Genomic DNA, 240,158 nt, shown 5'->3' with positions numbered 1-240,158 from the left:
ACCTTTCATTATCTTAATAAATTATCGCACATATTTCAAAAAAAAAACAAAAACAATGGGCATCGACTGCTCTTCAACTTGAAATAAAGATGGCTAACTTGGAGTGGAAAGTGGCCCTTCTCCACAGCCTGCTATTGACGAAGATGACACGCATCATACTATTTATGTGATCATTCTAATGTTTCCCCTATACATTTATTACAATCAATTTTAAAGTGGAAAGCATTTTACAAATTGTACCGAGAGGTCGAACCAATCAGCCACCGGTCTAGAGTTAGATCGACTCAGCAAAATTTTATAACAAAATGAAAAATTAGGTCTCGATTGTAAAATTTTAAATCAATATGAAAATATATTTTTTGTGACATTTTACTCATGAAACCATATTTTTAGGGGTGAATATGTCTAACTCTTGATTTCACAAGAGACTCAGATCGGTCCCCCACTCATTCCAAGTTGGCACGGCGGTTCATAGCAAACTTGGCAATTTCTTACAGACGATATAAATAGGTTGGATTTATTAAATTGATGAATATTGAAAAAAAATTATAATCAAGCATCTCATGCCTTGGAGATTATACTCCTATGATCCATGTTATCAACCAATAGAAACCCCTCATTCTCTCTGTATCACTGTTGATTGAATTGGACAATGATAGGCACTTGTGACAGTGGATTTCCATGCTCAAATGCATTATAATACAATGGCACCCCCATAATAATGCATTGGCCATTCATCCTCGGGAGTGCAATTGCACTAACAGTTGCGATCAGTGTGTAGGGACTCGTCTCCATCAGGGACTCGCCACCTGTCCAAGACGAGTCACTCAGCTGAGTCCTACAAAGAGTCCAACACAGGGCCTTTTTGGCCAAAATTTGTTTAAAATATATGTAAATTTTTGAAAAAAAAAGTGTTAAAATTAAGGTGAAACCTAAAACAAATTTAATAAGATAAAATAGACTTAAAAATTTGGAGAAAAATAGATTTTAAAAAGTTTGAGTTACAATTGGAACATTTAAAAAAAAAACTCCAAAACAGAGAAAAAAATATAAAAATAACGACTATGACAAAAAACAATCACCAAACTTTGCCAATCCTGTAGTTAGATCGAGTTATGCGAGTGGTAGGACCCAAATCTCCTAGGAGATTATCACGAACTAAATAAGAAAGCTCACTATTTTATCCTTTGTTTTTGCCCTTCCTTATTTTGACAGATCTCTAAACAGGAAAGAAATCAAGAGAAGATAATTCAGTTTCTTCGAGGGAAACTAACATCCGTAAGCCAAGTAGTAATTAGTTAAAACTTACCATACCACAGCAACACACAATACATATATGGACTCTTACCACGATTGACCATGATCACATAACTCCCCTAAAGACCAGGACTCGATAATTGAATTATCTTCATGTGTTTGACCACGCTCACATAACTCCCCTAAAGACCAGAACTCGATAACTCCTACAAAGACACCAATAACTCACCCTATACCGGGTACACACACATCAAACGGCTATAGCTTATTCACCTGCATACATGGACTTAATTGAAAAACAAACATGACCTAACAAATCATACAAGACATAACAAACACATAACATCCCTCCCTCCTTAAACATCATCCTTGTCCTCAAGGGTGAACTCAAGAAACCTGATCTTCATTTGTTGTAGGTCTTCCCAGGTTGCATCTGTTGGTGAGAGTCCCTTCCAGTGTATAAGAACTTCATCTCGTCGCTTCCGAGCTCGCCGATCCAACACAAATTGAGGTTGAGCTATAATAGTATCCTCTTCTTCCCTAAAGGTGGGTAACTCATAAAGCACATGTACTGCAAATCCTACCTTCTTCTTCAAACAAGATACATGAAAGACTGGGTGTATCTTTGATTCATCGAGCAACTTGAGCTTGTGTGCTACAGGTCCCACCTTTTGAATTACCTCATACGGTTCGTAGTATCTCGGGATAGCTTCAAATTCTTTCGGAATAAAGCAGACGCCTGTCTATAGGGTTGCAGGCATAGGTAAACCATGTCACCTACTTCGAATTTCTTATCAGTCCGATGCTTATCATAAACCTGCTTCATTCGGTTTTGGGCTACCTGTAACTGAATTCGGAGTTCCTTAAGAATTTGATCACGATCAATGAGCTCCTTGTCAACTGACTCAACTGGAATAGCAACACATGGGTTAACAAGGTAGGTGGGGTTCACCCATACACAATTTCATAGGGTGTCTTCTTCATATAAGCATGGATGCTGGTATTGTAACAATGTTTAGCCTATGCTATCCAATGAACACCCAATCTCTTGGTTTATCTCCTATAAAGCATCTCAAGTACATTTTAACCGTCTGATTCACCACCTCCGTTTGGCCATCGGTGTGGGGGGCGGTAGGCAGAAGAGAAATTGAAATCTATACCCTGCAAACAAAACAACTCCCTCCAAAATGCACTGGTAAACACTGGATCCATGTCACAGACTATGGATTTTGGCGTTCCATATAGTTTAAAGATGTTGTCAAATAAAACTTGAGCCATTGAGATAGAAGTATATGGAGGAGATATCGGGATGAAGTGTGCAAGCTTTGACAACCGATCTACCACCACAATATATGGTAGATTTCCCTTGTGACTTTGGAAGACCGTCTATAAAATCCATTGATAAATCGATCCATACCTGAGTGGGTATTGGTAAGGGTTGAAGAAGGCCAGCCGGTGAGTTGTTTTCCCAATTTTTGCGTTGACAGATGTCGCATTGTTTAATGTGGTCTCTAACACATCTCCTCATTCCAGCGCAATAGAAAATTGATTTGATGGGTTGGAGAGTTTTATGATAGCCTCCATGTGTTCCCGAATGTATCTCCTCCACAATTGTAGCAGTCAAGGGTGACTCAGCTAGCATGTAAATTTTATTTTTGAAAAATAGGATTCGCTCTGCCTATTTCTAGGGCCCCAAAGCCTCTCCTTGCTATACACACTCCACCAACTCCTGTAGTTTCAGAATGCTGGCCACCTCTTCCCGAATAAGCTCGAGCCATCTAAGACTGTAGTTTCAGATTGTTGGCCACCTCGTCCCGAATAAGCTCGAGCCATCTAGGGACTGGGCTGGGGATGGCAAAATTTTCGCCCTTGTCCTCCCTTCTTGACAGTGCATCGGTCACTGAATTTTCCCTTCCAGTTTTATACTCAATGAGAAAATCATATCCCATGAGCTTCATTAACCACTTATGTTGGGCTAGTGTGGTGATCTTCTGCTCCCATAGATACTCAAGACTCCTTTGATCTGTCCTTATAATGAACTGTCTTCATAATATATAATGCATCCATTGTTACACAGCAAGGATCAATGCCAACATTTATTTTACATAAGTTGACATGAACAAGTTTTTTCCTTACAATGCTTGGCTAAAAAAGGCGATGGGCTAGTTGTCTTGCATTAGCACACCTCCTACTCCATCCCCGGAAGCATCACATTTAATAATGAAGGGCTTAGAAAAGTCCGGTAAAGTGAGCACCGGAGCCTTGGTCATCACCTCTTTGAGCTGTTCAAATGCATCTTCTGCTTGTTGTGACCATTGGAAGTAATCCTTCTTGAGCATGTTTTGAAAGTGGATACAAAGACTAAAGCAATTTTTCAAGCCAAAAAATAAGGCAAAATGGACACCTTCAACAAGCCACTTACTAAAAACCAAGCTAAGCGAATAAGTTACAATCTTTTTACATAACAATTACAACCATTTCTAGCCTTGTATAACCACTATAAATAAACTCAAATACCAACCCCTTATGGGACAATTACATATAAAGCAAGACTAGCTTATGAATTACACTTTCATAGCACAAATTACATAAACTATGTCCCAAAGCTTCAATACATCATGCTACTAATATAAACAAAATTCTAAAGAAGAAAATCAACTAAACAGGGAATTAGAATACCAAATTAAAATAGGGAAGTCATGTTTTGAACCCCTTGTGCCAGGGCCACGCAATTGGGCCCTATAAGAACTTAATTTTATCCTTTCAGATTGTACAAAAGTGGTTCAATCTCACAAGAGCGTCTAACCCAAATGGAAAGAAGTTACACACCTGAAAATCACTTTTTAAGATCTCAACATACTGGCATTATCATCTAAAACATAATGAAAAATGTTTGAATCGAATCGAATAAAGAACAAGAGAGTTTTGGCCAAACTACATACGGTGGTCCCTCAGACCACCAAAACAGTCTTGTATAGAAAGATTAGGAACCCCTATAGGTAAAAACGTGATGAAAAAATTCTGAAAATGAAGTGACACTCTGAAACTAAATTATTTGACTGGTTTGAAGCAAAGTTATTAATGGATATTATGCATGTTCATGGATTCTCATGCATATAGGCTATAACTCATGAAGACCACACTATGAATAAGCATGAAAAAAAAGATAATCAAATGGGGATTCTAAGATCAAAACTCCAGCAACTATAGATGCCAAAGATATGATCTTATGAGAAAAGTAAATTCCATAGAGTTTACCTTGATAAATTCATACTATGGACTTAAGCATAAGAAATAAGAACTACCACCAAGATCACCATTAATGAAACTCTAAAAGCTCTCTCTTTTCAATTTTCTCTCACAGAACCTTAGAAGAAAAAGGATAGCAACAATATTTCAAAATGGTTTAATAGTTGAGATAGTTCGGGTTTGAGATATCATGATGTGCTTTTATAACATGGGTGAAACTTTGGATGTAATCAACACCCTTGATGCATTAATTCAAATGCACAGGAGAGGCTAATATACCTAGTCACTCATCCCCATCCAACCACTAGGATGAAGGGATGAAATTTCACACCATTATCACTCACCCTAACTCTAAGTTATGTTACTTTAACATTTTGTCATTGGCTCATGTTTTTGTTTCAATTGTATCCAATATGGCCTTACAAAAATACCCTTAGTTTTTTTTTAATAATGTATTAGAGTAGATAACCACAAAGGCTAAAGGGTCAATAAGTAATTGGTAAAGCTCACACATGTGTAGATATTCTACTTTATCAGATCCAATCACTTTGTAGAACTAAAATTTCAAATCAATCAATTTAAAGATCCCCTTCACACGTGTGTATAAAGATATTTTTCAACTCAAATTTGAAAATGTATTTTCGCTTTAATATCAAATAAATAAATTAATTAAACTTCACATATGCCATGCATGACCCATGTGTTAGTTAATTAAGACATGTGATAAAAATGGGGTCTTAATTTATAACATTATATAACAATATATAACAAGACACCATAACACAACCCTTTATAAAACAAGCAACCAAATGTTAATTTAGGCCCCAGCCTAGGGATCAGTGCCCAGTTGAGTGGTGATCCTAGAGTGAGGTGTGGGGTGCCGTGTAGCAGCCCTATGGCCACTCGGATGCCACATGGCACTATCTGGTCAAGACTAAAGTGGAATTTGAACCAAACAATATAAAAACCCTCATTTTTTCTATCAAATAAAATTTCAAAAAATTCTCTAAAATTCATAATAAATATTTAAAGTATTTTTGAATAATTATTCGGCTTTTCTTATTGTTATAAAATCGAAAAAAAAGGTATAATGAGATCTCAGGCTAATAACTATGATGTTCCGCCGAGTCTCAGATCGGCCCTACAGACTTATGTTCCACAGTCTAAAGTAGGGACACATAATTGGTCATATCAAAGCCACTGAGCCAGAACTTTCGATCATTCGGCTCTCAATGGATTACAGGTATACCCCTGTGGGACATGATCTAACTCAATTACATAGTTCCTCTCAAAGCACATGTGCACTGCTTCTTCTAAACTCGGATAATGCATTTGGAAGAGTGGCTTCCCGTACGAAATGAAAATGCACATGTCATGTAATGGTCTCGTGTCAGGATACGGACTTAAGTCCAATAAGTCTTGATCATTTCATACAGTGCAAATATTCAATAAGTACTCGGGTTATATTTTTCTCGTTTGGATTCTCCAAGCCCTGACCGATTGCAGCTAAACATGAGGCTAACCTATAAAATCTTGACTAAGAGGTGACCCTTACACCTCCTTGAGAAATTGTTTTCTCAACACGTGAACTCTCAATGCCTCTTGCGTATTCGGGGTAAAAGAATCTGGGCTCCATTTCGCAAGACACCAAGATTTTAATATCTCGGTCGCTCCCATCGAATGAAAGACAACTAGAATTTAGACCTTGATAAGCCATATTTCCAACATATTTGTCAAAGGGGCTACAATTTTACCATAGTTATGTCTAAACTTACGGTAATAACCAGTTAACATGAATCCCCACAAAGCCTTGATAGTTGTAGGTTTCGGCCACTCCATCATAGCCGAGATTTTGTCAGGGTCTACGGCCTCTCCTTCTTGGCTGTTGACATGCCCCCAAGTACTGCACTTCTTTTTGGCAAAAGTTGCACTTTTCCTTTTTCCACAAACAATTGATGAGATCTTAAAATGGACAATGTAATTTCAACATGCTTCAAGTGATCTTCCAAATTCTTGCTATAAATCAAAATATCATAAAAAAATACTAGGATGAACTTACGGATGTAGTCTTTGAAGACGAAGTTCATCAAGGATTGGAAGGTGGATGGAGCATTTGTTAACCCCGAATGGCATCACTAGAAACTTGTAGTGACAACGATGAGTATAAAAGGCAGTCTTGGCCACATCTCCAGGGTGCATTCGAATTTGGTGGTAACCCGATCTCAAGTCAAGTTTGGTGAAAAAGGAAGCCCCATGCAGTTCGTCTAGCAACTCATCAATAATAGGTATAGGAAATTTATCCTTAACCGTCAATTGATTGAGGGCTCTGTAGTCGTCACATACGCCACGACCCATCATGCTTATTTACTAGCAAAACCGGTGAAGAATAGGGGTTGTTGCTTGGCCTGATCACTTCAGATTACAACAGTTTCGACTCCATATTCTCAATCTCCGCCTTCCGATAATGGGGATATCGGTATGGCCGTATAGAGACTGGCTCACTTCCCACTTTTAATCGAATCCGATGATCTTGAGCCCTTGGTATAGGAAGTCCCTTCCGTTCTTGAAACACATCTTCGTATGTATGCAAAAGAGGCTTAATAACTATATTGGTAGTGTCTTGAAAGTTTACAAGGAAGAGGTTAAATTGCGGTTCTGGCATAGAGATGGTGAAAATCTACAACACGATTCTGTCTTTTCTTTTTTTAGCCTCCTTGTCAAAATTGACCTCATCCACAATTTTATTGGCAGGTGCCTTCATCCCGTTCAGAACTACCTCCTTGCCATCAATTTTGAAGGCCATCTGTAACTTAGAAAAATCCCACACTATGGGACCCAAGGAGCTCAGCCACTAAGCACCCAGCACGGCATCACATCCTTCAAGAAGCAGAATATAGAAGTCTACCTTAATAGGAATTCCCTGCGATGACATATAAATCCCTTTGTAATGGCCAGGACTTGAGAGTTTTTCTTCGCTTGCACAACTACTTCAAAGTTTCCCTCAGATTTAGGTATTAGTCCAGCCTTTTTAGTAATCATACTATTAATAAAATTATGGATACTACCAGAATCTATCAAAAAAATTACCCATTGTGGCCTCATCTCACCTTGGACTCTCATCGTTTGAGAGCTCCTAGCACCGGATATAGCATGGATGGAGATTTCTGGTAGTTCATAATCTACTCGAGTGGTTTGGGTCTCTACTGGCTCCTCACCTTCATCATCTGACCAATTGCCTTCAATACGGAAGAGCTTCTTGCAACGATGGCCTGGACCAAATTTTTCATTGCAGTTGAAGCACATGCCTTTGACCCTTCGTTCACTCAGCTCCACAGGGGAAAGCCTCTTAATCGGCAGGGTTGAACTGCTAGAGTTTGGTAACTCATTAGAAGACTTATATGGCCGGGTTGGAGCAGTGCTCTTGCTGGATTGGTTGCGGGATTCGTACAACCTTGCAAGACCAATCACTACAGATAACGTAGCAGGCTTACAGGCTTGGACATCAACTTTCAAATTTTCCTTCAGTCCACTAACAAAACATCATACTTGATACTCTAGTGAAAGTTTTCCTGCACGCAACAACAACCAGGAGAATTCAGTTTGATTGTCCCTTACCGTTCCCTTTTGTCTAAGTTTTATCAAGTTGCCAAAGAAATCTTGATAGCGGGTCGGGCCATATCTTTCGAAGAGTTCCTCCTTGAACTCATTCCAGGTCATGGGTTCGTTTCTCGTTCTTCCTTCAAGAGCTGGTACCATAGTTGAGCATCACCTTCAAGATTCCAAGATGCTAAGGGAACTCGCTTATCTGCCGGTGTTTGATGGTAGTCGAAGAATTGATATGCCCGACAGACCCAACTAGTGGGATCTTCTTCACCATTGAACTTGGGGAAATCAAACTTCACAACCTTGGGCAAAAGAGCACTAGCCGTCCCCATAGAGGTCCTTCCTCCCTCACGATAGTTGTGAGAATTCTCACATTACTCTCGACTGTCAGTGACGTTATCGAGCTTGGTGTTGACAGCAACAAACATCTGAAGCATCGACTCCATCATCTCCTTAAACTTTTTCTCTTGTGCAAAAGCAAGGTCTCCATCTCGGTCTCCAAGCGATCTAGGCGGATCAGCCATGCCTGGTTCTGATACCAAATAGTTAAGTGTCATGTAGTTAGATCGAGTTATGCGAGTGGTAGGACCCAAATCTCCTAGGAGATTGTCACGAATAAATAAGAAAGCTCACGATTTCGTCCTTTGTTCTTGCCCTTCCCTATTTGGACAAATCTCTAAACATGAAAGAAATAAAGGGAAGATAATTTAGTTTCTTCGAGGGAAACTAACCTCCGTAAGCCAAGTAGTAATTAGTTCAAACTTACCATACCACAACAGTACACAATACATATATATACTCCTACCACGATTGACCATACTCACATAACTCCCCTAAAGACCAGGACTCGATAACTGAATTATCTTCATGTGCTTGACCATGCTCACATAACTCCCCAAAAGACTAAGACTCGATAACTGCCTACAGAGATACCAGTAACTCACCCTATACTCAAGTACATACACATCACACGGCTACAGCATATTCACTTGCATACATGGACTTAATTAACATACAAATAAGACCTAACAAATCATACGAGACATAACAAACACGTAACAAAATGCATCCAAATTATATACAAAAAAGTTTACAAAAACTTTTGATTTTTTTTTTTTTTTGGAAGATAATGCAAGGTTTAGCAGGGGCACAACAAGTTTTGTTGCTTTTTATTTTATTTGTTTGTTTATTTTGCTTGTAATGCATTTCCTAGGCAATATAAAGATAGATAAAAGTGATAAATTGAACTTCTTGCTTGGTAAAAGTGTTAGGAAGCGGCAACTTCTTGTCTACAATCAAATCAAAGAGGATAAAAATATTTGTATAAATCAAAGAGGATAAAAATAGTTTTATAATGATATGATGAAAGTTTTATATTTTTAATTTTTTTTTTTTTTACTCTGGCTTGTCCACAAGTTACTCGGCTCGGCCAACTGCAGAGAAGGGATTTTTAGCAGGGCCTCATACCTCCAGTCTCAAAGTATGTATATCAAAAAACTCAGCGGATTGACTAGATGAATGATGAACACCTTTTATGGCTATGGGCAATCAATGGTTGGACAAAATACAGTTAGTGCTAGGAAATTTTACTGACCATTTGTCCAAAATTTCAGCAAAACTCAAGCTCTCTCTCTCCCTCGATACGTTCACAGTGAGAATAGAGGGCAGTCCGTTATGTTGAGGCATCCACCCCCTTATCTACTGAACTCAAGCCTTCTCCTAAGAAGCAAATAGCATAACGAGTTACAAGTACTGAATCCATTATCCTTCTGGAAAACAAAAAGTCAACATGAATTGTCGCATAGACATCTTTGTCGATCTTCTTATCATTCATTTTTACCATCTGTTTCCTAGTGGATGGTAGATGTATTGCCTGTGTATATTCCAACATGCATATGCATACTTATTCTGGTAGTTTTGTGCGTGGAAGGTGGTTTTGTCTCCGGCATGAAGGGAGAAAAGAATCTTAGAGATAGTAGGAAGGACATTTGGAATAAAAGATATTTTGTGAATATAAATCTAAATTTAAGGTTTAGAGATACTTCTAGATTGGAAGGACAACACACAGAAAGGTTATTGAGAGTGGCATACCTAGGTTTTCTCCGTCAAGGAAAGTTAATGGATTTGTGATAACTCACTGGCTATCTCTATCAAAGGCTCGGGATTTGCATTGTGATCTTGTACTATTAGATCAAAGGCTCGGGATTTGCATTGTGATCTTGTACTATTAGTTATAGCAATCAAGGGGCTGACATATAAAATACATATTTCAAACTCTTGAATCGAGAGCAAGAGGAAAGAGACAGGCAATTAAGGTTGCAGAAATCAAAATTTTGACCCAAGCGCAAAAGGAAGGAAAAATACGTAGATCCACATAAGGGTGACTAGATTCTTTTTTGTGTTTTTATGTTTTCGCTGTGTTGGGATTCACCCATAGAATCCCACATACTCTTTGTCAATTTGGGCTTTGCATTTTTTTAAGGTTTAGTTACTGGGACAATGCTTAAATATGTAACCATAAGAATTGTCAAAAGTGGTCAAGTGGACTGCAAGCTTTTCTAAGATCTTATTCACTGGTTAATTGAATCCAACATAACCGTCAGCAAGAAAGAGACTGATTGATTCCCGACTTCCTCTTTTGGATGTTCAAGTTAAAAATTGGCATATTATTATATATAACATATTAATAATGCATGTACAGTGTACTCGAGGCAAACTTACCTCGCCTCGCCCTATGCAAACTCGCCAAGTTACTTGGCCGAGTTTGAGTAGTCTAAGCAGAGTCTCAAAACACTGCTATAAAACTATCCACACCCATGTGATCACCTTATCACCAAGGTCTTCATTCCATCCCCTCTACATTAACAAGCTTTCCCTAGCTCAAGTAGGGGCTTCCGCAACTTTTAGAGTGGAAAAAAATTTATGTAAGAAATAGGCAAAAAAGTGAAACTGCACCTTAGAACTATGTCAAACAATGTAGTTTGGCAACGTAAAACCCTCGACTTGATCATCTCCAACTTGACAATTATGGTTCTAGAGTTCTAAAAATGGTGTATCTTGTAACACATTGTGTGGGTCATCTATTCTAGAGTATTCAAAGATTTGTAGATTTGTACCATTTTTGGAACTTCAAATTTAATAATTAATGGTAGAAATATATTTTCAGGCTATTAAGAAGTTTCCAAAGTCCTAACCACATTTTTTTACCAATTTTTTCACATATAAAAAGTAAAATGCTTATAGTTAAAAGCAAAGTTGCAACTCAAAACTCAATCAAAACGTTGTTTTTCGGCTAGAAAACCCTCAAATTGATCATCTTGAGCTATACTATTATGGAACTAGGAAAATTGATCTCAAGCCCTAAAAATAGTATATATTGTGAATATATGATTTAGACCATCTATTTTTAAGTGTTTACATGTTTGCTAGATCTAACCTATTGTTGGATCCTCAAATTTCATAATTAGAGCAAATTTAGATTTCAAGCCATATTTCTACTGCCAAAACTACATTTTCCAACTAACATAGAAACTAGAGCTCATGCTTATCTTACTCAATATAAAATGAGGGATTTAGCCATCAAAGTACGTCAGGGACAAACTATAGAATAACCCTTACAAAAATATCAATGGACATGTACACCAACTGATGTTAAAGCCCATATACACACTTGTACAGATATAAGTAGATAGAGAGAGAAAGAGAGATGATTAAAACTTCACTAGTAAAAAGCACATGCTCTGTTTGTGATTGAAAGCATCGGCAATTAAATGAAAATTCATAAATTCTCTGGATACAAAAATATAAACAAACAGCAAAACTTAAAGGGTACGGTTTCAATAAGGTTGCAACTTTAAACAATCCAATTAAGGCGCACCTCTAAATTTTATTATAACATGTAATATTGGTGTAACAAATTCATAGGATTATCTAAAAATGTATTTTCATATCTAATTATAAAACTGTAAACTCAAAAAATGGTTAAAATAATGTAGATCTATAAACATGTGAAAATCTTGAAAAAAGATGGTCTAGATAATGTGTTGCAAGATGCACTATTTTTGCGACTCAAAAACTTTTTTTTTTACATAGTTAGACATCTCTATGTCGAGATGATCAATTAGAGGGTCTTTCAACATTAAAACAACCTTTTCTGATGGATTTTTTAGCTGCATATGTAATTCTTCATTTTAAGGTTGCAACCTTATATAAACTATTCTCAAACTTAAATATGGTACAATGATTATTTTAAGTTAATTATTTAACAAGAAAAAATCACAAAGACTATGAAGTAGTAATCCAGTTACGAGGTTAAAATCCATAAGCATAAACTTTGTAACGGGAACCAAACTCATTGCATATAAAGTGCAACGACATGAAAAAAGCCGCAATTACAATAGTATCAAAGTAAATAAATAAGCTGGAAAAAGATTTGGTGAGCCCAAAGGCTGATGCAATATTATACACCCAATGACTCAAATTAATTTGAGCTAGTGAAATGGCCATAGTCATGATTCGTCTTTAGATTTATAATTTTTTATAGATACAAATCATTTCAATTTTGGAGTATCCACTCTTAGAAAACAAGTGCTTATAGTAAAAATGTAAAAAATATATTATAAAAATAAATTGACCAAAATATCATGAAAAATTCATGGTATTTTGGCCAATTTTTTGTATGTGAACTATTGTTATATTTTTATTAGGTGTGCCTTAATAATAAGAGTCAACATTGCAATTTTCGGATGATTTAAATTTGTATACGCAAAAAAAAATTCAAATTTATAATATAAACCTCGATCATGATCGTCAAAGTAGTCCTAATGGACCGTATACTACTACATAAGTCATTGGACATATAAAAGTTACTCCCGAATATAATTATAATACATGTTGGTACTCACACTATAAAGCATTTTATAATTGGAGTCAACAAATTTTGGACATTTACATATCATTGTTTTATATATGAAACATTATTTAAAATAAGGGTAAGACATCATCCATATGGGGTGTGACATCACCCACATGGAGAACACTACTGGCATTTGATACTTCATGTGGGTGATATTACATCCATCCTAATGATAAAAAACACCCATACGAAAAAATGATCCATGTACAAAACACGAGTATATAAATATCTAAAATTTGTTGAGTACAATGATAAAATGCTATATGTTACGAGCACCCTAATATAACCCATTATAAAATGCTATATAATGTGAACACCCTAACATAACCCATCATTATAACTCTAAAATATGCCTCTAATTGAGCATATGTATGTCTTAAAAGTAAAAGTTAATAAAAAATTACTATTGCGACCACCCATCTTCTACCCAATTTGTGGGTTCCATTTTTAACGTCCAAATTATAGGTTCCATTGCCAAAAAGACAGATGCACGAAAGAACTTCCGTTCCTAATAGGTATTGCATTATTCAACAGGAAATATCCAAAGAGATGGAAAATAAAGTGAGCATTGATAAAAGAAGAAAACCTATGGGAACTAAATTGAATTGCTTGGAGTGACAATGTAGGAAGATCTATTGGTACCCACCCTAGACACTACAAAGTAACTATTTTTTTGGGTATGTGTAAATTCAAGTCAAAGCAGAGGCTGAGAAACACTATTTATGGTATGTTAGGTTTGTGTGAAAATGCTTTCTAGAAAATATTTTCACATGAAAAAATATCAAATATTTTTACATCAATTAACTGCTAATTGGTGTAAAAAGATGCATTAAGACCAATTGGTACGAAAATATTCTTATGAGATAATTTGTTCATGTTAACATATTTTTTAGAAAACATTTTCACGTGAACCAAACATGCCAATTAGTGATCCATCATCTTCTGCCCAAAATATATAGTTTCAATTTTAGGGATAAAGAGATGCGTAAGAAGAATAATTTTTCTAAATAAAAGTTTCATGATTAGAGATAACATATGAAAAAAAGACTAAGGAGAGTCTAGAGAGAAAAAAAATAGGAGGATAAATTCAATCGGGTAATGAGAGAATATGGGGAAATCCATCCTCTAAATACCCTACAGTAGACTCTCACCCAAAATAGGGTGATGGTTGAGAGAGAGGTGGCATGCACCAAATTTTTAGGAACTCTTTGATAAGGTTTGACGTGTAATCGTCGTATATCTTTTATCTATGGAAAATATAATTTTAGTGTTTTGGAAAGCGTGTTTGGGTCGTGCTCGTAGCTTATATGAAAGATATCTTGTGTTATTTCAAAATAATATCTTTTGCATTCTTTGTTGCTTTCTAAGGGTAGTGTTTTTTCCCTTATGTTGCCTATTGGTATTAGTACAATAGGATTGCTTTCTAAGGGTAGTGTTTTTTCCCTTATGTTGCCTATTGGTATTAGTACAATAGGATTGACATGCAATGAAGAACCTATAAGTGTAACCTTTCGCTCAATACTACAATCAACAATTAAAATACACGAGGCTGCATCAATCGTGGATACACAACAGAAGTATTAGTGTCTTGGAAAATGTGTTTGGGTCAGGCTCGTGGCTCCGATTAGCCACCTACCTATAGATTATACAGGGTCCCAATAAATGTTCCCCTCCACTAAACTTGCTCAATTTTGATAGATCGGTGCACTCTGGTGAACTATGCTCCATCAGATGGTTCCGAAATTGTGCCCCATTTTGTGAAGACGTGCAGCTCTAGTGGATTGGTGCACTTGCGTTCCACGGGTTCAGGAAAATTGTGCCCCATTTTGTGGAGACGTGCAGCTCTAGTAGATTGGTGCACTTGCGTTCCACGGGTGAAGACACATATAAAACATGTAACGATTGATCTTATGAACACTGTGTGACTTTCGACTCAAGTGTGGACAAATTTCCTGGAGCCCAAAGGCTTAATGCGTGATTGTTGGTTATCCATGTCAAGTTGCAACAAAGGCGTCGTATTTACGGTTGGGATTTCGTGAGACGCATCTTTTGACTTATGTAGTCATGGGGAGTAGGTGAAAAAGACAGTTTCTCTCTCTGTAAATCAGAATTGTTTTCTCCAGTTTGAACACAAGTTTAATATACAAAGTTTTATTTTTTCTAAAGTATATTTTACGATAACTTTTTTTTTCTAAAACAAAATAACTATAGTATTTTAGATCTCGCAATACTTCTTAATTTATATTATCGATATAGTTTTCACAATCCTTTACTCCCATATATTTCGAGAACAAATTTGTCTAGAAAAAACTTAGATGCACACCAATTCTTATCAATAAGAGGCAATTTAGATTGCAATGATTGCTACGAAATGATCTCTTAACAAGTAGTTGAACGGCGGAGCCTCGGAAGGTACTAGGTGCACCCCACTATCCTTTAAGGCAAGGCTTTTAGCAACCATCGTAACATTATCAAAAGTATCCAAAGAGTCATAGGGTATGAATGGCTTCGATATCTTCTCCAATTTCAAATATGTGGTGATAAGGCACAAACAAAGACATGCCATCTCGGTAGTTTGAGAACCATTACTAGAGGGTGTGTTGAAGCTAAACTTTGATGGCAATGGTCAAATAACTCTGACCTTAGGGCTGAGAATTTACCCAGTTTGGATCCGAAACTTGAATTTTGGATCCTATCTGGATACGGGTATGGATCCAATATTTGGATCCTATGGGTTAGATCTGAATTCAAAAGTTGGATCCAAGTAGTAATTTGGATCAAATCCAAATATAGGTGGATCCGATCCAAATCCAACCTAATTATTAATATATTCATATTATTATGTATATACATATATGTCATATAGTATTTTTTTTGTTATATATTATTTTATCCAATGGGTCTAGATCCAGATTCCATTGTATATTTTTAAATCTGGATCCAAATATTCTAGATCCAATTGGATCCAGATCCGGATCCAAATCTCAAGTATACTTTTTTAATCCAAACGTGGATCCCAATAGATCCGGACCCGATCCGACCCATTCTCAGCCCTACGTGACATTGCTAATATCGGAGGGGCTTTAAAATACCATTTGGGAGACATTTTTAAATTATTTCGGACCCTTTACCGTTTTGCAAGACAAACGAGGTAGAATGCCAAGTAGGCTTAGAAGGTCTACGGTTGTTAAAAGGGATGAGAAATGCCCTTATAGTGGAAGGGGATTCTCTTATTGCCATATAGTGGGCTACAGTCTAGCAACAGAATCCTCCTTAGCTAGAGCCTAGGGACATGGTAGTCTCCTTTACGCATGCATACACAAAAAACAATGCGGAATCATATGCTCTAGCTAAGGATGAAGACTTCAAGGACACACCTAAGTCTAATATGTATAGCAACAACTTAAGCATATTGTCTAGCTATGGATGAAGATTTCAAGGACACAACCATAACCTCAATCTAATATGTATAGCAACAACGATTTATAGAGTGAATATAACCAAAAGAATAAGGAGCAGGTTCAAAAGGACATGAATGAAAACAATAAATAAAGATATGACAACTTATGACCTCATTGAGTTGCGGCCTTTGATAGAGTAGAACGACAGACCAAAATTCATAGAGCTGACACCAGATAGTTAACAAAAGGCTGTGATGATTATGATTTGTATAGCAAATACAACCATGTACATCAGTTTCAAAAGGCAATGGATGCGCACTCCTGAAAGACTTTTTCTCGAAGGAAAAAGCGAGTCAAATATACACATAAAAAATCTATTAGAAAATGTTGTTTTAATGTTGAAAAACCCTCTAATTGATCATCTCGACATCGAGAAGTATGATTATGAGAAGAAAAAAAAAAAAAAAGATTTTGAGTCATTGAAATAGTGCATCTTGCAACACATTGTCTGGACTGTTCATTTTCATGTTTCTAATATGTTTATAGATCAACTTGATTTTAACCATTTTTTTAGTTTAAAATTTTACAATTAGTTATGAAAATAGATTTTCAGATATTCCTATGAATTTTTACACCAAAATTACATAAAATTTGGAGGTGCGCTGTAATGGATTGTTTGAGGTTGCAACCATATAGAAACCACACCCTTTATCGAGAAAATATTATCTCTCTTTGCTTAGTTCGACATGGACTCATCATCAACTAACACCCCATGGAAACCTCAAGCTGGCACTTTTGGTTCGCGTAAAAATGTTTTCTATAACGCATTTTTACATAAAATTTTATCTCTTGCGGTCAAGTGTGAAAATATTTTTACATAAATTAGTTATCAATTAGGGTATAAATATGTACTAAGACCAATTGATATGAAAATATTTCCACACATGACCGCAAGAGATAATTTTTCTATGTGAAAATATTTTCTATATAACATTTTCACACAAATCAAAGGTATCAACAACAAATGGTATTGTATACCTGGATATGTTACAAAAGCCAAACTACTATGATGAGAGCTTATGTATATAGCACTAAAGATGTTTTTTGTACTTTGTAATATATGTATATTTTCCTTTTGGATCTATAAAGATTTTGTGTGGTCCACCAAACCCACAAAATAAAAAACAAAATGAAATTCATGTGATCTTGTTGCCTTGTCGTTTTCCATTCTTATTAGCAAAAATAATGTTTTGTAGGGGTCCCTCCCTCTCATATACCAAAATGCATGCCTTCAAAATCCATTCCTAAAAGTGAATATCTCCATTCCTCTATCACCGTGTATTTTTGCTCAATAAAGGTAAACATGAATCTCCATCAGTCCATATCATATTCCTCTTTTGCTCTTCCTCACCTAGAAAAACAACAATAATGTAGTGCTTCCAATTATTATTTTTGTATAAAAAAAGAGGCAAACATTTGGGGATTAGTGTTAGGTATGGGCTCCTACAATATGGTCCTTGATTCCAATACTGACTGGTCCAACCTAAAAAGTAAAAATAAAAAAAACTTTATTCTGATTTTAAGATATGCTGGGTACCTGGGACATGCTTTTCCCTTTTGGGAAATGATCCTAGAGAATAAGAACCTTTTAATGTAAATAAATGAATAAGGGAAAAGGTTCACTACCACCATTGGAGCCTACTGTCTATTTGTTCCCTCAACAAAACTCTAACAAGGAGTAATTTTAGGGCCCAAAACTAAGGATTTAACCTCTTGAATCTCGGGACAAACTTAAAATAAATAAAAAAAAGGGAAAAAAAATCAGCAGGAGTGTGCTTGAAAAAATTAGTATAGTAGTGAACATAGTCGCTTAAATCTAAGTATTTAGAAACCCTTTTTTGTTATCTTTAAAAATAACCATTTGGTTATACTTAAGTGCGACCCAAAAATTTAAACATAAAAAAATCTTCCTAAGTACCTCTTTCGCTTGAGGAAGTAAGAGAACGGCGTGATGCCGCTGGAGCACACATACTTAGGTCCATAATAAATAGATTTATTTTCTTTGAGACGGACAAAAGATGATGGGGTGCAGAATTCCACTAGATAATCTAAAATATAGATATTGATGGTAAAGATCCAGGGTAGGCTTTCACCCTTTGCCGGCTTGAGGGCACTACTTGTATGGACTAATGCAGGGACAAAAACTGACTGCTAAATGGGTTCTGACATGGTAGCGACGTGTTGTGGAGCATGTTTTTGGGCAAGGGGTTGAGGTCGCGGTGGTAGCATATCCCTATATTCATCCCTATATCTCAGTGGCAAGTTGAGATCGTGGTGGTAGCACATCTCTATATCTCAGTTGTACGTTGTCGTGGGTTTTATTCTGCCAACAGTTTCAACAACTACTAATTAATTCAAAAATTGGTAGGGGCCATTTTGTTTATGCTCCCTAGTTCCCTCAGTTAAAAGATCTACTTGTGAATTTTAAGTACTTTGTAAATAATTTTTTGAGGTTTTGGGAATCGCCTAAGAGTCACTAAATGATTATTTTGAAAATTAAAATAAATTAAATTTTAAATTATTTTTATACTTGGATCTTGCTCTTCAATAATTGGATGGTCTCCATTCAATCTTAAGACATGGTTTTTCCTAATAGACAGGGTGTTTAATTTGGAAATGGGTTATTCTATAGTTGAAAATTTTATCAATTGATTATATCGTCCTGATGTGTATAGATATGAAAGAAACAAAAGATTTCAAGTCCTAAAAATAATATATCTTGCAATATAGACTTTTTATATAAACCACGCCTTTTTTTTGAGTAATTATATAAGAATGATGTTTTTATAGAGCCAAGGTTCTAAACAATCAAATCAGAGCCTACCTTCAAATAGTGTCGATAAAAATGGTTTCAATATTGAAAATCTTTGTGATAGCCTTAAAAATACATTATTAACTTTAATTATAAAATTTGAATCTTGAAAAATAATGTAGATCAAGTAGATCTGTGAAAACTTAAAAAACTTGAAAATCGACGGTCCAAAAATACGTTACAAGAAGTACTATTTCCAAAACTTGAAATCCATTTTTTTCTCATGTCCGTGCATATTGATGTTGAGATGATGAATTTGAGGATATTTGGGCATCAAAACAACCTCTTATAGTGAAATTTTTTAGCTGGCCTCTAATTTGATTGTTTAGAACCTCAACTCTATATAAATTTTTCCCATTATATAAAACACACCTTAATTAGTCGTATACCAAATCAAACAACTAGGGGGTAATTCATTAATCGCATGAGAAGTTTGAGGCACTTCTTTAAAAATGCAATCACAAACAAGTTTTCCATTCCAAAATTCATGATAATTAAAGAGTTATTGCCTGCCTTCACAACACAGCAGTGTTAGTTACAACCAACGTACGTAGCATGAGTGCATGAGCTGCCACATTACTTTTCATTAACATGAGCATAGCTAAAACATGTCATTTATAAGTGGCAGAAGTAACATGGAACCTTTGTTATGTCTTTGCATGGAGCTGAGGCTCATAACAATCAAAGTAGAGTCCACCTTTAAATAGTACCGAGAATTGTGGTTCAACATTGAAAATCTTTGTGTGTCACACCCCAATAATTTACAGTACTGTTATTCCTGAGATGTGACAAACAAAACATATATACATCTATTGATAGGACAAATTTACAGTGGCGAGGTCTTATAAAGTAAGTAAAGAAAGCTAGCACAACAACAGTATCTTCTAAGGTTGATCTTGACTAGCACTCAAATTGAATCCGCAGTTATCCTGAAAAATGTTTACCGTAGTTTGATGAGTGGCTACTCAGTAAGTGATCATCATAATCCCAAAAATAATCATGTTTGAAAGATATCAGTATTTTCCAAAAGGAGATCTATTAACAGAAATGCATCAACAGTTTCACTTTCAATAAATGCATAATTAAGTATAATCCGAGTAATTGAAATGCTTATAACACTTTTAACGGCAGTACATAATTTAAAGGATTTCACAAAATACCCTACTGGCGTCCCAAGTAGGTCACCTATATACCCCATCAGCGTCCTGATGGGTCCACTTAATCCCTATCGGCGTCCCAGATAAGTCCACTTAATCCCTGCAGGTCCACTTATACCTCATCGGCGTACCAGATGAGTCCACTTAATCCCTACCGACGTCCCAGATAGGTCCACTTATACCTCACCGGCGAACCGGATGAGTCCACTTGCATACTTAAATTATTTCTAAATCTCTTTAAACATTCGAAAGCAGCAATATCATGTACTCAACATATCACTAAAATCATTAATATGAATTTCACTTAAACCATTAATAACAATCACTCTATATAACATTTCAAAAATAACTAATCAAATATTTTGGGCTCAAATTTAGAAAGGTAGCAGTTTGTAAAGGCATTCTAACATAATTGCCAATTTAATATGTATAGAAAAACTCTTATAGAAATTCAAGAATACGGAATTATCACAATTTATGGGATATCAATCCACAAATAAACATTTCACAACAATACTATAATCAATTGCAAAAATGTCAATTTTTAAATAATAAGGCAGTCATTTGCACATGAATTTTACAATGTCTAAATATTCAAAACAGTAGAAAGAAATATCACAATTTTACTAAAAGCAGAAATATCACATTTATTTTTAACAATAGACAAGAAAAATAAATAAATTTATTTTTCTAATTTACAGCATTCAAAATTTCTAACATAGATAAAATATCACAATTTTTATTAAAAATATTATTTTTCAAGATAATGAGGTCGTGTGCGCATAAAATTTATCGTGCATAAAATTCATGATAATAAGCAGAAATAATTATTTCATTTTATTTTTAAAAAGAATGGATTATTTTTCGAGACAATGAGGTCACTTACACATAAAACTGATAAAATAAAGATCCTAGACGGAAATATCACTATTTATTAAAAATAGACTAATTTTCGGAAAGACGATGTCACTTACACACAAAACTTATAAAATAAAGATCCTGGACGGAAATATCACTATTTATTAAAAACAGACTATTTTTCAGGAAGACGATGTCACTTACCCACAAATGTTTGAGAGGAAGCTTCCGATAAAAAATTCGGTTCGAGAGAGGAGTTCACTGTGTTTCGGCCAGATAGAGAGAGATCTCAAAATTTTGTTTTAGGGTGGGAGTGCTCACATCCCCTATTTAAATTCTTATAACGTATTATATTATTTTATTAAGCTCTACCTCATACCTGAGGTGTCGCGTTAAAAGTCTGCTTTTATCGTACGAAAACCACGTCCGCTAAAGGACGTTGCCAGCTGCAAGCAGCAGGAGGCAAAAGCAGGCAAAAGAAAAAGTAAAGGCAAAAGCAAAGGCAAAATCTTTTGAAAATAGTGATGGTCCTTAAGGACCATCATACTCAAACAGAACATCACCTATTTAAAAGCATATTTTCTCCCTTTTTTTTTTTTTTTTTTGAAATTTTAGGATTGTTACATTGTGATAGCCTTTAAATACATTTTCATCACTAATTAGAAAAGTTAAAGCTTAAAAAATTAGTGTAGATCAAGTAGATCTATGAATACTTTAAAATTGACGATAAAAATTGCATTACAGATGCACTATTTCCAAAACTTGAAATTCATTTTTTCTCATGTCCATGCGTCTTGATGTCGAGATGATGGATTTGAGGATATTTGAGCATCAAAATAACCTCCTCTAGTAAAACTTTTGAGGTAGGCTCTAATTTGATTGCTTAGAGTGTCAGCTCTATATAAACTTTTCCCAAATACATCCATTTGAACCCACAATCATGCTCCCACTTTCTCTCAAAGCAGCTCCAACACAAAATGGGTTGGACTGACACAATTTTCATATAAGTCAGTCTAACACAAAACATTTTGTGCTAGATCGCCTGAATTTTAATATCAAAAGCTGGTCCAACACATTTTATGACGGATTGACACATTTTGTCATAATAAGTGCAAGGGAATTTACTTTTGGCCCAAAATAAGGTTCAATATTAATGAATGGTCAATATTTAAGGACGCTTTATCATGAGGTTCAAAATTATTTTTAATCTATTTCTCTTTTACAGTTAATTTGAAAATCCAATCTATGATCCGAAATAAAAAAAAATTGAGTACTTGGGTGATTCAAAAAGCATACTTTTGAACCAACAAAAAAAAAAAAAACCAGGCCTTTAAGCCAGAATTCAACTTTCAAAATGATACGAGGAGAGAAAAAAAATAAAAAAGGATAAGTATTTGAATGGTTAAAAAATATAACTTTTTAACCGTCCAAACACCTTGTTTTTTATGTTGTTTCGGAAATTTAGACTTTGGAAACGGTCCAAACACTCCAGCTTTTGTGTTTTGGGTGACTCAAAAGTTGAACTTTCGAACTAAGAGTAAATTGATAAACAAAACTCCATTATTTTGGACCTCGTTGTAAAATGTCACAAGATGACCTCGTTGTAAAATGTCACAAGATATGGACCGCTATTTAATACCAAAGCTTATATTAAAATCCCGGTGGAGAGTGAACAATCTGGGATACAACAAACGAAAGATATGGTCCTAGAACCCATCATGAACTAATCAATAGTTGGATGGGATCAGGGTCTAAAATTCAGAGCGGTGGGTGGAACTGATTCCCCGCTGGTTCCAAGTTGTATTGCTCAAATTGACGAGTAGAATGGGCACTCCACATTATTTTTAAAATAAAAACAAAAACATATGGGGATAAATAAATCCAAAAAGGGAAATTTTAAAATCAAATCAACTATAATATTCGATTTTATCTAATAAAGCGCCAAAACAAAATCAAAATTAAAATCTCAAAATAGAAAGGAAAATTATTATATAAGCTTGAAATGTTAAATATAGAAGTAAAGTTACAGTAATCCATGTTGTCTATTTTATTTGAGTGGCGTAGATTTGACACCATTTAAAAAGACGTGTCACTTTTTGACACTATCTTTAAAAAATGTCAAATTTATTTCATTAAACTAAAATAAACAGTGTAAACAATTGTAAATTTACTTTCATAAATAAGGTTGCTAACCTTATATAAATTATACCCAAATATAATAGGGAAAATTATACACATATCCATTATAGTTTCCATTATTACGGCTCTATCGAATAGTTTATGTTATTATATAAACTATAACGGATATATATGTAATTTTTCCGATATAAAATGTTTAAATCAAAATAAAACATACAAAATCAACAAGAAAACCAGTTTTAATCTTCCAATCTCATCTAATTGGAATTATAGATAATAAAAATGATTGAAATACTATAGAACAGTTGAAAAATGAGAAATATTGTGTTTTATTAAGAGAAGATAGATAAAATACTCGGAACAATACAATAAAATTGAGGAAAAAAATAAAAAAACCGATCTTAGAGGTTTTGTATTTTGATTCAAAACATTCTGTTATGGGTTTTGCATATCAATATGAGATTAACATTTGGGATTATTTTGACAAAAATTGGTGAAACAATGATGCAGAAATCTAAGATTTTCAATTTGGATCTAAACAACTCCCTGGACTTGGACTATGGATTTCTTTCATTTTATGTTAAAAAAAAAACAAGGGTGTACAGAGATATGAAAGAAAGCTCAAAAACTAGCATTCTACTACTAATGTTGTGGTTTTTATGAAAAAGTTAGCGAAAATTATTAAAAAAGGGGGACCAATGTACACACACAAATACGGCAAACTGTATAGGGTGCGGTTTGTAAATAACTTAAGCTCTAAACAATCAAATTAGAGACTACCTTCAAATAGTGTCAAGAAATGTGGTTTCAATATTGGAAGACTTTAAAATATATTTTCATATTCATTTAAAAAGTTTAAAGCTTAAAAAATAGTGTAGATCGACATATCTATGAAAACTTGCAAATCTATAAAATTTATGGTCAAAGAATGTGTTACAAAATACACAACTTCCAAAACTTGCAATCCATTTTTTTCTCATGTGCATGCATCTCGATGTCGAGATGATCAATTTGAAGATACTTAGGGATCAAAACAACTACTTCTAGTTAAATTTTTGAGGTAGGCTCAAATTTGATTGTTTAGAGCGTTGGCTCTATATAAAATTTTCCATTTATAGGTACAAAACGAGGATATTAGATAAGGACTACACTTTTGGCAAGGTCTCGTGACACTTCACCAGTCATGAGATGCATCGATAGGGACTGTCGCCAAGTGGTGTAGCATATAGGATATTTTTCCATGAAAGGTTTTTATACTTCCCCTACAACATAGAAGATCTATGCTTCTCTTGCCATCCAGCTGTCTAATTTGATCAAGAGAGCCACTTATCATTTGATCTTAGATCCGACATCTCAAAATATTATATTTTTAGTTTTTTTTATACAAATTGTATGAATATGAAACTTGATACGTACTATCTGCTCATTGGGGTGCACATATAAAAAATATTAAACATATTTTTTCTATAAAATATAATGACCAAATACCTTGAAACTTTAAAAGGTATTTTGGTCATTTTATTTTATTGAATATATTTTGTTTTATATTTTTCACTAGCGTGAGAGACGCAACATTGTGATTGGGGCAATCTTAGCCCTCCATTCAGAATGGACGGATGGATATGGGGAAGTATATAAGGTTTATGCTGCAGGTGAAGCATGGAAAGCTTGCCCTACTCTTCCAGCTTCATTTTGATACATGTAGCATGTGTTTTTTTTTATCTTTTTTTTCTATTTGGGTTTGTATTTAATATGGGAATGGGTTGGGTCCAGATTTGACCTAGACCCAGATCCAACCTTGATCGGGGTTGGATTCAAGTCAATTCGACCTGGACCCAACCCACCAAGTTGGTTTTGTTCCAAGACTAGAAATAAAAAAAAATATCATAAAATGTATGATATATTTTAGAATATATTTACAGTACTTTACACATATAAATACCAAGTCGAACGAGTGGGGTTGACTCCTACCCAAACCCGACTCGGTAGGATCCTCATTGGACCCATGCCTAAACCCGACCTGTCAGGTCCATTGTTTGGGTCCAGATCCGGACCAGGTTGGGTTAACTTGTCGGTTCCAAGGGTTGACCCACCCCTAGTTGTACAATGCTTGAACAAAGTTTTTCTTGGCAGTATATTGGCAACTCACAGACCGCCCAGTGCTCACAAGGGATGGTTCGGTCGTGTTATTCCTCCAAGTTTATCAATGAAGACGCACCCTAATCGTCCCTTCCTTTCTTTGATGCAACACACCCAAATCGCCCCTTGTTAACATGTCACAATTAAACGGTGATGCCATCGAACTGTTGGAAAATCAAGCACCACAAAGAGAGTAGTTTTTGAAATTTGAGGAAATTTATCAACCATGTAAACCATTTAACACTTACCCTATTTATCCAAGGAAAAAATTTCATATAAAGTTGCAACATTAAAATGTACAATTAAAGATGCACCTCAAAAATCTATTGGAAAATGTTGTTTTAATGTTGAAAAACCCTCTAATTGATCATCTTGACATCGAGATGTATAAATATGGAAAAAAAAAAAACAGATATTGAGTACCAGAAATAGTGTATATTGCAAAACATTATTTAGACCATCCATTTTCAAGATTTTCACATGTTTATAGATCTATTTAATTTTAACGATTTTTGGAGTTTGAAATTTTATAGTCAGATATGAGAATAGATTTTCAAATAATTCTAATAATTTTTTACACCAAAATTACATGTTATGATAAAATTTGGAGGCGCGTCTTAATTTGATTGTTTAAGGTTGCAACCTTATGGAAACATCAAAACATATGCAATATATCAAATATTCTAACTCTTGATTGTTTAAGGTTGCAACCTTATAGAAACATCAAAACATATACAAGATATCAAATATTCTAACTCTTTATTATTTTCTACACTATTTAGAATTAAAACAAATGAAATAAAGCGAGATATTAAATGGTTCATCAAACCGACTTCAATTAGTTGAAAAAAAGCTTTGACGATGATTAGATAATTCATCACGTGGTACTTATAGATAAATTTGAGTGGACTTTTTTAAGGTGCATATGATTTCATATTATGAGTTATCATTCCTTAAAGCAACCTCTTCTTAAAAAAACCGAGGGAATATAAAGAACATTTCTGAATGAATCCTTTGCTTTATATCAAGGATGTTGATGACTTTTGTTCAACAATTTAATTGAATATTTTCCCAAGGGGATTCGTTTTCTCAAATAACATATTATATAAATAGCATTTATAGATCACACCAAGGTTCAAAATGGAAATGTTGAAACGGAATTGCCCGAGTCAAATCGGGACCAGTAGCCACTGGTTTTTGTCGGAATTGCTTGAGTCAATCCGGGACCAATAACCCTGGTTTTTGTCCCTTCCAGAATCCGGACTCAGACCTAGTGGTGTATAAATAATATAAGAAAATTTTTATTTATCAAACTGAGGTCTTTGGGAAGGTTTGAGGTTCCTGAACGCTATTTAGACATTTTAAACTCATTAAGATTTGTATACATTTTGTTTTATTTTTCATTTTTTTAGCACACAACACTTTGTTAGGGATTGTATACTGTGAGACCAATTCCTTTTTGGCACAAGTGGATCACAATCATTCGTGGCCATTGGATATGATTTTTAATAGATTAAAGTGTGTACTAACATTAAAAAAAAATTAATTTAAATATCGTGTCTAGTCAATGGCATACTCAAATTGACATTTAATGGTAAGTAATAGCTATGATCTCTCTGTGCCAAAAATAAATGATCTTATTATAAACATTTATATTTGCTTGTGTCTATTCAACCATCCAGTGCCACAAAGGACGGTTGAGGGATCTTCATCCCTATATAATTATCATGTGTTGTGAGTCGACGGTCGATATGTCCTCATCCTCCTTCCAATTGTTTGAAATCGGTCAAAGGATATGCAGAAAATTGTTATAACCTAGCAAATCAGTATTAAATGCATTTCCACTTCTTACAATTTTATATTCCATTATAAGAGATTTATCTAGGGAACTTGTGGCTTAAATTTAGGGCAACTCTCAAACATGTTATCTCTATATTAGTTTTTTTTAGACAAATATGTGTCACTAAGATAATCAAACCTCCAGCTACATAGATAAGTCCGCATGATTTCATTGCAGATATTAGTCACCAAGTTCTTGTTCTCTTTTTTTATTTTTTATTTTTTATTTTTTCTTTAATTTTTTTCCCTTTTATTTTAAGGGTAAGGCAATAAAGAGATAGCCAGATAAGTTAGTATTAGTGTCTTAAAACTTGGACCGAGCCGGCTCACCAATTCCTTGGGGTTTTATTAAAAAAAAAAGAAAAAAACAAAAACTCTAAAAACTTGTGTAGGTGGGAAAGGTACAACATTTAGGGTTTTAACCCCTCATTGGTTCCTACCAATTCTTAGCCGACTCAGCAATTTTTGGAGCATCGACCACCGAGTGCGATGAACATTTTTTATGCATGAATGCGAGAGACATTTTATATTCATCACTTCAAATAATATCTTATAGAAAAGTATAGAATGAAACCAAGGTAGTCACATCAATTATTCCATCAAGTAAACTCAAACTTCAAAATAAATTTTTTCAAACTTTGTAACAAATCCATGCTATCAAATTTCACGATGGTTGTAAGTAATTTCGCTTATTTTGTATCAAAGGTAAATGATATTATTGTATACAATCCCATATCTTATATATATAAGACAAGGTTTATATAAGGATGAGGCGTTAAAAAATCAAATTAAAGCGCACCTCAAAAATTCGCTAGAAGAGGTTGTTTCGATGCCTAAAAATCCTCAAATCGATCATCTCGACCTCGAGATCTACAAACACCATAAACAAATGATTTCAAGAATTGGAAATAGCGCATCATGAGTTTCAAGATTTCCAACTGTTAATAGTTCTACTCGATCTACACTATTTTTTAAATTTTAAATTTTATAACTAGATATCAAAATAAAATTTCAGGCCACTACAAAGATTTTTAGTACTAAAACAAAATATTTTGACACTATTTAAAGTTGCGGCCTTACTTTTACAGTTTAGGACCTCAGCCATATACAAACCACATCCTTATACAAAACAACATAAATTAGTCACCACGTTCTCTCTTATTGAGTTGAAAGAGAAAGGTGCAAGCGATAAGGAAACTGACTTGGCAAAATCCACTTCTCCAACACCAATTTGCCATATATCCTTCCAACTCATCGTTCAAGCGCATATACACATCTGGGTCCCCATTAAATATCCTATCTGTCATTTAAACCTTCAACCAACACTACCACTTAGCCTTTATGGTTTGCAATCACCCTAAATACAAATAGAAAATTAACTCAAAACCCCACCTAGGTTCCAAAATAATGACCATAAAAAAGTGTCCCTTTAGATAGAAAAAGTTGGGGAGACTCGACAATAGAAGCGGTGAGAAGACATATGGTTTTAGTGCTGACAATGGTCGAGTTAGAAAAATATTCAAAAAATAAAAGTAGTAAAAAAAAAATGAAGGTTGGATTGGGCAGAGCCGAGCTGGATCGACCCTGATGGACCAGCCCTAACTTGACGCGTAGGCCACATCTTGTAGTGCAAACTTAGGTATTTTTAAAGTGAAGCCGGGCCACTCAACCCATTGATGCCTCAACCAGTCCATTACCAACCTTACACAGTCGACCCAATAGTATAAAAGTAGGGGTGGCAATAGGTCGAGTATGGGTCCATGCGAACTTCATATGAACCCCGACCTGAATAATGTTATCGTTTAAATAATATGTAATTTATAATATTTTAATAATATTTAATTAAATATTATTATATATTATAGTTATAATATTTAAACAAAAAAAAAAATTATATAAGGTTAATCTTAAAATACAAAATGAAAATGCACCTAAAAAACCATTGTAAAAGACTGTTTTGATGTTAGAAAAACCTCTAATTGATTATCTTGACATCGAGATGTATGTATATAAAAACAATAAATATTTTCAAGTCCCAGAAATAATACACATTCTTTGGACCGTCCATTTTCAAGATTTTCATGTAATTCAAGTATAGGAAAATCATTCGACTTGAACATTATGATCGTGAAATAAATTAGTATTTGGAACTTTAAAGAATAATATATATTTTAACAAATTATCTAAACAGTCCGTTTTGTTCTAAAAATAAGTGTTAAAAAATCTACAGGATAGGTATGATTTTTTGATTTTTAAATTTATTATTAAAATAAAAAATTGATTTTAGAACCATAATGGAGATTTCTCTAATAAAAGTGCTTTCTAGACAAAGATTTGAGACGAACATTTATTTGATTTTCATGGAACCTAGGCCTTATAAAATTTCGTCTATATATTTTTTTTAGGTCGGCCGCTGCCACCCTGAATTTATTCCTACCACGTGCCCGCGAGTGAGAGGATCGATTTTGGACATGCTTCTCATATCCCGATTCCCACAGCGATGGTAGAGAGAGAAAATGGGGTGAGGACATGCCCTTGATATTCTCTGTTAGAGCGAGAAAGAATTCAAGAAATTCCATGCCCTTAAAAATCCTCAGAAATACACAGTGTTATTATCTGCCGCTCGCGCGAAGGAAACTCAAACACGAAGGTCCGGCCGAATATATCCTCGCGTCCATCAATCCCTCCTCCCCCACCAACTCCGCTCCTGCAACCAGGAGAACCTGTTCTCTCTTTCTCTCTCTACATTTGTTCCCTCTTTCTCTCTCTAGGGTTTTTCTGGTCCCCCTCCACACTTCCTTTAAATGCGAGTGCCACCACCACCACGTAGAGAAGCAAACTCCAGAGTGAGAGAGAGTTCCCTTTTCGCAGAGAAACAGATACAGTAGTGAGAAGATTTTTTTTAGAGAGAGAGAGGTGTTTCTTAGAGGGAGATGGAGAATTACTCATTGCATTTGGCGGTAGCAGCACTAGTAGGGGCGTCATTTGTGGCGGTGTCTGCGTATTATATGCACAAGAAGACCCTGGCTCAGCTCTTGGAGTTTGCGAGGCAGGTGGAGAAAGAGGCAGAGGTGGAGGCGGAGCGGCAGATGCATCATGACAATGAGGGGAAGAGGAGGCGGCATGGTCGCAAGGACATTGGTGCGTATTGCAGGGCCTCGGCTTCGTTGCCGAATGTAACGATGGCGGCCCCCAATGACAACTGCTTTGCTATTCCACCTGGTCTCCCTCGCCTCCATACTCTTCAGGAAGGTGGGTTTCTCTCTCTCTTTCGCTTGAATTTATTGGTTAGTGTTCAGGAGTGTTCTCTCTCTCTCTCTCTCTCTCTCTTACATTACTTGCAAGCTTTGTTACTGAAGTGTTTCATAATTTGTCACAAAACAAATTTCCTCCCAAATAATGCTGGGATTTGTGAATGACGCTTCTACTTTGTGCCACACTGTTCCTGCTCATATATCCCTCTTTTGCCCATTTACTTATGCTTCAACTCATCTTCATAGAGTATGATTTTTAACCTTTTTGATTTACTAGTGTTTGTTTATTGGAATGATTTTCTGGTTGGTTGTTGTCCAATATATTTTCATGTCTATCCACTAGAATGGTTCCAAGAATTTATAGCATACCTGTTGTGCACTTATCAGTAAGCATTTCCCTATGGATGTATATTTTGTACGAGATTCATTTTAGATTGGCTGTTTTGAGAATGGCGTGAGTTCAGATGAATGGGATGAATGGGTTGCAAAATGTCATTACTGACCTCTCCATTGTTGATTGGGTTGCTCTTTGAAGGTGTTTGTGAATTACTTGCCAGCTAGCTATTTGCAGGTATTGACTCATCTATGAGATGATATGAAGTTTTAATCTTCAGAGCTTTTGAAGTCCTGCTTGATATTTTTTTTGGATAATATGATATGAATTTTTATATTTTAGAGCTTTTGAAGATGGATATAGAGTTTTTCTTGACATTTTTCTTCATACTTTTGCTGATATAAGGTCTTGTTTGATATTTATTGAGCGATAATAATTTCATTCATAGAAAATTTAGAGTGAACATGTCACATTATGGAGATCATTTATTTGTTTATTTGTTTCTTCATTGATTTGATTGATAATTATTTCTCACAAAGCATTTGTGGCTGCAAAAGCTCTCAAAGATCTAGCCTTGTCTTAGTTGCACCGCTCCAACAAGAAAATCACAATCTCCATTGGTAGGGGAAAGCTTTTTTAAGTCATAAGAAAGTGCTCAGGAAATCACTTAGTTATTTGAGGTCCCTGAAAAAGTATCAAATTCTGGCTCCCACTAAGTCTGCTTCTACTTATGTTCATGTGCTGTCTGTTTGTCCTTCCAAATTGCACTTCTCCAAAATTGGGTGGCTCTCCAAGTGGACCTTCTATGAAGGGCAAAAAGCACAATCAAAAAGTGGTCTTAGCCTTGTTTGCCAGCTATATATCTTGGAGATCGGTCTTCTACTTTGACACACTGCATTTTTAGTTATTAAGGGCCCATGACTCTATGTCCAGCTTAGTGAAAAAAAAGACTGTCAATGAAGCCCTTCCCTGTCATAAAACTCCCTATATATTTAAATGGCCCTTCTCTGTCATAAAACTCCCTATATATTTAAATGGTTCAAGAACTTTTAGAAGCTTCTGTGTTGTATAATCCTTCCTTTCCAATTCATACATCATTGGATGAAAGTCTTCAAACTGTTTCTCTGTCCCTCTTAAAGTGAGGTATCCATTCTTGTTACTCGCGGCTGCAAGATAATAATTTCTAATTTGAGCTCTCTATCCTTTGGTGTAGCTTCAATTGTGGATAAGTTGTTTGAGAACCTAACTTATTTGCTCGGAGTCTTTATGAAAGTGATAAAGAACAAAATTCAAAATTATTCTTATTTTTAATTTTTGTTTGACTTTAAAGGATGTATATTTTATTTTAAATTTAAGGGTTGACTTCTAGGGTTTTTAAGCTCTTCTAGGGATTTTAGGTTTTTTTATTTTTTTTTATTTTTATGTTTTTAGGATTTTTGTAAGTTGTTTAGAAAAGTATTTAGAGGTGTTTATGGAATATTTTGTTTTATCAGGGGAAAATGTCATTATAAACTTTGTTTTAAGTTAGTGTTGTTTTACTCATTTTACTTTTGGGTTGGGGCATTATTGACATTGTAATTAAAGTATTGAATAAAAGAGAGGTGCGTGGATCCCTAGGGGGAGATTCACATGATTTTTTTAAGAGGAAAAGAAAGAAAAGCTTCAGGATTTTGAAGTCCTAGGTGGGGTTTGAGGAAGAAACCCTAAGTTTCTTTTCTTGTTTTGTGTGTTTGAGCTTTAATTATTGTTGTTTTCCTTGCATCAATTTGGTATCCAAGCTCAAGTTTTTTTTAACAACATCATCATTATCATCATCCAAGCCTCATCCCAATGATTTGGGGTCGGCTACACGAATCATGTTCCTCAATTGTTCTACAAGCTCAGGATTCACGATAAGATGTAGCGAAATTTTACTCTGGCTGCCTACCAATCAAAACTCATGATAAGATGTGGCGAAGATTTACTCTGGCTACGTACCAATCAAAACCCACTTCTTTTACCTGGGTCTGGGATGGGTTAAGGGAAAGTTTAAGGTTTTCTTCAACAAGGAGTCAAGGACAAGAATCTACAACCAAGTCTAGGATTTGCTAATTTTGGGCTACATTATGCCAAATTCAACCCTAGATCTTGCTGATTTCAGCTAGGTTATTGTTGTTTCTCTGCCTAGGATTTGTGATTTAACTGAACCCATGACAGTAAGCAGGGCCGTGGAAGGGGTGCTTTCATATTCCCATTTCATAATCCTTGAAAGAGATAATTAAAGACCTTAGAAGGCAAGTTCAAGAGCTTGCAATTCAACTCGCGGACATCATTCATCACCAAGATGGTGATCTTTCTATCCAAGAAGGTGTCTAGACCCTTTTCACCTCCTTGCTCCTCATGAAGAGCCGAGTGAAGAGGGGAGTAATAGAAGGCCAAGACACGGGGGGATATCACACTAAGGTTTTCAATTAGAAGATAGACATTTCTGATTTTTGATACTGGTTGTTATCCAAAATTAACAGGTTGTAGATTGAGATTCACCACCAATCTTCGATGCATGCTTAAATGAAGAAGGTAGCAATCCAATTTTTGATGAAGAACTTAGTGAAAACAAGGAAGGTAACAACGGGCAAGATGAATATGAAGTAGTTTTGGAAGAGGAAAGATAATCATCTCGAATCCGGTGGTCCATTCTAGGGCTGGGTCAAGTTAATTTTAGTAGGGAGTTAGTTTATGTGTAGGCTAAAGTTTATGTGATTGAACTTAGCCTACACATAAAGGTTATTCCATCGACATATAATGATTCTTTCCTTGAAGGTTTCTCAAAGGTGTTTATGGATACATCAGCTGATCACCAAGATTCAATTTCAATGCACAATAATTTTTGTTTAATTAGTGCAATAATCCACAAGTTCCAAGATCGTATTTACAATATTCAGTTTGAAGAAGGTTGCGGGACTACACAAAATTCATCTTAGCCTACTTTGAAACTCGAGGATGAGTATTCTCCAACAAGGGAAGATTGATGCAGGACAAACTTGTTCTTATTTTTAATTTTTGTTTAATTTCAAAGGATGTATGTTTTAGTTTTAATCATGCACGGGGAGGGCTACCTTCCATAGCTACCGTCCATCCCAAGCGTAGGAGACAAGGCAACAAACGTGAGCCACATTGGAGGAACAGAATAGCCTTCCAACGTTTTCAGTGGCATTAAAAAAGGGCGTTACCACTTCTAGTTGTAAAATAGCCAGATCAACGATCGATTATTTCAAGCGTAAATTGTTTTCTTACACTTACCCTTTTGAAAGCAATCAAAATCTTTACACAAAAACACTTTCCTAAAAACTCAAAATAACCCATGGCTTAATTGCCATAATACAAGATAGGAAAGTTTGGAGGAGGTGGGGCACACCACCCATGGGTGGGCCATGTCGGCCCCACTACCCATATATTGGTGGGCCCAATGAGCCCTAATGGGCCCCCAATAATTAAAATAATATTTTCAGATAATAAAATAATTTTATAAAGTCTATAAACAATTTATTTTACTCGCTGATTAAATAAATCCAAAAAATTAATGTTTCCTTACTTAAAATCATTTTTCAATAAAATAAAATACCTAGAGAGGTCTAGAAATTCATTTTAATTATCAAAAAATTAATTAAAACATATATAAGTAAATTCGATGGGAATTGGATCCATAGAGTTAGTATTACAACAAATATACTGAGGACTCCATCCTCTCTAAAGACCGTATCGCACTGCCCCTTCTCAAATTGACCCAACAGATCCCATGAACCATAACCTTTCGTAGAGGCTCATAATTGAACTATCAAAGTCAGCCAATAAAGTGTAGGAGATACGATTCTAGACCATGGATTACTGGTCCCTCCCTGAGGACAAGTCCATGCCCCATTTCAGTAGTATGTTCCATGGGTCCTTTCAATACACTCTAGTGTTGCAGGGAGTCTTCTCTTCTACACATTACATGTCTCACACCCTTATCCATAAAGGATCGCTTCCCAGACAGCTATTTAGTGTACATGTCGTGTGATGGTAAAGATGAAGCTTTGGGCCCTTGTCCTCTCAGGCCATCCATCACACACATGAGTCAAGTCCCTGTCCCTTGGCCAACTGTCCTAGGTACAACTCCGACCTCATCAAGGGATAGCCCCACTTCGGAAACCCTTATCGGTTGTGTTCATACGTGCCCAAGTCTATGGGTTTTTGGACATCACATAGAGCCATAGCCAGTCAAAGCTCAAGTGTGTCGAGGCATTAAAAATGCGTCACAGTCCAATATGGACCACACTCCCATTGGAGCCAACATTTTACTATATGTTTTTCAATACATGCTCTCATAAGGCCTTTAAATGGTCACAAAACCCCAATAGTAAAGATTGCAAATTTTGTTTAAGTTAAGATAGTTTTAGCAAGGTATCAAAAAATGCTAGATGGCCCCTAGGCGGTCAGCCAAGCGCCTAGGTGGGCGCCCAGATCCTCGGGCGCCCTGTAGTGGAAAATCATCCATTTTTAGCTATGTAGTGGAAAATCATAGCATTTTTAAAAATATTTGCTATCCTAATGTACATATATGCATATATTTGTGTCAAATTTTGTAATTTATTCTATTTCGCAACATACGTTTTACTTTGGGGGTTCAAAAATAAACCCCATAACTTTTTTATACAAACTTGGGGGTCAAAATGACCCATTCTGCCCTTTTGGGCGAATTCAAAAAGCAATTTCTGCCTGACTTCACTGGGTGCTAGGCGCCCACCCAGGTAAAAACGCCTGTTTCAGGCGCCTTTTCATGAGGCATGCGGTTTTTTGTTAAAAGACGCCTAGGCGGGAGCCTAGGCGCCGAGCGGACTATTTTTTTAAACAATGTGTTTTAGTCATTTTGCTTTTGGGTATGGGCATTATTGATTTTGTAATTGAAGTATTGAATAGAAGAGAGGTGCACGCAGATCCTTATGGGGAGATTCATGTGATTTGTTTTAGAGGAAAAGAGAGAAAAGCTCCAGGTTTTGGAAGCTCTAGTTAGGTTTTGAGGAAGAATCCCTAGGTTTCTTCTAGTTGTTGCATGTGTTTGAGCTTGAGTTATTGTTGTTTTTTGTTCTCTTTCAATTTTCCTACATGAGAAACGTACTTCCATATCTGACCACCATATGAATGGTGTCTTTGAACTCTGAAACTGTAAAGGGATCGAACTCTAGTGCACAAAACAACTATTAAATCTCTTGAACCTACTATTCCAAAATTCACCAATCTTTAGCAATTTATGTTACAACTAAGGCAACTCAAGAAGCCTTCTCTCTTCAACCTACCATTCCAAAATTTACTGATCTTTGCTAGGCTGCCATCTCAATAATCCAGCCTACTTGTATCTCTAAGACAATACACCTCCTGCCATTGGACTAGTGGAGATATTTCTTGACCAACTCCCCACAATAGAATACCCGCTCAAAATTATTGAATCGACTGTTTGTATTCATATTTTAGAAAGGGAGAAGTGAATTATGAGATTAGCTAAGGTAGCCTTAACGAGTGTGTTTCGACTGTCAAAAGGAAAATCGTAGCTTTCCTTCCTTCCAACCTCGTCATTCGGTCTGAGTCAGTTAGTCAACGTCGTTTACTGGATACTCACACAAAGGGTAGACCTCGCTGTGAAGTGGGGATGACATAAATCTGTTTGCCAATAGACAAAACCACCTCTTCCAATCAAAACCTTGGCAATTTTGTTGTCCACAAGCACTATCATCATCATCTGAGCCTTTTCCCAACTATTTCCTTTTCTGCCATTCTGCTCTTTCAACAGCCATACCTTGGGTTAGACCAAAGTCGCCATATCTTTTCTCAGTACTTCCTTCTATGTCCTTTGGGGACTTCCCCTTGCCCTTTTAGAGCCTTCCACTTGAACCAAATCATCCCCTCTAACCAATGTTGTTCGTCTAGATGTGTGTACATAACATAAATAAATAATGCTCAAGTTTCTACATATCATATGCTCTCTCGAGTCAATCTTTTGTACATACTGCCTAGGACCTTGGAATTTTATCTCAAATCAGTTAATTAGTTGGCAAGAAGCAAAAGATTGAGAATCTGATGGCCCTAGTGAAACCCTCTTGACAGAAAGTGATGATTGAGCCTGCAAGTTCTTTTGATTTTCAAACTGACGGGATAGTTATCATCTGTGAACATGAACACTCCTCCTTAAGATTAATATGCTTGAAACTTCTTCATCAGAATTTTTTTTTTGAAAGAATCCCTGATGTCGTTTTGGACATTCAATAGGATGAAGATTTCATGCTTAATGAAAGTTTGCTGATTTTCAAGATTCCAGAATATTTTTAGATAATTTACTCTTGAAGTAAGGTTTGTTCACATGCAAATGATGGTGTACTTTGCATAAGATGAATGTCAGTTATGCTGCTCTAATGAAATGCCACAGCCCTTCTGCATAAAGGCTTAGCATGTGGGTTTCTATTCAATGATAGGATATGCTTATATCCTATCCTTATATTTGTTGCACTTTACCATTTGATAATATCTTGACATTGTTGGCAATATCTATTTTACCCCTTTGTACATTTTCAAGAAGTTTTCTTCTTCTTTCAAAAGTATCTATTTTAAGGGATATATTCATGAACAACCTTTTTTTGGTGGATTTGAAAAGACATTGGCTTCATTGTCAGAGCTTTCTGCCCAGTTCGCAGTTTATTAAGGGAGTGGCTCTATTGTTTTTTCCCTATTGAAAGGATTTTACTTGTTAGCTATACTAACTTAAATGTTCAAAGTTCAAACTGGTAGGAAAATAGTAAAATAGGGAAATTTTGAGACATGAAAGAAACTGCTAAAAAAATAGGAAAATGTTTGATGTGAAAGACTTGATCTGAGTTAAACATGTGATAAATTTAGTTTAATACTGGGACATATGTGTATTTCTTATACATTTTAGTGAAACTTTTAAGTTTGAGTGCCTGCCTTACTCATAAGGATGATCTGCTTATTTCATGCAAAAGTTCCTGGTTGTGTGAATGATAATGATACATTGTCATGTCTTATGACCTTTTTGTGGATAAGGGAACAAATTTGCTTCTTGATTCATTATATTATGTTGTTGACTTTTTAGTAGTTACGCTATAAAGTTGACCCAACTCCGGCGCATATTGAGTTGTTTTCACTGTTTTCAGGTAATTGGCAACCAGGTAGTCGCCCAGGTTCAACTAAAAGATCTACATCTGTTATTAGACTGGCATCCCCTAAATCACCTGTGGCTAGTGCTAGCGCTTTTGAGAGTGTTGAGGGATCTGATGAAGATGAAGATTTGCCTAATGGTGTTAGACCTGAAAACACGTATCTGCATGCAAATGGAAATGCTGTAAGATTACTTCTTTTATTTCCTTCCTTTTTGCAGCTTGTGAAATTGTTGTTATTATTCTCATTATTTTGACATTATAGATTCCAAGAACTGTATTCAACATCCTGCTTGGAACCTTCTCCCCAACATCCTTATCTTTAGGGAGGCTAATTATGAGGCAGACAATATGTCTAGCATTAGAGTTTTCTTGTCCTGTCCTGTAACCAAATATTCTAGATGGGATAGGGTGCAGGTTACTAATTGTAGTAAGAAAAAATAAGTAAAGGTTATAAACTTGTCCAAAAATATGCAATGGATGGATCAAAAAAGAAGTGTAACTTATTCATTATACTTGAATTATGGTTCATGTGACTACAACAGTATTGAGCTTAACTGCAGGGGTGGCAAAACTGCAGCCTTCTTTTCCTATGATTGCTCCATATGTTGTTCTTGCTGATTTTGATATCTTATAATGTATATTTGCTCACTATCGTTTTTTGGTCATATGAGGAGGTTGACTGTGCTAGTCATGGAACCGTTTATTACATTAAATGGCTCTGGGTCTTATTTACATGGTCTCATCAGATAACTGAAATTGTTTTGCATATAGTTGCATATTTACCTACCATGCTCTGCACGTTTTGTGGTTCCTGACAATGGATAGAGTGGACTTTGACCTTGCAATTGAACTGTTATGAACAGGGGCCAGAGACTAAAAGCCTATATCAAAATGTACCTGATCTAGCTAATGCCAAAGGAGACCAAAAGGCTGTGACTGCAGCTAACATGATCCGTTCTCATAGTGTATCTGGTGACCTGCATGGTGTTCAGCCCGATCCTGTAGCAGCCGATATTTTGAGGAAAGAACCTGAACAGGAGACTTTTGTGAGATTAAAAATCTCACCAACTGGTAAGAGAACTGTCAATTTCTTTTTACTATTTTATGTATTACTTATGATTTATAACACTAGAGTATGTAATTTTGTGTTGTTGTGGATATAAATCTGGCTTGTTTGTGGTCCTTTCTTGTACTCTGCGGAACAACAGTTGCATTGGAATACAACATGCAATAAATATAACAAAAATGAACAGTTCCAATGTGGGTTATATTATAAAGCAGCTGAGACAAGAGGGAAATGACCAAGAACTTGACATTCAAATGTAACGTATGAACTTTTATCTGTAGAAAGTGAATAGAATACTTATCTTTTGTTTGCTGTTATATATATATATATATATATATATATATATATATATATATCATCATCATCAAAGCCTTTTCCCAACAGTTGGGGGGTGGCTATGCGAATGTCACATTCTACTCTATCAAGGGCCCTACCCTCAATGAGGCTATTTCCCACGCTCGTCCATGTCGCAGGATTGCCTATTTTTCACTGCAATACGTCGCTTTTGGGGAATGCCCTAGCTAACCCTTGCCCATTTCTCAATGTACCCGGGTTCCGGTACAACACGCCGCTTATGTCACTTACATTTGATATATATATATATATATATATATATATATATATATATATATATATATATATATATATATATATATATATATATATAAGCAATTGTGAAAATAAGCAAGTTTTATATACAAGGTAGGTTTCGATAAGATTTTAAACCTTCTATTTGCAGGTCATTGCTTGTTTGATTGTGGCTCCTGCTTGTATAGATCATTAACATGCATGAAATTACATAAAATTGGGCCAAATATCACTGTGCCATGAAAAGGTTATGGAATGTGCATGTAATGAGACATGTTTTGTGAGCCAAATTGTTTATGGCCATGGACAATCACTAGATACCAAAATTTCTAAAGAAAGTGGAGGTCTCCATGATTCGAGAGTGTCTTATTTTTAACAGCCAACCATTAGCAGAATCTCATGATCTTCATGTATGATCACCTTGTTCTTTACAATGATAGAGAAGAGTATGTAATTATGCACATGTTACATCTCAAAGTGCTTTGTTGATTAGCGAATAATTTTAGAACATGTGCTCGATAATACCCATGTTCAAGTTTGGGTTGAATTGGCATCAGTAGACCATATAGGAACAAATGAGATATAATTTATGCACATTGAAGTGAATTTTCTAGATTTAGTAGACTTTCTATCTTAATTCTTGCCTCTTGATATCCAAATTTTAGGTAGTTGTTATGTGCTAGTTTATATGGGGTCCTCAAGATTGTCATAGATGTCATCTTTTCCATGGATTGTAATGCTTGTAGATGGGTGTTAAGTTTCATCGAGCACTCAGGCATACTGAAGTCATCTATGATTTAATTTATTATTTCTCCATATTGATCTTCAGAGGCCCCATTGCCGGATGAAGAGGAGGTATACTCACTTCTCCGAGGGTGTCTTGAATTGCGAGAAAGGTATGTGTTCAGAGAAGCCATTGCTCCATGGGAGAAAGAAGAAATAACTGACCCTAGTACACCAAGGCCAAATCCTGATCCATTTGCAATTGAACCCGAGCAGAAAACAGATGTAAGACTTTGCAACCTCTACTTGTGTGTGCTTTTCATAAATTATCACTATATGTCCGTAAACAGAAAAGTATCCTGTAATATGATGGGCAATGGATAAAAAGTAGCCTATTGGATCGTCACCGTCCATTGAAATGACGGATGGTGATGCAGTGAGCAGGAACCCTGATTGAAGTCATGTCATTTTCTGGTGGGTCACACTCCCTACCCGTTACTGTTTGTCATTCTGGTGGATCTTGCTGACCCACTGAAATGGTTTTCCTATAGCCAATCAAATTGTAGCATATTTTTTGCTTCCTACAGTAGTCGAAGTAGGTTATCAACATCTTGTGGTTAAAATTTTGTGTAATTCCTCAGTGGTTTCTTTAAAATGTTTTGCAGCATTACTTTCGGATGGAAGATGGAGTTGTTCATGTCTATCCAAATGAAGACTGTAAGAATGAAATTCGACTTGCTTCTTTTCTTACTTCTCTGTAAAATGTTGTACTTTTATTGAAATATTCATTTGTCTCTTCTTGGAAAGATTTTGGGATTTAGTTTGTTTTCCAGATACATAGCAGCTATGGAATTTTCATGAAGAATTTTGATCTTTGTTTCTATGTTTTTATTTTACAGCTACAGAAGAAAAGCTTTTTCCTGTTTCTAATGCCACAACCTTTTTTACTGCTCTGCATCACATCCTGCATGTAATTGCTGCGGGGAACATACGATCTTTATGCCATCGGAGATTGGTTCTTCTGGAGCAGGAAAGTTATACCTGTTCTGGATTTTCTTTTGTTTCTTTCCTATACTTTGGTTTATAAGTGTGGCTTCTCTTGAAGTTATCAGTAACACACATGCATTTGATTCATTGCAGAAGTTCAACCTTCATCTAATGCTGAATGCAGATAGAGAATTTCTAGCGCAGAAAAGTGCACCACATCGTGACTTTTATAATGTCAGGAAAGTTGATACACATGTTCATCACTCAGCATGCATGAACCAGAAACATCTTTTACGGTTCATCAAATCAAAGTTGAGGAAAGAACCTGATGAGGTACTATTCTAGTTTTCAATTGTATGTAAGGGAAAGAGTGGTATGATTGCATGGGTCACTGAGAACCTGAGGTATGTTGAGTCATCACCATCCATTGAAATTATGGACAGTGATGGAGAGAGGTGTGCCTATGAGCACAATTCATGACCCTAATGGGGGGTTCCACGCAGTCGGTTGCCGTCCATCATTTCAATAGATGGTGGTTACCGGTTACCCAATGTCGTATGTTTCCATAAGCCAATTGGTTTTATTGTACTTTCCCTATTTGTGATTTATCATTGTAGTACATTGCCACGAAGTGGTGTTGTGAAAAAAAATGTGATGTACTTGTGAAGGGTTACGGATTATGGTGGGGCAGTACATTGCCACAAAGTGATGATGTGCAAACCAAATACTTACTTGTGAAGTGTTACAGATTATGGAAGAGCTGTTCACTTAGTTCTATATGCTTTTTTCCAGGTGGTGATATTCCGAGATGGGACATATTTGACACTAAAAGAAGTTTTTGAGAGCTTGGATTTGACGGGGTATTTACATAACTTTTAGTATTCTTTGAATGCTTATGTGGTTCTCCATTTCCTGCAATTCTTTCTGAACAAAAATTGCACTTCCTCTTTTGGTCTTCTGGAACAGGTATGACCTTAATGTTGATCTGTTAGATGTCCATGCAGACAAGAGTACATTCCATCGTTTTGACAAGTTCAATCTCAAGTATAACCCTTGTGGGCAAAGTCGGCTGAGAGAAATTTTCCTTAAGCAGGATAATCTTATTCAAGGTAATTTTTCGCTATTCCACTGAATTAGTATTTTGGTTGATGTATGTTGACCTTATCATTTTACTCTTTTTTGTCTTCAATGACAATCATTCTGATTAATTGTATGATTTGAATCTTAAAAGCATGTTCCATTTCTGGTAATGAGTTCCGCCACTCAGCATGAGCTGTTGACTGCAAATCAGGAATTTACTAGGAGAAATCTAAACCATGCTTGAGAATGTACATAAAATGGATGGTTCAATTTAGGAAGTTTATTCATAATTTGTTTTATGGTTTTTATCCTTTATTTTTTGTGGTAAATTTTTCATTATCGATTTAAGAAAAAAATGGTGGATGGTTGAGAAGGATGTTATTGTAATTTTGGTAGATGGTTATGTGCTGAATGTAGTGGTTTGTAGTATAGGAGTTTGGTTAATTGTGACTATTATTAACCACTCTGAATGTTTGTGCATTGGAAAAGCTCTTGTAGGCTTTAATTTCACCTAGTTTTATCTTTTTCTTTAATTTCACCTAGTTTTATCTTTTTCTTTCTTGTGCATTTATCCCTAGATAGCTGTTGAACAATTTGAAGTACTTGAGAAGTCATGATTGTAATTATCTGGAAAACCTTTCTGAATTTTGTTGTTTCCAACATATAAAATAGCTACATAATACATCCACATACAAACTTTATATCATCACATTTTGCTCTAGAAGAAGCAATATTTGATGGCATAACTTTCTGCTTCCAAAAAGCGTTGGAGGGAAACCCTGAATAATATACGCTGGGCTGTCATTCCTTCTTAATGGTTGCCATTCATGACAATGGAGTGCTAAAAAGAACAGCATCCTTGTTGATTTTCTCGATTGTGGAGAGTGGCAATGTTCATGCGGATGATAACATGGCCGACTGTCAGTGCCCCTTCTTTGGTTCTGGTTTATGGAGCACTCTCCAGGATCACTATTTGCAAAGATGCTTTAGTGGGTTTTTGAGGAATTTTATTGGTGGGTTATTGAGGAATTTTATTGTTTTCTTTCCCTGAGAATCAATTTTAGCCTAATAATGTTTTAGGGTTTTGGCCTGGGAAGACTAGACAAGTATGAATATGTTGTTGTCTTTGGTGGTGCATCATATGCTTCTTTTTAATTTTCGTCTTTATCTAGTAATCCATCTCCTAGTCAAGTCTGATTTTAACTCCAGATTCTTAATTGAATGAGTAGATGCTTGTGTGGCTTTTTTATTTTTAATTTTTTTTTAATTGATTACTCTTTGGGCAAAAGCTTTTGTGCTGCCCCTTATTTCTGCTAATTTATCCTGTTCTAGCAAGAACTTCATGGACATGTTTGAACATTTGATTCTTGATGCTACAGGTCGTTTTCTTGCTGAGCTGACTAAGCAAGTTTTTTCAGATCTTGCTGCTAGTAAATACCAGGTGCGAAATTTTTTAGTTGTTTCACATGGTTTTGTGCTGGTTTTGAGGTTTATTTAAAATTAAATATTTTCCATTAAAATTTTTATTCTATTGCAGTTATACTTGATAATGTGCAGTTTGAAACAACTAAAGTTATTGGAACTTGTTGATAATAGACTTAGTAACTGTATTGTTGATCCGCATGTACAAGTTCTTTTTATGTTTTCTTTTGAGGATGTATTTTGAGGATGTATTACCATTTATATACTGTACATATGTACACCCTTTTTGGTGTTATATTATTGTCATTTGATCATGCTTGTATTCCCCCCCCCCCCTCCCAATCACAAAAAAAAAAAGTTTTCAATTCTTATCTATACGCATGCAGCTTTCAAATATCAGGTTTGATGACCTAGATTTCACAATGATCAGAACCTTTGCACACATTTGCATGTTATGCAAGCCGGGTTACAAAGATATGGCATAGACTTGGAGATAGACTTCATTTGAGCCTTTGCAAATTTAGGCTGATGATTTTGTGATGGAGGGCTAAAGTCTTCTTATTTTGTATTTTTATTCAATTTCAATGATGTATATTGTAGTTATAGTTTTAGGGTTTATTTCTAGGTTTTTAGGATTTCTAGGTTTTTAGGATTTCTAGGGTTTTTATTTTTTTATTTACTATTCAAAGTATTATTCATAGTTACTGTTCATGTGTTGCTATGCACATGTTACTGTTCATAGAGGTATTTTTGGAATTTTGGTATTGATTTAGGAGTATTTAGAGTATTAAATATTTACTTGAATCTCAAGTTAAATTAGGGTTTCATAGGCTTATAAAAGGTTAGATGTCATAGTTTAGGGGATATGTTATTTGGAATAAATTTTATTTTATGAAAGAAGAAAGTCTTCTTCTCTTGGCTTGATTTACAACTATGTTCTTTCTCTCTTCTTAGATATCTTCACCATCATCTTGATCCTTATCATAGATCGGATCTCCTAAGAAATCTTGTTGTTCATCTGAGTATATATTGAAGATTGGTCGGGAGTCTCAATCTACAATTTGTTGACTTTCCATGCAAGCTATGTCAAAATAAAAAAAATCTCGTCCTTCAAATCGAAAACCCTAAAATATTCCCCACATCTAGGTTTTTTATCACTATCCTCATCACCCGTCTCCACACGCGGAGCGCGAAAGTGAAAAGGCTCGCACTAGATCCTCTTGGGCTGTAAGATCAACGTCGTGGCCATTATTGAGGCTCGCGAATTGTTGCGCCAGCTGTTGGACTTACCTTTTAAGTTCCTCAATTCTGTCATCAATAGGATCACGGAGTAGATCTTCGAAAATCCCCCTTCTATGGCCCCTTCTTGCTGTCAAAGGTTTGTCGAAATCACAAACCCTAGGCAAATAGTCAACAAAAATTGCCGAAATCAACAAGAACTAGGTTGTTTTGGCAATACTTTGGCCTAAATCAGCAAATCCTAGACCCCATTATAACTTACCCTCTTTGTTGTTGATCTAGGGTATACAAAAAAAGGTGGTGCTACAGTGACTTCGTATGTGCTATAGTAACTTTCGTACTTACAGCAATAACTTTCGCATAGATCGCGGGCTCTGATACCACTTGATGTAGCAAAATTCGAAGAAACATAGAAAATCAGCAAAAAAAGAAAGCCAAACACAAGCAATTTTGGAGAAACTCTTAAGTTTTCTCCCACCTAGGACTCAAACGTTAGGCTTCTTTTACAAGACAAAGCCTTTCTTTTTTGAAAGAGGAATGCTTGAATGGCTCTCCAGTCCATCTATGCCCTTATTTATATTGAAAAATTATTGTTTTGGACAATATTTGTTGAGACAATTAACTTTTGTCCAAAAGGTCTTAACTTAAGTAGAACTTGAAACTAAACTTTTTTAACTTTAACTTAAAATATCTAAAAAGTGCCTAGAATTCCTAGAAACTAAGAAACCCTATAACTAAAATCAAAATATACATCCTTTAAAATTGAATAAAAATACAAAATAAAAAAAACTTTTGGAGGTCAAAAGGGGTAAACTAGGTTCAGGGAGAATATATGTTTTGTGGGATCTTATGCCGCCATAAACTTTTTAATACTCTAGGTTTATTGGGAAATGGTACACGAAAATAGGGTGTACAAAGATATTTTCCCTATTTAAAATATTAAATCTAAAACTCAGGACATGTGTGTCGTAAAATTTACACTTGCATGTCTTAGTTATTAAGGCACTCATCCCTCACAATCTAAGACATGTAGGCCTTACTACTGAGACATGTATGTGGAGAAAAGAGTAGGACTTGGATATGATTTGCTCGAAATAATATTCTTTATTATCATTTATAATGTTGGTCGAAAAAGGGTTCCTTAACCCATCCCATGTTGAGGTAAAAGAGTTGAGTTGTGTTAGGTAGGCATCCAACGTAAAACTTTGTCAAAACTTAAATGAGGGCGGATGTCATAGATACATTCGTAGGATTAGGATATCGTAAGTGAAAGAAACTTTGAAAAGAATGAAGATAGGAAAGACTTTAGGACCAGATGGTATCCTGATAGAGGTTTGGAAGTGCATGGGGGAGATTGGCTAACCTAGCTGTTCAACAAGGTGTTGAAAACAAAGAAAATGCTAGACGAATGGAGGAAAAGTACCGTGGTACCTATTTATAAAAACAAAAGAGACATACCAGAATTGTGCGAACTATTGAGGGATCAAACTTAGGAGCTGCATTATGAGGCTTGGAGAGAGAGTGATTGAGCAATGACTAAGGCATGAAACAAGTGTATCAAAAAAATGATTCGGTTTTATGTAAGGGAGGTCAACAACCGAGGCTATTTTCCTACTTAAACAACTGATTGGGAAGTTTAGGGCGAAGGGAAAAGACCTCCACATGGTCTTTATTGATCTCGAGAAAGCTTTAGATAGAGTACCTCGAGATTTGATTTGGTGGTATTGGAGAAGAAAGGAATCTCCAAGCACTACATCAACTTGGTGAGAGACATATACGAGGGATCTCTAACAATATACGAACAACCAGTGGAGAGACGAGTGAGTTTTCAGCGACAATAGGTCTACATTAGGGGTTAACATTGAGTTCATACCTCTTTGTCTTAGTTATGGATGACTTAACTAGGCACCTGTAAGGTGAGGTACCTTGGTGCATGTTGTTAGCAAATGACATAGTTTTAATCGATGAAACCCGAAATGATGTCAACACAAAGCAGTGTTTTAAAATGCGGGATGCGGCCCTGATGCGGTGGGGGGCCGATGCGGCTCGATGCGGCTCGGATGCGGGTGCATCGCGATGATGCGGTCAATAAATGTAAAAAAATTCAAAATTTTTTTAAAAAATAAGTTAATGTATAAAAAAATATATGAAGGTAATATATCTGATATTAGGTATTTTAGTTTAATGATTAACATCAAAACTATTAGTTGTCAGAGATTTTGTATCCAGTTATCTACCCATATAAATATTTCTACAGAACAAGCATATCACACAATTTCTATCTTTGGGATTTTTTAGTTTAGCTTATTTCCAAGCTGGATCCTTATTACTAGAAGATTGGGAAGAAGACATTGTCCCAAAAATATGTATAATAGTAATATTGTACAAGAAGGAAAAAAATTTATCGACTCTGTGAAGGACTGCTCGATTTCTTTATGACCTCTGAAACCCCCGATTTTTTATCACAAATTCACCCTAACATCTCCAAATCAACAATCAAAGGCATCCAATGAACATTCAAGTATCAAACAACCGCCAAATCGAAGATTTCGATGAAAAAAAAAATTTCGCCTAAATTTTTTTTTACCTCGATTTGATGCAAAAAAAGCCACAAAATGGTTGAAAATCTTCGTTTAGGGCCCTTAATACGCCCCCAAACAATTTCCCTAACATTTGGATATTCAAAAAGACCATTTTGCCTGGCAAAACCAAAAAACAATTCGGTAGACACTGTAGCAGTGGGATGCGGTGCGATGCAGCCTATGCGGGATGCGACTACGATGCGGCCGCATCTGTCAAAAGCGCATATGCGCCTGTTTTTGACGCTGATGGGAGCGCATCCCTCATGATGCGGTTGCATTTTAAAACACTGACACAAAGTTTGAACTTTGGTGGGATGCTCTAAAATCTAAAGGTTTTAAAATTAGCTAGACTAAAATAATATGGAATCCAAGTTTAATAATAATTGGAGTAGAGACGAGGGAGTAGTTAATATTAACGGTCAGGAAATACCAAATAGAGTGTATTTTCAGTATTTTGGGTCGATAATCCAGGAAAATAGAGAGGTTGGGGAAGGTATCGTACATAGAAATAGAGCTGGGTGGGCAAAGTGTAGGTGTGCAACCAGAATTTTATGTGATCGCCGCTTACCAATGAAGCTGAAGGGCAAGTTAGGACAGTTATGAGACTAACATTGCTCTATGGGGCGTAATGTTGGGCGGTCAAAAAACAATATACTCATAAAATGAGTGTGGCGGAAATGAGGATGTTGAGATGGATGAGTGGCAAGACATTAAGGGATAGAAATCAAAATGAACACATGCGATAAAATTTAAGTGTGGCACCAATAGGCGATAAGATGAGAGAAAGTAGGCTTAGGTGGGCTGGCCATGGTTGGTACAGACCCAGTACAACACCTATGAGGAGGTGTGAGTTAGTTCAAGTGGGAGGCAAAAAAAGGGCTAGGGGTAGGTCCAAAAAGACACGGTTGGAAGTAGTGAGCAAAGATATGGGGACTTGTGGCCTATTGAGGGTATGACCCTTAATAGAGCAGGATGGTGGACCAAGATTCGTATAGTTAACCACAATTAGTTGGGAGAAGGATTTAGCTATAATGATGATGATGATCATTTAAAAGAGCCGACCAAATAGTTGGGATAAGGCTCGGATGGTAATGGTGGTGGTCATTTACAATGTAAGATCAAGTAAGTATCTTTAGCATATTATTGTCAGTAAATAAATATGAGTTTATTACTCTCAAATTTTATGGAATAACTTAATTTAAGTATAATTAGAGATATTTCTAATATATTTAACGTTTTTATCGAAATATCTTCAAAAAAATTCAATGAATCTTTTATGGTTTAAAATTTCTCTAGTTTCATATATTCCTTTTCCGGGCCCTCATGGTGCTTCCAAACTAGCAAATTCCTTGCAAGCAGCGATACATCACTCTGCAGACACTATTGCTTCCGATAACTATGCTTTGGACGACTTCCCTCGCTGGTTTGCAACAGTTTTCTTGACTTTTTTCTATTCTCCCAGATGGGCTATACATAACTGCACCTGCACTACATGTGTTTTTTAGATGGCAGAGTACAGGATATCAATATACGGGAGAAAACAAAGTGAGTGGGACCAACTCGCAAGTTGGATTGTGAATAATGAATTATACAGCGAGAATGTTGTTTGGTTAATTCAGGTATTTTCCTTTGCTTTCTCCGTTCTTTAAAAGTTGATAATCGGACTAATTTATTTGTACTGAAAAAGCTATTAGTCAGTTTTTAGCTATTTCTTGGGTTCCTTTCATAATGTCATGGCACCTATACATCAATAGTTTCCTCATCAATGGATTTTTCTTTTAGAAAAAGAAGTCCATTGCATCTGTTCGGTTGTAGCAATCAAGGAAATGCTGCTTATGTCCTCTGTTATTTTCTTGCGTTCCATTTGCTCTGTGCCTACATTTGTGTGAATGCATGTTGTTTAGGTGACCTTGAACTTTATTTCATTGCCTTAGGCTTGGACAAACTATCTGTAGCTCATACTTGTAGAACTAATTGAAGCAAATATTAATTGCAGTTGAAGGATTATGTGGATGATAAAACTTAGGTTTTGACAAGCAATTACTTGATCTATTCTACTCATTCTGTTCTTTTATGTCAATTGCATTATTTCTTACGTCGATTTTAAGTCATTCACACATTCTATAGTGAAAAAAACTTAATTGAGCTTGCTTGTCTAATTTTTTTCTGGGTAATGTCCAAGACTCTACTGCATTGTACACAAGAAAATAAAATTTGGTATGCAAACACAAAGTTGTGGCTTTTTATTAATTCAATACGTTTACAACATAAATTTAGGTAAGTAGGATGCATCTGGTTTCTAACCTCTCCTCTTGCCTAGAAGTTGGCAATTCCCTTAACCTTGCTAAATGTATGGTGAAAGAACATAGTTGAAAGCGCAGTTTCTAAGATTGCTTCCAATATCTCAGCAATCTCTAGAGACAGACCCTTGCATTGGCCTCATTTGATTACATTCAGTTAGTCAACTTCTAACAACAGTGAGACAGGAAAAGTGTTGAGAAAATATCCTTGGCCCTGTGACAAGGCTTCTGCCTCTACCTCACTTCAAAACTTTAAACACGTAACGAGTGTGCCAAATCCTTTAGGATTATTGCCTGTCCATCTCTGAAGTGGCTTCCTTCTCCTATAGTTCAGGATTGCCAAAGAACCTTTCATCAAAGTTCTACTTCATGGATACCGACAAGTTCCTGTGAAACAACTTATAATCTATTTGTCTTTCTATCATTACTGCACATGCTAATCTTTCTGGAATTCATGGTATTCCTCCAAATTCCCAGAACATTGCGAGTAGGCCTATCTTGCCAATGATCTACCCTCTAATAAGGAAGGGGCCTGATGACAATGCTTCTAGTTTTGAGACAACCTTCTTTGCCATCACCTCCAGTTTTAGAGACGAGCTCCACATTGGTCCCTACTCCCATAAACGTTAGTTGCGAGGAGGCGATTGATGGTTTTCTCACCATATCTGTAAATAAAACAATATCAAGAGGCTGGACCCTGCACAACTGAAGGTGAACTGTCTGATCCTTATCCTTTGTTGCCAATGAATCATAGTCCAGAATTCCTTGAGGCTTCTGGACCCCAAAGCAAGTGACCTTATAAACAGCTCTGAAATCCATGAGGGTTTACATTGAAAATCTTTAAGTTTAAAAAAAATGATTATTTTACAATAAGGTTGACGTCCAAACTTGGTAATCATTGTGAAATTTGTAATAGTTGTTCAGTTTTGTTAAGCAAGAAATTTTTCCCAAGTATGGAATATGGTAATACTAGTCTTTATTTTGTTTGATTTGATATGATTTGTCATTAGCAGTGTAGATTGACCAGGAGTCCCATGTTACATGGTAGTATTCAAATGTGAATTGAACTTTATTGTTATCTACCTTGTAGTTGTCATATTTGAAAGCAGAAATGCTATCTTGGTGTTGACTCTGAACCTAGCTCGTTGATCATGATTTCTCTCTACTTAAAAATACAAGGACTTCTACTCAAAGAGGAGTTTGCTTTCTGTGGATCCCTAAAGCTTAATATATTTGGTGCCACAAGTCTTATTATGAAATTATAACACTAGTTCAGACAGTGTGACCATATAATTGAATGTAGTTCTGTGATGATTGAAATTGTAAGGGTTTTGTTGGGGAACTTGGTTGCAGACTGAGGCATTATCAAGTCGGATAATAGTTGAAGGAGCTAAGAAGGACAAAGGTGTGCATAAGGGCATATTTAGTTGAGCTGCAGCCCGGGTAGGGAGTAGCATTTGAAATTTGTGAAGGAGAAAAATGATTTTTCTTGGGCTTGAAAAGATATTGTTTGCAAGAAAATCTTCCTTAGAAAGAAATGCAATTATCTTAGGAGGCTGTGGTCAGAATATGGAATATGAGCTGAAGGCTATAATTTGAAGGGTGAATAAAACAATTAGAGTCATTTTTAGATGATATCCTAACAAAAAACGATACATGGATCTTAGCTGTTGGATATGTCTCGTGAATGCCTTGTGGGAGCAGGAGCAGATGAAGCATTGGCATCCACTAGGAGAGTGTGAAAGTTGGTCATGTGAATGCTAGATTTCTACCTAAGTATAAGGCTTGTGCAACTAAGCAATCGAGTCTGCGAACCCCTTTGCCCCATTTTATGGGATTCTCTTGAGGATGTTGGAAGTCATGTTGTAGAAATTGGCTAAAGCATCATGGTGATATTTTATGGGATTCTCTCGAGGATGTTGGATGAGGCGTGTGAGGGAATTAAGCATCACGGTGATATTTTATTGAGAGAAAGGGCTAACATTGACCGGAGTACGAAGGACGAGGGGTTTACTGAAGCAAATAGGATGTTGATCACATTAAGTGGTGTGAGAAGTAGTTTAATGAGTGATTTTTGCAAATCATGTAATGGTTGGTTCATGCATATTGCCTCAATTTCTCTCGTTGTATCATATTATCTTTTAGATGTGTGAACTCCTTGGTGTTTCTTCAGTATTCTGGGCTATAACATTGAATTTTTAGGCCTTTGGTTGTTGGTTCTAAGCCCATCACTGAGCCCTCTCAATTAAAAATCAAGAATAATATCAGTTGTCCAATAAACCTATTGTTCCACTATTGCAGCATTCAAAGTGATGTGTTGAAAGGTAGGCCGCCTTGCTGCCTAGGCTTCATCTTTGAGGGAGCCTGAGGCCTAAGCATGTTGCTTTGGCTAAGGGAGTCTGCCACAGGCGGGTGCCTAGCTGCTGTTGGCTGCTTCTAGCAACATTGTTGCGCACACAGATATACGCAGACACGGAGGGAGGGGGATGGGAGAGAGTATAGATTTTTTTTAATCTCCTTACACTCACCTTTTAAGTTTGAATTGCCATTGGCATCAATTGATTTAGCCGCTAATTTGGATGTACCTAGTGCATTCTTAAGATCAACTTAGTTATGGGAACATAATTCAATAGCCTGAGTTGTTAGCTTGTTCTCTCCTTCTAAAATTGCTTCCCTCTCTTTTAGATTTGAATTTTGAATTGTGGAGTGTTTGCTTACATTCTTATCAATTTCCTAATTTTTTAATACACTGATACACCTGCAATACTGCACTAAACACTATTAAGAGTCATAGTTAGCAACTGATTCCCTAATGACGCCTCCATGCAGTCCCAGCCACCTCAAACAAGAGGCGACTGCCAGACTGCCCTGGCCTCCTAAGCAAGGCCAATGTACCAATCCGGCATTGGTCGAAGACCTTTGATAGGTTCATACTAAGAATGAATATTTGCTCCCTTGTAATTCGAAAATTATACGGATCCTTGTGTGATATTTGATAAGATGATAGGTAAACTTGCTAGTGGGATTGGAATTTAAATACTTGCTAGTGAGATGAGAAATTTAATCTGCTAAACCATGCAGTTGTGCTGTTCCGGCAATGTCTATTTCTCTCTTGGAAGGAATGCCTAAATGTCTTGATGAACATTAAACATTTACACATGTTTCCTTATGAGAGTGGGACACATATATTAAATATGAGTAGCACTGCCTTTGAGTTGGTCAATGAAAACCCTTATTAAAGCCGTAAGTTTCAGTTCGTAAAGCAGCCTTTGTAAATGTCTCTTGGAAGGAAAAATAATGAAAGAACAGAAAGCAATGTCTGAATGTCTTGATGAACATTAAACATTTACACACGTTTCCTTAGGAGAGTGGGACACTTAACATATTTATGAGTATCACTGCCGTTGAGCTGGTCGATGAAAACCCTTATTAAAGCAGTAAATTTCAGTTCGTAAAGCAGCCTTCTTTATAGAAAAATATACTGGTAACTGATTGAATTTTGCAAGTGAAGAACTATATGTTGTTTTTGTATGCCATCAGACGGCTGTACAAGCCTGGCAACATTGAGCTTCTTGCTGAAATTTCTGAAGTATTTTGTGCATTCTCTTAAGTGAAAAATTTCTTAGAAATATAGGTTTGTTTGTATGGTTGCGTGCTAGATATATTTATAGGACCAAGACTGTTTCTGCATTTAGCTGAGGTTTCCATATGCCATAATCAGTGTCGTAAAGACTCATGCATGGTGTCAATTTTATGAATGTACAATTGTAAATGGTTTAATACATTAATGGAAGTTTTGTTAGCTATCACGAAGGCAAGGATTTTAAGCCCTTTTTTGTATATTTATCTGCCAGCTTGTTCACAGCATGTAAAAAAATTCACTTTTGTTTTTCTTTCAGCTTCCTCGCCTGTATAATATATACAAGGAAATGGGTATCGTTACATCATTTCAGAATATTCTAGACAATATATTCCTCCCCCTTTTCGAAGTCACAGTAGATCCAGATTCACATCCTCAGTTGCATGTATTTTTGAAACAGGTATGCCCTGTTAGTATTTTTTTAATTTCTCATTTATGCACTCTTGTAAAATTCAGCTTGGCATAAACTGATACTTTTTGATACTTGTTGTATTGGGATCATTTTCATTATGTTTAAGATGCCATGTATGCTTTATGGTTGAGTTGGACCCAAGTTTAAAGACACTGAACAATGCAAGTTGACATTTGCTTGAATCTCTTGGGGTATCTTTGGGTGATTTATCTTGGGATTTGATGCAGCCTGCGTGTATAACAGTGATAATATGAAGATCTCTAGTGAATTCACAAGTGAACTTACTGCTTCATCATCTCCTTTCATGAGCATGCGTAAGTTAAAGAAGCAGAGAAAAACATGTGGCTAAATGGGGAACCTTCCTTGATCGTTACTCGAATTCATACACAAATGAATTCATACACAAATTTATTTACCTGATTTATATATAAAGGGACTACTTAGTTTTCAATAAGATTGTGCTCAACCACCTGGGAATTGCCTCTATATGCCCTGACATATATCTCCAATCTAACCCCTATTTGTGTCAGATCAATGATAAACCATGATACTCAAGTTTTTCATCCTTAGTTGTACTACATCATGATAAGTCATATACTCAAGTTTTTCAAGGTGGCGCCTAGACAGGCCCAGCCACAATGGGTCCTACCACAGCAGTTCACACCAACCTGATTGATATCTGTTCCCCTGTACGTCTCTCATATGTGCAATGCTAAACAAAGACACCAGTCACTTATTAAAGACATCCCCTTAAAAATATTTTGCAATTTTTTTGTTAATCCTAAAAAGACAGTAACTCCGAAAATCCCCACAAAAAGCTGGCAAGGAAAAAAAAAAAAAAAAAAAATCAAGGAGAAATTAGAAAACCCCCAAAATCTATAACCAAAATGTTCTTCAAAGCATTTTAACGAAATCAGGCATTCCATCACCCGCTAAAATTATCAAAACTTAACTGAGTTCAAAATAGTTATATAAAGTAATTATTGGATTTATTTAACTGAGTAGACATTATTTTATTTAAAGCACTTATGAGAAATCAGAAACCCAATAGACATGCCCTTATCTTACAAAGTGACAGAAACACGTGTTCGCATTAGACACGGACATGCCATGCCTGACATGGCTGCTTATAAAGTGGTGTGTCAAACACGACCAATGCATACTTGTTTGTATATATTATTATATAATATTAATTGGTGACTTTCTAACAATAAAGTTAACTTGAAAATTAGATCATGCATGTCCAAACAATACATGCATGGCCGATAGTGTGGAAGCCCGTGTCCAAAGGCCGGAAGTGTGTGTTCAAGGACAGACACACGTGCCTGAATGTGATACATGTGTCCAGATATCTAGACATGTGTCCACCATTTGGACACGTGCATCAATGTTTGACACATTAACAGAAATGTGTTGGACATGATATTTGATTGACAATGCAGACATGTCTTGCCTGCATCTTGTGGCATGAATGGTGTGCCAAGATATGTATTGGACACTTATGTCCTATAAAATGTGCCAGACACTCTCTTGTCCTTGTAACATATCATACACCTACCATGCACAATATTAGCTTTGAAGCTGACCACATTATCCCTTGTAGTATGACACTACTTTCTGATATTGCCTACTCAATTTATATGGCCCATAACATATATCAGCAATTCAGCATTTTTACCAGCACTAGTCACCAATTCATCAGAATATACTTATCAAATACATGGGAGAGACAAAATTAATACGAACAACCAAAACATTAACATTGTAATGGGCCAGGTAGACCAACATGAGTACATATAACAAAATAAATGACTTCTGCCAAAAGAATTGCCTTTGCAAGCCATAGTTTGGAAAGATCTTTGCATGCCATTGTTTGGAAAGATCTTCGCCTGCCATAGTTTCCTACTTCAGAAAACCCCTTCCCTCTTTTCCTCTCTGGTTTCCTTTGTTATGCCTCATGTTTGGATAACCAGCTGTTCAGTTCATTTGCACCTTAACACATCAGAATGCAATACCACTAGATTATCGAACTCCCATGTAGCATGAAAGGTGCGAGAAGTTTGCATTTCCCTGTCAAAGGCATGACCTTGTCACCAATCATGTATTGGACAGCTATTGCTTCACATGACGTTTGTCTTGTCCAATGCTGCACACTTGTATTCAAGAACACCATACTGAAGGCCACATTGGAATATTGGATGAGCTGCTAGTTTGTGGTTTGCATGCAATGTAATGTCTCACCCTATTGAAATTAAGGAGGCTTTTTTTGCTATTTGGAGGCCCCCTCCTCTATCAAAAATGCACCATAAAAATGGCAGGTTTGACACTCAGCTGGGAAAGGGTAGTTGATCTAACTCCGAAATCATGGTTGGGCAATCCGCCAACTGTGCTTTTATGGAAATACGGACAGCCCCACAATTTGAGAAAACTATGACCTAGGCTTGCTTAAGTTTTTATATGCTGTAATTTTAGTACGTAATCCTCTAAGGAAGCTAAGGAGGGCTGATATTCGCATGATAATGGGCCATGCTCAGAAGCATTATGTAACTAACAGAAATATGGATGCACATGCTTGTACATAATGTGATACTTATGTGTTACCTATTAAATGTACTGGTTAAGTTGAATACTTATGTGCATGCCTATTTAATGTACTAATTAAGTTGAATGCCATCATAGAGCCCATAAATGAGTAGGAAAGCTCAGGGATCCTCCATGTTGATGCAATCAGCTTTCAAAGAACCCAACTTAAATCAAAGATCTCTTCGAGATCTACGAACCTTATCTCTATGGTTTTTTTGTGATTCAGATTTTCAGGCTTTTAATTGTAGTTGGATACCACCTTGAAAAATCAGTGGCAAATTTTATTTCCCAGAGTGTTTTAGGATTCTTCCGTTATTGAGTCCTACAAACCCTTCTGACACTATCTTCTAGAGTGTTGTTGGCTCTAATGATTAGAAAATTGAAGTCTTCAAAATTTCAGTTTCCTTTCCTTAATTTGCAAGTTGGTTTTTCCTAATTTTGTTTAAAAGTCTATACTACTTCCACATTTTGTAAGGGTCAATTCCTAAAACTCTAAAGGAACTAGTTACCTAATCTTGTAAGAATATAGATGGTTTATCTTTGGGAAAGTTGTGATAGCTTAGAGCCCAAACCGAGTCAAATAAAGAGGGGCTCAAGCCTCTATAATACCCATGCAGGTTCAAACCTCTTAAATACCCAATGTAGGTCTCTCGCCAAATGAATTCAAGTTGAGTAATAAAAATTGGTTTCATTTGTGATGAGAGACCGCCTTCAGAGCAGAGCTTCTTCTACCCCTATTGTAGAGGGTGTTCTACAACTCTAGCCTAGAAGTAGGGAGTCTGCCCTAAAGATTAAAGCTCCTTTTTCTTATTTTTGTAGAGGTTCCACAAAATTTGAGCTTGTAGTTTGGAGGTCAGCTCACTTACGCTTGTTTTCCCCTCTTGTGTGGCACTTCTCCATCCAAAAAGTCCAACAAAATTCGTTACCCTATCTACCCCATCAAATTGACCCTTCCCAAGCAATAATAACATGTCCCACCACCCCCCGTAACCCATCACTTTTACCCCTTATCCCACCAAATTAACCCTAATCTTGCTTATTCCCTACAAATCCATTAATTACCATTGCTGCACCTGCATTTTTCCAGCAACTTGATAACCCACCTCTCGTTGTTGCCCTAAATGTATCTAAGCCTTCCCTATCAGCCCAACTAAATCGTTCCTTATTTAGAGTTCAAATTCCCAAATCATAACTACCATTAGGCCACCTCGATACCCTCAAAACCCTGCTCTCGTATATTTGTAAGCCCACCAAGCATGTCATGTTTGCATAGGAGCCAAGCCCTCTTGGTCCTACATCACAAGTATTATACATTTGCTTATTTTTAAGAGAGAAACTATTTCAATTATGAGGTAATCCTGTGGCTATGATGAACTATCCAAAAACAATGCAACCTAATTCTTAATGGATCTTGTGCATATTTTGAAATTTCAATATATATTAGAAGTCAACATCAGCTTGGGTCACTAATGGATCTTTGCAGGTTGTCGGTTTAGATTTGGTGGATGATGAAAGCAAACCCGAAAGACGTCCAACAAAGCACATGCCTACTCCAGCCCAATGGACTAATATATTTAATCCTGCCTACTCATACTATGTGTACTATTGTTATGCAAACCTTTACACCCTCAATAAGGTAAATCCTTCAATTTTAATGTATCATTTTATCACTTGCCTGCAATGGCTCACAATGTGAGGTTTGGGGACATTATCGCTTGCCTGCAATGACTCATAATGTAACTGTTGGTTGACTTCGGTCAGCTTCGTGAATCTAAGGGAATGACAACCATCAAATTTCGGCCACATTCAGGAGAGGTATTTATGGAAATTCTTCCAAACCCTGTCTAGTTTCATTCTTAAAGTTTCATGTTTGCTTCACATAGAATCTTTTATTTTATTATTTTCTTATCATCTAGGATTTCCTAAACCTTCTTGATGTATTATTCTTTTTTCTCAGGCTGGTGACATTGACCACTTGGCTGCAACATTTCTTACTGCTCACAATATAGCTCATGGAATTAATCTCCGAAAATCTCCTGTTCTGCAGTACTTGTATTACCTTGCTCAGGTATAAAGATATTCTTCCAGTGCCATTGGATATGCATCATGAGGTACATGGAGTCTGTTCTTCCGTTTACGTGAGCTTGATGCTTTAGAGCCAGCCTTTTTGGCTTTTAATCTCTCCACCCCCATACTACTAACCAAAAAAGCAAAAAAAGGAAGAACAGGGTTGGAGGGAGGGGGTTCGGGTGGAAACCAAGCTGTGAGCCAAGCTTGAATCTTGGAAAATGACAGCGGTGCATTTTTACGGAGTCATGCACACACACACACAGAGACATGGAATTTGAACTTGGCACCTAGGAATGAGAATAAGACCTGCCGCCCAGTGTGCTATTTTGGTTCATTCCGAAGTTTATATGCATATTAATAGTCTCTCTTAGGTCAAGTATTCCCTGTGGTTACTGGATTGGTAGCTGTCCCATTTGAAACCTAAGTGCCTTCCTCTTTGCAGTAGTAATATATTGTTGATTTAATTTATTTTGAACCCATAGTACCAAAAAAGTAGAGCTCTTCATGACATCAACTTTTCAAATTGCTGAAACTTGATGGTGTTCTGCTTGGTCTCATTTGTGCATATAACTGGTGTCGTTTGATAAACCATTGGCTTTTCTTTGGATCTTATGCATTTTTTAGGTCCTTTTTAAGCTCTTAGTGACAACTGTTTCGTAATGTCGCTCTACCTGTGCTAAAAAATAGAGTTTCTAAAGGAAAAAGTTTATATGAGGGTGAGGCCCTAAACAATCAAATTAAGGCGTACCTCAAAAATTCACTAGAGGAGGTTGTTTCGATGCTGCAAAACACTCAATTGATCATCTCGACTTCAAGATGTATGGACATGGGAAAAAATGGATTTCAAATCTTGAAAATATTACGTCTTGTAATGTATTATCTAGACCGTCGATTTTCAAGATATTCAAGTATTCATAGATCTGCTCTATCTACACTATTTTTTAATCTTTGAATTTTATAATTAGAGATGAAAATAAAATTTCAGGCCATCACAAAGGTTTTTGATACTAAAACAACATATTTCAGCACTATTTGAAGGTGCGCCTTACTTTGATTTCTTAGGGCCTCAGCCTCATACAAACTGCACCCTATTTTAAATGATGTTCATAAATTTTCTGATTTCTTTTTGTGCTTTTATACTGTGTCTATATATATATATATTCTATTTGTTTTTGTGTGTGTGTGTGTATTTGTTATTTCTATATGAGGGCTGTCTCTTTGTAATAGAGCTGTATGTGATTTATTTAGTGGTACATTTTGGTTGCCAGATTGGTTTGGCCATGTCTCCCCAAAGCAACAACTCATTGTTTCTTGATTATCATCGGAATCCTTTTCCAATATTTTTTCTTCGCGGTCTCAATGTTTCTCTCTCCACTGATGATCCTTTACAAATTCATTTAACAAAAGAACCTCTGGTGGAGGAGTACAGTATAGCAGCTTCGGTACGCATTGTCTTTTGTATCTGCATATCAATTGATGTTACTTCTGTATGAAATATTGTATCTTAAACAAGTCTACATTTGCACTGCCAGGTGTGGAAGCTCAGTTCATGTGATTTGTGTGAGATTGCCCGAAACTCGGTCTATCAATCTGGTTTTTCACATGCTCTGAAGGTACATCCTCTTTATATATTTTTCTATTTCTTTGGCTTGCCAAAATTTACTAGCATTATACTGAGTTTTGAGTGCACTTAACAATCAGAAACTCGGAATCCAAACATGTTTCTTCAAGAAAAGTACTGGGATCGGTGAACTCCTTGTGACCTGTGTGGCAATCAAAATTTACTAATTGAAAAGAAAAGAAACTGTATTTTCAGAATAAGACGAATTGCCAGTTTTCCTTGTTACATGATTGTCTAATCTCCCCCAGAGTTGCAGTGATTGTGTGAAACTGGACCATTTATCTTGGTATATGTAAATATATTGTCCACTAAGAACCCCATCCTGATTTTCTGGTTACACCCATAATTTTTGAGCTACAGTGCAATAGTGGGTCTATCATCAGAGTCAAATTTGGAGGCACTGGCCAATAGTCCAGTGGGCTCTTTGGTTGGATACTCAATAAAATTTCCTTTGTAAGGGGTACGTATCTGTCGTACTTCCTTTTTTGCTGAAGCATGTACATAGTTTAGTTAGATATTTGCTTTCAAATTTATGTAGGTGTTTTTCTTGTCGGAAAACCAGGATGTTGAGAAAGGAGCATACTATGCTAACTATGAGAATGGGTATATTCCCCAGTTGTGTATATTGATTGGTTACTTTACTTTTTCTAACAAAACGGATTCAGAGAGCTCTTCTCAGTGATCACAAAACCAAGATATACTATTCATAGATTATGTCAGTAACTTCTTATGTGTTCTATTCAAATGAATACTGGAGCACCATAAACATTTTATATGTCTATTTTGCAGTCACATTGGATTGGGAATAAATACTATATAAGAGGTCCAGATGGGAATGACGTCCGGAAGACAAATGTGCCTCACATACGAGTTGAATTCCGTGACACGGTTTGATATGATTATTCTTCTTCATTGATGTCATCCATTCTTACATCTTGAAAAGTACACCATACTCCATTGGAATATGGTATATGGTACTCAATCTATTGTTCAATATCAATGAAGAATGGTGAAGATTAACATTGCCTCTGTGAATGTCCCGTGAGCCTCGCTATGATTATTTGTCACTGCGCATCAGGGACAGACGGTATCCCTTTGAAGTATCATACACCGTACTCAATTGGAAAATGGTATAGTTCCCTTTACTTCTATGGTCATCTAATGGTGTAAGCACCACATTCTATGCAGATTTGGCGAGAAGAGATGCAGCAAGTTTATCTGGGTAGGGCTAATATCCCTGAAGAAATAGATAATTGAGGTGCACGCGGAGGAAAATTATATCATTACTTTTTGGCAACCATATTTCCAAGGTGAGCTCTTATAACCGTTTCACTATTCTCAATTATTTTGGATGAGTGCATATAATAGCATACTCTTGAAGGAGCATATTGTACACACCCCCTCGGGAAAGATACCTAATTAGAAGGATTTTCTCTGTTTGGAATTTTGGATTCACTTTTGAATCACGGAGTATTTTCCAAAAAACTTGTGAGCTCTTGAACACAGATGTGATCATCTGAAAAAAGAACAGTCTCTTTCACAATATTGAGGAGGTTATATCCCCATGACTCTCCTAAAAATACACTCTTAGATAGGCTTTCACTCGACTGTGTGAGTATCTAATCTTTTTGGACTGTGTGAAGAACTTGATAATGACTTTCTTTTGTCAGCAGAGTGGCGATCTAGTGGGTATTTGCCCATGAAGCCGCTGTCATGGGCTTGCAGAGTGCGAAATTTTGGAAGGGTGCAAAGAAGCAAGTGGATGTAGATGTATACTACAAATTAGTAGCTATACGGAAAAGAGTACTTGTATGTGGGAAATGTAACATACAACTTCCCACACCTGGAGAAGATATGGTAGGTTTATTATGTCCTCCTAAAGACAAAACAGTATCAATGTCAAGAGTAATTGTTGCATTCTTTTGACCATACATATTCCTTTTGGTGTAACAGAACGTGAAGTTGACTTTTGATGCGGCGAGTAATAAATAAAATAACATAAATTATTGCGGATGTACATAAGAGGAATACCATACAAGAAAAAAGTTTTAGAAGAACATAAATTGAAATACGGGATTGTATACAATGAGATCATTTACCTTTGGTACAAGGTCACAATTATTTACCACCATCCGATGTAAAATCTAATGGTTTGGATAAGTCACAAAGTTCGAGAAAAGTTTTTTTTGAAGTTTGAGCTTGATCAATAAAATAAAATATAGACATCTAATGGTCAAGATTAATTGTACCACTTTGTACCAAAATAAATGGTCTCATTGTATAGCATTGTAAACAAATATAAAAGCTACAAGAATGTAATTCATCCAGATGAATTTGTACATCGTCATCACCACGATATTTGCCCCATTTACGAATCTGTACGTAACTGTGACACATATTTGTTGCCACAGTTATGAATCTGTTCACAACGAAAGGAAAGATAAGATGAATGGTATAAAAAAAGTAGAAGGTTAACCGGTTGAAAAGAGATGTATATTTTGATAAATTTCTTAAAAAAATCCAAAGGATGCTCTCGTACGGATCCCTCCTTTTTTTTTAACCAGTCGTGTACTTATCAAATCCCTCTATTCCTTATTAGTCCTAAGCCCCCAAAATCCTTAAAGCCGTATAAATTTCCTTTTTGTGTCGTGCCCCTCTCACACTGGAGACTCTCTCTCTCAAGGCTCTTAATAAAATCACCACTGATAGGTCTACCATACGTTCATCATAGAGGAGAGGAATCCCTTTGGAGACATCCGATAAGATTGGAACGAGACAGAAAAGATTAACGTGGCCCCTGCGCAAGGATAACAAGCACAAATCGAGAAATGCTCGAACTGAGAAGTGGAAATTTGTGAGAATAAGAGAGAGAGAGCCCTCTCTCTAAAATTAAAATTGGAACCATATAGAGACGATGGATAACAAGCACAAATCGAGAAATGGTCGAACTAAGAAGTGGAAATTTGTGAGAATAATAGAGAGAGAGAGCCCTCTCTCTAAAATTAAAATTGGAACTATATAGAGAAGAGAAGATTAGCATGTCCCCTGCGCAACAATAACACGCACAAATCAATAAAGCCAACGATAACACCCACAAATCATAAATGGTCCAAAAAAAGGAATTAAGAAATGGAAATTTATGAGGATAATAGAGAGAGCCCTCTTTCTAAAATCAAAATTCGGAAATGTGATGACTCCCATGCCTTCAACGTAAAGAGTAGGAATTGCAAACTGGAAATTTGTGAAGAGTAGGAACTGCAAACTGGAAATTTGTGAGGAGAGAGTTCAGGGATCAGTTGTAAGCCACACATTATCTGAGCCGCTTCGTGCTTTATATAAATTTTTATATTTATATTGAGTATATTGAGCCGCTTCGTGCTTTATATAAATTTTTATATTTATATTTATATACTAATATATGATGAGATCTAGTATGTGAATATATGGTTATTATTACAATAAAAATAAAAGTTTATATAAGACGTCAACAGCATGCCGTAGAAGTACTACCTAAAAATCCTTATTCAGATGTTGCAATCCCGATCATATGGAAATCCTTATAATCACTTGAAGAGAAAAAATCCTTATTCAGATGTTGCAATCCCGATCATATGGAAATCCTTACAATGACTTCAAGATGATTAATCCATCCCCTACCATTGATCATATGTAGAAGATGTACTTCTCATGCCAGAAATCTTTATAATGACTTGAAAATCTATTTTCCTATAATTATGCGACTTAAAAATAGTATAAAGCTTTAAAAATTGTATAGATCAAGCAAATTTTAGATACTCATAAATTTTGAAATAGGATAATCTAGATAATGTCTTACAAGAAGCATTAATTTTATGAATCTTTTATTTTTCTTATATCCACTCTGACGACATTCTCCTTTGGATTTTTGAGGGGCGCCATACTAGTCACGGACTCTTAGAAGTTATCATCTCATAGAAAAATTTATGAAATCAAACCATAATATATCAAATATAAAAGAGTATATGAAGTATCAATAAAATAATTTATCAAAAGAAGTTTAATATCACACTAATGTATCTCATTAATAAATTTTTTGCTAAAGCACAAAAATTATTAAATTTTGATGACAGCTCTAGGATGATCCTGGGTATTGGAGAAGTTTAACATAACACTAATGTATCTCATTAATAATCTTTTTGCTAAAGCACAAAAATTAGTAAATCTTGAAGGTTAATTTTGATGACAGCTCTAGGATGATCTTGAATCAGAGGGTATTGGAGGTTTGGTTAGAGACTGTGACTTACGGATCCTAACCACATTCTCGAACCCATATCAACATTAAGCTAAGATGAGAGTTATTCCATGTGAATGTGTTAAATGATAAATATTCTAGGATAATTGTCCAAGGTGATTTGTCCAATGTAAACTGGTGTGTGAGCTCACATGTCCATGGCAATCAATCCTGGTTTTTGGATGAGATGAAAGAGTTTTTGCAGAATATAGAAAGAGTTTTTGATGCATCAATGGAGAGAGAAAGGCAAAAAAAAGGTGTAAACAAGTCTTAATCAAAATGCATAGCTATTTGCTGACTTCGTCAAGCAGCACATATAAAATTCATATTTGAAAAGACCAAAGAAAATGGGTAAGTATATAATGAGACCATTTACCTTTGGTACAAGGTTGTCACGATTAATCTTTGAAGTTGGGTGGTTGTATTTATTCCATTGATTAAAGCTCAAAGTTCAAAATAAATTTCGTCAACTTTGTGATACACCCAAACTATCAGATTTCTCATTAGATGGTCCTATCTCCATTGTATACAATCTCAACAAAAAATTTAGGTTAACATTGAAAAAGAAAAATCTAGCAAGAGTGTGGGGAAGAGAGATATGAAAGAGGGGTTGTTGTGGTGAAAGAACCAAATCTATAATCGAGTAGGATTTGGAAGATGAAGTATTGAATCTGTCAAATTCCAGCCTAACAGATTATATGTACACTTAAAATCAAAAACACTATAATATGATGTTGGAGATATAAAACATGCCGCTTTTGATTTTTTTTAAGAGAAAAAGATATCATTGGTTTATATTATAAATGTGTATTAGTTAAAATCAACAACACTAAATTGGAGGTGCGAAGTATGCCCTGTTTTGATTTTTTTAAAAGAAAATGATATCATTGGTTTATATTATAGACTCGGACTAGTTAATCAAAGTGACTTAGACTAGTTAATTAGAGTAAGTACAATCAGATGCATAATTTTACACAGAGTAATTATACAATTAATAGAGTATTATAAGAGACTTAGCCCATTAAGTTTTGCATTGCTACTTAGAACGAGTCAATACCATAGTTAATCGGAATCAGTACAATCAGCTCCATAATTTTACACACAGTGTTTTGTATTTCTATTTAGAACGAGTCAATACTATAGTTAATCGGAATCAGTACAATCAGCCCCATAATTTTACGCACAGTAATTATAGAATCAGTAAAGTATTATAAGAGACTTGGGAACTTTGCATGGTTATTTAGAAAAATAGAAGGCATCACCAGCAGGCCCAAGTTTTGCATGTTGCTTAGAACAACATTTTGCATGTTACTTAGAACAACAAGGGTATTACCCGCAGAACCAAGTTTTGCATGGTTACTTCGAAAAACAGAGGGCATTAACAGCAACCAAAGAGAAAAAAAGAATTTGAATTAATATAACTCTTCAGTCTCCTCCAATCCCTTAATATATTTTTGGTTCCAATATAGAGTAAATATTTTCCCAACGCTTACTCTTCTTCCAATCCCTTAATATATTTTTTGTTCCAATATAGAGTAAATATTTTCCCAACCCTTACTCTTCCTCCAATCCCTTAATATATTTTTTGTTCCAATATAGAGTAAATATTTTCCCAACCCTTACTCTTTTTAAATTTACTCTCATAAATTTGATGTTACTAGAAGTTACACAAAGTGATGAGAGAATTTTATAAAACAAACAAAAAAGGTATATCACAAGATGACTATGTTATTCCAAAGTCCTTGACAGGTTTAAAACGTGATTCCAAGTCGAGTATAAGACAGGTAAAAGACAAGGCTAGTTTGGGGGAAGTGTATAATATATAAAAAATTTGGCAATTCAAAAAAGGCTAAAAACTGCATATCTTATTAAACAACCTTCCGTTCACCAAAATATCAAGGAAAACTCTAATAAAAAGTTATAAAAATGGTTGCAAAGTATGGTGCACCTTGGAACTTCATTACTAGAAGCAATCTCAGTGTCAAAAGGTTTTAGGTTGATGTGAGAATCTATTTTTATCTATCCTTATAAAATTTTAAAATGGTTTCAATTAGATCTATAAATGCATGAAAATCTTGAAAATGGATGGTCCCTACAATGTGCGGCTGGATGTACTATTTTAGGACTTGAAATCTTCTTTTTTTTTTTTTTTTTTCTATGTAGCTAAACATATCAATATCGAGATGATCAATTTGATACCTTTCAAACATAAAAAAAACTATTTTCAATGGATTTTAGCAATGCACCTTAATTCTACATTTTTACATAAACATTTTCCATATATATATATAAATAGGAAAAAAAATATTAATAAAGATTGAACAATCAAATCAAGGTGCACCAAAAAAATTTACTAGAAGAAATTGTTTTGATGTCAAAAAACCCTCAAGTCAATCATCTCGACCTCCAGATGTAAAGATGTGAAAAAAATAAAAAAGGATTTCCAAATCTAGGAAATAGTGCATCTTATAATGCATTATTTGGGCTGTCAATTTTCAATATTTTAAAGTGTTTATAGATCTGTTCAATCTACTCTATTTTTTAAGCTCTAAATATTATTAGCAGATATGAGAAACATAGAGATTTTTGTTTATGAAAAATCATATTTCGATACTATTTAGAGGTATGCCTTACTTGGATTGCTTAGGGCCACAACCTCATATATATATATATATATATATATATATATATATATGGGTGTGGTTTGAATAGAACCAAGGCTCTAAACAATCAAATTTGAGCTCTTCAAATAGTGTCGAGAAATATGGTTTCAATGTGGGAAAGTTTTATGATAGCCTTAAATTATATTTTTGTCTTTAGTTATAAAATTAAAGCTACAAAAATAGTGTAGATCGATCAGATCTATGAAAAATTGAAATTATTAAAAATTGACGGTTGAAAAATATGTCACAAGATGCACTATTTTCAAAACTTGAAATTTATTTTTTTCTCATGTCCATGTATCTTGATGTCGAGATGATCAATTTGATGATATTTGAGCATCAAAACAACTTCTTCTAGTGAATGTTTTGAAGTAGGTTCTAATTTGACTTTTTAGAGCCTAGGCTCAACTTAAACGAGAGAGAGATACAGATTATAGAAGGCTTAGGCCCTAAGCAATCAAAGTAATGGATCTCAACCCTTGGATACGATATTTGAATTTTAAAAATTGGTGCATATGAGGCAGATCTGAACACTTAAAATTGGATGATCTCGATAAACAAGATGCAATGTCTTTTAGAGTTTGAAATCTATTTAAAGATTTTTTATTTTAATACTAAAACAACCTTTTTTCTATTGGTGGGGCCCCACTTTTTTCACTAGGTTGTTTAGTATAAACTTTGTCGCATATATACGGAAAACTCTTCTCAACGTCTATAGGCGAAAATGAACAGTGATTTCACCTATGTTCACTATCCAAAGTTCATTGTACGGTCACGATTTTTCAATAGTTTTTTATTTTTTATTTTTTTTATTAGCCAGAATGATTTGAAATTTAGAGTGTGTGTACATCTTAGTGGGGCGCACTTAATAAAAATATGAAAAAAATATTTTGAAAAATATAAATAGACCAAAATACCCCCATAATTTTTCAGGGGTATTTTGGTCAATTTATATTACGAATTATTTGTTTTAGCTTTTTATTAAATTCTCCTATTTATTGAAAAACATATGATCCAAATTTCAAGTCATTCCGATTTGTAGAAAAAAAAAAAAGAAAAATAAAACACTATCTGACAATTATAACCGTACGATGAACTTTTGACGGTGATGGGCATAGGCAAAATCACTGTTCATTTTCGCCTATATACGCTTAGTAATGTTTTCCTATATATACATATATAATGTCTTTTTTTAGTTTGACTCACGCCTGAACCCTGTAAATTCCATCCGATTGGGGTCGACCTGACCCATTTATAGGCCTACTAATTTGGATGGATCACTTTTAAGTGTTTTAGTTTCCCATATCCGCTTGCATCGAATGGTAGCAAGAGATGTTTGGTTTGCTCTTCTTCAAGTTATGTTTCACTAGCTTTTTTTTTTTTTACCGATGTTCACGACTTTATTGAAATGTTAAAACGAAATATATAAAGAAGTTGAGACATCCAAATTCTTGTAACCACATAGACTGAAGTTCCCAAGGGATAAATTGCTCTTTCCTATACCATTTTTTGGCGTTAAAAGAATCCCCTTCAACAATATAAATATTCCCCAAGTTGTGGTGTACAAAAATATACAATCCCTTTAGTAAAGAGCTTATCTATGCAAGATTCGAAATTACCACACCAATAGATCATGGATAGGAAAGAATAGCATTCTCGAATAATTCCCCCAATACACGTCGAATCTGGATTACCCATTGAGCTACCATCAAAATTAATCTTAATGCATCCAAAAGGAAGAGCACACCATAAAGCCTCAGGTCTAGCTTTTCTCATTCCAAGTGTCAAAAAATTGGAGAGGTTGGACATGACGTCCAATTTGATAATTCCCCATTCCTCCTTGGTCACAGAAAGATAATACCAAATAGACTGTTGAATTAATAGAATGACTTTTTGAAAGGGTAAGATTATACCTTCAAAAGTCCTATTCCTTTATTTCTAAATTTCCCACAATATCATATCTACTGTAATCTTCCAAACAATTCTCCATGTCTTAGGAAAGCCTTTATTACATGAAAAAGTTGTTGAACTTCCACGAAGGCCATGGGAATTGGGCTTGGACCCAAGCAGTTACCGGTTAACATTAACAATGCTACATCTCAAGTTCAACTCCTAACATTAAATTGAAAATCGAGCTAGTCATTTAACTCCTAACATTAAACTAAAAAATAAATAAAAATCCAACTAGTCCCTTCGAGTACTCAGCACTAATTTTTCCTTAAACCTTCATATCATTGTACATTCCAGTCTTCACTGTATCCAAAAACTGAATTGGCCTACGGCAATTTACATAGTCACTTTCTTATGGACTACAAATTATAGGTCATTTTTTTGGGTGAAAGAGTGGAGGGGGAATGAAGGATGCTTAAGCAATTAAACTCAGGAGATAGTGTTATATACTCCTATAGAATGTACCAAACGGCAAAAACTTAGCTAGGATGATTTATTGGGCCTCAAAATTAGACGATCATCTTTGTTCATTCTAGAATGAAAAAGAGCAAGGAAACTATCACTATGGGGATTAAATTATCTTACGTACAAAACATCTAATTTATATAGCAATGTTTATTTTTTATAAGTCATTTCATGAAGGAAAATTGTTTCATGCGGGCTGGACCGTATTTCTACAATATGTGGGCCCCAAGGTATAAAGCATCCATCTTAAAGATAGATGCAAATAAGTGGTCCATCTAAAAACAAATGAAACTAACGGTCCAAATGTTTTCTTCATAAAATTATTATTTTTATTTCTTAAAATATATTAATTTTTTATATTCACGATCTCCATATTAGAGATTACATGTCCTTAAAAATCGGATCAAAATATCCATCTGAAAAATAAATTTTTAAGAGTCTACTCATTTCTATATGGATTCATAAAAACCGTGTCCTTTTCATGAAAGCACCTTCTTGAAAAAAATTATTTTATAAGATTATCACCATTATAATAGCAATCTGACGTGAAAATAATTGTGATGTAATTTAGATCAAGCCGTCAAGATTCAAAAAGAGGCATTTTATAAGATTACCACTAGCAAGGTGACCCAAATAGTTGAGATAACTCTTGGATGATGAAGATGATCACTGTTATTACAACAGTTACTAGTAACTCAAAGTTATTATAGCAATAGGGTTTGGGCAATGAATGGTTAGCACTTGACATCAAGCAATGCTACATCTCAATCCATTCATACCATTGAACCGCCAACAAAAAAAAAAAAAAAAAAATGCAAAAAGAAAAGCTCAAAGTTATTATATTTTTTGTTATAACGTAATGATAACGGCAAAGGTACCCGGCCGTTATCAAGAATGAGTATTTGTCAGCGCATTCGAGTGTGTGGGTTAGCGCACTAAGCAGGAGAAAGAGTGGCGCGAAACAGTTTCTTCAAAGTTCAGACACTATAATATCTGGTGTGGCTCTTTGCCCTAACCCTAGTTTTGAGAGTTTCAGAGCTTGCTCTTACTTCTTCTAATGCTGATACTCTAAAACAGTTGTAGAGCTTGGTGGTGATGGCTTCAGGGCTGGGGGTTCACACTCTGACTCTTTTAAGAGAGTTCAGGCCCTTTGGTTTGACAGTGGAAGAGGCAGATGGGGAAACTCATGAGAACAGGCCTGAAGATTATCAGTATTCTCTATTTAATCCTCAGATTACCAGAGATCCAAGATTTCTAGCTGAGAATAGCGTGACCTCTGCTTCTTGTGATCAAAGTGATCATGAAATTTTCATCAGAGGAAACCGGTATGTGGTAATAAGTGCTCTTTGGGATTGATTTACTTCTGATTACAATGCTCCATATGTTTCTCCTACTAGTATTATTTACCAGTATTCGTACTCTGCTTCTGGTTACAATGCTCTCTGGTTTTTTGGATTCAATTCTGTAATAGATCAGAAAACCGTCTATTAGGAATGTGTATGGTCTTAGCATCACATCACTGTGCTATAATACCATGGTTCACATTACATCTTTACTCTATTTGTTATGAATGCATTTCAAAATTTCAATAAATGAGAAATGCATTTATAATGAATAAATCCTATTACAATTTCAAATATGGGACTTCAAAGGCATCAGTCACGGAATGATACACTGCTTCATTTAAGTAAAATGGAACTTCTGATCAATTGACATGCCTTTATCAAGTGACATGCATCAGCTTAATACCATATTCATCTGACATATAATGTATAATACTAGATTCTTCAAACATATGCATGCTGAACTGTTAAATATTATTGTGTCGAACAAATTCTTGCACCATTTGAAATGTTTTTGCAATTCCCTGAGATGGGGTGGGAACAAAGGACTTCCATTTCGATACCAAATCTTCACTAAATGGATTTGTCCAAATTTTGTTAATGTGAATTCTTCGAATGCGAGAATGTGATCATGGTTTCATTACTGGAACTTCTTTTTGAGTGGTGGTAATAAAAGGAGGTGGCATTTTGGAAACAAGAGCTTGATGTAGAGGCATTTGGGTAGTATGATACTAGTTGATCTGAGGTTTCCTGAATGGGTTCTGGGTATATTTGCGCTTGACATTGGATTTCTTGAAGGGCGTTTTATATCAAGTAATGGTCAAGGCATGGGAGTTATATGTTTTTCTCTGCTAGCGGAACAATGAAAGAGTGCCAACCACTTTTCTCCAATTTTCTTTTGACACTTCTGTTAATAAACCCTATTGAATTGGGTTTGATGGACAATGCTACTTCCAAAGTGAGCCAGATTTCCCCTTTGTGGATTCCTTTTTCAATGCTCTAGGTCTTAGACTGACATAGCAAGCATGGTTCCCCATAATGATCATTTCCTTGGTGTACTCTTCTAAGCTGTACATGGTTCTTTTATTGAAGTGCATATGCCAAGCAGATGATACCTGTTTTGTTTGACTGAATTGTAGATGGTATCATTCTATAATCTCAAACAGTTTCCCTTGTTTTCTGTTTTTGTTGTTGCAATTCTCGCCTTGTACCTTTCTAGTACACCAATTCCTAGTCAATTGTTGAACTTGAGCATTCAATCTTCTACTCAATGATGTTATAAACTGGTCACATTGTGCTACGAATAGGAAATTATTTTTGAAGTCACTAAACTTGATTAAAGATCAAACCAAGTGTGGCATTCAGAGGAAAGCTTGCCTAAGAGAAGCATGGAATGACATGGTGTAGTGATAAGTTAGTAATGCAACTTGCCACAACATTTTCTTATTGTGACCTACTAAAGAAAGGATCCATGCTTTATAATTGCTGAAGATTACTATAATTGGAAGTGAGGAATTCTCCTCTGATTGAGTTTCATAACATCTTCTGAACTATGTTTTGCTTATTTGTTTTGTCTTATATATTTCTTCCATTATTTGGTATTCCCTTCTAAAACTTTCATCACTTGTCACAGGCTTATATGGAGTGCTGGTTCACGAGTTCATAAACGATACACCTCCCCAACATCAATTGCTATGGTATGTCTTCATAATTGGTAATCCTTAATGGCATAACTAAATTATATCACTGAGTTGTAGCTGTGCTATGCATTTTCATTTACATGGCACTGCCATGGTCTTTGTGAAAATATTGTTATCCCAAACTTCATTTTTCACATGATATGCATCATTATTTGTCAACAATGGAGTTTTGTTAATATTAATCTACTGCTCAATACGTGCTCAATAAGTACCTGCCAAGAGAGTACTTATATCATAGGTTACCCGTACCAACCGGAAGCTCCCGGGTCGTTCTAGTTGTATTTGGCATTGCAAATTTATGAATATGTATAGAGTGTGCATGTAGGCACATATATTTATGTATGCTAATGTGTATGTACATTATATGGTTTGAGTTTCTAGCACTCTTGTTGACCCATCATTCAATTGGAATCAGTGTTCGCAAAATTGAACTGGAACGGTTAACCGGACATGGGGCTAGAAGCGGTTTAACTGGCCTAACTGGTAAACCGGCCGATTCAACCGTTCTAATCGGGCAAGTCCCCGGCGGCCAAAAAATTGTTGAAAAAATAAAAAAGATGCAAAAAACAATCTACTAAAATATGAAAAGCATATAAAGAATGATTAAAACAAAACACATTCAAATGAAGTTGAAAATTAATGAAAAAATGGATTTTAAAAGTAATTATTAGTGACCAAAACAATATTTAATAATTACCATAATGTAAAAAATATTAAAAAATGTATTACAAATCAAATTCCTTATTTTTAAGCTTTTATAGATATTTTTTTGAATTTTATTTTTTTAAATACCAGCCCGTCTTCAAGACCGCCTGATATCGGAGCTGGCAAGGGGCTGGTTCCGATCTAACTGGGCGGTTACCTGTTAGATCGGGCGGTTTTTCAAACAACGGTTGGAATGCTTTTCCTTTGTTCACTATATATATATATATATATATATATATATTTTTTTTTTTTTCTTTTTATTTTCTCTTTGGCAGATTTGATAATTTATATGCAATCATGGTTGCTGCTGTCTACTCGTAATATTACCTTGCACGCTTTTTGCCAGTGTTGTCTACCTGTAATACTTACATTTCTTATTGTAAGTTTTTTGATTCTTTTGACTCTAACAGAAGTCTTTGACCATATTGTTTGCTTTGATTTCCATGAAATTATTTAACATCTTGAAGCTAGTATTGGAATTTCCTTAATTTGAGGTCCAGGAGCACCTTTTCTTGGTTTTTAGGATGTGTGTGTAACTAATTTGTTTTATTGTTATGCATCTCATTTGGTGTGATTCAAACTGGTGTAGTTCGTTTTGAAACCTGAACTGGTTGTGGGGGTCGGTGATCTAGTCCATAGGAACCCCAAGATTGCTGCCCAATTCCCTTTGTTTATGATTTTGTTTTTTAGTTGCATTCGTAAGACAATCTGGCCACCCACTGAATCGGTCTGAATTTGCCAATCCAAACCAGTTTGACAGGCGACTTATCTACAACCCGATCTCAGGTTTTAAAGCACTAATTCCCATGAAGCCTCCATAGGAAATTTAGCTTATTGCTAACTAAGTTTGTAGTTACTAAGGGGCTCAACCCCCTTATTAGCAACATTGGGTGTATCCAATGTTAACACAACCACTGGACATCGAACTGGTGGAGGCACTAGTTTGCTTGGACTAGTCAAATAGAACCTGTTTACTGGTCAAACTAGTGAACTTTTAAAATTAAAATTCAGAAAATAGAAATAATTTAGGAATAGACAAAACACTTAAAATTGATAAATAATTAAAAAAATAGAAATTATTAGTTACATTTTTTAATTAATAAATATACAAGATTATAAGCCAAAAATTACAAAGTAACACACCATAATGCATGATGCACTCCACTAAGGCCTTAATTCATAAAGAAATAATCGTTTGGATAATGAATTTGAAGGCTGTTGAGCAAATTAGTGTAGTATTAAAGTGAATCACATCATAATGATCAGATATAAATTACATAGCCCCACAAAGGCACACTCCCACTCTCATTCTCATAAATTTATGATGAGTCAAGGGCATAAACCACGAATGTATAAAACATAAGGTCAACATAACCAAAAAGCACCAAATATTGATGTAGAAAGCGTTTAGAAAATCAACCAAACAGGAAAATACGTACATAATTAAGGTAAAATAAGAACATTGAGTGCAAGAAACCCACCACACATGTCTAAAAAACAAAACATGATTTAAACAAAATCCATTATTTGCAAAACCCTTAAAAACCAAATTGTTTTATAACTTCTCTAAAATCTAAAAAAGGCAGGTAATTTTTTTTTTTTTTTTGACGGTTCTCACAATTTTGTAACTATTACTATCTTAGTAATACAATGTTAACGGTTCTCAAATTTGTTTTTTTTTTTTCTTGACAAACTTACTTGGAGGTTGAGGTACTGCAGAATAAGTGGTCGGAATCCCACGGTAAAGTTGGCAGTCAATAGGCCCCAAACTAGGATTTTCGGGTTGTGTGTGTGTGTGTGTGTGAGAGAGAGAGAGAGAGAGAGAGAGAGAGAGAGAGAGAGAGAGAGCACCTAATTTTTTTGAAAAACACAGAAAAAACCACCACAAAATGACTTAAATTATTGGAAAGAAAAGGATAACGGGAAGGGCATTAAAACTTATAATAATAAAAATTTCGAGACTAGCCAGTGCAATTTAGATCAGTATTCGTCTCTCAGGCAATGAATTCCGCCCATGTTGATTTGAGTAACTCGGGCGCGTCCAAGTCATCTCTCATGATCATGCCTGAGCTTGAAAAATGAGGCCAAAAACTTTGAAAGAAGGGGTAAAGAAGTAAAAAATCGGAAAAAATGTTAAAAATACAAAACAAAAAAAGTTCTTAAAACATGAAGTGTGAAAAAAAAATGTTATTGGCTTCAAAAAAATCTGAGCCTAACATAAACTAGCCATTGAGTGTTTCTTCCAAGGAGTATATTTCTCTTCATTGGAGTCTTTTGGACTTTGGTGTTTAACCCGTCTTGCCCTTGTGTACTGCTTGGTATGGTTGAATTTTTATTTGCTCCTTTAGGAGGTTCATTATGACTTGCCTCCAACCTCAGGAGTCATGTCAGTTAACTTTTTCTTAATCAGAGTTCATGCCATCCTTGCTCAATGGTCCTCAAGCTTTCTTATTTGATCGAGATCAAGAGCTAGGTGATTGAAAAATTTAATTTAATTTTATTTTTATGCATATGGGTGTACATGTTATTTTTTATTAGGGTTAATTTTTTAGGAATTATAGTGTGGGGTTAATCTCCAACACTTAGTTTCGATTTTTTTTATTTTTATTTTTTACTACTCATTGGTTACTATTCATGGGTACTGTTCTTGGATGCCATTCACGGTATTGTTCAAGGCTTACTATTCACATGGACATTTACGAATTTTTTAATTTTGTTTGGGGGTATTTTAGAGCTTTAAATTGTTTGCTTGGATTTTAAGTTAATTCAAGGGTTTCGCGGGTTTATAAAGGCTAGGATGTCACATTATGGGAAGCATATGTTGTTGGAATGAGTTTTATTTTATGAAAGAAGAAAGTTTTTCTCTTGGCTTGATTTACAACCATGCCTTTTCTCTATTATTTCTGATTTTTTCTTGTTTGTGGTTTAGGAAAAAGTTGGATTTAATTTTCCACCTTTCCTTCTTGCATCAAATTGGTATCAATGAACCATTTGTAGATGGTTATAGATTGTGATGGCTGGTCGTGGAGGTTTGAGCCGTATGGATGCTGATTAGATTCAATGGTGCATGGAAATCAACAATTTCGGGGAGAGGGTTACACAATTGTTTTATAAGCGAGACCAACAACATACCTTAAACGAAGAGGAATCTATAGGGATAAATCCAAATTGTGGGGGTTTTCATGGAGATTGGTGCGAATCAGAATCCAAAATTTGAGCAAGAATGAAATTGGAGTAGGAACGAACTAATGACGTGTCAAGTTACGTAGATGGCATCAACTAGAGCATAAGTTTGAACGAGAACGATAAGGATCCAATCTTTAATTGGTTTCAATATTCTTTGAATCAGTAGATGGTCCTATCTTCCACTGTGCTCCTATGTTTGATAGTGCCCTTATTTTTGACAAAGAACCGGGTGTTCCCATCTTTAATGGTGATTTTATTTTTATGAACCATTGGATGAAAACAAAGAACTTGGAGTTCTTATTTATGACGAAGAACAAGTTGTAGGCGATCATGATGATTGTTGTAGTGATGGTAATGACTGCGATATGGTGGTGGTGAAGAGGTAAAAGTGGAGGCAACTAGAGGCAATGACTGTACATTTTCTTCCATCAATGTTGGGGTTGACATTTTCTGTTTCCAATGAAAAGATTCCATCCCACAAAGGTAGACTACCATACTTGGGTGTACCAAAATTCTCAACAACTTGTTTGATGATATTTTCGAGAATATTTTGATGTCCTAGGACCAAACCCCATTGTCAATGCTTAAAATTTGAGTAGAGAGAGAGACCTTGTGTATAGAAAATGATTCATATTAACCCATTTGAAAACTTGAGGGCAAGTTTTCTCCAACTAGGGGAGAATGACGGAGATTAAGAGCTGGGTGATTAAAAAATTTAATTTATTTTTTCAATTTTATTTTCATGGATGTGGGTCTGCATTATATTTTTTATTAGAGTTTTTTTTCAGGAATTATAATGTGGGGTTAATCTCCAACACTTAGTTTTTATTTTTTATTTTGTTTTCTTTTTTTACGATTCATTGATATTTAGTTTGTATTTTTTTTATTTTCTTTTTTGCCATTCACTGGTATACTATTCATGAGTGTTCATGGATACTATTTATGGGTGCTGTTCACGGTTACTCTTCACATGGGTATTTCTAATATTTTTTAATTTTGGAGGTATTTTAGAGTCTTAAATTGTTTTTTTGATAAAATAGTCTGAAATTGTTTACTTGGATTTTAAGTTAATTCTAGGGTTTCATGGGCTTGTAAAAAGTGGGACATGATATTGTGGGAAGCTTATGTTATTAGCATGGATTTCATTTCATAAAAGTAGAAAGTTTTTTCTTTTCTTGGCTTGATTTACAACCATGTTTTTCTCTTGTTTTTTGCTGTTTTTTACTTGGTTGAAATTCAGAAGAAATGTGGATTTGATTTCCCACATTTTCTTCCTGCATCACTGCTGATCTAAACTAGGACAATAGTTATGATGCCTTTGATTCTTGTGATTATTTGATGTATCGTTTGATGTGTGGCTTGTTGGACTTGGAAATTTAAGTTCTCCTTTAGTGATATCAACTTATATAAAAGACTTGTAAACTTTGTAGAACTTCTTAAAGTTCAAACTTTATGTTTTCATGTTGAATAGTGGGTACTGGTTTTCCTCTAGGCCCTTTCTTTCTTTCTTTCTTTATTTTTTTTTGAATTTTGACACAGATAGATTAAGTTACGTATGAACAAAGTTTATTTTTGATGATTGAATGCCAATAAGTTTGTGATTCTGTTGCAACATGTGAATATCTAGAATATTGTTCTTCACTTTTTATATTTCTTTTCCTGTCTTCATTGAACTGTCTTGTTTACTAGATGTGAATATCTGGAATACTCTTCTTCGCTTTAATTTGTCTTCCCAAAACAGCCTATTTTCCTAGCTATCCTCCATTTTGACAATGGCATAAAAATTTAACATGTGTGCGCTTGCCTATGTGGTACAATATCTCTATACATCTATAATCACTTATCAAAGTGCTTGTTGGTTGAATAAATTATTGTAGTCATGTGTGAAAGTTATCTATCTGATCATAATTTGTTTTGCTGCAGTGAAAACTGTGGCTGGTTGTTTGCAAATTAATTCTGATAATGCATACTTCAATTTCATGATCTGATCTGTGTATGATCTATATTATTCAAGATGGGTTTCATGGGGTGTTTGTCAGATTTTGTTTCAAAATTCCCACTGCTTAAATAGGTTAATCCTAAAAAGGAAGTTGGCTCTTTTGAATGGCATTTTAAATTTGATTTTACCCTTAAAATAAATATTTTTTAGAAACATGCTCCTTGGTGTTCACACTGGTTGGCGTGTATGCCACTTTAATGTACTTTAACAGATATATTTGAGATTTGAAGGTTTAGATTTAAAATATTTATTAGCATAAAGCTTTCTTTTTAAATTTATAGTTTATACCCTATCTAATTTATTTCCAATCAGTTAACCATCTACCTCTCATATAGTGTGCCTATGCATTGCACAGGATGCGAGTTTATATTTATGGCAATTTGTTCATGGTCATCATTTCTTATGGTCCTTTTAATGCATCGCTGTTAAACCATGGAAAATTCTAAGTGCATTTGCGAAGATGCGTTATTGATCTTAGTTGCAATGTTGACAAAGTTTTTGATTTCTCATGTTAGGCTTGCTGGTGCCGGATGGATTCTATATCAGAACCCCTCCTTTGTGTTTTGCAGGACGATTCATTGACCATCCACAGCCCCTCTGGTGAGTAACTCACTTTTGCTCTGCATGAGTAAAAATAGTTTACATGCTAGTATGCATTTGCGAGTTCCCCTAGAACTTATATGTAGTATTCTCCTTGACTAAATCGGAAGTATTTCCACTTCTAAGGGTGGTTTGTCTAATTCTGCACTCATGATGGCTCCTGTTCTTATTGGAATTTGACGTATATGTCTTGGTGTGAGCACTTCCAATGATTGAGAGATAATTGTAGGCTAGCGTGTCCTTATCTGTTGATTTAGTTGGGGAGGTTCCCGATTATGTGGTGGGATCGTTTGGAGACTTTTGAGTTTGGTTCCAACTTCCAAATGCGTGGTACTTGTGCCCGCCTCTCTCTCTCTCTCTCTCTCCCTTTTGCATATGATAATAACAAAGTATTGTTATGGATTGCTACAGGTGAAGTGGTTTCTGTTCCACTTCCTTTTGCCGTTGTATCAATCTGGTCCTCCGCATTTGGATTACTCCTTCAAAGATCGATTGATGATTCTCTTCCTTCATGTCCAACATTTTCTTCCTATAGCCCTTTACTAAACGCCAGAGATTCATTTCGCTTAAATAGGGAATCTGGGGTGGGCCCTCAATATAATCTTAGTGTACATGGTTCTTCAGGCCACAACTTTATTGGAGATATCTCTACCATGTCTTCACATTTCATACTGAAGCACCCATTGGAAGAACCTCAGGTATAATTAGACCATTTTCTTCTTTCTGTCATGCATTAGTATATTAATTTTTCCTTCATTTGTCTAGCTTTTGAGAAGTGTGCTTCTTTTTCATGTTCTAGTGATACTTTGCTTGTTTTCTATTATGATTTTGTTGGGGTATGTGGCCGAGGTTTCAAAAAACGCTCGGCAGTCGACTTGGCCTAGGGTGCCTAGAACCTCGGGCGTCCTGAGGTGACAGACTTTTAGAAATATGTACATGTGCAGCCTAAATGGACATATATGCAAATATTTGTGTCAATTTTGTATTTTTTTGATGTATTATAACTATTTCTTTTATGCAAATATATACACATAAATATTGAAACATGTTCAAACAATTTAGGGAAAACATAAACAAGTCCACAATGTGTTTGTCTCCAACTCTCCATACTCTATAGTGGCATGCAATCATCATCCATATATACTTCAAGTCTCTAATAAGACCAATACAAAATGATGCATTATACAAGATAACACAAAGTATAAAAGAAAAGAAAGAGGAGATAATTGTTTATGTTTTTCACCCAAAAGCCTACTAATACCCTCACAAGCACCCTAAAAATAATTCCAATAGGATTAGGTAAGCTTTGGGATGATTATTCAAACTTCACAAGTTTTCTCGATTAAATATTTTTTGCAAAAAATAACAATTTTGGGTGCTTTTAGTAAGGATTGAATTCTTTTCACCTTGGTGGTTTAGAATACCCCTAAATAAACCTTTTCCCCCTTCTTTGTGAGTCAAAAGATCCAAATGCCCTTCAAAGGCTATCTTTTTCATCCCAAATAGGGCCCTGTTCCTCAGTGCCCGCCCAAGATTGAACGCTGGGCCGCTTGGGCGGGCGCCTAGGAATTGACGCCCTTATATGCCTGCCCAGGCCTAGGTGAGGTGGCCTAGGGTTCCTTGGTCGTCTAGGTGCCCACCTAGGCGGTAGGACAATGATGTGTCCTTTAAAGGCCTTGAAAGCATGTAAGAACTACGACTAATACTGGGCTCCAGTGGGAGTGTGGTCCATGTATCACTAGTGTGGCATGCTTCATAGTACCCAATGCGTTGACTCACCTGGGTTTGATGGTCTAGGCCCGGGAATGGAGTCCAAAACTCTTTAGCTCTGGGCTATAAGGCGTAACCTTGGAGGGTTTGTAGGGTTGGCCCTTCTTGAGATAAGAGAGATTACCAAAGTGGAGTCGCTAGGAGGATGCAGGTGTGCAATTTGTGGTTTGTTAGGGCAATGGCGAAAATCCTACTACTGCTTTGCTTGTACATATGATATGCATATGGAAATTAGGGCTGACAATGGACCTGGACCCAACCTGGGACGCGGTGGGTATACTCAAACCGGGTCTGGGTCTGGGTATGGGTCCAAATTTGGACCTGTGGGTAGGGTCTGGGTCCAACAATGCATACTCGAAAATTTTCGGGTATAGGTACAGGTCCTAGTGGGCTCGACCCATACTTGACCGGTGACCTGAAAATAATCACCTTATAGTTAATATATACATATAAGTATATTTAGGATTTTAAATAAATATAAATTAGTAATTAATTATTCTATTAATACTTTAAAATGTAATTATCTAATTAAAATGTACTTATTGTTTTAAGTATTGTTTGAAAATTGAAAGTTGAAACCCTAAATTGTAAAATCCCCAAACGAAGTCGCCTAACCTCATAGAGCCTTTACGTCGTTTTGGAGAGAAAGGGAACTCTCTGTCTCTCTCTAAATTAGGGCAAAAATAAGGCCCTAAACCACCATTTTCCGGCAAAAATCGCCATCGTTTTGTCCATTTTGGTGTTCCTTCACATTTTTTCAGTCAAAAAACCGATGAGATTGACTCAGTTTTTTGGAACTCCAGCCATTTTTTGATGGCTTTCTGGCATGCAAAGGTTTTTGCTTGCATTGTCAAAATTGAACCCTAGGTTTCAGAGAGTTGCATGAGAAGCTCTTGATCAAAGGGAGTGGCCATGGTGGTTGGAATGGAGAGGGGAAGAGAGTATGAATAATAGAAGGGTGGTTTTAATGGAGCCTCTCATCGAAGGAGTAGGAGTGGGTTGAAGGCGTCATCAAGTTGGTAGATATGTGAAATTTATGGTATTTTTCTCCATTTTCAGCGAACTTTCAGTTGAATTCAGTTGCAGGGGTTTAGAACCAGTTCTATGAGTTTATCTCAGCGTTTTCCTATTTTCCAGGGTCGGGTACGCATACTGGTGTCGGGTTCAACATTACTCGTTGGATACGGGTACGAGCACGTTTAAATTGGACCCGTCGGGTATGGGTTCGGGTCCGGGTTCAGCTGGACCCGACCCATTGCTACCCCCAAATGGAAAGTGATATGTTGGGGTAAGGCGTGTACATGTGCTGCCATTTTGCATCATTGCGACATCATGCACATGTTTATGCAGGACATGACTTGTCTTTAGGGGGATCCAATAATCCACACACCAGACGTATGTTCCCTTTATTTATTGGCCAACCTTGATGGACCAAGCATGGGCCTCTGCAATAGACTGTGGGTCATGGATTCCATTGGGTTGGTTTGAGAAGATGGACTTTAGACCTTGAGAGCTAGCATAGGTGAAGTCCCTTAGTTATTTCCCATAACCTTGATCCAATGGATCCAATACTCTCTTATTGTGTTTAATTGTGTTTCAGATAATTATTGATCACTACAATGAACTTTTTAAGTGTAGTCAATATTTTATTTTTGATTTTCAACTGAAAATTTCACATGCCATTTTCAAAAAACTAAGTGAGGTATTAAAAATAATTTTGAGATTTTAAATTATAGGGGGCCCACGTGGGGTACAATGGGCAAGGGCCCATATGTGGCTGGCCCACATGCTGTGGGGCATGGGGCCCACAAGGGGTTTCCATGACCCACATGCCTCATTTTTGGAGAGTTTTTCTTCTCTCTCTTACACGATATGGCATAATATTGCATCATATTGTGGGTTAGATATTGTGAAGGAAAGGGAGGAAGGTGGCTTGTGAGTTTATGGAAAGTGCCCATATTCAAATTTTTAGTATGATAAATATATTGCTGAAAATTAGTAAATAAAAGGAGAAGGGGTCAAGGAAACATAGGGATAAGGGTTCTAGATCCTTTGCTTAATCATGATGATTGGTTGAGAGAATGGAGTGCTGAGGTAAGAGCCTCTCTTCACTCTACAGATCACCGCAGATCAACAGATTAGACTAAATCTCAATATGATGTCCTAAATCTCAATATGATGTCTAACCTTAATTCTCTAGATACCATTATCAATATACCCTAGAAGACACATGGGAAAACACTCGAAGACACATGCGACCTCTTTCTTTCTGTCCCACATGGCCCTCTTTCCACTTTCTCTCTAGACCAAAAGCGCTTCTCTTATGTGTGATGTGTGATGTGCCTTGGTGTGTAGTATGTCTATGTGACCTACAATATCGGTTGTGCTCTCTCATATGTCCCATCTAGTTTTGGTTTGCCATTAAAGCTTCACATCTTAAGGAGATTTAAAAGGGGCCTAGAGTTGTGTGCCATCAAGTTAGGTGATCGGGAGTGGGGTGTGCTTAAAGTCCTTTGGAGGTGATCCGAGGCATTTTCTTCCTAATAAGTGCTTCCATTGTTCTTCATTCATTTATGCATTGTATTTTTTTGACTTTTATGAATAAAAGAAATATGTTTGATGGCAGCAAGTGAGGATGCTTAGATTGTGGTAGATTTATTTTGATTATTTCTGCATTATGAGTGGCGGTTGTGAGCAGGCACGTCAGTGTTGTGGCTTAATATTTTGTTTGTATACACGTGCCTGACCTACATAGCCACCTTTCAGAGGTTGGCTCAAGCCCGGCCTAAGACCCTCGGACCCAGACTGCCCTGGTGCCCTAGAGGACTAGCCCAAACTATTTTTGGTTTGGCCTTTCCTAGACTTATCTGGTTCTTTCTGTTCTGATTATAATTTATCTAGGTGTTATAAAAGGCATAAATTTTTTAAAATTTCGCTAGGAGGGATCCGACTTTAAAAAATAATGACTACCATGCATATACACCGATTATGAAAGCTAAGACCTATTTATTTTATATTTTACTTAAAATGTTCAATGGATAAAACTCTATCTAACTCTCTCTCCCCTAGCCACAAAACCATCTCTTCTCTCTTAATAATCCACAAATGTAGCTCTCTACTAAACGTAGAACTAGCTCTCCTTTTCTGTCTCTCTAACCTAGGACCCATCTCTCTCTCTCATCACTTGCCCCTATCTCTCTCTCTGCGGGTAAAGCCAACTCTACTATTTATTCTCTCTCTATACTGTGAGCCAACCCTACTACTCCCTCTTTCTCTACAAAAAGTTAAACGTACTTGCCTCTCTTTGCCCAACGCATAAGTAAGGCTGGCATTGGCCAGATTGCCCATCATGTCAAGAGAGAAAGAGAGTTTTTTCTTTTTTCTTTTTTGGTGGGGTGGGGGAGGGACAATTTGGTTAGGGAGAGAGATTGAAGGAGAAAAACTAGTAGGATTGGCTTTGCGGAGAGAGAGAGACTTGTAGGATTGTTTATGTAGAGAGAGAAAGTAAGAGGGTGGCTTTGTGTAGAGAGAGAGAGAGTTGGCTTGGGGGGGGGGGGGGGGGGGGGGAGAGAGTAACAATTTGGGTTGTGTCGAGTGAGAATACTAAGACTTGTTGTGGAAAAGAGAGCGCATTGAGGGGAGTGATGTAATTTGGTTTGTGCAGAGAGAGAGTGATGTAGTAGCAATAACCGATGAGTCCTTGGAGAAAAGAGGGAGCGAGGAAAATTGTAGAAGAGGAGGAAAGTGGCCTGCAAATGAGTAGCCATCTACGTCATCCCTCTCCAACTTCCTTCTACTTGATCATTCATGTAGATCAAAACTAATTGTGCTTTTAACAAAATACCGTTTTTGGTCGCATTAGAGAGACTAGTAAGATTGGCGTTTGGGGGAGGGAGGGGGGGAGAGAGAGAGAGAGAGAGAGAGAGAGAGAGAGAGAGAGAGAGAGAGAGAGAGAGATTAGTTTAATGTAGAGAAAAGAGCGGGAGAGTGACTGTAATACATATATGTACACACACACATACACGTGGGACATTATATCGATATGGAAAATTTATCAAAACCATCAAAGAAATGAACTTTGACAAATTATTTATATTTAATTTCAGAAGAGCCTTATTCAATTTAAAAAGTCCCTCCAAAGGACACTTCGAATTTTTAGGAGTGGCAATTTCCAGTTTCGCTCCTCCTTTGAAAGTTATTTCCAAAGTTGTTTTTAAGAAAACCATTGGTTCACTGGATATATGGCTTTTACTTCTATAAACTCAAGAATTGTTTGCTTGTACATTTGCTTCATCAGGCAGAAGCCCAACTAGGAATATTTTAGGGATATAAAATCTTGGGGAAGTGACCTACTCAAACTAGTGACAAACCTAAAAAACAAAAATTTTTGACACACACTTTAGGTGCTCAAAACACATGTTCTTGAGGGAAAATTTATTAAAAAGCAACCGAGGTGGGAAGGAAATTTTCTTATACTTATCCTAGCCTAAGGCATGTCTTTTTCCATAAAATTTTTTTTTGGGTAAATTAGTGGGGATTGAGGGCCCTACCCGGTTTTTATTAAAATATAAAACGACTTTTTCCATGGAAGTTCCAAGGTGCATGTTTTAAGTTTTTATTTTTTTTCCACTAGGTCACTATGTTGAGTGGTTTGAAAAAAAAAGTTTTCGTAAAGTTTTACGTTGGCTGCCTTTCTTATACAACCTACCTCCTTTACCCAGGCTTGGGTTCGGTTAAGGGAAAGTTTAAGGTTTTCACAAGGTCCTCACCCTACTTAGAACAACTAGGTTGAGTAGTTTACGTCCCCAAAATTTGGTGTCATCAAAATACTCTTAGATAGGGTTTTGCGTGAAGAAGCAAATGTACATTTTGCTCTTGGAGCATACTAATTTTTTCAGATTATATAAACGTAAAGCATGTGGATCAACAAGTTCTTTGGACTTAACTTTGGAAGGAGGGAGAAAATTGGAAGTTACCCTCTTAGAAATCTCAACACATGATTAGTCTCCTTTGATGGAATTTCTAAAATTTAGTATGGGCTTTTTGAAATGAAATTTAAAAAAGTTGATAAATATTAAATGGTTCATCTCTTGACTAGTTTTTGATAAATTTCCCTATCTATTGTCGATTTTAAAAGGAAAATAATGTATAACTAATGAGTTAGGCTTCGATGGTTAGTGTGTGTATATTGTATATGCTAGTTAGTATTATTGACGTACAAATTTCACCCTCTCCTACTTTTTTTAAAACTTTTATATGCTTTTTAATTATCGTAAAAGGTACAAGATTGGGCCTGGCTGCTCCTTGGACCTTAATCTCGGGTCTGTCCCAGTTATCATGAATAAATTTTAGGCTTGGGCCTCTAACAGGGCAACTTTAGGGGCCCATGTTTTATTGGAAGGTGGCAATGTAGCTCAAGCAGAGTACCTGTATCCAAAATTTTTAAGCAATGATACCTGCAAGTCTACTTACATGAACCTCTTGCACAATTTTAAAAACAATAAAATAAACCCCTACTGCAATATAAGGATCCTCCCTTACTGCCATTAAAATAAATCTGCTATTCATTTAAACAAAGGTAGCTTTTTTATGTGAAATAGTTGCCTCGGGATCGCCTCTAAAGGACTTTTGTACACCCCACTTCAGATCACCTTGCTTGATGGTGCACTGATCTCGATCCTTGCCAAATCCCCTTAGGATGGGAAGCACTTATGGCAAATCTAAAACTAATTGGGGGGAGAGCATAACCAAGATGATCAATATCTAGGGTTAGATGGGGTATCCCACTGTAGTCTTAGCCATAGTTACCAGAATCTCTCCATCGACTGTGTTTCCGGTTTCGAAACTTGATTCTGCGTTTCCATTAAGGAATCTCCACGAAAACCGTTTTTTGAAACCATGGAAACTCCATTTCTTAATTTCATAATCTCGGTTTGACACATCTTTAGAAACCATTTTTCAAAACCAAGGAAACTCGATTCCTTTGTTTCGGAATCTCGATTCAACACATCTTTAGAAACCATTTATCGAAACTAAGGAAAATCCACTCCTTAATTTCGGAATCCAACACATCTTTAGAAACTTGAACCCATTAATTGTGGGTAGATGTTCCCAAATATATCGAAACTGGATTCTAGTGAGGATTAAATATTGATTCCACTTCAATTGGAGTAGAAATCTTCCTTCAAAAGCTTCTAGTGGTTGCAAGATTTCATTATTTTACTTGTGCCATCCTGGATGGCCTTTACTTTAAATTTAAAATATAACTGGTAAATACAACACATATAATTAAAAGTAAAACCATGGCGTAGACATAATCCTATTTTGTCTTTATAATAATGAAGTCAAAATCACAATTTAGAAATACTTATCTTTTGTATATAATGACTGTAAGTTCAATAGTCAACACAATCACTTTAAAATTTGGGAAACCTTCTAATAAGAGACATTCAATATACGTTTGTAAAGTTGATGACGCACAAGATGTGCTTGTGACTTCCTTATCCATAAAAATGAAATCTCGATTCCTAGTAGTGGTCGTCAAACGCATTTTATTGTCCATATTATTGTAAATCTTGATCTCAAACAGGCATGGATCTATGATCTATATACTTCAAAAACTTGATTCCAAATATGTTAGAATCACGATTCGAAACAACAACATATCTTTGTTCCACATATGTCAGAAACTCGGTTCCATTGATGTCGGAAACTCGATTCCGCATATTAATGAATCTTGGCTCTTGGAGCGTTGATTCTAGGGGTATCTCTAACCTCTAGGCATATCTCTAACCTCCAGAAGGGATGCCCCTCATGAAGGCTTACGGGAAAATGAGTTTTGAACATGACCCAGGTCATAGACCCCATAACCTTGGTTTAGTAAGTCAACATACACTCCCACTGAAGTATACAATTCACTATATTAGTATATTTACATGCTCTCAAGGGATTTTAAGGCTAGAAACTCCTAGACAGCTTCAAATGTTTATAACCTTCAATGATAAGAGTGGATTGAGGTCATATTGTAAGCTCAACTATATCTTTTATCTGTACTCAAAAGAAAACATTAACCTTGCTTATCCTAAACAGGAGGTTTGGATGGTGGTTTGTATTTTTTCCCTCTAATATGTACGTCTTTCTTTATACTTTTCTGTATTTTTCCCCTCTAAAATGTACGTCTTTCTTTATACTTTTCTTTGGATTTATCTTAGATTCCTGATTTTCTCTTCTTTAAAAAATGTCCGTGTTTTTCTGAACATATTTTCTTCCTATGATTTCTTTCCTATTCCTATTTCTCTTCCTCTTTCCAAAACCTTTATTTTCCTCTTTAAGTCACTCTTAGCCCCTTTATTGTCTGTTATTGGGTCCCTCTCTAATTCACCCCACCCTCATCTCCTGTCCCCTTCGTTCTTTCTCCTCTTCCATGCCAATATTCATAATTAAAAGCCCTGGTCAATTCCTAATGCTAAATAAATTGGGAAATAAAATGTAATTAGGGTTATATATTAAGAATGTGGAAGGTTAGAGATAGTGGTGGATATCTTGAGATCTTGTTGTGAAAGAAAAAGAAAAAGAAAAAGCTATATAAAATAATTTTGAAAAATGGAAAATAAACTTTACTAAAACTAGTTGTATTTTGTGAGAGAAAGGGGACATAATTATTCATTATTTTCTACATTTATCTTTTCCGTTTTGAACGAGAGAATTATCTAGTTGTGCTTTAATGTTTCCTTGGTCACAATTTTCTTCTTTCGCATTTTGATCTTGCTCATAGAATGCAATCATGCATCACATCTGGTATGTTGGTGAAATGTGGAAACAACTGAAGTCTAATTCTTAAGTCCATCCTCTTTTTATGGTACATTGAATTATTATTTGAATCTTCAAATATACTATACTGGTACCTGGTTTTATTGTATCGATGTCAACTTTAACAGGAAAGTGAATTGAAGCTTGGCACATAGTGTCCTTCTGTATGTGACTGTCACTAATGTAAATTGATTAGGCTGGTTCTCTTTTATTGTACTTGAGGACTTCCTAGAAATCAGAGTCTCTTTGAATATCATTAATAAGCATTCTCATGGTCTAAGAAGGATGAGGACCTTACACTTTCCGTTAACCCGTCCCAAGCATAGTTATAGCGGGAGGTTTTGTTAGATAGGCAGCCAACATAAAACTTTGCCAAAACTTGTCATGAATCTAGAATATAAGATCGGACCAGGATTCTTGTGGCTTACCCCAATTAATTGGGAAAAGGCTTTGAGGATGATGATGACGATTAATAAGCATTCTCAATTGTATACTTGTCTGTCACTGTTATACTTGCAATAATACAGATTTCTTTTCAATGAGTTAACATCTTCCTTTTCTCCCAAGCCTCTGATGTTGAGTTGCAAGTGGCATTCTGATGCATTCAGTAGTTGGCGGTTATGGGGCACTGCTCATGTATTCTCAAATGTTGCTGATCTCATTCTCTTGGCAGGCAATTTTTGTTGAAGAAAGAGGGAAATCATGCATAATGAATGATTTGGAAGAAAGCATAATTTGGACTAGTGATGCTATTCCTGTAATTGCAACTTATCACAAGGGTCTGTTTTATTTTCCTTTCAGTATATTGATTCTTTTTACGCTTTTGAATTGTTCAAGGTTTGTGTTGATGAGTTCATGCGGCAGGGAAGATGCAACATTCTGTGTGGCGTGTTGATATTGTTGATGCCAGTGTCACCATTGCATCAAGTCTCCTGGTCAAAGATTTTGTGGTAGAAGAGCAATCAAAAGCATATTGTTTACACAAGATCTGGCAGGGAAGGTCTGCCCAGCCAGTGGCTAGTAAGGTAGTGGTTCACATGCGATATTATACATGCTGATATTGTATAGAAAGTAATTCACACACTGAACGCTTTGCTTCCATTCTTGTTGATGACTGATAAACGGGTAATTACCATATTGATGTATTTGTGTTGTTGGATGTGATTAACTTGTAGCCTGTCTATAAATAGAGTAGAATGTGAGAGACTGACATTATGGATTTTTTCAGCTTGTCCTGATAAACTGTGATAAATATTTATGTCTTTGATCCACTTGTATAGAACTTAATTCTAAAGTCTATACAATCATTGGCAGTACAGTTTCTGACTTTTCAAATTAATTATTAAACACCGAGTTTGTTTGGATTTGTCTGGTCTCGAGCCAAGTCATATCAACTTGACATGGCTGAGTCTATTGAGAACATAATGGATTGACTCGGGCGAGCTTCGTGGTTTATCAAGTGACTTGCTGGGTTTCCATGTCAAGTCCCTGAGTTGATTGATCTTGTGTTAAAAAATCCAACTTTATTGCTTCTTCAATTTTTTTTTTTGCAAATTTATTGTTCCGTTACTATTTCTTATATTTTTCGATGTGGATCTATTTGTCAGGTTTTCTTGGCTACTGATGTTGATGAAGTGCCACTTATTTGTTTTGTGTTCCAAGAACAAAAAGGGCTTTTCTTCATTAGGCTTCAAACTGGTGCGAGGCATAAAGAAATTCTTTATGACATGAAGCCTGATATGAACTGGACCATTCCTGCAATTGCAGCCTTGCCTGTAGTTGTGACGCGCCCGAGGTAGTGCATCATTATTTTCTCTCCCATTATGTTTACTACTTGTATTTGTGTTTTTGTTGTCACTTTTGGCGCATCATTATTTTCTCTCCCGTTTGGTTGTCATATAATTACAGGATCAAGGATGGATGGCTTCAGCTTTCTGACGTGCTTGTCTTGTCTACTGAAAATAACCTTCTCCTTTATGTAAGTTATGTGTAGTGCGGTTTTTTGTCAAAGATCTGACTTGTTTTTGACCCAAGTGTAGGGGGACTAAATCTTATTGATAATGGCATATATTTTCTTTGACTCATTGTTGTGATGTTCCAAAAAACTCCATTTGCCATTATTGAGAACCTTTTAGAAATATTTTTAGAATGTTTTTAATTATGGTGTTGCGTTTAGTGGAACATCATATTCTCTGTCTATTCTAATATCTGTGTTAGTGTTATAGAACTAGACCAGACATCAAACCGGACAAGGGTCTGGTTCGGTTTTTTAGTTGTCTGACTGGTTGTCAAATCAGCTGTATTGTTTGTGGCCTGGTAGAAACTGCAATATTTTGTCCAAAATAGTTGGGGAAACAATTTTTTCCAATTTGGTTTTGGAGTTGGACCCGACCATTTCTGGCTATGCTAACCTTTCTATTTCTATTGACTTCATGGATTATGTTAGTTCATCTTTTTTTTTAATCACTTGTATATGTATTGTCAATGTCATATTCGTCAATTCTTTTTTCCTCATTTATTCAATTAGAAAAATGAGCAGTATTGGATAACTCATGAATCCAACTTTAATCGCCCAAGTCCCTCGGGCTTGGCGGCCTGGCGAGTTATCCCCTCTAATTCAAATTCCGACTAATGATTTTTTTTTTTGGGGTTGATATCACTTGATCTTGTTATATTTTACTTTAACATTGTACTAATGTGGCTTTCCCCCAAAAATCTGAGCTTCAATTTTTTTTTGTTCTGGTTTTGTGGCCATTTAAAGGCCTTACGTGAGCATGACATGGGATAACCTTGACCAAGCTCAACACATGAGCATATGGACAAACTAGACGGCTAGGGTGTTGTGGCTTGGGCGTGCCAGTCCCCCACCCCTTAGGGTTTCTTATGCTTCCTACCCTAATTTAGACAGAGAAATAGAGAGATTAGAGAGGGGCGTTCCCCCCCAGGCTCAAAGAGAGAGAGATTGAGATATCTAGTGTTAAGAGAATGAGCACCCCCTCCCCCCCCTTTCCAATAGCTAGTTTATATAAAATAAAAGCTCGGGTTTTGCTATCATTATGAGATTTAATCTTGACCTTTTATCTTGGAGACCTGTGGGTGATTATTAATTTGTAATTATTAATTTATTGAAAATACTTTTTGCATGTGATGGTAATTATTAATTTATTGGTAAACCAAAAAATAATATTAATTCGTAATTATTAATTTATTGAAAATGCTTTTTGCATGTAACAATAATTATTAATTTATCAGTGAACCAAAAAATAATATTAATTCGTAATTATTAGTTGATCAAAAATGTTTTTTTTACATGTGATAGTAATTATTAATTTATTGGTAAATAAAAAAATAGTATTAATTCGTAATTATTAATTTATCAAAAATACTTTTTGCGTGTAACAATAATTTTATTGGTAAACCAAAAAATAATATTAATTTATAATTATTAAAGTTTATCGAAAATGCTTTTTACATGTGATAGTAATTATTAATTTATTGGTGAACCAAAAAATTAGTATTAATTTGTAAATATTAATTTATCAAAAAGCCTATTTGTATGTAATAATAATTATTAATTTATTGGTAAACCAAAAAATAATATTAATTCGTAATTATTAATTAATCAAAAATACTTTTTGCATTTATTTATTGGTAAACCAAAAACATAGTATTAATTTGTAATTATTATTATATAATATATACAATAAAATGGGGGGACGTGTGGGGGATCCAACTTAAAAAAAAAAAACAACACATACCGCCTTTGAGTCTGGGTGTCCGCGTAGGCGGCCGCCTACGCCTTTTTGAACATTGTTTGGGCGGCCGTCCCTTGTCACCAGGGTTGTTATGACCCTCCGCAATGTTCATATCGGCTGTAGAGTGTAGACTGATATAGTTTTCTGTTGCAGTGTCGTTTTTATTTTTGTGCTTCTCTAATTCTCTTTGTGACCATGAGTGTTTTGACTACAGCAGTGTGTGTCTGTGGTTTTTGACTTGTTGCATATGATTAACATGAGTCTTTACTCTTTAATGTGAAGTGGGAACTTTGAAATTCATGGGGCTCATTTGAATAGGAATTATGATCACTGAATGTTAAAATTTGCCATCAGGAATTAATATTATGCCTTCAGAAATTTTTTTTTCCATGTAGGTTACATGAATTTTCATTTTTTTGAATTTATTTATTTTTTTGCACTTTTGTTAATTTTCCCTCTTTTCAGTGTTCTAATCAGCAACTCACCTTGCTTGGATAGGAGTCGAGTCCATTTGGGACTGCCAAGTCGCCTCGCTCCAGGACTCAAGTGAGTCCTTGGGTGAGTTTGAGTTTGCAGACATTGGAAATGAGAAATACTGTTTTATTTTAGTTAGTTTGCTTGAGATACCAACAGTTATCCATAACGGTTGCCTTTGACCCGAAAACTTTAAATATATTTGTTTTCATTACCTATTTTAATTTGTCAAATTTATGTTGGATGCTGCATACTCTTTATCTCTTGCAAAATTATTCTGAGCTTTGTTGGAGTACGATATAGCTCCAATAAGGCCACATGTGATTTGTGATGTATATGTGATTTTTACTTCAAAAAATGATCTCCAAATAAATTATTATATTGTGTGTTGCACTGCCATAGAAGCTCATTAAGTAGTTAAGTATCATTTTAAGAAGTTTCCTGCACTTGGATCCATTGGGTTGTTGATGTATTATACTTAATGTGGGGGATGGTTCATAATCCATTTATAAATAATTGTGCAGTCCGGACGTCAATGCCTTTGCAAGTATTTATTGCCAACTGGGATTGGCAGGGTCTCTCACGATGTGAAGCCTCTTCCATCGGATGTTGTTCGTGAATTTAAAATTACCGGGTTAGGTGATGCAGTTGGGGGGCGAATTAATATAATCATCAGTGGTGGTCAGGTATGACAATATTTTTATTGGTTCTGAATAAAAATTTCTGTTTTGTTAGTTCCTGGAAATAAGCCTATCTTTTCTTATGCAGTTCTTTCTATCATGGAAATTATATAGTGGTTTTAAAATTATTTTTTTTTGTGGGGCCGGGATAGCTCATGGGATTTGAGGTATGTTGGGAGTTGGGCCTGAACCTAAGGGTTGAGATGATGAGCTCCATAGCACATGGATACTGTGCTTGATAGCCCGTTACGTGGTTTAAGGGTGGCTCGATTTGTATGCATGGAAGGTTATGCAGATTTTCTCAAATAATGATGTCATCCATTACTAACCACCCTACAAAAGACTCTAGCGTAATGGCTTCTTGCTTAACTAATATGTTCATCAATCATGTTACATGCCATCTCTATAAAAAGGCTGGAAAAACCACCTCTTGCATCAAACCTGGAAAGAAAAAAACTCTGAGATGGTGATATAATTTTCTATATTACATAGATTTTGGAATTTTGGAGCTATAGCTGGATGTTGTTAGGTATTATTTAATTTAGGGATATTTATCAAATTACCTATTAGAGTTGAATTATTTAACATTTTGTCCATTTGTAATTATTCGAACTCACGATCATTTTGTTTTTTATGGGTAAATTTGAAATTAAATAAAAAAACACGGGGAAAGTGTTAAAATGTTAATATCTTTTGGGTAATTTGATAAGTTTCCCTTTATTTCATGTGAACCCTCTCCATCTCTTGTCAGGTTGTTTCTAGAACATTGGGACTCATTGTATTGCAATGGAAGAAGCTTTTATAGCAGAGAGTATAAGCGTAAAACATGGCATGTTCTTTCCATCTTATAAAATTTGTTCTGTCTGTGTTCTCTTTGCCTCTTTGGCTTACATACATTGCTATCATGCTGTGATTTGAATCTGTTGATTCTTCATAGCTTATGGTTCTTCTTGATGATCTCTCATGCAAATTCTTATTCTTCCTATGCAATATCCATCTGAATTTTACCAGTACAGTAACATAATTAGCTGTGATGTTTTTAATGACATGCATATTCCCAAGGGCAATCATAATGGATGTATTTTAGGAAATTTGTGCAAAACCTCTGGTCAGATGCGCCTCAATTGGTTTGTAATATATTTGTATGTTATAGATATTTCCAAACGGCTGCTTTAAGGTTGTTGCTTGGTTAAACATAATATTAACATAATTTTCTTCTTTTACAGATGTTCCGGTGTTCTTTGCGGAATTATCCTATGTCTTCTCTAGCAAATGACTGCATTACTGCTTTGGCGGAAGGCCTTCATCCATCTTTCTACCATCATTTTGTTGTTATGCTATGGGGAAATGGTGGTTCTTCTTGTTTGTCTAGTGCTGAATCTTCTACTGATTCAGAGTGGGAATCACTTGTCAGTGTTATATTGGGGATGTGTAAACAGTTGGATTTTTTTCCTCAAAGTCAATCTGATACGACTCGCCCCTCCTCTTGGGAGTTCCTTCTGAATAGCAAGTATCACTTGAATTATTGTAGGAGCAATTTTATTACTGGGATTCCTGTAGCATGGGGTCATAAACAAATGGAGTCCCATTGCCCCATGGGTAACAGCACAGCCGAACAAAGTCGAGAAAAAGCATTTTATGCACAAATTCTCACAGAGACATTGGATTCGTTGCATGCTGTCTACGAGAATTACAAACTTGATAATCTTAGAAAATGGTGTGTACATGGTATTTGTGTCTTGGAGATTGGTTCTGCCCTCATTTAAGAGAACAAATATTACTCTTTAGTTTTGAGAATTTTCTTATGCACTTTCTAGATACGTGCTTCTTTCAAGTTATTATGAATAATATCAATACAAAGATTGTTTTTGAGTCTTCATGGAAGAAGTCAAGGTAGTTCATGCTGATTATTTTTCTATTTCTTTTCTCTTTTTCATTTATATTTTTCTTTTTGCTGCCTTAAGACACTTTCATTTCCTATGCTTTTAGATCCCCTATGCATGAGTGATATACTTCAGTAAACATTTATCTTCCCGTATACTTTGTTATGAGCCTTGGTACTGATACTATCTTGTATCTCGAGAAAACGGTCTCTCTTTCGAATCGTCTTATCTCATGTTTGTCGATATTTGGTCTTTCTAAAAGGAGTTTCGTGCCTTGTTTTGTTGAATGTGGTGAATGTTCTTCCTTTAATTCTTCTAAATGTGATGCTGGTTCCTTTCTAGTTAACAATAAATCCTTATCTACCATTCTACTTATGTGTCTCAGATATTGTCGAATGTGCTTGTAGGGATTTAGAGCTACTAGTTGTTCTGTTGAGGAATATAGCTGCTTCACTTGGAGAGTCAAACTATGTTGATCACTATGTTCGTGACTTCCCAAGTCTCTTATCGAATGCTCGAAGTTCTAATTCATTAGCTTCTCCTCAGACTCCTCCCAGTGTATTCAGATGGTTGGAAAGCTGTTTGAAACATGGTTGCGATTCTGGTAATAAAGATGACCTTCCACCTCTAGTTTATAGAGATGGTAGTGTTGCCATAAGCTGGCTGCGGAAAATAGTTTCTTTCTACAGTCTCCTCCTTGGAACTGGAAGAACAGGCAGGAAGCTTGGCTCTGGTGTATATTGCAATGTTTCTAGTGGATCGGCTCATAGTCCAGAAGAACTTACTGTCTTGGCAATGGTTGCTGAAGGATTTGGATCTCAGCAGCTGGACTTATTGCCTGCTGGTGTATCGTTACCTCTTCGTCATGTGAGTTTTTTTTACCTTACGGTGTGCTGAAGGCATGTTCTTGATGCATAGGAATGACTCGGATGAGTCAATCATATGATATTCATGATAAATTTATGAATTCGTGTGTGTTTTTTTTGTTTTTGTTTTTTTGTTTTTTGTTTTTTGGAGAGGCATTGATGAATAAATGATATTTTATGATAAATTCATGAAACCATGCATGCCCTTAAAGTTAATTCGAAATTCCAAAAAACTCTATTGTTTCTATAACTTTGTTGGACCACTCTCAAGTAAAAGAAGACAAAAAATATGCTTTAGTTGTGTTGCCACCTGATTTCTTCATATCATCATCATCCGAGCCTTATCCCAACTATTTGGGATCGGCTATTTGAAACCTGTTTTGCTATTCCGCCGTACCCTCAATCTGATCGTAAGTCACCATATCTCTTCTCACTACTTCCATCCATATTTGTGGGGCCTTTCCTTTGCCCTTTAAGAGCCTCTCACTTGAACAAAATCACCTCTTCCAACTGTTGTTGTTCTAGCTAGACTTTGCACTGCCAAATCATGATAGTCTATTTTCCTTCATCTTATCGCCTATTGGAGCTACCCCTAAGTTCCTTTGGATGTATTCGTTTCCAATTCTATCCTTTCTTGTCTTGTCATTCATCCATCTCAACATTCTTGTCTTATCTACACTCATTCTATGGATATGTTGTTTCTTGACAATCCAATATTCTGTCCCATAAAGCATGGCTTGTCTTACGACCGCCATATAGAACTTCCCCTCAGTTTCATTGGTATGTGACACTCTCACATAAGACTCCACATGCACATCTCCACTTTGTCCACTCAGCTTTAGTTCTGTGCATGACATCTTCATCAATTTTTCTATTACTCATAGATTATTGACTCAAGATATCGAAAATAATATGTTTGAGGTACTTCTTGGGCATGAATCTTAACTAATTCCTCGTTTTTACTCCTATTATTACTAAAATTGCATTCCATATATTTCATCTTAATTCGGCTACTTCTAAAACCTTTAGATTTAAGAGCATCCCTCCAATGTTCTTTGTGTTGATGCTGTCTCTAGTCTCATTAATCAAAGCTATGTCATTTGCAAACAACATACAACATGATACCTCAAGGGCTGGTTAAGTCGTCACCGATGTAAAGAGATATGGCTCAATGTTGACCCATAATGTAGGCTTAGTGTCACTAACAACTCCGCTATCTCTCCATTAGCTGTCCTCACATTAATTAGTGCTCCCTCGTTCATATCCCTCACCATATTAATATATCTTTTAGAGACATTTTCTTTTCCAACACCTACCAAATTAACTCTAGTTACCCTATTGTATGCTTTCTCTAAATCAATAAAGACCAAGTGGAGATTTTTTCTCTTCTCCCTAAACTTCTCAATCAATTGTCTTAGTAGGAAAATAGCCTCAACGGTTGACCTTCCTGGTATAAAACCGAACTTCTTTTTTGATAGACTCATTTCATGTTGTTGTCATTGCTCAATTGCTCTCTCTGACAGCTTCATCGTGTGGCTCAGACGTTCGATCCCTCGATAGTTCGTACAACTCTATCTCTTGTGTTCTTGTAAATAGGTACTTCAATACTCTTTTTCCATCCGTCGTCATTTTCTTTATTCTCAAAATCTTGTTGAATAGCCGGGTCTACCAGAATATGCCAATATCTCCCATGCACTTCCAAACCTCTATTATTATGCCATCTAGTCCTAAAGCTTTCCCTATATTCATCTTTCTCAACTCAAGCTTCCTTCACTTCAGGTATCTTAATCGCATAAATGTATCTATGATTTTCGATCTTATTTATGTCAAAGGAGATATCCTAAGGTGCTCCCAGATTGGTCGTCATTTAACAATTTTTAAAATAATTCTCTACCTTTCATTGACCTCGTTATCCATCACCAAGACCCTTTTGATTCTCATTTGTTATGCATTTAATATGATCTAGATTTCTACACTTCCTCTTTGTCATTTTTGGTAGTTGGAAGACATTTTTTTTGCTTTCTCTTGTCCCTAATTTGTTCTATAGATCATCATGTACTTTAAGCTTACCCTTACTATTTTCTTAGTGTTCTTCTTGGCATTTGTATATTTTTCTAGGCTTTGATCATTTCCATTCCAGTTCCATTCCATTGCCCAGCTTTGTAACATGAATATTTTTCTCTAATGGCCTTTTGAACCTCATCACTCCACCACCAAATTCCTTTTCTGAATGTCTTTTCTATCTAGATTCTTCATGGTTTTTATCCACTTTCTTAATATAATTAGCCTTCTCATTTCTCATAGCATTAACTTTGTTCTCAGATTTCGTATATTAGAGAAAGTCCATGCTGCACATAGTTTATAACAATTTTTATATCAAATTGTGCTGCTCAAATAGTTGTATATCCTGAATGTGCTGGTGTCGTTTCATTTTGGCACTGATACTTGTGCTGGATGCTTCTAGGATATTGGTAAGTGTAAAATCGCATAGCTATAAAAAGTAGAATGTGAGTATGTGACTAAAATATAATGTTTTGCGCTATGACATGGCATGTTTAGGTATCCATCAACTATTAGTGGACCATGGTTAATTGGAACATCAACTAATGGCCAGTAACTTATAGTTTCAAATGTTCTAGAAGTTGAGAAATAGGCCTTGTTGAGATATTGATTAACGGAGAATCCTTGAAAACTAGAAATCACTGTTTCTTAATAATGAGCTAATGATATTGACATAAAATGTGAAGGATGTACTTTTGAGCTGGGTTAGACTTTGTTGCAATGAATCTCTCGCACCAATTTCTATGTTTAGAATGGGATACGGTTTAATTTTCATTGCATGCGAGCTGCAACATTATGCTGGTTGGGCTTTAAAGCTTTGTTCTTTAGGCTTCCACCTTTTCAAGGCTAGGGATGGAGATGACTATTTTTTCATTGGGCATCTCGTTCAACTTTATTCTGTTTTATGGAATATTTGTAGTTTCACTGTTACGGAGGCTGAATTTTTTTTTTCAGATTTGAGTATGAGATAAGGAGTAATCAATACAATACCTTCAAGGACAATGGGGTGATGATGCTGATTTGTCTTGGTGTATATGTGGGTCTCTAAAGGGCAGCGTGCAATTTACAGATCTATTAGGGCTCATGGTTGTTCCTTCTGATTGGGAGATACCCAATTAGATGTTGCTTTAGCCATAATCTTGAGGTTGTGAAGTGAAACTTGCCTCATTATATTTCGGATTGAATAGAGGCAGGTTTGACATGCTGATTTTCTTCTTTGGTGTTGAAAGGCATTAAGCAAGAATTCCAAGCAGCCTATAATGCTGCAAATTGTGGAAATTAACCAATACCTGTCTTGGGATATGTGTGTGTGTGTGCGCACTCGTGTGTGTGCGTGTGTGTATTATATAAAATATACAATATAACTATTTACTTTTGGCAAGGCAGTCACAATCACTCTTGAAAATCCGGCAGCTGAGCTGTCTATTATTGGGATCAAAGTCCCAAAAAATATTTATCGAACTTTTTTATTCACACTAAGTTGTTAGATTTCACATTTGATGACTAGGGATGATTGTGACACCGCTATACCGATGGTAGATGGTCTTATTATATACAATTTCATATCTAGATACACACACAAAGACACATGCCATCTTGGGTATTTTTGAAAGATGTTGTTATGTAGGATTCTTGGGGTTTAAATTTAAAAATTTCTCTCTCTCTCTCTCTATCTTTTTTTTTTTCCTATTATTAACAACTAGGTAATTCTACTTCGTCAGAGCCTTTTCCCAATTTTATAGGGTCGACTACATGAATCCTAATCCGCCATTCTGCTCTATCAAGAGCCCATAGCCTTAGTGAGGCAATAAGTCCCCATATCGTTTCTTACTACTTCCAACCATGTTCTTTTGGGCGTATCCCTTGCTCTTTTTGAGCCTTCTACTGGAACTAACTCGCACCTTCTAATATGTGTAGTATTGGGTCTATGCTGCACATGCCCAGCCCACCTAAGTCTACTTTCTCTCATCTTATCACCTATTGGAGTCGCACCAAAGTTCTTCCAGATGTATTTATTTTGAATTCCATACTTTCTTGCTTTGCCACCCATCCATCTCAACATCCTCATCTCAGTTATACTCATCCTATGGGTATGTTGTTTCTTGGCCGCCCAACATTCTGCCCCATAAGGCAATGGTTCAAGTGTTTTATAGAATTTCCCCTTCAGTTTCATTTGTATGCGGCAATTACATTAAACTCTGGTTGCGCATCTCCACTTCGCCCATCTAGCTCTAATTATATGTGTGACATCTTCCTCAATCTATATATTTTCTTGGATTATTGACCCAAGATATCGAAAGTGTGCTCTTTTTAGTATTTTTTGGCCTTGAATCGTAACTACTTTGTCGTCTCTACTTCTATTATTACTAAATTTGCTTTCCATAAACTCTACCTTAGTCCGGCTAATTTTAAAAATTTTCGATTCTAGAGCATCCCTCAAAGTTCTAACTTTGTATTGACGCTGCTTTGGATCTCATCGATCGAAACTATGTCGTTAACGAACAATATATACCATGTTACCTCCTCATTTATGTGCCTATTAAGTCTCTATAACTAAGAGAAATGGGAATCGGTTGAACGCTGACACTTGATGTAGACCTATTGTTATTGAAGACTCACTCATCTCTCCACTAGTTCACATGCTAGTTAGCACTCCCTTGTATGTGTCTCTCACCAAGTCAATATGGTATCTGGAGATTCTTTTCTTTTCCAACTCCCACCAAATTAAATCTCGAGGTACTCTATCATAAGCTTTTTCTAGATCAATAAAGATCATGTGGAGGTCTTTTCCCGTCGCCCTAAATTTCTCAATTAGTTGCCAGAGTAGGTAAAAGTTTTGGTAAAGTTTTACGGTGGCTGCCTACCTAACACAACCCACCTCCATTACCCCGGGCTTGGATGGGTTAAGGGAAAGTTTAAGGTCCTCACTTTGGTAATGTTACTTACAATTGCCAAATGCATAGCGATGGTAGAAGATAAAATCTACTGCAACCTATGATCTTACTCTTATTGCCTTAAAAATAAAAAGTTTATTCATAGACTGCATATAATTACATTGTGAATCAAGAACAAAGTAATAAACAGAAAAATAAAATGGGAGTTGAACTAGGAAGACTTACTTCAATTGTGCCTTGGATTACCTCCGTAGGTATCAACAATACCCCACATCCAATTATTTAATCGATGGTGCACTGATCCTTAGATCCTGCTCGAGTCCTCCGATATGGTAAGCACCTTGGCAGTACCCTCAAACTCAAAAACTCCAGGTGAGGGCATGACCTCAAGAACTCCGGGTTTTCTCTTCAACCCTTTAATCTTGGGGCACAAAATGTGGCACCACCCCTAAACACCAATTGGGCTGGGTGTGCCCATCTCACAGTGGAACTTGGTGAGGCGTGCCATCCTAGGTCTCCTATGGGTGGCATCCCACCCTAAGAGTGTGGAGAGAGAGAGAGAGAGAGAGAGAGAGAGAGAGAGAGAGGCGTGGAGGGGAATGAGGTGGGTATCCCCCTTTATATAGGGCCTTATGTCCTAGGGTATGCCATGTTTTTATTAGGACTCCACTTTGACCTTAGGAGTCCCAGGTAATCTGTGAGGTGAAGAGAATTAAATTTGAGCCATCTATTTTGTAGACTAGCCATCATGATTAGGGACTTGTAGAACCATTATACCTTAGATCCTTGACCCATATCCTCTTCTTGTCCAACTAGGATTAGATCTATCGAAAAATCAATTTAATGTTGATTTCTCTCTCACATAAAATAATTTCTATTCTTTTTAATTCCAAATCAACTAAAAGATCTATTTTCAAAGTGAAAAATTCAAAGTCCATAACAAACCAAATCTCTTTATATCTTTCTCTTAGCTTCTAAAGAAACTAGGGGAAAGTGGGGCATCCCAATGATATTGAAAATGTGGGCCCCTTGTTGTATGCTATGTGTAGCCACACACATGTGGGCACCAGGCCCTTAGGCCCCCACTTGAGTCCCTCACTAAAACTGGGGCCCTAGGATTGTTAGAAATATCTGAAACACCCTTCTAGCCATTTTAAATAGATAAAATGAATTTTAAAATTTTAAAATATTTTAATTTCTCAAGGGCATTAATAAATTTTAAAAAGATATTTCTAGGGTTCCAATAAATTTTTAATCGCTTGTAAAATAATTCTAGAAGTAGATTGGATCCAATGGGTCAGAAAAAGTGATTTACGAGAGGGCACTCCATTGATGTTAAAAATTTGTGATCCACAACTGTTTTCTCAAACTAACCCAATAAGACCCATGACCTACAGTCAATGACAATGGCTTATGATTGACTTATCAAAGATGGCCAATAAATAGCAAAACCACAAATCTAGTGTGTGGATTTTAGCTTCTCCCTAGAGTTAGTCATATTCGTGAAGATGAACACACACAACACATGGATTGTCTCTTATGCGTATACGTGACCCTCCCAAGGCTGCTTCCTAAAATGCAGTTATCATGTATATATGCAATGTTGTGGTTGTTGAGGATTTGGCCCTATCCTCTAATCGCATGGAGGAGACCACTAGTCTCTTGACATATAGGTATCATCCTTGGGCATCTCTCCATCCGCAACGTTGGTTGACTGTACAATGTAACCCTTAGTGGTAATGCCTATGCCCCAGGGCAAGAGTTTTGGACAAAGATATGGGCGTAGACCGCTCAAACCTGTGTCATTCAACCAGGGGTTCATACATTCCCATTGAAGCGTGCATGCTCTATAATTTTTAATTTTTACATGTTTTCGAGGTCTTTAAAGGCCACAAACCCAACAATTTTAGGAGTCAATGATGTGATAAAATAGGGATATATTTCTAGAAAGCAAATTGGGATGATGCTTTAAAGATGGTGGGCAGAAATGTTTTTGGACTTCAAGCTGTTTTGTTGTTCAGTTGAAGCTAATAAGTACTTCACAAGCATCTTTTGGAGGTAATATATGACACGGTTTACGTTTTTTATCATAGGACAATTCATATTAGGATAACGACCTGATTTGTTATCACACATTTCATGTTAAGATAACTAAGTTAATTATATTTTAAAACAAAGTTAATTATATTTTAAAAATTTTATAAAAGAAAAGAAACTATATTTTAAAAAGGAGAAATCATGTAAAATAATAATTATCATTTGAACTTGAGGTTTATTAATTAGGAAAGTTGGGTGTCCATTCACTGTATAATGTACTGTTAGCCGAGCTTCTACCTGAGAGTTGTATTGTGAGTTGACAAGGATATATGAGAGCATGGCTGGTGTCATGCATATGTTGGTTCTTGTTTTCAATCATACCATTGAGTCAAGTGTGAGCTATTGACTATCAGTTGATGGTCTTTAAGGGAAGTTTTGTAACACGTGTAGTCATCCCTGTATTGGCTCGAGGACATGTCTCAGAAGATAATCTATTTACAATGTCAATCGTCCTCAACAAAACAAAATATTATATAGGGAACAACATTTTATGTAATAGGACCTTGGCCCAAGTTTCAGAATCTATGATGTGGCTAGAGTGCTAGTATTATAAGTTGTAAGGAGTAAAAGAAAGAGGCAACTGTTTTGCCATAGTTTCGCTAGGATTCCTACCATCCTGAGAAGTAGAGGCTGTCCTGAATGAATTTGTTGCGATGCGGGCTTACAATGGCAAAACAGCTCCTTTTTTTTACTCCTTGGGATAATTAAAGTTCTAGATACCATGAAGATCATAGATTCTAACAATTGGGCAAAAGTCCTCTTATGTCACTTGTCCTTCTCGATGTACTAAATTATTTTTCTTTATTGAGGGTAATTGACATTTCAAATTGATTATAACTCGTTTTCAATCCTCAAGCCATTGAAGGGGAGGACTGTATAACATTACAAGACTTCCTTTAAAGCCCAAGACCAATTATTAACATAATATTTGCAGCCAAGAATAAATGCCTCCTTTTCTGAGGCTTATAGTTGCCGTTTGCTGGATATTATGTGGGAGAGGTAGTGGAACGGATGTCAGTCAGACATTGGCAAGGGTTAGTTTATGGGAAGATTCTGAATTATGGTTCAGAAGAAAGAATCGAATGAAGGTTCTGGGCAGGAACAACACCATAACTACGGGGGGGTTCGTTGGACTATGGTTACTCAGTATATTTGTTGCAGGAAATCCACTGTATGGCAGTTTCAAAAAAATAAAAAAGATCCACTAGATGGCAATAGCTAGGCAAAAGTAGGCTCCAATTTTGGTGGTGCGTCCCATAGTTGCTATGTTCTGATAAAAGAAGCTACATGGCATTGCAAAAGGTCTAACCTGCTTTCTGAGTTTTCCTTGAAAAGTTTACATTTAACTCTCTCTCTCTCTCTCCCTCTCCCTCTCTCTTTCTCTCTTTCTCTCTATGTCCCCTTGTCTCCCTCGCCCCCTCCTCCTCCTCCTGTCTCTCATTCATCTTGAGAAGGTTAAATCCTTATCCCAGAGAGATCTAATGGTTTGTGAGGCATTTAGGGTGTAAATCTGGCAAAAAAAAAAGTAGAAATGAAAATTATACACATGCCGTGGGACTTTCCCCTTTATATCTTGAATGCATGTCTGATTATTAGCATATCTTTGATTGATCTATCATTCTGCATCTGGCATTGTGTATGCATGCTTGAGAATACTTTTCCATGGTAGAATTTAACCTATTTTGACCTTGCATAATTGGCTTGAGACATGCAGTTGTATTTGGGATAATAATAATTTGCATTTAATTTGTATTTGAACCAAATCACTAAGTGTTGTTGGTTAAAAAGATTCCCATGCAGCCATGTTAAATGCATATGTGGTCTACTAACCACCTCTCATGGATTTGTTGTGTTAGCATAGAGCATGTTAAGAACCTATGTATGCCACAGACACAGTGATTCAGCCTGTTTTTATCTAACTCTTTGCATGACTGTGGCTGGGGGATGGTATATTTCCTTCATCTGGGCTTGTGATACTTTTTGTGGTTTTAAAGTTTCCAAATTTCACCTGTTGCGCTGCCTCTGGGCGTTGGATGTTCTAAATGTTGCTAGGTCTCAGAAAATGTCAGAACTCTAATTTTATAGTGTATGAATCACTGTAGGAGACAACTTGCTGTACTATACAGACACGGAAGCACCAGAACTTAAAGAAATCTGTCTAACAGAGGAACCTTTGGTTCCTCAAAATAAAAAAGTGCTTTATTGACTAAAATTTTGAAATTGGATATGCTTTAATTGGTAGATTTTCCGGTAAAGGTCCTCAAATAGAAACTTTTTGCTTTCATCTCGTAAAGAAAGAGTTTGGTGATTATTATCAAGCCTGATGCTCGATCATGTCTGCAACTTCTGTGTTCCATTACCTTTTTACTGCCTCACGGATGTGGGTTTCTAACATTGATTGATTATTCTTCTCGCTTCACAGGCACTGGACCGATGTCGGGAATCACCCCCTGTTGACTGGCCTGCTGCTGCATATGTACTTGTGGGCAGAGAGGACTTAGCAATGACTTGTTTTGGACACAAACCACCATCTGGCCAAAGTTTGGTTTCTCTATCATCTCCATATATGTTACACGTGCGTCCAGTGACTGTGCCTTCATCAATTTTCGATGCATCTGCATTGGATGGTAACACGGTCGAGAATACCGATTCTCTTGATGGGTCTGCTGCAGATGGCATGGAGCAAATCTTCAATTCCAGCACACATTTGCGGTTTGGTCGTGACTTGCGCTTGAATGAGGTGTATTTTGTCATACTTAAAATAATTTTCTAGATGGATTTCAGCACCCTCTAGCTTGCTGTTAACATTGGAATGTTTTGTTACTGAAATTAATAATGTGGATCCATTTTCATAAACTCTGGTGCTGTGCATTACTGAACGGCATGAGTTTGTCTTATAATGTGCTTCCATGTGAACTATGTGTTGCACATTCAGAGAAAGTTAAGTATTCCTTTAAAACTATACTGAAATATAGGTCTTGGAATGGGTTTTTCTCCTTGTTGATGAATGTATTGCGATGTTTCACTCGAATGCATGATTGCTTGTTAGTACCTATTCTGTGAACAAGGTCCCCCTTAGAGTAGCACTTGTAATTTTTTTGATGCGATAAATAACTTTTATATCTGCCTGTATATGTACGTTGATATGTATATGTATATAGGAATCATATACATATCTAGACAAATTTTAGACTTGGATTTATACATACATATGCATCTTAAAGATGCATAGTTAAAAATAAAACGAGGTACATACAAGAGGAGGAACCTCTCCTAGATCATATTGTTTCTCGAAGTTTTCTTTAATGCCTTTATCTTTTGTAAAATCAAGAAATGATTTTAACATTTGCCATTGTGTTGTTGCCCTTCAGTCCCTAACCACCAAATCAAGTGCGTGAATCTGAGGAGAGTGTGAGATCTTGCGTCTATCTTTTTTTACTGCATTTTCTTTTGAGGAAGGGAGTCAAGGAGGATGCTGATACCATAAAAGTTTGAGGATCTATGTATATTATTTCTCACTCTAGAAGTATTTGTGCATATTACAATTAGTATTTTGATTAAAAGCTCTAACCAACCTTATGGAGCACCAATTTATGGAGAAGCAAAATAGTGGAATATGTACACCACATGCTCAAGTGGCACTAAAACTCACAAATTAATTCTATGGATTACTAGGCCATTCTCTTCATTTTGGCCTCATTTTGGTTAAATTAAGGGGTGTTTTATAGATTTTGGAACCAGTAAACGAGATATTTTGACATTCTTCTTTAGTCTGTTGGGATGTGTATGATCTTATTTATGCTATAGACTTGCTTTACCATTGCTTACAAAGCCTCTATGCTGGAAAATGACTTGGTCAATCTGCAAATGTTGAATGCATGTTTTGCCTGTTTGGTTAAATTATTGTTCCTTACGCCTTGTCATCATATCTTTTCTTCTACTTGAGTATATGAGCATTGTCAGTCTTCTCTAATGTATTGGAGGGGTTCTTTTTGAGTGATTTTTGTATGTTGTGGACTATGTTGGAGTACTGGTGTTGCATGAAACTTGCACCTCATTATGCATTCTATGGTGAATTTTCTACCATTTGACGCCATAAGTATGCAATTTGCTAAGTTGGCAGTGGATTTATTCTTATGTGGTTTGTTAGGTCAGGCGCCTCTTATGTTCTGCAAGACCTGTAGCTGTTCAAACTCCTGTCAACCCTAGCGCGTCTGATCAAGATCTCCAGCAGGTGGATGAACTTATTGTTCTCTCAACGTATTTTATTCGATTTTCCTTTGGCATCAATTTCATGTATCTCATTTTTGGACATATAGCAAGATAAATTGTTCCAACGAGTGCTTTGATTTCCTGTAATGATTGATTTTTTATTCTGTTGTGGGTGTGATCTTATATAATGTTTTCTAGCTCATAAATTTGATTTCATGATGTTTAAATCTATCAAGTTTTAACAAATAAAAAGTATCAACTATCAAGTTTTAACAAATAAAAAGTATCACAGTTGACTTTAGTGTTTATCACAGTTTGATCATAAAAATTACCTTTTCTAGGTCGAAAATTGAAATAGTGTAGTCTTGACACATTGTTTAAAATCATGATAAGTTGACTCAGGATTCATCCTAGTCGACTTGCCTTCGCTGTGTGCTGTACCTTGCCTGGTTATTGCAAAGGGCTTTTTATGAATTATGTGGGTATGGAATGATCTTGTGAGAGGGCCCTTGCATGGATTATTGCAGTTCTTTATTCCACAAGTAGATCTCCTACACTTTCTGGATGGGGGCTTGGTGGCTCCACGTCCACCAAATCATGATGCTGTGGGAGATTTAGATTTATGCTAGCAACTACCAGAATATCTTTGAGTTTCTTGCAGTTGTCAGATGTTTATTTACTTTGCGGTAAACTCATATATCTCTTTTGATTTCCTACTGCCCTTTCCTATCATTGGTATTGTTTACTGTGTATAATTTGGCACAGGCTCAGTTGTGGCAGCTAGCTCAACGAACTACTGCATTGCCTCTTGGACGGGGAGCATTTACTCTTGCTACCACCTCTACGCTCTTGACAGAGGTACTACTATATCATTAGATAGGAACTTTTGTGATTGGCTTTGCTAGTCTTCTGTATTGTCTAGAATACGTTATTAGTGCTTATTCACGCCTAATTGATTGCATTGGAATTATGTAGGCACTTGTTGTTCCAAAACTCAATTTGGCCGGTCGCTTGCCCTCACAACAAAATGCAACTGTATGCCTGTTTATTTGTGCTTAATTATAATTTGCTTCAATGTTCACAAGTATTATCATTTGGTTGCATTTATTGGGATTCCTTTTATATTTTCCAATTCCCATGAGAGATGCCTACTATGTTTATTTTATTTAGTGAGTGGTGGTGTTTGTCTTCTCTCTAAAATGACAATGTCAGCATGTTAATTACACTAGATTCTAAGCTGATGTGGTTTGGATTCACTTTTTCCTTTACTTTTCTGGGAGCTTATTTCTTTTATTTGGCAACCTTTGGAAGTTTTCTGATTATAGTGCTTGATGTCTTTGAGTTACTTCTAGTTTGTCACTTGCTTGGAGGGCATATTTTACTTAGACTACAGATTGAAATGACTCTTCAATTTGGTCATTTCAGGGACCACTAGAAAATGTGGAAAATATGGAACCAGAGAGAACATAGCAGAAAATATGGAACACATAAAAAAAATTTAATTGCACTTTTGAAATGAGTTTACTTTTAAATTGGAATAACATCAGAAAATGATGTGAAATTTATGACATGATCAATTCGTATAAAATATCTAAAATTTCAGGAGGCAACCTGAATTCTGTATATAGTTTGAATTAATAAATGCTTAATGATTTCTTTATCCATATATACATATATATGTATGTATATGTATGTATGTATTACTATATGTCTTGGTATGTGTATACTGTGTAGGATTATCTGCTTGCACATATTTTTGGAGACTGTTTGTTGGGGTCTTCAAAAGATATAGACGGTCTCGCTTGCATGTATTGATTGATGCCAACTTTAAACTCTGATTATTTTCTCTCGCCATACTTCCCTTGGAGCTTCTTGCCACTTACCTTGTGGTGGAGCAGTGGAATAATATTGTTTCTTATCTTTTAATGGTTATTTTACTTTTGTAACTATTATAATTATTGTGCTGTTTACCCATTGCTGTAAGTGTAGATTCTTGAACGTACATTCCTAGGCAAGCCTGTGGCTAACGTTACTCAACCTGTAAGATTTCCCACTTTTAATAGGTGAATCTTGATCCAAATATAAGGAATATACAGGAACTTAGGTCATGGCCAGAGTTTCATAATGGAGTTGCAGCTGGATTAAAGCTGGCGCCATTTCAGGTTTGTTGCAGAAATATATTGTTAATATTTTGTAATGACTTCTCTACAGCGTATTTAACTATTATAAACATGTCCAACATTTTTTTACTATGAGTATTGTTTTCGAGGACTGTGACACTCTTTAAGATTTTGGGCTATAGTCAATCCTTTATAGGGAAATATAAAACTACCTAGCCCTGAAATGAAATAATTATACTTTTTGACGGTATTAATGTTTAATACTCTCGATCATGTGCACGTAGGGGAAAATGTCAAGAGCATGGATATCTTATAACAAGCGGGAGGAGCCAAGTGTCACTCATGCGGGGCTTCTCGTAGCGTTAGGTTTGCTTGGGCATTTACGTGTTCTGACAATGACTGACGTTTACAAGTATCTTTCCCAGGTTCACAACTCAAGAACACTGATATAAAGTCTGATTTTTACTTCTGAGTAAATTGCTATATGTGAGTTGGATTCTGGCATTGTATTCCTTGCAGAATTCATATGTGCTCAAATAAACAAAAAATTATCATATTATCGTAATATATTGTGATGTGACATCTACTAGTGTTCTCCTTCGTCTGTTCGTATTGCTCTCTCTCTCTCTCTCTCTCTCTCTCTCTCTCTCTCTTACTTCTGTTCAGTTTTATTGGCACTTGTTTTGCCTTTTTCGCTCTTTCTTAAGAGGCTTCTTTCCCTTTGTGTTCTAATTCTCTATACATCTCTTTCTCTCTTGCTGTTCATGTTTTTGTTATTGTTTCTCTATATCATGGTTTCAAAAAATGGCCAGCCCAGTGTGTAGGCACCAAAGAGGCCATAGGCTGCCTCGTCTAGGGCTTGGTAGAAGTTGATGGGGGGCTTGCCTTGGTGGGTCCCTAGTGTCCAGTCTTGGGCTGGTGCCCAAGAGCCTCCATATAAAATTGCGGAAAACCCCCCTTATAGGGGCATTTTGGGATTTCGATCCATGAAAAAGGGCAAAAAGAGAGAAAAGGAAGGGGGGGGGGGGGGGGGGGTGGGTTAACTCCACCATAGTAACAAATACTCTCCTGAAACCTAAAACCTGAAACGGCCAAAATCGATGGATTTTGTATTTCTTTTCGAGAATGCTAGTGAGTGGTTGTTTGTAGACCCTGGGACTGAAGAGGTATTTCCTTAGGGAGGGTTTAACTTGGGATGTTCTTGAGGAGGCTTCAAGTCATCTTTTGACCCTAGGAGGGCCTCTAGATCAACAAGTACTGCTGGTATTTCACAAAAAGGGATGGGGGAAATAGGAGGAGGGGATGTAGGCAGATTCATAAGAAATTGAAGAGGACCAATTTGTTGAAGAGGGTGATGTTTCTGATGATGATGTTCTCGACTCATATGAAGGTTTAGGGAAGAAGAATATGAAGAATGACAATGTTGATTGAAATTCAAGTAACTGTTATAAAGAATTGAAGATCTCATCTTACTTTTCCTATGTACTGGTCTTTTGCATTACATCATTTTGTATTGGTCATTTTTGTCTCATTGGAGATCTGCAGTCTATGAGTATGATTGCATGAAGTATGTACTATGGAGTATGGCATATGGACATTCAATCAGTTTTACAATATGGACTTGTTTGTTTTTGTTTTCAGTACTTTAGTTATTCGAAGAATCAAAATTTTCAGTGATTTTGATGCAAATCAAGAGATAGATAATTCAAATTTTATTTTACTTTTTATTTTGATTTTTATATGCTAGAGTATTTGGAGCAAGCATATCGGGACTGGAAGAAGAAGAATTAGCGAGAAACTGTCGTCGCGAGAAACTTTTGTCGCGAGAAATTGTCGTGCCTTCTTTTTTTCTTTTAGCAAATATTTGGTTTTTTTTTTTAAGTTCTTTTTTTTAAAAAAAAATTACAAGGTCCGCCGTTTTTTGGGAAGGCTTATCTTGTAATTAGGAGGCTACATTTTTGTCTTTAGGGTAGGCTTATCTCTTAGAGTAAAGAGTCCGTCACTCAAGGGAAGTTTATCTTTTACAAAGTAGTGTATAGGTTTATCTTTAGAAAGGGATGTCTAGGAGGTTTTAGAAGTAGTAATAAAAGGTTGGACATGTATTGCAGTGGCTGGGATTTTATTTTGATGAATAAAAAAAATTGACGTGGAAAAAGGAGTTTAACATAGAGAGAGAAGGAGGGCTTCTTTGCTTTGTGTTTTACTTTAGTGGTGCGTGGTAGAGGTCTCAATTCTCCACGTTTGTTTGCTGGTGACCTCAACTTCATCAATTGGTATCGGGACAAGGATTTGATCCCTAGACTCGTGGGATATGATGTAAATCAAGGGATGGACAATTCAAACTTTTATTTTATTTTTATTTTGATTTTCATATATCCGAGATGATGACACTAAGATTATTTTGAGTGAGCATATCGGCATTGAAAGAAGAAGAATTAGCTAGAAAATGTTGTCGCGAGAAATTGTCATTCCTTCTTTTTTTAGCAAATTGTTGGTTTTTTTTAATTAGTTTTTTTTAAAAGATACTTTTTTTTAAGAATGTTTATCTTTTAATTAGGCGGTTACATTTTTGTATTTAGGGAAGTTTATCTCTTAGAATAAAGAGTCCGTTAGTCTAAGTTTACCTTTTACAAAGCAGTGTAGAGGTTTATCTTTAGGAAGTAACATCTAGGGGGTTTTAGAAGTAGTAATAAAGGGGTGGACGTGTTTTGCAGTAACTGGGGTTTTATTTTGGTGATTGAAAAAAATGATGTGGAAAAAAGAGTTTAATGTAGACAGAGGAGGGCTTCTTTTGTTGAGTTTCTCTTTGATGGTGCACGGTAGAGGTCTAGACTTTGTGCATTTGTGCCCTTTTTCTTACATTTTCTTAGTTGTACATTCTTTCTCTCTCTAACAACGTGGTTGTAATCCTTGTTAGCTGCCAGTGACCACAACTATGTCAGTTGGTATCAGTGCTCGGTTCTTGTGTGAATCGTGGTGTTGTTCGAAAAGGTGTCATGGCTGATGGACATGGTCGACAGCTGGATACCGGGAATGAGCCCATCCAGGGAGAACGAGACCTTCGAGATATCGAGATTGTTGACTTGAGAAAGCAAGTTGAGGAGTTAATCTAGCACTTTGCACCAAATCTAGTCGCGACACACTATGATGACTGTATCAGCATTGGGAGCCTCATATTCGAGAGAGTAGATCGTGGGATTTCAATATCAAACTTGATCTACCTGATTTTGAAGAACAACAAAAAGGATTCAATGTTCAATTGGATTCAATGTTCTTTGAATCAGTGGAGATGGTCCTATTTTTGATAATGACTCTGTTTTTGATAAAGAACCAGGTGGTCCTATATTTGATGGATATCCTATTTTTGATAATTGGATGAAAATGAAGAACTTGGAGTTTCTATCTATGGCGAGGAACAAGTTACAGGTGATGGTGGCAGTGATGGTATTAAAGTGGATAATGGTGGTGAAGAGGTTAAAGAGGAGGCAATGGGGGCAGCTACATGAAAGAACTCTTTTCTCTCCCAATGATGGGGTTGACGTTTGCTGTTTCCAATTTGACGATTCCACCTACGCGACCGTAGTTGGTTGTGGCAAAGCCTTCAGTAATTAGTTCAAGGGTATTTTATTCAGACCTATAACACACAGGTCCGAGAATCAAGCCCGATTGTAATTGTGCAATATTTGGGTTGAGAGAAACCTTGTGTTATGAGGAGGATTCCGATTAACTCATTTCAAAACTTGGGGGTATGTTTTCTCCAACCAGTGGAGAATGATGCAATTCTAGAGAAGGATAATTTAAATTTTTATTTTGATTTTCATAGATTTGAGATGATCGCGCTAGATTATTTGGAGCGAGCAGATTAGGATTAGAAGAAGAATTAGTGATAAAATATTGTCGATAGAAATTATCCTGCTTTTTTCCTTTTTTACGCAAAGTTTTGGTTTTTTTTTTAAATTACAAGGTATGCTGTTTTTTAGGAAGGTTTATAGGAGGTTACATTTTTGTCTTTAGGGAAGGCTTTTCTCTTAGATTAAAGAGTCCTTTAGTCTAGGGAGTTTTATCTTTTACAAAGAGGTGTAGACGTTTATCTTTAGAAAGGAACATTTAGGAGGTTTTAAAAGTAGTAATAAAAAGGCGGATGTGTATTGCAATGATTAGGGTTTTATTTTGGCGAATGAAAAAATTTTCCGCGGAAAAAAAAAGTTGAACATAGAGAGAGAAGGAGGGCATCTTCTCTTTGTGTTGCTCTTTGTATGTGGTAGAGGTTTCGACTCTCCGCATTTGTGCCCTTTTTCTTGCATTTTCTTCTCAGTCCATTTTTTCTCTCTCTAAACACATGGTTGTAGTCATGGTTGTTGGCTGTCAGTGACCACAACTATGTCAGATTTGAATGTGTTTCAACATTTATATCAATATATTTGCATAAAAAAGTTGTTTAGCATACGTATAAATTCATAAATATACATTTTTGACAAATATATCTGCATATGTGTGTTTGGACAACACACATATGCATATGTATCTAAATATTAAATCTCTGGGCACTTGAGGTTCTGGGCAGCCGCCTAGTCGCTTGCCTAGGTGCTGGGTGCCCTGGGCCTCCATGGGCACATAGGTGCTGCACAGCGTTTTTTTATAACCTTGCTCTATGTACAGTGAATTCCGGTGTAATCATTGGCAATGAGTAACTTTATTTTACCAGTAAAGTTAAGGGTTGGCAAAATTTGTATCAGACCTAGATATTCCTCTACATGTGCAATTGACTTTCTTTGTGTAGCATTATTTTGGATTGCCTTTGAGGGCTATTTGTCAGTCTGTTTATATTGGTAAATAACGCAACGTGCATATTATATGCTTGTCTAATACTTTGAAAGGCCTTTCCTAGCAGAATGTATTATGCCTTGTTATTTTCTCATTAGGGCAATTGCTACACCCTTCTGGAATTTTAGTAAAGATTAAAGAGTTACTGGTAGTATTACGCATACATAGGTAGAATGTGGTAAAACGGCCCAGTTGATTGGAACCTGTATTTGTTGTAGTTCATGCTTCATGTTAGTTTTGTGAATTTATTGTATACTCTGAAATGGCTCTGATCTTAGAGTTTTCCACCATCAATTTAATATTTGGTTATTTTCCACCATCAATTTAATATTTGTGTTACCCATTTGAACCTGTTGTTTTGTGCAACCTTGCTGATGATGTTACTTCCTCAGGAGCATGATATGACAACTGTGGGGGTGTTGCTTGGCATGGCAGCAGCACATAGGGGAACAATGCTGCCTTATATATCAAAGGTTCGTCAGTTTCAAATATCAATGCATTGACATATAATAACCCATTGCATAATAAGATGTTTTCTTATGCTATAAACATGCAGTCAATGTAGTATTAAGTATAAGGTGTGTACAATGTTTTCTCTGTCAGAATACTTATTGTTTTTCCTGAATTCTTCTCCAGAATTATTTGGACTTTAGTTGTAATATCTGAAGGCTTTAAACTTCATTGTTGAGAATGTTTTGCGTAGTTACTGAGATAGCAACCCCAGAGGCAGACCCATTTTGGAACTGTGGTTTTACATTCTGGAAGCAGTTGATCCCTTCTTTATGGGATTTTGATCCCATGACCTATAGGATTGTGGAGAGGGATAGAGAGGGCCTAAGGAATAGAAGAGAAGAGAAGGACACAAAGGTAAGAGGTCTGCATAGATAGTGAGAATAGAAACAAAAGGAAATGCGGAGAGAGTGAGAGAGAGAGAGAGTGAGAGAGAGTCCCTTATTGATAGGGATGTGGGTGCATAACTTTCCAAATTTTAATATTGATGCAGGGAAATTTGAGGGAACAGTAAAATCAGCAAGAAACAAGGCTAACACAAGCACAATTTGAAGAAATTTAGGGTTTCGTATCCACACCTAAGTTAGGGTCGTAAAAGCCCCAGCTTTTCTCTCATTCAATTTCAAAAAATTATGTGGAATTGTACCTCTCATGGCCCCACACACCTCTTATATATTATAGTTCAGTGTTCAAAGACATTACATGTCCATACAGTGATTAAAACGACCTATATATCATAATTTAAACTTATATTTAGTAATGACAGTTTTATCCCTTTGAACAGTACCAATGAACAGTACTCATGAAATAAATAAAAAATATAAAAACCCTAGAATTCTTCGAAACCTAAAAATCCTCAAGATAAGTCGTCAAACTAAAAATCAAAATATACATCCTTTAAAATTAAATAAAAATTAAAAATAAGTTTAAATTTGCCCTTCATCATTCTCCCCTGGTTAGAGAAAACTTCTCATGGAGTTATGAATGTGCTAACATGAAATTGGCATTAATCCAGCGTTCTTCAACTCAAATATTATAAACATGATCCTGGGAGGGTAACTGCACTAATCAAAACACAATGATTGTGCGTTTGAATTGAGAAACTCTTGATGAAAGGATCATTGTATGTTGGTGGAATATTTTGAATGACATAAATTTGTTGAAATTGCATCATTTAAGCAATGAAACCCTGCTGAATTTGCCCAAACTCTACTATAGAGCACGCCATGGGTGCATCTTTGATATCAACGACTAAATCAACAACTTCATCTATCAATTCTCCTTTGAGTCCTTCATCTTTTTCCTCGTCAAATACGAATTCAACCACAAAATCTTGATCATCATCGTGGAGTGGGTCTCCTACAAGGTCTTGTTTTTCATCTAAGTATGCGCTGAATATTGTTGGCAGATCCCAATCTATATTCTGCTGATTTTCGATAATATTTGTGTCCAAATCAAGAATTTCATGCTCGAAATCGAAAGCCCTAGAGTGATGTTCTCCACATCTAGGTCTTTTGTCACTATCCTCATTACTTGACTCCCCATGTGTAGCGCAAAATTGAAAAAGCTTGTATTCGAGGTCCTCTTGGGCTGAAAGATCACCCTCTGGCCCATTATAGAGGTTTGTGTACTGCTGCGCGAGCTATTGTACTCGCCTTTCAAGTTCTTCAATTTTGTCATCTATATGATCACATAGTGGATCTACGAAAACCCCCATATACGACCCCTTTTCGCTGCTATAGGTTCGCCAAAGTCACAAACCTTAGGCAAATAATCAACCAAAAACTTCTGAAATTAGCAAGATCTAGACTGTTTTGGCAAAACCTTAGTCAAATCAGCAAACCCTAGACCCCCACTGTAACTTCTCCGCTTTGTCGTTGACTTAAGGCACCAAAAACAAAATCGGTCCTACAATAACTCTATACACTACTATAGTACTTTCAGTGTTGATTACGGGCTCTAATACCAATTTGATGTAGGGAAAAGTGAAGGAAACTGTAAAATCAGCAAGAAACAAAGCTAAGCATAAGCATAAGTTGAAGACACATGTTTCTTGTCCACACCCAAGCTAGGGTTGCAAAAGTTAAGCTTATTTGTCTTTCAATTTCTAAATTCATGTGGAATTGACCCTCTCAAGGCCTCCATGCACCTCTTATACGTACAATTCAATGTTCAAAGACATTACATGTCTATAATATGATTGAAATAACCTATATATCCTAACGGAAACTTAAATTTTATAATGACAGTTTTGCCCCTGTGAATAGTACTTGAGTAGCACTCATGAAATAAATAAAATTAAAAGAATATAAGAACCCTAGAATTCCTAAAAAAACTAGAAATCCCTCAACTAAAATTAGAGTATACATTCTTTAAAGTTGAATAGAAATTAAGCAAGATATATATGGATATTTGGAGTGTGAAACGCAAGGCGGCATTTGATTAAAAAGATGAGATGCAATAAGTACAACATCAGTCCAGAATTTCTTGGGTGCAGTCATACTCAAGAGAACAACACGGCCCACCTCTTAAAGATGTCTATTCTTTTTTTCAGGTACACCATTTTGTTGTGGTTTATAGGTGCAAGAATTTTGATGTTCTCCCCCATGCTCTTCCAAGTAGAATTGTAGCTCCCCATTATAATATTCTCCACCTTGGTCAGATTGAAGTACCTTAAATTTTAATAGCAAATTGAGTCATTATTATCTTATGAAAGACTTTGAAGATTTATGGACCTTCATCTTTGGTTTTCACAAGGTAGATTGAGGTACATCAAGAGTAATCATCCACAAAAGAAATAAAATACCGATAACCAAAGCAAGATGTAACACGAGAAGGAATCTAAATATCAGAACGATAGCAAACGGAACCTTGCTTTTACTATTGCTAGGTAAATAGGAGTTTCTACAATGCTTTGACCGTTCACAGACCACATTGAAAGTTAGACACACTAGTAGTAATAAATAACTATGGAAAACAAAACTTCTTAAAGACTTAAAAGACAGATGACCAAGTTAGAGATGCCACTACCAAATCCAATCTTTGTTAACATTAGAATTGGACTGTAGGGCTTGACGGGTAGTTGTTGTCGAGTCAAGAATGTAGAGATCGCCAACTTCATGTCTACTACCAATCACCTCCTCATGTCCAGATCTTGAAAAACACAATGAGAAGGAAAGAAAGTCTCACTACAATTCATACGTCTGGTAATATTCCTGATTGGCATTAAATTTGTAGCAAAGTTGGGAACGTGAAGAACAGATGACAATGACAATTTAGGAGAAACATCCAAAGTTTCTTTTCCAATGATCTATGAAAAAGACCCATAATGCAATTTTTATTTTTTCTCTCTACCAGAACAAAGGGAATAAGGATAAAATAATGAAGACATGCCGATCATGTGGTCTATTGCTCTCGAATCAATAATCCAAGATTGTACAAATGGAGTAACGGAAACATGATTGGCAAAAGCATGAGTGTGCAATGGATGGAGTAGAGGTATGGATAGGCCTTCTAACGGTGTGCATAACCTGTGAAGGCTTTTAATCTCCTCTCTAGGCACTGATGTCATCTCTTTGGAGTAGACAATGATGGTTGATCTGCACTAGCAGCTGCTGAATTCACAGTGGATGAAGCATTGGGAGCATTAAACTGACCTTGATGGTTGAGTTTAGCTGGACACCCAATCATGACCCAGCAAGCTTCTTTGAGATGGTCAGTTCTACCGTAATGGCCAGTTCTCCTTTGAAGGAATAAACCTATTTAAGCAATGGAAGGGTATTGCTACTAAATATTTGAATCCTTGCTAATTCGAAATCTAGATTCTGATTGCCAAGAACGGAAAATACAATTTTGTTCCTCAAAGTCTTTGTATTTCTCTCCATCTTCCTTTTATCATGGTTCTACAAAGTTATGAAAAATAATCATTGAGAGACTTCTCCCCTATTGAAGATGGCTAATTTCCTGACTCTGTTGATACACTCGAGCCACATTCTTTTTTTTAGAGTAAATTTGATATACAAAGTCCCAATTTTCTTTTGCAGTTCGAATCCCTACTAATTGTTGCTTGCATGGAGTGTAACAATCAAGGCATAATAGTCATATTTTCAATTTCGCACTTGTCATGTGCTGGATTTGTTTCTTCAAGTTCAATGATTTTAACATTGATATACCCAACTTTCCCCTTCCACCAATGAACATTTTAGATGATTACGACCACTCTAAATAATTATTTTCATCGTTTTTGATAGTAGTAATATGCAATATGAGGTTATGTCCATGGATACCCATGTGGCGGGAAGGTACAAGAGTGGCCTAAATCACTCAAACTAGATATATTGGCCATAACACAGCCTGAAAAACACGGAGGATACTTGCTGATGAACACAGCCAGCCATTCAAAAATACTTTGAACAGGGACTTGAGATCATCAATGCAAGGTATGTTTGAGAAAAAATTAGTTTCACAACTCATAAACAATGATTTGATCCATATAAGTGGTCCACTAATAAACATTAACAACATGGAACCATGAAACTAGATCTAGTTTTTCTAATCCTGCATTAAAAACTTGAGGAAACAACCGTAAAACTATTTTTTATGAAAAAAGGACAAACAAGTCCTTAAGGACTTAAGTACAATATAATGAGGACTAAGGATTAAGCCTTTTTTTTTTTTTTGGGTGAAATTTGACTTAGCCTTTAATAATCACTCTCACAAAAACTTATACTACCCCTCGCACATGAACTCTGGCACAAATTGTGGACCATGTTACATCATTATCTTCATTATAGGCCCTCAAACATACTTATAAACGTGAGACAGACCCAGTCGGTCTGTGTCCAAAGGAAATGGAGGTTATGAGCATCCTCTAGCCAGGTGTTTGATATCCCTAACAGGTGCTAGATTTTTATATATTATAAGCATAATAGACGGGAAAGTACTTGATAGGGCTGCAGCTATGTAAAGCTGCAATTTAAATCTCACCAGAAAATATTGTTCGGGTGCCGAAAACCTTCAAATTGATCATCTCTACTTCGACATTCCTGGATCTAAAAAACATATTTCAAGCCCTAAAAATGATCTATCGTGTAAATCTTGTAGATCATTTTTTTAATCGTCCATTTTGTGTGTTTGTCGATCCGTCAAATTTGCTTGATGCAAGGAGCTTCAAATTTTGTCTAAAGGGTAAGGGCCTTAAATTTTTCCTTAACCCGTCCTATGCCCAGGTAAAGGGGCTGGGTTGTGCTAGGTAGGCAGCCAATGTGAAAATTTTGCCAAAACTTTTCATGAATCTTGAACCTACATGGTTGTAAGCATAATTGTCGGGTGTGGGTGTGTTTCCAGGAGTGGGAGCTGGCTCGGGTCCGTGGAGCCGTGGATTGCTAGAAGCTCCTTGTGGTTAGGATTGTTGTCCGTACAATCCTCTATCATGGGAGTGGGATCCTTGTCTTAGGGAAGCGCGATTCTAAGCGGAAGGAATGCAGTAGTAAGTTTTAAGGGATCACAAATGATGTGTGGGTTTACAGTACCATCCAGCACAAACATGATCAGTGCATATGAATTAGTGTCGAATTGAGAAAACATCATATGCATTGAATCATACACTTGAGAACCGCGATTGAAACCCATTGGGGACGAGGATCACATTGTGCGGATCCGAATTCCATCCATGATTCCTAACTGGAATCGTCAGATTGAGGTTCTGGAAATGGTTTGTGACCTTTGTTGCAAGATTCCAGCAACTGTGGTTGGCAGTAGCGAGAAAAGATGATGGAGCTTCAAATTCCATAGTCAGGAGCGAAAATAGAATGCCATCAAAAGGGTTTTCAGTGCTAGAAATTTGTTGTGGGGTTTTGAGGTGAGACTTTACCAATATTGTAAAGCCCTGGCCTAATGTACCCATGTGGAATTAATGTTTATCTAGTATTTATGTGTTACATAGACTTGCTCGTTTCCTAACACCGCTCCTGACATTGCATGTATGATTACAAATCTTTAGCAAGCCTAAAAACTGACTTCTTTTAGTGATTTCATTAAAAATGAAAACAAATTTACAATGTCAAAAATTATAATCACGATTGACAATGTGTTTATTTGGTCAATGCCCATATTTCCATTCTTGTTCTAGTGTTCTAGATGATGACGTTGAAATAAAGTAAAGTGGGGTAAATCTTATCTTTTAATGATGCATTGGAATCCCTACCAAATATGGTGATTCATTGCGGATTTGAAAAAATTTGAGTTGCAAAGCAAAAGCGAACAAGGGTTCTACTTGTGTGTCCGACATAGCGAGCAATCAAGGGAAATTTTTAAATCAATGAAAAATTTTGTGCATGTGCCACAGTTGGTGAGCAAATTGGAGTTATGTGATTAAATGCATTATTTTCTTAATGATTTCTACTTGACTTTTCCAGAAGCCGGGCTTTTTGGTTTGAAATGCTCGTTCTCTTCACATTTCAATAAAGACAATGTTATGTCGTTTTCTAATTATATTTCATCATGGCAGATGATTTATGTTCACATTCCCTCCCGGCATCCCGCTTCATTTCCAGAATTGGAGTTTGCTACTCTTCTTCAGGTAACTCCTAAAGAGTATGCAAGGCCTTAAAATTGATACACATTGAAATACTTGTACTAGTAGACAAGTACACCACTGATGTTCATTTGTTACATAGCACATGATTTTATTGTTTGTGTGATTAAATGATGAAAAATAGTTCTTTTTTTCTCCTTTCGTATTATGTAGTAATACTGTAGTTTTTTTTTTTTTTTTTTCTCTTTTCATTTTTTTTAATAGTATTGTAATTGAACAAAGATGATTTGGAGGGTCATTTTGGTGATAGGATCCTATTGCAATATACTCATGTCAATGTCTTTTCAGTTCTTGTTTTCTGGTCTTTCAAATGTGATTCATGAGTTTGAGTTATGGAATGATGTCTTGGTAACTCATTAATAAATTTATGCATCCTTTAGAATATAATTTTCTGTGTGAAATTTTTTTTTTCTTTAGTTTCTTTTGTATCTCAACATAATTGGAAATCGTTCTTCCATATGGGCCTTTTTCTTTTGAAACTCTCTTTGAGATTTTATCCTATAACCTGATTTTCTGTGTCCCATGGAAAGCTCCCTATAGATGGCGTGTCCATGTTCAACCCTCATATTTGGTGAGTCATTTACATGGAAGGTCTTCGAAGAGTCTCCATGTCTCTAGTGACATGTGGATGCGGCATGGTAACATTATTTTGCTTTAATATTACATGCTGTTTAGTATATTTACATATTAGAAAAACAAAATGGTGCATGTGTTGATCTTGCTGAATATATTTTTGAATTTATTTTCTCACTATTATACACTTAATTGTTTATCTTTGGATATGTAGCACGTCCATTATTATTGCTCTGTTAAATATGGTGTTTGTGATTCAGCATGTCTGTTTATGGATTTCTAAGCTCTCTCTCTCTCTCTCTCTCTCTCTCTCTCTCTCTCTCTCTCTCGTGTGTGTGTGTATATGTGTGTAACTATAGTTTACCCTTTGACTTTTCAGTCGGCAGCACTTATGTCTGTGGGTCTTCTTTATGAAGGTTCAGCACATCCATTAACAATGAAGATTCTTCTGGTATGTTGCTGCTCAATTCTTCGTTAATTTTTTTTTCTTTGGTTTAATTTCATTAAAAAATTGTCTAGACGTCTGCTTAAGCAGCATCATCTATCCTAACTGGTTGCATTAGTAAATAGATATCCTTGATTGATATTTTGAATGTGACAATTTAAATTGGAATTATAGCTATTCCATTGGTTACCTATTGAATTTGGGGATAGCAGTTTCATCCATGGTTCACTTACAAAATCACTATGCAAACTTGGATCTGTGCACCTGTTCTGGTGTAGGTCACTCTAGTCTAGCATTCAAGACTTGTTCTTCTTCTAGTGAATCTCAATGAGTTTTGCTCAATTGATTGTGAAGCCTCAGTTAAGGTTGAACAATAATTTATGTCTCCTTAGGGTTACTTAATACGTGATACTCTATTATTAATTCTTGATGAGGTTCCTTAGATTTAAGTATGTTATTGTTATTTGGTCGACACATTTAGTAAGTAGTTGTAATCATGGAGTCACAATGAAGTGATCATTCTTTCAAGATGTCATTTAGCAATCTTTATTTAACTTGAACTTAGTGACATAAGTACTTGGTCAGGATCTTATTGAATATTATAAAGAAAATAGCATCTTATGCGATAATTTATAGGAAGTTACCCTTTGAGTTAATGGGCAAGGGCATTGTAGACAGTATTAAACTCCTTTACTGTATTCCGAATTTCTTTAAATTTGATGCCTTTGTTGTATATGTCTGAAAATGGGCAGTGACTCTTTCTCTTTCTTTGGTCTTCCTTGTTTTCTAATGAACACTATGGAATATTCAAGTGAGATTCATGTTGGTGACTAACAAATGGGTTCAAGATTTGTTTGTCCCTACTATATTTGCATTATATGAGAGCATTTTATAACTGGAATGAAACTTCTGCTTCATATCATCATTCGAGCTGTATCCTAACTATTTTGGGTCAGCTACACGAATCTTGTTATGCTATTGTGCTCTATCATGGGTCATACCTTCAGATAGACAATATGTTACCCTATCTTTTCTCACTACTTCCATCAATGTTCTTTAGGGCCTTCCCCTTGCCCTTTTAGAGCCTTCTACTCGGACCAAATCGTGATATCGATCCCTACCTATTGGGGATTCAGTTCCTAACTTATAGGGATCTCGATCCATGATTGCTAAGGATCTTGATCCCTCCAAATTGTCTGCTTAATTGGTGATTTTTATTACCATGTATTATTTTGAAGTGTATTATAATGACAGAATTATTTCATATATTTGCTTTTCTTGCTTCATTTTCATTCAAAATCTGTAATTTATAATAAAAAAAACTTTTCTTGGATGTCGTAATGTCCTTTGTGTCATTTCATGCATTTGTTGTATCTTACTTCAAATATTCCCTAAAATCTTTTCCTTTACTTGCTAATATTTTCGCACATTATACTTTTTTACAGTCTTTTCTATCTTTCAAAAGTGTCTAGTCAATTGATATTTTTATTTTATTTTATATTATTTGAAAGTGTATGAAAAATTGACATTTTTCATTGATTTATTTATTCTTTTAAGTTTCATTTAAACACTTCTATTTACGGTAGGAAATCTTTTCTTGGATTTTTTAAGTAATCAGTTTAATGTAATTTCATGCATTTATTGTATCTCACTTGAAATCCACCCTAAAATCTTTCCCTTGATTTTTTATTATTAAGATTTTCGTGCATTACATTTTTTTATACAAAATTTATTGTCTACCTTTCGAAAGTGTTTATTGAATTGACAAACTTTTTTTTTTAATTAGAAAGTCTTTTCTTGGATTTTGTAATGCCCTTTATGCAAATATCATTTCATGCATTTATTGTATTCACTTCAAATCTTCCTAAAATATTTTCTTTGATTTTTAATTATTAAGGGTGTCTTACATTATATTTTTGAAAGTAACAAAATAACTCATTAATTTTGTATAAATTCTTTCATTTGTAATTGAAAAATCTATTTTGGATTTCATGATTTTCTTATGTCCATAGACTCTATGTGTACTCTTATATCTATAGACTCTAAATGGACTCTAGACTTTAAGTCTACTCTATAGACTCTTAAGTTTGTATTAGCATGTGTTTGGCATTTTGATAATGCTAAAAATATAATTTTTGATTCTTTTAATTTTTAAGATATCACTTTTGAAAAAAATGATAAGACATTTGTAAGTGTATGCACACAGAAATTTGCGGTTTTTCTTTCACATAGTTGCAACAATATATATATATAGGAAAAAGCTAGGATTAGCCCACTAACTCATATGAACATATGAGCCCAACGGCCCAGATTGAATCTGGGGCGATCTGACGATCATGGATGTCCGATAGTTATTGAATTTTATTTATTTTTCTACAAATCCAAATCACTTGAAATTTTGGGTGTGTGTTCTTCTCATCTGGCGCACCTAATAAAAATATAAAAAAAATTATTTGTGAAAAAATGACCAAAATACCCCCAAAACTTTTCGGGGGTATTTTGGTCAACTTGTTTTACGTAAAATATTTTTTTGATATTTTTCAAAGATTCACTTATTTTTGATGAACACACGCCCAAAATTTCAAGTGGTTTGGATTTGTAGAAAAATAAATAGAATTCAAATACTACCGGACATCCGTGATCGTCAGATTGGCTCAGATTCAATCTAGGACGTTGGGCTTATATGTTCATATGAGCTAGTGGGCTAATCCCATCTTTTCCCATACACACACACACACACTTTCCATGCAATCTGTGTCAAAATAAAAAATCTCATCCTTCAAATCGGAAACCCTAGAGTGATGTTCTCCACATCCATGTCTTTTATCGCTATCCTCATCACTCGACTCCACATGCGGAGTGCAAAAGTGAACAGGCTTGTACTCGAGATCCTCTTGGGCTAAAAGATCGTCTTGCCCATTATTAAGGTTCGCAAACTGCTGCACCAGCTGCTGTACTTGCCTTTCAAGTTCCTTAATTTTGTCATCTATGGGATCACGGAGTGGATCTACGAAAACCCCCATTGTACGACCCCTTCTCTTTGCCATAGGTTCACCGAAATCACAAACCTTAGGTAAATAATCAACAAAAATTGCTGAAATCAGCAAGATATATGTTTGTTTGGCAAAACTTTGGCCCAAATCAGCAAACCCTAGACCCCACTATAACTTCCCCTCATTGTTGTTGACTTAGGGCACCAAAAAAAGTGGTGCTACAGTAACTTCATACCTGTTACAGTAGCTTATGTACTTGCTACAGTACTTCTCTGTAGATCGCAGGTTCTAATACCCACTTGATGCAAGGAAATTTTAGAGAACAGTAAAAACAACAAGGGGCAAAGGCCCAGATAGGGTTCCGAAAGCGTAAGCTTTGCTCTTTTTCGTCTAAAAATCCTGTGGAATGTCCCTTTCAAGGCCCCACACATCTCTTTTTTTTTGAGGAAAGGTTAACTTGTATTAACATTGAAGAGATTACAGAAATTAGAGTTCCGAAGTTACCCATAGCTGGGGACTCGGTAAAAAATCGTATGACCAAATTTGTACAGTGGCTTATAACAATGCTCAGTTGCTTGGTTTTACAGTGTAGTTAAAAAAAAGGAAAGAGAGCTTATAGAATCGCCCTTATACAAGGATATACAAAAAGCTTTCAAAAAACCTCTCTGTCAAAAAAGCTTATAGAATCGCCCTTAGATTGATGTGCAAAAACTCAGGCTGAGATGTGGAGATTGTATGCCCCTAGTCCTTGCGTCAAGAAAGGTGGACCCAGGTTGCACTTTTTGTCCCTGTCTTCTAACTCCCTCTTTTGCCAGGCGATCTGCGGTGTCGTTCGATGTCCTCCAAGTATGTATCTAGGAGACGTCCATAGCCTTGCAAATGTGATGTATCTCATCAAATATAGGAATAAGTGGTATGGTGGAGTGCTAGAATTGCTAGCCCAGGAGAGGACATTCTTAGAGTCCCCTTCCACAATGTGGTGTGGGCCCCACGTCTGATTGTAGATTTTGAGGGCATGCAAAAGGGCCAAACTTTCGGCATGGGTGGAGTCTTTAAGGCCTATGTACTCTGAAAGAGCTAGGAGGACAGTGCCTTCGTGGTCTCTATAAACTCCTCCAACCCCTACTGGGCTCGGGTTGCCTAAGGAGCACCCATCAAAATTTAGCTTGATCATTCTTTGAGGGGGGGGTGCTGCCAATTATTAGGCCCAGTAGATTGAGGTTGAAGGTGAAGGAGGTTGACCCAATGGGGGAAGAAGAAACTCCCTGGTTTCTTTTGGTTTGAAGCCCAAAATGTGACCTTTAAAAATCTTTTGGTTTGAAGCCCAAAATGTGACCAAAGAAACTGCTCTGTGAAATATAGCGGAAGGTTGGAGTTTGCATCCACGAAAGATTCTAGAGTTTCTTTCGAGCCAAATGGACCAGATAATAGCTGCTACCATAGCCCTCCAAAGAATTCTCCCTGCATTGGGTCAGCAAGATTGTGGATCAAAAGAGATTAGGTCCTTGACTGATGGGGGAGTAACCCATCTGATACGAAACAGTTGTAGAACGGTGCCCCATAGTTCAAAGGAGAAATCACAGAGGATGAACAGATGAAGGTTGGTCTCCTCTTCACTTTCACACAGAGCGCACTTGTTAGGAAGCTGGACCCCTCATTTATGGAGTTTGTCCACTGTTAGAGCTTTGTGGGAGAAGGCAAGCCAATTGAATGTTTGTACTTTAGGTGGGGCTATGGATGCCCAGACTCTGTTATGCACCGAGCTCAAAAGACTCGAGTGCATGGATTGTAGAGTTAAATTTTTATAGAAAGAGGCGACCAAAAAATTTCGTGTGAGAGTCCAAAAAATAGTGTCACTTCCTTGAGACTGGAAAACAGAGAGTGTAAGATTGATGAGAGAACATGGAACTGATTGGTTTCAACTTCAGTTAGGCTCCTTCGGAAAGAATGGCTCCAGACTCTTTGATCTCTGGAGGGGACCACTTCCTCCACGACTGTAGTGTAGGCATTGCGTGTTAGAGAGAAGAGTGAGGGGAAAGCCTTCCTCAGGGGAGAGGATCCTAGCCACAAATCAGTCCAAAAATTGACTCTTGTTTCGTCTCTTGGGAGGAATCTGATTGACCTTTTGAAGATAGTTAAAGCAGTGGAGAGGGATTTCCAAGCACCAGAAACTTTGTGTTTCTGGATCCTATCAAGCAGCCAATCATCCTCAGATATGTGGTATTTGTGCTTGAGGACCTGGGCCCACAAAGCACTCAGCTGGTTGGCTAGACGCCACCACTATTTCCCGAGAAGGGCCACATTGTTGTACCTCATCTTATGGGTGCCTACTTATATCATCTTATTTAGACCAAGAGGTATGGGCTCAATGCTGACCTCTGATGTTGACCTATTGTCACTTAAAATTCACTCGTCTCTATGCTAGTTATTTGCAGACTAGTTAGTGCTCTCTCGTACATATCTCTCACTAAGTCGATATAATATCTAGAGGCTTCTTTCTTTTCCGACACCCACCAAAATTAAATCTTGAGGTACTCTATCATAAGTTTTCTCTAGATCAATAAAAGACCATGTGGAGGTGTTTTCCCTTCGTCCTAAACTTCTCAATCAGTTGTATAAGTAGAAAAATAACCTCAATTGTTGACATCCCTAGTAATAAACTGAATTGGTTTTCTGATATACGCATTTCATACCTTAGTTGTTGTTCAATCACTCTTTCCCACCACTTCATAGTGTGGTTTCTAACTTTGATCCTTCAATAGGTCGCACAATTGTATGTTTCTTTTGTTATTGTAAATAGGTACTATAATACTTTTCCTCCTTACATATATAAATTGGAATAATATATAAAAAAAATTGATTGTATATATGTATGTACATACATAGATACATGCGCATGTGTGCGCATAAAAACATATACATGGGGCACGTGCCCTACACTCCCATATTCATGTAGAGCATATATAAAAGATTGCTCCTATGTCGCTCCCTGAGAAGCGCTCCAAGGTTAGGGAGTGTCAACCAAGGGTTGATCCCAGGCTCCCGCACTTGCACTTGCTTTGGCTTCCAACAACTATGGGCCAGCCCACTTAAGTCTACTTTCACTCATCTTAGCGCTATTGAAGCCACACGTAAATTCCCTCTAATGTATTCATTTCAAATTCTATCAGTTCCATTTCAAGTTTTCAACAACGTCATCTCAGCTACAGTCATTCTATGGATATATTGTTTATAAACCGATCAACATTTATTCTATAAAGCATGACTGGTCTTACGGTTGTCCTATAGAACTTCCCCCTCAGTTTCATTGGTATGCGGCGATGGCATAAAACTTCGGATGCGCATTTCTACTTCCCACTCCTAGTTCTAATTCTATGCAAGACATCTTCCTCAAATCTCTCCATTCTCTTGGATTATTGACCCAAGGTATCGAAAATAACCTGTTTTAAGTATTTCTTATCCATCAATATTAACTACTTCCTCGTTTCTACTCTTATTATTATCAAACTTGAATTTCATATATTCTGTCTTAGTCTTACTAATTTTAAAACTTTTAGATTCCAGAGCATCCCTCCAAGAGTCTTTGCGTTGACACCACCTCTAGTCTCATCATTCAGAACTATATCATCCGCGAACAGCATGCACTATGGTACCTCATCTTGTAGGTGCCTAGTTAACTTGTCCATAACCAAAACAAAGAGATATGGGCTTAGCACTGACCCCTAATGTCGGCCTACTATCACTGAAAACTCACTTGTCTTTTCAATAGTTGTCCTCACACTAGTTAATTCTCCCTCGTACGTATTTCTCGCCATGTCACTATAGCCTCTGTAGACTTCTTTCTTTTCCAACACCTACCAAATTAAATCTCTCGGTACCCTACCATATGCTTTCTCTAAATCAATAAAGACCATGTGGTGGTCTTGTGCCTTCCTCATAAACTCCTCAATTATTTGCCTAAACTTATGCATCATGTTTTGAAAGATAGTATTGAGCAGTGTTTATAAAACATGAATCAGGTGCCGACTTGGGCACTTGCCAATCAGAGCCACCTCGCTAATTCCTAAGTTGGCTTGTTGATTCTTGGCAAGTCGGCTCAATGGTTAAAATAGAAATAAAAAATGTTGCAAAATATAAAAGAGAATTTTGCTAAGATTTTGTGGACTGTGCTTCCTCTTTTAGTTCTTTTGGTGAAACAAGGGTAATTTGGGCATTTTGTGTATGTAATGGACTTTTCTATAATTTACAGAAAAGTGAGGGGTTTCCATATAGTATTTGTGAATGGGGAGAATTATGAGGGAAATGTTTGAGTTTGAATTTAAAATTTGCTTGGGAAGGGGTGGTGTCCACTAATGCTCCTAGAAAAGTTAATTCTGCATGGCCGGGGAAGAGGTATTGTGTTGCTTGGGAATTGGTAGTATCCACTAATGGTCCTAGGAAAGTTAGAGAACTTTAGTTTTGGAGCCAAGCCAAGTCTATTAAAGAGAGAGAGACTTTTACGTTGTTCAAATCAATGTTTTATTTTATGTAACTTTTCAGAAAACGATCATTGTTCCAATTTTTAGTGGTCTTTGGACCCTCATAAACCATTAATGCTAGGCTTTGTTAGCTTTAGCCCATTGTCTTTGAATCATAGTTAAAATCCCTTAGTTTTAACGCAATTGTAAATTAGTTCTCTTTTCCCTCTGTTCTACATTGAGTAGTATCTGAGCAGGAATTCTCTCTTTTGGACCTAGAATTACGGTCAATAGAGGAGGATATGGAGGGTGGGGATGAGGTATTCTACCAAGACAATATGAGGAATTGTTGAGGAGGTTCAATCATATGGAACAATTGGTAGGTTGTCTTACCCACTTCGAATGAGAATCAATTACTTATGAAAGTGAGGAATCTAGTGACAAAAGTGTAAATTCTTTTCACAATCGGACGGAGAATTCCTCATTGGAGGATTGGTTGGTCCGTGCCCTTGCTGAGTCAAATCAAGTTGTGGGAGTTGACATCTGTGAATTTTCGGGCCGATAAATTCTTGGACTGGCTAGATAGTGTGGAGGCTTTCTTGTAGTGGAAAGATTCACCAAAAGAAAGAAAAGTCAAATTTCTAGCTACCCGACTCAAGGCAGATGCCCAAATATCGTGACAGTTGGTGTCAGCTAGTTGACTACAAAAGGGATGAGTTAGGGGAAAATGTAGTCATGTCTTAAGGAGAAATTCATACCCACTGGTTATGCACAAGAATTGTACTAACATTTTAACATTGGAGGCAAAAGGAGGGTGTTCAAGAGTGAAAGAAGTGGCTATGTGGAATTCAATGCAATTAACAAAAAAATCTTTTTCTTGTATTAATCAATCTGAATTCCACTTACAAGTGCCACAAAGCACTGCTATAAATACTAAACAAACCCTAAATGCGACATAGTACCTTTCTTTTTACTGCCAAATTGAATAGGCACAATCCAAAAATGAAACTAGAGCTTCTACTAACAATTTCAATACAATTAATTTTCCTTAAAATTCAAGCCACTTAAAGAGAGAGAGAGAGAGAGAGAGAGAGAGAGAAAAGAGAGAGAGCTAGGGAGATGAGATGAGAGAGTGGGGCGGGGAGGAGATAGGAATCAAGAGAGAGGCTTGGGAATTGTGTAGAGATTGGAGGGGGTCCCCTCTTTATATAGACCTCAACCCCCTAAGTATGCATATCCAATTATGACTCACCTTGATCAATTGGAATTTAGTAAATACATGAGGTGAGCAAGAATTAAATCTAAGTCATTCATCCCATTAATCAGCCATCATGATTTAGGGAGAAATATTATGAACTTTATTTCCTTTACTAGGATAAGACCAATTTACAAACCCTCTAGATCTTCCTTTTTTATTTCTTTAAAACTATAGGAAGTCAAAATAAGATATTTTGGTCAAATCTATTTCAAAATTAACTCCCACAAATAAAGGCATAATCTTTTATTTTAAAAGATTGCCTTAACCAAACTTAATAACTCTTGTAATTAAAACATAATTTAAAGATAAGGAGAAAAAGGGACCGGGGGGGGGGGGGGGGGCATGTGGGAGGTGCGGGCCCACCATGGGCTCTACGCCCCACCCATGTGGGGCTGGATCCAAGGATCCAGATGTGCTCTTCGACACTGTAAAAATTGCAAAAACATCGTCTTCAATATCCAACTATTGAAATTATTTTTAAAATTTTTAAAATTCATAAAAGCATTTCTAAAATTGAAAATAGAATATCTAGAAGTGGACTGGTATCAATGTGTCAAAATAAGTGATTGTAATGGCGCAACACTCGACCCAGTAACTGTGATCCACAACTTTCTTCTCAAAGCGACCCAAGGAGACGCATGACGCATCGTGTCATGCAGGGGCTCATGATTGGCTCGTCAAAGCTGGCCAATAAAGAGTGGAACCATAGTCCTAAAATGTGGGTTACAGTTTCTCCACTTAAGAGTAAGTCAAGACACATTACTATAGTGCAAGACTCTCTCTATGCACATTTACATATACCCCTTTCTAAGGTTGCTTCCCGGAAATTGTCTTATATATATGTTGTGTGGAAGTTTGTTGAGGACTCAGCCCTCGTTCTCATAGGCCTACATCCACATATAGGAGCCCACATAGCTCTCCTGGCCTGCGATCCATCCTTGGGCTTCTCTCCGACCTTAACGAATGATGACTCTTTGTAAACCCTTTTTCGGTAGTGTCATATGCCCAAGGATAAGGGTTTTGGATGTGACCATGGTCATAGACAGCCTAAGCCTTGGTTAGTCAATACACACTCCTATTGAATGCCATATATATGATATATAGAAACTCTCGTGGCCTTTAAAAGCCACAAACCCCGACAATGAGTATACGGATGAATTCTCCTCACGAGTCGGAACATAGTCAATGGAGGTGATGACCAGCGCTTGTTGTTAGGTATGTGAGTGGATTGAAACCTCAAATTTAAATAAGCTAATTCTAAACCAGATTGTAGTCTTGATGAGGCTTATCAAATGACCTTAAAATCTGAAACTAAATTGAAAGTAACGCTCTAGTGTCTGGAAATTAGCCCCAGTTCAAAGGGGGCGTGGCAAATCAAAAGCCACAAGAAGTCAGGTCCAACTCACACCCAGATGAGGCATCTAAGGGCAAAGCTCCAGCTGCCAATGGCCCCTAAACCTAAGAACATCATGCATAATGTTATAAGTGTGGCAATATTCGCCATCCATGTATGGGTGCCGGAAAAGACAAGCTATTACATATCTCCTAGATGGGGATGATGCAAACAAAGGAGACCTTGGAGTATTTGATGAGGAGCTGGTAGGGGTGAGTGAGTTGTTGAACTTGAGGCTGATGAGTGGGAGTTTCCTTAGACAACTACTTACTGCCCCAAAGGTGTTAGAAGAGTCGTGGCTCCAGACCAACATCTTCTGCATTTGTACAATTCTTGGGAAGGTGTGCACCATTATTATTAGTAGCGGCAGCTGCTGTATTATGGCGTCTCAAGAGGTTGTATACAAGTTGAAGTTGACATGTGAGAATGACCCCGAGCCCTACAAAATAGCATGGTTTCAGAAAGGTAATGAGACTATGGTAACTTCTTGTTAATTTCTGTTTCCATTTGTAGTACGTTAAGATTCAGTTTGGTGCGATGTCCAACACATGGACGCATGCAATATCCCTTTGGGCCATCTATGGCAATATGATCGAGCTGCCATATCCCATGGACGACACAATACATACTCTTCTTGGAAAGATGGGGTGAAAATTGTTTTGACACTGCTAAAGGAGGAGACCAAAACCTGAGCCCAAGAGTGGGAGACGAGAAGTTGTCCTTTAAAACGTTTGTTGAAGAAAGCAAAGAACAAGGGGTAGTGTATGCTTTGGTAACCAAAGATGGGTCTTGCCTTGATGAAATCCCATGATAGTTAAGCCCCTAATCCAAAAGTTCGAGGATGTAATGCTGGATGTATTACCTAATGAGCTGTCACTGATGAGAACCATTCAACATTGCATTGGTTTCGGGGGACTACTCTCCCTAATTTGTGGCCTTTGACGACCATGAGAGCATGTAGATATCATTTATACACTTCAATAGGAGTATGTATGTTGGTTGACTGATCGAGGGTTAGGCGATTTATGGCCCTAGCTATGTCCAAAACCCTTTCTCTTCGGTGTATGTCACTACCAAAAAGGGTTTACAGAAGGTCATCCCTTGTTGAGGTTCGAGAGATGCTCAGAGATAGTTTATAGGCCGGGAGAGTTGTGTAGTCTCCTGTGTACAAATGTAGGCATGTGAGAGCAAGGGCTAAATCCTCAACAAACTTCCATACAACATGTGCACATGATAGCTGCATTATGGGAAAGCAGCCCTGAAAAGGAATACATGTACATTTGCATAGAGAGAGCCCCTTTGCACTATAGTGATATGTGCATGTGACTCGCTCTTAGGAAGAAAACCTATAATTTACATTCCAGGACTGTGGTTCCACTATTTATTGCCCAAATAGGGGTGGCAATCGGATCAGATTGACTCGATCCAAGTCAAAATTTGAACCTGGACTCGAGTCCGATCCGGGTCGCATCCAAGTCCAGGTTGACTTGACCTGATCATATCTATACACACACACAAACATATATATGTATTGTTGGTGTCGAAAATTTTTAGGATAGCCTAAGAATCTATTTTCATCTCTATTATAGAATTTTAAACTTCAAAAATGGTTCAAATCAGGCATATCTATAATTGCATGAAAATCTTAAAAATTGCCCGTCCAAAAAATGTATTACAGCAAGATGTACTATTTTTTGGACTTAAAATCTTTTCTTTTCATATCCATACATCTCGATGTCAAGCTGATCAATTAAATAGTTTTCCAACATCAAAACAGTCTTTTTCGATAAATTTTAGACGTACACCTTAATTCTACAATTTAAGACTTCAACTTTATATAAACTCTCTCTCTCTCTCTCTCTCTCTCTCTCTCTCTTATATAGAGGGTTTTAAATGCTACTAGTGTGCTCTGTATGGGTGATGTCACACCCCATGTGGTTGATTTCACAACGTCTCCTGCTGATCAAAAATACCCTTACTTAAAAAATACTCCATATATAAAACAAGGGTATATAAGTATCCAAAATTTGTTGAGTACAATTATAAAACCATTTGTAGTGTGAGCACTCTAACATATCCCATATATATATATATATATATATATTACACACATATATGATATGTTATATAAATATTTTTTAAAATATATAATATTCTGGTAAATTTTCCTACACATGTATGATGTTTGTGTATATGTATTTGAAATATTATTTTTTGAATATTTTTCAAAAATTGTTTTGCTAGGTTCTGGACCCATATCTAAACTGGGAGTTGGGTTTGGGTTGGCTCTCGGTCCAGATCGATCAAGATCCGATCTGACCCATTGCCATCCCTATGGCCAACTTTGACAAGCCAATCATGAGCCTCTGCATGAGAATGTGGGTCATGGACCTCATTGGGTGGGTTTGAGAAGATAGTCGAGGATCACAGTTACTGCGGCGGGTGGAGTGCTCTGATAGTTACTTATCTTGACTCATTGGTACTAGTCTAGTTTTAGGTATTTTATTTTCATAGTTAGAAATATTTGTGTGATTTTAGAAACTTTTCAGAGTTTTGAAATTTATTTCAGCATTGAAAACCCTTAAAAGGGTATTTTTGAATTGAGATTGTGTGGCGGGGCACATGTGGGGCCCTTGGATTCAGCCCCACATGTGTGCCACACCACATGGGTAGGGTGTGGAGCCCATACGGCCTCACACCTCCCACATGGGTGGCACCCCCACTCCCTCTCTTTATTTATTTAGGTTTTAATAAGAAGTGTTTTAAAGTTAGTTAAGGTAATCATGTAAATAAAATTATATCCTTATTTTGTGGGAGTTAGTTTTTGACAATATCTTTGACCAATATATTTTGTTTTTGACTTGAGATACTGATGTTGTAAATTGATTTATTCTTTGTTTTCTTTTGGTGCTCCGAATGCTTCAGATCTTAAGAATTGATAATCATTTTTGACTAATGTTGAGAACATTTATTGGTCTTTGTTTTGTTTGGTGCTGTGCATCAGATTAACTTGGTCGAATCCTATATATCGTCTTGCTATTTGCAAGTGGAAAATGTAGTTGCATGCAGCTGCCTTCATACTTCTTCGAGATGAATTTCTCTTATTGCATCTATTTATTCTTTCAGAAGTTGCAATGCTGATTTCTATTAATTTTCTTGTTGTGCTCCTTTGTTTGCAAGCTAATTATGCTGTCATTTATAACTTTTTTCCCCCCTAACAGGGTGAAATTGGACGTAGAACTGCTGGTGACAATGTTCTTGAAAGAGAGGGTTATGCTGTTGCTGCGGGATCTGCATTGGGCCTAGTTGGTTTAGGTGTGGATTCACTCATGTGCGCTCGTTGTATTATTTAAATGGTACACCGTGTTAATGTATGCACTACTGTTTTTAAAGGACGGGGCAACGATTTTATCGGTTATATGGACACTTTGGTGGATCGGCTTTTTCAGTACATTTTGGGTGGCAAAGATTTACGTAATGTATGTTCTTCATATTGTGGAGATCCTGTTATCTGTTTTCGTAATGTTGGTTCTTTGTTCTGAAAGGTTTCCTTTGGTTATTCATAGGAGCGATCTGCAAAATTTGCTCCCATGACAGAGGATCTTAATCGCAGTACTGGACAGGTTTATTGATTTTGTGACCCATTATTGATTTTACTTTTCTAGGCTCGTTTTTTCTTCAATATTTACTAATATGTGAAATACTTCACTAGTGAAAGTTTCTTGTTGGGACCTTCTGTTAGTGTGACCTTTCCATGACATTATTGTGGTGTGGAGTTGATCTATCATCTATAATGGTGTGGATTGTTTAGATGATGGATGGGACACAGGTCAATGTCGATGTCACTGCACCTGGAGCTACTATTGCCCTAGCTTTACTGTTCTTGAAGGTAAAGCTATTTAATGAACCGACACTTCATTTGCATTCTTCAGTCAAATGTTTCATCTATATATTTCCATACTAAAATCAACCCAACCATTGTCGTATGACAGACAGAATCTGATGTGGTGGCTTCAAAACTTTCGGTTCCTGTTACCTTTTTTGATCTTCAATTTGTACGGCCTGATTTTTTATTATTGCGTGTAATTGCCCGGAATCTGATACTGTGGAGCAGGTGAGGTGACTTACTAAAATTATGTACAATTCAAGACAATTGGCTTAAGTCAGCATTTGACACTTGGAAAAGAGTATATTGAATTGCTCATATTTGAAAATATGCAGAGTTTGTCCCAGTAAAGATTGGATTGAAGGTCAGATACCTGAGATTGTGAAGAAGGGACTAATGACTATAGAAGATGATACAAGTGACTTTGATGACTTGGATGTTGAAGCTCTGGTGCAGGCCTACGTAAATATATTGGCAGGGGCCTGTGTGTCTCTAGGTAATTTCTGATATTAGAAGGAACTGAGTCATTAACCCATGAAAGTCGAAAAGATCAGAAAACGAGCACGCTTACATTTATTACTCTATTTGCTACTACTCTCATTTGATTTGTGTCTTTCTACTGAAATCTATCGATGTGGCTCTCATGAATCTATATACCATGTCACGTCTACATATTGACATGATCACCCACACAATGATTGAAAGCTTGAAGTGCTTCACACTTCAAATAAGAGCAACAAAAGAATGCAACTTTTTTCATGCATTCTATAGCATGACATGTTCAGAAATGAAGAATCTTCTTCAGTTGATAACTCTAACTTCTTGTGTGGTCTTCAAGTATCGTTTCAGGTGTCTAGAAGCATATTGCCCATTTCTATTGAAAGTTTTGAGGAATTTCAGAATTTTTATTATTTTGCAATATTTTTAATGGATAAAATAGAAAAAAGTATCGCCTATCGAAAGAGTCCTTGCTATCCATGTCTAGTATGACATTGAGTAAATCATCTTGCATGATTTTGGGGCTTGAACATGGTTATTGGGATCTTCCATCTAAAGTCACATACCCACCCTTGGAAGACGGTTCCGTGATTCGGAAAGCTGGAGGGTGTTGACAACACATTCTTGTTCTCTCGGGAATATCTTTCTTGTCTTTTTGGAACTCCTTCCACTACTGTTGTTAAGTAAGAATGCCCTCTCTCCTTTGGTGGGCTTCTCTGTGGACCTGTAGAATTCATTGCACGGTACAGTCTGGCTTTGAAAGTTGGGGGACATTATCATTCTGGGCCAAGTTTGATAGAGAACTTGAGCATTGAAAAGCCTTCAATTGTTAAAATCTTTATTTTTGAGAAACATATTTCTTTTGATATTTATTGTATAGGCACTCCATAGCTATTCCTCAGGAGCTTCTACGAAACGACAGTTACTTGTTTCTGCTTCATCTCCCACATCTATGGCCTGAGAGAAAGCAATATAACTTTGAGTCCATGCATGAGCTCTTTTTCTTTAGTCTCTAATGAATATCTGAAACATAGTTGGGATCTTCCATCTAAGGTGGCATTACTGCTGCTCCTCCTAGGATGCCGTTCAAGTGGGAAAAGATTCTCATCCATTCTGATTCTCTTGGGAGTTGGGAGTATGTTTGTCGTCTATAGAGAACTCTATCCACTAATGCTGTCAAGGAAGAGCCTCATCTCTCCTTTGGTGGGATCCATTGTCTAAGCTGCAAAATGCATCATAAGGCAATTTTTGGATTTTAAAGGAGGGAAGAGGATTATTTTTTATTTTTTATTTTTTATTTTTACTTTTTGTATTGACAAAATTAGAAAGACAAGTTGAGCATCAAAATTGTTTAATTATTTTTTTTATGTTTATTATTATCATCATTCGAGTCTTATCCCAACATTTAAGTTTATTATATTTAAAAAAAAATTATTATATGGGTATTCTCACTAGGGAGCTTCTAGCAAGCAACGATCCCCATTTCTGCATCTAAAATTTTGTGATCTGAAAACCACGGTCCCCTCATTGGTCTTGACACTTAAGCATCCTGCACATATACGTAGAGAGCAGGAATATTGAGGATATGTGCATGCAATACTCTCTACGTATATTAACCAGTTTATTTCATATACATATTATATTTGTAACCTATTACAGGCAGTTTATTTCTATATTTGTATACATTTATATCCACCTTCAGGGTTTTAAGTTCATTCTGAAGATATTGTTTGCTGAACCGGATTTGAGTTTATGCTTTATTAAGAACAAATTTGATTTTACCAAATTTATCTGATTCATCTAGTCTTGGAAATCTTACACGAATTGTTTCAGATTGGATATTTAGCTAGTCTATATTCATAATCATTCACATGGATATCCCAGTAAAGGGAATCCTTCTGTACTAAGACTTTTAGGAGTTGCTAAAAGCGCTGCCTAAATGTATGCAATATGTGATGTACTATGACCCCTGCACAGTTTTTGGCATCTGAATATTGCAATGTTCTTGCAATTGATTAACTAAATGGGGCACATTTACATTCCACCATTTATCTTGAAAATATGTGCACTATGTGTTAGTGTATTATTCAATTTTCCATTTACAACTCTGTGAATGTTGGCACATCCTTTAATTTGGCTGTTTCATATTCGTGAACATCATAGTGGATATTCTACCAAATTTTGTGGGCATTCGCAGGACTAAGATATGCAGGCACGAAAAATGGGCATGCCCAGGAATTGTTAAACCATTATGCAGTTTTCTTCTTGAATGAGGTATTGCTTTTTGTATAATTTAAAGATGACACTGTCAATTAATTTTATAATATTGGGAAAAAAAATTAACCTTGTCTGATTGAAATTTATCATCATTTGCAGATCAAGCCAATACCTGCTATGTCTAGGAATATCAAGCATAAAGGGTTAATGCAATATGTAGATCGTGGTACCCTTGAGACGTGCCTTCATATTGTTGTTCTGTCCCTTTCTGTGGTATGAAAAGTTGTTTACTTTAGATTACAATTAGACATTATTTATATTCTTCTCTCATCATTGAAATTTATAAATTGTGATTGGTATATGAATAGTGAGTATTGAAGTTTTTAACTGGATATTGTCCTTGCTTAAATTATTGGTTCACTTCAGAGTCATTTGAGCGCTATAATTGGAAGAGCATGTTGGTACGGGAAGAGATTCATCATATTTCTTGTTTTTTAGGATCAAGGTCCAGGCTTTCATCACCTAGAAGCTTTCTGCCTAGTTGACCATCTCTATCCAATTGGTTGATTAAGAAATTTTTTTATGAAATGTTGACATGCAAGAAAAGTATTTATGCATGGAAATGTCCCCCAGTTTCTGTACTACTGTTTCTATTCCACCATTTGGTATCATGAGTCATTAGTTATACATATATGTGTAATATGGTCCTACATCTCTTCTCTGATTGTCTAGAAATCCTTGAAATACCAAGTTCCACAGCTCAGATAATTCTGGCACCAATCATTGCTTTAAAACTCCAAAATTTCTAAAGTTGTCGAAGTAAGCGCATTTGAACTTTTATTTCTTGAATAGATCATTAACAATTGCGTGTCTGGTGTCACTTATCAAGTTTCAGTTACTCATACCTAGGGTTTGGTGTACTCAATAGGGATTTTTTATGCCAAAAATTGAGAAACTTGATCAGAATCCCAGTGGCCATGATTTTTCTATAGAGTCCAGTGTGTCAAAATCATTATTGTTTTCTGCACTTATTTGTTACTTACTAGGACGTATGCATGGTTAGCTGAGTAGTTTCAGTACAGCTGCTACATGTTGGCTACAAGCAACTAAGTAGACTGATGAAAGAGTAGCTCAGCATATTGCAACTGCTAATCCTGCTGCTTGTGTTACACTCACTATTATTGGGTACATTGTCTGCTTCATGCTTTTGGCTGATGCAGATAAACTGTGGCATATACAAATTAGTTTTTGAAGTACAATATCATGTTTTATTACAATGTTAGCATTCAAATGGATATCCTAGTTTGGCTTTCTTTATTAAATGAGACTAGGGTTTCTTGACTCAGTAATGTTAGTTTGTATACTGTTGTAGGTTGCATTGTTAGGAGAAAGATCATCTGGTATTTTGAGCTGGTTTATCTTTTGATTCTTGTTTTTGTTGTTAAATGTGTCATTCGCTCCCTTCACTGCATCTTAGACAGTTTTGGTTGCAAATTGGTCATAATATGGCTATTTCATGACATATCTCCTCAAAGAGCAGCTTCTTTCATTAATTGTTGGATTTTATCTCAGCTCTCAATTTACAATAATGATTTAAATTCTTCTGGACCAGGTTATGGCAGGTTCTGGGCATATACAAACATTTCGCCTTCTTAGATATTTACGCGGTCGTAACTCTGTGGATGGGCATATCAATTATGGCTCACAAATGGCAGTATGTTAAATCCATACATCTGTCATGCAACTCTTGTTATAACCTTCATATTATTCCTTTTTTTCTGAATATTACTTGAAGGATGTGACGGACACTTTTCAATTGATCCATGGGCTTAAGTCATGTTGAGATATAATGCTTGCCACCTCAGGGGTGGAAAACATTATTACATTTCCATTAACTTTTCTCTCAAGGGCTTCCAAAAAGGATGTCTAGTACATTTTGAAACATTTTATGAATAAAACAGTACCAAATTCCTGCTTTTTGTAAAAAAAATATAAATACTTGCCACAACAGGGAGTACTTGGTAACCCTAATACAATATGGTTAACTGGTGTTCTATAATCGTTGCTCATATTTAGTGCTTTCAGTACATCATCTAGTTTCTTGCGCACAAAGTGGAAAATTAGTTATGATCCCGTGAAAATGTTTTTAGGTAAGCATGGCTATTGGTTTCTTGTTTCTTGGTGGAGGCATGCGTACCTTTTCTACTGGAAACAATGCTATCGCAGCATTATTGATTTCCCTATATCCTCGTCTGCCAACTGGTCCAAATGACAACCGTTGCCACCTTCAGGTAGATTGGATTACACTTGACAAAATATGCAAGGTTTCTCTCTATAATCCATGTTAACTCTTTTCTTGTTATCTTTCCTAGGTGTTCCGGCACTTCTATGTTCTTGCTACAGAAGCACGATGTGTGCAAACAGTTGATGTTGACACGGGCCTTACAGTTTATGCTCCACTTGAAATGACAATCAAAGAAACAGAACATCATGCAGAGACGAATTTCAGTGAAGTGACTCCCTGCATTCTGCCAGAACGTGCTATTGTACGTCGCTTTGCAATCTTTAATGCAAGGGAAAGTAAAAACCATAGTCAATAGACCATGAAAAAGTATAGTCTGTTGGAGAGAGGAGACCTATCAGGACGTAAGGCGTGACTCTAATGATGGTTCCCACTTTTCAATGGGCTGAGATGACCCAACAAATTATGGTTTTGCAATTGTCTATTGAATTATAATATATTCTCGTTGGTGCTGTATAAAGAGAGTTACCTGTCTTGTTTGCAAGGGTTCTATACCATGCATTCCCATTTTCAGTTTGCATGAGATTTTGCAACTTACAGCTTCTTTTATCTGTGGCATGGGGGGGTCTGTTAGTATATATGAAAAACTCTGGACATTGGGTAGGGTAGGATTTAAGAGTAAAGTGGGATAATTGAATAGTGTAAAAATCATTTTTACTGTATAAACTAAGCGAGGGGAAAGTTGACCATTTTCGGTAAATCTTGATGCAACTTGTTTCAAGTTAGCAGCTATTCATTGTAAACTGGCAGGTCATCCTTTACTACACTTGCGTAGAAATGTCATGACCTATTTACTTGAGTATAAAATCTAGTGTTTGGCTTCCTTGCAGCTGAAGTCTGTTCGAGTGTGTGGGCCCAGATATTGGCCGCAAAAAATTGAACTTATTACCGAAGGTACCCAATCTAAGGGCTTGAAGCTTTTAATTATAATAGTTTGGACTATCCTATTTGCTTGCCATAGTGTTATCCTGACGATGGCTTTCTTCCTTTTCTGTTCCTTGTATAGAGAAACCTTGGTGGGTTGCTGGAGATCCAGATGACCCGTTCAACGGTGGTTTGCTCTATGTCAAGCGCAAGGTTGGGGCATGCTCATATGTGGATGATCCCATAGGGTGTCAATCTTTATTGTCACGAGTTATGCACAAGGTTGGTGATTCTCACAGCGAGATCTTATTCATGTTTAATATCCAATGAAACTGAAATGTGTACATGGCTTTTGTCTGATATCAGGTCTGTGATACTAGTGGGCATTCTGAATCTGCAACGAGTGTTAGAGGCAACAGTGAACCTGGTCCATTTAAAGTGGATCAATTAGTCAGTACATTTTCAGCTGATCCAAGCTTAATAGCATTTGCACAACTTTGCTGTGGTTACTCTTGGAACAACAGGCAATACTCATGTTACCTTGAACCTTGCATTAATGTAAAATAAATGGAAAAGTACAGCATACTACACGTAGCATACAAACACTATACTAGCAACCTCAACTCTCAATTATCAAAAAAAATGGATGAGATACACTGTTTGTGTATGTGAGCAGACATTAACAGAGTTTAGAGACGTACTATATTTTATGTATACTTCATGTGGTATAGTTTATGCTCTCTGATATGAACATAAAATGTTTTTATGGAATTTGTGCTTTGAAATATTTCATCGGTCTTCAAATGTAACTTGATTCATGGATCTATTCTGGCTTAGATTCCAAAAGTAAAGGACCATTAATTAATAACAAAAATTGAACTAAGAGTCAGTCTGAAACGAATCAGAGATGTTGTTCCTCATGGATCTAGTATTATTATGGCCTTGAGCTAATTCATTTTTTATTGCAGGTCAGATGCTGATTTCCGTGAATTTTGCATTCAAGTGCTGTTTGAGTGTGTTAGCAAGGACAGGCCAGCCCTCCTACAGGTTTTATAATTTTCATATTTATCCTGTGGAACTCTGTAAAATATTCTAGTTACAATATATTTATTCAATATTCTACTTTTATGGGCTCTTTTTTGTTCCTTTTGATTGGCGTTACCAACTTCTGCAGACCTATCTTGGCCTCTACACAATAATTGGGATCATAAGCGAGCAGGTGAAGAGCTGTGAAGTAATCTTCAAAGATACCATCTTTCTATCCAGTCTAAAGGTGTGCTCATTTTCATTTCCCAAAAGATGTATTTCTCTATTATTTTAGCCATCTAAATAATGAATCTACCAGTGGTGAGGGATGATAAACATTTTTATGTTTTAAAGTATGTCTTATTGGGGAGTCGGGCACCTGGCTTGATGTTAGTGTTGATTTACTGAAGGTATAAAAGCACTTAGGATACTAATAAAGCATGTGAACTTCTTAGTAGTTATGTTGTCAGTTAAAGTGAAAATCGTGGTGCTATCTCCTCTATGAACTTCTTAGTAAATCATCATCATCCCAGCCTTATCCCAACTATTTGGGGTTGGCTACGCGAATTTTGTTCCTGCTTAGTAAATAAATATTGAAAATTTTAGTCACTCACTGGTTGAAATCAAATGATATTCTCATTTTTTTTCCCTAAAGGGGCAAATTCTATATGTTTGTTGTTCTATTTGAACATCACAACCTTCACATGTCATTTGCTGTTTGATTGTTTCTTATCTTCTCAATTTTTATAAATTGTATTCATGCATGATGGAAATCCATTGGCTGCATGAGAATTGCCACTGGATCTTTCAATACAGCATTTTGATTGCTATGCTTTGTGGTTTTGTGTATAGGCTGGGCCGCCGCAATGTCGACCCTCCCCTATTTGTGGGCCTTAAGGGCCATTCGTTTTGGATCAATTTGATGCAGCCTACGAAAAAAATTATTCTCTAGGGATTTTTTTTTTTCCTTTTTTTTTCAAAATTATCTTTCACAATCTTGTTCATGGAGCCCTAGAGAGTGTGTTTTCCAAACTTTGGCTGGAACAAATGCCTTTAGGACCTCCAGCAATAGGGCATGGCAGACACTTTATTTAAGTATGGAATTGTTGCTTTTATATATATATATATATATATATATATATATATGGGAAAAGATCTTGTCAGTCCACAAGCTGACATGTCACACCCCAAGAATTTACAGTACTGTTATTCTTGAGATGTGACAGACAAAACATATATACATCTATTGATAGGACAAATTTACAGTGGCGAGGTCTTACATAGTAAGTAAAGAAAGCTAGCACAACAACAGTATCTTCCAAGGTTGATCTTGACTAGCACTCAAAATGAATCCGTAGTTATCCTGAAAAAATGTTTACCATAGTTTGATGAGTTTGGCTACTCAGTAAGTGATCATCATAATCCTAAAAATAATCATGATTGAAAGATATCAATATTTTTCAAAATGAGATCTATTAATAGAAATGCATCAACAATTTCACTTTCAATAATTGCATAATTAAGTATAATCCGAGTAATTGAAATGCTTATAACACTTTTAACGACAGTACATAATTCGAAGGATTTTACAAAATACCCTACTAGCGTCCCAAGTAGGTCACATATATACCCCATCAGCGTCCTGATGGGTCCACTTAATCCCTATCGGCGTCCCAGATAGGTCCACTTAATCCCTGCAGGTCCACTTATACCTCACCGGCGTACCGGATGAGTCCACTTAAACCCTACCGGCGTCCCAGATAGGTCCACTTATACCTCACCGGCGAACCGGATGAGTCCACTTAAACCCTACCGGCGTCTCAGATAGGTCCACTTATACCTCACCGGCGAACCGGATGAGTCCACTTGCATACTTAAATTATTTCTAAATCTCTTTAAACATTCGAAAGCAGCAATATCATGTACTCAACATATCACTGAAACCATTAATATGAATTTCACTTAAACCATTAATAACAGTCACTCTCTATAACATTTCAAAAATAACCAATCAAATATTTTGGGCTCAAATTTAGAAAGGTAGCAGTTTGTAAAGGCATTCTAGCATAATTGCCAATTTAATATGTATAGAAAAACTCTTATAAAAATTCAAGAATACGGAATTATCACAATTTATGGAAATATCAATTCACAAATAAACATTTCACAATAATACTATAATCAATTGAAAAAAATGTCAATTTTTAAATAATAAGGCAGTCATTTGCACATGAATTTTACAATGTCTAAATATTCAAAACAGTAGAAAAAAATATCACAATTTTACTAAAAGCAGAAATATCACATTTATTTCTAACAATAGACAAGAAAAATAAATAAATTTATTTTTCTAATTTACAGCATTCAAAATTTCTAACATAGATAAAATATCACAATTTTATTAAAAAGATTATTTTTCAAGATAATGAGGTCACGTGCGTATAAAATTTATCGCGCCTAAAATTCATGATAATAAGCAGAAGTAATTATTTCATTTTATTTTTAAAAAGAATGGATTATTTTTCGAGACATTGAGGTCACTTACACACAAAACTGATAAAATAAAGATCCTAGACGGAAATATCACTATTTATTAAAAATAGACTATTTTTCAGAAAGACGATGTCACTTACCCACAATTATTTGAGAGGGAGCTTCCGATAAAAATTTTCGGTTCGAGAGAGAAGTTCACTGTGTTTCGACCGGAGAGAGATCTCAAAGTTTTGTTTTAGGGTGGGAGTGCTCACATCCCCTATTTAAATTATTATAACGTATTATTATATTATTTTCTTACGCTCTACCTCATACCTGAGGTGTCGTGTTAAAAGCAAACGTTTATCGTACGAAAACCACGTCCGCTAAAGGACGCTGCCAGCTGCAAGCAGCAGGAGGCAAAAGCGGGGAAAGGAAAAAGTAAAAGCAAGCAAATGTTAATTCAAAGCAAAAGTTTTTGAAAACAGTGATGGTCCCCAAGGACCATCATACTCAAACAGAACATCACCTATTTATAAACATATTTTCTCCTTTTTTTTTTTTGAAATTTTAGGATTGTTACATGACAGCTACAGTGTCAACCAACAACCTAGATTGAATCTGGGCCCAATTCAATAGTCACGACCTCATTTTGTATTTGAATTTTTATTTTTTTTATACAAATTCAAATCACTTGAAATTTTGAGCGTTTATTATTAAAAAATAGTAGAATCTAATAAAAATATTAAAAATATAATTCAAAAAATATGAATTGACCAAAATACCCCTGAAAAGTTTCAAGGGTATTTTGGTTAATTTATATTTTGCGAATTATTTTATTTATATTTTTATTAGGTGCGCCTTGGTGAGTAGAATGTACGTCCAACTTGTCAAGTGCTTTGGATTTCTAAAAAAAATATGAAAATTCAAATACGAAATAAAGTCGTGATCGCCAGATCGGCACATATTCAATTTGGGTCATTGGCTGACACAGTAGCAGTCCACCCGTAGGCTGACAACATCCATTCCCATTTACCTTTATTACAAGGTAGTCACAATTAATTACAACCATCCGATGTGAAATTTGATAGCTTAGGTGTATCACAAAATTTGAGAAAATTTCTTTTGAAGTTTGAGTTTGGTCAATGGAATAAATGTAGACACCCAATTTCACATCCAATAGTCAAGATCAATTGTGACCACCTTGTAACAAAGATAAATGGTTTCATTGTATACTATTCCATCTATATATATATATATATATATATATATATATAAGAAAAAGCTACTGTCAGCCCACTAGTTGTTGTAATAGTATAAGTCGAACGGCCCAGATTGAATATGGGCCAGTCCAATGATCTCGATTGCATTTCGCATTTGAATTTGAATTTTTTCTACAAATCCAAATATTGAAATTTGGAGGGTCTATTCATTAAAAATATTAGAATCTAATAAAAATACAAAAAAAATTGTAAAAAATAAATTGATCAAAGTGCCCTTGAAAAGTTTTAGGTGTATTTTGATCAATTTATATTTTGTCAATTGTTATTTTTTTATATTTTGATTGGATGTACCTTGATGAAAAGAGTGACACCCCAAATTTCATATTATTTAGGTTTATATAAAAAACTATTAAAATTATATTACGAAATGCAGTCATGGCTGTTAGATTGGCCCAAATTCAATCTGGGCTGTTGGGCTTACGCTATTCCATCAGCTGGTAGTATATATATATATATATATATATATATATATATATAGGGGAGTGATTTCATACTACAGTTGTATAGAAATATAATGAAACAATCTTAAAAAATCATGTTAGGGCCATTTGTTTGACCCAAATTTTAAAATATACACTGTTCTTATTCTAATGAACAATCACCAAAAGAAAGAACGATTTGAAAACACAACCTAAAAAGTGTTTTTTAGCCCAATTAACATAGGCCGTCTATTTTGGTGAGATACTTAGATCTAGGCCTTAGGAGGATCTTTTTTTCGTTTCAAATTTTCTAGATAATTTTATTATCATTAGATTAACAATGTTAAAAAAAAGAAAATTTTGATTTTAAATTCATAAAGGCCTAGATTTGAAATTTACTAAATAGACGGTCTAGATTCATAGTTGGAGGGGACTCATTGTGGCCATATATAGGGTGCAAATTATTATTATTATTTATTTAGATTGATTACTGTGATGAAGAGAGTGTGTACAAAATTTTGGGTTATACAAATACTACAAACATAGTTTTTTAGAATTGTGGTTTCATTATATTATAATGGCATGGTGACATATTATTTCCCATATATACATATATGTATATATACAAATGCACACACACACTTACCATTATCATCGTCAAAGCCTTTTTCCAACTAACTGGGGTTGGCTACACGAATCGTGGTCTGTCTTTATGCTCTATTAAAGGTCATACCCTTAGTGGGGCCATAAAGCCTATTTTCTTACTACTTTCAACCATATCCTTTTGGGCCTACCACTTGCCCTTTTTGAGCCTTTTACTTGAACTAACTCACACCTCCTAATAAGTATTATAGTGGGTCTACGCCACACATGGCCAGCCCACTTAAGTCTACTATCTCATCTTATCGCCTATTGGTGCCACACCTAAAATTTTTTGAATGTATTCATTTTCAATTCTATCATTTATTGTCTTGTCGCTCATCCATTTCAACATCCTCATCTCTCCATGGGTATATTGTTTTTTTTTTTACTGCTTAACATTCCACCCCACCCCATAGGGCAAAGATGGTCTCACACCTTTCCTATAGAACTTATTCTTCAGCTTTTTTGGTATGCGGCGATCACATAAATTTCGGTTTCACATCTCCACTTCGCCCACCGAGCTCTAATTCTATGTGCGGTATCTCCTATAATCTCTCCATTTTCTTGAATTATTGACCTCATATATCGAAAGTGCGTTATATATGTATTCGATTGAAGCTTTAGGTACTTTATTTAAAAACCTTTCCAAAGCTTTTAATGGAAAAAGTTTATATAAGGTTGCAACTTTTTTTTTTTTTTGACAAGGTTACATAGGAGTGGAACTTTAGATGTAGTGCTATGAAAACCCAGCTGCTACGGCCTTGACCCAAGCCCGATTCCTGCAACCTTAAAATGTAGAAGTAAATGTGCACCTCAAAAATCCATTGTAAAAGTATGTTTGGTTGGTGGAAAACCCTCGAATTGATCATCTCGACACCGAGATGTATGAATATGAAAAGAAAAAAAGATTTCGAGTCGGCAAAGTAGTGTATCTTTTAACACATTATCTGGACCGTCCATTTTCAAGATTTTCTTGTGTTTATAGATCTACTTGATTTGAATCATTTTTAGAGTTTAAAATTTTATAATTAGAGATGACAATAGATTATGAAGCCATCATATCAAAATTACATTTATGATAAAGTTTACAGGTGCGCCTTAATTAGATTGTTTAAGGTTGCAAACTTATGCAAGCCACACCAATGTTTTCAATGCTTTCTGGTTTTGTAACGCATTTTTAAATTAATTTCACATTGTAAATATGTAGAATTTTATGTAAAAACTTGGAAAGTTGACTTCTTTACAGTTCCACCTGCAATTTTTTAGGCTCTGAGGAGCTGTCTCATCTCTCTGTAACATTTAGATAAGTCTTGGTGACATGCAGCTTGCATTGGCGTACAATGATGCTTTAGTGGTTGGAAGATTGGGCTGTCCTAGAGGTGATCTCATTCAACGTATATTTCTTGCTGCAATTGGAAAGAGAGTGGAAGAGACTCTCAAGCATTGGCAAGGACAGATTGGTGAGCCATTCTCTCACTTGCTCGAGTATTTGGGCAAAGGCAACTGGCCCCTCATGCAACCCCAACATGCCATCAGAGATTCATTGCTTCTCTCCTGTTACCTTCAATGGTTTAATGTGCCGCCTTCCTTTGTGGTGAAGTCATCACTGGGAAATATAGGCTCTGAAATTTTGTTAGCTGAGTCCCCTGTACATAATGTTTCTTTGCCTTTGTTAAGGTTCATGTTCCCAGATACTCACATTTATGCACTTGGGGAGATCAGTAGGTTATTGACCTGAAGTTAGAAGGGACCTTGTATGTTGTCTATTCAGCTTTCTAAAGAGCTTTAAATTTAATGTGCAGAAATTATCATGGTATGTGTACTGTTCAATTCTCTCTCTCTCTCTCTCTCTCTCTCTTTTGCCCTTGATGAAATAGACTGGCATTACATATCCATTCTTTCGTCCTTACCAAAGTGTAAAGCATCTAAATAATCTTCTTGATAAAAAAAAAGAACCTAAATAATCTTAGTGGAGGGAAATCCTCATCTCAGAAGTGTGCAGTATTTTCTAGTTCAAATACATGGAAAGTTATTACATTTGGGTTGTGCATTTAGATGTAAGCTTCGTGAAAGCATCATCAACTCAGAGATTCTGAGCTTAATATAGACCTTGTTGCCATTTTTGTAGTTTTCAATGTAATTTTGCAAGATTATATGGATTTTCACAGGTCTTGAGTGGTACAAACAGTTCTAATCCCGGTCTGATGTCTGATTGTAAGTTTCAAGGGCTTGTTTTGGCTGCACTATTGAAGCAGCTTATGATCAGGAAAATTTGCGATCTTGGGCTTCTATCAAATTTTCCCATATCAAGGTCCCAGCATTGCCCGGGGCCCATTTGGCTTAGGTGGATGATAGTTAGAGGTGAGAGACGAGAGAATTGGATAGGGACGGATTGGAGAGGGAGTAGAGAAGAAGCATTTTGGACTACACCTTTTCCAAATTCAAATTGTCTCACAAAAATCAGTCGGTTTACATTCCAATGCATGTGACAGTGGTTATATTGCGGTAGAACTGATTCCAGCACATGGGCGGTGATTATATTATGAGAATGTCACAACGTGAGAGTTATCCCAGCAGGTTCTACGTCTTCCATTGTATCAGAAATCTTCTTTGGATATGCAACTTGTAACGTGCTTCGGAGGAAAGAACACTCTGAATATGAATAACCACTCAAAGAAAATGGTATGCCTATGGATAGCTAGTGAAGCCCAGAACATTAGTTGAAAAAATTAAATAAATTTATAGCTTTATGTACTTTTTCTTTCACTTTGTGAAATCATGAAGTTTGTTCATCGTACCCTTGGGAATGGGAATCACAGGAATCAGGCACTTTGTTTGGTGGTTAGAGTGTTGAAGATTGTAGCACAATATTCCAGGTTTAGATCCATTGTGTTGACCTACCCATGTACTGCATTGCTGGATATCATGGTAAAACGATGGCAACGGTAGATCTTTTGAAGCGAGTAAATTAGCAGAAATATATTCTCCATTCTCCATATGTCTAAAGAATTTGGCCAATGAAGCTAGGAGTGGGAATGGGTCGGGTCTGGTCTGCCCCAGACCTGGATTCAGATCTATAAAAAAATTATGAGACTTTGGACCCGATTGGACCTTAAGTTATTGGACCCGGACCTGACCTAAAAATAAAAAATATATATTTAAATATATACAAGTATTATTTAAATATTATAATTAAAGTATAACTATATATTTATGAAAAAGTTTATAGAAGGTTGCAACCTTAAAATGTAGAATTATGGATGAACCTCAAAAATCCATCAAAAAAGGTTGTTTTAATGTTGAAAAGCCTTTTAATTGATTATTTCGACATCGAGATGTATGAATATGAAAAAAAAAGAAAAGATTTCGAGTTCCAGAAATAGTGCATCTTGCAACATATTATCTAGACTGTCTATTTCCAAAATTTTCATATATTTATAGATCTACTTGATTTTAACCATGTTAGGAGGTTACAATTTTGTAATTAAATATAAAAATAGATTTTCAGATAATCCTAAAAAAAATACACCAAAATTACATGCTATGATAAAATTTGGAAGTGTGTCTTAATTGGATTGTTGAAGGTTGCAATTTTATAGAAACCACACCCATATATTTATTTAAGTACTAATTAAATGTTATTAAAATATTAAATATTATTAAAATATTAAATATTATTAAACAATAACACTATTTGGGTTGGGTCCACATGGACCTAGACCCGGACCCGAATAGAGTTCGGGTTCAATATTTGGACTCGGACTTGACCCGCTGGGTCTAATTTTTTGACCCACTAAACTTGTGTAGAACTTACGTGCAAAAAAAATTGGGTACACTGGGTGCAGATACATCCTTTTTGAAGGTTTTGTTGTTACTTTTGTCAAAATTGGTGTGAAGACATTTTCATTTATGTTTGATAGATAACCTAGGGGCCACTTTGGATAGCCCACTTATTTAGAATTATTTTATTTCTTTGCCACTCTTACTTAAAATAGTTGCCGGTATGTTTGGTCTCTCTGGCTAATGAGGAATAAGTACTGCCCCGTCTAATTGAAAAATGCAATCAACTTGAAAAGAAATAACCCTTTGCCTGTTTGAAATAATTTACTGCTCCAATGGAATTAATCATGATAATGAATTAATTATTGATGAGTAATGTCTATCATAAAGTTATTTGAGATGAACCTATATGTAATTTTTAACATATAAGTTTGACTTTTAAATTATATGTTTTTACTTTATTAAAGAAATTTTTTGAAAATCACAATTTTTTAGCCAGAAATAGTTGAAAATAGCTCGCAAATGCCCCCAAAAGATAATTAGATTGTTATATAATACAAGATATGTACCAAATAGTAAACACTATAATACTATCTAGAGTATATTAATTTTAGATAAGAGAAAAACACATGTTTTTAGCAAGAAATAGCTAAAAATAAGGGAAAATGTCTCTATACCTCCATTTTTAAGTTTTATATTTCAATAGACCCAAAGTTTCAAAACATATCTTTAGGTCATAAAAATTTTAAGTTTTATATCTTTTAACTTCCTAAACTAACGTTATCCCCTTTAAATTTAGTTTTTTGCCCCATATAAATATAAGAAAGACATATCATTTCTAAACATCATCATTTCTCTCTTTTCATGTGATTTTTCCTCAATCTCCCTTTTTACCTATTTTTTCACTCTCTCTCCTCCCGTGTCTCTCACTCTCTTTCCTCCCATGTCTCTCACTCTTTTTTTCCCATTAGAAAAATAAAGAGGGTTAATATTAGAGAGATAGAGAGAAATTTGGGGAGAATATATCATGTAAAGAGATAAGAGTCTAGAATGAGCATGTCTTTTTTATATTTGTTAGGGCTAAAAAAATAGTTAAAAGTGTGTAAAGTTAGTCAGGGGTTTCGGAAATATACTTTGAATATTTGGGTCTATTGAAATATGAAAACAAAAAATAAGAGATACGAGGATATTTTCCCTAAAAATAACCGGCAATTGCCTTCAAAAAATAATTAGATATGTTATATATAATACAATATATGTATCAAATAATTAGCAGTATAATGTTGTCAAGAGTTTATTAATATTAGATAAGATAGCCTAATTGAGAGAAAATTACATTTCATCTAAACAAAAACTTATTCTAAAATATAATCCTTTTTTTTTGCCTGTTATTTGAAACAGCAGTAGGGAACTTTTGGTCCACTCTAGCTTAAAGTAACCTTGTTGATCAATTAAGTTAGGGTGTGGTTTCTATAAGGTTGCAACCTTAAACAATCCAATTAAGGCGCACCTCCAAATTTTATCATAATATGTTATTTTGGTGTAAACAATTCTTAAGATTATCTAAAAATCTATTTTCATATCTAATTATAAAATTTTAAACTCAAAAAATAGTTAAAATCTAATAGATCTATAAATATATGAAAATCTTGAAAGTAGACAGTCTAGATAATGTGTTGCAAGACGTACTATTTCTAAGACTCAAAATATATATAATTTTTTTCATATTCATACATTTCGATATCGAGATGATCAATTAGAGGGTTTCTCAACATTAAAACAACATTTTTTTATGGATTTTTGAGATGCATTTGTAATTCTACATTTTAAAGTTGCAACCTTATATAAACTTTTCCAATTAAGTTATGGATGTGTATAAACTTTGGGCTGAATCATTGCACATATTTTCATTTGGCGAGTGTAGTATTCATAGTAACAATGAAATTGTCAGTATTTTTCTTCAATTAATTTATTTGGAGTTTATAGAGATGATACCTTTATAGAAGAAGGTATTGCAGAATTTCACTGTTTGCTTTTCGATTTTCTTTCTTCTTCAATTGTTTGCATAATATTTTTTAGGTTCAAAAGGTAATATATATTGCAAACATGTTTATACATGTCAGGACTTGGCAGGGTCAGATGTATTATACCAATATCAAAATTGATCTCTCAAACATGACATGTCCATTTATTATTTAAAGAAGAAAAAATATGAAAAAGGGTTTAAGGTCATGGTGGTAACACCCTATACCTTAGTCACCACATTGTTCTTTTCCTTCCCACCACTAACATTTCCCACTAATACTTTCTAAAAGCTAACTCCTAATCTACTTGAAAAAATAGGTGGGAGCTTGTCTTCCTCGTTGAATTACCAAAAAAAAATAAAAATGTGGAATTTTCTACATGACATTAAGTACATTTTTAATTATTTTTATGGGATCATATGTTATGAGATTATTTATCTTTTTACAAGGAATTATAATCATACATAACTTTAGATGTGGACTCCAAAATCTTGGGTGTGTCAAAAATAATAAGGGTGGCAATGGATGTGGCTTGGGCTGGCCCAAGTCCGGCCTTGGAGCCTAGAGGACTGGCCATGCCTTGATTGGCTTAATAAGCCCGTGGCCTAGGACCGTCACTGTCACACCCCAAGAATTTACAATACTATTATTCCTGAGATGTGACGGACAAAACATATATACATCAATTGATAGGACAAATTTACAGTGGCGAGGTCTTACATAGTAAGTAAAGAAAGCTAGCACAACAACAGTATCTTTCAAGGTTGATATTGACTAGCACTCAAAATGAATCCGTAGTTATCCTGAAAAATGTTTACCATAGTTTGATGAGTTTGGCTACTCAGTAAGTGATCATCATAATCTTAAAAATAATCATGATTTAAAGATATCAATATTTTCCAAAGGGAGATCTATTAATAGAAATGCATCAACAATTTCACTTTCAATAATTGCATATTAAGTATAATCCGAGTAATTGAAATGCTTATAACACTTTTAACGACAGTACATAATTCAAAGGATTTCACAAAATACCCTACTGGCGTCCCAAGTAGGTCACCTATATACCCCATCAGCGTCCTGATGGGTCCACTTAATCCCTATCGGCGTCCCAGATAGGTCCACTTAATCCCTGCAGGTCCACTTATACCTCATCGGCATACCGGATGAGTCCACTTAATCCCTACCGGCATCCCAGATAGGTCCACTTATACCTCACCGGCGAACCGGATGAGTCCACTTGCATACTTAAATTATTTCTAAATCTCTTGAAACATTCGAAAGCAGCAATATCATGTACTCAACATATCACTAAAATTATTAATATGAATTTCACTTAAACCATTAATAACAATCACTCTATATAACATTTCAAAAATAACCAATCAAATATCTTGGGCTCAAATTTAGAAAGGTAGCAGTTTCTAAAGGCATTCTAGCCCAATTGCCAATTTAATATGTATAGAAAAACTCTTATAAAAATTCAAGAATACAGAATTATCACAATTTATGGGATGTTAATTTGCAAATAAACATTTCACAACAATACTATAATCAATTGCAAAAATGTCAATTTTTAAATAATATGGCAGTTATTTGCACATGAATTTTACAATGTCTAAATATTCAAAACAGTAGAAAGAAATATCACAATTTTACTAAAAGTAGAAATACCACATTTATTTCTAACAATAAACAAGAAAAATAAATAAATTTATTTTTCTAATCTACAGCATTCAAAATTTCTAACATAGATAAAATATCACAATTTTTATTAAAAAGATTATTTTTCATGATAATGAGGTCACGTGCGCATAAAATTTATCTCGCCTAAAATTCATGATAATAAGCAGAAATAATTATTTCATTTCATTTTTTAAAAGAATGGATTATTTTTCGAGACAATGAGATCACTTACACATAAAACTGATAAAATAAAAATCCTAGACGGAAATATCACTATTTATTAAAAATAGACTATTTTTCAGAAAGACGATGTCACTTACCCACAATTGTTTGAGAGGAAGCTTCCGATAAAAAAATTCGGTTCGAGAGAGAAGTTCACTGTGTTTCGACCAGAGAGAGATCTCCAAATTTTGTTTTAGGGTGGGAGTGCTCACATCCCCTATTTAAATTCTTATAACGTATTATTATATTGTTTTATTACGCTCTACCTCATACCTGAGGTGTCGCGTTAAAAGCAGACTTTTATCATACGGAAACCACGTCCGCTAAAGGACGTTGCCAGCTGCAAGCAGCAGGAGGCAAAAGCAGGCAAAAGAAAAAAAAGTAAAGGCAAGCAAAAGTTAAACGAAGTAAAAGTTTTTGAAAATAGTGATGGTCCCCAAGGACCATCATATTCAAACAGACCATCACCTATTTAAAAGCATCTTTTCCCCTTTTTTTTTTTTTTTTTTTTTAATTTTAGGATTGTTACATTCTTCCCCCCTTAAAGAAATTTAGTCCTCTAAATTTGTGTACCTGATTACTGAAAAAGATAGGGGTATTTTTCTCTGATTTCGTCTTCTCGTTCCCAAGTTGACTCTTCTCTTGAATGGTACTGCCATAATACACGGACTAAAGGAATCTCCTTGTTACGTAACACTTGCTCCCTTCTATCCAGTATCAAAATTGGCTGCTCAATGAATGATAGGTCCTTCCTGATCGGTAAAGGTTCATATTTTAAGATATGGGATGGATCGGGCTGATATTTTCGTAGTGAAGATACATGAAAGACATTATGGACATTTGCCAATTCAGGTGGTAAGGCAAGTCTATAAGCGACACCTCCAATTCTTTCCAGGATTTCAAATAGTCCGATGTAACGTGGGCTCAACTTTCCTTTCTTGCCGAATCTCATAATACCCTTTATTGGTGAGATTTTTAGGAAAACTCGATCACCTTCTTCAAATTCAAGATCTCTCCTTCGGTTATTGGCATAACTCTTTTGCCGACACTGAGCTGTCTTGAGCCTTTCACTAATTAATGTTATTTTATCTGTGGTTACCTAGACAATTTCGGGCCCCAAAAGCTTTCTTTCACCAACCTCGTCCCAACATATGGGTGACCTGCATTTCCTTCCATACAGGGCTTCATATGGTGCCATCTGAATACTGGCTTGGAAGCTATTATTATAAGCAAACTCAATCAGGGATAAATGGTCATCCCAGCTTCCTGTAAGGTCAATAACACAGGCCCTCAGCATATCTTCCAAGGTTTGGATGGTCCTCTCCGATTGTCCATCAGTTTGGGGGTGAAAGGCAGTACTAAAGGTGAGTCTCGTCCCCATGGCTGACTGTAGTCTAGCCCAAAATTTAGAAGTAAACCGAGTATCCCTGTCCGATACAATACTGACAGGAACTCCATGCAATCGCACTATTTCCTTAATGTACAACTGAGCCAGTCGATCCAAAGTGTACGTCGTGCGAATCGGTAGAAAGTGGGCAGCTTTGGTTAACCGGTCCACAATGACCCAATTGCTATCATGTCCTGAATTTGTTCTAGGCAAGCCAGAGACAAAATCCATAGAGATGTGCTCCCATTTCCATTCTGGCACCGGTAAAGGCTGCAACAACCCAGCGGGCCTTTGATGTTCAGCTTTTACTTGCTGGCATGTTAGGCATTTAGACACAAATAGTGCTACCTCTTTTTTCATATTATTCCACCAAAAGGTTTTCTTCAGGTCCTGATACATTTTAATACTTCCGGGATGTATCGTATAACGAGAATGATGTGCTTCTTCTAAGATAGCTTTCTTTACACTCTCATCATTCGGGACACAAACCCGACTTTTGAATCTTAGCAAATCCTCACTACATATAGAGAATTCATCTCTCTTTCCTTGCTTCACCTCTTCTATAATTGTTATAAGCTGAGGGTCTTTCTTTTGTGCCAATCGAATCTGTTGGATTAGTTGGGGTTCCGCCTTAATATTGGCAATCATACTTACCACACCATTAATGGACGGAGTTGGATGCCAATCCACTATTTCCTCTAACAATCGCATTTCTTGGATCATTAGATGAGCTAAGACTCCCATTGATTTTCTACTTAGAGCGTCGGCCACAACGTTAGCTTTTCCTGAATGATAATGGATTGTACAATCATAATCTTTTAAGAAATCCATCCATCTTATCTGCCGCATATTTAAATCCTTCTGAGAGAAAAGGTATTTCAAACTCTTATGATCCGTGTATATTACGAATTGCTCACCATATAGATAATGATTCCATATTTTCAAAGCGAATACTATTGCAGCTAGCTCCAAATCATGAATTGGATATTTTTTCTCATATTCTTTCAACTGTCTGGATGCATATGCCACTACTTTCCCATATTGCATTAATACACAGCCCAAACTTTTATGTGAAGCATCACTATAAATCACAAATCCCCCACTCCCCTCAGGAATAGTTAAAATAGGTGCTGAAGTTAATCGAACTTTTAGTTCTTGAAAACTCTCCTCACATTCACTTGTCCACTCAAATTTGACATTTTTCTGTGTCAATCGAGCAATGGGATTGCGATTCCAGAAAATCCTTCTACAAATTTTCTGTAATATCCTGCCGATCCCAAAAAGCTTCGAATTTCAGTCACATTACTTGGTTGTTTCCAATTAACAACGGCTTCAACCTTTGAAGGATCAACTGATAGACCTTCTTTTGATATGACATGTCCTAAAAATGTCTCTTGTTCAAGCCAAAATTCACATTTACTAAGTTTGGCAAACAATTTATTTTCTCTTAATATTTGCAATACCATTCTTACATGCTGCTCATGTTCCTTTTGATTCTTGGAATAAATTAAAATATCATCGATGAATACCACAATAAATTTATCCAAAAAGGGCCTAAAGATTCGATTCATCAAATCCATAAATGCAGCCGGTGCATTAGTTAATCCAAAAGGCATAACTAAAAATTCATAATGGCCATACCTTGTTCTGAAAGCTGTCTTGAGTATATCTTCACCTTTAATCTTAAGCTGATGGTATCCAGATCTAAGATCAATTTTTTAAAACACTTGTGATCTTTGTAATTGATCAAATAAATCATCAATTCTAGGTAATGGATACTTATTTTTCACTGTCACTTGGTTCAACTGTCTATAATCAATACACAATCTCATAGTCCCATCTCTCTTTTTGACAAACAGTACTGGAGCACCCCAAGGTGACACACTGGGCCTGATAAAACCTTTATCTAATAATTCTTCCAATTGTTGTTTCAGTTCTTTAACTTCTGCAGGAGCCATTCTGTAAGGTGCCTTAGAAATTGGTGCTACCCCTGGCAACAATTCAATGGAGAATTCAATTTCCCTGTCAGGCGGTAATCCTGGCAATTCTTCAGGAAAAACGTCGGGAAATTCTTGGATAACCGGAGTGGTATCCAAATTTATTTCTTCCTTCCTATCTTCTTTGATATAGGCAAGAAAGCCTTGACACCCTTTTCGAAGGAGGCGATTAGCTCGAATACAAGAGATTAAATATGATGGGGAGTCTTCTTTGACACCATTGAAGTAAAATACTGGTTGATTCGGAATACTAAAGGTAACAATTTTCTTATAACAATCAATACTTGCATGGTATGCAGAAAGCCAATCCATGCCTAAGATTACATCAAAATCTTGAATTTCCAGGAGTATTAAATCAACCAACAGTTTCTTTTCTTCTATCTTTATTACACAAGATTTGTACACTATATTGGTGTTAATTGAATCTCCCATCGGTGTGGCTACCTCTAGAATGTATTCTAATTGTTCTGGTTCTACCTTTAAGTGGCATGCAAAGTGTTGTGACACAAATGAATGAGTAGATCCAGGATCAATCAAAACATGAGCTACTTTTTGGAAGATAGTAAGAGTACCTTGGATCACTGATTTTGAGGCCTGAGCGTCTTGCTCGGTAATCACAAATACTCTTCCCTTCATCTGAGGCTTTGGAGCTATCTCTCCCTGCTTTGGAAGCAGTTGTGTCTGTAAGCTAGGACATTGTTTAATCTGGTGTCCCAATTTTCCACATTTAAAACAGGCTCCGGTATTCCAATAACAAGGGCTTGATCCATGATTTTTCCCACATTTTCTACATGTTTCTATTGGGCTTTGAAATGGCGAGGGCCTTGGCTTCTTGTTTGGCCTTTCAAACTGTTGTCGATTAGATGATGTAGGTATAACATGACTGTTCTGATTTTTCGTCTTTTGGTAATCTTCAAAATCTTTTTCGACAATTTGGGCACGATCCACTATTTCAGCATAAGTTCTTAATTTCAAGACTGATATTCTGCTTCTAATGGCTGACTTGAGACCCCTTTCAAATTTCTTCACTTTTCTTGCCTCATTGTTAATCATATGTGGTGCAAACCTGGCCAATTCAGTAAGCTTGGCCTCGTACTGTGCTACTGTCCTATTTCCTTGGATTAATTCTAGAAATTCCATTTCTTTTTGGTCTCGAATAAAATCTGGGAAATACTTTTCATTAAATGCTTCTAGAAATACTTCCCAAGTCAAGGTTTTATTTTCTTTGACCAATACTCCTTTTGCCATTCGCCACCAGTGTTGTGCCTCACCTTCTAACATAAAAACTGCCAAGGCCACCTTCATATCATCAGGACATTCCATAACCTCGAATATTTTTTCCAGTTGCATAATCCATCCCTCGGCTTCCAGTGGGTTTACAGCACCCTTAAAAGAAGGTGGGTTTAATTTCTTAAATTGTTCGATATTACTCCCACCATTTCCTGTAACTGACTGCCTGGGTGGATTGTTGTTTTCCATCTGATGTTGCATTAGAGCAACCATATTTTCCAAGGCTTTGTGAATTCCTTCCATATTGGCTTCAGCCATTCTGGATCTTGACTTTATCCCCGTCGGTACACACAATAAATGTGATTTTAAGTACATTCTTTTTAAATTTCCTAAGGATCTTAAACCTATTGCTCTGATACCATAATTGTCACACCCCAAGAATTTACAATACTATTATTCCTGAGATGTGACGGATAAAACATATATACATCTATTGATAGGACAAATTTACAGTGGCGAGGTCTTACATAGTAAGTAAAGAAAGCTAGCACAACAACAATATCTTCCAAGGTTGATCTTGACTAGCACTCAAAATGAATCCGTAGTTATCCTGAAAAATGTTTACCATAGTTTGATGAGTTTGGCTACTAAGTAAGTGATCATCATAATCTTAAAAATAATCATGATTGAAAGATATCAATATTTTCCAAAGGGAGATCTATTAATAGAAATGCATCAACAATTTCACTTTCAATAATTGCATAATTAAGTATAATTCGAGTAATTGAAATGCTTATAACACTTTTAACGACAGTACATAATTCAAAGGATTTCACAAAATACCCTACTGGCGTCCCAAGTAGGTCACCTATATACCCCATCAGCGTCCTGATGGGTCCACTTAATCCCTATCGGCGTCCCAGATAGGTCCACTTAATCCCTGCAGGTCCACTTATACCTCATCGGCATACCGGATGAGTCCACTTAATCCCTACCGGCATCCCAGATAGGTCCACTTATACCTCACCGGCGAACCGGATGAGTCCACTTGCATACTTAAATTATTTCTAAATCTCTTGAAACATTCGAAAGCAGCAATATCATGTACTCAACATATCACTAAAATTATTAATATGAATTTCACTTAAACCATTAATAACAATCACTCTATATAACATTTCAAAAATAACCAATCAAATATCTTGGGCTCAAATTTAGAAAGGTAGCAGTTTCTAAATGCATTCTAGCCCAATTGCCAATTTAATATGTATAGAAAAACTCTTATAAAAATTCAAGAATAGAGAATTATCACAATTTATGGGATGCTAATTTGCAAATAAACATTTCACAACAATACTATAATCAATTGCAAAAATGTCAATTTTTAAATGATACGACAGTTATTTGCACATGAATTTTACAATGTCTTCAAAACAGTAGAAAGAAATATCACAATTTTACTAAAAACAGAAATACCACATTTATTTCTAACAATAAACAAGAAAAATAAATAAATTTATTTTTCTAATCTACAGCATTCAAAATTTCTAACATAGATAAAATATCACAATTTTTATTAAAAAGATTATTTTTCATGATAATGAGGTCACGTGCGCATAAAATTTATCTCGCCTAAAATTCATGATAATAAGCAGAAATAATTATTTTCATTTCATTTTTAAAAAGAATGGATTATTTTTCGAGACAATGAGGTCACTTACACATAAAACTGATAAAATAAAGATCCTAGACGGAAATATCACTATTTATTAAAAATAGACTATTTTTCAGAAAGACGATGTCACTTACCCACAATTGTTTGAGAGGAAGCTTCCGATAAAAAAATTCGGTTCGAGAGAGAAGTTCACTGTGTTTCGACCAGAGAGAGTGATCTCAAAATTTTGTTTTAGGGTGAGAGTGCTCACATCCCCTATTTAAATTCTTATAACGTATTATTATATCGTTTTATTACGCTCTACCTCATACCTGAGGTGTCGCGTTAAAAGTAGACTTTTATCGTACGAAAACCACGTCTGCTAAAGGACGTTGCCAGCTGCAAGCAGCAGGAGGCAAAAGCAGGAAAAAGAAAAAAAAGTAAAGGCAAGCAAAAGTTAAACGAAGTAAAAGTTTTTGAAAATAGTGATGGTCCCCAAGGACCATCATATTCAAACAGACCATCACCTATTTAAAAGCATCTTTTCTCCTTTTTTTTTTAATTTTAGGATTGTTACAGTCACTACTCTTCGGCTAGGTGGCCTAAACCGACCTAGTTTCAGTTAATGGGGTTCGGCGAGGATGGGTCGGGCCAGTAGATATTAATCTTTTTTGTTTTTAAATATATAAAATGAAAAAAGAAAATAGTTGGTGACCATGATAGGCATGTGGGGCCATGGCCCTAGCATGGCCTTGCCTGACACAGCTTTGCCATTGAGCTTATATTTCAAGCCTAGCTCTGGCCCTTGGGCAGCCACGGTTGTTTTGAGGTTGGCCAACTAAGCTATTGCGTGCCGGGGTAACAAAGTTAAGAAATTTATTTTTTGGATTTTGAGTTTGGCCAAGGGAATGACCGATATTGATTGCAACTTCGTCACACCAAAAGCAAATTGACCAATTTGTTATACTTTTTATTTTCTTATAATAATCTCAAGAAGAAAGGTTTCTAAAATGGTTGACATGAGTGTCGTTTTCTTAGTGTATCTAGCATGTCAAAAAAACCTCTGAACCATTTGTCATGTTACAAAGGGTAATATGATTTCCTGCATTTCTTATGTAGAAAAACATTTTCATATTAGGGATTGTATATAGTGACAGTGCAATTTGTGTTTAAAGGTCACAAACTTGTTGGATGTAACAAATTTAACATCTACAATTACGTCATGTCTCTACACAAAGACCAAAAGGAAATTTTCTTAGGCTATGGCAAGGCTAATGTTACGCCCGAAACAATTCTCTTTAATTTGAAATCTGATGACATGATCTTTGTGACAAGGAAAACAACTGTATTGCCCACTCCCCCTTGGTAACACAACAAATTCATTAAGTGATTGTACCCAGAGCAGCAGCTATACGCATCACTATTTTTTTATTAGATATATGAACCACCATAACGATTGGTATGTTATGTTTTTTTGAGTAATTCAGTGGAGAAGATAGGCCACTAGAAAGAATAATTGTATTATTAGATATATGTACCACCATAACGATTGATATGTTATGTTTTTTTGAGTAATTCAGTGAGGAACACAAGCCTTTAAGAAAAATAATTATATTAAGAACACAATTAGACTGTTAGTTACAATTGTTTTTATCTATTTGTATCTATATTTAAGATAGATGCTTTATATCTCTAGACCGCATGTTTGTACAAATGCAGTCCAGCTTGCATGAAACGATTGTTCATTTGATAAATTTATTTTTGACAATATGAAAAGGAAAAAGTTTACATGAAGTTGCAACTTTAAAATGTAGAACCAAAGATGCTCTTAAAAATCTATCATAAAAAGTTATTTGGATGTTGAAAAACCCTCTAATTGATCATCTCTACATCGAGATGTATGAATATGAAAAGAAAAAAAGATTTCGAGTTTGCGAAATAGTATATCTTCCAACACATTATCTGGACCGTCAATTCTTAAGATTTTAATATGTGTTTAGATCTACTTTATTTTAACCATTTTTTGAGTTTAAAATTTTATAATTACAAATAAAAATAGATTTTGAAACCCTCCTAAAAATATTTTACATTTATACAAATATTACAGACGTGCACTTAATTGGATTGTTTAAGCTTGCAACCATATACAAACAGCACTGGTATCATACTGTAAAACACAAGGTAAATCTTAATTGAAAAGCGTGGATGTTTTTCTTACATTTTAGGAGGCAAGAGAAAAGGTCACGATGCAGAAGTTTCCAGATATTTGGTTAAGTGTGATTTCGTTGATCTCCACCGTTGATTAAAGAGGATAGCATCCAAACCGTTTAACCTCACGTGCCCCCATCTGAATCATTCTATAAATTTCTCCTTTTTAACCTTTCGACTCATCCGTTGATATTTTGCTTAGGTTAGGGTTTCTTCTCCAAAAGCGAAATCTAGGGTTTGGTACAAACTCTGGGGTTTGGTTTCTGATGGCAGAAGCATTCTAGGGAGAGATTGGTACAGAAGTTTCTAGAGAGAGATTGGTGCAAATTTTGTTGAGATAGAGAGAGAGAATGGCTGGAGGGTGTGCTTTCTTGAACAGGTTGATCTCTTATGTTGTGAACGAGGTCGTGGTTAGAGGCTTAGCCAACAGGTGATGGGTCATCTCTCTCTCTCTCTTTAACTCATGATTTTTTGGGCGTTTGTTTTTGCAATTTTTGTGATTGAAATCTAGGGTTTTCTTTAGTGTTTCTCTTTTTTTTCTTGGTTTTTGGCGGTCTTTTGATGCTGCTAATTCATTGTTAAAGCTTCTTTATCTGGTCCTCAGGATTAATCTCTATTCCTGTATGACTCGTTCCCTTGAAGCAACATTAAGCTTTTGACCATTCCTCTTCTTTTTTGTTTAATGCAACCGTATGGATGCATTTCAGGGAAGGTTGAATACATTAGTATTTCCCCTCTTTTTCTCTCTGATTACATTACCTATAGATATTGATTACCAATGATAGATATTGTTTGTAAAATTCCTGTTTTCTTTGCATTCAATTCCTTACCGTGAGAGGCTACGTCCACTCACACTCCTGAGCAAAGAGCAAAGAGCAAAGAGCAAAGAGGCTACCAATCTGGGATCCCGGCCCTTTTAGATGTCGTCTGGATTGATCGCTTCTTTATCTGGTCCCCAGGATTTTTCTCTATTCCTGTATGACTCGTTCCCTTGAAGCAACATTAAGCTTTTCACCATTCCCCTTTTTATGATCAATGCAACCGCTTAATGGATGCATTTCAGGGAAGGTTGAATACATTGATATTTCCCCTCTTTCTCTTTCTATGGTTGTCTCTTCTCTTTTATTGTGTATGTGAGTGTTCTGTTCCCTTTATATTCCAAAATCGTATTATTGAATTGGTTCGAGGAATTGTTTATTAAGAATTTGTCTTTGACGAGCGTTTTGTTCTTGTTTCTTTTGCTGTTCTCTGTCACTTAGAAATTGGTGATTGCTCCTTTATCTGGTCATTTGGAATTTCTTCATTTCCATTTGATTCGTTCCCTTGGAGCAAGATTGAGTTTTGCATTCTTCCGTCTATGTAACTTTTGTGGGTATTCTCTCTTCCCATAAATTTTGAAGAGGTTTGCAATATTATATTTGATTTAAATCATTTTTTATGTTGCAAGAAATGATTTGGTCACTTGGGGTTGGATAAATGATTTTTTTGTGTTGTATTGATATATACAATGACCTACAAAAATGTTGCTTTTTTTTATTTTTGGGCAACATGATTTGACCTGTATTTCAAATGTGTAATTGTTTATTTTCATTGTAGTGTTTTTTTTAATGTATAGCTCGTGTAGTCTCTAATTTTAGATCTTTTTGGACTGATGGCTGTGATGACTCCATAGACCTGTAATGAATGTGGTTATGATCGCAATCAAAGAACATCTAAGGGACTGAGTCTGCACGTCCAAGCCCTTGACCTTGTCTCACTTCTATTTCTCTTTGCTTAGTTTGTTTCCAGAAGTTGTAAGATTAGTTCAATAGAAAAGGTGCATGTGATTTCTAGTGATTGATTCTTCGTGGATATTCTCTATAGACTTGTATCAATCTTGGAAAACTTGCTAGATTGGGGAATCTAGGGTAGGCAGGTGCCTAGAGGCATGGGCACCCAATTGTTGAATTTTTTATTTTTTTAGGGTTTTCTTGAATCCAACACAAAAAGAAACCATACAATAAACTTGTACCTTTGTAACTTTTATTTTTATTTTTTGGGTAGTGGAATTTGTTGAGTTAACTTTGAAGTATGAAGTAATGTTTCAAATGTTTATTGATGTATATTTATGTCAAGTGGCTTCATAATTTTTGCTTAAATGGCTAATAGATGTCAAATTTTAGACAATTCATTATATGTGAAACTGAAAATCCCACATCGAGCACTTTTCTTTCGAGACACTCGTTATTTTTGAAAGGGCCAACATTCCCCTGGCATGGTGTTTCTTTTTCGAACTGGTTATACCTCTATTGGATTCAGTTTATAACCAACTTCTGATGGATTCAGTTTATAACAAAATTTCCAATGTGGATAGCAGTTTCTGGTAGAACCCAAAATATGAAGATTTTTAAGATTAAAAAAATATATGGAATTGAATTCACACCACAAAGAAAATGTTGGATCAATTTTTGTGAACTTGGATCTTGGATAAATTTTTGAAAACTTGGGTCAATTTTAGATAACTTGACTATTTGTAGGAATTTGTAATTTTCAGCTTTCAATCGAAGTGAATCAGCCTCTACCAAGTTATGCACACCACTTTTTTAGAATGTAAAATAATAAAGGTAAAGATCTCTAAAAATTGAAATTAGGAAAAGTATTTAAAGTTAATAAAATTAATTAGAAGGTTGAATAAAACTATAAAGATAACTTCTTGTTAATAGACCTTTATTTTAGTAAAATCAGAAAAAACCTCATAACTTTTTAAAACCTTGCCTACACCTTTTCTTACACATTTTGGTTTTTTAGGACCAAAATGACCTTCATAGTAGTTTTGTTATCGTAATACATTTTCAGCTTTACAATAATTAAAATACTATAAAAAATTCAAAGAGTATTATGGTAATTTAAAGAGTAATCTTCCCATACCCAGTGTAGGATTCTAAAGGATCACCATTCAATTTGGTTGGGGATTTGATTTTTCTAGAGATTTTTGTGGTGACTTTTATAGAGATTTTATCGAAATTTAATGGTGATCTTTTAGGGTCTTACATACATGGGTGTGGGAGGGTTTCAAAGGATCTTTATTCTAATTTAAATTCGGTAATAGTTTGAATTATTATTAAGATAATTTAATTATTGTAATGTAATTATTTAAAATTATGGTAATATTTTTTGAATTTTTTTACGGTATTTTAATTATTGTAATACTCTTTGAATTTTTTACGGTGTTTTAATTATTGTAAAGTTTAAAATTTATTATGGTAAAAACACTACCATGAAGCTTATTTTGGTTTAAAAAAAGCTGAAATTCTTGAAAAGGGGTGTAGGCGAGGTTTTGAAAAGTTAGGTTTTTTTTTCCTTCTGATTTTACTAAAATGCTAAAATAAAAGTATATTAATAATAAAAGTATATTAGTGATAATTTCCCAACATGTAGAAATAAGGGAAAAATATAAAAGATCCCAACTATCCTGAAAACTGTCAAAACATCCAAAAAAAATATTTTTAAGAAATATATTATTTTAAAATATTATTTTAAAATATTTTTTAAAAAATATTTTTAAGAAATATATAATTTTTTAGTTTTTTTATTTTTTTACAGTTATTTTGATGGGTTCAAGTCCGAGTGATGTCGAATCCGAGATAGGATATTTGTGTTCTTTTATTTTTTCTTTTTTTAATTCAATGATAACATTAACTACAATTTGGTGTCATTGTGGCATCTCCTTCTCCCTACTGGCTTCTCGTCCCTACTGGCTTCTCGTATAGTTTGGCTGCCAGAGTAATACTAGTTATCCTGGTAGCATTCTTTGATTGGGAAGCAACACAAAAATGTTCCCCTCGCTATCCACTTGCGCATGTGATTTGCATTTTGGACGTTGGGGATCTACATTCTTTAATACTCTTTTTTCTATTAATTTTTCACATTATTTTGTTAATTACAAGGGTTAAGATCATATCATGGTCCTACATGAATCTAAGCTGCTTACCTATAAAAACAAGCTTTCTTTGTTCTCTCAGTTTTCCCACTCCCACTTGGATCTTTCTTTGTTCTCTAAGCTTCTTTGCATTGTATTACTTGTAAGAAAATGTTCTTTGCTTACCTATAAAAACAAGCTTTCTTTCTCTCAGATCTTTCTATATTTTCTAAGATTCTTCGCCTCATATTACTTGTAAGAAAATGTTTCTTTGTTTAATTATTTTGTTCCTGATGGGTCTTTCATTTTTGTTTTGTTTCATTTAGTCCTACCTTTCAAAGGTTTGCAGTGCGTACTTCAAAGACAATAGAGGATGTCTCAGCCAAAGGTTATAACTTCTTTTCTTGTTCGAATTACTTTGTTTTAACCTTGCACTGGATGGGCTTAAATGAACAATTCCTTTGTTTATTTTCTTATGTCAATAAAGAAAGGTTATGGTTTGCATAATGTAGCAACCTTAAACAACCAAATTAATGTGCACCTTCAAGGTTCAAACTGCATGAGATGCAAATTTCATAACAAGAGTCTTAGGGTGGTGTGAAAATCTACTTTAATCTGTGGTAGTAAAATTTTAAACTCTAAAAATGGTTAAAAAATGAATGATCTAGTTGATGTGTGCAAGATGTACTATTTTAGGACTAGAAATTTCTTTTTTTATATATACATCAAAACAACTTTTTAAAAAAGGATTTTAGAAGTGCATCTTAATTCTACCATGTAAGATGTCTAAATGTGGAGTTCTTTATTTCTTTACATTTTCAAAACAAAAGCCTAATACATTCTTTCTTCCAGCTATCCAGAAGAGGCTTCAATTTGAAGAGCAAATGAGGGAATTGTCCAAGTCTTTTGAGGTGACTATCTTTGCTCTCTGATTATTCTTATTAGTATTCTTACTCATGCCTTGTCTTAGTAGAATGGCCTACCAAATTCATGTAGGCGACCCTCATATAGTCTGAGCAAGGCATAACGACGTCTGATGCCTTAAATATTTATTTTGTTAAATATTTATGTTTCTCTCTCTCTCTTGTTGCTAAAAAGTGTTTTTTAATGTGGGTGCAGTCGGGCAAAAGGTGAAGGGGAGAGAGATGGTGATGCCATTTGATTATATAGATGGTGCAAAGCGAAATAAATGCTGTTGCATGCATTTTGTGCTCCGGATCCTTTGAATGTACATTTGTTGTAGAAATACTGATTACATAACTGTGTATGTGTATAGTAAAGAAAACAAGAGATCCAGTCACTTTGATTTGTTTTATGCGCGGACTAAATTTACTTTATTTGGCCATTTTTGAGCTCTTGTTAATGTTTTTTAAAGTGAATATCGGCTTGATTCAAGATTATCAAAATTGATTTTGTGCTGTCTTATGGCTGTACTATCTTTTTCTTTTCCTAATTCTGTCATGGTAAATGTTAAACAAATGGTAAGCTTAAAATTATGATACTTAATTTGGGAACAAAAAAAAGTTGAAAAATATGTCTTTAAATTAGTAAAAATGTGGAATGAGAAGTGTTTAGGTATGAAGATCAAAGGCTATTGGATGAAGAGATTTTACAAAATGTGAATGTATTTTAAAAAATTTGTGAATGTTGAACACAATTGGAAGAGATTTAACAAAATGTGAGTTATTTTAAAAATTTTGTCAATGTCGAACACAATTGAACATAGCATTGGAAGGAACTATTGACATTAATGATAAGGAACTATTGGCATTAATGATGGCGGAGGTCATGGGTATTTTCACAGGATTAAGGTATTAGATGTGATATAAACTTAAACTTTGAAGAGAATGATGATATGAAAGGTTTTAGAATTAGATGGTATTTATTTGAGGTTTGTTGGTGTGTGGGGGAGATTGACAGACTGGTTTATCAAAGTGCTTAATAAGTCAAATTTTGGGTTCTTGAAATAGTCTAAAAAAGATATTGAGAACATTGCCCAAGACGTTCAAATTTTGGGTTCTCGAAATAGTCAAAAAATGGAGTTGGTCTCTTCAATCTGAAGATGTAAAATATTTCTTTGGACTGCATGGTAAAAATATTGTGTTCTTTTAGGACGAGTTGATACCCTAAGTTCCATAGTCCTTTATAAAATCTGCAGTACCTGCCTTTTAGCCTTAAAAATAAGACAAATAGATACTGGGATATCCACTTAGATGTAAAACTTGCCCATTATCAAATAGGAAAGTGCTATACTAGTCCAAAAAGTCAAACCCATCCTAAACATTGGATTTTACATCTATCAAATTGAACTGGGCTGCTGGGTACCAGCCAGAGTTGATGGACGATAAAACCCATGTACATGTATAAGTGATTTAAAAGACACCGGGTCGGCATGAAATCGTTTGGTCCGATCTGGTAATTAGTCATCTTATTTCTGTTTTACATATATTTAGGAAACTGGCTTTGTCTAGAAGGGAACCAATAGGACGACAACTCTCTACAGTAAAATATCTATCCGAATTTGCCGATTCATTGATCCAATGTTCCATTGTCTTTTGAAATGTTTTTTCGCTAGTTCACTGTTTTTTTTTACAATAAAACGGTCATCTGGACAGACATTGATCCGTTTTTTAAATGTCTGATATGTATTGATCTAATATCGCTTCTCTTTTATCTCGTAAAAAAAGGTTGGTACGTAAAGTACAGAGCAACATATGTTCCCATTGATGTATAATGATTTAACATCTTACTAGGGTCATATCGCGGCCCAAAGCTTCCAATATGGCTTAGATGGCTGTATATTATTATATATACAAAATTAGCCCATAATAAAACCTAAAGAAAAATGGTTTCATAGGGCTGCAGCCCTATCAAAATAAGTAAAGCCTCACCTTATAACTCATCAAAAATTGCAATTTAAGCATTAGAAAATGTTTGCATCGTTCATCTTGGCTTGAACATTATGGTTGTGAAAAAATAAAGTGATTCCAAGCTCTAAAAATAGTGTAAATTTGTTACAAATATATAGATCATTTATTTTGCCATAAGAATAAGTGTTCATAGATCTACAAGATCTTTACCATTTTTTGAGTTTCGAATTTCATTGTCGATATTGGAAATGGATTTTCGATCCAACATGAAAATTTTCCTTACCAAAAATGCTTTCCAAATGAGGGTTTGAGATGAGACTTTATTTTGTTTTCATAAAATCTAGGTTTTATAGAAACGCCATCCAAACCTAAAAAAATAACTAAAAGTAAATCAAAACTTAAAATCAATAAAATATTGAACTTAAAATATGAAATTATGTTATAAAAAAATAAATAGGTTTTAGAAGATAGAGTAATATGTTTTAGAGATGTCTACAAAGAAACAATTTATCTTTTGTACATGGAAGTCACAGTCATTATGGTCTATCTTAAAAATGAAATTAATATTTTTTTTAATATGAATTACAATTAGGAATAAAATAATCATAAGAAATTCTAATGAGCATAATGTTTAAATGTTTGTTATTTCTTTTCAGCCGACTCAGGATGTATATATTCAGGCCCCTATTTAAACCTATTTTAAAAATAAATTTTTAATATAAAATTGAAAAAATATATTAAAATCCTTTATTTTTAGGTTTCATTTCTTGATAAACCTAAGGTTTCAAAAGATATCTTCTAACCTCCTCATTACTTTAAACTTATTTTTTTAGCCTAAACAAATGTGATAAAGACATGCTATTTCTAAACCCAATCATTTCTCTCTCTTCACTTATATACCCCAAACTTCTCTCTTTCACTCTCTTCGTGCATCTTTCTCACTCTCTCTCTCCTCCCGTGTTTTTTCAAACAACTTGTTCTCTCCTCCCAATAACCTCTCACCTCCATGAAATCCTTATCTCTCTCTAGAAGTTTGGGAGGATGGATTTTAGAAAAAGCATGTCTTTTTAGATTTGTTTGGCCTAAAAAACATGTTTAAATTAGCTCAGGGGTTAGAAGAAATAAAATCTATAATTTTTATGCTTCGAGATGTCTTTTAAAACCTTGAGTCTATTGTGAAATGAAATCCAAAAATATGGGGCATAGATATATTTTCCCTATGAAATTTGAGAGATTCATTATCTAAGTTTGGATGATTATGATCTAATGATTTTTGAAGAACTAAAATGACCAATGATGGACAGTCCAATTTTTTTTTATATAAATAGATTAATGCGCAAAGTCTATTTCTTTTAGATCGATTATCACAGCGATCAAGATAATCGGCCTTCAAACTTGTAGTCCAAAATCCATGTGATAAGGGAAAGATTGAGGCCACATTTGAATAGGTGTGTCCGCTAACGCACCAAAACCCACCCTTTATGTAACCATGATAATTATACCTCCAAGTTGGAAAAACATAGTATAATCATAAATATAGTGTAATGTAATGATAATTAGACTATATTTTCTCAACTTGGAAATTAGGAAAATATAGTACAATCCTTATAAGTATAGTGTGATATAATGATAATTAGACTATATTTTCCCAACTTCGAAACCCTTATCCTTGAATTTCTCATTTGCTTACCATGATTAGGGTAATAGGCTCATCACAAGTTAACCTTTGGAAGGACAAAGTCCTTATTCCTTGAATCATTGGACCAACTTGGAAATTGGGAAAATTATACATAAATATATTGTAATATAGTGATGATTAGACTATATTTTCCACCTTGGAAACCCTTATCCTTGAATTTCCCATTTTCTTACCATAATTAGAGTAATAAGGTTATCACAAGGCAACCTTTGGAAGGACAAAGTCTCCATTCCTTCAATAAGTTGGAAGGAGTGTCCTATTTACTTGCCATGATTAGGGTAATAGGGTTGTCACAAGACAATCTTTGGAAGGGCAATCTTTGCCAGTGATTTAAAAATCATCGAGTCAAAACAGACTTTTGGAGTCGACACGGGAATCGGTCACTTAGTGTCGATTTCAGTAGAAAAACGTGGTATCGTCCGGTTCTAGAACCGGCGATTATCTACAGTGAACCACCCGATTCACAGTTCAAGATTTGATAAACAATGTAAAGTATGAAAAATCATCACGTTTTGGATTGTTTTGATCAATTATTGGAATAAAATCGAATCTTGGAGGCTTTGGATCTCACTTTACAACCTTATTGATCATTATAATCGAATTTAAAGGTCGAATTTAAATCATAAATTCATGGTTTTGTGAATAACACGATTGTTTTTAGGTTTTTCGCCATTGCATGAATTGCAAACGAAATACTATACTATTTTTTAATCAAATAAGAGGGTTCTTACTCGTGATAGTGTTATTGAGTAGAAATTGTACATTATTTTTGCTTATTTTGGTCGATTACAAGTCAAGTTTGGATTTGAAGTCACGGTTTTAGAAGAACATGTAAGGACTTCTTTTTTTCTGCCATTTATTCGATTCCAATCGATTTTTAGCAAATATTTTATTCATATCATAGGGTTTTGGTTATTTATAATGTTATTGACCATAAATTGTAGCATATTTTCTTTTTTTTTGATTGATTTGTAGTGGATTTTTTATTTTGAGGCATGGTTTTCTCAAGAAAAGTTGGGTTGTTTTTTTCCCCCCTACCAAACTATAAATTTTAACCGAATTAAAGTACCATTATGAATTATTTCAAAGGCTTTTTGAAGGTAACACTATTTTTCATATCATTTTGGGTGTAATTTGTGGGATTAACAAAGTTTTATTGCTTGATTTTTGAAGAATTTTAGAAAAAGAGTTAAAAAATCTGCCAAACTGAAATTTTCAGCTGAATTAAAGCATCATTTTAAATGATTTCAGAGGGGTTTTGATGATAACAATGTTATTCAGACGATTATTAGTGTTATTTGTGTGATTAACCAAATTTTGGTGATCAATTTTTTTAAAAATCGTGAATGTAGGTGTTTTTCAAATTTTTTGAAAAATCGTGACAAAGTTTTGATTATCATGAGAAATTAACTTGTAATTTCTTATTTTATTGTTAAAATTTTAATGCAATAAAATGTATGTTGATACATAAAATGTATGCATGTTCTAGATATATATTTTATAATTATATTATCTTGATACATGTAGTGGCATTGTGAATTACTACATGTAGTAGCATTGTGAATAACTATATTATTGTAAAATTTTTTTTATTGATATTATATCATTGTAATTTTTTTTTACTTGATTCTAAGTTTGACTTATACATACTCTTTTTATCTATAGTGTTGCATAAATAAATTTTTTTTCCAGTAGGGGCTAATTCATGCTTGTCAAAATGTCTACGTGTAGTGGTATTGTGAATGACTGTATCATTGTAATTTTTTTTATTGATACTATATCATTGTAACTTTTTTTTTAATGAATTGTCACACGAATTCAATAAAAGACACCAGCATGACCAAGATGAAGAGCGTCATCGTCTTTCATTTTGGTATTAGGTCGTTTTTTACAAATTGTATGCTTTATTGCAGTCCATATATGATGATATACTTCATCCATGATAATTTTATGTTTCTCTTTTTGTGTGATGCAAATTTAATAGTTAACAGTAGCTCATACAGGGAAATAACATCTCAATATTCGTATATTGATGCAAAAAAAATGAAAGTTCTTAATAGAATACCCCCATTTCTTATTGGATTACTAAAAAACATCATTTATAATAAATTTTAATAATGTTTTTAGATTTTTTTAAAGCTAAATCCGACTGATTTTTTATCTGAATCGCCGATTCACCGATCCACATGGATTTTTGAGATGAGCACTGATCTATTTTTTAAAGTACTGGCTTGTCCTATATACTTACCATGATTAGAGAATTAGGGTTATCGCAAGTCAACCTTTGGAAGGTAAGTGTATATCTTCATTGAATCAACTGGGGCAAGTATGCAGATAACAGTTCAAATGGTGAAGTTGGACAGCTAGGGTGACTTGGTATATCTATGAGCTTACCAAAAATAGCAAAGGTGAATCCTATGAAATCCAACGGTGCAGGGTACATAGAATTAGTGGGTGAACACTGTTTGTTATAAATGGTGAGATTAATGGTCCGAGTCCGAAAAGATTGAGTGAGTGAGTGAGTAAGGAAGGGAGAAAGATGGGTTCAATGCTGAGGGGGTTAGGGTGCTTGTGCTTGTGCTTGGTGGCTGCTCCCTTTGGCCAAGGCGCCTTTGAAGGGGATTACCACCAAGCACTCACCAAGACTTTGTTGTATTTTGAGGCCCAAAGATCTGGTAAATTGCCAGCCACACAAAGGGTTCAGTGGAGAGGGGACTCTGCACTCACTGATGGAAATGGTACTGGGGTACGTTGATGATCACAATCTTGAGATAGAGAGAATGGGCTTCGATTTTTGTATGGATACGGTTGGTTTCTATGAATCCATGTAGAAATGAGTCTGACTTTTTAAAAAATCTATTTTTGAGATGGATTTTCGGGCCCAATTTTTAAGGACATGTAATCTCTAATATGAAGATCATGAATATAAAAAAATAAAAATATTGATTTTATGAAGAAAACATTTGAACCATTAATTTCAATTCTTTTTTAGATGGACCACCTATTTGCATCCAGATGGATGCTTCATACCTTGGGATCGCATATTGTAGAAATGCGGTCCAGCCCGCGTGAAATAATTTCCCTTTTTATATTGTTGGCTTTTTATTGGTTTTTTTAGTATTGGGGTTATATTTCTTATGTGAAGGCATTGTATACAAGTAAATTTGAAGAGCACGTGTACTATGCTCTCTCTGGATCATAGTTTTACTTCTATTCCCTTGTCAAATGACCTATTTGGGAGATTTTCTTTTTCAATCCAAAATTTTGGGAACCGCCTAAGAATCAGTGGATGATTATTCTCAAAAGAAATTTGTTTTTGAAATTTGAGTTTCTAACATGTAGATCTCGCGCTTTAAAAATTGAACGGTTTCTATTCAATCTTGAGACATTAATTTTTTTTCAAGTGCTTAGAAAGTCCAATTAGGAAATTTTTTTATTAAGGTTAATCTATATCTTAGGTTATATCCCCAAAATTTGGGAGTTTGAAACAGATTCTAGAAGGGTTTTTACCTGTGGAGTTAAAAAAAAAAAAGAGACAGAGAAAGAGATTGAGATAGTGGTGGTTAGACAAGTGTCAAAATATGATGTTTAGAGTTCCATTCTCACGTGGTCCTAAGTTAATATGAGATAGAAACATGAAAAAGAGAATACTGTGTAATGTAGATGAGAGAAGGAGAGTATTCATTGCAGTGGGATGATTCCTATGGGACCATGTCACGTAGTTATGGACACTGTTCAAATCTGGGTATGGATTTAAGACTTGCATTTGGAAGGTTGGATTTGGATTTAAAATTTGGATCCAATTAATAATTTAGATTGGATCTAAATACAAGTGGATCCGATCCGAATCCAACAGAATTATATATATATATATATATATATGGTGATACAAGCTTTTGTAAAGGCACAACGAGTCTCCCTCTCTCATATGCTAATGTGATAACAACAGGAACTTTAATAGTCAAATTGTTCTTGTTTCTTATTTAGTCGAGTTGTTATTGCTATGATAATCATTATCATTATTATTGTTATTATTTATTTTAATGTGGTGACTCGAGTCTACTCGGACTCGAACAAGTAACTCGTATGCATGAGGCTGACTTTTCGCGAGTTGAGTGTACAACCTGTGGAAATAAACAATTTCAAAAAATTATGATATGGCTCTATAATTTTTTTTTGTATATAATTTAAATTTTATGTAAAAAATTGGTGAGTTTTTTTTTTTTTTTTTTGCCATAATGTCTATTTCTATATAATTTTTTTGGATTTTTTAAAATGTCCCAAATTGTAAATCTTTTTATTTTTGAAAAGTACACAAAGTGACCAATTACTTTTGGACCTGGTTTCTATGCGGCCAAGCCCGCATATGTAGAAATGCGGGCCTTTTAATAAATCTATTTTTGAGATGGATTTTAGGACTTAATTTTTAAGGACATGTAATCTCTAACATGGAGATCATGAATATGAAAAAATAATTAAAATTTTTAAACTGGAAATAACAATCTAGTAAGAAAACATTTGGACCGTTAGTTTCTATTGTTTTTAGATGGAACACCTACTTGGATCTATTTTTAAGATGAATGCTTTACACTTTCTGGACCGTATATGTAGAAATGCGGTCCAGCCCGCATGAAAATACTTACAGTTCATGACCTTAGCCATCCAATTTGACATCTAATAAATATGAGTGATTGTGACCTTGTACTAAAGATAAATGATCTCAGTATATACAACAATTTTTTTTTTTTTTTCTTTTTTTTTTCAAAATTTTCTTAATTTTCCCTTTTCATTTCGGTATTTTTTGTTCTTTTCCATTGCATGCATATCTCAAGGGGGGAGGCAAGTCTTGGCACATTAATTTATTTATATCTTGTTATTTCATCTCATCACCTGTACTTTCATATTCCATTTAAAAAAAGGAAAAGAAACAAAAACACCACGGTCACAATGATTGATATCTGATTTCAAATAGAGCGGTTGAGTGTGTCATTGATTAAACTCAAACTTCAAAGAAAAATTTCTAACTTCGTGATATACCCTAAGCCAACCAATATTGAAGTGGTATGGCTAGAAGTAATTATGATTTCATTGTAACAATGATAAATAGTTTTATAGCATACAGTCCTTTCGAAAAAATCTACTTTTCTTCACCTCAAAAGCATTAGAATCAGAAGAAAAGAAGAGATTGACAACTGCACATTTATGGCACAACAGCTCGATCTCACCAAAGGTTACTTCGACTCAGGCGACAATGTGAAATTTGGGTTCCCCATGGCCTTCACCATCACCATGCTCAGTTGGAGCGTGGTCGAATTTGCAGATGAGTTGAAAGCTGCCAACGAATTCTGGAATGCCTTAGACGCCATACGGTGGGGCACAGACTACTTGTTGGAGGCCCACTCAGATGTCAACTTCTTGTACGCTCAAGTGGGCGACGGGAACTCCGACCATCAGTGCTGGGAGCGACCAGAGGACATGGACACACCCAGGACTACCTACTTCATTGATCAGGATCACCCTGGTTCCGACCTTGCAGGAGAGACTGCAGCTGCTTTAGCTGCAGCTGCAATGGCTTTCAAAGATAGTGACAAAGATTATGCCTCTCTTCTACTGACTGAGGCTACACAGGTTGTGTCTTGATGGTGGTAATCTTAAGGTTATATAATTTCTTTGTGACGTCAATGGGGTTTGGGTAGTGGTGGAAGGAGAGTGGATTTCACAGTCTTTTTGTCCCTCTTTTCACCATCGTGTGCATTTATAGGGCGATGATGACCATTGTGGTATTGTTGTTTCCATGGTCATATGGATCATAGTATATTTTTTAAAATTTTACCTTTGTTTTTTAAAAAGTGATTTACCTATGGACTTTAAAATTTTAGGTTAAATACAAAATGCTCCGTTAGCAGGCAAAAATTACAAAGAAGGTCGGTTAACCCGCCTTTATTTATTTATTATTTTTTACATAAGTATCCCTCGATCAACCGGAATTTTGATTTTTTTTTTAGTTGTTTTGGAAAATTTTAAAAAAAATAAATGAGATGGGTTGACCGATCTTCTTTATAATTTCTGCTTATAAGTAAAGCATTTCGTATTTTACTTAAAATTTTACGATCCATACATAAATAACTGATTTTTAAAAAACTATGGCCTGGGCTACAAGATGTGACCCAAGGGCCGAGCCACAGCTGGGCAGGCTATTTTGTTTTTCCCCAAATTGTGTTTGGACGGCCCTGGCATTGGGAGGGCCATGGCAAGGTTAAGGCCAATTCCTTGGCAGTTCTAACATGGATCTATCGTCCACTGAGAGAGAGTATACTCTCCATTTTCTCCAACAAAAGTTTCAATTTTTGTGGTATATGGCCCTTCATTATTGAGTTGCAATGTGCTGACGTATTTTGCAGTTGTTTCAATTTGCTACTACTTACAAAGGGAAGTATTCCGACAGCATTCCTCAAGTGCAGAACTTCTACGGGAGTGATGGATACGACGTAACCTCTCATTTCTTAAAGCCCCCTCTCTCTTTTTGTAGAATTTACAATAAAAGAAATAGTGATGAGAGAGACAGATCAACAAGATATATACATGGTTCGGCAATAGTTCTTACATCCATGAAAGGCAAATTAGTTTCTCATTCATAAAGGATTATTCTGATTTGTTAGAGATTTATAAAATTACAATTATTGTCTTTTAGAAAACAAATCTCACTATAATAATAATCCCACAAAATAAAAAACTCAAAATCTAATTTCTATAATTGTCAAGACTCTCTCTAACTCGCTCTTTCTCTCTAATTGGCGTTTCCTACAGGATGAGTTGCAATGGGCAGCTATTTGGCTATGGGAAGCCACTCAAGATCAAAAATATTTAGATACGCTGAATACGTGGAATAACCCAGGGCCCGTTGGGCCATTCCTCAATTGGGGACAAAAGTTTGTTGGCGTTCAAGCTCTCGTGGGAAAGGTCTCTTTCTATATATACATATACATACACACACAAAAAGAAAAAAAAAAAAAATTGAAAAAGGTAAAACGATCTTTCTAGCCAGCTTGTGTATTTAATATCTCCCAACAGCCTCCATACTGTATTTGACCCGAATTAGGATCGGCAATGGGTTGGTCGGCCTGGCCTGGCCAGAACTAGCTTGGGGCTAGTGCCACCGCAGCTTGGCTCTCTTTTTTATTTCTTGTTTTTCTTTTATTTTTGCTTCATTTGCCTTTGGCCCAGCCTAATCCAGCTTGTCCCTAATAGGGTCATGCCCATGCTTGGGTTGGCCCTATGGGGACAAGGGCCGCACGAGGGCAAGACTGGCCCGGTCCAAGCCGTGCCAGTTGCCACCCTTAGGCCGAATGGAGTTACATTTGCATGTTAGTGTTTGGAACCTTTTGAAAATTCAATTGATATGACAATTTCGGTATACATTTTTTTCTTCTTAACGAGGTGTGCCTAAAAGAGTATAAAATAACAATTTGCAAAAAAAAAGAACCAAAATACTCTTGAATGTTTTAGCAGCACTTTGCTTTCGAAATGAATTATTTTTTATTTTTTTGGTGTGATCTATTGATAAGAGTGTAGACCCAAATTTTCATTACAATAATTTCATAAAAAAATTTGTATGGTGAGACAATTTACTTTTGACACTAGAAAATCTTAATATCAATCAAAATTGAGTGACACATTAAGCTGTTATATTTCACATCTCATGGCCAATAGTAATTATGCCCTCCTTATACTAAAAAAGTAAATGATTTTATAATATGTAGTTGTATTTCAAAACTACATGTCCGATCGGCCCAGATTGAATCTCGGTAATTTCTTTCTATTGTTCTTGATACAATCTCTCTCTCTCTCTCTAGAATGTGATGTCTGGTCGACTCCAAATTGATCTGGCGAAGGGTTACCTGAAGCAGTTTGAAAGTTTTACATGCTCTTGCATCCAAATGAACACCCAAAAACAGAAAATTTCAGGCGGCCATCTCCTTCGCTTCGATCCATGGGATAACACGCAATACATTGCCACCACCTCCTTCCTTCTTGCCGCTTATGCCAAATGGATGGTCCTCAACAATCAGAAGCTCAATTGTGACGCTGGAACCGTTGATGCCCCCCATGTTCTAGACTTTGCTAAAAATCAGGTATATTTGGCCCCATTTTTGCTTTCTGGTTTTCCTAGCTTTGCAAGAGGAAACCTGGTGCATTTTTTTCTTTATTCGATGTCCGTACCAAATATTTTTTTATGTGGATTTTTTAGGTGCATATTACTTCTATAGCATAAAGTATAAAGTTTACATTTTATATGAACCACACTATATACATAATCTATAATTCACAACCATTTAAATTACAAAAGTTAATGATAGAATGAGTTGTGAAGCATGGATTTACTAAATATGTCGTTTATTTTTTTAAATTTTTTTTTTTTGTGATATTTTGCTTGTCAAAGAAAAGTACTTTTGTCAATATCACTAAAAGATAAGGTTTCTTTTAGTGTATTTTTTATCATATCTATAAGAAATAAAGTTGAAATTTTTATTAAAAGACAACAATACTCTACAAATAAAATTTTAAGACACTAACTTTCAAAATACTATTTTTAAAATTTTAAATTTATTTTTACTGGATGATTAAGTTACCTATTAAAAAAATGTTTAAACGAATTTTTGATTTTTACACCCGTTACAACCTCTTCTAGCAATTAACATTTGTATGAATTGCAGATAGACTATATTCTTGGTAATAATCCTAAATCAATCAGCTACATGGTTGGTTATGGGAGTACGTACCCCACCGAGGTCCACCATAGGGCAGCTTCAATTGTGTCCATAAAGAAGGACCGGACACCAGTGACCTGTAAGGGTGGGTTCGTCACATGGTTCAATAGCAATAATCCCAACCCCAATGTTCTCGAGGGAGCAATTGTTGGAGGGCCTGACGAAAATGATCAATACACAGATGCCAGGGGTAACTACAATCAGGCAGAGCCTGCAACCTACAACAGTGCACCTCTTGTTGGTGTTTTTGCTAAGTTAGCGTCAACAAAGTAACTATTTGTATTCTCATTTTGATTTTTACAAAATAATTGCAAACTTTTCCACTTGTTTGTTTTCACATTTCTTTCTCATATTGGGCCGTGGAATATGCGTTGCAAAAAAAAAAAAAAAATAACAACCGTAAACTCATCTCTTTATTTTATAAGAACAACAATCTTCCCATTCCACGGTCACCCTCATCTTTCCCATGACAGTTAAAGACAAGTTCTAGGTGTGAATATCTATATTTTTTTGGATTTCATTCAAAGGAGAAAATCCCACATATATACATATATACCCTGCTTGTGTGTGATATGCAAAATAGGAAGTAAAATATCCTAATACAACCTGTATGATCAAGATCATCCTATATAAAAATAAAGAAAAGAAATATATACAAAATATTATACACAATTTCACCCTCAAACTCGTGATGGTAGGAAGCAAACTAATGTGAACTTGAAAATAATGCTCGAGAAATAAAGAGCATTTTGGGATTTCATAAAGAAGTCTACAAGCTGTGCAGAAAATGAAATGTACAGAAGAGAGATTGTCCAGGCTAATATTCATGTCGAATAAAATGAAAATCTACTTCAATATGTTTGGTGCGCAAATAGAACTCTGGGTTCTTATCAATATAAATTACATTTTTATTATCACAATATAGAGGGAGTACGAGTAGAAAGCTTCCTACCCAAGTTAGTTAATAAATGTGTGTATAATATTATTATTATTTTTTCATTTAATATTATAAAGGCTATCATGCAGGTTGTGATATGTTTTTTCTTTCCTTGTATATTTTTCTTCTATTTTGTATGATTACATGTAACTTGTTAAATATAGTATAAATATGAGGTCTTCTCCCATGATCGATATATTGAAATATACATAAGTTTTTCTCTCACATAGTATGAGAGCGAGTGAGGCTTCGGTCCTTCAATGTGATCTTGCTCAATTGGGAAATTTCTTTTTTAGAGAGAGAATAGGGCGCTCGATTTCTGGCCATAAGGGGGCCACAGTTTTCTGGCAATTTGGCGATAGTTTTTGGGCGAGTTTCTGGTCGTATTGTTAGGATCCGGCAGGTTGCCAACTATTTTCTTGTTGTCTTGTCTTGGGGTACCGACAGTTTTCTGGCAAGGTGGAAGATTAGTTCTTGATAATCCGGCAGGCAGTTGAAAGCTTTCCGGTGAGGTTAGTTGTTTGCTGTGTCTTTGTTCTAGTTCATTTGACTCTATTTTTCTGGATCGTTGGTACTTGTGGGTTGTGTTGCAGAAAATTTTTGGTTATTGGTTACCTTTCTCTTTTGGTGAGGCCAAAGCCACCTCCTCCTCCTTTAAAAGTACTAAGCCCACCTTAGATGTCAAAAACAATTCTCCTCACTTGGTTGGTTGTCTTCACACTCTGAAGATAAAATTTCGTCAAAACTTTGAAGTTCAATTTCGACCCACCAAAATTTCAGCATTGAACTTTCCTATAGCAAAATCTTGTTATAAAATAGCGTTACCCTGCTCTAAGCCTATGTAAACTAAAACCCACTTTTCTCTTCTTCCATATCCGAACTCTGTTGTCTATTGTGTTCTTTTGGGATTGCAACTATAGGTTGCAATTCCCTTGCTCGTCCTAATGGAAAAATCTAAATCTTTTCAGCTTGTGTCGATTAAATCTAATGGAAATAGCTATATTTTTTTAGCCTCCTTTATGAGAAACGTGATCCACGGAAAATGACTTTTAGCACCTTATCCAGAAAAACTAGTTGAATATGGAGTCAATAATGTTAGGATTATAGCCTGGTTGGTGGGACATGTAGAGAGCAATATTGGAGTCAATTTGAGCGATTTTTATAATGCTCGAGAGGCATGGGCTTTTCTAGAAAAATTTATCATCAAACTAATTGGGCAAGAAAATATCAGTTAGTTCAAGAACTTTGTTCATTTCGCCTAGGAGATCAATCCATTCAGAACTTTTTTTCTACCATGAAGGCGCTTTGGGATGCCCTGGCCCTTATGGAACCCGAAATCCCTGATGGACCAAGTATAAAAATTGTCCAAAAATCATGCAATGAGTTTAGAGTTATTGAATTCCTGATGGCACTTCAGTCTAAATTTGAAACTGTCAGGAATGCCATACTGCATAGAGTCATTCTACCTACTCTCACTCAAACACTATCTGAGTTGATTGCAGAAGAGACTAAAATCAAGTCTTTTAGCATTGTTTCAATAGGAGAATAAACTTTTACTGCAACTCGAAATATGAAACACAAAGACCCTAAACAGAGTTCTTCTTATGTATCTCATAAGGATATGTCTTATGTTAAATGCAATGATTGTAAGGAACTTGGACATATGAAATTCACATGCCCAAAAAAAAAGAAGAAACCTGTTGTTGTGGCTGCTGCAGTGTCCAGTCAACCCTTAGAGGGATGCATTCTATATCAACAAGCTATTGGTGATACTGTTAGTCCCAATAAAAATAATAACAAATAAATAAAATTGAAATCGATAAACTATTTACTCGGATCTATCCTTAAATCACATGAGGGACTTAAGGTTCCATACCAAATCCTATAGACCAAGCCATCTGGTGACAAACAACCTTGAGAGCCATCTTTGGTGAATCTCATTCACCTCTTTTCTATCATTCTCTATCTTTTTTAGAAGGGTTAACCTCCTTTTATAGAGAACACATTTATTTAGTAGCTCTCACATTCCTGGTCTATAGGAGTTGAGATCCAAGTGTAACTCCTGCCTTAATTCCCTTAAGTGCAGTTAATTAAGATTAACAAGTTGTCACCAAATTGTTAATCCTATTTAATGAGCTAAACCTGTCATTAACCACTAATGACTCATATAATAGGATGTCATCCAAGCATTCCCACAATTTACAAGGAATCCAAACACACCATTGGGTTTTCCCTCTAGTAATACTAGGTTTTTCCCTCCAATGATACATCCTATTAACGCTAAAAAATGGATTAATGTGTATGGCATTACCTCATTTTAACCACATGGGATTTCACATATACTTCAATATGACTTTTAGACCATTATTGAAAAAATGAATTTTCGAGAGAAAAATAGCCTGATAGGCTACATTTCCAACAACTCCCACTTGGGTTGAAGGCCCTTTAACATCTTGTATATGACATTGCCTCATGCTTTCCACATGGGAATTTCATATACTCAGCCAGTGTAGTTATACACCACTTTTAGATTTCTTGGCCTCCACGGCTTTATATATGACATTGCCTCATGCTTATTGCATGGGATTTCACATATACCCTACTAATGTGGTCGTACACCACATTCAAATTTCCTGGCCTCAACAACCTTGTATATGCCATTGCCTCATGCTTTCCACAAGGGATTTCACATATACCTTGCCAATGTGGTCAAACACCACACTCGGATTTCTTGGCCTTAATGGTTTTATATATGGCATTGCCTCATGCTACCTGCATGAGATTTCTCTTATACCTTACCAGAGTGGTCATACAATACACTTAGATTTTTTAGCCTCAATAACCTTGTATATGACAAAGCCTCATGCTATTTGCATGGGATTTCACATATACCCTGCTAATGTGGTCAAACAATACACTTGTATTTCTTGGCCTCAATGGTATTGTATATGGCGTTGCCTCATGTTACCTGCATGAGATTTCTTACATACCTTACCCATGTGGTCATACACCACACTTGGATTTTTTGGCCTCAATAATCTTGTATATGGCACTGCCTCATGTTACTTGCATGAGATTTCACATATACACTGTCAATATGGTTAAACACCACACTTTTATTTCTTGTCCTCAATGGTTTTATATATAGCATTGCCTCATGCTACCTACATGTGATTTCTCATATACCTTACCTATGTGGTCATACACCATACTTAGATTTCTTAGCCTGAATAACCTTGTATATGGTATTCCCTCATGCTTTCCACATGGGATTTCACATATACCTTGCCAATGTGGTCAAACATCACACTCTAATTTCTTGGCATCAATCGTTTTATATATGACATTGTCTTATGCTACTTGCATGAGATTGCTCATATACATTACCAGATATTCATCAACACGTTGAATTTTATTTACATTTATCTTTTAGCCAAGAGAAAAAGGCCTATTGCTTTCACTTGTTTCTTAAACATGTCGTCCATAACTGGTTTTTAAGTCCAAAGCTCAGATTCATATCATAGGTCAAAATAATAAAAACAATAATAATTTGACAAAGTTGTTGGAATTATTATATACATAACGAAATCTTTAAGTGGTTTCAACCTTAATAATAATAAAATAAAATAAATAGAATATCATTTCCTTTTGACATGTTCAATAAATTTCAAATCGATGATGTTATCAAACTATTCAATAATGGCGCCCACTATTCTCAATATGTGATTGTCATCATAATAATAAAAATTAGTCCAATATAGTCTAGCATGCTAGATCAGTAATTGCTCTCACTTTCTTAATATGCATTTATAAATTATAGAGCTAACAAATTCAATTCCATTTTGGTAAACGATGATTTACTCCCATTATCTAATGGACATCTATCACCAATATGATAATTCAATCTAACATGATAGATCATTAAATATTTTTAATGTCATTTGGACATACACAAAACTTGTTAAGATGTCAATGATAATTACATCTCATTGAAAAATAATAGCTCAACATCACATCCTTATGGGTACAAATTTAATTTTCTAAATAAACGAAAGAATACTAAGCAAAAAAAAATATTGAAAAGTAAGTCACAACTTGGTTAAAAACAATAAACAACATTATCAATCTAAACAAATTATTCTTAATGTTTGTAGAAAGCAAGAAAAAAATTCTAGCTCAAATATTCATATATTGTTGAACTTGAAATATTCATAATCATTGATCACCATGAAAATTTTCAAATCAAGTATTTCTTTAAATAAAATTGATAATCAATATATGTCTCATCATAATATGTATAATTGCTAGAGGCCCTTGTTGGAAATAAATAGGAATATCTTCCAATATTTTTCTATAATTTATTTATTTTTAAAGTAATGAAGAGTGAGAGATAGAGACTTGCTTATCCTTGGTTAGAGAGAGGGAAAGTAACTTAAATTTCAAAATACGACTGCACATTGATTTGCATTCATTTCATGCTGTTAAGATAAAATAGAATGTCAACAAATTTCTAATTTAAGGCAATAAAGAACTTATCACAAAAGCTTTGTAATTAAAACCTGTCAAATTATAATTTAAGGCAATAAAGAACTTACCACAAATACTTTATAATTGAAACCTGCCAAATTCTAATTTAACGAAATAAATAACTTACTGTAAATGCTTTATAATTAGAACTTGCCAAATTCTAATTTAAGGTAATAAAGAACTTATCACAAAAGCTTTGTAATTGAAACCTGTCAAATTCTAATTTAAGGCAATAAAGAACTTATCACAAAAACTTTATAATTGAAACTTGTCAAATTCTAATTTAATGCAATAAAGAACTTACCACAAATGCTTTATAATAGAATTTGGAAAAATTAATCATCATAATATTCTTCAAAAATCCAGTTCATAAAATACTCCGAAAGCATGTAAAGATGATAGGCTGGAAGGATTGTTGTGTTCGATACTTGATTTATATTATCGGCATCCTTCACTACTCATATATGATTGGAATAACCAAAGGACCCCTATAGAAGAAATAATGGATTCATTTTTCTTTTTCTAATAGGTAGAGAGAAGGAATTGTTAATGTTAGTTGCATGTCTTATTTATATATATATGAACAACTGGATTACATTGAAGGTAAGAAAGATCGGGCTTTATAACTTGAATTAACAGGGTCCTAAAAGTGTATTGACTGTAAGCATTGTTCCCTGGCATATATAACTACCTTTGTTTTATGGAAATGATCTTCAGATTGATAGTTCAAAGTCAAGAACTCAATTCCCACTTAGCTATTAAGCAGTATGCATAATCATAAGTTCACACATAAGTCTATTTCTAATTTATTCAAGAGTAATCACATAGGAAATAAATATATATGAATATTGTATGATATCTCTAACAGTCGTTCAATCATGGTTTTGTTAAGGTAAGTAAAAAATAATACAAAAAAACCACAGATAATGCATTGGGTAAGAATGCATCAGTGGCTCGTATCCATAAAACATAATTTAACTGTTGTTAGGACACATCCCACATTATTAATGTAGACCTATTTTCTACCAGGATATCCTTTTTTACAAACATAAATCTACAAACCTTGCTCTGATATCAATGTTAGTCCCAATAAAAATAATAACAAATAAATAAAAATGAAATCGATAAACTATTTACTCGGATCTATTATTAAATCACACAAGGGACTTAAGGTTCCATACAAAATCCTATAGACCAAGCCATCCAGTAACAGACAACCTTGAGAGCTATCTCTGGTGAATCTCATTCACCTCTTTTTTATCATTCTCTATCTTTTCTAGAGGGGTTAACCTCTTTTTATAGAGAACACTTTTATTTAGTAGCTCTCACATTCATGGTCTATAGGAGTTGAGATCCAAGTGTAACTCCTGCCTTAATTCCCTTAAGTGCAGCTAATTATGATTAACAAGTTATTACCAAACTGTTAATCCTATGTAATGAGTTAAACCTATCATTAGTCCACTAATGACTCATATCATAGGATATCATCTAAGCATTCCCACAATTTACAAGGAATCCAAACACACCATTAGGTTTTCCCTCCAATAATATTGGGGTTTTCCCTCCAGTGATACATCCTATTAATGCTAAAGAATAGATAAATGTATATGGCATTGCCTCATGTTAACCACATGGGATTTCATATATACTTCAATATGGCTTTTGTACCATTATTAGAAAAATGAATTTCCAGGAGAAAAATGGCCTGATAGGTCACATTTCCAACAATACGTCATTATCAGTTACTCTTACAATGGCACATCTTTAGTCATTGCTATCAGAAATCCAAGTGTCAAACATATATGGTTCTGCTTTTTCAGGTAAAACCACTTCAGCTTCCTGGTTAATACACTCTAGTGCCTCCCGTTGTATGACGGCAATGAGTCTATTATTGTTGATTGTAAACCATGTTATGATATTATACTGTTGATGGAGCCACTATGAAAGTTTCCGTGGTTGGCTCTATTACTACAACCTTTGACCCGATCCAATTGTAATGTGATTTTCTCTCCCTCCACTAAGAAAGTTTCTATGGTTGGCTCTATTACTACAACCTCTGACCTGATCCAATTGTAATGTGATTTTCTCTCCCTTTGAATGTTATGTGCAGGACCGGTAGTCAGGGACAATGATTGGGACTAGGCATAAAGTTGGCGACCTCTACTATTTGGACCATCTTCATTAGAAGATTCCTATTGAAACCTCTGCTTGTGCTGCAGTAGTTGATAAAGGATCTTGATGGCATCAGCGCTTGGGTATATTTCTAGTTCTCATTTGCAGTTCTTATTTTCCAATGGTGTTATTGATTCTATCCCATCTAAAACTCTGTCTACTGTTAAAGATTGTGAGTCTTGTAAACTCTCCAAAATGCATCAATTGCCATTTAATCATAGTAATTCTATTTTTACATCTATATTTGATCTCGTACACACCGATGTTTGGGGATTTTCTTTATGAATGATCATATTAGATACGCGTGGGTTTTCTTTATAGATAACCGCAATGAGTTGTATGACATCCTTGTCTAGTTTTATTCTTACATTCAAACTCAGTTTTCTGCAAAAATCGAAGTCGTACAATTTGATTCAGGTGGATAATACATAAGTAGAACATCTCAAAAGTTTTTGATAAAAATGTCTAGCATCATAAGTCTTGTCCCTATACACCTCAGCAGAATGGTGTTGTCGAGCACAAAACTGTCACATTCTAGAAACTGTATGAGCTCTACTCATGTCAGCCTCAGTTCCAAAAGGCTTATGGGTTGAAGTTGTTCGCACATCAATTTATTTAATTAACATTATGCCTGCTGCTATTTTGTCTGGCTATTCACCTTTTGAGAAATTATAAACCCCCAGATTACTTTGTTTTACGTGTCTTTTGCTATACATGATTTGTACTATTGCCAGCTTCTGAAAGGGATAAATTGTCAGCCAAAGCAGTCAAATGTTGATTTTTGGGATATTCTGATTACCAAAAATGATATAGGTGTTATGATCCAAAAACTAAGAAACTTCGTGTTTCTCAACATGTGGTGTTTTTTGAGCACATTCCTTTTCATTCAACTCCATCTTTTGTTGATTCTTCTTCTACCTCTTTTCTTATTCCTTTTTTTGATGAGTGTTCTTCAATGTCTCCATCATCACCACCCAGAGATGGTCCAATGGTAGAACACTCAACTACTGCTATTGAACCAAATCATGCACCTGCACCTGCTGCTCCTATGCAAATGCATTCAGTTCGTTGTAGTACTCATGTTTGTGTTTTACCTATTCGTTTCATGGACAATAAAACCTTCTTACCTCAATATTGAACTTTTTTTACCTCCGTTAATTCTTACTCTGAGCCATAGACCTACAATAAAAGTTGCAAAACAGCCTAAATGGCAACATGTCATGGCTGAAGAATTGGCCTTCTCTTGATAAAATGCATGCTTGGGACCTTGTTCCTCTTCCCTATAGTAAGAATGCCATTGGTTGTCGATGGGTTTATAAGATCAAAACGAAAGCTAATGGTGGCATTGAGCATTATAAAGTATGCCTTATGGCTAAAGGTTATAATCAACAATTTGTAATTGATTTTTCTGAAACTTTTATTCCTATCGCTTACGTGACTACAGTTCTAATCATGATTTCTATGGCTGCCTTTTGCTAGTGGCCTCTGTATCAACTTGATGTCAAGAATGCATTTCTTAATGGTGATCTTGTAGAGGAAGTTTATATAAAGCTACCCCCTGGGGTTTCAGATCCTAATAATTGAGTCTGTCGTTTACGACGTGCTCTTTATGGGCTTAAACTGGATCCACGTGCTTGGTTCAAAATTTTTTGTGTTGCTGTTATTTCTGCCGGTTTTCAACGGAGCCATCATGACCCTGCTATGTTCATATTAGTTACAGCCAAAAGACGTGCAATTGTCCTCCTCTATGTTCTTGATATGATTATTTATGGTGACAATGAATACACAATTCATCGAATTAAGCAACGACTATATCAGTTTTTTGAGATGAAAGATCTAGGATTCTTAAGGTATTTTTTGGGCTTCAAAGTTGCTTATTTACCTCGACATTATTTTCTTTCTCAACTCAAGTATGCTACAAATATTATTTCTCGAGCTCGTTTAGATACTAAGCGTGTTGCCACACCTATTGACTTGAATGTAAAACTTTGTTCTACTAATCATGAGCTTCTTTCTGATCCTACATTTTATCGGTAATTGGTCGGCAGTTTGATTTATTTGACTATGTCTCGGCCAGACATTGCTTATGCTGTTCATTTAGGCCGGACACTCTTGATCATGCTATGTTATTTTCCTCGACTTCTTCGCTTGAGCTTCGTGCTTACACTGATTCTGATTTTGCGGGGTCCATTTCAGATCAGAAGTCTACTACAGGCTTTTGTATTTTTCTTGGAGACTCCCTTCTTTCTTGGAAGACCAAGAAGCAACAACGTATTGCTCAATCAACAACTGAAGCTGAGTATTGTGCCATGGCTCAAACAACCGCTGAGGTTGTTTAGCTTCATTGGTTATTGGTTGACTTGGGTGTGGAACTTTCTACTTTGCCTCCTTTATATTGTGAGAACAAAACTACAATTTATATTACTAAGAATCCTGAGTTCCATGAGCGTACCAAGCATATTGAAGTGAACTGCCATTTTGTTCGACAAGAGTATCCAGCTGGTACACTCTCTCTTCCGTCTATCTCCTCATTTGCACAACTTGCTTACTCCTTTATGAAGTCTCATAATGCTCATCGGTTTTCAAACCTTGTCTCCAACCTCTCAATGGTTCGCATTCGACCATCACGAGTTTGAGGGGAAGTATGCATGTATAATATTGTATTTCCTTTTTCATTTGATATCATAAAGGCTTTCCTTTTCTTGCAAATGATGATGTGTCTTTCCTTTTCTTGCATATTTTCCTTTCATTTTGTTTCACAATAATCAGCAAAGCCAGACAATCCCAGCTATTGTTTGAGCTATGGCTCAATACTCAGCTTCAGCTGCCGACTGAGCAATACGTTTTTGCTTTTTTACTTTTTTTTAAAAAAAAGACTATCACAAAAAATAAAATAAAACCTGCACTAGACTTCTGATCAGAAGTGCCCCCAACAAAATTAGAGTATATGCAAGCACGAAGCTCAAGAGTGAAAGATGAAGAAAACATATTTTATTAACGAGAAAATTGGTCGTTCCCAATTTGCAAATGTGGTCCGTCGCAATCTCCAAGGTTAACATAGTTACAGGTGCAAGCAAAAAAAGCTCTCTAGAAGTTTCATCCAAAATTTTCACAAACTTTTGCACTTTTATTTGTTTCTCTTTCTTAAATTTTCAGGTACAAAATGTCGTTTGTTGAAAATATTGTGCCCTATGCTAAAATGGCTTACTTCCTCTTAAGAACGTGTGGAGGTTGCAGGAAATATTGATAAGTCTGTTTCAGGAAAGGGGTTGTGTCACGGTGGCAGCACCTCCATACTTAGCTACCATGTGGTTTCCAATCCTACTGACACCACCCACTTACACCTTCAAAAAAACTAACTCCATAGTCTATATAAAAAAGGGTTTATTTATACTACACCAGTTGTGGTGTATACTCTTGAAGTCCTCAACATTTTTGGACACTTCGATACTTTTGTATTGTAATGTAAAGTTTTTCAAGCAGGGGTAGTTTTGGTCATTTAGAGGAATAGAATAAATATTTCTATAAATAGTGACATTCTATAGTAGTTAAAAAATAATTAATGCACCATCGGGGTGATATCACATTTTAAGAGTATACACCACAAGTAGTGTAGCGTAACAAAACCCTATAAAAAAAGAGAAGGCACCTATCTTCCCCATTGAATTACTAAAAAAAAAAAAAAAAAATTGTGAAAGAGAAGGCGGCGAAGGTCCCAAATGAGAAGACCACTGTGTCGCATCCACTTTATTCCATGAAGATCAAGTAAATGCTTGCCGTTCAGCTCAAGAACCAAATTGCTAAAGGGAAGCTTGCCAAGTTGAAAGCCTTTTATAAGTTTGCCGAGCATGCAAATTAAGAAGGAAAAACTTTATGTATCACCGAACCACATATATAAATTATATGTGATCGATTCGATTTGAAACGATAGTTAAGATTGCTCATATCAAAATGTCTGACCAAAACACGGTCTGATTTTTTGTTTTTGTTTCCATTCTTCAAAACCTTTTTGGCTTAAATTTGGACATCCTATCTCCTTCTTGGAGTATACTTAAAAAAGAAAAAAAAAAGAATCTCATGAAAGTAAATGACAAATGCCCCTAAATTTTTTAAGTGTATTATGGTCTTTTTTCAGGGAAAAATTTATATAGAGCCGAGGCTCTAAACAATCATATTCGAGCCTTTCACGACATGAGACTGTTTTGATGCCTAAAAATCCTCAAATTGATCATCTCGACATCAAGATGCATGGACATGAGAAAAAATTGATTTTAAGGTTTGGAAATAATGTATTTTATAATACATTTTTTGATCGTTAATTTTCAATATTTTTAAGTTTTTATAGATCTGTCGATCTGCACAATTTTTGAAGCTTTAAAATTTATAAATAAGATGAAATATATTTTAAAGCTATCACAAAGATTTCCAATATTGGAACCATATTTCTCGACACTAATTAAAGGTAGGCTCTAATATGTGTCCCAAATTTCACTGCAAAATGATGTACAGACTATAGAATGAAAACTAAAATAAAATACTTTGAACCATCGAATCAAGTTCTAACGTTCAAGAGTACGCTTGTGACATGGTGATTCAAGCCATCTCAACCATCTAGTCAGATTTGATGGCCGAGATAGGGGATCACATATACTATACATGTGAGTGGGTTCACATGGAAAGTTTTCCCAATAAAGAAGCCCCTGCAAAGAAAACCCCCAAAGACGCCATAACTAAACTTTAAAGAGACCCAAGGTCCCTAAGGCCCAAAAGACGCCTCAGACTCTACTCCTAAGGCACCAGCTTGTTCATAGCTCCTAAGGCCCAAAATTCCTAGCTCTTTGGCACCAGCTTGTTCTTAAGGAAGCCAACAAAAGAGAGAGAGTAATCCCAATCTACGTAAAGGGGTCAAACAACTGCGAGGGATAGAGATTGTTAGCAGAAACACCAAATCTATCCCGAAAATGAGTGCAGAGGTTAGATTTGTAATAAGATCTCAAATCGGTCGATGGTCGATTTTACAGGGCTGTTTCAATTGGAACTTTTAGTTAGCTAGGTAGATTCAAAAGATACGAATTTAGAGATCCAACTGAAGTAGATGGGATTACATACCTGGCTCTGATACCACGTGAGAAATCTATATTTTTTTTGTATTCCATTTGCGGTACAAAATTCCATAAATGTACGCAATTTGTGTGATATAAAAAGAAAAAAAAAAAAAAAAAGCGAGAAAAAAAAATGAAACTATTCGTAATACAACCATGATCAACAAAAGATCACCTTGTACAAAATAAAGGAAATAAAATAGGGAAGAGTTTATATAGAGCGTAGGCTCCAAACAATCAAATTAAAGCCTACCTCAAAAATTTTACTAGAAGAGATTGTTTTGATGCCCAAATATCCTCAAATCGATCATCTCTACATCAAGATGCATGGACATGAGAAAAAAATAGATTTCAAGTTTTGAAAATAGTATATTTTTTAACGCATTTTTGGACCGTCAATTTTCAAGATTTCCAAGTTTTCATATATATATATATATATATATATATATATATATATATATATATATATATATATATATATCGATCTACACTAATTTTAAAGCTTTAACTCTATAAATAAAGATGGAAATATATTTTAAGGCAAATCAAAGATTTACAGTATTGAAACTACATTTTTTGACACTATTTGAAGGTGGGCTCTAACTTGATTATTTAGAGCCTCGGCTCTATACAAACCGCACCCAACAAAATATGCACAACATATTATACACTATATCACACTAGGTACTCGTTTTTTGTAAGGTAGTGTGTGATTGACAATTACTTTCTAGGGTGCAGTATGTATAAAGCCTAGGCTCTAAACAAAATTAAAGCCTACCTTCAAATAGTGTCGAGAAATATGGTTTCAATACTAAAAATCTTTGTTATCGCCTTAAAATATTTCTATTTTTATTTATAAAGTTTAAAGCTTCAAAACTAATTTAGATCAATAGATCTATGAAAACTTGAAAATCTTGAAAATTGACGGTCCAAAAATGTGTTACAAAATGCATTATTTTTAAAACTTGAAATCCATTTTTTTTTCATGTCTATGCATCTCGATGTCGAGATGATCAATTTGAGGATATTAGGGGATCAAAACAACCTCTTCAAGTGAAACTTTTGTGGTAGGAACCAATTTGATTGTTTAGAGCCTCGGCTCTATATAAACTTTTCACTTAAATAATGTGGTTGACACAATTACTCTAAGAGTTTAAAGAAGCTATTGGCTACATTGTTTTTTATTTAGGACGATAACAACAGTTCAATCATGGCATCGAAGATTCAAATTCAATTTTTCATATGGGTACGAAGCACAATGAGGTGCATCATCATTTTGTTCGCAAGAAGGTGTTGGACAAGGGAATTAACTTGGTGAACATACCAATTGACGGATAGGGGGCTGAATTCATGATCGTGGGAAAAGATCTTTGGGATGGATTATCTTGCAAATCTTAAGAAATGATATATTCTTTCAACTTTTATGTAGTTTTATTCTTATTTTCCTTCATCACTATAATTAAAAAGAACTACTTGAACTTTTGAAAACAAAGTATTCACTGGAAGGGGAACTATTATGAGGAATAACAGTGATTAGTTTTTAGAATAAAGTACTCACTAGAAGAGGAACAATTATGAAAAATAACAGTGATTATTTCAAGACCGAAGTTTTTAGTAAAATAAAACCTATTTTGATAGGTTGAGTGCCAGAATTTGGTTTGGTTCTTCAGAGACTAATTTGACATGAGGGTTGCCAAACTTTGATTTGGCTGTTTTTGAGACTAGTTTGGCACAAGGGTAGCTCAACTTTTGAGAGACCAGTTTGGCATAAGGGTCGCCGAACTTTCATTTTTTAGAGTAAGGAGATGACAAGAGATAAAAAGCCGTAATAGAAGTGATAAGAGGCAAAAGAAGGAACACAGTGAAGGTATCACCAAGTAGATGAGGACAAATACCGACCATTTTCAACAAGAGGACAAATATCAATTTCTATGAGAGGGAAGTGTTGACATAATTGAAGAAGGAAGAGGTGGACGAAGAATTAAGAGAAATGTGATGAGAGAGCATAAGGGAAAAAGAGACTAAAAATTGGGTAACAAAATTAATACAGAACGTTGAAATGTGATAAGATAGTATAAATAACTAAAGAAATAACAAGATTATATAGATAGAAAATATGGTGAGATATTATGATATGGTACTTCAGTGAAGAGAAAGACGAGGTTGAAGCTCTCATGCCATGTAAGATTAAGAAAACTAGAGAGAGACATCTCAATTTATTTATTCAATATACCTTACATTTTACACATTGACCCACTAGCTCATATGAACATATGAGTCCAACAGCTTAGATTGAATCTGGACCGATCTGACGGTCACGACTTCATTTCGTATTTTAATTTTAATTTTAATTTTTTTAATACAAATCTAAATAATTTAAAATTTTAAGCATCCATTCTCATCTAGGTGCACTTAATAAATATATTTTAAAAATAATTTGTAAAAATTAAATTGACAAAAATGCTTCCCAAACATTTCAGGGGTATTTTGGTCAATTTATTTCCCACAAATTATTTTTTTTGATATTTTTATTAGATTCTTCTATTTTTTAAGAATATTTATCTAAAATTTTAAGTTATTTAGATTTTTAAAAACATATTAAAATTCAAATACAAAATGAGGTCATGACCGTCAGATCGGTCCACATTCAATCTGAGCCGTTGGACTCATATGTTCATATGAGTTAGTGGGATAATCTCAGCATTCTCCATATATATATATATATATATATATATATATATATATGGGTGCGGTTTGTATAGAGCCTAGGCTCTAAACAATCAAATTAGAGCCTACCTTCAAATAGTGTTGAGAAATGTAGTTTTAATATTGGAAATCTTTGTAATATCCTTAAAATATATTTTCATATTTATTAATAAAGGTTAAAGCTTAAAAAATAATATAGATAGACAGATCTATGAAAACTTGAAAACCTTAACAATTGACAGTCTAAAAACGTGTTACAAAATACACTATTTTCAAAACTTAAAATCCATTTTTTTTTCATGTCCATGCATTTTGATGTTGAGATGATCGATTTGAAGATATTTGGGCATCAAAACAACCTCTTCTAGTGACATTTTTTAGGTAGGCTCAAATTTGATTATTTAGAGCCTCGGTAATTTTTCATTTATAAACTTTTCCTTATATATATATATTACCTTTGACGGTAAAGAATGGCCTATACAATATTATATTTTAAAAAAAAATTTATATAATGTTGCACCGTTAAAATGTAGAATTAAAGATGCACCTAAAAAATCCATCATAAAAGGTTGTTTGGATATCGAAAACCTTCTAACTAATCATCTCGACATCGAGATGTATGAATATGAAAATAAAAAAAAAATTCAACTCCACAAAATAGTGTATCTTGCAACACATTATCTGGACCGTCCATTTTCAAGATTTTCATGTGTTTATATAACTACTCGAATTGAACCATTTTTAAAAATTAAAATTTTATAATTAGAGAAGAAAATAGATTCTCAAGCTATCAAAATTAAATTAATGATAAAATTTAGAGGTGCGTCTTGCAACCACGCCCTATTATAAAAAAGGTACGGTTTGTATAGAGCTAAGGCTCTAAACAATCAAAGTAAAGCGCACCTTCAAATAGTGTCGAGAAATGTGGTTTTAGTACTGAAAATCTTGTGATAGCTTTAAAATATAATTTTACATTTAATTACAAAATTTAAAGCTTAAAAAATAGCTTACATTGAGCAGATAAAAACTTGAAAATCTTGAAAATTGACGGTCCAAAAATGCATTCCAAAATGCACTATTTCCAAAACTTAGAAATCCATTTTTTTCTCATGTTCATGGATCTTGATGTCAAGATGTTGAATTTGAAGATATTTGGGCATCAAAACAACCTCTTCTAATGAAAATTTTGAGGTGGGTTCTAATGTGATTGTTTAGAGCCTCAGCTCTATATAATTTTTGTCCTTATAAAAGGTAGTCCTGATAATTCCAAATCTATATTAGTTCGCTTCATCGTGGTTCCTTTAAGAAAGTGACTTACAAATTGCAGCATTATCCCAAAAATGGTTATGGGAGGGCTCAGGTGTTTTAATATTTGGATAAAAATGTTGGTTCTATTGGTTAGTTCATGGCTACCATAAAAAGGATATGAGATAGGTACGAGGACCCAGATTTGGGCACGTTACATGATACCTTAACCCATTTGCCCTATAAAATGAGGGCCATGGTGCCCCAAGTTCTCAAAAGTGCAGACTGAGAAAGTTGGAAAATGGCTTCTCTGTTAATGCTGGTATGCTTGCTGAGGTCTTTAGCCATTCCCTTAGGGCAAGGCCGGTTCGTAGCTGACTATGGTGAAGCCCTGGATAAATCGCTCTTGTATTTTGAGGCTCAAAGGTCAGGGAAGTTGCCTACCAGCCAGAGGGTTCTTTGGCGGGGCGACTCGGCTCTCTCCGATGGACATTCTGTAGGGGTACATCTATGAACCTGTTTCTTCTTCTTAGTGTGTGCATGTGTGTGTGCGAGAGAGCATGTTCCTTGCATCTTATGTGAAGCTTGGAGAGAGAGAGATGTTCCTTTGTATCTTATGTGAAGCTTGCAGAGAGAGAGAGAGAGTTATTTCATTATTAAATAAAATAGTTTGGTAGATTAGTGGAGATTACAAATCCCTAGCCGTTTTTTAAAATAATTAGATTTTTGAATGCGTTGGTGAGAATGAAGCCGAGATCTTCAACTGGGGTAAAGTATAACTATCGAACTTTTGTGAAGCATATAATTTTGATGGTTGAACTATTGTTGCCTATATATTTGAAAAATAAAACTCTCATGCAACATAGTTTACAACTAAGTGGCTTCAACTCCACAACTGATCAGCTGCCCAGTGTTCCTCAGCTCAATGAGCATGTAGGCGGATCACTAAATGGACTACGGAGGATTCATAGCCGTGTATTTCATTGGTTCTAAAGGTGTCATACATCACTGTTTTAACGTAAGGTGCATGGAAAAGGTAATTTAATAAAATAACATGATTAAAATACCATTATAAGTTTTGAAAGTCCATACTTATCACCATCATGCATAAGTCAAAGAAATTTATTAAAAAACAAAATAATTAAAATACCCCTATATCTCAAGGATGGAAAATGATCTTGTGAGATCCTCCCACAACTATGTGTGTAGGACCTCAAAAGATCACCATTAAATTTGGTATAAATCTTTAGAAAAATCAAGTTCCATACCCATATGATAACTGTTCTAGAGATCTGTGCCAAATTTAATGGTGATCCTTTGGGGTCCTACACAAATGGTTTGGGAGGGTCTCTTAGGATCATTACTGGTTAGGGATATTTTGGTCATTTAATTTCATTAAAATTATTTTGTGTTTTGCGTACGGTTGATAATTTTTACTCGATATGGATCTGAAATCCGAATTTTGGATCTGTATCTGGATCCTGTAACACTTTTTGGATCCAAATCCAGACCCGACTCGAAAATTCTCAGCCCTAGCTTTGAGGTGCCTAATATCGAGAAGTAGAGACACCCCAAGTTTGAACTTTATTCGATAGTATATTGAAATTAAAATATTATATGAGCTCTTAAAAAGTGAAACTTGAACGTAAATTATAAAATATAAGGGTTGAGGTTTCTTGAAAGCAAAATAAACCCTCACATCAAATTTTTCAGGAAAGCACTTTAGGCAATAGAAATCTCTATGATAGCTCTAAGTTCATTTTCGAACAACGACAATGAAATTCAAAACTCAAAAAATGCAGGTCTTGCGGATTTATGAATACTTATTTTTAGGGCGAAATAGACGGTCTAGACAATTTGTTATAAGATATAATATTTTTAAAGCTTAAAATCTTATTTTTTTTCACCACCATAATGTTCAAGCTAAGATGAATGATGTAAAGGTTTTGTAATACTTGAATTGCAATTTTCAACAAGTTATGAGTTGAGGCTCAACATATTTTGATAGAGCTGCACCCTTATCAAACTATTTTTCAAATTTAAAATTAAAATTATTATTATTTATTTATTTTACTTCAAAGAACGGTGGTGAACACTTTTTCCTTTTTTTTTTTTTTTTTTTTTTTTTTTTTTTTTTTTTTTTTTTTTTTTTTGTTGCTTTTTGTGCCTCCATCTTGTTGAGAGAGGTTCTATTTCTACATACCCCATACCAAATTCACCCACATTGGGATTACTCATTGTTGATGAAGTTTGAAAGATTCACCTTCGCAAACAAGAAGTCATTTTATATCACATAAATTGAAATGATAAGCAATTTCGTGATGCATTGTTACATAGGGATAGAATACAAAGCCAGAACTTGAAATAATATGTCTTGAACTCATGACCATTGGAATAATTTTGGTTTTTAGATTTAAAAAGGCAATAAATTTTGGTTTTCAGATTTAAAAAGACAAGAAAATGGAAAGATTGACATTATTGCAACTAATTTCCTTATTAGAAAAAGAAAATCCTTTTAATATTAATGGTATTCTGTTTTTGTTTGGCAGTTCTTCTTTTCCTTTTGTCCCTGTTCTTGTTATTTCCTACTATTTCAAGTGTAACTGTCCTTCACCTCAATCACTATGTTATCCTTTTAACTTAAAATGAACAATTCCTTTAAAATCGTCGAAAATCGATCCATTCTAAAAGACAGAAAAATTGGGGAAATTGAATAATGTATGATTCATGGGAAAACAGGTCGATCTCACCGGAGGCTATTATGACGCCGGCGACAACATGAAATTCGGGTTCCCCATGGCCTTCACTGTCACCATGCTTGCATGGAGCGTGGTCGAATTCGGGGAGGAGCTCAAAGCCACCAGCCAGTTGGACCATGCCATGAATGCCATATGGTGGGGCACTGAATATCTGATGAAGGCACACATCAAGGACAATGTTCTGTATGGGCAAGTGGGGGACGGGAGCTCCGACCATAATTGCTGGCAACGGCCGGAAGACATGACCACGCCTAGGACGCCGTACGTCATCAACGAGACCAACCCTGGCTCTGACCTTGCTGCTGAGACCGCCGCTGCTTTGGCCGCAGCGGCGATAGCATTTAAGGATGATCCTTATCACCTGAAACTCTTAGATCACAGCCAGAGGGTCAGTCCTCCGTATTCATTCTTTGTTTTCTCTTTTTTTAACGTGCTCATTCTTCTACAAAGGGAACATCCTATGCTCTTTGAGACAATATTTTCAATAAATTCAATTTATTTTCATTTAATTCGATAAAAGTTCTGCTTATAGTAATCCCAATAATATCCGGGTAAAATCAATATATTTCGATGAATTCTTTCTATTACTGTTGCAATAAAAAACTTATTCAATAATAAGAAGTATGTAATCCAATGTTTAATTATTTGGGCGAGCCAACTCAGATTCACCAGCATTGTCACCCCGAGCATCTTGGAATTGGGGGATCTTAAAAAACAAATTCAAAAAAATTAAAAACCTATACTTATTTTTACTATTTCCCTTTTTATGGATTATTTCTAAAATGCACCTGTCACAAATTGACCTTTTCAAAATTCGTTTTCTCGCTACTTTTTAAACCTCATTTACATGTGTTTTGTTTAATTTTATTTTAAACCTATTTTCTATTTTTGGGATTTTTTGCATTTTGTTTCATTTTGTAATACTTTTTCACTTGGCCTGGACACCTCCCAACTCGGGCCAAGTAACTCAAAATTGGCCTGAATTCCTGAGCTCGGGAAGGGGCCGATTCCCGTCCCCGAGTTGTGGCTTTGTACACTAATGTAATCTAAGAGCAAAATTATCCACGTGAATTTCAAAGAAAACATATCTTTACCTAAAAATAACACTAAAATATCAATATGGCAAACGAGGAGCAATTTGCCAAGAAATGATGACAATTATATAAGTTGAACCTTTTGATATTTTTAATTTAATATACATGAAAAATTATTATCAACTTTATCATTTACAAAATGTTTAACATATTTATTTTTCAATTTCTTATAATTTTAAGAAAAACTTTTAAGAAAAACTTATTTCTTTACTAGCATTAAGAAAAACTTATTTCTTTAGTAGCATTAAGAAAAACTTATTTCTTAATAAGTAATACACGAATTAAGCATTTTATATAGGCCTTTCACTTGTCCAATTAGTTTCTGATAAAAAGACAATAATATTTTGATAACGACAATTGTCATTAAGCCCAAAGTTTTCTTTCATATCTAGTATTACCTATTGGGAAAATTATATCCTTATGTTGTCAATTTATTACATGTTGGCATAGAAAGTAACATTTAAGGCAAATTATTAAGTAATGCGACCATATCTGTTTATGTTTTGTAGCTCAACCAAGCAGCAGATCGTTACCAGGGGAAATATTCAGATTCCATCCCTACAGTACAGAACTTCTATGCCAGCAACGGATTTAACGTAATCTCTCCTCACATACACATATAATACACATATATGGGGTGGCAACGTGTCGGGTCTGGCTGGACCCGGACCCAAGAAAAAAAAAAGGATGCGGACATGACCAGATTGGATTGGACCGGACCCGAACCAACCATATCGGATTGGAACCCGACCCATAAAAAAAAAAATTTAAATATATTTCAATAGTTCAATTATAAAATACTCTATAGTGTAAACACCTAACATATCCCTTACTCAAATATTATAACTAAAAATATATAGTTATATTTAACTAAATATTATTAAAATATTATTTATATAATAATACTATTCGGGTTGGGTCCACATGGACTAGGACTAGAATAATATTCGGTTCCAATATTTGGACCCAGACCCGACCTGCCAGGTCCAATTCTTGGACACATACACAGACCTAGGTTGGGTCTTGGGTTGGGTCTGGGTTGATTGCCACCCCTAAAACATATACATACACATGTACGTGCGTGTTCGGGCATGTGTTCATGCACCAAATATACACACTACAACCGAAAGAGTAGCACCCATAGGGCTGAGAATTTACTCAGTTTGGATCCGAAATCTGAACTTTGACCCATCTAGATCCAGGTATGGATATAAGATTTAGATATGATGGTTCAGATCCGGATCCAAATTTTGGATCAAATACAGGTGGATCGATATGGAACCTATCCAGATTAAAATATTATGTATTATTGTATAAATATATACATATATTTTATATAATATTTTTTGTTATATTTTATTTTTTAGATATAAAATAATTTTTTTGGATCCAATTAGTTTTGGATCCCGATCTAAAACCCATGTATACTTTTGGATCCGGATCCAGATATTTTACATCAGATTGGATCTAGATCCAATTCTAGATCCCATGTATACTTTTCAAATCCAAATCTAGATCCACCCCTGAAAAAAAAAAAAATTCACTCACTCTCTCTCTCTCTCTATGTATCTTCAACAGGATGAATTGCAATGGGCTGCTATGTGGCTTTGGGAAGCCACCCAAGCGCAAGGGTGGTTAGATCATCTACAAAATTGGTTTGACCCAGGGCCTGTCGGGCCTTGGTTGAATTGGAATGAGAAATTTGTAGGCGTTCAGGCTCTAATAGTAAAGGTCAATTTCTCTCTAAATATATGGCTTGCAGTTTCCAATGAGAAATTCTTTGTCAATTTTAATACGTGGGATGGCTACCAACAAAGTTTTTTATTTTTTTCTCTTTTGTTGATTCAATGAGGAGAGGGCTCCTACTGTGCAAATCGTCGAGCACTAATTGATTAAGCCCGGTTTTCTTACAAGGTTCACAAGAACTTTTTTTCAACCATTCATATTGAATATGGGTTAAGGAATAAGTTCAAAGGTATGGGTAATCAGGGTACCAAGTGCCATGATGTTTTGAATTCTGTTATGAATTCTATTTCAAGTATAGGTAGGGGCTTTATTGAACTACCCAAAAAAAGAGCCTATTTGAATACTGCAAATTTATTCATTTTTTAGTTTTAAAAATTCAGTTTACATGAAAATTGGGGCATTTATACATCTAAGGCGCATCCATTAAAAATGTAAAAAATATTCCAAATAAAAATAATTGAAATAGCCTTGAATATTTCAAAGGTATATTGGTCAATTTTGTTATTCTAATTAAGCTTTTTATTTATTTTTATTGATTGCATTTTTTGAATAAATATGTATCCTCCAATGCAGTGTTTAAAAAAACGCCGAGTCGAACCGGACTCGCCCGATTCGACTCGAGAATCGCCATGGACAGATCGAATCGGCGAAAAAAACAGGAATCGTCCGGTTCTAGAGAGAATCGGACGATTCTGCACAGTGACTCGCCGATTCACTGTACGGAATCAGCGAGTCCCGTATGGATTTTTTTTTTTTTTTTTTTGTAATTCATGATAGATTTTTTTGTAATACTTGATCGATTTTTTTGTAATCCATGATCAAATTGTTTTTTTTTTTTTTGTAATCCATGATTGAATTTTTTGTTTTTTTTTTGTTTTTTGTAACCCATGATAGAATTTTTTGTAATCCATGATCGAATTTTTTGTAATCCATGATCGAAATGTTTGTTTTTTTTTCTTGTAATCCATGATCAAATTTTTTGTTTTTTTGTAACCCATGATAGAATTTTTGGTAATCCATGATCGAATGTTTTGTAATCCATGATCGAAATGTTTGTTTTTTTTTGTAATCCATGATCGAAATGTTTGTTTTTTTTTTGGTAATCCATGATCGAATTTTTTGTTTTTTGTTTTTTTTGTAACCCATGATAGAGTTTTTTGTAACCCATGATTGAACTTTTTGTAATCCATGATCGAATTGTTTTTTTCTTTTTTTGTAATCCACGATTGAATTTTTTTTTTTTTTTTTGTAATCCATGATCGAATTTTATGTAGTCCATGATTGAATTTTATGTAATCCATGATCGAATTTTTTGTAATCCATGATTGAATTTTTTGAAAATTTGTGATTTTTTTTTTTTAATCCATGATCGAATTTTTTTTTGTAATCCATGATAGAATTTTTTGAAAATTTGTGATTTTTTTTTTTTAATCCATGATCGAATTTTTTTTTGTAATCCATGATAGAATTTTTTGAAAATTTGTGATTTTTTTTTTTTAATCCATGATCGATTTTTTTAAAAATTTGTTATTTTTTTTTTAATCTATATTATTCAAAAAAAAAATGAGAGAGATGATGATTCTGAGGCCACCCTATCCCAGCCATATTATTCACATATCGAGTCCCAACAGCAACAGTGTAGGGATGAGCACGACAATGCAGGTGAGCATGAAGGATGGACAATCTTCGGGGATTTTAGATTGGGAACACAACAAAACACTAACACTCAGGGATTTGGGAATAGTCAGACGCCTGTTAATATCGATGATTCGTTTTTAAATCGAATCAATGAATTGTTAAACGAATTCAATCAATGGCACCATCGTGACCAAGAAGAACAATAACGTCGTCTATCATTTTATTTTTAGATCATATGTTACTAATTTTATGCTTTATTGTAGTCCATGTATGTTGATATACTTATTCCATGATAATTCTATGTTTATCCTTTGTGTGATGTAAATTAAATACTGAATGGCGGTTCATGCAGGGAAAGAACATATTAATATTCGCATATTCATTCAAAAACATGAAAATTCTTAATGGTGTACCCTTATTTCTTATTGAATTCCTAAAAAAAAATATTTATAATGAATTTTAATAGTTTTTTCAGATTTTTTTTAAGCTTTATTTTGACTGATTCACCCGATTCCCGATCCGGATCGCCGATTCGCCGATCCGGATAAGTTTTTTGGGAGCCCGATCTGGGTCACCGATCTGTTTTTTAAACCATTGCTCCAATGTGAATAAGATTTCTAAATAAAAATAATAATAAATATTAAAACAATTTGTGGTCTTCAGATCAACACAAATTGAAGTTGGGCTACTAAGAGGGTGTTTTATAGCCTTCATGCATCACGACCAGGTCGGCATGGAATTGCCCGGTCCGACCTGAGAATCGGTCACCTTGCTCTGATTCTGTCAATATATATGAAATCTTCCGGGTCTAGAAGAGAACTAGTGATTTGCTATAGCAAAACAATGTTTAGCTACACTAATAACTCCATTTTGCTACAGTAAAAATGCCGATTCACTGATTTGGATCGGTTTTTAGCTAGTTCATTATTTTGTACGTGTTTTTTTATTGGTGCACTTTTTTTTTGCACAGTAAAACAACAATTTGGACTGCTAATTCACCATCCGGACCGATTTTTGCAATGCCCATTCCTGATCACCCAATCCGTTTTTTAAATCACTGATCACAATGCTATACCAGTAATAGTACCAGTGCTAATACAAAATATTTGATGCAATTCATCCTTACTGCTCTCTCCCTCTCTTTCTCTCTAGGGTGTAATGTTGGGGCAACTCCCGGATGATGATGACCTTTGGGAAAGGTACACAGAGCAGTTTGAAAGCTTCTTGTGCCAGGTGGTGCAATTGAAGTCCAGCACAAACCAGAAGATGAGTCCAGGGGGATTACTTCATTTTAATGCTTGGGATAACCTGCAATATGTCACCACCACTATCTTCCTCCTTGTTGCTTACTCCAAATGGATGGACAATCCATCATCTCGAACCAAGTCGCTCGAATGTAAAATTGACTTTGCTGATTCAAAGCAGATCCTTGGTTTCGCTCGTGCTCAGGTAAAACAAAATTCGTGTAGCCGACTTCAAAGAGTTGGGATAAAACTATGATAATGATAATGATTCTTTTGTAATATACATTTGTTCCTGAACCTTCTATAAATATAATGCAAAACACCATAGTGTTTTGCATTTCCCATGGTTAAGGAATTAACCATCCAAAACTACCTAGCATTGACCCCAAACACCACCTCATGGTGTCCCCAAGAAAGGATACTGAGAAGCCCTTTCAAATGCAGACTTAAGCTATAATGACTAAGCATGATTTTGATATATGCGGTTGAGTCTTGTGACTTGTGTTTATGCAGGTGGACTACATTCTAGGTAACAATCCACTAAACATGAGCTACATGGTTGGTTATGGGAGTAAATACCCCATGAAGTGTCATCATAGGGGGGCTTCGATAGTGTCCGTGAAGAAGGACCCAACACCTGTGTCCTGCCAAGGCGGGTTCGATAAATGGTTCAATCGCAATGATCCCAACCCTAATGTCCTCGATGGCGCCCTTGTTGGTGGGCCTGACGAAAACGATCAATACTCAGATGCCAGGGCCAACTTCCAGCTAGCAGAGCCTTCAATCTACAACACTGCACCTCTAGTTGGTGTCCTTGCAAGGCTAGCATCCATGAAATGATTCATCTCCTTTTTCTTTTCTGAAGCCAATTGGTTGCACATCAGTTGTTTGTTTATGTATTAATTTGTATCTCAATTTGGGCACTGGACAATGCAATTGTTTATTATAGAAACAAGGGGCATAGTCCCTCTATTCTATTAAACCATGTTTTTATACCATAGTTTATCTGCCTCACCTTCCAATTCTTGTAGTTCTTCTTAGTGAGAATATCAAGAATCATTAGGCTTTTGCTAACGCGCATCTGTTTTCTTATAACAAACGACAGTTAAAGTGAAAACTGTTGCGCTAACACACATCCATTACTCACAACATTGACATAACTAAGTTTCTTCAGTCATTTGAAGATGTCAATGGCTCAAGGGCAAAAAATCATCCTGCATTGCTTAACCACTGCGAAAATTCTTGCTTAACCACTGTGAAACTTTGGCTTTGAGAGAGAACTGAGTGCCTGTCAAGATAAGGCTAAAGTTGCATCTACATTGCTTTGAAGTTCAAACGCATCATTTTCTCTCTAAATCGCGATCAAAGTTGTCAATCTTAAAAGGGGAGGTTTGTATATGGTGCCCACATTATACTATACAAGTAAGGTGTATCTCTAAATTTTACTGGAAGATGTAGATTTTGTGTCAGAAACTTTACGATGCTTTAAAATCCATATTCAATCCTGCTTATGATTTAAAATTTAGGAGTTGTGTACATCCATAACATTTGAAAAATCTTGAAAATGGACTGTTTAAATAATCAATTGGAAGTTTTCCAACTTTGGAACTAGTGTTCTGAGATTCAACCAAGTCCACTCGGAATCCCCTAAGTAACTCAGCCTCAACCGCAGAGAGGAGAGTTTCTACCGAGTGAAATGTATGCCAAAATTTTATAGTTTAACTAAAGTATTATGTCAATTTCAAGTCAAAAGTAGCATGAAGAATTTTTTTTTTTTTTTTAGAGAGTAGTTTATTTTTAAGAGCCCATTGGGTTTAAGTTTTTTTAGGAGTCTTTTTTTTTTTTTTTTCTTTTTTTGTGTTTCCTCGCTTTGGTGTGAGTTGGCTTAGTAGGGTGTCTTTTTAGAATTTGGGTCTTAGAGGATAAGGACGTGATATTAGAAAGAACAAGTTTGTTTTCTTAATCTAGTAGGGAGATCTAACTATCATCTTTTGCAAGGAGATAAGGAGTTTAGTTTCTATTAGGAGATACAGGAGTAACGGTTTTTGGTGAGTAAGGAATCCTATTAGAAAATAAGACGCGGTACTTATATAAATAAAGGAAAAAGTTTAAACAAGGATGCAACCTTATAATGTAGAACTACTCGTGCACCTCAAAAATCCATCCAAAAAAGGTAGTTTTAATGTTGAAAAACCCTTTGATTGAATATCTTGACATTGAGATGTATGCCATGAAAAATAAAAAGATTTTAAGTCTCAGAAATAGTACATTTTACAATATATTATCTATACCGTTCATTTTCAAGATTTTCATATGTTTATAGATCTACTTGATTTTAACTATTTTTTAAATTTAAAATTTTATAATTAGATATAAAAATAGATTTTGAGATAATTTTAAGAATATTTTCTATCATAATTATATGCCTTGATAAAATTTGAAAGTGCACCTTACCTCTGCAGCTACGGATGCATCTGTATGCAAACTGCACCCATAAATAGATGCTTGCATTGTAAACAATGGGTTTTTTCAATGGTGAAAGTGAAGCGGTTTCTATGAATGAAGCAACCATGTGTGGCGTTTGTCACTTGGATTTTGTAACGCTTTTCATTTTATCTGATGTTGTTGGTGTTCCTTTGCCAGGATTGTATGATAGCTGATGTAACATAGTTTTTGGCTTCTTAATAAAATGGGTAGGGCCAGATTTCTCCACTGATTCACCCAAAAAAAAGGAAAAAAAGTTAAAGATATTCTTTTATCACTACGTGTAGAAAGTTAGAGAGAGAACGTTCTTGTGGGTTTATCTTTTCTTCTCTTATACTTGTAGCACATGGTGGAAGGCTCGGATCCGCGCATGATCCGTACATCTGTTCTTTCTTATTACTGATCTCTTTTTAAATTTTTGTTTTTCTCTCTAAAATACGGCTATATTTGCCGTGTTTTAGCGGCAGATAATTTCCACTTGCGTCGTTCTGGTTCCATGCTAATAGTTGCCAAAGACTTTGATTGTATGTAATTTAATTTGCAGACTTAAGACTTATAAGGGAAGAGAGAGAAACACAATACAACTTCGGGTGAAAACAAAAAATTTATTCAAATAAACTTGGCCATCTTGAGCTCCTTCATCCACTCTCTCTCTTTATGATACTCTAAAATTTTCTCTCTACATATTCATCTTAGACTCAGTAGCCTACGTTCTCTGACTTGACTAGGAGTGGCAATCGGGTCAGCTTGACCCGTGTGTCTAAAACGAAACTAGGTCCATGTTTTGGGTCTGGCAGTTCAGGTATGGGTCCAAACTTCCCAATGCTTGAACCCGACCCAGGTCGGGTCCATGCCGGACCGTAACTCATATAAAATATATAAAATATGCATTATAAATTAATTCTTATATTTGTTTAATTTCTAAAAATGCATTAAGAAGAGGGCTCTTAAAAAGTCTACCTTCCTATACGGCCGAGATGAAAAGGGGACATGCCGGAAGAGAACTACCATCAAAGTTAATTGGTTGGGAAAAGAACGGAGCCCAAATAAATTTTGCAGTTCAACAATCAAATCAATTGAGTAGTTGATGGGATGGAACAAGAGGATAGCGATTGTTTTACGTGCGGACTGTTATTCTATTCTCTTGGATTGATTTTTTTAGTGGTTTTGCCAATAGATAAAAACAACGAGAGGAGGGAGATTTGGGACAAAGAGGATAGGTTGCTATCAGAGCTTCGGAGGGAGAACGCTAACAGATAGAGATGCGCTTCCCCTACTGGACCCGACCGGACCCTTTGCCATCCCTGTTCTTGACCACACACCTTTACTTTTCCAACCCGTTTTGCTTCGTTACTAGGTCCTCACGTAACTTGATTCTTCTCAAGTTCCTCAATTTGTAGCGTGTCACATAATTCACTCCATCTTACCGATCTCCTGTACATTGAAGTATATACTGAAGATGGCGATGCGATAAATCTTATTTGAATTAGGCCTTAATCCTAGTTGCTTTGAAACTAATCCTCATTTAGTATCGATATGCCAAGCTTCCTCAACTTTTCAATTTCAATGAGATCATGTTATGAATGAGATGAGATCCACTTAGAATCTTAGTTTCTCCTCTCTCTCTCTCTCTCTCTCTCTCTCTCTCCATATTCCATTCACACAATCATTTCTCTCTCTTCCATCTGATTAAACCTCCTCTCTCTCTCTCCCCTTGCTGTTAATTACCAAAGTAGAATAGTAATTTTTTAGCCTTTGAGCTATTTGATCCTGATGGGATGCAGTGAGTGTACGTTTTATCGGAATTTGATTATCTAATTTTATAGATTGTGTTGGCCTGAAATTTGAGGTGTGCCTAGTTTCAATTAGAAGGCACCTGTTAAAATATAAAATAACTAAAATTAAAAGACTGCGAGCTTGGCAATAAATATATTGTAGAAATGCGGGTTTAGCAATAAATATATTTTTTAAATATAATTTGATCCTAATTTTTAGAGAACATATTATCTTTAACATGGAGTTCATAAATATGAATTTTTTTTTTGAAAACTAGAAATAATAATTATATTAAGTAAATAATTACAATTGTTTTTAGATGGACCACCTATTTGCGTCCATCTTTAAGATGGATGCTTCATACCTCTGGACCACATATTGTAGAAATGCGATCCAGCCCGCATGAAACAATTTTTCAAAATTAGAGCCAGCTTGAAACAATTTTTCAAAATTAAAATATCTATCTTATGCCTCATGCTGGGATATTTTGGCTATTTGGTTTTATCATAATTTGGTCTGATATGTAAAAAAAGAAAAGTAAATTTAGAAGGTATTATGCACTCTTTATCATCCCATTGTGGAGCGTAATTGAAAATGTTGTTCCAAGTGGGTGGTATTGTGCTACTTTATAATAGAAAAGTAAGGTCCACTTCAAAAATCCATTGAAGAAATTTATTCTGGCAGTTGACAAACCCTATTAGTGATCATCTCAACCTAGAGATGTATAAATACTAGTTTCCAAGTTCAATAATAATGTATCTTGTGATACATTATCTATACTGTCCATTTTCAAATGTTCATGGATCTATTAAATTTATAATTCTTTAAACTTTAAATTTTGTAATTAGAAGAGGAAAAAAAAATTTAGGCCATCATAGGGGTTTTGGGTAAACCATGAAGGTTCCGCCTAGCATAGATGTGTGTATGTGTATGTGTAAAAAATGATTACATTACCTATAGGCTAACAGGATAAAACTTTGCTTGTCGACCCATTTTTGGTGTAGTGTGTAATTTCTTAAGGCCAAGTGCAAAAAGTAAATTAAAATAAAATACGAAGTTTAATATTAAGCACATCCAACCCAAGATTTAAAATACACCAACACAGATGGCGTCGTCATATTAATTGTTTTAAAGTAATTTTCAGAAATTTTTAATTTCTTTTTTTTTTTCCATAAGAGCATTTGCAATGATCAAAGGGGATTTGCATGTGAAAGGAAATTGTATATTGTGTATCGAGTTAATATAGAAAATATATATTGCAATCAATATTTATGGTATCAGAGATTTTTCACATCGTATTAGAGCTAGATTCATCCTAATTGTATCAATTCCTCGTCTCTGAAGCATTGTTGCCAATTTTCAAGATGACTCGCTTGTTCATCCAGTCGGTGCAACTTCTGTCGAGTCATGTTTCGACTCTCTGTTAAATCGTGTTTTGACTCTCTGATCTGTCCTTTCTGTTAAGTCGTGTTTCGACTCTCTGATCTGTCGTCTCTATCGAGTCATGTTTCAACTATCTTATTTGTCTTTTTGCCAAGTCGTGTTTCGACTTTCTGATCTGTATCTATGCCAAGTCGTGTTTCAACTCTCTTATATGTTTGATCTTTTCCAAGAGTTCCTGAAGCTATCTGTTCTCGAGGCTTGTTGATTCGTCGCTGCTTTCGGTGCTTATTGATCAAGCAATCTGAGTATGCACCTGAAGATCCAACTGCTCATTTCTACAATTAGTATTCAAACTCCAGTGGCTCTCTCTCATAGCATATTGAGTTTGAAAGGGAGTGTAAAAAGAAATTGTATATTGTGTATCAGGTTAATATAGAAAATATATATTGCAATCAGTATTTATGGGAAGGGTTGATAGAGTATTTGTACTTTATTATAAGTTTAGGTATGGTTTAGGCATCTATGATTTAGTTTCTATTATTTTCATTTGTAATTTGTCTATAAAAGACAACTTTGTATATTAATATGATTAATGGACACCGAGTCTCTTCAGATAAACCTGAGACTCTTCACCATATGGACAGTGGCACCTAGCATAACAATGTTACTGGATACTGTTCTGAATGAGACTTCCCTCCTTCCTTTTGAAATAATCTTCATCTAAAAAAATAGATTATTAATTATCTTAACTGTTATATAGTGTAATATTTAAATTAAAAAAAAAATTGACATATACCTTACGATCTAACTATAATCCCAAATACCCCTAATCTATGGAAAGTCCATGGATATCCCTCCAAGTTAAAAGAAAGGATGTTGAGTCTAATAATTATCCATTTTATTTTTTTTCAATCACTCATTCTTTGAAACCTTAGAAAAGTTTCCCCTTCTTTTCCTCTTCCTCACTCGTAAACTTGTTACTCTCTCTCTCCCTTGCCCTCGCATCTCTTTCAACTCGTGAACCTCACAAATAGGTTAAAAGAAGCATCTCAAATTCTATTTATGGGATGGGGTTATCAGAAAAGAAAAGAGGGGGTTAAGTATCATTTTTGTTTAAATTTAATGAATCTATAGGTTTTTTATGGATCATCACCATCATCAGAGCCTTTTTCAATTATTTGAAGTGGACTACATGAATCATGGTCAGTCATTATTCTCTATCAAGGTCATATCCTTAATAAGGTCATAAGTCTCCATATTTTTTTTCACTACTTCCAACTATATCTTTTTGGACCTATCTCGGGCTTTTTTTGTACTTGAACTAACTCCTACTTCTTAACAAGTGTTGTACTCGGTATGCACTATACATGACCAGTCTACCTAAATCTACTTTATCTCATTTTGTCACTTATTGGAGTCTTACCTAAGTTCTCCTGAATGTGTTCATTTTTTAATTCTATCCCTTCTTATCTTGCCACTTATCCATCTAAATATCCTCATATTAGCTACACTCATTTTGTGAATATGTTGTTTCTTGACTACCCCATAAAGCAAAATTTGTTTTACAACTGTCCTATAGAACTTGTTTTTCAACTTCATTAAAATGCGGCGATCACATAAAATTCTAGTTGCTCATCTCCACTTCACCTACCCATTTCTAATTCCATGTGTAACATCTTCCTTGATTATCGACTCAAGATATCAAGTGTGATCCTTTTTGTCTTTTTTTGCTATAAATCTTAACTATTTCGTCGTCTCTACTATTATTATTATTATTATTATTATTATTATTATTATTATTATTATTATTATTATTATTATTATTATTATTATTATTATTATTATTATTATTATTATTATTATTATTATTATTATTATTATTATTATTATTATTATTATTATTATTATTATTATTATTATTATTATTACTATTATTATTATTATCATTATTAAACTTGCATTCTATACACTCTATCTTAGTCCAACTAATTTAAAACCTTTAGAATGTAGAGCATTTCTCTAAAGTTCTAGCATTGTGTTGATGCCACTTCAGGTCTCATCGATGACGACTATGTTATCCGCAAACAACATACATCACAATACCTCATCTTGGGCAAAGCGTGAGAGGGAGGGGGGGTTCTTTGACATTATAATTTTAGAAATAATAAATATCTCTCTATCCCTTAAGAAAAAGAAAAAAGTATCACGTCCACATCATGTGGAAGGGTTGTGTATCCTTCCAATGGTTGAGATCTCATATGGCCATATTCAACAACTGAAAATTAGCCGCATATTTTATTTTTTTATTTTTATTTAAATAACATACTTCTCTAATTTTGGGAGTGTAGCTGTATTTTGATAAATATAACTACATAACAATGATTAAAAAAATATTTTAAATAAAAATAACTAAAATGCCCCTAAATTTATTTTGGTCGATATTTATTGTTCAAAATATTATTATTTTTATTCAATATTATTTATAAAAATGAATCTAAAACCAAAATTTCAAAGTACTATCATTTTAAAAAATGAAAATAAAAATAAAAAACAAGATTCATTATTAGCCATTGGATGACACTAGTTCAATTTGAACCATTAATCAAATGTTGTGGATGCAATACCAAACCTGAAAACAACGATAACCCAGACCAAACTAGTGGAGAGTATTTCCATGTGGTGCTTGGTAGGATCAAGAGAGTGTCCAGTATACTGCAAATAAAGTGGGTTCTTCACGTGTCTATGGAAACCATAAAATGAAGTTGACAATGCAATGCATTTTTTTTTTATTTTTTTATTTCTCTATATATAACAAATGAGATAGTATATAATGAGACTATTTATCTTTGGTACAAAAAGATCACAATTAATTATAGCTATCAAATATGAAATCTGATAGCTTAAGTGTATGACAAAATTCATAAAACTTTTTTTTGAACTTTGATCTTAATCAATGAAATAAATGCAACTACCCAATTTCACATCTGATGGTCAAAATCAATTGTGACCATACCAAAAGCAAATAGCCTTATTATATACTTTTTCACAATTACTTAGGACTTTTTCACTGGTCTATGGAGACCATAAGGATGAAGTTGACAATGCAATGTATCTTTTCTTTTGCTCTTTTTCCTACATATAGCAAATAAAGTGATTGCATGGAGACCATAAACCATGAAATGAAGTGGACAATGCAAATATAGCAAATAAAGAATCAAGAGATACTGTTGATTGGCATCATAAATGTAGATAACCAGAGAGAGAGAGGGGCTAACGTATCTTCCTCTTACTATTTTTGAACCAACCCAAAAATAGGAATCAGAGACGTAAATCTCATGTAGATAGGCATCATCATATTATATACTAGTGGTGATATTGTAATGTAGTTAATGAGAATGAGAGAGAATGGCATCTCTGTTGTGGTTAGTGTGGGTGGTAGCACTCCCTTTAGGGCAAGGTGAACCAGATTATGGGTTAGCACTACATAAGTCTCTTATTTTGAGGCCCAAAGATCCGGAAAATTACGACCAAATCAAAGGGTTCAATGGAGAGGCGACTCTGGTCTCACTGATGTAAAATCCAATGGGGTATGACGATGTACCCATTCTCAATCAAATCAAGAGAGAGAGAGAGCATTCTATTTTCTTATGTCTCACAACCAGTGTTTGATAACTCGTCGAGTCGAGCCGGAATCGTCCGGTTCGATTCGGGAATAGTTGGCTACCGAGCCGGTTCCGCGAAAAAATCGAGAATCGCCCATGTCCAGAGATAACCGAGCGATTCCTGACAAGATTATCCTGGCGATTCCCAATAGTAAAATCGCGAGTCTCACCGAATATTTTTGGGTTCACACATGACCGACACGTGGCACCTACAAACCCGCAACATGTGGCACCTACAAACCTCCACGCATGGCAATTCACCTCGCTTGTATGCCCCTCTCACTTTTCTACACGCGTGATTGCATGACTAGTACACAGCACTTTATAGAGAACAAATGGTCTCTCATCCTTCGATGTGGGATAATTCCTACAAAAAACCATTCAAGTAAGATGATTCAATATGTATTATATTATAGTTGCTAATGAAACACATCAAGTGATATGGTGGTGTTGGTTGACAACCTTGAATTTTCGAGCGGGCGTCTTGAGTTCCGACCCCGCGCATCGTCGTTTATAATACAACATTTTTTTTAAGATAAAGATAAAAAATAGAGATAAAGAAAAAAATAAAAAGCTTTTCAAGATAATGAATAAAAAACTTGAAATAAAATAGAAAAAATAAAAAGCTTTCCTTGTTGTAAAAAAAGCTTAAAAAATAAAAAATAAAAAGCTTTTCAACATAAAGATAAAAAATATAATACATCATTTTTTTTTTCTTGTAAAAAAAATACAAGATAATATAAAAAGTATTTCTTGCAAAAAAGTAAAACACAAGGCATAAAAAAAAAATTTGACAACAAAAAAGGCAGAAAATACTGCTGTAAAAAATTAGAAAAAATTAAAAATAAAAGGTTTTTCAAGATAAAGATAAAAAATATAATACAACAATTTTTTATTTTTCTTGTAAAAAAAATACAAGGTAATATAACAAGTACTTCTTGCAAAAAAATAAAACAAAAGGCATAAAAAAATAAAATGTACTTTGGCAACATCATTTTTTTTTTCTTGTAAAAAAAATAAAAAGTAATACAACAAGCAAAAAAAAACTGTAGTACAACGTCTTCTTCTTTTGTAAGAAAAAAAGATAATCAACAAGTATCATATTTTTCTTGTAAAAATAAATAAAAGTTAACACAATAAGTATTTCTTGTCAAAAAAATAAAAAGTATTTCTTAATACAACCTAGGAATAAATGGTCTAATTATATTTTTTATTTTTATAACATGATGGTCTTTAACATAAATTTAGTAATATTAATTTAAAGATAGGATTCATACAATGAGGCTATTTCAAATCTCTCTTTCTATTAACAATCTTTTCTACTAATTTATTCTAGAAGCCTAAAAAATTAAAGAAAATTGGTACGCATTCTAATAATTTCTACATTGATAACCAAATCTTTTATTTTATTTATTAAGTTTTGTATTATAAATCATGTAGTGTATTATTTTTCTTACAGTTGTCAATAATACATTTTAAATTAGATGATATTATAAAATATTTTGGATTTGTTATTATTTATATAGCAAAATAATTATAAAATATTGTTGGTATATAATATTATAGTTAGTTAGGTTGTAATAATTTGGGTTTTTTTAGTGGATTAGGGTTTTCCAGCAATTCGATATTTTAGTGGCCAAATTTTCATCGATTTAGTCAACTCTTTATTGTAGTTCATATATGATTATATAATTAATCCATGATAATTCTTTGATTTCTTTTGTGTGATGTAAATTTAATGGTCAACATAAGTTCATACAGGGAAAGAACATCTCAATATTCATAAATTGATGAAAACAATGAAAGTTAATAATATAGTATCCTCATTTTTTATTGGATTCCTAAAAAACAACATTTATAATGAATGTTAATATTTTTTTTGATTTTTTTTAAAGCTTAATCCGAACGATTCGGCCGGATTCCCGATCTGGATCACCGATTCACCAATCCGAATCAATTTTTGAGATGCTCGATCCGAGCCACCAATCCATTTTTTAAACCACCGCTCACAACTAAAGTTTCTTGTTGGTACTTAGAAAATGATAGAAAAATGTCCTTTCTTTTTTGTTTTTTCTTTTTTTTTTTTTTTTTTTCTTTTTTTTTTTTTTTTAAGAACTAAACCTAGAATGCAGCCTTACGTATCGTCATCGTCTAAAAGTTAACGAATTAAGCCAGAGCTCTTTTTCTATAAAGGGAAAACTTTACTCCAACATCTCTTATAAGTAGTGGTACGTAAGAAGATATCTTTTATACTTTACTTTTTTCCACTCACGTCTTTCTTTAGCGTTTTCTGCTTTTACCGAATACCTTTGAATACTATTAGTTCTGGACGAGGTTGTAAATATAGATAGGCACCCGGATTGCTCCTCTTGATTTTCAATATGGTTCGGTGGATCGGCAATCTGGAAAAATAAAAAAATTTAAAAAATTAACTAGGTTAGTTGTGGTTAGTTATCTGATAGAATTGACCGATTTTATCAAAAAATCGGCCAGAACCGACTCCATATTTTTTATTTTTCATTCGTCTTTTAATCGTTGAATCGGACATTTTTAACCCATAAACCATCCGATAGAATAGAACGGCTGGAACTGGCCAGTTTATAGGGGAATCGGTTGATTCCTGATATTTTTTTAGGATCCAAATTGGCCCTATCGATTTTGGATCTGGATAAACCAATTTCAATCTGGATCCCCAATTTTTCAAATCCTATTTTACAAGATCTAGATGAATTGAACTAATTCCCAATCTGAATCAATGGGTTGTGATCGTAATCATCGATTTTTTAAACCCTCGTTCTGGACCTTTTACTGGAATTGAAGTAAGCAGTTAGGACTAGTAGTACTAAAGAGGTCAAGAACTATGAGCTCCAGCCTGCTTTGATTCCTAGGATGGGCAGCATGGAACTATCAGCGCTATGCCGCTTTGATTCCTTACAATGAGCAATTTCGATCTATTAGTTTTGGACTGCTTTGATTCCTAACAAGAGTTGTATGGAAGTAGTATATTTCGACTCCTTGACTACTTGTGATGGCGGATTTGGAACTAGTAGTTTTGAACTAGAGTTATTAGGGAAAAAACAGAAAGAATTGGGATATGAGCGTCAATTGTTAAGCACGGGGGACACCCTAACATAACCCTATTCTAAATACAAATAATTATAAGGGATAATAATGTTATTCTAAATGAATCTCACTCTTAAATGTCAACTTGTAGGGTGTCAAAACCAAGAGACGTCCAATCTATGTTGCCAATCCAGATCTAGATCGCCAATCTAGCTTCTGATAGGAATTTGTGGGTGACAATCCACCCCACCGATCCGAGTTTTGAAACACCAGTTTCTTGTATGTTTTCTAAAATTACTGTACAAAGATAAGTTTTCTAATTAAAATTGTTTTTTTTTTTAATGGAAAGTAATCTTATGGGCAAACCAGCCCATATGGGCAAGATTAAAGACCGACGAACAACCCAGATTTTCACTTCAATAAAATTAGGATTTTGAGAAAGGGTGGGGTCTAATGAAGCCTAAATTTTGTTCAAATTTTCGGTTCTATTAGAGCACCCAAGAAAAGGAAAGATACCATTAAAGGGCTAATTTATCTTACAATATAATTCTAGGGATCAAAAGAGCATATTTTATCAGTGCCAACTCAGCACTGTACATTGCATTTCATAAAAGTACGTCATCAAAAATTCATTCAAAAATTCTTAAATAATCCTTTTTCAAGGTTGGGAATCATAAACAACAAATATTTTGATAATTTGACGCACTTAAGTAGCTCAATCTAAATTATAAAAATACCCTTGATTGTCTAAGGTTTAGAATATGGAACTACGGAATGACAAAAATAACCGGATTCTATATTGTTTATCATGAACAAGGTGGACTTGACTTGTAGCGTTTATGACTTGAAGTTTTCCATGACTTGAATATTCCTTAATTCTTGTTCACGATTGTGAAGCCAAAATGATTTTTATTCCAAAATCTACATTCATCAAAATGAATGCAGACCAGTTTATATTCCAAATTTATGTGATTCCTAGTTATTATCTTTAAATTGATAGTAGGATCAATTCTGGATGAATAGAGAAAAATTAAGTTTTAGAGAAATCGCCCTTCATCCGCTCGAGCAAATGTACAATTTTAACACCGATTCTTCTTCCTAATTGCTGTTTCATATTCATGATTGTCGAGATGGATTCTTGTCATCATCATCATCACCTTTAGAGTTTTTTTTCTAGCTATTTGGGGCCCGTTACATGAATCATATTTTACTATTCTGCTCTATCAATGGTCATATCCTCAATGAGGCCATAAGTTTCTATATTTTTTCTCACCAATATCCTTTTGAGTTTACCTCTTGCCATTTTGAACCTTCCACTTGAACCAACTCACACCTTCTAACAAATATTGTATTGGGTAGACTGCATATGGTCAGTCCACCTATGTTTACTTTCTCTCATCTTATCGCCTATTGATATCACACTTAAGTTATTTCGAATGTATTCATTTTCAATTCTCACTTATTATCTTGCCATGCGTGCATCTCAACATCATCATATGCTACATTCATCCTATGGGTATGTTACTTATTAACCGCCTAACATTCCACCCCATAAAGCAAAGCCGATCTCATATTTGTTTTATAGAACTTGCTCTTCAGCTTCATTTGCATGAGGTGATCACATAAAACTTAGTTGCCTATCTCCACTTCGTCCACCCAGCTCTAATTTTAATAGCGATATTTTCTTCAATCTCTCCATTCAAAATCCTGCATCCTCAAAATATTTGTGCTACAAATGTTCTCGAGCATTCTTTTCGAAAGAAAGATGATGCAAAGGAATTATATGCTTAGCTATATACTACACACATTGTTTGATTTATTTTCTTTCCCGAACTCATATTTATCTGTTTATGATATAGATCGATCTGACGGGGGCCTACTAAGACTCGGGTGACAATGTGAAGTTCTGGTGGCGTTCACCATCACCATGCTCGCATGGAGTGCGATCGATTTCGAGGATGAGCTGAGAGCTGCCAATGAGCTGAACAGCACATTGGATGCTATTCGATGGGGCACCGACTACTTGATGAAGGCCCACCCCAAAGACAACCTCCTGTATGGCCAAGTGGGTGATGGAGATTCTGACCACGCCTGCTGGGAACGACAGGAGGACATGACCACGCCCAGGACAGCCTATTTCATCGATGTGGATCACCGTGGTTCAGACCTTGCAGGGAAGACTGCGGCCGCTTTGGCTGCAGCCACAATTGCTTTCAACTACACTGATCATATATACGCCCGCAAATTAGTGAACCACGCTTGGAGGGTCAGTAATTTTTCTTGACCATCGTGTTAGTTTATGCCCAGTAGTCGAAAAACCGAATCAGCCTGGTTGAACTAAACACACAAAAACTTTACCATAGAATCTGAAGAGAAGGATGTTTGGTACATTTTGCAGCTCTTTAGTTTTGCTCGGCTCTATAGGGGAAATTATTCGGACAGCATCCCAAGCGCGAAGAAGTTTTATGGAAGTTCCGGTGATGAAGTAAATTCTCTCTCCCCTCTCTCTCTCTCTCTCTCTCTCTCTCTCTCTATTACAATGCATTGCAAAGTAGTCTCATCTTTCTCTCTGGATTGCACATTTTGAACAGGATGAACTGCAGTGGGTTGCTATGTGGTTATGGTTGGCCGATTTCCCTCACTCTGAGCGGTTGTTGGAAAATTATATACAGGGATGGGGATGGCAAAACGAGGGAGATATAGGTCCATCTTTCAATTGGGACAACAAGTTTGTAGGCCTCCAGGCTCTTATATCAAAGGTCTCTCTCTACATTCAAGTAAAAACGATATAGCATTTATCAGGACTCTTCATGAGCCGAAGCCGGCCCATGGCTTTTGGGTTTCGCCCTGTTTCAGCCACTGGACAAGGCCCATTAGGCCTGAAATATTTTCGGGCTGGGCCCAAGCCACCAGTAATCAGACTGGGCTTGGTGCAAAAGTTTTTGATGTACACACTATATACACTATATATCGGGCAAGCTTTCTATACTTTCCCTAATATTGGAACCCTACAATATTTTTTCTTTCCACATTTATATGGGGACCCAGCGGATATTTTCCGAGTACTAACCTGGCCCAAGCCTTGATTTTATGCATTTCCAGCAGGGCTGGGCCGAGCCCAACTAAAAGTTAAGTGCTCATGCCGAACGGCAGTACTTTGGGCCTGGCTCAAGCTAGGGCTGCTCTACCACTTATATTGGTCTGCACTTGCTAGAACTAAAGATTTCCAACGTTAATCCTAGTTATTATGACCGGATTGAATCCTTGGTCTAACCGATTGAACCGTTTATCGGTGTCTTGGCTAGTTTATTTCAAAGTAAAATCCAGGTTTAGATGAAAATCATTCAAAACCAATGCTTGAACTGTTGGACCACTTGTTTAAACTATCATATCTATGTTTTTTTTAAAAAAAAAATCCAATTCAACTGGTTCGACCAATGAACTGACGAATTTTCACCAAGCCAAATTCCTCAATAATTTAGTGACCGATTCGATTCTAATAACACTAATGCTAACATCCCTTTTTTTCTCTCTCCTCCCTCTCTCTCTAGTATATGATGCTGGGGCCACTGGAGGCAGAAGAGTGGTTGTTTCCCTACCAAAACAATTTGTCACTGTGGATGTGCATTGTCCAGCAACTTACAAGCTCCAACCTTGACATAACTGATGGGCGTTTGCTTTGGTTCGATAACTGGAATAACCTCCAATATGTGACCACAACTGCATTCATACTCTCTGTCTATTCCAAGTGGATGTCTCAGTCTCAGTCTCGGTATGATGGCTCTTGGGACCTCCAATGCGACATGGGCGGTGTTAACTCCATTGAAATCCACAACTTTGCACGATCACAGGCACTTTGCTTTCTTTTTTTTTTAAACTCAAATTTTTATTTTTATTTGGTTTTTTAATGCATAATTGAGACTTATCCTAACTATTTCCCTTTTTTTTTAGGTTTTATTAAATGGAGGGAATGATACTAGGGCTGGCAATGGTCTGAGCGGTTCGACCCTAAAAAGGAAACCTGAGTTTTAACATATAATATATTCTTATTAAAATTACTGTTTAAGCCTCTAATGTTGATAGAAAATGCTTGGGATTTAGATCATCCACTCAAAACCTGCTGAACGAATAAAAATCCTGACATCTATCGGTTGGGGTGGTGCTAACTAACAATTAGAGAACCATATGCTAGTATAAAATAGATTAAAACCTGAAGTTTATCAATGAATTGAAGTATTTTTAGCTGAAGTTGCGTACAGATGATCAAAGGCTTTCACAGTTAAAGGGTACATTTACAGTGAAACCCTGGTTTCGCTCGAGTGCTCTAGGGCTACCCAAAGAATGCTACGATTTTGGATGGATGGGGACCCAAAAATCCATACTGCCATCCTTAACAAAAATGGATTTAGATCCCCAAGTCGCTTCAAATTGAATGCCATCTCAAAACGTGATCTGGACAATTGTCCATGTTTACATGTGTCTGTTTCTATGTAACATAGGTTATCACAATTAACAATTAACGTGCTGGGAAGGAAACGTATTCTTTGCATTCAACGACAGTTCTATAGATAAATATATCAGTGAATCACATTTGATTGCCTAGCTTGTCTTAAACATTTTTGGTTTTGCTTTAACTTTTAAACAATGGACACAAGTGATAAAAGTCCTGGCTTTATAGAACTTTATATGTTACACATGAGAGGTATTGCTTTTATTCATGTGTCTGTTACTTCTAATTAGTCCTTAACAATATAAGTTCAAGATTACTAGGCAAGAGATAACTGGTTAATTACGAATGAGGGCAAAATGCACACTTTCATAGATGCCATTGTGATTACAGGTGGATCACATTCTTGGGAGTAATCCAATTTCGATGAGCTACATGGTTGGCTACGGGGATAAGTATCCGACTCAGGTCCACCACAGGGGAGCCTCGATCGTATCTATCAAGAAGGATCCGACACCGGTCACTTGTCAAGGGGGCTTCGACCAATGGTTCAACAGTAACGTTTCTAACCCCAACATTCTTGAAGGGGCTGTCGTTGGGGGACCTGACAAAAATGATCCATACAGCAACTCTAGGTCCGACTACCAACATGGGGAGCCTGCATCCGTCACCACTGCACCTCTGGTCGGGGTTCTTGCAAGATTAGCATACATAAAAACATAAAATGATGGGCTTTCTTCTTGTACTTTAGTTCCTCGTGTTTGAACCTCAAAAATGATATTAGTATGTTATAGAGGAACAATGCATTGATGCAGCTAGAACTCATATTAATGTGTTAATAATAAAATGCTTCATATGGAGAATTCCAAAAAATGTCCCACCATATGATCGTTGTTTTCTCGGTTTCTAGAGATATTTGGGATTTGCAGTCGACAAACATAACTTTTATTCCGATAGATATCTGAAGTACCTACTCACCGTGGTCTTAAACTCGATCACACTTCCTTTGGTCTGCTGATCACTTCTTTTTATGGAAGACAGGTGCTCTTAAACAATCATTACAATATGCGAACTGATCTTGTGGCCTACCTTTAATGGGTTTATCCAAAGTACCAAAAAAACACTCGGCCAAGGTGCTCAGTCCTTGGCCCCGAGATAAGTCAGTCTTTGTTTGGTTCGGGGTGGGGGCGAACCTTAACCAAGATGGCAAATAAGCACACCTGCTACCTATTGTGCTCTTTGAACCTTTTTTTAGTATAAAAATGTATATTAATATGTATAAACTATATATGCTGGGTGTATAATAGACTCAGGAAAAACTCACCTTACCCATAGAGCGAGTCCAGTTGTACTCGGCTGAGTCCCGGCACAATGGATTTATCCATTGCAGCACCTTAATTACCTGTTGAATAACAAAGAGAACAATTGAAACATAAGGCCAAAAGGACAAGAGCCAAACTCATCTCTATTGACATCCCCTAATTTGTAATATAAAAGTACTCAAAAAGTTAATCTCTATTGACATCCCCTAATTGCGTTTGGATTTTGGACAACCCTAAACTGAATTTACAATAAACCCTCTTAGCTTTGGGTTACTTCCAAATTCTAAGAGCCGTCATAACCAGATGACCCACCATCAAGGGTTAGTTTTATTTGAAACTGAGTTTTCCCATTATTTCCAATTATTAACACCTAATTTGGGTGAGAAATCTTCCTATCATCCATGATTTAAACTCTTTCTTGAGAAAAATATGTTACGACTAAATAGGTGAATTTCTTTGTTCTCCTAATCCTCTTCACATCAATCTTCTCTCTCCTAAAAAAACCTATTATGATGTGTATAACATTCCTAGTAGGGATGATCTACCTTTCAAACATTAGAATCCTCCCAATATACTATCGATCATAAGCATGCAAATCCGAGAAAAGCGACCAAGAGGAATACGAAGAACAAGCGTTAATAGGCAATTTTCTTTATTATTTCAATTTATGTTGAGAAAGCCTCTAAAAACTATATTAGTATCAAAATTATTCCCCTATAACATGAGATTTCTTTTTGGGGGTGATTTTGGATATCTCCATATCTAATAATTTAAAGCTCAAAAAATGTGCAGATCGAGCATATATGTGAACACTTACAAATTTTGAAAATAAACAATCTAGAAAATGTATTGCAAGTTGTACTACGTTTAGAACTTGAAATCTTTTATTTCTCAGTGCCATGATTTATAGGTCAAGATGATTAATTATAGGGGAGTTTTTTTTGACAATGATACCTCTTCGGGTGGATTTTTTTATGAATCGTTTATTTAAATTTACTGGTGACCTTTTTTTTTTTTTTTATTCATGTGTTGATGCACATATGCCATAGTTGCCTTGTATTTTCAGCGGGTAAGATGGGTAAAATTATATCGTATGAAGTGAATATATGAGTGACCCAGCGGATCAAAGTCTACATTTTACCCACAGGGTTTTTTGTGAGCCCTACATTCTTCCCGAGTCTTCTTTGATGCATCTTACAATCAATTTTAAGATTTTGAATTCAAAATTCTCCAGAAGTAACATCAATAACAATGAATGGTCTAGGTATGGTCTTGGAGGGATTTTGTTTTGGAGCAGGTTTTGAGCTCCAACTCCATTTTCAATTGATCTTCATATAATTTTTGAGTTTTGGAAACCATCAATCCTCCCCATTAGGTTTTTTATAAGAGTGTGCAGATGAACAATTTGAACACACAGAACCACCTAATCGTTCCAAAATTAGTCCACCTTTTTCCAAAAACACCTTTTTAACATTGTAAAGGAAAAAATAAGTCCGTACTATTTCATTTGAAAGTTATTACGCGACAGTTAAAATATGCAATATTTATACACAAGTCTTTGTCCCTTGATATTTTTTATTTTTTTCAAGTTCGCTCCATATTAATGTTTTTTAATTATATGATATTCATACGTGTGTTAAATGTCAAAAGCAAAAAATTTTATAAGGTCGTCTAATCAGCCTAGACTTTTTCATCAATCCACTATCCGAAACATTGGATCACCTTAAACTTTCAAACAATGAGGTCTAAAATACTAGTAGTAACATGGTTCCCTTGACATGCACCAATTAAGACAATACTTGGAAAAAAACCATAAAAAGTCAGTAAGCAAGGACCACCTCTTAAATGTTGTATATTTTGGGACCAATAATAATAATAATAAATAATGGTACTAACTTAAATTTTCCAATTTTAAAAAGGAAAAATTTACTTTTACTTTTTTTTTTTTAACTTATCTATCTCATCGAACTTAAAAATTAAAAATATTACTTGTAAACAAAAGCTTATCATCTTTTCTATCTTACGACCCCCAAAACTACTTTGACTTACCAAAAAACACACTAAAACGACACCATATCCTTTTCTCTCGGTATGGTTTTCTTTCTCTAAACTCCATCTCCTCCCCCCCCCCCCCCCTGAGCATTTGGAGTCAACTTGGAGGTTGAATCCATAGATTGCAACTTAGCCCGCGCTATGAGCAAAGTCCATGAATGCTATTGCTGTTATTGACGAGACAATGTACAGAAGGCAAAGAAAAGTGCAAATGGTATCTGATTTCTAGCAAGTTTTCAGGCCATGAGTCGCCAAAAAATCAGCTGCGACACCGGAATATGAGATCAGAGGGCCACTCATGGTGGCTAAATCATTATCAGTGGCTTTGGTGGTTTCCGGCATTTTGATTGATTTTTACAGCACCCACCCATCATTAGAACCGAATTTAACCATCTGTTTAATGACAAACCCTGGAGCAACAGTGAAAACACATTGCACAGAGAACCCCGTCTCTCTCACTACAGAGAAAGCCATGTATGGTTTGAGCCTGACCACGGATCAAAATCTCTTTATCCTTCAATTCATCTAATAACGATTCACTTCGGTCCATGCTTGACCACTGATCTCCTTAGATTGAAGCTCCTTCAAAGGAATATCTCCGTAATACGAAGCCAGAGGGTTTGCTTCATCAACTAGAGCTGCAGAGGCCGCCATTTCTTGCTTTTTCTTCAACGTCTCAGCTTTCATGGCTTCTGTCTTTGCTACTTTCTTGCTAGTGCTTTTAGGGGGTTCTTCTGGGGTGTTCTCCAGAGAAACCCCATAAAAGGAGCCATCTTTGTCTATTTGAGAGAGTATCAAGAGAGAAATTAGGGTTTTTGGAGAGGGTCAAATGCCATTGAAATAGAAAAACAGTTTTGAAGTCCAACGTTTGTTTTAAGGGCTTTTGGGGCTTTATTGATTCTTTCTTTTTTCCTCTACAATTTTTGCTCTTTGCATTCAATGGCAACTGACAACTTGCTTTCTGGATTAAGAATATGATTATCCAAAGACAAGTAGCATTGGATAATTTTTAGATAATTGTTAAAAAGAGAAGATAAATTTTAGGAGGGGAATTTTCAATACAACTTTGGGTTTTAGAGAGAGAGAGATGGAGTTTAGAGAGAGAGACGGTGATGTGAGAAAGAGGGATAGAGTGTCATTTTAGTATTTTTTTGGATAAAAAATTTGGGATAAAAAAGATCTAAGAGGTTATAAGATAGAAAATATGGAGCCTTTTTACGTACAAGTAATATTATCAATTCTTAAGACTGATGAGATAAACAAGTTAAAATGGGGGGTAAAAAGATATTTTCCCTTTTAAATCAAACTTAGCGTGACTTATCAGAACATAAACTTAACATACTCAAAGAAACTAGGAGAACGTTTATATAATGTTAGACACCTTTAAATGTCGAATTAAGGTGCTCCTCTAAAAGCCTTCGCAAAAGGTTGTTTTGATGTTAAGAAAATATCTAATTGATCATCTTGATGTCGAGATTTCAAATCCTAAACATAATACATAATGCATAACATTATCTATACCTCCCATTTTCAAGATTTTCATGATTATAAATCTTATTGATTTGAACCATTTTTGGAGTTTAGAATTTTATAATTAGAGATAAGAGTAATGATCTTATGAGAGCCTCCCACACAAATGTGTGTAGGATCCCAAATTATCACTATTAAATTTGGTACAAATTTCTAGAAACGTTATTAGATGGGTACGGGACTTGACTTTTTTAGATATCTGTGCCAAATTTAATGATGATCCTTTCGGGTCTTACGATTCTTACACCATCCTCAGAATTTTCGCCACCAAAATTACATTTCATGACAAAAGTTGGAGGTGCACCTTAATTTGATTGTTTAAAGTTACAACCTTACGCAAACCACACCCAACAAACAATTGGGGAATATTTTTCAAAGAAAATTTACTAGGCTACCTTCCAATTTTAAATACAAGGCTCTTACCTGTAAAGGCTTCTGTTTTTCAATCATTTACTTTGAGCTTGTGTTCTAAAAACAACCCTTCAGTTAAAGCTTCATCATAAAGTGAATAAGATGGAGTTCATTTCATTGTTGCTAACTTGGCAAGGACACCAACTAGAGGTGCAGTGGTGTAGATTGCAGGCTGTGATTGTGCCATTAGGCTTCTGTTATCTCCAAATGCATCATTTTCATCGGGTCCCCCGACAACGCCCCCATCAATGACATTGGGGTCGGGGCCGGTGTTATCAAACCATATTTTCAAACCATCTTCGCAGCCAACGGGCGTTGGGTCCTTCTTCACGGAGACGATTGAAGCCCCTCTGTGGTGCACATGCCATGGGTAGCTGCTGCCATAACCAACCATGTAGCTAACGGCCTTCGGATTGGTGCCTAGAATGTAGTCCACCTGCAATTGCTTTTTGATATTAGTTTCAATTTAGAGATGTTGATGAATTTACATGGTATTTTGTGGTTGGTTTTATCTGAAGGGGTTTGATTTTGAATGAGATTTGGGGCCTGGTTAATGAAATTGAAAGTGAGTAAGAGAAAATCTCTTCAACAGGCTACTTTAATTTTCTCTTTTGATGGGGGGTTTACTTTAAGTGATCCATAGTAATGAGAAAGAAAACAAGAAAGTGACCAGTGCAAGTAAAATATACCTGTGAACGGGCGAAGGAGAGGAGCTCAGAGGGCTGGACCTGACCAGCAGGGCACATGAGAGATCTCGGGCCACCTCGGGCAGTTGAGAGAAAGTCGGAATAGACGGTGAGGAGGAATGATGCAGTGGAGATATACTGGAGGTTAATCCAGGGATTGAGCCAAAGAAGGCCCCCAGGCGTTGTCCTCGCGTTTGAGGTACCACTCTTCTGAATATATTGGCAGAGTAATGTTTCCACATTGCTCCGGAATGCATCCCAATACGGCTCCTCTGTCACTCTCCCTTGCAGCAAGAACTGATGAGAGAATGATGAAACATACATTTACAAATCACAAAGAAAAAATTAGAAAAACAAATCAGCAAGATGAAATATACATTTGGTGAAAGATGAAATATACATTTGGTGAAAGATGAAAATGTGAGGAAGGGATTCTATACTGGTAATATGCATTACTGGTTGCAAGTACCAAAGTTTTCTTGCAGCAAATCTTCTTATGTGGCTCCACCCACATAAAATAATTTACTCTAATTCTCAGATTGGAGGGTTGGGATAGCTTCGATCATAATGTCATAAGCCTTGGATCATCTGATCTTAAACTGAAAACAAGTATTTCAATCTTGATCTTCTAATACAAATTATTGAGGTGAAATTAGAGGGTCGTCATTGAGGTGCAATTGAAAAAGGAAGAAGTTTATATAGAGCCAAGGCTCTAAACAACCAAATTAGAGCCTATCTCAAAAATTTCATTAAAAGATATTGTTTTGATGCCCAAATATCATCAAATTGATCATCAATCAAATTAGAGCCTCTCTCAAGTTTTGAAAATAGTGCATCTTGTAATGTATTTTTGGACTACCAACTTTCAAGATTTTCAAGTTTTCATAGATCTGTTCGAACTACACTATTTTCTAAGCTTTAAATTTTATAATTAGAGATGAAAACATATTTTAAGGCTATCACAAAGATTTCCAATATTGAGACCATATTTCTCAGCACTATTTGAAGGTGCACTCGACTTCGATTGTTTAGAGCCTAAGCTATATACAAATCGCCCCCATTGAAAAAAGTAAGAAACAAATATGTCCATTATAGAAAATGTCCAAAATGGGGGTATAGCTTAAAGGTATATTTTTATTATTTTATTAACATTTTTTTTGTTACTTTTATTAGGTGCACCCCAAGGAGCCCTAAATTTCATGTAGAAGTTATTGGTAAATAAATTAAAAATGAAACCATTTTAGGGATGAATTGTGACTCAAGCCATCTCAATTGTGCACTGACATAAAAGAACTCAGATTATGAGCATACTTAACATTCAATCTGAAAGTGTTGTCACAAAGAAAGGTTAACCAACATTATAGCTCCTACCCTCAATAAAATCCGAGGATATAAGAGAAATTTCAAAAAATTTCATTAGCACTCATACAAGTGCATGAAAATATTGCATCATTTGATTGAAAAGAGACCATCAAACTTTTGGATAATCGAATGCTAGTATTAATAAACTCAAAATCTAAAATTTCCTTTTTAAAAATACCGATGATTCTCTAGTAGATCCCAATCCGTAGCACCAAAAGATCTTCCGGGTAATATGCCTGAGGGAGCTAATGCATAATATGAACCTGTGAGGGTACACTACATGCACTCAAGGAGAGATAAAGAGAGAGACCATTGATACAAGGGCTTGAACGCCTGGAAATTTTTCGTCCCATGAGAAGTATTTCTTTACACCTCCATTATCTTCGTTATGCCTCATATAATCAATGAACACCGGGTCACCACTGGCCCGATAGAGCCAAGCTGCGGCCCACAGCATTTCATCCTAGAGAGAGAAAGATGGTGAGGACATTAAAAAACAGACAGAAGATTAAGAGAGAGAGAGAGAGAGAGAGAGAGAGAGAGTGAGTGAGTTACTTTGTCATCGGTGCTGGCATACAAGTCATAACCGCCGACGGTTTGGGAGTACACCCCTCGATGGTCACGAGCAAAGTAAAAGAGCTGCAAAATCAACCAACAATGGCGTCTTACACCCATTGCTCAAATGCAATCTCAATGATTAAATAAGTAGTGAAAAAAAATTTTAAAAATCAATTTGTGTTAAAGGGTATTTTATAAATAAAAAGCATTTATATAGAGCTGAGGCCCTGAACAATCAAATTAGAACCAACTTCAAAAATTTTACTAGAAGAGGTTGTTTTGATGCCCAAGTGCCTTCAAATTGATCATCTCGACATCAAGATACATGGACATATGAAATAAATAAATTTCAAGTTTTGAAAATAATGCATCGTGTAATGTATGTTTGAAGAGTCAATTATCAAGATTTTCAAGTTTTTATAGAGCTGCTTGATCTACACTAGTTTTTAAGCTTTAAATTTTATAATTAAAAATGAAAATACATTTAAGGCTCTCACAAAGATTTCCATATTTCTCAATGCTATTTGAAAGCCAACACTACCAAGGACAACTGGGATTCGACTGAAGCTAAACTATTGTTTTAGAGCCCGCATTAGTGTGATGGATCATCCACTCGGGGTTTGTGTTGGATACCGGGTCATCTATTTGGATTGATTCAAATTCGTGAACCAAAAAATGCAAAAAAATAAGTATGACCATGTGGAGTTTTTTTCTTAAGGTGGTGGGGTTCAAGCTGGATACTTTCTCGGGAACAGTTCAGTCATAGCCAATTCTTGGTCCAGATTATCTAGTCTTGGATCACTCAGCTAAACAATAACCAAATTTCATATTTGAAGTTAAATCATTGGGCATCTTCACAATTCAAGTTAATGAAACTGCCCAGTAGTTATTGAAATGTATCCTTAAAAACTGAACAAAACCAAATTTCACCTCTTTTTTTTGGTAATTCAGTGGGGAAGACGAGCCTATACTATTTTTGAATAGTGGTTGTTTAATGCGTTAGGTGAGAACTGAAGCCTAGAATTTAGTTGGTGCACAAGTTGTCATACCACCATGACCCAGCCATATTCTCAAAACAAATTGAAGCTGCCTAATTCAACTCGCTTATCTATATACTAAGCGAGAACAATTAGGAATGTAAGTTTTTAAAATTTTCCCCAACTCTTTTAATTCATCTAATTTTTCTCTAAATAAAAGTTTCTATTGAAGCAAAAATTTTAATCAAATCAAACATTTCTTAGCAACCCTCTACTTTATTGACATTTTCATTTCTTTTATCTATAATAAAGTTAAAAAGAGGAATTCTTGCAAAAGTACAAACTTCTATTGACTCTCAAAACAATAATAGTTATCACCATCATCATCTTCATCCAGCCTTATCTCAATTATATAGGGTCGCTACATGAATCCATTCTTCTCTATCAAGGGTCATGTTCGCAATAAGATTAAAAGTCACTGTATTTTTTCTCAATACTTCTATTCATGTCTTTTTAAGCATTTTCTTGCTCTTAGAGCATTCTACTTGAAAACACATTAATACTTGTCGCAATAAAAATAAATGTCAATGTCAGAAAAGGCATTGAGAAAAGGAAATAAAATTACATATACAAAATTATTAAAGCTATCCAATTGCAGTAAAATTAATAATAATAAAAAATAAAAGAAAACATTGTCTACAAAGAAGATTCCAAATAAAGATTCAGTATATTTAGACTTCCCTTTTATAAAAGAGATTGTCTACAGAAAAAGTTTGTGCCTAATCAATGACACTCTTGTCTACGACTATTCCCTTTTATGAAAGGATATAAGTGTATTTTAATTTTTTTCTCATACGTCATATTAAACTCAAATTCAGTATATTTAGACTTCCCACCATCACAAACCTATAGTTTAAGTAAGGGTTTGTCTAGAGTTTATAGGTTTGTGATGGTGGGAAGTTTAAATATACTGAAGTTTAATACGACGTATGAGAAAAAAATTAAAAGACACTATATACTTTCATAAAAGGGAATAGTTGTAGACGAGAGTGTCATTTATTAGGCACAAACTTTCTTTGTAGGCAAACTCTTTTATAAAAGGGAATACCAGTGCTTTAATATTAGGAAATCATACCCGAAAAAAGACGAGAACTCATCATCATCATACTGATTGATAGAGTTTTTTTATCAGGAATTCAGCAGTAGGATTTAAACTCGAGATATAACATTGCTAACGTCAATTGCTAACTACTCAAGCCCAGCCATGATGATGGAGAGAGAGCAAGGAATCATGTCCTATTGCGTTGAGCTCTCACTCCATCACCATCCATTACATTCCAATGAACAACAATGTTATAAAGGCTGTAATTGTGATTGTGAGCCATATTCTGGGAAGAAGAACGCAAGAAAAGAATGGAAACTAACCCTCTTAGCATGGTCAAGCAGCAGGAGAGCATAGGTCGAATCGCTCGATTTGAAAACCATCGACGATGCAGCCAAAGCGGCTGCAGTCTCTCCGGCCAGATCCGCGCCAGGATGGGCCTCATCGATACGGTATGCCTGCCTTGATGTTGTCATATCCTCTGGTCTCTCCCAACAAGCGTGGTCCAAGATGGGGTCCCCTACTACAGCATACAGAACGGTATCTTTTGGCTGGGCTTTGATGAAGTAGTCAGTGCCCCACCTTATAGCTTCCATGGCATGTGAGAGCTCATTGCTTGTCTGCAACTCATTAGAGTATTCAACCACGCTCCATGCGAGCATGGTCACAGTGAAGGCCATAGGGAACGAGTACTTCACGTTGTCGCCATCGATGTAGTACCCTCCGACAAGATCATCCTGTTAAGATTGCATAACCCTAATCTTTGAGAGGTACTAACAAACAATTCTGCAACATTTAGTGTGTGTTTGTGACACAATTCTGCAACATCTTTGAACTCCTTCTTTCACCCATTTTAAAGTGCTGAAATAATTCCTTTTTTCACCCATTTTTAACTGCTGGAATTTGAAATTTGAACCCATGATATAACTCTGTGGTTAGATGTGAACATTATCGGTGCTGTGGATAGACTTGCTTCCATCGTTTCTTCAATCGAGAAAATTTTGTAGGGACTGGAAAATTTTCCTGGAATAACGGCTTGGTCCTTATTTTTTGATAGTTTATATGGAGGTGCTTCAGTTTGTATCTTTTTGTTTTTAACTTTTAAAAATTTTTGTTTTGCCGCCGGTTTATTAGTTTGATGCCGTGGATAGTTGAGCACTTATTATCAGAGCTATCCAATATTGAAAACAATCAAACCATCCCGTCGTTCCACATACAATGTTTGAATGAGTACGTCTCATATCTAAAACATTGAACAACTTGTATATGATTTAACAAAAATGGAAATTAGGTGCTCCGATATCTGAAACATTAGACAATTTGTAGATAATATAAAAAAAGGAAAATGGGTAGTCCGATGTTAACCTTTATTCACTAAACCTCACCAAAGAGCATTTATTCACCACAAACTACAAAAAGACCATTTACTTTTAATACAAGGAGGTCATAGGCACTTTTGTCTATCGGATTTCAAATCGTGAGTATATGATTGACTAGAATCAAAGTTATGAAATAGAATTTTCTCGGCCTCTATGAGGCACTCTAAGCCATCCAATTTAACATCAAATGGTTGGTTGTAATTATGACTTCCTTGCAACAAGGTAAATGATCTCATAGTAAACAATCCATGCTATATATATTTTACTTGTAACTCTAAAGGCACGTTTGGTTGGTGTGTAAATAGTTTCTCAAGAAACATATTTATTTGCAGGAAAAACTTATCTTTTTTTTTTCTCCATGTTTGTTAATATGTTTAAAAAGCAGTTTTTAATGAATTTATTATGAATGGCATCGGTCTATCTTAAAAACAATAAAAATATCAAAAAGCTATGAGAGAGACTCCACATAAAATATCACAAAATAAGGAACAAACTATAAATCCCGTAAAAACCAATTCTAAGACATAAATTTTGTAGACGCAACCTCTTGAAACAAGAGGCCATCCTCAAAAAGCCAAAAAACTTTTAAATGGATTGAAGGGCATCTAATTTTTTGATGGCAAGATCTAAGTGTTCAAGACTTCAAAATCAAACTTTTATTTTTAAAAATTATTCATGTGGTTATCCTTGGATCCCAAAATTTTAGATCAATCAAAGTCTCCCAAGTAGCCCCTTTGCTTAAGGGAGCTAGGAAATAGTATATGCACTAGAAATCTTTATTTCGGGCAATATTTTCCTATCTAGATTCTAAAATTGGTTTTAAAATATTTGATTTTTATAGATTTTAATTTTAGCATATTTCTTCATGTTGTTCAATCTTCTTTCGTTAGTTGTGCAAGAACATTATCAAAGCTTGAGACCCATGTCCCACTAGAGACCTTGCTTTAAGACAAGGATAGATCTTAACCATAGTTGTAGGGATCAGGAGCGAGAACGGTACAGAGATTGGGAATGGGAGCGAGGGATCGAGAAATGCTAGAAGATCCCTATAGTTGGGAACCCCATCCATATAATGCATGTATAATGGACATTTAGGGATAGAGATTATCAAATGTTAGGGATAGAGATTCCAACCTTTTAGTTATCTTGATCCCGACCCTTTGAAATCTTAATCCCAACTTTTGGGGATCTTGTTGCAAACTTTAAAGTTTATGATAATCTAGGATTATGAATACTCTTTAAAGTATAGATCTTATTATGGATTGCAAGCAAGCAATAGTTGTGTTGTTAGTTGGCTATAGACAAAGAAAATCGTGAGTTTAGTTATTGTTTTGGTCTTTATGGTTGGGATCAAGATCTCTAACAGCAGGAATCAGGATCTTAAAAATCGATATCCCTAAAAGATTTGTTTCGAGAGCGACAAAATTGCGATCTTAGAAGGGATCGTCAACCAAAATAAGAGATCCCAGTAACTATGATTTTAACAATGGAAAGCAATGTATTTTACCCCAGTGGAATGTCCATCGTCCAGAGCAGAGTCCCCTCGCCACTGAACCCTCTGATTCGGAGGCAATTTCCCTGATCTTTGAGCCTCAAAAAACAAAAGAGCCTTGTTTAATGCTTGTCCATAATCTGCTCCTGCCTCCCCATGTCTTAAAGGAAGGACCACCACCACCAAACTCAATAACAACAATGGTGAACGCATTCTTCCTGCTCACCACTAAAGCTCTCTTCTTTGATTTGAGCATAGGTTAGGGAGAGAATGACCTATTTTATCAGCTGTATTTAAGGTAAGGGACACCACTTTTTTATGCTGATTAAATATTTACAGTTATACAAATTTCATTACTCCATTGATACTCTTGCTTTTGTATTCGTAATACGCTGGCAGCAACATACTATATTTGCACTTTTTTTCGATGCTAACTTCCTATATTTGGACTACGTATTGAAAGCATGTGAATCTTTGCATATATGCAAAGATCTTCATTGTCTCTTTTTCCAAATTGGAGAATTGCAGAGAAATATAGAAACGTTTTTTTTTTAGTGATTTACATACGGACTTTAAAAGTTTTAAGTCAAATACGAAATTCTCCACTTATTTGCAGAAATTACAAAAAAACATCGGTCAACGCTTTTTTTTTATTTTTTTTTTTTAAAATTAACTATTTATCGCCTGAAGTTTGATTTGTTTTCAGTTTTTTTTTTTTTTCTTTAGTACGCCATTGTTTTAAAGCTTGGGGCACTTCCCTATTAACGAAAAAATTTAAAAATAAAAAATAAAACATTTGAGTTGACTAAGGGCAATTTTGAAAAATAAAATAAAAAAATGTAGGGTAACTGACCTTCTTTGTAATTTCTGCATATAAACGAAACGTTTTGTATTTTACCTAAAGTTTTAGAATCCCTATGTGAATCACTACTTTTTAAGCGTCAAGATATTGCCTCCTTGTGATAATCCATTTATATGAGGAAAACGTCTATATAGAGCATAGGCTTTAAACAATAAAACTAAAGCCCACCTCAAAACTTTTACTATGAAAGGTTGTTTTGATGCCGAAATATCTCAAATTGATTATCTCGACATCAAGATATATGGATATGAGAAAAAAAATAGATTTCAATTTTTGAAACTAGTGCATCTTGTAATACATTTTTTGACAATCAATTTTCAAAATTTTCAAGTTCTGATAGATCTGCTTGATCTACACTATTTTTTAAGCTTTAAATATTATAATTACATATGAAAATATATTTTAAGGCTATTAAAAAGGTTTCCAGTATTGAAACCATATTTTTCGACACTATTTGAAGGTGCACTTTACTTTGATTGTTTAGAACCTCGGCTCTGTACAACCCATACCCTTTATATAAAAGGAAAGTATATAATGAGACCATTTACAACAATTAATCTTGACTATTGGATATAAAATTGAGTGGTTGCATATATTCCATTGACCAAGCACAAAGTTCAAAAGAAATTTTCTCAAATTGTGACACACCAAAGCTATCAAATTTCACATCGGATGGTTATAAATAATTGTGACCTCCTTGTATTAAAGTAAATGGTCACATTATATACAATCCCTTATATAAAAAGGTTTATCAAGTTTCTGTTTTTCTTGATAATTGGAGTAGATTATGAAAAAAAAATACAAAAAAAAATTTTTAAGTGACCAATGAAAATTGATATTGTGGCATACACATATAGGTGATATTCTAAAAGGAAAGCTTGGCAGAGATAGGATTATAGATAGTAAGATGCTCGGATCTGTCCCCAAACTACATAATGAGCTTGAGGTGCTTATCCAAATCCTATAGGCCAAACCCTGCCGTGTTGGATAGACTTAGTGTTGATAATCATCACAATTCTTTTTCTCAACAACACAGTCCTTAAGAAAAACCTCCATTTCTATAGGGTCTCCAGCCCACCACAAATAATTTATTATTAAAATTAATGTCCAATAGCGACAAATAATTCATTATTAAAATTAATGTCCTGTAGGCAGTTAGGAGTTTTGACAAGCTCTCCCCTAGCCGTTAAGATTCCCGTTATGATTAACCTCTCAAGACCTAATAATATTTGGACCTATGTATGATTTTTTTTACGTCAATACTATAATATTTTTCATATAATCCAGTATGCCCATTATAATTGGATATCTTAAGCCACAATTTCAGTCGTTGTTAGTCGTTACAAACACCATGATCTAGGGTTCCAATTTTAAATCTTGTCCAATTCATAATGCATGAATATTACTTCCTATCATTGTACAAGGCTACCTGTGCCTGCAGCCTTGCAGAGATAAGGATTCTCCTTAGATAAGTAATTTTCATTATTAAAGAAGTACAAACCAGTGTAGCTGTCATGGGGCAAATTTGAATTTTCCGTACTAAACCCTATTGGGTAGCTGCCTTAGGGAAAAATTTCCATGTATCCAAATTGTGTTGTGCCTCACCAATAGGGATGGCAATGGACCCGGACCTGACCCGGAACCCGACGGGTATATCCGATAGGGCTCTGGGTATGGGTCCAACATTTGGACCCGCAGATTGAGGTCGGAGCCCAAAACCTGGAACTGAACATTATTCGGATCTGAACTCAGGCATGATTGGACCCGACTCGTACCCGTAAATTGTTGGAGATAAAATACTTCAAGACCTATTTGTTTGGGCGTATTAAAGCTCATATACAATAAGAATTCGTTGTCATCTTCAACTAATAAACGACAAATCAGACTGCTTGAAATCTAATGGCAAATGATTGTGACCATATTACCAATAATATAGATATATGATAAAAAAAAAACTGGCCAAAAAAAAAAAGGAGAAATGAGACGCTTAGAGTGATAGTGGCAATGGACCCAAACAGACCTTGGACCCGATGGGATAAACCTCAAGACTCGATGGGTATGGGTTCAACTATTGGACTCGACGTGTTGGGTCCAAGTAAAAAACCTGGACCCGAATACATTCAGGTCTAGGTCCAAGTCGTACCGGACCCGTTGCCACCCCTACTCACCAAATTTGAATCCGATCTAAAGCAAGGCCAGCCTCCACTTAAGACGTGCCAAAGTATAGAAAAGGGTCCAGCCTCACTATACAATTACTACTATATTGTCAGGGATGAGAATGGGTCGGATCTGATTCTCGATCCACCAGGATCCAGATTCGGATTCAAAAAGTATACATGGGATT

At 35.3% G+C, this 240,158-nt stretch overlaps 6 protein-coding genes, 3 non-coding genes and 2 pseudogenes across 25 annotated transcripts; 10 read left to right on the top strand and 1 right to left on the bottom strand.

Moving 5' to 3' along the window:
* The first annotated feature begins 30,355 nt into the window (after window positions 1-30,355).
* Window positions 30,356-62,531, top strand: FAC1 (AMP deaminase, putative / myoadenylate deaminase). Of its 2 annotated transcripts, none has more exons than XM_020666648.2 (20): window positions 30,356-30,681; window positions 38,196-38,383; window positions 39,065-39,272; window positions 40,685-40,863; window positions 41,244-41,295; window positions 41,478-41,608; window positions 41,719-41,898; window positions 42,358-42,425; window positions 42,532-42,674; window positions 44,025-44,086; window positions 49,394-49,507; window positions 54,088-54,228; window positions 58,307-58,459; window positions 58,585-58,638; window positions 58,781-58,891; window positions 60,162-60,335; window positions 60,426-60,506; window positions 61,304-61,402; window positions 61,703-61,824; window positions 62,188-62,531. In XM_020666648.2, exons 1-19 carry the CDS (start codon window positions 30,363-30,365, stop codon window positions 61,769-61,771), a joined length of 2,526 nt encoding a protein of 841 aa, XP_020522307.1. In that variant the 5' UTR covers window positions 30,356-30,362; the 3' UTR covers window positions 61,772-61,824; window positions 62,188-62,531. The 2 variants fall into 2 exon arrangements, with proteins under 2 accessions (XP_020522307.1, XP_088731041.1); XM_088874915.1 differs by having other exon boundaries at window positions 62,185-62,531.
* A 723-nt stretch (window positions 62,532-63,254) lies between these two features.
* Window positions 63,255-63,357, top strand: LOC148781086 (U6 spliceosomal RNA). The gene has a single exon (XR_016039852.1). It is a non-coding gene; the product is annotated as a U6 spliceosomal RNA (small nuclear RNA).
* Window positions 63,358-63,495: 138 nt separating this feature from the next.
* Window positions 63,496-63,605, top strand: LOC148781085 (U6 spliceosomal RNA; annotated as a pseudogene).
* A 7,177-nt stretch (window positions 63,606-70,782) lies between these two features.
* Window positions 70,783-150,489, top strand: EMB2771 (E3 ubiquitin ligase). 16 transcript variants are annotated; one of them, XM_088874588.1, is made up of 38 exons: window positions 70,783-70,858; window positions 70,940-71,187; window positions 72,839-72,902; window positions 79,311-79,395; window positions 79,807-80,093; window positions 89,648-89,753; window positions 89,839-89,999; window positions 90,582-90,769; window positions 90,883-90,952; window positions 93,728-93,889; window positions 95,110-95,600; window positions 96,174-96,633; window positions 106,107-106,424; window positions 107,835-107,918; window positions 108,662-108,754; window positions 108,872-108,931; window positions 109,993-110,058; window positions 110,301-110,441; window positions 115,233-115,313; window positions 121,859-121,930; window positions 122,898-122,969; window positions 136,286-136,379; window positions 136,458-136,543; window positions 136,631-136,687; window positions 136,876-136,953; window positions 137,057-137,178; window positions 137,286-137,446; window positions 139,646-139,722; window positions 139,825-139,938; window positions 141,278-141,379; window positions 141,816-141,956; window positions 142,038-142,211; window positions 142,798-142,861; window positions 142,974-143,113; window positions 143,198-143,355; window positions 143,800-143,878; window positions 144,006-144,104; window positions 149,998-150,489. In XM_088874588.1, exons 2-38 carry the CDS (start codon window positions 70,958-70,960, stop codon window positions 150,409-150,411), a joined length of 5,451 nt encoding a protein of 1,816 aa, XP_088730714.1. In that variant the 5' UTR covers window positions 70,783-70,858; window positions 70,940-70,957; the 3' UTR covers window positions 150,412-150,489. The 16 variants fall into 16 exon arrangements, 11 of the variants coding, with proteins under 11 accessions (XP_088730714.1, XP_020522345.1, XP_088730715.1 ...); XM_020666686.2 differs by having other exon boundaries at window positions 109,960-110,058; XR_016061378.1 differs by having other exon boundaries at window positions 70,783-71,187; window positions 109,960-110,058; window positions 136,777-136,953.
* A 14,553-nt stretch (window positions 150,490-165,042) lies between these two features.
* LOC18433473 (UvrABC system C protein) lies at window positions 165,043-170,182 on the top strand. The gene is made up of 4 exons (XM_006843561.4): window positions 165,043-165,291; window positions 169,086-169,147; window positions 169,612-169,670; window positions 169,879-170,182. Exons 1-4 carry the CDS (start codon window positions 165,212-165,214, stop codon window positions 169,891-169,893), a joined length of 216 nt encoding a protein of 71 aa, XP_006843624.1. The 5' UTR covers window positions 165,043-165,211; the 3' UTR covers window positions 169,894-170,182.
* Window positions 166,513-166,591, top strand: LOC148781084 (small nucleolar RNA SNORD25). The gene has a single exon (XR_016039855.1). It is a non-coding gene; the product is annotated as a small nucleolar RNA SNORD25 (small nucleolar RNA).
* Window positions 168,595-168,736, top strand: LOC148781083 (small nucleolar RNA snoR136). The gene has a single exon (XR_016039884.1). It is a non-coding gene; the product is annotated as a small nucleolar RNA snoR136 (small nucleolar RNA).
* A 5,683-nt stretch (window positions 170,183-175,865) lies between the features above and the next one.
* On the top strand, window positions 175,866-182,421 carry LOC18433472 (endoglucanase 13). The gene is made up of 6 exons (XM_088874707.1): window positions 175,866-176,074; window positions 178,543-178,956; window positions 179,730-179,816; window positions 180,136-180,288; window positions 181,182-181,460; window positions 182,043-182,421. Exons 1-6 carry the CDS (start codon window positions 175,868-175,870, stop codon window positions 182,367-182,369), a joined length of 1,467 nt encoding a protein of 488 aa, XP_088730833.1. The 5' UTR covers window positions 175,866-175,867; the 3' UTR covers window positions 182,370-182,421.
* Window positions 182,422-199,059: 16,638 nt separating this feature from the next.
* LOC18433469 (endoglucanase 13) lies at window positions 199,060-208,243 on the top strand. Its single transcript, XM_011624732.3, has 6 exons — window positions 199,060-199,287; window positions 201,525-201,932; window positions 203,148-203,234; window positions 204,217-204,369; window positions 207,175-207,471; window positions 207,780-208,243. The coding sequence occupies exons 1-6, from the start codon at window positions 199,087-199,089 to the stop codon at window positions 208,104-208,106; spliced, it is 1,473 nt and encodes a 490-aa protein (XP_011623034.1). The 5' UTR covers window positions 199,060-199,086; the 3' UTR covers window positions 208,107-208,243.
* Window positions 208,244-216,314: 8,071 nt separating this feature from the next.
* Window positions 216,315-224,804, top strand: LOC18433465 (endoglucanase 12-like; annotated as a pseudogene).
* Window positions 224,805-229,471: 4,667 nt separating this feature from the next.
* On the bottom strand, window positions 229,472-237,165 carry LOC18433464 (endoglucanase 15). The gene is made up of 6 exons (XM_006843552.4): window positions 236,968-237,165; window positions 234,405-234,818; window positions 232,000-232,083; window positions 231,755-231,907; window positions 230,086-230,379; window positions 229,472-229,832 (listed from the first exon to the last, which is right to left on the bottom strand). Exons 1-6 carry the CDS (start codon window positions 237,163-237,165, stop codon window positions 229,506-229,508), a joined length of 1,470 nt encoding a protein of 489 aa, XP_006843615.4. The 3' UTR covers window positions 229,472-229,505.
* Window positions 237,166-240,158: the final 2,993 nt, after the last annotated feature.

Source organism: Amborella trichopoda, chromosome 8 (genome assembly GCF_054954075.1).
Source record: "Amborella trichopoda isolate Santa Cruz 75 chromosome 8, AtrichopodaSantaCruz75HAP2 v2.0, whole genome shotgun sequence".
Lineage (NCBI taxonomy): Eukaryota > Viridiplantae > Streptophyta > Magnoliopsida > Amborellales > Amborellaceae > Amborella > Amborella trichopoda.
The sequence above is the reverse complement of the archived record's forward strand: the minus strand, read 5'-3'. Positions and strand labels throughout refer to the sequence as shown.

Coding starts and splice junctions, on each gene's coding strand:
- FAC1 (XM_020666648.2), top strand. CDS start 30,363: ATGGAGAATTACTCATTGCATTTGGCGGTAGCAGCACTAGTAGGGGCG. Junction 30,682..38,195: donor CCTCCATACTCTTCAGGAAG/GTGGGTTTCTCT, acceptor CACTGTTTTCAG/GTAATTGGCAACCAGGTAGT. Junction 61,403..61,702: donor GAGTTGAATTCCGTGACACG/GTTTGATATGAT, acceptor CATTCTATGCAG/ATTTGGCGAGAAGAGATGCA.
- EMB2771 (XM_020666686.2), top strand. CDS start 70,958: ATGGCTTCAGGGCTGGGGGTTCACACTCTGACTCTTTTAAGAGAGTTC. Junction 71,188..72,838: donor ATTTTCATCAGAGGAAACCG/GTATGTGGTAAT, acceptor CACTTGTCACAG/GCTTATATGGAGTGCTGGTT. Junction 89,754..89,838: donor AATTGCAACTTATCACAAGG/GTCTGTTTTATT, acceptor TTCATGCGGCAG/GGAAGATGCAACATTCTGTG.
- LOC18433473 (XM_006843561.4), top strand. CDS start 165,212: ATGGCTGGAGGGTGTGCTTTCTTGAACAGGTTGATCTCTTATGTTGTG. Junction 165,292..169,085: donor GTTAGAGGCTTAGCCAACAG/GTGATGGGTCAT, acceptor TGTTTCATTTAG/TCCTACCTTTCAAAGGTTTG. Junction 169,148..169,611: donor AGAGGATGTCTCAGCCAAAG/GTTATAACTTCT, acceptor TCTTTCTTCCAG/CTATCCAGAAGAGGCTTCAA.
- LOC18433472 (XM_088874707.1), top strand. CDS start 175,868: ATGGGTTCAATGCTGAGGGGGTTAGGGTGCTTGTGCTTGTGCTTGGTG. Junction 178,957..179,729: donor TACTGACTGAGGCTACACAG/GTTGTGTCTTGA, acceptor CGTATTTTGCAG/TTGTTTCAATTTGCTACTAC. Junction 179,817..180,135: donor ACGGGAGTGATGGATACGAC/GTAACCTCTCAT, acceptor CGTTTCCTACAG/GATGAGTTGCAATGGGCAGC.
- LOC18433469 (XM_011624732.3), top strand. CDS start 199,087: ATGGCTTCTCTGTTAATGCTGGTATGCTTGCTGAGGTCTTTAGCCATT. Junction 204,370..207,174: donor TTCAGGCTCTAATAGTAAAG/GTCAATTTCTCT, acceptor CTTTCTCTCTAG/GGTGTAATGTTGGGGCAACT. Junction 207,472..207,779: donor TTGGTTTCGCTCGTGCTCAG/GTAAAACAAAAT, acceptor GTGTTTATGCAG/GTGGACTACATTCTAGGTAA.
- LOC18433464 (XM_006843552.4), bottom strand. CDS start 237,165: ATGCGTTCACCATTGTTGTTATTGAGTTTGGTGGTGGTGGTCCTTCCT. Junction 234,819..236,967: donor ACGATGGACATTCCACTGGG/GTAAAATACATT, acceptor CAATCTTAACAG/GATGATCTTGTCGGAGGGTA. Junction 230,380..231,754: donor TTCAAGCCCTTGTATCAATG/GTCTCTCTCTTT, acceptor TTCTCTCATCAG/TTCTTGCTGCAAGGGAGAGT.